General features: G+C 43.9%; 4 protein-coding genes and 1 long non-coding RNA gene across 11 annotated transcripts in view; 2 read left to right on the top strand and 3 right to left on the bottom strand.

The window, feature by feature from the left end:
* Positions 1-3,095: 3,095 nt before the first annotated feature.
* On the bottom strand, positions 3,096-37,126 carry mdfi (MyoD family inhibitor). 3 transcript variants are annotated; one of them, XM_086118661.1, is made up of 5 exons: positions 37,056-37,126; positions 28,300-28,495; positions 16,583-16,720; positions 8,007-8,372; positions 3,096-6,113 (listed from the first exon to the last, which is right to left on the bottom strand). In XM_086118661.1, exons 1-5 carry the CDS (start codon positions 37,059-37,061, stop codon positions 5,860-5,862), a joined length of 960 nt encoding a protein of 319 aa, XP_085974787.1. In that variant the 5' UTR covers positions 37,062-37,126; the 3' UTR covers positions 3,096-5,859. The 3 variants fall into 3 exon arrangements, with proteins under 3 accessions (XP_085974787.1, XP_085974788.1, XP_085974789.1); XM_086118662.1 differs by lacking the exon at positions 37,056-37,126 and adding an exon at positions 30,071-30,266; XM_086118663.1 differs by lacking the exon at positions 37,056-37,126 and adding an exon at positions 28,808-29,770.
* A 795-nt stretch (positions 37,127-37,921) lies between these two features.
* Positions 37,922-129,315, bottom strand: foxp4 (forkhead box P4). 2 transcript variants are annotated; one of them, XM_086117720.1, is made up of 18 exons: positions 128,806-129,315; positions 96,875-97,045; positions 79,258-79,347; positions 69,139-69,261; positions 65,562-65,699; positions 59,857-59,995; positions 57,733-57,934; positions 56,522-56,620; positions 55,321-55,419; positions 52,318-52,405; positions 51,047-51,130; positions 49,457-49,682; positions 49,225-49,301; positions 49,046-49,147; positions 45,334-45,455; positions 44,647-44,713; positions 43,190-43,362; positions 37,922-42,812 (listed from the first exon to the last, which is right to left on the bottom strand). In XM_086117720.1, the coding sequence occupies exons 2-18, from the start codon at positions 97,034-97,036 to the stop codon at positions 42,665-42,667; spliced, it is 2,139 nt and encodes a 712-aa protein (XP_085973846.1). In that variant the 5' UTR covers positions 97,037-97,045; positions 128,806-129,315; the 3' UTR covers positions 37,922-42,664. The 2 variants fall into 2 exon arrangements, with proteins under 2 accessions (XP_085973846.1, XP_085973848.1); XM_086117722.1 differs by having other exon boundaries at positions 59,857-59,992.
* On the top strand, positions 39,797-43,478 carry LOC147201501 (uncharacterized). The gene is made up of 3 exons (XR_015101602.1): positions 39,797-39,927; positions 42,674-42,782; positions 43,201-43,478. It is a non-coding gene; the product is annotated as an uncharacterized LOC147201501 (long non-coding RNA).
* A 103,138-nt stretch (positions 129,316-232,453) lies between the features above and the next one.
* Positions 232,454-243,793, bottom strand: part of LOC147201499 (protein FAM72A) — an 11,387-nt gene continuing 47 nt past the window's right edge. Inside the window, exons 1-5 of one of the 3 annotated variants that reach the window (XM_086118669.1) lie at positions 241,661-243,793; positions 236,999-237,200; positions 236,739-236,816; positions 235,631-235,755; positions 232,454-234,772 (exon numbers count right to left, since the gene is read on the bottom strand). The exon at positions 241,661-243,793 is cut by the window's right edge and continues 47 nt beyond it. In XM_086118669.1, coding sequence (XP_085974795.1) covers positions 234,678-234,772; positions 235,631-235,755; positions 236,739-236,816; positions 236,999-237,150 — 450 coding nt within the window. In that variant the 5' untranslated portion in view covers positions 237,151-237,200; positions 241,661-243,793 and the 3' untranslated portion in view covers positions 232,454-234,677. Of the gene's footprint in view, positions 234,773-235,630; positions 235,756-236,738; positions 236,817-236,998; positions 237,201-238,549; positions 238,677-241,660 lie in introns of those variants that run through there. The other 2 variants (XM_086118668.1, XM_086118670.1) reach the window with 2 other exon arrangements.
* Positions 238,644-243,793, top strand: part of srgap2 (SLIT-ROBO Rho GTPase activating protein 2) — a 51,344-nt gene continuing 46,194 nt past the window's right edge. For both annotated transcript variants that reach the window (XM_086118665.1, XM_086118664.1), the window contains exon 1: positions 238,644-238,794. In XM_086118665.1, the coding sequence (XP_085974791.1) occupies positions 238,728-238,794 (67 nt within the window). In that variant the 5' untranslated portion in view covers positions 238,644-238,727. The remainder of the gene's footprint in view (positions 238,795-243,793) is intronic.

Here is a 243,793-nt window from a genome sequence, read left to right as displayed (position 1 = left end):
GTTTTTAGACGAAAAAAAAATGACCATGTACAGTAAGGCGTTTTTTGCCGAAAAAAACCCACCATGTATAGTAAGGCGTTTTTTGCCGAAAAAAACGACCATGTATAGTAAGGCGTTTTTTGCCGAAAAAAATGACAATGTATAGTAAGGCGTTTTTAGAGTAAAAAAACGACCATGTATAGTAAGGCGTTTTTAGACGAAAAAAACGACCATGTATCGTAAGGCGTTTTTAGCCGAAAAAAATGACAATGTATAGCAAGTCGTTTTTTTCGTCTAAAAACGCCTTACTGTACATGGTCGTTTTTTTAGTCTAAAAACGCCTTACTATACATTGACGTGTTTTTCGGCTAAAAACGCCTTACTATACATGGACGTTTTTTTTTCGGCTAAAAACGCCTTACTGTACATGGTCGGTTTTTGGGGGGGGCTAAAAACGCCTTACTGTACATGGTTGTTTTTTTTCGACTAAAAACGTCTTCCTGTACATGGTCGGTATTTGGGGGGGCTAAAAACGCCTTACTATACATGGTCGTTTTTTTCGGCTAAAAACGCCTTACTATACATTGACGTGTTTTTCGGCTAAAAACTACTTACTATACATGGTCGTTTTTTGAGGGGGCTAAAAACGCCTTACTATACATGGTGGGTTTTTTTCGGCTCAAAACGCCTTACTAGACATGGTCGATTTTTTCGGCAAAAAACGCCTCACTATACAAGGTCGTTTTTTTTGGGCAAAAAATCTCTTAATATACATGGTCGTATTTTTCGGCAAAAAACAACTTACTGTATTTAGTTTTGTTGAAAAAAATTTAAAATAAAGCAATGAGTAGCTTATGTTTGTTAAAATAAAGCAAGGAGTAGCTTATTTTTGTTTTGTTCACTACTGCCGTTGCAGTTAATACTCACTATTTTTGTTATGATGCAGCATGTTTGATTGTTGTTGGTTGAAGTTTAATTTTGTTGCTTGTTTCTTGTTTGGAGCCTTTTTAACGTGCAATAAAATAAGTAAAAAGCCATTTCTTTGCTTGATAATTGTTTATTTGTAGTGTGCAATATTTAGTTCACAAGTCATTTTTCAAAATGTATGCTCAATTTGTCATAAATATTAAAAAGAAAAGCTTATGTTAAAAGAGCCGTTTGAGAGCCAAAAAGAGCCGGCTTTTTTCACTGAGCCGATCCAAATGAACCGGATCACCGAAAAGAGCCGAAAATATCATCACTCGAATGACGAGGACGCTGCATCGACAAATATCTATGCATCCACTCACATTGACGAAGATGATAGAGGTCCCTCTTAGCCAATGGGATGCCAGGATGATGCTTGGTAATGGCCAATAGCACAGCAGTAAGTATGCATAAGTGTGTTGCGTTCAGGAAACTCGGAGCTGCGACTCGCAGCCCATACTGCATTTTTACCTTTCGTATCTTGCAATTTCTTTCATAACAATAGGCAATATTTTCCTGTTGACCTGAACTTGAACATTTAGAATGAAGAGACGTTCGTCAGTAGATGTACCACCGTATTTTGATTCTTTCATATCTCAAGACACCATGGTATATATTGTATCAATAGTCAAACATATGGTTTCCATCCGCCTCCAATACAGTCACCACATGCGTTCCCACACAGCGTACGCATGTATGTACTCATATGCCTCAAAAGTCACTTCCAGTCATCTTCAGGAAATGTCAGCGAGGCAAAGATAGATGGAAAGGATGAATTAAGCAGGTTGCCAAATAGTTGACACTGTCGTCGAGGCCCTTAAAAAACACCGCCAACAAAGCTGTAGCGACACGCCGAGGTTACATTGTTTTCTTCACGTACAAGTGTCACATGTGACCACTATCAGGCACATTCAAAGGCCGCTGTGACCTGATATTAATAATGAATTGATTATTTCGTCTACTCTGTGTCTTTTTCGACTCCAGCGACGGAGTAAAGGGAGGGGGAGAGGTGTGTTTTGGTGTGAGCCAAGGGCGAGTGACTTGTCATGAGATGAGTATTAATTTATGATTTCCATCCCAGCGTCTGACCTCATCACCTTCATTAGAATGCAGCTTTTGTAATTTCATGGTTAATATTCAATAGCCACTTGTCCCCTGTGCCTGCTTTGGGCTTGTGAAATTTCTGCAAAGGGATGTGTATCATTTTTTATTTGTGGAGTTTGTGTGTGCGTGTGCGTGCGTGCGTGTGAGTGTACATGGAAAAGGAAATGAAGGCTGACTGCAGCATGGCTTCCTGCAAAACATTTGCAGATGTCCAAAGATGTCCTCTGCATCTCTATTACAATCGTGGGGCTTGAATTAACTTAATTTCTCATCGGAATCGTTGCCACGCACTAAACCTGTATCCACTTTTATCTACACACACACACAGATGCACTATAGGGTATGTTCTTTCCACCAGATACAATTGTTGGCTCCTGACTGGATGCAACAGACCAAAGTTAAATGAAGGAAGGATTCGGTATGAAAAAAACAAACAATGTCCCCTGAACTTCCCCACACACATTAATATCTTAGAGCGAGCACACATTCTTCCTCAACTACTTTGGCAAGCCGTTAAAAAACAACACATTAAAGGATTCGGTTCCGCATGAAGCCAGTTGTTACGCCGTTTCTCGTATTTCTGACATTTTTCTCCTGTTTCTGTCAGCTGCAGAGAAAACTAATCTGCCGGGGTTACGGGAAAACCTCCAGATGCTCAACGATGTTTTTGAAAACATATAATTGGAGAAATTCTTTCAACATTTTTTTTAAAAAGCAATGGAAAGGATGAGCTTCGAGTCAGATTGCTCTTTGAATGTGAGACCGACCGCTTTCTATTGTTATCTTACAGCGACGAATGCGACAGTCTTTATCACACTTTCGGCCTTTAATCAAGACTGACTTTATGAGAATCCTGAAAAGGAAATTTCAAATACAAGAGAACCTCGAAGCTCGATGATAATCCAATTGATGTTTGTGGTCCACCTTTTGCTTTGTTTGCATTTTGAATCAGGTTTCTAACCTCAAATAACGTAACTAAAATTAATCTCTTCCAGTGTCAATTATTTTGGTGTCGTGAAAGTTAACCAAAAAAGCAAAGACCCACATTTTCTGGACTTCACATCGTTTATTCAGTACGAAACAAAAAAAAGTTGAATGTGACTTCCAAGACAGCAATTGAAATGAACATAAAAGGTATAATGTTGTAAACAAATTGACACGATTGTGGACAACAGTCAAGTAACATTTCATCTGGACTGTGAGAGACTTTAAACTACCGGGAAAGGGGTTGAGTTCATACATAAGTCACTGTAGAAAAAACTCACATGATTAAAAATCCACAAAGTTACACAATGTTTGGAGTGAAGGCAAAAAAATAATAATTATGGAACGTCATCCGAAGACCAAAGAATAAATGCTATGGTACGATAAAATATTTTTCCAGCATTAAAAAGCCTTAACATGTTTATCCATATGACTTTTTTTTTTTTTTTTTTGGTTGTTATCAACTTCCAGACCGAGTTCTCTATATCCAGACCAACCAACCAATCTTTACCCCGCATCCGGATTTTCACATGTTGGACTTTCTAGTCGCCTGTCATGAAAAAGCGAAATTTGGCGACCCCGAGTTACGATCACCTATTTGGCATCATCTAATATGGCTAATATGTTAATGACGTTGCATCCAAGACTCGTGCTCAAAGAAAACTTTGATGACCAGGAAACACAAACTGTAATTGATAACACGGACACGTTTGTGTGCGTGCTGATTTAAAGCTCGCTTACGTTCGTTATGACATGAAATCAAACGTGTCGACGTCGTAGCTGGCCCGAGCCGAGTAGACATTACCAGTGTTAAAGAAAGCTAACAAACACGAAATGTTGTGTGCTCTCGTCATCAGTGGAAACACTGAGACCGTTTGGGTGCAGTAGCTCGACTGATATTAATTTTCCTTTGGTTTTTGCTTTGCCCATAAAATTTTAATGGTTATGCTTGTGAGATGGTTGGTCTGGCGACAAAGAAAGTGTTCCCAGTTAAAGTGCTTTTTACCAGTTTGTATCTTACCCCAAACGTGACACAACTCCACGTGTCTGTAATCTTCTAGGATCCAGTCGTCCCTTCATAAATGTCTGCAAAATATCGCTTTGTGTTCCAGGGCTTTCCAGGATTTTCAACACGTCGGAAAATTTGAAACACTTCTTTGTCATCAAATCTTCTCCAGTTGCACTTGTTCATTTCCAGAAACTTGCATTTATGCGTTGCTGCGATTAGCTTGATTTTCCTCCCCGCGGTGTATTTGTGACAAAGTCGGCCCCTCAAGTTGAATTTCGCTTCTCCATCATCACGTAAAACAAACACGTCTATGTACACACGTTTATAAATCAAGAAACTGCATTCCGAGTGAAAATAACCTTGGATATTTTTAAGAAAGAAAAAATTGCACCAAATACGGGACTGTTTGGGGGGAGATATGTATCATGTCATTTATAAAGCACATCGCGTTGGCTCGAAGAGAGTGTTTTGCGGGCGGTATGAGAGTTGGGGCCTGTTATCAAAAGTGTACCATTCATACCACAGGCGTGCGGGTCCAACTTAGCATAATGCCAGATGAGATTTGCACTGGCGGAATTCAATTAGATGTTCAGCAGTACCTGCTCTACAGCTAGCTTGGCCAAACCTGATAAGAGAAGAAATGTGATTTTCACATTAGAGGAGAAATGCAAATATCTTAACTAAAATCTACCCCCCACCTCTGCAAAAAAAAAAAAGGGATTAATAGAGATTTGGAATCTTCTTGGAAATGGAGGCCGTGAGCTAAACTGAGATGGCCGTTTGTTCACATGACGAGCATGACAAAGAGAGATGAAACGTTGTTCAAGAGAGACGCTTGCCTTCCATTGCGGTCCTTTGAAGCGCTTTGGACCGTTTGGACGAGGAGGACTTCAGCGGACGGCGCCAAAGCTCCTCAAATCAATGTAAAAGTAAACAGGATGTGAACTCGGAAACGAGGAGAGACGTTTGATTGCGGGCTCTCACTTTCACGTGTGAAGCAGAGAATGTGACCATTAAAAATGCCATCAAGCGTTGCCCGCTGATGTCCGTCACTAACGGTCCTGATTTGATGCGCTCCATCTGCAAGCTGATGAATGACTCTCTCATGATTCTTCGCTGATTACGCCTGTTAAATGAGACACTTTGCGAACAAAGGAAATGTGTCTAGAATATTGCCACAAGCCACCATTATTCTCTGTTTTTGTACATTTCTCCGCGGACAAAGACATCAATGGATCCGACATCAGCCTCTCGGGCCGCGCGTGTCACAAAGGCCACGGCGCGCAATCAAACTGGAAGACGTTAACCTTGCCAAGGACAGACGCCGACAGTTCTACAAAGAGCCGAGCTTCAATTTTTCCATTACGTTTGCCGCTCTTATCAACAGAAACGCTAAAATCCGGTTAAATGGATCCATTTTCTCATTTGCCTTTGGAGGTCATTTTTTACGCTCGGAGAACTTCCAGTCACTTACACGACACAAGGGGCTCCCGTTGGAACAATCCAGTCTGCGCACGCTAGTGGACCGGGGCCGAATCTCTGCAGCGCACGTCCAGAAGGGACGGCCGTTCTCTGGTTCGATCCGTAAAATGACTGCTCTCAGGGTCTTTTGTGAGAGACATACAGTATTCGTATTATGGCGCCAAAAAGGCAAGCCGATAGAGTGAGAGCCTCTAATTCCTGACCAAGCTATGACAACAAAAGACGGAATGTGGCACTTTGCAGCTTTGACAAGGTGCTGATCGAAGTTGCTCCTAGGCTTTGTGGCGCGAGGTTTAAAGACAGAGTGTGTCGTACCCCTCCCGGGCGTCGTGACCTCAAGAGGAGAAGCAAAGGCTGCAGCACTCCATGCAGATCTCCAGACAGTCTGCGGACTCACAGCAGGCGTCGATGATGCCGCAGTCCATGTCGCACGGCAGATCGCAGTCACCGCACTCCTCCGACGCGCAGCAGCAGCAGAAACACGAGTCGTCGCCGGCGCACGAGCCGCAGGTGGCGCAGTCCAGCACGATGTTGCACAGCGTTAGGAATTCACAAAAGAGGCAGGCCAGGATGCAGTGAACGCAGCAGTCTGGAGACAAACAAAGTTCGTGGAAAATACGAAGTTTGTGCATATGTCAAGACACGAATTGCCGACAGTATTTTCCACTATAACGCAATTCCTCATTCTCGACACCCCGCTATGTCCCTGACTTTTGAGCGGTAAATTTGATGTATATTGTATTCCTGCGAGTCCGAATTCAGTTACAATGCCTTCAGTGTTGTAGCATGTTTTGCCACAGCCTGTGGCGCAACACTGAGGTCTGTTGCAAGAGATGGAGCGTAATTAAGAACACAAAGAGGCAGAGAAGGACCCCAAATGAGAATATTTGAGTGGAAGTATTGTTTGCTCAATTTGTGTGTGTTTCTGCTCCAAGTGTGTTACAGTCGTACTTGTTAGAAGGTTTCAAATTACCATAACATTATGCTAATTTCGGTTAGGCTGCATGATAGGTTTTCTTATGCTATATTAGCATTAAGCTAACGGATTTTCGTAAGATAAAATGACACGGTTTGGTTGAACATTTAGGTGCTTAAACATACAGGGCTCTGTTTTGGTGACGGGTGTAAATCCTGCACGCTGGGCATTTGGTCATTTTTCGAGCAAACGCGAGCCGGCGTATTTAAAAGAGGGAGGTCTGCACCTCTGTGAGCGTGAACACAGTTGATTTCAAATAAAGCTACTCCTCTCCTTTCCATTAGAATATGACATATTTGCCAGTCTGGCACGGAGACATCTTTGTGTGCAATATGACGATGCAAAATCACAGCAGTCCGTGCATTGTCGCTGCTCTTGGCCAGTAAGGCAACAGAGAATGTGAGCATGCATGCCCCTTTTTTAAAAACAGAATGAGCCTGTTACAAATGCTATGGTGACTTAAATGTGTCCATGGATCTCAAATTCTACAAACTGTTAGATCTGGAGTCTTCCAACCGCACCAGACCTAAAAGGTGGTCTCAGCAGCCGTAGGTTTTGCCCAATTTTCTAAGATTGTTGATTGCAACACCGAGACGTGTCTGCTTGTTTATGGATAAAGTCACGAAGCAGCAGTGTGCTGTGCTGTGTTTATATTCCTTGTTGAGTCAATTGCCGAATGACATATTGGATGCATTACGTCTCACTGCTATGATTTATGTAGCTGATGCTGCTATCTCTCTTTCCCCACCTTCACTCCCTTCAATAAAAGGCAAACCAGATCCGGTTTTACTTCTAGCCTCCGTACTATGGCAAACAATAACATTGGGATTTTTTCCATTTGACCTATATAATGTCAACCACCTCCCAAAAGTGGGTTAAAAAAATCTTACTGGTGTCAAATTGCTAGCCTGGCGAAGAGCTGGACAGTGTAAAAAGCTCAGTACAATTTATTCACAGTTGCATTGAACCGAGGCAGACGTCATCGCCGTGCACTGAAATTCTTGTGGTCCACATCCAAGTCAAGGTTCTCTTTCAGTCTGCTCTCGGGCCACTGTGCTACAAATCAATGTATTTCTGACCACATTTTCGACGTTGGTTAAGTCAAATATGACAAATTTGCTATGGAACCATTTGGCCCTATGTGGCGCTAAGTTGGACGAGCCAAAATAATTTGTTCTTTATCATTCACGACTGTTGTCAACGTACCCAACATCCCTCTTTGACTGTGGTATTGAGTCATATAGAACTTATACAAGCACAGGGAGAGCTTGCATCGTCTTAAAAAGCCACAGTGCTAACCACTACTCCACTGCGCTGCCAAGAAAATGTAAAGTTAGTCCTTTTTACGATCATAATAAATGCCATAGTCCTGCGGTTTATCATTACGTAAATGTTGAATATGCACCGCGTCGGGTCTTGACTATTAAAAGTTGTTATAGCCAAAAGGGTGGCGTAGCTCGTGTTGCTGTAATATTATTAAGATGATTACCGCTGTGTGCATCTTACCATCCTGTGCCTCCGTGGGAATCTGGGAGCTGTTGCTCTTGGAGCTACTTTTGGAGCTTCCTTTGCTCCTTTTGCTGCTCTGGGAGGTAATCGAGGGGTTAGACTGCAACTTCTTGCTGTTCCTGGGCCCTGCCGAGGAGGAGGAGGAGGTGGATGAGCCTCCTCTTGGGAGGGAGCCCAGTTTTGGATGAGGGCCCCCATTCCTGTCGCCGGCAGACTGGAGCGAGTGTGTGTGAGGCGTGGGATGTGGACAGTGAGGGGAGTGTGTGTGTGCATGATGTTTGGTTCCGTTGCGTAGTTGGCTGCTAGGTTGCGTCCGACAAGGCTGGGTGGGGTGGATGGGTGCGGATCTGGCTGCCGGTTGACCTGTGAAAAGACAAAGGGGTTACTGTTAGGCGATACTGACTTCATGTCATATAAATACAAGATAACAACGTCTTCACTATTATTACAGAGGTGATTTCAATGTTTTGTCCTGCCTGAGGCTTATCTCAGTATGTGCTCGAATGTACAGGGAGCCTCTCTTCAAGATGAGTTTTATTAAAAGCAATCACAAAGGCAGTGAGAGCTTCACCGGCGCCTCATCTGACTTGTCCACATTTTTCGTCTTCAGCAGAAGACAAACCCCGACTCACCGGTTGAAAAACTGTTCTCGTGTTAATGATTTCATTTGAAAACAGGTGTTAGGCATCCCGGAAATATCTTGTCCTTTCGCGGCACAGACGGGAAGAGGATGAGGATCAGCAGTTTTCTGGGAAACGCTTTTGATTAAATGAGAATGATTCCAATGTTCATCCGAAGAAATGTAAGATGGGCTTTGAATATGCCTCGCTCTATGGTGCATAATTTCATTAAACGATTCATTGAACGTGGATAATTCTGGCGCATGAAGACAAAAGGAGTCAAGCTTAAGCGGAACACCCATGATGCACTATCCTTAAGACACCACTTCACTTCATCAAGGAGAGTTATTCATCAATCTCTGATAGAACCGCATGGACCCGAGATTACTTTGGCAACACTTTGTCAAACAAGAACAATACATAGCTACATTCGCCAGTGCCAAATTAAACTCCTTCGCTCCAAAAGGAAGTCCAATTTGAACTGTGTCGAGAAGCAACGTCAACTTCTCTGCGCTCAGGGCAGCTGGGCTGCACGATCGTGCTGTACAAATGTGTGTTGTGGTCAGCTGAATTCGGTGTGGACGCTGTGGGTTCCGCAGAACCATCGAGTCAGCGACAGACTCAAAAGCCAAGCCCCTGTCATGTTGTAAGACGGTGTCAGTAACTTGGATCGACGATGATGGCGCCATTAATGCCAAAAAGTACAAGTGGCCATGAATATTTCAACAATACAAAACCACACTGTGTGCGTTGGTCAAATGTGTGGTTGCAGAAAGAGAGTTTGCTGGACTGGCCTGCCCGCAGTCCCGACCTCTCCCCCAGTCAAAATTTTGTCTCAGGAAGAACAATCCACAAGCATCTTTCTTCACTTCCGTCCTTAAAGTTAAAAAAAATAATAATAATAAATAAATAAAATCTAAAAAGTGTCGTTCACAACCCTGCCAAATTTGAATGATTTAAAAAAAGTACCCATTTTCGGCTTCAAAATCATGAACAATTAAGCCACTGTCCCCGCTCTCAAAAGATGTGGGTGTGTGAACTGAACCACACCTAAAAATGTATGCTACTCCAAGCCACAACTATCAGACGCCTCTTCATCCCAACATGTTTGAGCCGCTTAAAGCCTCCATGTCTAAAATAAGTCCCGCCCACTTGTCAGAGGGGCACTCGTCACCAGCTAGCTGGCAAGCTAACAGGCCTCCGGGTTTCTTCTTGTTCGCTGGATTGCGGCGGCCTCGTCCGTGGCATCACTGTCTCACAGGAGAATCTAAATGACAGCGAGCTCTTCCTTAAATATCGGGATTCATTTTTGTTGTATAGGCATAGCGAGCTTGCTAACTGCGTAATATAACAGTGTAAAAGGCCAAGTAATAATAATTAAATAACTCACAATTGCGTTCGATTACTCGTCATGCGAATGAGGGCATCTAAGTCTTTCAAAAGTGAGGGGGAGGGACAACTGAACTCTCGACCGAAAGCGCCACTGTTAATAATAAAGAAGTTAAAGAAACAACAGTTAGCATGCAGCTGATGAGAAACATGCTTGGAAGCAAACTACATCAAGAGAATAAGTTTACAGTGATACAATTCAGAATTAGTTCGAAGCATTCAAGAGAAATAGGCCTCTCAAGCCACACTAAACCTTAGACTCTCAACCACAGTCACGAATGACGTGACTTGAAACATCAGCAACACTTGAGAGGGCTCTGTATAGCCAGGATTAACACTTTGTGTTTTTGTCCCCCCCCCCCCCCTCCCCTTTGGAATTGTGCATTTTGTGGAACCTTTAATTGCATTACAAGGACCACAACCACAATAACTGGAACACGAGATCCATCCATTTTCTAGAGCGCTTATTCTCAGGAGGCTTGCAGGTTACCTGGAGCCGACTCGAAATAACACCCTGAAGTGGTCACCAGCCAATTGTAGAGCGCAGAAAAGACAATTTGGAGTCTCCAATTAAGATAAGAAAACTCTGTTTTGCGATGTGTGAGGAAGACAGAGTACCTGGTGACAAACTGGTTAAAGGTTTGGCTATGGGCGGGAAAAAAAAACAATCCATTACTGGCTCAATATGCTTTAAAACCCTTCAATGTTCCACTGCATAGTCAAAATCCAAATGAAACATAATGTTATAAAAACAAAGTGATTAATGATTTGACTTTTCGAGTAAGACATTTATACGGGATAAGAGCGTGAACAGTGGGGATTAGCACCGATGCTTACACAACTCAAAAGATATCCATGCTAGTCCACTAGGACTGTCTGTATATGCGTAAAACGAAAACAAAATAAAAGTACATGCAAGTAAAACTGATCACTATTTTGATTTCACTTCACATGCTGTGCCAACTTCTTCCAATCAGGATTTTTATGACGTGGTCTGTTTAATCTCTGGAGTTGACGATGAAGCGGCAAAGAGGTGGGAAAACACAACTTTTGCTGCCAAGCCAAACACAACCTCAAAAGAAGAATAAAATTGAAGCCTTGGTTTAATGGCAGCATGACATAGCATCCTTTAAAGGTTAGAATATTTTCCTGACCATAAAGCATATGGTGTCTGTGGGCGCGGTGAGGCTTGATGGGACACGGTAGAGCACAGCAGACCTCCCCACCCCCGCCAAAAAAATCAAAATCATTGCTCTGCACCTCACACACACACACACACACGCATACATGCACACACGCTGAGAGTGTGGTCTTAAACTCTGGCTCAGGAACAGAAACTAGCAATAAAAGCGTTCGATAACCACCCCCAGACAGATAACCCAACAAGGACTGTTTGAACTGGCTCACGTCCGGCGTCGCACAACCAATCCGCCGTTATTTAAGATTCTTTTCATTCAGCGTTTTCTAACTTTGCCCCAGATGTTTGGCAAGCCGCACAGCCAGTGTGTGCTCGCTTCTTACGAGAAGCATCTATAGTTTCTCCTCTCAACTACTGCAAAAGTCATCGAGGACTGCTCTTTTGTCCCCTCTTTCTGCCCGCCCTCCCCCACCCAACTTCATCATCCATCCCTGCCAACAACACTTCTCTGTGTCTGTCTCATTTAAGCATTTTTCACAATAGAGCTTTTAACGCCACAAGCAAGCCAGGATGTAGCATAGTGGAGGGATGGTGCGTACGCCTCGAGGTTCGCATTGTTCACTGCTTTCTCTAGCCTCTCCTGTATTGTCTTGCAGCCCAGTGTACCCCTCATATCGCACTGCTAGCATGAATGTAAGTGTGTGCGTGTGTGTGTATTTAAGAGAGCATATAGCAGGATCTGGCATGCAAAGAGACGAACTTTGAGAACCCAGGAGTCAGGACTGTCTCCAAAAAGAGCTTGAGGTTAAACCCACTTGCGCACACAAATATATGCATGCATGCATGAACACGTGAAGGCCTCACTCTGGAAAGAAAAAAAACTCCCCTAAAAAAAACACAAGGTCCCTTTGTCTGAAATTGAGAAATGTCAAGAAGTGAGATGAAGTGAACGTGAGCGAGAGAGAGAAAGCAAAGAAGTGGGTCGGTGTTTGTAAGTTAGATATTTGGAGCAAGGAGGACTTGCGCAGAGGTGACTCATCGACAATGAATCAGCAGGGCTTAAAAATAACAGCGAAATCGGGCCAATGTGTGGTGTTGACAGGATGAGACGAGGAAACTGCAGCACGTGTCGTCCCCGATCCATATATTATTATGCATATTATTAAGCGCAAGGTGCCAGAGTGTGCAATTAAACATGAGTCACAAACACTCACAGCACACCCTTCCTCATTCACACCCACACCCTCTACCTCCTTTCTCGACATATCTCGGCTACCCTGTACTTAGACATCTCCTTCCCAGCCCAGAGACGTGTTCATCTCTGTACTTATCCTCTGTTGGCATGAGCCACTAGGATGACTATGTTTGGCTCTAACGGCTTCATCTCCACTGCTGCAGTTTGAATCTGGGAGCACTGGTTGTGATACTGTATAAAGTGTGTGTGTATAGCAGAAACCTGAACATTGTTTGAAATATCGGAATTTTTGACTGTATTTCTTGGGCTGGATCTCATTCATCGGTTGCAGCTACTGAAGTGACCCCCTGAGTGTCGTTTGTCACCGTCCGGCTAAATTTCTTTACCGATTAAATAATTGCACAGCTCGTGATGACAACATGCATAAAACAACCCCCCCCCCCCCAAAAAAAAATCCATCGTCGTCTTTGTGAAAGACATCATACTTTCAGGGGCTGTCGACACATCTGCACAAAAAAACGACCGGTCTTCTTGCAGAAGTATAGCATGAGTCAGAGAGGAATCAAGATCCATTTTTTTCTTATTTTGAGAAAAACAACGACGCAGCATTTCGAAGTCGGCCTTGTGTCATAAACACTACAGCGAACCGCTCACTAATAAATGGCCGTGGTGAGGCAGGGTCGTTAAACAAGCACATCCTGCTGAGATCCTGACGTCAAAGACAGGTTCATGACATCGCTGATGAGGAGTGCGTCGGCCTAACTCACACTCAAACGTTAGCAGCGCTCGCGGCACATTGTTTTCAGACGGCCGGTCGTAGGCCCCGCGCCAGACACATGCTTGTGCTACATTGTCATCGCAACGTCAGTGTCGAGAAACCTTCTGTTTTGGCTTCTGTTTCCTCACACTCCACGCAAACAAATGCACACTAATAAGCAGATTTCACAAAGACATGACCTCAGCACATGCCTTGAGTCATTTTATGTGTCTGAGGCCTGCTAAATGCAAGGATTTTCGAAATCGTAATTTTATTTTTTTTTTAAACTGTCGTGTTGTATGCGTGGTGTGTTCTGATTATCTCAACGCGAAACAACACACACCTGAAGATTCTGCCCCACCAACAATCTCGAATCCAAGTCATCCCAGGCAGAAATCTCGCATGGTGATCGCATGTGATCTCACAAAAACAAAGAAGAGACACTTCCAAATATGCGCTGGTGTTTCTGAAGAGGATTGGAGGAAGGGGGTATTGTTCGATGAATAGCGATATGGGCAAGAAAATACAAAGTACTCCTTGGCATCTGATCACAAATATCAGGTAGGACATATTTTGTTTTATTTCCAACTACTTCCTTGTTCGTCAGTCAGGGTGCGTGTTTGATGGGCTACATTCCATTCACGTCAGAGTCCACACTGTCACGCTTTCCTGACATCCCGTCTGTGAAGGCTGTAAATATTGAACACGTTTAATATTGAAGCCCCACTAATTATGGACCCTGATGTCAGGACAAATCCACTCTTACCACACCTCAGACATAAGGATAATCTTGTAGGACAAGCTAATATGACAGAAGAAAGTTTGGCCCTTGGCAAAATCGGACCAAAAACAATCCAATTTTCTGAACGTGTGTACCCGGCCTTGGTTTGTGTGGTCGTGTGATAGTTGAAGCAACCTCGCTAAGAAAAGAGAGTGAAGTGTGAAGCATGGTCGAAGATTCCAACTAAATGACGCTCTGCCTACCATATGGAGTCAGCGGGTTCCATAGGTTTTATAGGCATATAAAACCACAACAGGGGGAGGAAGAAAGCACATGACTTAAGCTAGCACTTTAGTGGACCTGAAAATAGGGACACACACGGCAGACAGAACAGGTAGAGAAGCAAAACCACGGACAGACGCAGCAGGCGTTCACACACTCACCAGTCACCTACTTAGACGCTTCCTGACTGAGCTGTGGGTCAGTCGCTTGCCACAACGTAGCTATTAGCCAAGGGCAGGTTTGGATGTGCGCGTCATCAGTTACTGGATTCCAGGGGACGAAAAAAAAAAAAGGTCTCCAACACGAGCTCATATGTCAACTTATTCAAAAAGCCTTCCCGTTCTTCATATGCTCTTTTTAGTCATTGTTACAAAATGGCAGGAAATGCATATTTAGACAATGTGAGGCACATTGTTTAGAGCACAATCATTCAGGGACTTAGCTTCATGGCTGTGGGTGTACAGTGCAAACTTCTAAGTGAGTAAATGACACAGTAGAAGTATTTGGTTAACATTTGCCTGACTTCAAACTGGAGCCAGAGCAAGACAAATATACATCGATGGTGGCGTAACCTTTGGCTCTGATACAGTGGACGTCGCTGAGCTGCAGACGAAAGGAGTGAGGGACAGACTCCTTGGCTGACACGTTGGACTGAAAATATAAGGGAGGGAAGTGGGTGGTGTCGGTTGATAACGATATGACTCAAAAGAAAGGATTTCCAGGTGTTTGGGACGTTCGCATCACAAAAGAGAGGTGGATTGGCGCTATGGAGCTAGCAGGAGGAACGCAGAGCAGGACAACTAATCATTTCAGGGATCCAGCCATCAGTGGCGCCCTGCTGTATCATAACAGAGTAGGTTTCTTCTGTTAAAATAATTAAAACAACAACAACAACAAAAAATCATGGGAAGAGTACCTTGAAAAATAATTGCAAATCAAATGGCAATCGCAATTTTTTTTTTTTACTGAATTTATGAATCAGAGATGCAAGTAAACTTTGATTTTGAATCTACTCTCTTTTTTTGCTCATTAGGTTTTGCTAATAATCATAATAATAATATAATATCAATAATACAATATGTATTGTAGTCATAGATTTCGTCCTATTTCTGAAAGGGTTAGGCAGATTTTTTTCCCCCTGCAACGTCATGGCAATAAATTACGACGCGTGGTCAAACTTCAAAAAAAAAAAAAAAAAAAAATGAAAATAGCTCAAAGAACTGACAGACATTTAAAATTTGCTGTTAAGCAGTTTATAGTTAACTTAACACATTTGTTTTTGGACCGTGACAGAAAGCCGTAGGCAAGCAACAATAAATTTGAGAGAATTTTTAACTGAATTAATCATCAAACCATAGAAATAATATTCCAATCCTTTGAGTGTTCCGCCATCATAACGTGCATGAGCATCATCTTCCCATATTGTAAAAAAAGAAATAAAAATGTTGTATTTTTTGTACAATTTAAAATGTGGCAGTCCTACTTCGACTTCCTGTCATTGTTGGGAAAGTGTTCACAAAGTTATGACACTGCAAAATAAGCTGAGTAGACTGTAACACAATTTGATCTAACCTCAAACCACCTCTTTTAGTCGGATCAAATTTTGGCTCGTTGGTCCAGACGGCTGTCTCAAACACTTTTCACACCGGCTATTTTAGTTCGGACCAAACAAGGTAAGCGGGAAAGCGATCTAAAAGTCCAGCAGTGGAAAATACGAGCATTCGTGTTCTGTGGTTCAATGCTCAACACAAGTTGTTGAGTGTTTGATCGTGAATGCATCTTTCTGATAGAGCAGTTTCTTTTCTGTTTGATTGTTTTAGCCCATTTGACATATGAAGGAAGGTCCCTAGCAGGGCTGAAACGGAACCTTTGTTGTCGTTTTTTTCCCTTCCCCTAGCTAAAATATGTGGTGCATTAAAAATAACAAGTAAAGCAGCACACATAGGCATTCAACGTATTTTTTTTGAAAGGCTGGAAGAAGGGGAAAAAAGCTTTGGAGGCCGCTGGAAGAGAATGTGACATCAGACAGTGTGGCTTTCAATTGATTAAATCTAATATTTCATTAGGATTCCTTCTTGATTTGACTGATAGCATAATGTCCCGTGAACTGCGAACAATTAAATGAGACTTACAAACGGAAGCAAATTTCACAGTAGCGGCCACACTTGTCCAGTGTCGTCACGGTAACGACAACGCTCATTTTCCCCAGAATGAAGAGAGGCAGAGGACAGAAGACAAGGAGGAAAATGTGTTTGATTTCAAGTGCGCCGATTTGGCCGCAGACTTGCTTGTGTTCAAAAATCAAGAACGTAACCTACTTGGCTGACAACGTGGACATTTTTGTGGGCCAATTTGTGAAAGGTCAGGACAATGTGACTCATCCGATCTGGTGATATGTAATGGAAACGCAATTTTCACCAGCCTCTCTCCATTTGTTTGTCCGTGTGCGTGAGAGTGTGCTATTTACTCACATGTGATACTCCTGCTGGGTGTCGGTAGCTCCGTGTGCGAGAGGCTGTTTTTGCATTTGCCTCCGTCGTTACCTTGTGTCCTCTCCGGGATGACATCTGACCTCAATATGAGGGGCTCAGTGTAGGTGTTGGCCACATCTGGAAAAACAATCACACAAGCACTTTAGATAACTTTTTTTTTTTTAAATCCAAGAGCACATGATTTAACTTTATTTTGAAATCGATTCCCACTATATAACTTCCTGAATGAATAGTTGCTTTTCTTGGCCATTATTTGTATGATGACCAAGCCATCCTCTCTTGTCTGTGAATACATGTCAACTCTTGTTGTTATTCACATCCACACGCACTTCATTAATTTCAAAAGCAGTTCTGCTGACTTCAACAAAGCAGAAGATTTGTCTGTGTCTGTGTTGGTGTGTTTTCTGTGCTCAACTTGCATCTGGAAGTCATTAAGAAGAGTCAACCCCCCCGGGACTGTTCTGGGGGGGTCTATGCGCACACTTTCGTAACCTGAAATCTTGCGGCTCCATAAGTATGCGCGTGAGAGGATATATGTTCAAAACATAGCAGGAGAACACATCCTATACATGTAATCTAAAAAAATAAAATAAAATAGATAAATATGCAGCATGTCTAGGTGTTTTATGTTCTCTGGCACCAAAGGCTGCTCTAATGAAACTGTTATTAGGTACACACACACAAGCCAAACCACGTCCTGCGCATGGACTCAAAACTTCCCGGCGAGGTTTATTTATTTTAGCAGCTCTTGCTCACTTCTCTATCTGTTTTCCCGTCCCCGTCTTCTCACCTCCAAATTCACATTCCCTCCGCACGCCCTTGAAATATATTTCCCCTCGTAGCTGGCATAGCCTTATAAATAAGTTGACACTTGGTGTCTCGGTTTGAGCTGCAAAAGAAAAGTACACTGTACAAAGAGGATGTCAGATGACAGGGGGTGCGGGGGCTTTCATTCACAGATAAACACACCCCTGATCCCTCAAAATTCCACTTCATTTACACGACAGGGCACAAATGACACTTCCAATTTGTTGCTTCCCAAAAGGCACAATTAAGATGTGGGTCATGGCAGCCTAAAGAGAGAAAGCGAGAGAAAACAAACAAACAAAAAAAAAACGCAACACACCGGATATCCTCAGATCAGGACTGGGCCTCCACCAAATGTGGGTAAAAATCGGATACGTATTGGATACCTGTCAATGTGACTGCAGCTTAAACGGGCGGCTCGGATATATATCTCTAGCCAAGCAGGCCTGAGCTCATCGAAAAACGCCAAGGTGAGTAATTGCAGTTGGCAGCCAGTGGAGTGATGCAAAGGTCAACCTCATTTATAAGAATGGGAGAAAGAGTAAAAAAAAAGTATGTGTGGTTTCAATCTTATTACCGTTGACTTCTGTGTGTGGAATGCCGTTATATAGATGTACAAGATGTGAAAAACTGAATTGAAAGTGATTTCACATCGTCCACAGAGTAGTAGCAGGAGTGCTGTCCCCATGAAAATGGCCGTAAGTCATTCAATAAAGTGATTAAACCACCATTTTAATCATGGGCCCACTCTGCTATTTCATTTACAAGTTTAAGTGTCTTGGTGCTTTGTTTCTTGGACTTGCTATTATGTCACTACCAAGCCAACTGAATGCCCTGCCGTCATTTGGAGAAGAGAAAGTGGGGTGGCATGCCTCAGTCGTAGAATGCTCGTCGTCTCAGGGCTCAGAGGTTGTGGGTTCACTCCCCGGCCATATCAAAAATGTTCTTGAGCAAGAAACTGGACTCCCAGTTGCTTCTGATACTGCGTCATCAGTACGTGAATGAGGAAACAGTGTCCAGGGCTTTGAGTACTGACGGTAGAAAAACGCCATCCAAATAGAAGCCCATTTCGAAAGGGGGATGCTTTTGTCAAATCCCATGAAAATGTGACCAGCCGAGCACCTTTGTGACAATGCTGTTTTGAAGTTTGAAGTTGAACAATAACATACTTGTCGCAGATCGATGTCCTGTATTTAATAATAATAATAATAATAATGCATTTTATTTAAAAGCGCCTTTCATGCCACCCAAGGACACTGTACAGACAATAAGAAAATACAATGTAAAAATTTGTAAACGAGATATTATATAAAAACAGGACATAAAATCATAAAATCATAAAAACATGGAAAGAGCTAAGAAATGGAAGAGCTATGTGGAAGAGCTATTTGTCTTTGTGAATGCTGTTGATCGCTCATTGCTTTTTTTTTTTTTTTTTTAACAGTTGTTCAAGAATGGAGAGAAAAGTTGCTGAGCAATGTAATTAAGTCCTGAAGTTGGATTGCTACCAAAATTGTGTTTTTGTTCCTCAGCTGTAGCAGCTGTTAAGCTTGTCCAAATCAGTGATCGGAGTCATTACAAGTTGGGACTCATTCACGTTGTAACCCCCCCCCCAACCCCCCCCACACTCCTTCCCCCATAACCCCAACTCGCAAGCTGCACTGATTGTGGGTGGGGATACGGCCCATGGGCTGCTACTTGCCCATGTCTGACCTACTGTAGCTCGTGTCAATATTAGCTGAAGCAGTCCAGTGTGATAAAAGTGAAAAACTACTGTAGCTTTGCTCCATTTGCAAAGTATTCTGCACTCTCCACTTATTAGGCCCACAGTTTGCGTATGAGCAATGCTGCACCTACGGTACATAATTAACGTATTGTAAAAAGGAATCTGTTGCCATTTTTGAGAACTCTCCTGCCTCGCCTCCCCGCTTTCCTGGACTCGGGGTCCTCAACCTCGCCAAACCGTGACATTACGTCTCAGAGTGTGCAAGTGCACTTAATGATTCGACCAGTGAGCATATAACACCTGCTATCTGAATATTAGGATAACATCTGCACATTATATTATGCGTGTCAATCATGTGGTCAGCTGATTCAATTCCGAGCATGTGCGGCCGACTGACTCATTTGGACTCCTGCTGCCAATGGAGGATTACGGGTTAAAAGTATGCAGGTCTTGTTTTGGAGTTCCTGAGCACTAAACCCATTCCCACCAAAGTCCTTAGTGCCATCCAAGCAGGCCCTCAACCAATTGTTTGCTGGCATCAGCATCAAACCACCAAACCGCCTGACCTCAGCGCCATTAGTGAGATCTGAGAATGATGAGCCTCTAATTCGAATCAGACCAGAGCAATCATGAAGGTCAGAAGAGACCCGGGCAATGTGCTTACATGTGTTTTGGGGGAATATGCGCGTTTGTTTATTCACATATTGTACATGTGTTTATGCGTGTTTGCAGTGTTGAATGCGTGTGTTCATTGTGCACTTGCATGTGTGTGTGTATCCCTGTAGGGCAATGCGGAAGACATTTACTCTGGCAGTAAACACAGCTATTAAAGCAAACACGCACATACACAAATACATAAACACACAGAGCTACTATATGGGCTGATGCAAATGATGTGATATCTTCTCAAGCAGGTTTCAAAGTCAAGGCCCGAGGGCCAGATTCGGCCCACCACGTCATTTTATGTGGCCTGCGAAAGTAAATCAAGCATGTCAACTTCCATGATGCTTGCTAAAGTCGGAACCAAAATTTCAAATTGTCATCTGCAATCCATAATAACGTGGCGATATTGCAAGCATTTTCTCATTTCCAAACCCTTTTTTACATTAACGTAAACAATGTTTAAACAAGTCCTTTTTCTTGACTTCTGATTTCAAAAATCGGCATCCATCAACTTGTGTGATGTGTATGTAACATGTGGAGGTTATTAAACATTTATATGGCTTCACAAAATACACAGTCATAACGGCCCTCCAAGGGAAACCGTAACTACAATGTGGCCCGCGACAAAAATGCATTTGACACCCTTGTTCTAAAGCATCAGCAGGATAGCATAGCTTCCGGCTTCTTTTACTGGGAACTCTACTGCCTTTCTGTCCCAGTCAACCTGTTGTCTACCGCTTGACCAATTTGTACGTAGAAACACAGAACTCCAATCTGTTTGGATGTGGAATATACTGTCAATGATAAGAATTCTAATAATAACAACAACAACAGACGACATTAAAAATAATCGCCCAAAATATGATGGCATGCTAATGTATATACAGGACTGCCATTAAATAGGCCCTTGAACGAAACGACTTGTATCATGTTACTTTGGATGTAGTCCGCACAATCCCCACGAATGCTCATGAATAACAGCCAATCAGGTCAAATGATGACACTTCACTGACCCTAATTAAAGGTCACGCAACAATAACAGCAGAGATCATTTCGAGATGTAGAGAGACTGTGTTTCCTCAACTGGAATTCTCCACTCCTATTCGCCGCAGTGTCACAATTAATCTCAACTCCTAGCACAACCGCGTAGCACCTGCAGAGCAGACGCAACATCTGTAACGGCGATGTTTAGGGTTGAGGGAGAACGTTCTGCCGCTTGAGAATGCCAAAAGAACAATCGGCTGCTGCGCCTTCATGACATGCAGGGAAAACACAGACAAGTACCGTCCTTTATTTGAAATCAAGTGACGGACAGAGAAGTAGTTGAATATGCAGTAAAATGTTACTACTACATGATTCAATATATTTTCACGTGAAAATTTTATGACTGTGTTACTGAGGCGGCTCTTGCCTAAATTAATCTGGGATTGGCTCCAGCTCATATATAACCCGGTAGAGAAAATGGAATAATGGATACATACATTTATTATAAATATTATTCATTTTTTAAATTTTTACACACACCCCCAAAAAATGAATAAATAAAAATAGAAAAGCTTACTCGAAGAAGCGCGTATAGATGCCTGGGTGTGATGCTTAATTATTGGCTAATACAATATTGTGATCATATGAGGACTTTTTTGGGGCGAGCACTTTTAACAGCTTGAAAAAAATACAGTACATCAAAGTAGACTTCTGTTTAGTATCACAGAGCTAGTGGGGACTGTACTGTAGTATCTGCCTGGCCAGCGGTAACAACTGGAACTGATTGAAACCACACACGAACACTGAGGGTTTTGACCAAAACGGTCACAACACGAGGAACACACAACTCTGGTTGGGACGGTTTTATCTGAATCCAACACCAAACAAAAATAAATCCATGCAGGAAGCACTCACACACTGAAAAGAAAAAGAATAGTGGAACTAATTGTTTTACTGCAGTCTGGTTTACGCACACACACACACACGCGCACACACACACCAATAAGTGGAATGTGTCCAAAAGGAGGGATTTTAGCTTCAACGAATGACGGTGATAGCAGCTCATTAATTACTAAAACTGTCTGGTCTCAAACATTGATTGGGTTACAGTGTCTCGGAGATTTGTCTTGTTTCCTGCACCTGAATAACTGTTACACTTGATTGAACTCATTACATTTTGTTCGGTGTTTTTGCTCATTTTGAAAAGTGCTGCTGAAGACATGACATCAAGATTAAAAAAGAACCCCCCCCCCAGCTCAATAGGTCCCCATTGACATAAAACAGCATAACATGAGAGACAAGTATATTATAGAATAGATGACTTAATGAACAACACAGACAGCCACAATAGACTCCAGAACGTGCAGCACCATAACCTATACTATATTCTTTCATAACATTAAGTAATTGCTGAATGTGTGAAGCAGCATCCTTAAAATGAGTAGAAGTGCTATAAACGGGCAGACATCCTTATTTTAACAAGTAAAAGTTCCACTGAGGGTTTCTGTAAATGTTGTGACATAGTTCACTGTAAAAGCCGAATTTTTTCCCTGGATCGCCTCAAAAGCCATCAACGTGGCCTTTGCTGTGATTGGCGGCACGGCTTGCATTTTTCAATGTTCACCAAGAAATATGTGAAATGGGTATTCAGAAGACAAACATCTTCCAGAAAACAAGAATAAAAATCTAATACAATTGTAATTGTCATTCACTGGTAAAATTACTGTATTTTCCGCACTATAAAGGCACTTCAGAGGATAAGGCGCACCTTCAATAAAAGGCCCATTTTAAAACTGTTTTCATACAGTATATGGGGCACACCTCATTATAAGGCACATAGAATAAAAGCTACAATAGTGGCTGTGGTTGCGTTATGCATCCACTAGATGGAGCTACGCTAAAGGGAATACAATACAATACAGCTTTACTTATAGAGCACTTTCACAACTGCAGCAGCCGTAACAAAGCGCTTTACCGAACATTTAAAATGCTACGTCCAAGACATCAGAATGTTGATCCACGTTTAAGGCGCATCGGATTATAAAGCGCAGTGTCGGCTTTTGAGAAAATTGAATGCTTTTAGGTGCGCCTTAGAGTGCGGAAAATACGGTAGACTGCAAATAGTGACGAGAGTTGTTAAAATAGTAAGCACGGCACATTGTTGAGTCGATATGGTGTGTTCCTGAAAATGATAGAACACCTGATGGCAAAGCACGGATCAATTCAGTATCACGCACACTGCCCGTCAGGTACTGTGCACGCAAATGCGCTGGAGAGTTTCACATCTAAACATGACGGAAGCAGTGGTACAAAAGAACTTCAGGCAGAACTCGAATATTTTTGAGAGAATTCACAGCTTGGGGAGCTCAAGGACACTGGCAACAATTTGAAATGAATCAGGAAACAATACGGTAAAAGATGGCTTCAGATGGTTTGAAGATGAATTCAAAACCAAATGGTTTGTCGTGAAAGTTTGCTTCTTGCCTTTCACGTGGTGTTGACACAGTCTGTCATCGGTAAATGTGTGTTGGTGTGCTTGTGAGCGAGAGCAACACTTTCTCAGACGTTTGCGAGGTGTGGGAGGAAGTCTCCCTCCTCCATTTCTGTACTTCAAATACGCTGTAAAAAATGCCCCAAATTGCACCTTGGTTATTTCAATCTCAGTGGGAAACTAAATTCGACATTGGCCTCAATGAACCTCTGTGACTCAAATGAGACAAGCAGGGCTCATAGTTGCATCCCAACACAGCACAGGAGAGACCATACTGCAGTTTCGCGATGGAACAAACATGAGATGATCAAACTAAATATCAAAATATTTAGACTGCAGCTTGTTTTTCGAAAAAAAAAAAACCCAACCCAAAAAACATAATTTAACTCTTTTAGGGACAGCGGTCACTACAGTGGACAGCTCATCATGTTATCAGGTTGCCATTATTGGTGTGTGAAAGGGTCAATATATAAAAGAAGAATTATAATCATTGAAAGATGAACTAAATCTTGACGACTCCGCCTCAGACTCATGCAGGATGGTGTGATTCAAGTCCTGCAACCCAAAAGCTGTTTCCAAATTGGTACTTGTTTACAGAGCGCTGGGTCGACCCTGAAAGCGGCCGCAGTTGAAATGCCACTCAAGTTATTTATTGTCACAATTACGTTGTCGTTCTGTGAGAGAGCATACAGTAGAGGCGAACAATGCGGTTCAACGTGTTGAATTTGTCAATAGATAACAATGAAACCTCACTAAATCAATCCCACACCCATTAGAAAGCCACTTATTAGTTTTTAGAAGATATTGAAATAATGAACTCAGCCAAGCACAAATTAAGTTAGGCCTGGTTTTCATCACTGTCTGTTGATTTGCTTTTAATGTTTACATGGTTAGTGAGAGCGGAGTGGTGCATGGGCCAAGGAGTAACCCGATACAGTTTGGCGTAGACCTGGACAAACGGAAAGATCAATTCATTTATTTTCATTGTCGGCTGTTACAGGCGGCAGGCGTTGCAGCCAACTAAGCCAGTCATCCGGCAGATGAACTTAAAATGTTTAAAAATGTAAAAACATAATGTCAATTGCATCGAGTCCTGTGGACAGTTTCAGTTGGGTTTTTTTTTTTCCAGCGAGAATCTAAAGAGACCTTTTTCAAAACACTGCTGTAAAGTATTGTACCTAAACAGCGTTATCGTTCTGAACGCAGTTGTGTTCAGACAGCTCTTGCGTTGGACCTCATTGTACAAACTGAGTGTATTCGTAAAAAGAAATCAACAATGACTACAATCAACAAATGTAACCAAAAACGGATTACATCCATCGTTTTTTCTAAATGTTTATCTCAATAGACTGGAATTGGTTTCGACACCGCCCCGGCGGTCAGTCAGGTACAAAATGCTCGCAAACTGTGAAAATTGAGTGCGTTCGGCGACAGTACGTGAACCACTTGTCTGTAAACAACAAGAGGAAGCAATAAAATTCTGTGGTACTGACTCCGAAAACAATGACGCAGTGAAAATATCACGGAAATATCATCGGCTATATATACACGCAAATCAAGTCATTAGTAAAGGAATAAAGTATAAATGATAAAGTAGCACGAGAGAAGTGGGTCAAAAACACTGAAGAGGAGGCAAAAAAAAAAAGAGAGATGCCAGTGGTAAAAATGAATGAGGGGTTAGCATATGGCGCTGAGGGTTTCCTACGTAAACAGATAGCCTCATTGCATCTTCATGTCTGCGAGAGAGCAACATTCCCAACAGCGAGGAGCGCACATCTGTCAAAACACGGCACCATTTCGTGGCCTTGGAGCTGCTGAGGGGAGCTTGACTTACTTCGAGCAGGAAAGGCTGAAAACACAATCAGGCGGGATGACTGAATCGCTATATAGACATCTCTCTGCACTCTGTTACGCATGCTGGGTCGCTACACATTCATCATCAAATTGTGTACACTTTGGTATAAATCGTGTCATTTCAGTTCGCAAATTACGCCACACCAAAATGGCTTGAAAACATAATCTCCGTTGATATATTTGTTGTCCGAGCGCTGGGTTCGTTTTATAATCACTGCCTCAATATAAAGATTGAGGGTCGATTTCGATTTGTGCAGCTAAATCTGGCACTCCTGAAAAGATGTCAATTTGACAAAGCTGCTATTCGCCATTTGTCAGAATACAGTTTCTTCAAATTATGAAATGCCTCAACCAGAAAATATTGCCTCTTGTTACCAAAGAAATTTCAAGATACGAAAGGTAAAAATACAGTATGGGCTGCAACTCGCAGTTCCGATTTTCTTGAACGCAACATACTTATAGCTGCTCTGTCATTGGCTATTACTTAGCATCTTCCTGGCATCCCATTGGCTAAGACGGACCTCTACCATTTGTGTCTATGTTCGTAGACAGATAGATAGATATGCGTCTATGCAACGTCCTCGTCATTCTCCTCTCTGTCCATGAGGTTCCGATAGTTTTACGTAGATGTGAATCACCCAGAAAAAGTGTTCACCAGTCGGGCGAACGCTCAGCTCACTATGCTGATGTTTGCCTGGGGCATTTTCGAAGGCTTGTGAAATGCCGACAAAAACAAACGTCCTTGGATCAGTTCTTTACAAAACGCCGGGCAAAAACCACTTCGGAGAGACAACATGAACTAAAGAGGGTAAAAAAACGAGGAGGACGCAGTTAAAAGTTAAATGACCATCATTTTTTACCCTTTATTCTTTTTTTTACATTATGCAAAACTCTCATTTATTGCGCAATAATCTCATTTGTAACATGTATTTGTTACATATTTTAATGCATTTTTATGCTTTAGAAAACATTTATGTCAGAATTTTGGGGGGGGGGCGCTTGGAACGGATTAGGGCATTTACATGGAAAACACGTCTCCACTTATAACATTTTCGAGTTGAAAACTTTCTTCCAGAACCAATTAATTTCGTAAGCAGAGGTACCACTGTACGAGTAATTTTGTGTACAAGAAGACTTTTTCAGCATCTGAAAAATCGGACTGAGTGTTTTCTCTTGCTCAAGGTCTGAAAGTCTTTCTCAGGCTCCTCAAAAAAACAATATACAGTATACAGTTATTATTCTATTTGCATTTGCTTGTTTGTAAAAAAAAAAAAAGGGTTACAGCGCTACTCAGACAACAATTGTTGGTCTTGTTATATTTGCGTTTTGAAAGCATCTTTGAGCATGACATCAGCACAGGGGGGTGAACAAGTCTTGCGCCACTTAGTAGGAAATCAAAGAGACGCACTGTCGTGTCATGGGCTGGTCATGCAAACTGCAAGAGAAAACAGTTTTAATGAGTGTGTGCTGGCTAGGCAAATACTGTATCTGGTGTTCTGTCAGATGTGTTTTGCACTGTAGTTGTGCATGTTGCGTTGTCCCCAAAAAGTCCTGCGTTCTCTAGATGAACGGGAGTGGGGGGGGGGGGGGGCTTGGGGGAGAAGTGGAGCACTGAAAGCAAGGCCTTGTTGCTCTCTGTGGTAGCCTGACCAATCGTCTCCTCCCCGCCCTGGCTCACCTACATACCCGCAACACACACGCAGGCGGGCAGGCAGGCAGCCCAGCTTGAATGGAAGAAGCCCAGTCGTATTTTGCGATGGGTTCCCGAGTTTGCACAGGTAAAGTCAGTCAAAGAACATGTTGAGGCACCACCCTGCTATTTTTTTTTTTTAATAACTTAAAAGGCTTTCCTGAGGTATTTTCATTCGAAACGACAATCTTCCTAATCCCACAATATGAATGTCGGATGAACCAGACAGTAGCCAGCACAACAAACGTCAATGTTGGAACAAAAACTAAAAGCTTTCATGGAAGAGTTTTGTTGCAGGGTGCCATGGCAACATAACATGTCAATCTTTGCACACGCTTCCCTCACAGTTCCTACGGTCATTCTCAGAACAGTTGGGTCAAGAAGGGATTGAGGCAGCTTTTTTAAAAAGTTGGGTCAAATGAATAAAGCAAAACAACCCAATTTGGGTCATTTTCAACCCGACACGAGTGTTGGACCTGCAGATGCGTAGCTACGTGATGCATTTCCAATGAGCTGAATTCATCTTGACTCCCCTCTCACGTCAATCAAGGAAGCACAAACCCATGAGCAAGCAACTGTTGTGGCTCTTATCGTCATCACAAGAGGAAGCAACTATTTCCCCCCCCAAAAGCAAAGCCAAGCTCAGAGCCACAAAATCATTTAATGCGGGAGCAGCGAATGCTAAAAAAAAACAAAAAACACTGTGGCACAAATCTCAATAGTGAATCAGAGATTCTACCATTCCAACCACAGATTTATTGGCCCAATAGTGACCCTGTTCTGCACAACATCAGACAAATTCCCTTCTAGCCAGCCCATTTGAACTAAGCTCAGCCTTCATCCTGTCATTTTACATGCTAATTTGCTTCTTTTTTTTTTTTTTAAATCTGTGACAATATCACAAATCACGGACAGCTTTGGGTGAACAAACAGGAAAAAAAAGAAATGAAGAAGGCTCCCAGTTATGTTACGGTATAAGGGTCGCATTTACAGGCGGTCACAGCAAATGACATTTTTTTGCTTTTCCCTCGCTAGGATTGCGGGTGACCTGAAGCCTACCCAAGCTGACCCGGGGCGAGAAGAGTCATCTGCATTAAAGAGCTGGGCACACATGTTCACATTCACACTTACTGACAATTTAGACTCTTCAATTAACCCAACTTGCTTTTTTTTTTTTTTTGTAACGTGGCAGTAAATTCAGAGAGAAAACCCCCACACAAGCCTGGGATCAACACGCAAACTCCACACGAAGCCCGAAGCTGAGATGTGAACTTGAAACCTCAGAACCGTGAGGCAGATGTGCTCACCACTAGTCCGCTGTGATCACTAACGATGTTTACATTCATGAAAAATCTGCTTACACTCAAACTGAAAGATCCTTTTTCTTCGAGGAATCCCAAAATGCTTCACACAGCTTAATCAAGCCATCGTTTCTGTAATGTTTCGCTTACAATTTCAAAAGATCGAACCTGTTATCTTACCACGACTTGTCGCTGGGCTCAAGGTGCTATTTTCAATCTCGATGTTGGCATTTATGTGTAAACTGGTCAAGGGCGCTGCTGGACACGGGTCCCCATCATCTGGCGGTTCTGGGGAGATGGCAGGAGCACTCCTCTCCTCATCCATGGGCGTAGGCCTGGCTCTTTTCCGAGGAGGTGGAGGGGCCCGAGAGCTAGCCTGAGGGAAAGGGATGGTTAAACACTATCAGTGCGGGGAAAATGATTGTGATATGAATAACACGAGCAAATGCTTATTGTGTTCAGTGATTCATAGTGGGAGATTGAACCTTTTTCACCAGCACGATTAAGACATTCTTAAAGTAGTAAAAAGACACAGCAGACAGTTTATGTTTTCTTTCAATACTGGAAAGGCGTCATCATGTTTGGTTTTGACTCACGGTGTTTTTCTAACATGAAATGCTTCAATGCTGCCGTTCTATTGGAAATTGCTTTTACATGGAAAATATTTACCTTTTATCAAGGCACTCACCGGAAACAGTAGTTGCTCTGCAGGGATGGCCCTACACTGTGGCCGGGGCGTGCTTTAGTCCCATCAGAAATGTGTGTAGCAGCAGTTAAGCCCTTCCCGGTTTATTATTTGAGAGTCTAAAATATATTTACAAAATATTTTATAAGCCTCCCTATGTATTGGAAGTGGTTATTTTGCATACGGTCTAAGGGAGCCCTGTGGTTCTTGTGCCCCTATTTGCTCATTAAGATCTTGCATATGGCACCTTGACAAGAACTTCAATAGTCGATCCACAAAACTTCCAGTCAGGTTCAAGTTGTTTCAAAACTCTTAACAAATCTGAGAAAACCAGCGACTCTGAACCGATTGTCAAGAAGCTCATTTGAATGGAGAATAAAAGGGGATTCTCTATTAAAATGAGAAAATAACTCAAACGGGTTAGAACGCTTTGGCGAAAGGAAGATTAATGGCAACGGTTGACAAACAGGTCTTGAGTTAGTCGGACATTCCACCATGTGGTGTTTTGACAATGACAGGGAGAGAATGCTGGATGTGAGCACGTGAGTCATCAAAAAAGTCATTCAGCGTGTTATTTTTTGTAATTTACTATGTCACCATCAGGAAGTGCAAATAATTATTTACCCGCAATCAATATATTCAGTGTTACAGCATGTCAAGTTTGATCAAGAGACGACAGCCGGACAGAACACCAAATGTGACCTTTCAATTCAGAGTTTCTTCAGTTGGATATGAAACACGAACCGTGATGAAAACAACAACGATGCAAACAATCTCGATCGATGCGAAAACTGGAGCTCGAGTTCAATCACGTGCCAGTGTGTTTGGCGTGCGCGTGCCACTCAGCCGGCCAGACATTTGCGCGCTCCCGCTGTTTCACTACCTTGACGACTTTCGGCATTAAAAGAGTCGAACAAACCAACGTTTATGTATTTGCAAACCCCGCAATCGGCGCACGCAATCCCAAATTCATCAATAAAGTTCAATTGGGAAGGAAGGTGAAACGGTTTCGTTTCTCCTCCCCGCCCTCCCCTCACAAAAAAGAAGTCAAGCCAGTCACGTAAAAAGGACACTTTCAAACTCAGGCAACTTTTACCACGATAGTTGCGAGTTAAACACTGTTGGCTTTGCTTTAATTGCACGCGTCTGCTTCCCTTAACGAGTCCCTGCATGCTGAGGACTCGAGTGAGAAGAACTTTCATGAGCTCGCAATCGAACGTGGTTTTACGCCACACGACAACAACAAAGACGACGAAACGAGCTCACCTTGTGTGTGTGTGGATGGGTCGCGGAATATCGAAGCTTTTGGCTAATTCATTCTCTGACCTCTCCAGGTGGGCTTCTCTCACCCTCCGAGTCCTCCTCCTCGCCCCCCTCCACTCTTATCTACACACTTTCACGGATCTTATCCACTGCGCGCCGGTTAAGTGCACCCCCCCCCCACCAAAAAAAAAAAAAACACCCCGTAATTTTTCAGTGCATTTTCCTCCAGTCGAGATCCCCGTTTTCCCCCCCGACTCTTCCTCCCCGCCTCCCGAAAAACTTTCTCCGGCTCGCCCCTCGTCCTCCAGATGTTGGGACGCTTTTGGCAAACTCGCTGGGAGAGAAAAAGAAAGGGGGTGGGAAAAAAAGTTGTGACTGCAAGCTTTTCTCGCTCTCACGCGAGTAAAAATCGGACTTCTATGGGTGTGCGTGCTACCTTCACGGTCCCAGCGTGCGGCAGCTTTTGGGGCAGGAAACTCCAGTGATTGTGCTTCCTCCAGGCTACGAACTGCTTTGGGCTGAGCTATACAATCCTGTCATCATTAACTCTTAACCCGAAGCAGTCAGCTCGTACTACGGGTGAGCTTTCATGCCTGTGAATTACGAGGCCGGTAACCACATGTTTTCACATTAATAACAGACTTTGTTTGTCGCAGATGGCAGCAATACAGGTAGCTACACACCGACACGTTGAAGCGCTAACTTTATGGGCACGATAGTCAACAGAAAGTATCAGGATGAGTCATTGCTGTGATATTTATCCCCCCCCCCCCCCCCACATCCGCCCCCCAAAATCCAAACACACAACATGTTTGCACACTTTTTCAAACCCCCAAGTCTGGCGACAAAGAAAATAGTCCTCAGTTTCTTGAGACATATTTATTTGAACTGCATGCCTCATAGTGGACGGTTAGCACAAGGTCATGGTACATATTGAGACAAACAACCAATCATACTGACATTTGCAGCAACTGCATGGACGTTTCAGAATGGTTGGGAATCAGTGATCCAGACTGTCGGAAAGATGCACCCATATTTTTCCGTTTTTAGATTTAGAAGAAAGATCTGGTGTAGAATTTTCAAAAAAACAGTTATCAAATTGACAGACGGTAGCATTAGTCGTCAACAAGTCAAGTCAACTGTTTGTTGAGAGCTGACAAAAGGAAGACAGCTCTGATATCGTGAGACATCCCACCGCAAAGTTTGAAAAAGAGGAATTGACAACTCCGACTTGAGGGACAACTTCTTGGGTTTCTTTTGCTGGTGGTTTGAACGGTACAATTTGTGTAGCACATATTTGCAATATTTAGCACACGCCTGCACAGGACATTAAAGAAACAACTGAGCCAACCCATCGCAGGATAGTCGGCACATGTCAACACCCGAAGGTTGCAGCTGATGAGAGCGTGCTCTTTGATTGATGTGCGAAGCCCTTGGGAAGGCAGCAAAACTTTGGAGGCCTTTCAGGCACGTTTCCATTTTTGTCAACAACCCGTTGCCCTCTTCAATTTGGCCTCCCAATCACTCATCTGAGCCTGCTAAAGGTCTGACAGTGAGGTGTCTGCAGCTTTTCTGAGACACACACACACACACACACACAAAAACGTGTCAGAGTTTGCATGTTTGTTTGTTCTTTGCATTGAGGACTGTTCCAGTTCCAGTTTAATTGGGCAGACTATCTTTGTGACGTACACATTCAGGTTTATTTGAAACAAAGACTCTGAAGTACGATAGCAGAAAGGCAAATGGAATACCTTTCTGCTTATAAGCAAAGGAACACGTGGAAGGCTCAATAACCCACATTCCCAACATTTAAGCCTCACCACAGCATCCCATATACTCTCCCGGTGGCCCTTTATAGGGCACGGAACCATATTTGGTCAACCAGTGATTCCCAACCACTGTGCCATGGCACATTTGTGTTCCATGAACTATGAACAGATGTGCCGAGGGAGATCATCCAATCTCACTGTATTTGTCCAAATATTATTGATGAACGACAATTAATAAAGTCTCTTAGTTCAACTATATATGCCAGCAATGTATAGTGCCAGGCAGAACAATTAAATGTTCTCTTCCCCCCCCCCATGTAAAATGTGTCAATCAAGTTTGGGAAACATTGACAAACACAAAGAAATCGATTCCTCAAATGTCTCGGTAAGGCACTAGAACGGCATTATTTCTGCTACGCAATCAAATCTGAAGATTTTTCTCGGAACTGGAAAATAAATTCAAAAACATATCTGCCATTTCAACTGCTTAATCTTCTTAGAAAAAGGGAACTCCCCAAAACATGAAGTAGAAAATCCATAAAAGTGTCACAAGACCATGAAACAAACAAGGTGCATCCGAAAAGTAGATACGTACTGTATGTCAAATACAAATTTCAATGTGGTGCCAGACAATAAATCAGAACATCTCGAAAAAGATTTTGCGGGGTTAATTTCGTTCAGTGCACGACAAGAAGTGAGTGTCGTTGAGTGTACCAACTCACGATGCCATAAGCAGTGGAGAGATCCTGGCTGAGCAGAACGTCGCCATGCTGCAGCAACTTCCCTCCTCACCCAATTTGGATCCAAGTGAGTTGATTCACAGAGACATGTTGTTAAAACATGGCAGCAGAGCTGCGAAGGATATCGTAAGAATCCAATCAGGAGTGCATTAGATTACAGGGGGATTACATTGAAGGTAAAAACGTGTCGTTTGGATTTACAATTTGTCTTTTGTGACACCTGTCCTGGAACATTTCGTGCACACCGTGTATTTAAGTGTGGAATGATTGACACATGGTGCTCGTGAAGGCATTCGTGGCTTTATGCTAATTGAAACGACCATACTGTTTGATATTCTCACTTCAACACATTAGAAACAGTGATGGTGTGCACCAGGGTGAAGATCTTGTGATGCGGGGGTGGGGGTGTGGTGGTGGTGGTGGTGGAGGGGTCATCTTTTGGTCTATTTCTGAGGTGAACAGGGCCAAGCTATCCAGCGGCCGTGCGCACTGAGCAGGCAAATATGACAGTGTCGTTCCACATTCCTCACCTCTAACACTTCATTGAAATCATTCTCCAATTATGAATCAGTCGTGGCTGCTATCACAATAGGTATTATTTTAGTGTTCACTTGGGTAACAGCACATATGTAGTCCATGAATTATACGCCATTAGGAAAGAGCGAAACAACACGAAACACGAAAACAGTGTTTTCAACACGAAAACAGTTATTTTACCAATTAAGTTAGCATAAAGATTCAATGTAACATGAAGTAGCTAGCTTATAAAAAGCTAGCATATTTACTCTGCACATATGGTTGTCCCTTATTGTATAAAATCTGCTATTAGGTCAATCTGGTGCTGGCAGATTGATTTTGGTGTTTTAAAAGTTAAGCTAGCATTTAATTGATAAGCTAAGTGGCTCCTGGCTAATCCATTGCTTGGAAGGATAATGTAGCACATTTAATACTAACAAAAGGATGTGAAACCAAGAGGCTGTGAGAGTAGGCGGAACTTAATTATAATTGCACATTCATGCACCTGAATCAATTTAAAGCAATCACAAAGAAGATAAACGTCCTCGTTGCTCAGCAGATTATAGCTAAATCAGTGGTTCTTAACCTTGTTAGAGGTACTGAACCCAACCAGTTCATATGCACATTCACCGAAAAATTCATGAGTGAAAAATAAAAATGAGATTTTTTACAAATTCGAGACATTAAAAAAAACACACACACACATTTATGAAAAACTGAGAAAAACGGGTCTCGGCGTAGATAAGTCTACCTTGTAGTCCACCTACAGGGACACTTGATACTTAAAAATTAGCATTTCTGCGTGAGTCAAACCAACTCCTACTGAGCGCTTGCTCTCAAGCACAGATGCATATTAAAGAGAAGACGGTGTGCTCCCTCCTGTGCACAAGGGCACGTTGTCCTCACAAAGGGGAGCCGGGCCACGCTCGAGTATATTTCAAGCAATTCTACTTTTCTCATAGGACGCAGACATGCTCGTTGTTTGGCTCGGGCCTCTGAGGCTTCTTCTGAGGCTTTCCACTGTGCTCAGAGCCAGACTGAGCGAGAGAGTGAGAGAAAGCAAGTTCACCTCGCCAGGAGGAGGACTGAGGAAAGCACTGCTCCACTGCCCTACTACTTCACCGGCACTTGGACCGACACGAGAGAAGGTTTGTTTGTGTGCAAACCAGTCAAACTCGAGCCGCATGCTCACACAGAATCGTTATTAAACCTTAGGCGCAAATTGTTTGAGCGGTTCGGAGATGTCGGGTGGGAGAGAGGAGGAGAAAGAGAAGAAGGAGGAGGAAGAGGTCGAAAATGTGGTTCCAATCACTCACAAAGATGCTTTTGTTCTGCAGCTGTGGTCTTCTTTCTTTCTTTCTCGCTCTCTAAAATGGTCAATGTGTATTTGCATGAATCAGTCCTCGCCATTTCTTGACCTCTCCTATGTGCGTTTGCTTTTTTGTTGTTGTTTTTTGCATCCAAAACCTTTTACGAGAACCAATAAAGTGTGCTAGTTGGTTTGGTTGAGCTCGTTTGTGGTTACGTACACAATGTTTAAGTCTCTTTTGTTTTTTGGGGTTTTTTTTTTGTGAGTTTGAACAAAATTAAACTGGTAGTGGCAAATACACAGCTCGAAGAAATCGCACTTTGTCCGTTTGATTTTGTTTTCTCAATGTGAGGTTTGTCTATCTGTCTGCCTGTCTGTCAGTCTCTCTTCCTCCCTTCACATCTTCCTGTCTCTCTTTGACAGCATTCACAGCAAAATCAACATTGTAAATCAAAATAACATACCCCGAGATAGAGACAAGCTTTGCATTGTTGCTCCTTTATTTCATTTCGCCCAATATTATAAAATAGATTGTCAGTTGAAGAAGTCGTCGATAATGGCTGAGCTTTGTGAATGTTATTCATGAAAGGCATTGTATGAACGCAGTGCATTTGAAATGATTGTGTGTCCTCAAATGACGGGCACCAGCAGGAAAGCGTGAACCTTGACTCGGAATTCAGCAAAGAAGAAAAGAAGAAACACAATTATAATTAAATCCTTTCTTTGCTGTAACCCGCTGCGTTCTCTTTTAGAGCTGGTTTTGTTCTGATTCCGTTTTGTCGTGCCCATTTCCAGAACACAAAGTATTAATATAGACCAAAAACAAAAACAACAACAAAACACATGAGTGTTACATCAAAATGGGAGTGCACGGTGACCTAGCGCATAGCCCATCTGCATCACAGTCGAGAGAACCAAGGATTGAATGTCATCCCTCCCGTGAGATGTTTGCATGTTCTCCTCACACTGCCGTGGATTTTTTTTTCCAAAAAGATGAATGCTCGTGTCACTGAAGACTAATCGGACCGATTGTGTGAATGGTTGTTTTCCTACTCGTACTACAGGCATCTTTCAAAGAATACTAAATCATTGAGACTTTCATTTAACGTCAATTCATTAGCAAGACAAAAGGTAGAAAAACGTCGATTGTCCAGCAAAACTTCCGTTGCTTGCTAGCTTGCATTTTTAGTGACTCACCTAGCAAAGCAAGGACATGCGCATCTTTCAGTAACTTGCCTCCAAAAGTGAGCGAATCTTGACTCCTAATTATAGAGCTCTTGGAACATTGAAGATGTCAACATTTCTTGAAATCAATAACCTCTCACTTCAACTTTTATGAGCAAAATCCTTCAAGACCACTTGTAATGCCCCCACAAGGGGGCGGAAAATAGCGAAAAATCTATGAGCAAGTGCAAGTGTTATTTTGACTTCAAAATGGCGCCGCGAGAGTGGCTGCCTTTCCAGCAGCTCCTATAATTTGTTGTTCTACTTCTTCCTTTCATAACTTTGCTGCTGTGAATTGGGAATTTCTCCATTGCGAGACTAATAAAGGTTTTCGTATCGTATCTCCCCTTTAAGTCTACAATAGCCTAAAGTTCCAAAAAGATGGGAGCACAGTTCCTTGGCACCAAAGTGTCACAAAATTGTGCTGATGTGATACATTTATTGCTTTGGCTTGAGCATAGGTGAGCGTTTCAACCAAAAACAGGCTAGGCTCTGGTGCACTGTATTTAACATACTGTACGTATTATATTGACTGAAAAGCCAAGTGCCCGTTGATCAGAGAGGGATACATGCGGACACTTGCAGACGTACTCCAACTGGGCAGGTTGTGTTGTTTTTAGTGAGTCAACATGCTGTTTGGAGGGCAGCCCACTGTGGCAGGCCAGACATCGGGGGGAGGGTTGACGGGAGGAGAGGACGACAGGGTGAGTACGACAGGGTGAGTACAAGCGGGCAGAGAAAAAGATGTCAGCATGGCACGATGTACAGCACACTAATCGTATTTAGTGACTCATAGGGTCTGCCTGGACCTCAGTGCTCTGCATGATGCTGGGCCCTTCACACACAGCACTGCACACGCAAGCTGATATGCGTATAAAATACCGAAATGGTTCACAAGCACTACGAGTGAAGCCTAAACTCAGCCATACCCTCACACCTAATATTTACTCAGTCCAGATGAGCATTCCGAAAGAAAGCCAAGGCGACACTGCCAAACACCAATGTGACACGCCAAGAACAACTTCTTTATGTTGCTTTGCACCCTGGCTCACCTTGCGCAAGCACATATCCTCATAGGGTTGCGTACACATGCCGCTGTACTTATGCTTGCACGCGCGGCTCCAACAGACTTCTCCCAAAAGTAAAAAGTCACCTGCACCTCGGTGTCACGAGCGAGTGGATTTTCTCCCAGTTCATTGTAAGCAAAATATTAAAGTTTCAACTTTCCCCACAAAATACAAAAAAAATCATGCCACGACTTTCCCCTCCTCTCCCCGTGGCAACGTATGCAGAGTGCAGCGCTGAGGTTCAAAGATAAGCTGCGGGGCATGTGCCGAAACTGCACCGAGAGAAAGCACAAGGAAAGAAAAGGGAGTATATAGCAAGGTGACAAGAGCTACAGTACAGTAGTTTGAAGGCATAAATACCTCCATCGATCCATCTCGCCTGTCTGTCGCTGTTACTCCATCGCAAAATGTGCAGGTAGCTCAGTGTTCTGAACTCTCTGGCTCACCCTTTTGGCGGGATGGCGTCAGTGGCTGTTTGTCTCAGTGTGCCTGTTTGTGACGTGCTGCTTGTGTTGTCCGGTTTGTTTACTCCTCCTGGTGGCTGCTCTTTGTATCACAACACACCCTCAACTACGCATTTGTTTTCGTCTCCTCTTGAGGCATGTTCTTTTTCTTTTTTTTTTTGCCTTACATGACATTGCTGGGCAGGTATAGTTTGGACGATGTGGTAAACCAAGATTTATCTTTCACGTAATCTACATTTTGGGAAGTAAATGTTTCAAAACAGCTGTGTGCAAGACACGAACAGCTTTTATGACACATCTGTGCCGATTTCCCGAATCAAAACGTTATGAAACTGAATTCAACTAAATTAAATAATTATTTTACTAAATATAACTTTGCCTGATATTTTTTGTTGATATATGCTCAGCCCGACTTGAACTATATAAAATGCAGAGACAATGGATGGATGGATAGTAAGTTCTGCTTGGCCATTTCCAGTGATATTGTTCAGTCACATGACAATGTCAATCTAACTGAGCATGATTGACATTTTGATACGGCTCTTGTTTTGGATCCCAATTGTGGCCAGCTAGCACTTTAAAACAAAACATACACAAAATAAAGTATGAGTTCGTTTTTGATCTATGATAAGATTTTCCATTAAATATATTTCAATTCCCAGTAAATAATAAATGTAACATTCGTACCACAACAGCTTCTACTAATAGTATATTTTTTAAAATCACAATTATCAATACTAAAGGAACAAGGACTCAACATGGGACAGTGTAATAAGTATTTTATTGCATTTTATAATGCCATTGTCAATAATTAGTACAGATTACATGCAACTAGACCTACTGTACAGTTTTTTTATTGTCTGCATGGACAGACACAAGAAGATTCGGGTTACAAATACACAGATATATGCGTGTGTGTGTGTGTGCGTGTGTGTGTTTTATACAGCATGAAAGAAAGGGCAGTGACTGGCATCAACATGGCTACCTGGCATGGAGGCTCCACTGTGTCTTGAAGCCACCTGCGCCCAGCCCCCCGCCTCTAAGTCTTGTGACACTCGCAAAGAACAAGAAATAGCAACAAAATAAGCAAAAGCAATAACGTGAAATTAAGTAACATCGCACTGAAGAGTCACTGCTGAAAATGTACACACATTCCTAAGGTTTAACCAGAGGAGAGCTGAAGTGGTCATTCGGACTTGTTTAATAGCGTCCATGCTCCACTTTGACAGTCCCTTCCCCCCTTTTAAAAGACGTCTGCAAGGCGTCCAATCACGCGCGACGGTTTCGCCACGGAGGCCGTCCATCGCACACATGTACAAGAGATAACAGCTATCAGTGAAGGTGATCTGTGATGTCAATGGAGGCTTTTGGAAGTAGCTCGCTTTCGGTTTGGTTAAGGTATCGGTTTGGTTACAGTTCAGGAGTTTGGACTTTGGTAGTCAGACGGAGAGCTGCATCTCGGAGCGCCAGTCCACATTTTGGTACCGTGACCACGCAAAAAAGAAAAACAAAAAAACAAAAAAGGAAGATGAGCCAACAATGCAAGCATTTGATCTGCCTTTGCGGGATTTTAAGAGAGGAACTGTGTGACTAGTCACACCACTATCCCGCCCGCGGATGATTGACAGCTCTGCAGGCCAGAGGTCAGCTAAGGAATGACAAAGGGTCTGGGGTCAGAGGGAAACAATGTTGGCACCTGAAAGGACCAACAGACAGTCCACATTTGTGTAAAGCAGGAGAGATGCTAAATATTCTTACACTCGATTTCTTTTCAAAGGTTTTGGTCCTGTCATTGAGAAAAATGAAAAAGAAATCCTTCTGAGGTATCATTACATCATGAAGTCAATTTTTAGTTTATCCATTTGTGTTCTTTTTTTTCCTTAAAAACGCATAAATGCAGTACAGAGACAAAAAAAAGTATCAAAATAGACCTAGCTAAGATAAATATACAAACAGATCTTACCTAAAACCACTGATCTAACTTTTATTCTTTCAACCTTTTTTTGTGTTGCTGCGATAATACACTTTAAAAAAAAATCATCGTCCCAGACATTTTTCTGAAGAACTGAAAATATGGAGGAAAAAAAAGAAGAAAATCATCCAAACCAAGATACCCGCAGTACTTAATATGATAAATACATATAGTTCAGCATTAGCAGTACAGTATAGGAACCCGAGCTGCAAGCTTTACAATAGCTAAACAGGTGCAGGAAAAAAAATCAGCGGAAATGAAAGGAAAGAATGCCCTGGAGAGATAAGTCAATCATTAATATACAAGAATACATCATGTTATGCCAAGAATTGTTACGCGGCGACCTGTGAACATTTTTTTTGTTATAAAAGCGCCTTGTTTACAGGTGTACCTTAAAGCACAAGATCATCTACATAGTCGAATGAATGCAGCAGTTCCTCTTGTTTGGACTGAAGGAGCCATGATAAGAGTGTGTTTGTGTGTGTTGCGTGTGTGTCCTGTCGGGGAGTGGTTACTGCTTTTTGGGGGAGTTGGAGGGGGGGGGGGGTGTCTTTGGATATTTGGTCAGAGCCTCTGTTTGCACGAACCCATGTAGCCCTGCTTCAATGCTTCGGTGCCCACCCGTGCGTGCGTGCGTGTGTGTGTGTGTGTGTGTATGCTTGTGTGCGAAATTCGTCACACCCGATAACAGTTTCCCTGCAACAGTACATCGCCCCACTCACGGGGTTCTCCGTCATGCTTCGCTCGAGTGACACGTTGGGCTGCAGAGAGCGCGTCAGGTCGCAGCTAAGGCGAGGTAGTCTTTACAGTCCATCTTGTTTGTTTTTGGGTTGGAGCACACGTACGGCGTCGGGGATTCCACATATTGTTATCTTTGAGGAAGAGTGTAGTGGGGGTGGTATTGAACAGAGTTCCAAAAGGAGGTAGTGTTATTTTTGGTCTGTGTTTTTGCTTCTTCTTCTTCTTTTTTTCGTAAGAAATAAGTTGCCGTTTGAACGCAAAGCTTCTTCAATTAAATAAGAAAATGGCGTCAAGTGCAAAAGTTAGGAATGACAAATGTGAACTTGTTTCATACACGACGTCCCTTGGTTGTTGTCCTCTTACATTGGTATCGTTTGAGTATTATTTTTTTGTTCCCTCTTTATGGAAAGATTCCTTTGCTACACATTATTTGGAATGACTTTGTCCTGCGATTGTGTTTGGAACACACGTTAGCCTGAGCATGGCAGAGTCACGCTTTCACTTCTAAGTGCTTTTTCTTTTGCCTAAGTAAGAGGAACTGTGCACTTTAATACTTAGTTGTACCAAAGGAGTATTAGGGCCACATTGAAAATAGAGAAAAAGTAAAATGCTGCGAGACGAATTCACAATGTGACGGGGGTGTTACCGTTTAGTATTTTGGACAAACAATGAAATGAATTGTCACGTGATCATCAGCATGACGTGTACTGTGGATTGATTGTGTCTGTTGCTGAAAACTCATCTTTTTCTATTGTCTAGTCTAGAAGAAATAATTTAAGAACTATTACCTAACGTGACATTCAGTTCTTAAAATTACAATTTTATGCTCATTCTATGACACGCTTTAACGAAACCAAAATGGGACCCCCCCCTACTTTTACTTTTTCTATTCTTTTTAGTGACGCTTTAATACTCCTTTGTATATTTGGCCTCATACCTAATAGGAGCAGTTTGTAACCGAAACAAAGCTTTCACTTCAAATTTGTAGTTTGCTTCTCACACTTTGGTTTACGGGAATGGTCAGCACTATAAGTCGTGTTTAACTTTCAAACAATACATGAAAAAATAAAATAAAATAAAAATAAAAGAGCTCAAACTCCTGGTTTGTTGTCTTTTGGCCAGTTCTTTAGGAATAACAAGGAGACTGAAATAATGATTTAAAAAAAACAGGATAGGGGGATGGTGAAACAAACTACGGGGTTTTTGGTTTCCTAAGTATTTCTTTGGTTACCTGTAACAAAAATAAGACGGGAGTAAAAAGCAGGGAATAGTTTTGAAAAACAACAAATTTAAATTTAGTATGGCACTGTGGAGAAAGCAATGCTTTGTTGCTCATGGGACAAAATACAATTAAAAAAAAATCTCACATGATATTCCTTTAACACATCCTCACACATTGAATCAGTTAGCGTCGACACGGTCAAGAATCACGAGCACAGAGCTTTGAATGGAGCCACGTTTTGGTATCCCACGCAAAGAAGTCCCCCCTTGTTTCTTCATGAAATTGGAACCTTTGTGGGATGAGGTATTCACTGACTGCATTAATATATATTTTTATATATCATTTTTGTTTTTTAAAGCATTACTGATATCTCTCAGCTAAATAAATGACCGAAATAAATGAATGTGACAAAACGCAAAACAAACAAACGAACCAAAAAAAAAAAAGTTAAAAAGTTTGATTGGATAATGGTAACTTTTAAGTGCTATTTCCAAATTTCTAGCGTGCTACACTTGGGAGTGAAAGGGAGAGGGGGACAATACTGCGCTTCTCTTTTCTTTTTTTTTCATACTCTTTCGGAATGGTGTGGAACACAAATCGAACACAAAATCGATACAAAAATAAACCAGCAACGGCAGAAAAGATACATCGAAACAGAAACACCGCCATGGGAATAATGCTCCTCAAAAATAAAGAATAACAACATCAAATAAAAAAAGGAAAAGATAAAGCTACCACATTTTTTCCATGTCCTTGACAGGTTCCTTTTTTTTTTTTTTTAAGTCACAATATTTCTATAGACACTTCCCGGCTAATTTCTTCTATGAGTGTTTCAAACACATCTCTCCATCCCAAACAGAGGAGAAGAGACAGCACTGGATGTTCCTTTTGCAGTCTTTTTGGGTGGCTTTTGTCTTTTTCTTCTTCTTCTTTTTTTTTTGTAATATCTCACAAGCAAAGATGCGGAGACGGGAGCTCTCTGGATGTGTTGGGGCGCAGTCCGAGGTATTCTTTGAAAGCATCGTCCTCTTTTCCCATCCTGAAACTCAAACGTTTGCTTTGGATCTGATGAAGGATTGACTCCAAAGTGCGTTTGGGTGATGGCGAGGTGTTGTACTGCACAGCCCCCTGGCGAATGCTCCGAATCTACGTATATACACATGGTCACACACGCGTGTGTATGTGTGTGTTTTTCCTTGATGTGGGCCTACACGGCTAGCCGGGCAGCCTGAGTGAGGAGGAAAAGAAGTCTTCGGGTCTTCAAAAGGAAGCTTCGACTAGTGAAGGAGTGCGCCGGTGGGGATGTGTGCACGTGTGGAGGTGTGTGTTGGCGGAAAGAGACTTGAAGTTAAAGCAGCGCTCCACAGACTTAAAGTAACGGAGGTCTTCAAAACCCTGTTTGGAGTTTCTCAATGTCGTCCTCGGTTGCTTGCTCGTAACGACAAATCAAAATAAAAACATTCTCGTTTTCTTTTTTTTTCCTTTTCCTTTCTCTCGTTTGGCTGAAGTGATGCTATTGTTTCTTCTGACTAAGCCCCGCCCCCTCCGATCCCATCTGTCGGATCCCGTCTTACTCCAGGTCGTCGGCGGGGAGGTCGTCCTCCAGGTCGCGGTCGTCGCTCGGCAACGGCAGGTTATGTGTGATCCCGGCCAGGAGGGAGACGGGCCGACAGTCCTCCTCGATCTCGGTGGGCTCCTCCTTCACGTGCACCGCGTGGCTGCGGGAGGCGTGCACACGTTACTGAATGCCATCTACACTCTTTTTATTGATCGCACCGTACCGTTTTCAGTAGAAGCAATTCAAATTCGTTTTAGCCAGGGTTCCTCGAGCTTAAAGCAAATTCAATTCCACACTTTTTACAGTAACTCCATTTGAAATTGAATCGAAGAACATCACATCTTTTCCAATTTCCCATGTTGTCCAAACTTGCTACAATACATACTTTATATGACATTGGGTCAATTCATCGGGTGGTTGGAATTGGTTGTAACGGTCATTCATTTCTCTGGTTGGGAGCATCTCCAGATGCAATTGGGGAAAATAGAATATAGACTACGCGTGTATATGTGTGTCAGTGCGTGCGTACATGTGTACCTGTACTGCAGAGGGCTGAGGGTGGGACTGCAGCTGCCGTTGCTGTTGACCTGCTCCACGGTGGAGCTGACATCATCATGGCCCACGTGCAACATGTTGAGGCTGGCTGCAGATGGCGGGGTCACCAGAGGAGGGCTGTTGAGCAGGGACAGGCTGCTCTCTGCCAGGGCCGCCTACACGCACACACAAAAAGCCGACATGTAAACCAGAAATCTCTTATGTCTAAAAGAGATATATGAGGGTTTAGCTCATAGGAAACGATTAAAATGCTCGATCACGTGTGCCAAAAGTTGTTTTTTTTTTTTTTGGGTGGCCCATGGCGTGTACTGACATGAATATTTGACACGGCACACGATGTTCGCCTGCATTGTACAACTTACTTTTTACACTGGCTGGCAAGGGAGGACAAGAGAAGATTCCATAGGTCACTTCCTTTTTTTTTTTTTTTTTTTTAGCTGTGAATGTGCTGCTGCTCCTCAGTACAATTTTTAGTCGGACACGAGGCACTGTTTGCCACCCCAAATATCCTTAAAAAAATCCTTGACTTTTGCTTAATCACCTCGCTGAGCATACGGTGTATAATAGAATGTATACAAAACCAAGAAATAATTGATTAGCATATGCTCACCTAATTGCAATGGATTGGTTTTACCGTATTGAAGGTGAAGGATGTGGACCTTGCATGCCTCTATTTTCCCTACAAAGCCCTTGGAAGTAAAATCTGTCCACCCATGTGCTTGATCATCTCGGAATGATACTTTCATGCTTTGGGAGGCTATGACTTGGCAAACCACTAGGGGGCACTTATACACAGGACATTCCACATCAAGTCTTCGTGCATGCACTTGGAGGAGGCTGTCAAAAGTCTGTGCGTTCACCCGAGAGCCTCAACAGGCATGTTGAGGGAGACTGAGTCACAACCTCAACATAAACACACGCACAAACATGTGAAGCGTCAACTTCAGGGGGAGGAAACAAGTGCCCCAACAGAGGGCAGCGTCTGTCAGCGCTCCAAAACACACTGGCATCCAGCCGCTGGTGGAGGAGACAACTTGGACACTCACATCCACCCTGCTGCCCTCTCACGAATGCAAAAACAAAAAGGACAAAAGATGTGGGGAACTCTAATCAGCTTAGAGATGTGTTTTTTTGGTGAGGATGCTGCCACAGGCCATAATTTCATGCAGTAACCTTAATTGACTACTACTTGACGCCTTGTGCAAAATTACTGTGTGTGTGTGTGGAAGAGGGGGTGGCGCCTGTGTGAAAGAGAGAGAGAGAGAGGTGGGAGGTGAGGTTCATGAGGGAGACGAGGGAGGTGGTGCGAACGTCGTTAGGGAATCTGCTAATTATAAAAGGGAATTGATATTAGTGTCCTTGATTGTGATTGGCTGGTGTGTGTGCGTGCGAGCGTGTGGCACAGTGAGAGAAAGACAGAGTAGGAGGACATCCCTTACCTGGTAGCTGGCGTTGAGGGATCCAAAGCCCAGGCCTGAAATCATGTTTTTCACCAGAGTGGGACTCCTACACACACACACACACACACGTAGATGAAAGAGACAGCGAGAGAGAGAGAGGTGGAGTGACGAATATGCCAGATTGGGCGCATACGTCCAAAGCTTCGAAACAATCTCACAAAAGCGTTGCCATAAGTATAATACACACACTGTAAACACATGCTTGCTTGTTGCTTGCTTACTTACACACACACACACACATACACACACACACACATATATAACAGCAGACTGATGTGCAGGTGCGAGTTTGTGTGTTTGTGTGTGTGCATTTAATTAACCCTGATTTTTCTGGCAATTGGAGGGAACATCTGTTTGCATTCACTAACAAGGTTTGTTCCTCCCGTGCATCTGACACAGCTCCTTGCTAATGGTGTTGACTAACAAGACACACACACCCACACTCACAACCACCCACGCACACACACTCACCTCACCTACAGTAAATGTAAGTCCATTGAGGCAATTATCATGCCAGCACTTATAAACTCATGCTCACATCAACCTCCAGCATGCCAAGGAAAACGATGAGAATGTGTGTGTGTGTGTGTGTGTGTGTGTGTGTGTGTGTGTGTGTGTGTGTGTGTGTGTGTGTGTGTGTGTGTGTGTAAGCGCACATGCACTTACCCGGTCATCTTTGGTGGTCTCCTCTTTTGGTATTCAACTTCATCCACAGTCCACACGGCCCCCTTCACGTTCTCAACACGAACAAAACATTTGTGCAGACTCAGGTTGTGGCGCACAGCATTCTGCAAAAGGAGAGAAGCGAAAACATATTTCATTGGATTTCATTTTAAATGTTTTGATCGTGATTTAAAAATCAAATTGATTTCCTGACTAGGAAATCCGACAATGACGTTACAAATGGAATGTTTTCGGGTTAAAAGTTCAAACCTTGCCCGATATGTAGTTTCCATTTTCTTCAAAGTAGCTTACTAGTTTCCTCAATTTCATGTTTTATAATGTATGAAAATGGAAAGTAACCACCACCAAAATGTAATTGTCAGTTGTCAAGTTACTGCTGAAGTATTATGCCCACGTAACAAAAAATCATTTTTACAAGTATAAAATTGTGACATAATTATGTCAGAGAAGTTTCTTTTTTTTTTTTAACATTAAGACAGTAGAGTTGTATTTTTATGGGGGAGGAGGGAAAGAAGTCGCATTACTCCAAGAAAAAACATCACAATGTTATTAACAAATCACAGCAGTACAAAAATATATATTGTATATACTTTTAAATAATCCAACCGGAATGATTCTTTAAACATTTTAATAAAAATGTCAAAATTCCATCTGAGTGAGGTGGAGAACACGAGGCAGGACGTATTTTTTAAATCCGTTTTTACACACATAATACAGTTGCGTGCATGGGCGGAGCCATGCAAGGCAGCATTATTTGACCTCATCGCTTTGTTATCCGTCATCATCAAGCGCCCCCCCCCCCCACACACACACATACACACAAACACACGCAGACTAAGACACTGAGGCAGACGCACCGCTATCTTGCCCCCCCCCCCCCAGGGACAGGCCTCCCTTTTCATCTGCCATTTGTAGTGTGTTCATGCCCAATTTCATTACCAATTTTAATTCGTCTATAATTAAATCCTGCATATTCTCCCTGACATGCTGTTCTAAGCCGAGAGGCAGGGACAGGCTAGGCATGCATCACTCCATGCCGTAATTACACACGCATTCACACACACACATTCACACAAACGCACGTAATTACACAAGCCATAATCAGCGCAGGAACCCTCTCTCCCCCGCATCCCTTCAACCCCTGAGCCGCGATGCTAAGTTTTGTAAATGAGTCTGACCCCAATCTCCGGCTGCCACCCTGACGACGCACTCTCACTCAAACACACACACACACACACACACACACACACACACGAGTGTACGCGGGGAGACACAGACCTACGCACGCTCACACACTCGACAGCCCGGTGCTACCAAGGCGTTATTTGCATTTGTCTCCGTGATGAAAGCCTGATTCTGCCAGTTACAATATTAGGAGTCATTTACAGAGGGTCACAATACTCATGTCACTCATGCATACAGCTCTGGATGGCTCAATAAAAAAAACATGTGATTGTGTACAATACAAAAAAAAAAAACAGAATCTGTGTCTTTCTGTCTACTGTATCTATCGGACACTTGTGATTAATGGGACAGTATTTGTTTTTCAGCACAGAAAAAAAAAAAGTCAAATGACAGCAACTTAAACGACACTTTGAAAACGTGGAGTCCTATCCGCAGCCCCAATTATCGAATAAAATCTTTTAAAACATTTTTTAGACCTCCAATTCATATTGCAGTTCGACTCACTTCTCACACTCACTTTGCCTTCTTTTTCCCATCTCTTGCTCTTTCTCTGGTCCTGCCTTCCTCTGATCAATGACTTCCCACTCACTTGACACCGCTGCTCCCCTCATGAAATTTAACGGCTTATTAAAGGACGTACATCTTCGCGGCCCCGTTTGACTCACTGGGCTGCTGTATAAATGCATAAGGCCAGAGAAGAGTCATATTTTAAGGCCGATCTATGTATAAAGGCTGGATTTAAAGATGATATTCTAGGCTGCGTCCATATCTTTACCCTCATGGCTCGCTCCTTCTCGCCACGGTTTTGGGACTCGTGAGAAAGAAGGTCAGGGTCTCCGAGGTTGCCCATTTACCTTCCATGTTCATACTCTCACTCTCTCTTGAGGAGCTGCCACTCAAATAAGCGCGAGATTTCTGCACAAATGGGTCAGCACCTACAATTGGTGCGAAGGGACCGGTTGTGTGTGTATGCGCGAGAGCTCCGTAATGAGGCGGTGGATGTGCAGCGTGAGGTGAGACAACGGCAGAGGCCTGAGAGGACAGCTCGGAGGGAAACGTGAGCGTCAAGTGCCTCATCAAAGGCAGAAAGAGCCAATAACTGTCCACTCGGTCATGTCTTTGAGGAGCTGAGCTAAGGCTGCACGTTGTGCACTTTCCTACCATGAATAGAATCGATATGTGCTTTACAAATGTGCTGTATGTTACACATGCGTACAGCACATTTGACAATAAAGTTGTATTCAATTCAAATTCAATACATTGGCATTGTATAGCGGATTTTGGCTCTTTCACACGACACAGTAGATGCCGCACTTCGAATTGGATTCAGTCCATGTGGTCCAACATTTTGCAATGTTTTACCCTTTTATATATTGGAGCTGATAAAACATTTCAACCACAGTCAACCTGGCTGATTTCAGCAACAAATTAATGATGAGCAGAGTCGAAAAATCTTGAGATTTAAGTTGAAATGCTTGGAAAGAGCACAAATTACTGGAGAACAAAGGCATAATTTTACGTGACTCGAGTCAGATTATGAAATATATTTCTGCTTTTATGGAGTAATGAAGTTAAAATCTTTTTTAAAAATAACATTGTGAGGGCAGCCCGGTGCTCCAGTGGTTTGCGCATCATCTCAGGGCAGAGGTACCGGGTTCGATTCCAGCTCCGGCCTCCCTGTGTGGAGCTTGCATGTTCTCCCGGGCCTGTGTGGGTTTTCTCCGGGTCCACCGGTTTCCTCCCACATTCCAAAAACATGCATGGCAGGCTGATTGAACACTCTAAATTGTCCCTAGGTGAGAGTGTGAGCGCGAATGGTTGTTCGACTCTGTGTGCCCTGCGATTGCCTGGCAACCGTTTCAGGGTGTCCCCCGCCTACTGCCCGAAGACAGCTGGGATAGGCTACAGCACCCCCCACGACCCTTGTGAGGATTGGAAAATGGATGGATACTATTGTGAGGACAAACGCACATATTATGAGAATAAAGTTGACATTTTATGGCAACATATCAAACCCAAGGCCTGGGGGCCAGATTTGGCCCATCACATCTTTTGACATGGCCCATAAAAGCAAATTACGTGCGTCGACTTCATGTTTCACCAAAATGGCAAATTGTCTTGACTTCTAAAAACGGTGAAATATTGCAATTACTTTTTGTGATCAACACCCCTTTCAAAATAAATACAATAATATTTGAACAAACAGTTTTTACTGGTCTTTGATTTCAAAAATGGTTATTCATCAATTTGCTGTGTAAAAAAAAAAAAGTGATCCTACATTATTTTTGGGTCACAGCCATAATACAATGTGGCTCGTGACAAAAAAAAAAAAGGTTTGACACAAAATTTTCACGGTAATACAATTCACATTTTAACATGTCCACCTTTTTTCTCATCACATTATTGTTTTTAATCAAAATTGTAATCATCTTTCCATTTCACTGTGCTTTTAATACTTCACTACATTCTGGTAGAAAGGGTGGAATGAGTGCATATGGTTTGTGTTTACCTTCCACGTGGCTGTGTTTCTCCTAAAGTAGGCAAACTTTCGTGTAAACCAGTTGTAGATCTCGTTCAGAGTCAACTGTCTGTCAGGGGACTCCAGAATGGCCTGTAGGCACGGACAGACCGTTGAAAAAGGAAGAGGAGAAGACGGACAGGAAGAGGAGGAGCGGTGAGGAGACTTACATGACGTATAAGAGAAGCGTAGGTAAAGGGAGGCCTGACATCAGCGTTCTTGTAGAACTCACAGTTCTGAGCCAGCTCTGAATTGGAATTAACGCCGCCAAAAAAACAAAACCAAACAAACCCATCAGAAATTGTCTCCACACTCAAAACTCCAAAGGAATAAATATTTAAATGACACGAGTCAAAAAAATTAAATAAATAAAAATCAAGTGGACGACGTCGGTCGGCCTACCTGAGGCGATGGGGGTGCAGTATTTGTCGGAGTTGCGCCTGCGTATGGGACCGACGCCGTGCGCGTGCGAGTGGGAATGTGTGTGAAGGCTGGAGGAGCTGATGACCGAGGGTCCCTGGCGCAGTGGAGTGATGGGGGTGGCGGCTGAGGTGGGGGGGTGAGGAAGACCCTCTGGGTAGACGTCGCTGTCCCGTTTTAACAGAGAGCCGCTGGAAGCCAGGTTCAACTGCGTACACAGAATGACGGAGGTTAGGTAAAATGCACGTATTCATATCTATCACGCACCAGTGCACCGAGCAAAGTTTAAGCTGTGACAGAACCCTGACCTCAACCCTGGAGAACGCCATCATGTGTGGACAAACCAACTCTCGAAATTGAACGCGTTTAAGTTGAGTAAACTGTAGGGCATTGCAGCTTCCTCTATTAGTTTTACCTACAAACACACACGCACGCACACACACGCACCACAGCCATATACATTTATACAGGAAACACTGCTGCAATTAACCCTGCTGGCAAAAACAAAACCACACATCAGAATGTTTGTAAGGAACACAAACAGAAGCACTCGGCGGTGGCTGTGTCTTCATGGAAGAGTAAAGTCCAATTAGGGCCTTGCATGCACACAAACATTTAACCACAACCCACAGTCCCCATGGGACTGAGGTTAGGACAACTAGTTTAGGACTAATTAAAACCTCTATGTGCATGTGTATGTGTGTGTGTGTGTGTGTGCGTGTGAATCAGAATTTCCTTGGCTTTACTCTTTTCCCTCTCGCCACAATTTGAGACAACTCAAGGGGGCGGGACTGTTTCACAGGTACTTCATTAAGGCTCCAACGCTGCCAAATCACCACGGCAACAGTCGAACCTTGTTAATTGAGGCCAAGCTTTGTTTCCATTCCCGACGCCCCGCCCTTGCCCCTCCCCCTCCAATCCCTGACCCAGAGGCTTGGCTCCAGCGGTGACAGAACACGCCTGTTCCTGATTTCCCATTAGATGATAATGGCGGCTGATCCCCCTGCCAACAACACGTCAGCCACACGCACACGAACACGCGCCACGCAGCTGCACCATTTACATCAACTCAAATTATGACACTCTTCCTCTAATTGACAATTAATTTCAACATCTTCATATTTTAATAGGACTCTTCGTAAATCTGAATAATGAAATATTCATTAGACAGATGACTAATAACAAGCACGCCGAGCACTATGGTCAAATGTGCGTGCACGCACACACACACTTTCACAAACATTACATCTAATTTCGAGCCCTCGTCAACCTGCTTTGGTATTTCTGTCTCAGAACAGATGAGAATTTTTACTCTTAAATTAAATAGTGCATAAAAATAATGAAGAACCCCATTTAGGTTAAAAAAAAAATTGAGATGTAGCTGAGCCAACATTAACCCTCTCTGGTCAATAGAGGGTGCAGATGGTAAGCGACACATCACATACAGCGTTTGGTATCCTCAGAAGCTTCATCGATAAAACTCTCCCATTTGATGTCGAAGTTTGCAGGTGAATGAAAGGTGGTGAAGGACAACGTCATCGCGATTATACGAGAGTGCTCGTGTGAACTCACAGGTTGGTTAAAGGGCTTTGGCTCTGAGGGGCGCATGTGCAGGTGGGTCATCATGGCTTGGAGTCGCTCGCTCTCTTTTGCCAACTGTAAGAAAACAGGATGCAGGTTATGCACTTTTATCTCCCTCGCAGTTAAATACAGAGCTGTATTGACGCAGTTTTACGACTATAAGTACACCCTGGGCAGAGAGAGAAGCATGAGAGCACCCGCAGCACTCTCTCACATTCACACGAGCCTGCAGAAACACTTGTTCCCTTTTGACATTGTTGACTGCCTTGAAATGGGTTTCATTATAGCCTGTGGGTATCCTTTCTGTGTGTGCGTATTTGTGCATGTGTGTGTGTGTGTCTGTGTGTGTGCGAGCGTGCAAGTACAGCTTCCCAATGTACTTTTCGCACAATTAAAACACACATACACCGCCATGACGTGCGAATATTAGAAATGTAAACATTGCCTCAAAGCATGCGTGTGTGCATGTGTGTTTGTGTGTGCGTGCGCACAGTGTGTGACTGTTGAGGGATGAAGTGGCATGTCGGTGAGATAAAGATGGACATTTCAATGTGATGTGACGCCGACTGCTCCTCTGTCACTTTGTATTCCCTGGTGGAGGTCTCAGCATCTCAAAGAAAGAATGTTTACCGAGAGTGGTGGGGGGGGGGGGGGTGTCACCATTTTCTTTTGGTCAAATGCAGCCACGTCGAGCGCAATAATTTATCGCCAAAAATGTTTTGTTCGCCACTTTTTGTAGCAATTTTGCGAAAAAGCAAAACATGTTTGGTGAAAAGTAGGCCGATTAAAATGTGTTAGCTGTGTCTTTGGTTTTGCTGCATGAAGTGAAATGTCATCATAATTTGCATATGTTTTGGGAATAATAAAAATAATCACGGCAAGTCGTGAGCGTAAATATCAGCCTTTGCTTGAGCATTCAGATGTGTCAAGAGAGTGGCATGACTGAACCATTTTGGGGCGGAGAAAGGACATGCGACACGGCCCTTTGCTTTCTTGCCCATGCCTCCCCCCCCCTTCTTTTCCTTCCTCGCCTTCACCGCCTCGCTTGCTCTCGCCGGTGACCAGAGCAGCTTTATAATTGGAGCGGCGATGGCAGCTTCCCCCGCCGACTGCTCCTTTTAAATTACAAGCTCCACTGCTCTCCATAAACACGGCTCCTCATCCTCCGACGAGTAAGCGTCGCGGACGGGCTTGAAAAGAGTCGGGTCGGGCCTCCGTTTGGGAAGCGGTGGCAATTAAGCGTGCGCGTGCGAGCGGCCCACCTGTATCTCCAGTTGCTGAACCACCTGCATCTGGACTCGGCACTGAGCGGTGCTGCGGTCATCTAGGGCGTGCTCGTTGTTCAAGTGCCTAAAGAAGAGCGGACGGGGGTTAAGTCTTTTCTGGAACGGAAGCAAAAGCCACTCTTCATTGGTGATGACGTTGGAGAGCTATCACGCTTTATTTCGCTGAAAGTTACGAACCGTCTCAGAAATGCACTCATGGGTTTATTTTGTCTGGTGAAGGACGCAGCAGCTGTGTTGTGTGTGCGTATACTTCACTGGTGCTAAGTGAGCCATGTTCCAAGACAACCACCTGGATATGAGCTCATGTGTTATCGGCCAAAAGCTTATCTTCAGACGCGCTTCTTGCTAAACATCACTCCGCTTCATATGAATATGCGTTGGGATGTGACTGCGTGCCGGTGCTGTTTGTTTCCTCCGCTGTGGGAGGACCTGCAGGGACCTTCTGATCTTTCCCACCGCACCCCTCCCTGTCTGCCTTCCTCCATCCCCTTTCTTTCCTCCGTCATCACCAAGGTTATTCACAGGTTGCTGCCGCCCGCCCACTGCGTGTTTGTGCCAGTGCATATCCCTAAAGTGTGCGTGCCCGTGCGCCAGGGGGACTTTTTATGATATCATGTGGTGTTAATCCGAAGGAAGCACTTTTCTCACTGTTTTGGAGCAAAGGAAAGTTGCATGTGAGATCGCACACTCGTGTGTGCGTGTGTGTGTGAGTGGGGGGTGGGGGGTGCGTGAGTCTCTGACTTAGTCTTCGGAAAGTTAGGCAATATCAGAGTGAGGCTTGAAATGAAACAAAAACAATGATGTCATGGCATGGCTAATCCAAGGCTCAACACAAGTGCACGATAATAATAACAAAAACATGATCTCACTTTTCTCCCCCCTTTTTACTCTCCTCACTCTTCCGTCCACTCTCCCCCTCCCACATCTCCCTAAATGCCAATGATTCACTCTCAATCCAACCCGAAAAAACCTCCCTTCTGTCTGTCCACGGGACATAAACAGTAGCAGGTTTTCTCCTTGGATGTGGCCCACAATGAGGCTCTGTTTACTCCTCCGACTGCTGGCAGACAAGACTTTAACCCACATCATACCCAGGCCCATCAACCACAGCCTGAATGTTATACCAGAAGACTTTGACAAGGGGGGGAGGCAAGGCGGGGTGGGCAAGAAAGGCTGAAATAGTGGAGCGTCTTCCGCCTCTGCTCTTGCCGCTACCCTCATGGGGTGATGACAAAGGCTGGCTGGAAGGGGGGAGCGTTGTTGGACTTACGGGCATTATCTGTCACCGCCTCTTTTTTCTCATCTTCAGCTCTCTCTCTTTCTCTTGCACACTTTCACTCGGCCCCCCCTCCCCTTGCCTTCCATCTGCCTGAGGCTACGTGAAACGAGACACCAAACAACAGCTTTCCTCTCCAAACTTTCCCAGCCTGCCTACGAGCTTTGATCTGCTTGTCCGATGCCATCACAATCACCGAGCGCACTTTCACGATAAGGCCGATTTCATCACCTTGGCTAATTAATATCCCTCCCGCCTTTTCAAATAACCTAATAGTTCCATAAAAAAAAAGACTGAGTTTGTTTTGGGGGCTTTGTTAAGAGATTTCGAGGCTGTTGTTTGCTGCCACAGTGCGACGGGAAGTCCACTGCGTGAAACTGTGTGAGTTTGACGGAGGGGGGAAGTAACAGTGTGTCAAGGCCAGACTCGGCATCCTCAATTGACTTCATACTGGCTATTAACAACCAACAAAGATGTGGACAGGAAGGCCTGGAATACAACACTGATGAAGAATGAAATTTTGGCTGGAGTTGGAGAGTCAAAACAGCTTGAGCTAATTGCGTTAATGTTGAGAGACAAGCATTCGCACTACTGCTACTATTCATGAAAGGTTTTGCTAAAGCGGCCAGTCACATTCACACTACCCGCACTGTGAATCTACAATAAGATTCACACAATCAGCCCTTTGGAGCCGATCATGATCAGCAAGTTTAAACTGATTCAGTACCAGCCAATTCTGGACCAAGTCTGAAAAGACGTTTAAAAACGTCTTTGGGACTGAATGAGTTAAGAAAACCGATAAAGGATTACCGATCCAGTCAGAAGATGGTATCTGTGCAAAGTCTTTCATTGCGACAACATCATTATGTGTCAGCAGCATTTAATGTAAATTCAATTCAAAAAGTAACTTTTTTGTAGGGTAGTGGGGGGGGGGGGGGATACTTTAAAATCACACAATCACACATTTTTCCATATACAAGTATTTGTTGGGTTTTACTTTGTCTGCCATGGCCTCCACTGATATTTTTTTGTGGTCAGAAAACATATTCCATCTTTAATGTGGAACATGATCACAAGTTGTAGCATTTAAAAAAATGGAATTGCCATCTTCTCCAACAGTGACACCAACACCAGCCCAACTGTGCTTATGTGGACCTGGAAAGGCATTTAAAAAAATCTCGGGAACTGCATTGCTACACACTACAGATTTTCATGGCCGTTTTTATTTTTCATGAATAGAAACGTAGTTGAGTGAGGGGTTAATGGTGTCAATGTATACACACGTATAGATGTGTTAGACGAGCACTGAACGTGATGCAACCAACGGCAACTGAAGACTTCGGGTGGTGCTAAAAGACATCAGTGGCGGGTGTGAAAGACATTCGACATTACACTGGGGTTTTACTTCATCTTCCAACAAGTGATCTCAATCAGATAAGATGTCATGTTTCTTTTAATACATGGATGAAATTGGGTCCCTGAGCCTTTTAAATGACAGGCAACGTGTTACAATTCAAGACGGAATTGGAGACTATTTTGATGTGGCTTTAGAACAAAGTTTGCGGTTCATGAGAAAAGAAGCGAACGGCTGCCAAACTGTCGGATAACAACCAAGAACACGTCAGTGCCTGTTCGCTTAAATCAACACCAATCGGCACTGTACTGCGAAATATGGGCGAAGGAGAACAATCTAAAACACTCACTTGATGAACTGTCCCATGTCCTCGCACAGTGCTTCACAGCCGGGCCACTTACACTCCCCGTGGCCGTAGAGAGGATGGGAGCCGGCATGCTCCTCGTGACTGCAAGCAGAGAGATCGTTTAGGGTTTGCGACACAATATGCGCTCCATAAAAGCAAGACTAGAGAGCAGCAAAGTGTCAATCGACCGCACAATCGCGCACATGAATAACTGTTTGCAGCGGTAGCAACAACACGGCCATCTGAGTGTGGTTAGCTCGCGCCGCTCTCCAAGCCAAGTGCAGTGAAAGGATGATAGAGCAGAGTGGGGTCAGTTACAGAAGCCAGGCGAAGAAGGGGATCACTCCAGCAACCTCAGTAGCACATTTTCAAGTCCATGACCTGTCTTCTTGTCCTTGGCGTGCATGTGGCGCACGTGTGTGAGTGTGTATTCATTTTGCTGTCGGTTCTTGTGTTTCAGGTTTTGACGGCGCAGCCCCGACTCTTTCCAAGACTGATTAGCAGCGGCCGCCCTCAGACGATGGTTATTCTGGTGAGCGAGTGCTTACTGTAACTGGGCCAGCTTGGCTTGTGCTCTTGGTAAAACAAACAGTATATACTGTATGAGTACAATGTGTGTGCGTGTCTTGGTGTGTGGCAGGTCCAGTAACAGATGTGGATCTACACTTTCTCTGGCAACTGTTGTCTCCGCATATACTGTAGGTACATGACTGTGCACGTGTGGGGGAGCGAGCCCTGGAATGAGGATCCGACCAAATCAACATCATAAGGTCGTCTAACAAAAAACATTTGTTTTGCAGATGGAAACATGTCTCACTCCTTCTCCCATTTTTCTTTTTCACCTCCTCCTGATCTCATGTGCATGCGGGGCTTGGGGCAGCGCGTGTGCGTGTGTATGTGTGTGTGTGTGTGCGCGCGTGTGTGTGTGTGTGTGTGTTGGCTGTGGTTGAGTCAACTCAGAAGCTGCTCAGACAGCAGCCGTGACAAACTGCTGGCGACCACATTTTCCTCCACATCAGCCATGCATTAGCTTAGCAGGCTAACTCACGAATGCTGCCTTGCTTCTGCAGCCACTGTTTGGAGACAATGATGGCATTTCCTTGCTCATTTCGATCACTCTTGGACCACCATCCAAAGTGACTTGCTAGGAGCCGCCCGTGTGTGTGTGTGTGTGTGGGTGTGGGTGTGTGTGTGTCCTACTCACTGGCTGGTAGGGGGTTGGCTGCCTTTGGAGTATGGGGGGGCATGGTCATCGCCACTGTCTGCCTTGGTGAAGGAGGATATCCACTCAAACAGTCTGGCTCTTGAAAATGGAGACAAGCCCATGAGCAGCTAATACAGCCATTGGAGCACATCGCCTCAATAGAATGTATACATACTGTCTGTAACGTGTGTGGTGCGCTTCTACTCCTTCATTCAACACACTGCCAGGAGAATTAGATCCAACTCAATCTTTAAACTTAACCACCCTATTTCTTCCTTCTGATCATCCTCTCCGATATATCATATTAGCATGTGGTTGACAGCATACTGGCGGTGCATACATAACTCAAGCCACACTCTCTATCAAATGACTTAACACACTGGTGCCGTGTGGTGTGTTGCGTGCGATTGTTGCCTGTGTCGCAAGGGAAGAAGGGCTAAAAAGTGAAAAGGAAGGCAGGAAATCGAAATATAGGGAGCGTGCGAATTAGAAAGACGACAGGTCACACAGTGGAAGGACACTAACCACCAGCCACGACATTCGGTACACCCACCAAATCTAATTTTGGGTGGCGTCGCTATGACTGAAACCGCAATAATCAAGATGTTGTGAAATGAATACCGTCTTGACGCTGTCAATCAAAGTGAGATGCATTACCTCCGCCGACGCAAAGCACAATCGCATACGTGCCGAGGTTATTATAGTTAATGACAACTAGCGAGTAACTCAAGCGTAAAAAACTAAAAGAAAAATGCTTCATAAAAAAAAAACTGACATTCACTGAAATGACATTGTACAATTGTATTTTTTTACAGTGCTAAATTTTCATTTGTGTTCATCTTTGTCAATTTGTATCAAACATGAGCTTTACAGGCTTCATATTAAGTATTTTTTTGTATTGCTGTACATCTACGAGAGAAGAAAGGTCAGTTGTTTGAGAATTGTCGTTTCCTAAGTTTATGCTAAGTGTGCTTTTTTTTCTTACACTAGACGTATATTCCATATATTTAAAAAAACAAAACAAAAGGACATAACATTCCCGATATTTTTTATTTTTTTGCAATCCTGCAGTGTTTATTTAAGTTCTACGAAAATGACCATTTTTTTTTTTTTTGGCAGACATTTTCAGAAACTATTGTTGCATTAAATTGCATAAGAGTGTGTGCAGTGTACCTAATGTTGTGTCTGGTTGACACGATCAGTACAGGTACCTGTCTCTCTTTGGGGTGTGGCTCTGTCCATTGGGCAGGCTGTGCAGTGGCATGTGGGCGCTGGCCGCTTTGGGGAAGGCTGAGGTAGAATTAGAGCTGTTGGTACTCAAGTCCAGGCCCTCGGCTTGTTTCAAGGCCTCGTCGCTGCCCGGCACACCCGACACCTCCTTCCACAGCTGCTGGAGGTCCGACGGACACATCGCTGCGGAACACAGACACCGTCAGTTTTCCAAAAAGTGGACGGATGAAAGATGATCACAATGAGGGAATCTAACGTAACGGTAATATATGCTTATGAGACCTAAATTGAGAAGAAACGTGGTTAATTCAATATTGATGAGAGCGAGAGAGAGAGAGAGAGAGACAGCGCCTTTTCTAATTTCTACTCATTAAAATCACAATGCAACGGCTCGAGCCCCTGAGATTTACTGCAAGAGGACAATAGGACCAGCTGAAGCTACCCAAAAGCTAATTTATACATGCATTCCAAACACTAATGGCAATTCTGTCAGTGGAGCAGCACTGCTGCGGCTGTCGCCGGCACGATTTGTCTCAACCGGGTCAGGGTAACAATTTATGGGCGCAGCTTTGTGATTTCTGCTCCAATTTCAAAGCAAGAAAGATGCCTAAAATGCCACAGTCCACTCCAATGGATTTCAGCGCACGCTGACTTTTGCCTGCACGCAGCCGTACGTGTGCACACATCCACATCCAGCGACCTTGCAGCAATACAAATATTATGTCTGCTTTTGACGGCATTCTCCAGTGGTGCCGCCAAAACAAAAGTTCTCACTGTTGAGGAATGAGGCCTCTTGTTGGTATAAAGTCCTCTGCGTGTGCACTTATTACCCACGAAACCTGATCGATCCATGGATACACCCTCACTGTAAAAATGTGGAGCGTTTCCTCCTGTTTAACTTACCGGCCTGGACCCAAACTTTAAACAACCACTTTATGAAAACAGAAAACGCTCCAGTGACCAACTGATGAGTGAAGAGCACGTTAACACATTCGCCGCTGAGCCCTAAACACATCTGTAGATAAATAGAATGAATTTGAGAGGGATCAAACGGGCAAACATTTTTCTCAAGGTTTCCGCAATGACAAAGAGAACATATTATTTTAATGACATTTATTTGCGAGTGAGACATTCTCGAAAAATCTCTGTGTCGATTGCTGAGGACCTAGCTGGCTTAACCGCAATGTCTTTCAGCGTATTTAGTGTATAATTTACACCCATGAGCCATCCCGAGCGGCTTCTCAATCTTATTACAGCTTTTCGGAGGTGATCTCTCGTCACCCCGGAACACACAACAGCCTTTTTGAGGCAGTCCACTAGCGTGTTCATTTGTGTTGTTGTGTGTGCGGGTTTAATTATGTGCATCTGTGCGCAAGTATTTCTGCGTATGAGTGTATGTGTGTGCGTGCGCGTATGGCATGGCTGGTCCGAGGAATGCTCCGGTTCACGCCTGGCTGAGCCATCACAATGGGCCGGCTTTTTCACACTGCAGGATACAGAGCGAGAGCACAAGAGAGGGCGATACCAAAGTCTAGTGTCGGAAAAATGACCCTCTTTAGTGCAAAAGTGCCTTTCATATCATAAGAATTAGAAACGATGAATTGTCAATCCTATATAAGAACAGTTTTTCTTTATTCACATTCATTTCCTGTCTCCGAGATTAAAAATGTGAGCGGGAACTTGCAGGTCAAGTCAAAGGCAAATATTTCTAATTTGTAAACAATGTACGGATGAATGAATGTCTGGAACACACGCTTGGTCAGTGTGGGCAGAGCAGTCAACTTTTATCAAGAAACCCGGCAGACAAATTGAAAGGACTGCAGTGGAGTATAAAAATAGGATTCTGATGATATGCTTGACTGCGGCTAATTTTAATGGCAAGTGCGCACACCTCCAACAGGGGAATTTGTGGCATATTTTACCTAGAATCCCAATGCGCACCTCCCACAAACCCGCCAATTGGGTTTTCTTTGAACTTTTACAGCCTGATTAACTTAACAGGCTTCACATGTGGCATTGAGCGCAGGAGGCATATGCGCGTGCAGCCGCGACCTTGCGCGCGTCTTGCGCGCATACGGTAAGATTGCGTACAGGGGCGCGTATACCTTGCTGCAGGGACTGCATGGCGGCGGTCGGCTGCAGGGGAACCAGGCCTTGTCTCTGGAGGTTTAGGATGTGCTGCTGTTGAAGCTGCTGCATCTGGATCAGCTGCTGCTGGAAGGCCAGCTGCTTGCTGCCTAGCTGCTGCACGCCAGGGGAAAGGAGGGGAGGCGAGGGGGCGGGGGGAAGAAATAGCTTGTCAGTCTGGTTTTTACTGTGATTCTGTTGTAATAGGCGACTCCAACTCCTTGCTTTTTGGACTCAATTCAAGGAAAGCAATAATAAGCCAAGACGGATTTTACCTGTCATGTCATATTTCTATGATCTGTTTGAGATATACAGTAAGATCATACTTTTTTTTTTCAATCATGCCTCTCAAATTGCGCAAAACCTCCTCAGTTGACACGATTTCTCTCTCTCTCTCTCTATATATATATATGATATATAAAATGTTCAATATAATATATCCATTTTCTAATTCACTTATCCTCACGAGGAGAACGGGTGTGCTGGAGCCTATCCCAGCCGTCTTCAGGCAGTAGACAGGGTACACCCCGAACTGGTTGCCAGCCAATCACAGAGCGCACAGAGATCATGTTCACAGTCACATCTCAGGACAATTTAGAGTGTTCAATTTACCCACCATGCATGTTTTTGGAATGTGGGAGGAAACCGGAGTACCCAGAGAAAAGCCACACAGGCACGGGGAGAACATGCAAACTCCACAAAGGAAGGCCCGAGCCAGAATCGAACCCTGCACCTCTGCACTGCGAGCCGGACGTGCTAAACCACTGTGTACTCTGAATGTGTGGTTTTGCTTCCAAAAAAGGACTAATGACAGGAAGGTACATTAAAAAGAATGTACGGAGAAGGATGCGCAGTAAATTTGAATGCGATAAGATACCGGCATTATCATATGCATTGTCATTCATTATCAAAGTTGAGGTAGGTTCTCGTTTTCATGTTTTACTTGCGTTTGTTTTGCTTTTCTGTATCTTCAATGGTGGTTCACCTACACTGGTCAAAAACAACTTTTGAAGAGAGATGGCTTTATAAATATTTTTTGATTGTGTTTCTGATAACGATTTCAAAAGTTATTCATAAGAATGGAATTATACTTGGCACAAAGCACATTGTGGAAAAATCAAGAAAGAAAAAGAAAAAAGGATGGGCTTCCGGTATAAACACTGTCCGGTGTAAACACTGTGCCAAACAAATTTTGAGTTGAGGGACTCGCTGTGTGGACCCCTGACCTCGATTGGACAAGTGGAAAATTACAACAACTTATATTTGGCGCTGTGCACACAAAACCACATTTAGAAATTTGCACTTATTTTCTCCATTTAAGTTTAGATATAAATGTCTCACCTGCAATACATTGTCAGCCATTTGTTTTCCCCGGCTTATTACTTTCGTCACACCCAATAAATCCAAGCACAAAGTTTGGACCATCGAATCACAGGAAAAGGGGATTTTTTTTGTCATCAAATGGCCGTATTCATGTGTGCATGCGTGCATGTGTGCGTGTGTGCGCGTACGTGTTACTGTGATAAATGCGCTCTTTCCTGCTCTCCCAGGTTCTACTTGAGCAGGACTGTGCTGAGCTGTTTGAAGTCCCTGCTGGCTAACCCCAGAGAGATGAGCTTTATCTCTCACAGATAACTTGTGGGGAGAAAAAAAATAAATAGGACTTGAGGACCTGCTTACTGTGTGTGTGTGCGGGAGAGACAGAGAGTGAGTTGGCAGCATGGAACCCTTTGAACAGAGACCAACTCACAGGAAGGGCAGCTAGGTCACTTCCTTTCAGACTGGAGCCTGGGGAGAGAATGCGTGGTGGCAACGATGACTGTATGTGAAGGGCTGCACTCGGTAAGTGGAAGGACAACAGGAAACGTGAAATGCTCTGCACGCCGCGGCATTCACTACGTGATCATTTACCAACGAAAAAAACAAAACGGTAATAGGCTACGCATCTCATTTTGGTGAAACAGATGTGCTCAACAATGTGCAAAACTCTTTCTCTTCACGACAGGTACTGTGAGCTCAGCTTACATTAATATAAATATATTTTTTAATATATATTCAAATTCTTTTGAATTTGTATATTGCACAGTGAAGTCTTTCATATCTCTTATGGCAAAGTAATTAGTCCCCCCGCCCCCCACCTCTGCATGCAGTATCATAGGGCATGTGTCAAACTTGGAAAGATTCCCAAAAAATCCCTCACTAAACTTCCCATGGAAAGTTTTTGGAAGGCTTCCAGAAATCCACTGAATTTTACGCTCCTTTGCAATCCTAACTGTGCATGACAGAGTTAATCATCATTAAAAATTACATACAATTAAGGCAACCCCCTGCCCCCGTTCCCCCCCAAGAAGTACCGCTGGAAGAAAGCACGAAGGTGTCAATATAGATCTTTGTTTTATAATAAATTGAACAGAGGCTTACATTTATTTCTTATATTTGATGGTGGCTTTTGTTTTTTTTTGGTATCCATAAGCAAACTTTTCTGCTCCTTTCTTCACTGTCTAGCCCTGCTGCCCATCTTTTTCGTTCACGTCTGTCCATTTCATTTGCTCCTCTGCGCCCCCACCCCTGTCCCTCATTCTCTCCTGAGATATGTCCTTCTTTAAAGCGTGTGTGCATTTGTGTGTGTGTGTGTGTGTGTGTGTGTGTGTGTGTGTCTATGTTCTGTTTACATTAGCTGTGGCTGAGTGGCCAAAGCTAGCGCTGTAACAGGCTGTCAGTGTGATTTATGAGCACATCACACACTGTCTGAGCCTGCCAGTCACACACACACACACACACACACACACGCACACGCACGAAATGGACAGTCACCGACAGACACACACATGCACACATCTCTTGCGATGCTCAGAGTCACTTCATTAAGCTGACTCCTGACCGGTCCCAAATGTGCGCACACAAAAAAAAAAAAAAAGAAAACACTGACACTTTCATCGTCTTGGAATGCACCACTTCCATGCACAGAAAGGATTGTAGAAAATGGGGGGAAAGGTCAAGAAGTCATCGGCACTTGAGCGCAAAACTCTCTGCGGTGATGATTAAAGGTTTTACCCTCCTCCTGCTCGCACTTCTCTGACTCCTACTGTCGTCTTGTTAGCCTTTAAAAAGATTTCACGTTTCCACGTATGCCGCGATCCGAAAATTACTTACAACATTACTTATGTATTGAGCTAGTTGTTACTTGCAACAACTAGCTCAATACATATAACCTGAATGGGGCTCTGCTGGAAGCCATATGCCCCCCCCCCACCCCCCTCAAGTGTATGCGTTTGTGCAGTGACCCACCACACATCAACCGTCTACGTGTAGCTGTATGACCAACGATTGCACTTGTCTAGTTGTTACAGGACAACAAAAAAACCTGAAAACTGGGGCAGAGGCGAGGAGGAGGGGGGAGAATGGAAGAGCAATTCGGACCCCTCTCAAACATGGCAGGCGACCACAACTGCTTTGCTTTGGTCACGCTCGACGTGGTGAGCTGCTGTTGGCGAGGGGGTTTTTACTGGCGAGGTGAGGTGAACTGGTTCGGGCCCTCTGGGAAAAGAGACGGAATGTAGGGAGAGCCGCCTTGTGGTTTTGACAGAACGTCTCAGGTTAATTTGTGCCTTATTGCTGCTTGTTCTTAGTTGCTTGTTAGATTAAATTGAACGGGTTCAGAGACAGCGTGATGAACATGTGGTTTGCATGCTACTTCACAGTTCTGATTTTCAGGGTTTGAATCAGAGCTCTCCTTCCTGCGTGTAATTTGCGTGTTCTCAAAATGCTTGTTTCTTCTGACATTTCTGAGTCCAAAAACACCTGCAAAGGTCAATACAGTGTTCCCTCGCTACTTCATGGTTAGGTTATTGCGGCTTCACTCTATCGCAGGGTTTTCATTTGTGACTTCATCTCTTGCTATTTTGTGGGTTTTCTTGTTATTATTCTTCATTCAAAGTCGGTATAACTTTTGTTGAGGGGACTTTTGTTTTACAAATAAATAAATAAATAAATTATGCCGTGAATGTAATAGCAAGTTGCCCCCAAAATATGATCCGAGTGTGCTATTTCACTCAGCCCATTCAGAAACTCACAATGTTGTTCAAATGTGCCATTTGGTTCGCGAGTGTCCCCCAAAAAACTGAGAACTGGAGCCCAGTGTATCAGGTAGTACAAGAAACAGCTGACGCACGAGCTGCTCATTATGGGTTATGTTCAGAAATTAATGTGAGCAGAATGTGCTCTGCCTCCCGCCGCACACAAAGACAATCAAATGTCTGCTTGATTACTTCGTTGAAGTTTTTCTTTTTAGTTTAAAATGGCTTACCTTAACTAGAATGCTATGTCGCATTGTAAACCGAGGTACAATCCTAGTGCGTCAATGCACCTTAAATTTATTAAGTGTAACAAGTGTTTAGAAGGGTGTAAACTGCGTGAGGGAAGGGGGGGGGCGGCTTAATAGAGGCATTAATCTCCCCATAATCCACATAAATTTTTGCTATCGTACAACATTTTTACATAATTTAGTGGACATGTACAATTTTAATTTAAGTGTAAAAATCCACCCCTGTAAAAATTAAACCAGGGAACAGTAAAATGTGCTCTCTACTTGTCTGGGGAAATGAAGAAATGCTTGGAAGAGATCATGTATTTTAAAAGACGTTAACCACAGCTAGAAATATTAAAACCATAACTTCAATGAACTATGATGACACAGAGGGAAGATTACGGCTTGGTTGGTGAATACTTTCCAATGTGCATTCTGTTACTCTTCTGGTATGATCATTACGGTCTTATTGCCAAGTAGCTTATTAGACCGAGCAGCTAGAACAAGCATGAATGCATCGCGTTCCCAGTTTTGAAAAAGCTACATCTTTTATGACGATCCTGATCATATTTTTCCTTTTTGCAGCCACTGGTGCTCTTCTGGTATATGATAAATGGAATAGTATGACAAAAAGAGAGAGAGAAAAAAAAGGTCTGAGGAGCATATGAGGTATGTGGCAGGAGTTCAGTCGAAGCATTTTGGCTTCAATGTATCATTTTCCTCTCAAAAATGTTTGGCACATTCTCATCAGTATTAAACCTGCAAAAATAGACAAACAGCACAGAAGGACAATCAATCCGACACAGGTTACAAACATTTGGTCCCACGGAGACGAATCCTTTTTGATTGGGCTGTGACATGATCCTTCGGAAGTGATTTGCAGCTGTGCTTAAAAGCAGCCCGTTTGTATTTTCTCGACATCTACGCAGGAAAATAAAGAGGGAGGAAAAGCAGGAGAGGCCTCCGGCGCTTGGCGGGGTTAATTGACAATTAAAAGAGAGGAAGACCCCTCCTACACAGAGATTTCACCTCGGGCCCACAGTTGAAGACATGTAAATGAGGGCTTTGGCAAGGTAGCGACTGGCTTGGCACCGCACTCCTACACTGCTTCGACATGGCAGGCTTGTGGAGAAAATGACAGTGTGCGCTCGCTAATGCTTGTCTTGAGATGAGCTGACCGCAAACCACAAAGGAAGACGGGGAAAGATGAAGAAGACGGCCAACATATGTAACCTACTGCACAGTCAATACATTGGACACTTGATGGATCTTTTTTTTCCTTCTGCAAGCTCTCTTGTCAGCCTTTTTTTTGCATTTAAGGGCACTTGTATATTTCAAAGTGTGCTTGAACTGACTGAGGGTGCACGTTATGTTCACCTCTTTTGCTGCTTGCTTTCCGGCCTGTTGCTGCTGCTGCTGCTGCTGCTGCTGCTGTTGTTGCTGCTGCTGCTGTTGTTGCTGAGTCAGAAGCTGCAGGTGCAACTGCTCCTGCTGTTTCTTGTAGTACTCCTGTAGCTGCAGGGAGGTGAGGAAGGAAACATGAGCGAATCAAAACTCGGCGTCAGGAGAATCATCGGCATGCTGATTGTTGCCAACATTAATTATTGTGGCAGCGCGCGGTCCATTGACAAACCGCATACGAGGAGCCATGGTAGCCAATCGAAGAATACGATGAAGCGACAATGAAATGGCGCGTGCTGACTTGTTGCAAGGCAATTATGTGTGTCAAAGCCATGGCAAGCAATTAAACGCTGCATCCGAGGATCAGGCTGCAACAGAAAATGCGCCTGCACACACGTCGCAAAATGATATGCGGGTGGCAGATGTCTCTCTTTTTTTTTTTACATACATCCAGAGGGTCTACAACACCGAGAAGGACCACATCCCTCGGAGGGAATTACACACAGATAGTCATTATCTACACCACTTATTCATGAGATCACCGCAGGGGGCTATAGTCGATCCCAGCTGACACCGCTGAGAGCCACAAGTAGGACTTGCGCCACACGATGACATAAGCGCTGCGCTTCAAGTTCCTATACTTCCATTCGACTGTTGTGTCGCCATCGGAGAAATAGGGAGTGTCGCTGCGGCTATTCGCTGAGCTAATGAAATTGAAAGTGCATTCTTTGGATGGGGAAACGATTTGGACAATTGCTTCATACTGTATGTGTGACTGAGGCGCAGAATGTTATAGGACACAGCACACATCCACAAGACGCACATTTCGTACTTGCAACAAGAGTGTCACAGCCAGAACGACAAAATTTAAAAAAAAGATTGCACCCACACATAATTAGAAAAATATGATGTCATAATGTCGACCACACTGTGCAATATATTAGCTTTTGTTTTCCGGTTCACCTGAAGTTTTTACACTGCGCTATATTACTGCAACCTGCAATACTTGAATAGTCAAATAGCCTCTTTGCTTATTATATTCTGTACATATTTGTCTTTTGCACTACCTGGACCGTGACTACTTTGAAGACACGGTCCTTTTATCTTCTTTTCCATTGTTCTGAAATTGTTCTCATGTACATTACCAAGCCCTCCTTCAGTACCGGTATTTAACCTTACATCACGTTAAATGACACTTCTTGAATTTAACCCTTTCAGACAGCGAATCATGTTATCGGGTTACAGGGTGCATGAAAGGGTTAATGCAAAAAAAAAAAAAAAACCTTTAAGTGGGACATTTACTTGTGCCTGCGGTCCCTGTTTCACCAACAACGCAACCGCGAGCAATGGGCCCGTGACCGAAGCACCCATAAATCCATACCTGTACATCCCTACAAAAGTCACCAGAAAGGAAAATCGATTTATTATGCAGCCCACTGCAAACATCCGGACGACCGAGTGGGACATGAACTCACACCAGCTGCACAAAAGTCAGCTCTGTGAACCACCACGGGCCCCTCAGCTGGGATCATTCTTTCGTTTAAAAAACACACACATTACAAACACCCAAAGCATTGTCTCTCCTGACTGACCACAGCCTGTCCGTGCATTTGTGTTGGTAATCAGTCATTTCGGCAGGCCGCTCCATTAAGATTACAATCTCGCAACGCAGGCAGGGAAACTCTGACCACAGTGTGTGCTGAAGTGCGCATGTGTGCCTGGGAGGTTATCCTCTTGAGATGAACCCCCCCTGGGCGTGTGCACCTCCGCAGTTTGTCTTTGTTTCATGGCGCATCAAATGTTCAAAGAGGCTTCTCAGAAGCGAATGGCTTCACGGAGCCACAGTTGCTGCGGTCTCTCATCCGGCGGACCCGCGATCGGGCCGGCTAGACACCAGTGAACATCCTAACTGAGCAGCGTAATGCTCCTTCTCCCTTTGTGCCATACGCCATTTTACATTTCCAGCTTCAATCTTATCCCGGCCCATAGCTTGAATTTGGCATAATTTACTTTGCATTTCAACAATGACGCACTTTCTTATCTTTAATTTGTTTTAATGGAAGACGCAGTACTTTTCTTTGCCTTCTTTCTTCCCCATCTACCTTTTATTGTTCCTTAGGCGGGGTTAATATCTCTTTTCTGCCTCACTAGTCCTGATCCCCCCTCCTCGTCACACATGCAAATGCGGAGGCAAGCGCGCACGCACACTCGTCTGCAGAGTGGTGAGTTGAGGGAATAATTAAGTGATAATTAAGGTCTTTTAATGATTTGATTCAGTGGCTCTATGCATTAAAGAGTATGGAAGTGAGGCACTCACCTCTTCAGCCTATTACCATGACCTTGCCGGAGTGAACAAACCAGTTCAGTATATGGGAAAGGAAAAGCGGCCGTAGCATAAGTAAAGGTTAAAGGAAATTGAAAGGTTAACTTACACACACATACACACAAATATTATGTGGTAGTGGACCGTAAACCTTACCTGCACTTTTTTTTTTACAATGCTGTATTGCCACGGGGTGAAGAAATTTAATGCTCTGCTCAGTGATATGTCAGCTGATTGTCTCATTCTGTGTGTGTCTGTGTCGGCCCGTGCAAAAGTGCTGGCTTGCAGATTGAGACTTGAAGCAAGTCTGTGCCGTGGTTAATTAACTGGGAGAATGATGTTAAACTCAGTGGTTTTATTAGTCGGACTTCTGTGTCGTAGAGGAGGCGAGGAGGTTCTTAGCCACCCTTTCGTTCACAAAGCATGTGATTTGTAGATGTCCTTTATGATAGATGTTGCGATAGCTTTGAGTTCTTATTCATTGGCGACCCTCGTGAGGATAAGCGGATTAGACAATGGAGGGACGGATGGCCGAAAATGATGCAGATGAAACACACTACTGTGAATGACTCGATTAGGTTTTGAAAAAAAAAGTTGAGGAAAATCTAACTTAAGTCACACAAAAACCTAACATCATAAATGATGTCAGCAAAATGCAGCGGTCATCATGATCATGTGCTTTTAAGTATTTGGATTTTTTATTTTTTTTTGTGATGCATTGTGCTTCTGTACAAACAACTCTGAATCTTTACTTCAGGTGTCTTTCACATGTCAGCAAGAGTGTGTGTCTGTGTCTGAATAATGGCAGCTCTTTTGTAGATGAGCAGTGTTTATTTGTTTGTTGGCTGTTAGCATGGCAACCAAATATCTGAACCCTTCCTAAAACCCTGTGAATCGTTCATGTATGTGTGTGCTTTCAGGCGGGGCCATGCTTATAACAACAAACAAGCACAGTAGTAATAACATTAAAGGGAGGAACTTAAAAAAAAATGTGTGCGTGAGTCACAATTTTGCCTTTGTTTACCTTCATGATCTCACAACATCAAATGAGATACAGACACACCTAGTCTGTGTCATCGCACAATGAAACTTCAGACACATCTAAACATGTTAGTGTCGGAGTGAGTCCAACCACACACAACACCATCTGTGTGTGTGTGTGTGTGTGTGTGTGTGTGTGTGTGTGTGTGTGTGTGTGAGATGGTGTGCTCAGGTGCGCGTGTGTTTCACCTGCTGAAGCATGAGCGCCTGCTGTTGCTGCAACAGGGCCTGGAGCTGAGGGGGTGACAGGATCTGTTGCATCTGCTGGGGAGTGATCATCTGGGGGCTCATCATAGCCATGGATACAGGGACCTGCATAAAGCAGAGGCAACACAAATACATTCAAAAATGTACTGGCAAAAGTAGGAAAACACCATGAAAGCTTGAGAGTTGTATGAGAACAGTGTCCTCCTTAATCCTTGTTTAATTTCCCTCTCGGGATGAATAAAGGCTCTGTCCATCTGTCTGCCTGCCTAGCTAGCTAGCTAGCCAGCTAGCTATGCCCAAAATGTACTTAAAGTTTTAACTAACGTAGTCCGATTACCTGTAATGAATCTTTTAATGTCAATGTTAAAAATAGCACACACACACACACACACACAGACACACACACACACACACAACCCGCCCCCCCCCCGAAACCATTTGTTTCACAACTTTAGACAAAACAATTTAGACTTTGTTGCTAGGCCCCAACTGCCCCAAAATGCTAATGAAAACAATGGCCTCTGCTAGTCAGCGAGTGAGCCAAAAACAAGATTATAAAGGACCCTGAAACACGTTTATCTATACGGAGTAATCTGACAGGTGAATCAGCACTTCGGATTAAATATAAAATAAATATTTGCAAATGAGAAAGATAAAATAATTGGTTAGCTATAGATCAACATCACACAAAGAACAATAAAGACATCACTTCATATCTATTTTGTTGGACCATTCCTCCACTGCGCTGGCATTGTTGAAAATAATTGAGACAATTTATGGGACAGCAGCAGATACACAAGCCCTGATAGGCAATCTTTATCTAAAAAATAATAAATACATCTTAAACATCTTATCTCCCTCCATAAACACATGATTATGGTTGCCTGCGATTTACTTCCCGCATATTCAAGCCTGGCTAAGGAGAGACATCCAACATCTCAGTTGTCACCGGGAGATGTTTATCTCATCAGAGCATGCGGCAGGCAAGCAAAGGCACAGCAAAGAGAGAAGTTGTTCGCCGAGATAGGCAGAGAAGCTAATCTGATTCCAAACAACACAACCCAAAGCATACTTATCACACAATTCAGACAGTGAGACATAAGGGCTGGTCACAGATGCTAAATTAATGTGTTTGAAAACAGATTTACATATTAAATTAAAAGACAACTGAATGAGGAAACAATTAAGGGAAATAAAGACCAAGCAGATAACAGATATTTAATGAGACGGGCAGTGAGGGTGCGACTGCCAGAGTGGATATAGTGTCGCTCCTAACAGGCTGAGGGATGAGTCGCGCTTCCTTCACTGCCTACACGTCAATAAACTATACTGTCTTCGCAATACAAATAATCCTGCCTGTTCAGCAGTGATGGCACTTTAATGGAGAAATACAAGCATGACTTATCACCTCACAAACTGGCCATTTATCTACATCCACTCCGCGTAGAACAATTTGTCACCATCACGGTCAAACTGCTCATCACCCACGTGAATGCTATGGGAAGTTACGAGGGGGAAGTGTGAAGAGCTGCTTTTTAGAGAATAATCCGAAAATTATGGGCTCCCACAAAGTGAGATGTGGCATTAGAGTTACAGTAAAGGAGAGATATTCTGCGTGTGTGCTTTTTTTTTTTTTTTTAACATTTAACCCTTCCAGCAGTTAATGTCTTTTAACATTTGCATGGGAGATTAGACTGTTAAAGTATTGTCTGTACAATTAGCAAAGATGGCAGCAGTTTGACCCTGGAAGAGATTATTTATACTGCCATTGTCTATTTTCTAAATTAATTTAGAAATTTTTCTTTGCACTACCTGTTCACCCTGTTTCATTTTAGAAGTCATGAAGACATGGTCAAGTTCCCTAATGCCTGCTTATTTGAAATCTGCCATGATTTTGTTGCCATTACGGATGATTGTGGAAATTGTTCATTTTGCTAATTCGTAGTCTCGGCTGAGCTTCGTCTGGGAGACGAAAGATTTGCTTCCGTTTATCACACATGTTTTCAGACCGCATGCTCAGCGTCGTGTCTGCGGAAGTACAGTACAATAATGGACAATTCGATCAGTAGCGTTGCTAGGTAACAGGGGGAATCCCGCGCTGTACCTTTTGTTTATAAACAAAGTCGCCATGGCAGTTAGTTTCCCACGATTCGTTGTAACAAAAGCCTTTTCACAATTTTTTGGGGAAGATCTGGTCGTTATGATGAAGTTTACATTATAAAGATGGTCGTTGTAAGCAAAATCGGCAAAAGGGGAAATTAATTCCGTGAAATCGGGACTTTGAAATGCTCTGCGACATGCCGCACTGAACTCAACTTGGCGTAAGCATGAATAAGGTGTGTTACAAAATATGTGATTGAGCTCAGGGACAGGCGGCATTAATGAGGGGGGCGGGGCCGTGGCGGTTGGTAAAGGAAAAGGGGCAAGAGGGGATGTGGGGAGGGGGGGGGGATGAGCAAGGTGGGAGCGATGTTGCCCACCACTTGGCATCATGCCAGCGTGCCCCCCTCCTCCGGGCCTTGTCATTCAAGGCTGCCAAATGAAAAGCTGTAATTAATTGCTCTTGTGCATCCCATTCTTCCATGTTGACAACTCCTACGTTCTATTTTATACACACCACCATTGGCGTTTGCAAGTCAGAGGCATAATAATTATTGGAGTTATAGCACCTTTCCACATGTCGGCTAATGCCCCCCATGGACTCAAGTGCCGAGATATGGAACTTATGTGTGAGGATGTACGGGAGGCTGAATGCATGCGTGTGACAAGCTGAATGCAGAGTAGTTAAGGTTTGATGCCATTAATTGCCCCTATAATCTAATATCACAAAGCGTGGTTATTATGGGGGCAGGCGATGCCACCGCCATATGACACCGCCAGGCGGTAAGCGACGACACAAAACAAAAGCCCTGCCATTAACGATTTGACGGGCCGGGACAAAAGCGCCTCACAATGCAGAATTATATTTTCATTCGGCTTTGTCTCTCCCAGTGAATGATTTCTCGCCTTTCATTGGGGTGTTGAATAGGGGGAGGCTGAAAAGCTCGGCGATTTGAAGTCAGCCATTTATTAAATGCATTTCATTTTTTTCCCCCCTTCTGTTGCCCCCTTTTTTTCTTGTTGCATGTTAATTTAAAAGAGGGAGATGTGTGTGTAGATTAGTGCCAGAAAGGTGGGGCTGGGTGGCAGAGGGAGAAAATGAGGACGTCACTGTGTGAAAAATTAAGAAATCCCTAATAAAGTGTGGCCAACGGGGACTCGGTGAAGAAAGTGTCACCTCACCATTTTTATCCTGATGTTTTATGATATTTGAGAGACAAGGTTTTTGTCCCAAATTTCAATCATGTGACTGCTCAACCAGACCATATTCATCACCAACATTGAGATACAATAATATTACATCCTAACCCAATGCATTACTCCTTTCATTAACATGCAGGAATCAGTCATCCACGTGCACAGGAGCACACTGCCGAGGGCCGACTGGTGGCTGACAGAGGTCAACCCCTGCCATGGAGTGCGGGAGCGGGAGGGGTGGGGGGGGGGGGGGGTTATGGGCGGGTGGTGAGGGGGGCAGGGAGCGATGGAAACGAGATGCGAGAGACAGCCCTGTCGTTTACAGAGAGTGGAGGAGTAATTAGAGGGGTTGTTTGAAGAGGGAGTTTAACTGATTAACAAAGGAAGAGAGGGAGCGTCTGAAAGATGGGAAATAGAAGGAGGAGAAAGGCAGGGAGTCCCCAGAGGAGAGAGGAGAAAGGGGGGATGTAACTTGCATTTCAATGAGGGATCCATCCCTCTCTCCTCTTTTCCCTTGATGACTTTCCATTCAAAGAAGAATGAGGGAAAGCTCCACCTCACATCTCGGATGAAACCTCAGAAGATGGTGAGAAGGACTATCTGATATTAAACCAGTGCCTTGGAGAGGGACCAGGCTCCATGTTTATATATCCAGACACACTGCTTAAATGACTGCATTATCTCCGAGGCAGGGCTGAACTTTGGCTACCATCTTCACCTTTCATCGTGGTCTCTTGTATCAACAAAAGGCCGACGCTCAACTCTGTCAAAATTGGTCCATACCAGTTGAATCCAACACTACATTTATTTCATGAAAGGATTCACTTTCCAGCAATCCATCCATTTGCCAAAACAAACATGGAGAGAACATGCAAACTCAAAACAGAATGCAGAGCCGAGATCCAAAACCTGTGTGGCTGGGGTGCTAAGCTAATTTATAACTCTAACGTAGCAGAAAAGGTTTAGGAAAGGCCCTTTTATGTTTCCGCAAAGCAAGGTGTAGAAAGACACGGCTCGATTAGTTTGGTGTGAACAACTTGAATGTTTCTCTTGACAAATGGATGAAAAAAAATTGGAGACACACTTTAAGGATCTCATTTTCGTGCCCAGCGCAAAAAGTGAAGTGGAACTGCGTGCATGGCTGAAGCTTTCTTACTTTTAGCATTTTTGTAGATGGGGTATCTGCGCCGTCGTGGGAGTGAACAGATTCCCGACCAATTGAGACGGCTCCTCTCGTTCCGTTTAAATTCAGCGCAGGTAAGGCGCGCGGCCTACATGACGGAAGCATGACGGATTGACTGGCTGACTGAAGTGCGCTCAATCCACCAGAATACCCAGCACTGCGGAGCACGGTCTGCCAAATTCCCAAAAACAGAACACTAGATTTGCCGCGGCATGAAAATGAAGAGCGCGTGCGCCCGTCCGCGGAAACAGAGCCCTAAATGATGAGTGGAAAGAGTGGAAGCCGTTACAACTGCAAAGAGAAGGAATAAGAACAAGATAAAGACGATGAATATCGGATACACAATCTGAGTCAAGCCCAAACTGGCACGCATGTGTCTGTGTGCATGCGGAGTTGAGAGAAAAGAAGAGCTGCCATCATCAGCATCTAAACGGGCTCTCAGTCTAAATGATGTGCACCTTGCCTCTGGGTCTACGGGGACGCACAGTAGAGAGGGATAATTGAAAAAAATGACAAGGGAGGAGGAAGAGAGAGGCTGACACCCCCCCCCCCCCCCCACTTCCCCCTCGCTTGCTCCCCTGGTAGGAGCAAAAAGCAGTGCTGTTTATCCCTGTCACTGAACATTACCACCTCTCCCCTCTCCCTGTCACACACAAACATTGATGTGCCTGTGCACACAACATGGAAACTTGAGCTTTTTTTTTTTTTTTTAGATTGGTGCATAATCTTCCTCTGCCACTGAAGGGACACTCAAAAGGGGCTCCTCCATTCCAAATCAAGTCTGTTCTGCGCCGTGTTTCTTCTTGAACTCGGACTTATTTTTACAAAAGGTATCCTTCCCCAGGTAAACAACCCGTCTCTTCCTCTTGCCAAGTAATAAGAGGAGGGCGTGGAGGGCTGGCAGGCTTTTCAAAAGTAAGTGGGCTCTACGAGAGAGGACTGAAGTAGAAAGGCGATGGAGACGAAAAAAAAAAAAGTGAAGGAGTCCCCACTGTGTAGAGTGTTTGGAGCTCTGGGTCAGACCACTACTGGAATTAAAATGGCTTCCATTGTGTGCGGTGAGTACTCCTCCTCATTAATCCACAGTGGGGTTCGGGGGGCGCACTTTCCTTGGTGATGAGGAAAGGAAAGGTGAGCGGAGTCGGGGGATGTTCTGCTCATCTCGCCTCCTTTCCCTCAGATGGACACGAACAACTCATACGGACGTCTCATGTTGGCGCTTCAGCGATACTTCTCTTGAATTGGCATATTGCTCCGAGGTTGGCGGTTACGTGTAACAAGATGACATGTGAGTTATGACTGCGTTTTCACATCGTCATCGTAAAACACTGCATGCTGCATCTGTCTGTATGAAGAGACACACACGGGTGTGAAAGGGTCTCCATCGGCGGGCCTCTGAGAGCACTGAAGAACTCGGCGGATGGCGGATGAGTGGATCACATGGGTGAGCGGATGGAGGGGGCGGCGGGTGTGCAGAAGAGCAACGCTGGACGACAGTTTGCTGGGAACTCGGACTCGGGGCTCCATTGACGTATTAGTGAGCTGGGGGGGGGGGGGGGGGGCACTGTTCACTGTGGCCATGCGCATGTAGACACACACTCACGTCAAATATTCTCCTTGACAGGGCACAGACAAAATGAAAATAAAAGAAACTTCAGAGAACAGTGACAGACCATCAAGTTCAAGTGGAAAATCTACCCGGTCCCTCCTCCCTCTACTGTCCATCTAACGCACCAGTGCCTCCGAATAAAAATGACAACACACTTCCAGAAACACACACGCAAACACACACTGGGGCCACTTCATTGGGAAGTGTGAGCAGTGGCTCTTATTGACCATATTTCATTATTGATTTCACTCATGTTTCAAATCACAAAATAAAGAGTTTCACACTCCAGCGGTCACAAGCAGAACCTTCTGTCCGTGCCGTGCCGGCCAGAAACAAGGCCGATCCCAACCTCTTCCCATACACCCTTCACAAACTGTCAGGACCCCGTGCACCCCCAGCTTTGTTCTGTCCCCGCCTGTCTGACGCAGACGCTCACGCGCACACCGACACACACACACTTGCAATTCCCCCACACATCAAATGAGAGAAACTGTCGACTAAACACTTTCAGTGAGTGGACAAAAGGAGTGCTTTGGGAAAAACACTTTAAAAGGAAATAATGGGGAAGGGAAAGAAGGGCTGCTTGAGTCCCGCTCTGAGGGGCAAAGCACTCATCTTTTCACATACTTTTGTTGGTTACTAAAAAGACTTTTAAACAATGCGTGCTTGAGTTTCTCACACATGTGCAGCGGTTGAAACCAGGAACAGCACGGATGATCTGAGACGGCAAGATGCATCAGAACAAGGTTTCACGCCGAAGTACAACTTCAGCTTTGGCGTGACATGACTCTCCCTGCAACCTGCTGTGCTGGTGCCAGGCCTCTTCAAAGCGCAACTCATTAACATTTCTCTAATGAGTCTTTTCACATTTTTCCTAATTAATCACGCTCCTCAATAATACATGAAAACAGGACACCTCACGATTCAATTACACACGTATGGGCCTCCGCCAAGCACGTGCGGTAATCTGTATGTGGGCATATGCCAAGTGGCGACGTGTTAAGTGTGCCAGGCGAACAGTTCCAAGTATATATGTGCCACCCGCCACATGAGCGTGTGCCAAGCGTGGCCATTGTGCGTGCGTGGCAGGCGCGCATCCCGCTGGCTAATGCGGCAATTGCTACTGTGTCAGCCAATTGGGCTCGCGCCCGCTCATGCCGCCGGCGATTAAGATAACCGTGACGCCGAAGTGCAACGTCAACGACATGATAAGTTTCAGAGCATCGGAATGTTTTCAGGTGTCTACGATCGTGCTTTACTCTCACGGTATGGAGGCAACATCGTCTTTTATATTTACGCAAGGTTTGCGTACCATAACATAAATTTGGCATGAAAACTTGTCATTTGAACAGAACTCAACATGGTGCTCCGACACACCAAAACGAGCCGGGTCGACGTGATTTAGGAATCGCATCACCATACATTGCACTGAATGACGATACAAATGCATCTAGTTCCATTATTGATTTAATTTATTTTATCACCTTCAAACATGAAATCACACTATTGTACTTGTATTGCACTTCCACTGGACGCCATCAATTGTTCCAGCAATTGCCTGTCGAGAGACGTAAGCTATTGTCAAGTTTCTCCCGGATGTGACACGAGACAGTGACACACGCGCACGCACCGAGTGGACCGATAATATCTCACACAAGCAGTCAAACACAAAGACCATCTCGGAACAACCAATCATAGAGTAGATACAATCTTTCGGAGTTTCTTTCACTTGCCGTCCAGACCCTCCCTTCCATTACAAATGAAGAAAAAGACGAGAAATGTGATGGTGAATGGGCGGGGGGGGGGGGGGGGGGCTGGGTTAGTATTCGAGTTGTTGTCAGCATAAACCATGACTTCAGAGAAGTCAAGACACAAGAAGAAGTCTTCCCCCTCTCTCCGTCCCTCAGAGACAAGGGAGGTGTGTGTGGAGGGGCAGGGGGGGGGGGGATCTAATTATCAGGCTCCTAAAGATCTAATTATTGTCTGACACTCATTTGCATGTGAGAGAGCACCCCGGGAGCAACCTGAGGATGGCCATTTTGTGCCTGGCGTGGACCACTCTGCCATTCTGCCACTCGCCACCTTAAAATATGGCCTGCTATCTTTCCATTTACAGGGATCTCTTCCTTACTTACGCTTACTTGTGTTGCGCAAGTCAATACCTCGTGGCATCGAGAGAAGAAAAAAAAAAAGGGTTTTAGTATTTAGCCAACAAGTACGTTTGAACATATTAGCAAATATAACTTACTAGCCAATCAAAAATGGGCATTTCAGTGGTCAATTTTTTTTTTAATTTGGACCAACAAATTGTACAGATTATTTAGACTGAGTGTGCCATTGTTTATGTTTGCTTTTCTTCAGTTCTTGTGATGTCATTACTTTAACCTCATATCAGATTGCTCAGATGTCATACAAAAGCCTCTCTAAGGATTCCCGCAGGCTTCTCGAATGAATGGCCATTTCTAGTTTTTAATCTGTTGCACACGACAGACAAGGAAACCGAGTCATGTCAACTTGTGCGGCCAAAAAAAAAAACAACTTTAAAAATATGGGTGCGGATCTCCCTGTCTTTATAATGAGGGTTTGCCTGTTTACAAGAACTAGTAGACGGCTTTTAAACCACAAATTACAACCTTGGAAGTCCAGTTTGCTCCGGCGTTTAATAAACAGTACCTTTTTTTTTTTTAATGTACCTTGTTTTTGCTCACTGAGGATACACACACACACGCACACACACATACAACCCTGCCAACACACATCCTAGAGTGCATTGGCAGGATGTGTGTGACCATTTGAGCTGACAGCTGAGACAACAGAGATGTAGCTCGGGTGCCCTGGATAGTGCGGGGAGGCTAACAGGCCAGGCACCAACAAACAAGACAAACAAGACAGAGATGGAGAGAAGGGAGGAGGGAGGGGCTTTTGGGATGTGTGTGTGTGTGTGTGTGTGTGTGTGTGTGTGTGTGTGTGTGTGTGTGTGTGTGTGTGTGTGTGTGTGTGAGTGTGTGTGAGTGTGTGCGTGTGCGTGCGTCTATGTCCGTGTGTGTTTTAGGAGAAAAAGCGAGGGAAGGAAGTGGAAGGTAACACCCCGCATCAGAATGTGCACATGAGGCAGGTCAAGTCAACGTGTGTTCCGTCCATGTTTTTCATCCAAAGCTGTCATTCCAGGTTAATGATATCACTTTTCTGTCTGAACAACAGAAAATAATCCATTTGGAATCACGTTGTATCAATGTTTTCCTTCCCGTCGCCTTCGGGGTTTAATATAGGGAAAAATGTTGACATTTTCTCCAGCCACAAACTAAACGGAGCAGCGGTGCAGATTGAAACCATGTGTCACTTCTGAAAGGGCTGCGATGGGGAAGACGCGACGACACGCTGGTTATTTTGTGTCGATTTACACGATTGGGTCGGCGTAGGTCTGGAATTCAGAGACAAAAGCACGATGACGATGAAAACAGTAGGCGCTTGTGTCTTAACACTCACATTGTTTAATTTGGGTCTCTCAATCTTGATTTTAAAGTAGATGAAGTTTAAATGACTGCTGTTCAGCTTTTGATTCAAGTGTATGCCTCATTTTTATTCTTTTTTTTTTAATTCCGGGTCTTATATTTAGTGGCTTTTTTGGCACTGTGCAAAAAGATTTTGCCTTCACTCAATATAATTGATGAAAACTTTTGCTGGAGAAGTAAATTGTAGTTTGCGTGGGTTGCTTTTAACAATAACAAATTCATCCATAAGCCAATGTTTTATGATCGTGTTGTTTTTCATTGATTATGATGATTTTTATTGATGTTATTTTCCCAGTTTTACCTGCCGTCTCTTTACTTCAGACCCGAATGTGACCTACGGCTACAAATCAAACTGTCCCAATGTGACAAAGGTGATAAAAAGGAGGAAGCTCAAGTAATAAGGAAGGAAAGATCTGTTCCTATATCACATTGTGGAGTTGACATGGACACAGACCTCTGCACATCTGCGGGTTAGTGAGTGTGTTGAAGTATGTTCTGACCTGCACGGGGCTCTGTTTGACCTCGTTGCTGCCGGGGGAGTTGAGTCCAGAGGCCTGCTGGAGGAGGAACTGTCTGGCTGCCTGAAGAGCCTGCAAGAGTTAAAGCGGACATGATGTGAACGTGAACACATGGAGACGCCGGGGTTAAACGGTACTTGACAGTGGCGCATCGAAGGATGAATGATCAAGGGGCATGTCGTTTGGAATTGAACGATAAATATGGCTACCAAGTCAAACAGAATCTAATTTGGCTTTTGGACCGTCTACGAGCGCTCGCAAGTCAACCTGCGTATGGGACTTCAGCGTTCGTCGTAGGAGCTGCATTCTGCAAGATTCAAATGATGTTTGCTTTAAAAAAAAAAAAAAAAAGTATTGTAAAAGGAGGAGCAGCCGCAACAGGGGGTTGCTAAGAGGAGACGGCAAGAAGAAAATCGAACGAGAACTAAGCAGACTGACATTCAAAGTAGACGCCATGCATTAGTTATCACCAAAGTTACGAGAGAGTGTTTTATTGTCAAGTCATTACTTCTACTTGAGTGACTCAACATCCGGCACTGAAGTTATAAACTGTTGGATTGTTTCTGTCCTATTCTACTTCCATTAACCTTTACTGATGCAATAAAATAGAACTTCGTTTGCACTTGCGTGGCAGTTTACTTAAAGGTGAACATTTTACCCGCGGCTATAAAATGGCAACGGGACCCAATATATCCTCAATATTTTCTGTGGCAATTCATGTTTCAGAATAGGATAGAAGAAAGGCTGTGTAAAAATATTGCACTCACAAAATGACCCGATGTGTTCATGTAAACTCAGCCACACACCTCAACGTGCTTTTCAACTTCTGGAGAGAAGAAAAAATGCGGCCACTCCCTTCTATGGCATACTTGACTCAAACTGTCTCTTGACGTGATTTATCTCCTCTGAAACTCATTACAAATGTCCCATTTTCAATATTTTGGTCCCGCATCGCTCTCTCTCTTGCGCCCTTCACTGCCTCCCTCCTCCTCTTCGTGCGTCTCGCTCCTTCCACCGTTCCAAATGGGTTGCCCACATCCTCTGAGGCAGAAGTGTGTCAGGGGATCGTCATGTGTGTCACTTAACGGTGTTTATATGTGTCAGAGTGATGTAAGGCGACCCTGATGCACATCGAAGAGCCACGCGCCTCCCCCCCCGCTAGTCCTCCTCGCCCACTTCTCTGCCCTCCAGTGCTGTCCAGTCAAACACGGAACACAAACAAACTCCCAGGAACTTTCCTTCACCGATCGCTCCCATTCGTCCACGTATTCACGCCGTTAAAAAAAAAAAAGCGTTGCCCTTTGTCGTGTTTCGAACTCCATACCGACGTGGCCGTCGTCAAGACAAATCCGTTCCAGAGGCAAAGGTCTTTTTGCAGGAATGTCTGAACTGTGCCGAAAACAAAACAAGAAAACACCCATTTCAAAACACGAGAGCGCACACACTGACACACACGCGCGCAAACGCAACCTCGTGATGGAGGCTTCGAGAGGGGAGACAGCAGGATGCACATTTGCTTCCTCTGACTCAAAGGGGAAAGGTTCCTTCGTAAATATTGATTTATGAGCGTCTGTGTGCGCGTGCGCGGACGGCACATATTAACGGCCGCCGCTCAGGATGTTCTTCAACTTCGATAACTTGCGCAAGCGCTCGGAGCCAGAAATGAGATCTAATGCACACGTTTGACGACGAGAGGGAGGAGAAGAGTGTTGTTGTGAAAGAGTGCGGCGCAGAGTCGCTGTATAATGTCACACATTTAATGAATTGTCAAATTAGACGCTCTGGCACATTAAGTAACGTCTAATTGCAAAAACAGAGCGGGGAGATTAGAGGGAGGCCGAAAGAGACAGAAATGCTCTGTGCAGTCGCCCTGATGAAAACCATCTGGATGGAGCGCACTTGCGACTTTTGCTGAGACCGCAATTAAAACACACATACACAGATGTGGCGGTGGACGCGTCTGTAAACATACACACACACATGAATTTTAACACTTGAACAAAAATCTGGGGAACCCCCCTCCCATTTACTGGTTTGACCTCAGCATTAAAACAAGCACAGACACACACAACCGCCCAGTTTGTTGGCATGTGGTGTGAATTAGGCCTTGAACACCACGTCTGCCCGAGAGCGAGGGTGCGCTTTTGTCTCTGGTGTGAGTGTGTGTTGGCAGGAGTTGGGAAGCCAATGTCTGGCAACAATAAAGGACAATTCCACCCAAATTACCACCCTGATTACCACTATATTAAAGAACCATTTATGGCTTTCATAAACGCTAGAACAGAGCAGAGGTGATGCCTGTCTCCTCTCCTACGCCTCTATTCATAGATGTGCCTTTTGGAAAGCCTGTGACAAATACACATGCGGCGGGGGGTGAGTTACTTTACTGTATATAGTCAAACAGTATTAGGGTGTAGTGGATTCATGCATCAGTTTGTGGAAATGCACCACAACTGAATTATACGATTGATTCATTCCGTTATAATACAATAAAAATCAAATGAAATACAGTGTGACTCAGTTGACTTGTACATCAAATCAGTTTTCCCAGTTCAAACGATTCGGCGTGCTATTGTTCTGTTTTCAAGAGAGAAAGGGGAGCAGTGTTATATAAAAACAAAAGTGAATGTCAACAAATATACTTACTTTTAGAATGTCTAATCGTGGTATGACTGCAGTACAGTAATCCCTCGTTTATCGCGGTTAATGGGGACCAAAACCACCCGCGATAAACGAAAATCCGCAAAGTAGCAACCAATTAACATATACAGGTAATTTTTTTTTTTTTAAAGTCCGCAAAAAGTCCGGGAGAAGCTGCAAAACAGTCACATAGAGCAACATATACAGTACTTGTACTCCATGTATATGGAAAAAAAAATATGAATATGTTTGATAAATCCGCGATATACCGAATCCGCGATAAACAAACCGTGAAATAGTGAGGGATCACTGTATTCCTATATCGGATGTGTGCCTACTAGGGGTGTGGCCTAGTGACTGACCAGGTGTGAGAGTTGGATTGCGAGTGAGCGTCTTTGCACGAGTTGGCTGTCTACAGCAACTACTCCTTGCGAGTGATCTCATTTCGTGCGCGTTTGAGTATTTGCCCCGTTCAATATGTGGCTCTCCTTGCCCACACGCGAGGGCATTAAAGTACCTCAATTTCTCCATTTCACTTCACTCGAGCAGTCACATATCCCAAGCTTATTCGTAACTCAACGTCTGACTCACAAGACAAAAACATAATAATAATAATCTAGTGAGGATTAAGCGGTTCGGAAAATGGATGGATGGATGGATGGATAATAATTATTATTATAATGATTAGGAAACAGTTATTCAATGTTTTGTCAAAGGTAAACTTCCACTGCACGTTCTTATCGATCGCAGTGGTTATTTCTGTAGTTATTTGACATCATTATTGAGAAGGTTAGGTATTGCACAACTCACGTTTCCACACAAAATGGGAAATGAGCATAAAATTGAGTGTGAGGGAGGGAGCGTACATCTCCCAGATTCCGCAGTTGTGGAGGTGTGAGAGTAAACAAGTCGGCTGGAGATATATCGTGAATATGGCTCCACTTTTAGTGTTGGCAAACAGTACAATGACGCACTGCTTGGTGACTTATTAAGAGGCGCTGGATGGGCTGATTGCATACACACAAATGTCGCTTACATGCAAGGTCATTTTCACCTTTAGACCATTTTAGTACAGGGCACTTTTTATATGTTTTTTGTACCCTTATACATCATGTCAATTATGGTATCACTTCAAAAAGACATTGTTTTCCCCTTCCAACACAGAGCAGGTTTGAAATACTTTAGGAATTTTCACTGCAGTTACTTTTTATTTAGGTGAGGGTTTTTTTTCAATGAAATTACTTATGTTAGTTTTCACAGCAGATTCGTTAGTCGTTATTTGGCTTATTTTTTTAATGCTCCATTTTAGTTATGTTTTTATTAGTATTAGTTAAAAAAAATATGAATTGTGTGTAAGATTTAAAAAAAAACATCACAGTAAGTATTGCATTGTAAAAACAAATATATTAAAATATATATTTTAAATATTTTGAGAACAACCATCCACTACAACAATTGCAGTACATAATATTGCTTCCAAAGTTCGCGGCACCACAACCCTAACATCTTAAATAAAGCTAGGATGGTCTCACTTTGCAAAGTTACAACCCGGTTGTACTATCAACCTAAAAAACGAGATCACTTGTACTGTAGCATCGCGTTTCCGGCTGAATGAAGTGACCAAAACAAGAAAGCCATTCCAAACACACAAGCCAGAAGCACGGCTGTCACCGAGGAGTAACCTCACCTGGTGGCGCTTTTTAATTGTCTGCCGCTAGACGACGTCGCTTCTCGGCGACACACAGTGAAAGGACCACAACTCCCAGTCGACTGTTGGACCTTTCTTGCAATCGATACATTTGAAATGAACCCCAAAGGCTCATGTATTCAATTAACTGATTGATTATGATGGGGATGGCGTCTTTTTACACATGTTTGAAAGTTGAAAATATTAAAAATCTGACATGCCCACGCAGAAAATGCAAACTCCACACAGGAAGACCAGAGCCCGGACTCAACCCCTAGACATCTTCACGGTGAGGCGGACGTGCTAACCGATCATCCACCTAATGACAACATGCCTTGGAAAGCTGATTTATTTTTGTGGATCCCATTTCAAAGTTGTTGTTTTTTTAATTGTGGTGGCTGTCTCGTCACCATCCTACCAACTGTCGTGTTAAAGTTACTGGAACGGTGTTCGCCACTGTCCTGAACACGTGCGCGGGCGACGCGCACGCACTCCTTTCAACGTAGTCAAGAAGCTCTCCTCATTGTTGGCCCTCCTCACTCATTCCTCATCTCTCATGTTCACCCTCTCTTTTTCTCTCTGTGACCTGGGTGAGCTGGAGCATTGTAACACACATGCACACACACAGCCAAGTCCTCCTAAACGACCCCCCCCACCCCGCCCCTCCCACACACACACCCCACCCCCAAACCCAACTCTCTGTTCCCCCTGTGGCATTCCTGGGGGCGCACTGCACCTTTAAAGAAAATATGAGAGAGGCCTAAGAGGGAGGCCCAACAACAGAGTCTTTGTGCTGCCGAGGAGAACACACACACACACACACACATACGCACACACACACACAAACACACACACACACACACACACACACACACACACACACATCAATGGTGTCAGACAGGTTTTATGAGAGTGAGAGAGGTAGGAGGAGGAGGAGGAGGAGGAAGGGGAAGGAGGGGTGACGAGGTCAGCGCTCAGCTTGGAGACCCGAGAGCACACAGTGCGAGTGTGTGTGTGTGCGTGTGTGTGTGTGTGTTCTTCTGACTTGTCATCGCTCCCCTCTGTAAATCATCGCCTCTGACACAGGCTTTAATAACAGTGCATTTTTTAATTCTGCAGGGTCACCCACATGGCGATGGTGAGGACCAGTCTCGTCCCGTAACAAGGTTCGGAAAAACGGCTGACAACTAAGTTTCTTTTTAACGAGGGAGCGAAGGGCGGGAGGGGGCGACAAAGAAAATCCATTTGGAGAAAAGCAGGGACATTTTCATTTAGCTGCGCACGTGTGCGCGTGTCAACTAAATGATGATGTTTGAATGGGTGACTACCAGGGTTATAATAGTTTAGCATTTTTCATTATACTTTGTTGTTATTTTGCTTTGGCTCTTTTTAAATTCTGTTAGTTTTAATTAGTTCTCAGAGGACGTTTGTTCGTTTTTATTTTTTCAGAAAATGCTTTGGTTTCGTTGAGTTTTTGTTCGTTTCAGTGTTAGTTTGATTCGGGTTATTTGTCGCAACATTAAAATAGAAGTTCACAAAGTATTTCGTGATTAAGTCAAGTAAGCTACAATTCTCAAACAGCCTTCCTTCTGGAGCTACGGAAATACAGCAATACAGAAATAAACAATTTAAAATGAAAAAAAAAGCGGCTGTGTATCATATTAATTGACGAAGACGACAATGAAGGCCATTTTCGTGACAATTATATTTCGTTAGTTTTATGAACATAAGAAGTAGTTTCAGTTCGGTCCACCCCCCCCCCCCCCGCCAATTATTTACTTTTATTTCAATTTGTGCGGCGCAGAACTTGAGATTGCACCTTGAAACCAATGACAATTCTGTGAACATTTTGGACATCGCACACAAGAAAAATGCTCGGATGAGCTCCTTTTCGCTCAATTGGACTGTGTGTGTGTGTGTGTGTGTGTGTGTGTGTCTGGTTCAGGTTGCTAAAGCAAACAGGTTTGTGTGTGTGTGTGTGTGATGAATCTGGTCTCTAATCCATCCAGTGTGTTTGGGTGAGACAGGGAGAGAGAAGCAAAGTAATCTAAACAGAGTGAAGTCTAGAATAGGGAGGGAAAAGACAGGTGGGTACCATATGTTGGAGTAATCCATCAGCACTGACTGAGGTCCATTGTTGATGGCCAAAACGAAACAAACGTGGCCCCCTCTCACCTCCCCAATACTCCAACCATCGACTCCTCACCCCTCCCTCCCTCTTTGGTAAACAGTCCCCGGGGCGAGCGCAGCGTTGCTGTCATTGGGGGAGAAGGAGGAGGGCAGGGAGGAGGCAGGTGGGATCACATTTCTTCACATTGACCAAGAAGAAGTTAGGGGGGGGACAAGGAGTGAGAGGCCCATTGTGTCCTGACTGTGCTAAACTGAGCACGTGAACGAAACACATTGCAAGTACAGTACGTCTGAAGGTGATACACTTGTATCCACATAGATCTACTCCTCCCCCGGGGGGGGGGGGGGGGGGGGGGTGCAGGCAAACAGGGATGGATGTTGTGGGTGAAGACGCAGAGAAAAGCCCGTCACACCCAGCTGCTTCTCAACAGGCCTGCATGCTTTCTGATTTTGGATTCGGTGGGAGAAATGGCTTCACAGGGGAGGGACTTATTTTCTCCTCGATCTTTTCTTTAGTTTTGTCACTTTTTTCGGTGGTTGTTATTGAAAGTTGAAAACCAAGCTGGAGCCGAGTCAAAGCATCACTTCCTCCTGGGTCACCCCCGTGATCCCTACTAGCCTCCGTCCATTGGGCATCATCGCTGGTGCACCTCCAAAACAAATCCGGTCTTATTCTGACTGACAGACTATGACTATCAATGCCCTCCTATATTTCACACTCTTTCGGCCCGATTTTCATCGACAGGCGCAAATGCGCTCCACGGCAATTTTTTCCTGCCAGCGCAAGTCTTGTATATCGTGTTTTCAGAATTGAGCAGGCCGTGCTGTGAGTTTCGGCAGACCGGGGATTTTCTATTACATGCCCCCGGTGCGTCGTACAATTTGACAGGAAGTAGACGGTACCTTAGACCACGTGAGACCAGGTCTAAATTGTGATGCGGGCGGTTAGGTTGTCACACACCGATGCATGACTGCGTTGTGATATTTTATTTATGTTAAATAAGTACCTTGATTTAAAAAAAAAAAGGTTGACCTAACACATATAACTTGCCAGCTATTCCTGCCATTTTCAAGTAGCATGCCTTTCTTGTATCATAAACCGCTCTGACAGGAAGACAAAATGTTTCAAACAACTCTTGTAGTGAAACTCACTTGACTGTGCAGGACTATCAAATTTCTTAAAACACCTATCAGAGATTTAGATCATGATATACCTTTTCTTATTTTCTAAAATCAAACAGATTTCACTCTTGTATGAAGCTTGACAACTCAGATTTAAAAAATCATTATCATGACGCTTCAGCAGAAACAACTCAACGGCGTACTGTATGGTTCATTGCCCTTCGGAGATTTTATTACAGTGCAGTTGATATATTTTGGGAGGTGGGCAACACCATTGGAAAAAAAAACCCCCAAAAACATTTGCTAAACAGCTGGCATCATCAGTTAATATAATACTTGATTCGGTATGCCGAGTGTCAAAATGAATCTGTCAACAACCAAGTCAGTGAAACTAAAGAGTTGAATTTTGTATTATTATTGTTGCGAGGGTGCAGACTCCTCAGGAAACTGGGAGTGGATCACCGTTTCCTGGATGTAAACATATAGGAGTTGGGTGCAGATGGAGTCAAATCCTGCTAAAGCCCCCCAATTTTACAGTGAGTTACAAACAGACGACGCTGTGCCAAGTCTTTGCCCTGTTCGTCTGAGTCGTCCTTTACACAGGGCTTCTCTTTCTCTGGAATTAATTATCTCCCTCGCCAGGCCTCGCAACCATTTGTTTCCACTCAGGGCGACTTCAAACCGGCTGCCCACCTCTCGAATGGGGGAATGGCACCTCACTCTCTTGCTGAGCTGCAGCTATCTGAGACACCTACAGAAACATCAGCCGAACCGCAACGCTCCGCAGCACCGGTATTTAATGTAACGTTTCCGCAATATAAAGGCTCAGTTTGAGAGCTGAGGTTTTCAAACGGCTGAAGCCAGCTTCTTTGGGCCCAGACTGACCATTAAAGAGAGGAAAGACCGTGCGCTCGAGCCAACGCAATAAAAACGCACAAACTCCAAAATGGAACATCAAAAAAAAAAAAATGCTGTAATGCTCACCGATTTTTTATTTTTATTTTTTCTTCACATCCTATTTTTCACAAAAAGCGACCTGTTTGAAAACCCAGCAAGGACGTTGTTTTCCAGATGGTTCTCTTCAGTGCGCAACTGTGTGGCGGAATGAGAAAACCTCCCCTTCCCGACACTCGTCTAACGTTTCTATTGATTCGCAGGGGTATAGACCTGGTCATAAATGCAAGATGACTGAATACCCAGGACTGCTTTATATCATTACATAATTTACCATCGCACTCGCATGTCAAATCGTAAGAAGTCATAACAACAAACGGCCTCTCTACAATGACAGAATCCAACGAGGTGAGAAAGGCCAGAAAAAGAGAGCAACTCCCTTCCTGACAATATAAAAAGGGGCTTCCACTGTACTGTGAGCCGCATTGGAGTCCAACCGGCTAATTGATGGCAAATAGGTCCACACACACACGTGCGCGCACACACACACACAGCCGACATTATATGGACATATGCAGTTTCCCTGTGGTTTCCAAAACAGCTCGTTTGGCAAGAGAGGAAGGTCTCACTCCAGACAGACTCAGCCCACGACGGAACACACACACACACTCTCTCACACACCCACACGTACATTCTATTAGTTCACCCTCATCATGTACAAGCTAGGACAGTTTAGTAGCTTGGTCATGCTCCAGGGCAGAAAAGGCCACTTTGCTCTTATTTGGTTGACCTCCGGAGTTGAAAGCGCACCTCCTCCCCAACAAGAGTAAAACCCTTTAAGAGGGGAGCCTGAGCGGGCTGGGCCACGATGAGCAGAGTTCCAGCCTGGCAACCAGGCTGCACATATGGAAGCCGTTTTACTGTTATTATTAATAACCAAAAGGAGAGAGTAAAAAAAAAAAAAAAAAAAAAAAAAAAAAATTAAACTAATAACATATGGAAGAAACTGCCAAGACCTGGCTCAGGAGACAGAGTGAAAGCATACTTACACGTAAACAGAGAATGGCTGTCATGTGCACATACACACACACACACACACACACATACATACACACACACACGCACACACACACACACACACACACACACAACAAGACAAATGTACACACAAAGGCGTATTGGTTAGTCAGAAAGAAAAAAAAATCGTTCCCCTTCAGTGGCTTGTAAAGTATTGCCTGCCTGCCTTGATAGAAATAAACTTCTTTCATGTTTTGGTTCAGAGAGTTTTTACACCTGGCTGTGGCTTGGGGGCAGGACACACCCTCACACCCAGCCCTGCACCACACACACACACACACACTAACAGCGGAAGTGGTCGAAAGATCAGTGGTTGGCTGCTGCGCAATATGAATTGATTGAAGCATAAGACCTTGAACTTTAGAATTTTGGTGGGGGGTCTGTTGGTCTGCTTATGCAATTTATCTATCTATCTATCTATCTATCTATACATGTGTGTGTGTGTGTGTGCAAACTATTTTCTAAAATTTGTAGCCTACAAAATTGCAGGTCTTTTTGCGTGAAATTTCCAGACAAAATCATCAGTAATACAACCCCGTTTTTGATATTAGTCATCACTCCCATCACTGAGAGTCCCCAAAAAAGACACGAGACGAGGGAACAGTTACATTCTTCTCCTCCCCTTTAACGCTAATCTCTGTTTGAAAATTGCCCACACGAAGAGCCGACACACACGAGCTAATTAGCGACACTAGACCTTACGGCAGCTATTGTGTGCATGTTGTGCATGTGTTTGGTGTGTGCATCTCTCCTTGTTTCCCAGGTCATTACTTTGCCGCTTTTTAATTGTTGCACTTTTATCTTAAAGCAACGACTCTCCTCTCCATGTTCACTTCTTTGTAGGATGCTGAAGTACCGCAACGAAGGACTTTATGAAAGGGAGAGGTGAGACGTCATGTGACCTGTTTGATCCACTTGCACCCGAGGAACTTCAAACAAAACAAAACAAAAGTGTATCGAGTGATTGCTACATCCGCAGCTGCTTTTATACCTGAAAACAAAAACAAGTATCTACTAATTATTGCACATATGCAGGACACCGCAACAGAACCCAGCTTTGCTCGTTGACCCCTTAAACTGTTACTATGGTGATGCCCTCTGCAGATTAACTGAACAGTCAACATTTTACCCCTACAACCCCCAGCTGAAAAAAAAGACTTTTCAGAAAGTCTGCCTCTGCTCGTGTGTGTGTGTGTGTGTGTGTGTGCGTTATTTACCTGACAGCACAGGCAGGCCCTCTGAGCTTAAGTGCTTCTAAACACTCCCATGGCAACCAAAGCCAACCTCAGCACTCCAGGTGCCCAGGCAAGTGTGTATAACTCAGTCTCCACAACAAAGACGCACACTCACACACACACACACACACACACACGCACACGCACACACACATGCGCGCACGCACGCACCCTTTTTAGCTGTGTTGCTATCTGTCTTTTCTTGTCTGAGAGCCTCTTGGCTGACTGGGTCAACCAACCGTGACTGTGTCCATGCAGGCTTATCTGGCCTGCTGAACCATTTCTTCAGTCCGTCTACGTTTTATCCATGTAGCCTTGTTGCTGGATTGTAGACTCACAACGGACAGTGAGCCAGTTCAAGTGTGTTTTATACACTCTTGGTCAAGTCAAACTCTCTGTGATAACAGATTTGATCGGCTCAGAATTGGACAGAACCACGGCTGCACCTGAGAACCATATGAAAGCAATCATATGAGGACTGTCATATTTCTGAATCTTAGCTAGATTTTAGTGTGTGGATGGGTAAGTTAAATGCTGGAGGGGGCCACAATTTTTCATTCGTGTTGCTCGGGGGCCAAAGCACTTCCATACCAGCTCTATGACAAAAAAGCAATTTTAAGTTATGTATAAAATATGTGCTTATGTGCGGCATACATGGTCTTAATCTTTTTTTGTTCCCAATTTACCTCCAGTATTTTGTGGGAAATAATTATCATATGTTTATCAGCTATTAAAAAAAAGAAAAAAAAAGAAAAGAAAATGTCTTATTTTAAAAAAATAATTGTTATTATTATTGTTATTATTTTGATTAATCAATGGGCCACTCAGAGTGCAGGCGTGGGTTGCCTGTTCCTGATCTAGTGTCTTTCGATAAGCAAAAGTCAGGAAACCAAAAACAGTGTCGCCGGTGCTTTGGAGACTCTTGGAGGAAGTTGGTGTTCTATAGTGTTCCTTGTACTTTGGCCTATTCAGCAGTGGGTGTTCTGTGATGCTTGGCAACCCAGCCTGGCCTCTGGTGACCTCTGACCTCCACTGACCTCAATCATAAAGAGGACAGCCTGGCTAAGACCAATGCGACGCTTTTAGGAGGTGACAGCACTCAGAGAGAGGCCCGCTACTGATTTAGTGGCCTGCGCATGACAGTGGGAAACAAGCTCGAGGTTACACTCCCGCAGACACACACACACACACACACACACACACACACACACACACACACACACACACACACACACACACACACACACACACACACACACAGTGAGGAAAGTGCAGACATCAGTGTGCAAGGGGACTCCACCGCTCATGCAGATGCACGAGCATAATGTGATTAAATGAAATCCCACTGCACTAAGAAATCAGAACGTGTCGTCAGGAAATATCTCTTTCTTTCTTTTTAGCGGTCACCCCATCACCTCCATCTCCCGTGAACCCCTGACCTGAGAGTGAACTGTAGAGGAGAGCTAGAGGTCACCCAGGACGTTAAGTGTCGCAGTGACCAGCATTCACCTCCCATTACTTTGCAAGTCTTCTCGGCACCCCACCTCCCCCCGGTAACCAGCCATCGTTCCGGGTCCACTTATTAACATATAACGCACATGCATTTGGCCGCAGAGCCTTGCCGTCATCAGACAGATCTGCGGTCCTTTCACACATGCGCCAGCAACACTAATCACAGTATCAGTGTTTGTGTATATCTGAGATCGGTATCAGATCCCCCCGATCTCCAGTCATCACTGCGGCTACTTAATTACACCCTTCATTAACTCGCATCACTCATATGCACGTGTGAGTGTGCATGTGTGTGTGTCCAGAATAAACTTGTCCATCTGACTACATGAGGACCAATTGGAGTTTGAGGACATGTTGACAATTTCAAAGGGATGGTCGAGAATTATGACATGGTTTTGGAGTTACGTTCATCTCGGGACAAGGATTAGTTGTTAGTACCTATCAGAGATGGTTAAGGACTTTAGAATGTATTATGAGCACAGAATACTTGACAGATTGCTAGGTGTGAGTCTGTGGATTCTTGTCTATCTTGCTTCAGCTGGACCAATTTGAGGTTAGGGCCCTGAGAGAACACATTGACGCCTTCAGAGATCGGCTAACGTGACCGAAATGCCCCACACTGAAACTTATTTTCATGAGTGGCCGATTGCCAGCTACTAGGTTTGCTGGGATTCAAATTTGAATTGCAGTGCGCAATGCCGCAACATCGCAGACAAAACAACTACAAAAAAATGTTGTCATATCACATGGATGGATGTCAGGATGGATGGATGGATTGATGCGTTTGGTTATAGGTAGATAGATAGATAATGCATTACTACATTGACAAGTTCACATGCACCTGTGGCTAAAAAGTGAAGCGTGGAGAGTCTGGCCTAGAAATGTATTGAGGGCAGCCAATGTACGAGGCTAGCTTTTCCTTTGCAGCCAAATATATATATATATATATATATATATATATATATATATATCCATCCATCCATCCATTTACCGAACCGCTTGAACCTCACTAGGGTCGCGGGGGGTGCTGGAGCCTATCCCAGCCGTCTTCGGGCAGTAGGCGGGGGACACCCTGAATCGGTTGCCAGCCAATCGCAGGGCACACAGAGACGAACAACCATCCACGCTCACATTCACACCTAGGGACAATTTAGAGCGTTCAATCAGCCTGCCATGCATGTTTTTGGAATGTGGGAGGAAACCGGAGTACCCGGAGAAAACCCACGCAGGCCTGGGGAGAACATGCAAACTCCACACAGGGAGGCCGGAGCTGGAATTGAACCCGGTACCTCTGCACTGTGAAGTCGACGTGCTAACCACTGGACTACCGGGCCGCCTTATATATATATATATATTTGTTTATTTATTTTCGGTGAATAGGAGATGTAGTTATTTAACAAAGATAGTTAAGCTGTTGCATGCATTATGGCCCCATGAAGAATGCTATATTTGTGTGGGTGTTGTGTGTGGGTGTGTTCTTGTCCATGTACCTTTACGAGGATCAATTCCAGTTTGAGGGTGCTGATATTTTGGCACACTAATTTACTGATTGCAAATGAAGAAATGTTTTTAAGGATAAGGTCAAGGTGGGTTCATCTTCGGCTCAGGATTAGGTTAAGACCCTTAACAGTGATGGTTAAGGGCTACTGGAAGTATTTTGGCATTACAGCTATGCTATATGTGAATGTGTGAGTGTGCATGTGTAGGGCTAAAAAAAATAGTACATGACAAATGGGAGTTCGCCTGGAAGGTCCTGACCAATTTGTAAAACTGCTTTTTTCCTCAACCAATGTGCCACTGATAGCCTTGGGCAAGGCAAAGCATGACTACAATGTGCCTCTCACTTTCTATTTGGCTGCAGGAGTAATTTAAGGCCAAGGCAGAAAGAGAGAGCCAAAGGGGGGAAAAGCCCAAACTGACGAGTGGCACTCCTAAAAGGAAACGGCACCTTTTTGTCGCCATTTCTCTCTCCTTCCTCTCATCTCTTCTGCTGTCATCGCCAGCTGCTACTACTACTGTGGCGGCTGGAACACCAGAAGCCATTAATTGATGGCGAGGGAAAAAGAGGAGACAGCGATGTAGTAGTTTACTACAAAAATGAGGGTGGGGGATGAGAGATGTAAGGAAAAGGAAAGCAGTGCAGACACCTGGTTCTCGTCAGAACACACATACCGTTTTGAGGTATGCAAGGATTTATCCTGCTTACATTTCTCGTTGGCGATGCATCATCGCATGTCTACACCCGTGCGCCTCAACAAAGTGCAACAACACTCCCACTTTTCCACCTCTTCTTACTACGGCCCTGTAACGCCGCTCTTTGTTCTGCCTCCCTCCCTCCTCCCTCTCCCCTACATGATGGGGCAGAACTGGTTTTACGCCCCCCCCCACCCCCTTTCCCTTTCTCTCTACTGCTGCTCTGTTCTTTCTGGGGAGGCAGACAGACCACATTCCACAGGGGGGCCCAGGCGCCCTTTTTCTGACACATCTCAGCGCTACACTCCTCCCTCATCCCTCTATTCCTTCTCTTCAGCCCCACGAGTGACCACCGCCTTCCCTCCCTCCCAGTGTGTTTCCCTTTTGCCCCTCCTTTTACCTTCAAATCCTGGCGGCCTGTTAGAGCAATCTGTCCGACCTCTCCTCGTGCCACCCAAAAGACTCACTGGACAGAGCCTGAGCGACACCTGCACGGTCCAATGGGATGTCATATATAAATAATGAAGTCAGATTGTCATTTAGAAACAGCTTTTGCTTTATTAGCGGAACTCTCGCTGTAACACTGAGACAGAGAGGCTAGATGAGGGGTTTGGCAGTAGGACATTAATGTGATTTCTTCCAGGTTCCCAAGGGAAAGATGACAGTGTGTTCCAAACAAGGCTGTTAAAGTTAACTGGGACCCGATACAATAACGAAAAGTAAAATAGAAAAATATAGATATATATTTTGGTGAACAAACAAACAAGCAAAATAAATAAATACTTTCAAAAAAGGAAAACTAACCAAAACTACGTTGATTAAATTAACTCAAAATTAACTACAATAACTATCACTGGAGGGAAAATGTTCTTTGTTTTCATCTTGATCAATGAATATCATATAGAAGCTTTCTGTGTTTGTTTTAAATGTTATTATTTTGGGATTGCTGTACACCTGTACGGAAGAAGGAAGGTCAAACAGTTGTGTGAGAATTGTAGTTTACTTCATTGCGCAGTACTTGGTGACCTTTATTCTCATCTTACACTCAACAAATGTTCCAACGAATACTAAAATTGTAATTCGGAATTTGTTTGATACAACAAATTATGGTAACCTGATTACTAATATGTAGCCGCAACACTCTTTCTAGGTGAGGTTAAAATCTGGAGGAAAGGTTATGCTTGTCTTTCACAGTCTACTGTGGGCCGAAGCAAAAAAAAAAACAAAAAACAAAAAAAAAAGAAGTTCAGTGAGTGAGAGGAAGAGAAAAAGATGGAAAGCGAGAAGGAGGTATGTTTGTGGTTGGTAACTCGCTCAAGAGAGGAAATACCAGCATACACACACACACATACACACACACACAGGTGCAAAAACATCGAGAGCAAAGACCCGTCCGAGAGAAGAAAGACTCGCTTTGTGTGTGCTACAGGTTGGGTGTTTATGTATGTGCATTAGTGCAGAACTGCATGTGTGTCTGCGTGTATGTGTGCCCTTGGCTGAAGGTTGCTGAGGAAGCAGGGTGAGGATACAGTCAGGGGAAGGCTTGGGGAGGGAGCCCGAAACTGGAAGTGAAGGGCCTCGAGTGTTCATTAAAAAAAAAAAAAAAAAAAAAAGAGGCTTCATCACGATAATTAGGAGGATTATTTTAGCAGGCAGCGGTTTCCTCATCGACAACATGAGCATGTGTCATGATGGAGCCAAAACCCAAGGCACACTTCCTCAAATTTGTCATGTGGACCAGCTGAAAGGCCCACACGAATAGAAATGTCCATCCAGTAAAGTTGCTATGTAAAACTGCTTGTGCCACACACACACACACGCACAGAAAAAACAACCTACAGCATACACACAATCAAATCTAGAGTTCTACTGTAATACTATAACAGCACAAAATCACAAACCAAGGGCAGGTAGACACACATTTCACTCAAGAATACTGTTACTTTATAATAATAGAACTCAAAAGTAACATGGTCCTCCAAATAATTACTCGAGTCAGTAAAAAACTATTTAAGTACTGCGTAACCAGTGAGTAACTTCTGATTTAGTTTTAATCCAATTCGAATCAGACACAACCCACAATCAAGAAATAATTGATGTCATCTTCATAGCATAAATGAAGGTATATTTTTAGTCTTACATTTTTGTGTACTCTCATGACACAAAACAATTGTATTTTCTCAGATGTTTTTTAATCGACTTTCATGAAAATGTTTCACTTTGGCAGCTTTCCTTCGACGTGAGGCCGCAAAGAGGTTGCGTGTGGTCATGTGACTTCCAGATTCTGTTTGATTGGTCGAATAGAGGCAAATTTCACTCGAGTCATGTGACGGCACCTAAGGCGCAAGTCTGTCTTATAAATACAGCAATTTCAAAAATGATCAAAAAGCAGCATTTCTTCTCAACAAAAAAATCCTCGAGTGAAAGTAAAAAAAAAGGTAGGTTACATTAAAGCTACTCTGAAAAGTCCAATGAAGACTATTTTTAAAAATGACTAAAGTAAATGTCATGGAGTACAAACAGGGCATTCCTACCCACCTTTGCAGCTATTGCCACGACAAGATGTGGTTCAAGTAGGAGTGTATAAATGTGTGTGTGTGTGTGTGTGTGTGTGTGTGTGTTGTATATAATGTGGGGCTTCTAGGGGGGGGATGAGTGGAGTCTGACGCACTGGAGGCAAAATAAACAACCTAACTGGAGGCGCTTCATGCCGATGTGTCATACACACAAACACTGACAAACACTTCATGCACGAGGGACAAAATAAAACAAATGAACACAAAACGCTGACACACACGACTATTGTGCGTGCCCGTGTTTGCATTGCACTGCCAGATTCTCAACGCTGGGGGGGATGGCTTCAGAATACGTCTTCAGTTGGGAAACGTTTGCATAATGAAGAATTAACAGTGCGAGCTGATTAAAGGGCAGACAAGCCAGTCTGACGAAAGTTGCCACTTAAGTGGACGTTATGTAACAGCCACGTGTGTACGTGGAGTTCTACACGACATACTGTACATATGTTGCAAAAGCGGGACGTCCTTCAACTTGGCGATCATGATTAGACAGATGCGTAGGAGAATGCGCACACACACGCGCACACACACACCTGTTGCTGTTGCAGGTGCAGTAGATCGACTGGGCTGATCTCTCCATTTGTGTCTCCATTGGAGCCGCCCTCTCTCCCTCCTCCTCCGTCTGATTGGCTGCTGACTCCGTTCTGGCTGGACGGTGTCGTTCGAATGGTCTCAGAGGCTGATTCCACCATCATCACTGGCACCTGATGGTAGACAGACAGGACGGGACGGGATGGGATGGGATGGTCGGGGAGGAGAAGGGGGGTGGGTGGCAGAGAACAACACGGGTTAAACAAAAGAAACCTGGGCAGTTTTAAACAGAAATCCTGCTCCTATCTGAGAGGGTAAACAAGTCTGGAAGCTAAAGCAAACACATGCCAAGATAGAGAAGTGAATCGTGCGTGCTCATGTGTGCGCACGTGCATTTTGTGAAAAGGGCTTTTGGTCGTGAACCACCCACGCACAAGTGGCCACAAAGCGACACCTGAAGCAGACTTTTTGTCTGCATGTAGATGTGTGCGTCTGGGAGCGTACGCGCGGATTAGGATCAGACAGGCAGCAAATCTAAACTGACAAGGCTGCTAATACCCGGCGATATAGTTAAAAAAAAAAAACCCACACACATTTCTCCAATAATCAGAGGTGGCATGTGTGCGCCGTGTGCAAGCCATGAGCAGGTTGGTCTTTGACAAGGCTTGTTTGAAGCACCTTCAGAGGGCCTCTCTAATTAGAGCGCCCTCCTTCCACAAAACTAGACAAAACGCGCCGTTCCTGGATGTGTTGTTGTTTTTGAGAAACAACGCCTTGCAAACACACAGGCACATTTGCCATCGTTAGGGAGCGCGAGCGTGGGAGTGCGGAGACGCACACACGCGAGCGCGCCCGTATAGCTCACAGAAAGCGGCTAATACAAAACAAAACAAACCTTCATGCAAGCACGCAAGCTGCGAGCTCCTAATGACAAGCTCAATCTCGCCTTTCTGCCTGATGCAGTTTGAGAAATTAACGCACGGCAGCCGAGCTTTTGGATGGAAACTTCTGACGCGTTCCTTCCTGCATCCGAGCGGGTACACAAAATGCCATCGAGACATTCTATCCGCCAGCTCTGTGGGACTGAATCTGTGTGCGTGCCCGTGTGTGCGGCTTTCAGAGCCGCACAACTTGTGCCTTCTGTGGAAATAATAAAAGACATTTCATCAGAGGTTCCAACTTTTCTTTGCCTCTGAGGGAGTGTGTGTGTGTGTGTCTGTGTGTGTGTGTGTGTGCGCACATTTTCATTGCGAAAGTGCGACAGCAGGTGAGGTTGGGATTGAGCACTAGTGGCCCCATTAATGGGATGTTGCCAGATGCTTGCTGTGGGGACAGAGGCCTAAACGTGTTATTGTGCAGGTGGAAAAGATGCAAGTTAAAAGGATCGGCCATTCGGAATTCCACAGAAAGGTTTTCTGCTTTCGCTATATTGTGGTTCTGGCGCATATTATTCACACACTGGATACAGATTTGACTTAAGTGTTGTCACATCCGAAAATAGGATTTGCTGATAAACGGCAGTGCTGGGATGTCATTATTTCAAACAAGACACCAACTCCAATTCACCGCCGGAGTAAATGGCAACTGTGGGTTTTTGATAAATCGTTAAAACTCATTTTTTGGAGCCTGGAAAGAGCTCAAGTAGACTTTTGTGGTGACATTAATGCTGCTTAACAACTACAACATCTGTTGAGGAAAAATCTCCAAATTGAAGGCTCGATTACAGACAGATTGTGCAACCGCAAGATGAAGTCACCAGTCACGGTTTTATAGAAAAGTGATGGATGCCAGTTACATGTGTTAAACCATATTGCAATTTCACATTGCTGTCACCATTCAAGTTGTCCATCCATTCTCTTCCTAGAACAATAATTAATTTGGTTGACAGACCTTCGCCATCCATCCATTTTCAACACCGCTTATCTTGAACAGAGTCGTGGGCAGCGTTGCTGGACTTTGGGTGGAAGGCGGACTTCACCCCGAACTGGTCACCAGTCAGTCACAGGGCACATATTGAGACGAACAACCGTGAACACCCACATCGTCTCCGATCCAATCCCACACTGCCAACACACATCAGGCGAGTGTACCACTACACCTTCTTCATGAAAAAAAAATATATACAGTATTTTTTCAAAAAATATATACAGACCGCTCAGAAATATCGCTCCAGTAATGTCACGTTTAAGAAATACAAGGTGCTAACGGTCCGCTAAAGAATTCTTCCTTAATAAGCAGTCACTTGAAAAGCATAAATCAAGACTACAGCACTTCCTCCCCACCGGCTCCTGGCACCCATCCGCCGGGGAGGTTATAGACTAAGAAGTAGAGCGTTATTGTGACATTCAAAGCTAGTCACTTAATCTCCAACCTCACTCCGCTGCCCAACCATCTCTCCCGCCTCCACGCGGACCCCTGCTAGGTCAAACTACTCCCCGAGGTAATATTATGAAGCCACGCAGAGTGCTGAGTGATCAACAGATCCACTGACTTTGCGGCGCGCTACAAACTCTTGGCGTCATCACACGTCTCACCGAGCATGAATCACCCGGCCGCCTATCGGGCCCACACTGTGCTGTAATGGACTGCGCGCCCATCTGCCGCTAACGCTTCCTCATTGACCTTATTAGCAATATGCAGTGGAGATAGAGCTCGTAGGTGGACAGGGACCTAATGGGGAAGTGAGCACATAACCTGTCTTTCACACACACACACACACACACACACACACACAGTCAATGTGCTCTGCCACTCCGAAGGGTGTGTATTCTGTCATATCCTGTTAATGGGTGTATATAAGCTGGTGTAATGGAGGTCGGCGAAAAGGCAGGGGCATAAATCTAGCCTGAAGTCTTTGATTAGGCCTATGATGCAGGCACACACACACACACACACACACACAGACACACATACATACACACAGACACATAGCTCGAGGTCAAAGTGTTTCTGGCAGCGACGAGGAGCGGCTGGTGAAAAGGCCTGCCTCGACGCGCTGGGCGCACTCTGCCTGCGCGCCCGTTTTCTTCGTCGCGCTACAAGATCCAACCCCCTCAAGATGAACCTCTGACCTGAGAGTGCATGCGGAACAGACATTCCCGACGAAGCCCGGGGGGGGAGACACTGCGAAAGGGATGGAAGGATGAGGCAAGGCTGATCAGAGAGATAGAGCAAAAGGGAAAAAGAGCTGTCTAATTGGGATTGAGAAGACAGAAAATAGGACTCAACATGTTCCTGATGACACCTACCTTTGTACTCGAATAGATTAGCTCACAGCCAGGTTGCTTATGTGTATATGTATGTGACGGCTATGATTGATGAGCGCGGACCGGTCCTGTTTTGACATGAAGCTTGTTCAGATGTTCCCGAAAAGATTGCCCTCATAATCAGCCACGCTCTTGACTGTTCCTTCCCGCTGCCTCAGGGGCGTGGGGGAGGCGACGGCGCGGGGGGAGTTCAAACAACTTCAATGGCCAGCGAGCGACTTCACTGGCTGGTTTTGTTAGCGGGATTGCCTCTGTCAGATTCCTCCTGGTCAGCGGTCATCATCGCCGCCGCCGCTCCTTAACCAAGTTCACTCCTGAGTATGTTGTTGTGAGAGTCGGTGGCGAGCAGGCGCGCCAGTCAGAGAGTTGTGTACGCTGTGTATTTATGCGCGCATCTGTGTTTACAGCAGCTTAGTGAGATAATAAGTCTTTATCATGTTATGCCTCATGTGGGAATATTTCCAGCGGTCCCAGAACGCCTGTTCTGTTTCCTCCGCCTTGCATCAGCTCACAGGAACGCTGCTTATTAGGCAAAAGAAGTGAGGGAATAAGTGTGGGAGGGAGAGAGGGGGTGGAAAAAATGTCTGTACCGGTATGTGCACTCCATCCAATCTACTTTCATCCGACTCTTGAATCATTTGTCTTTCCTTGCCTGTGGTTGCACCTGGTAACTAGTGGCAGGTTCAACCCTGGAAAACATGAAAGTTCTCCCGCTGAAATAGAATCCACACACAGGTCTGATCTTTCATTGTTCAGCCCGTATTTCCCGGCAAGTAAGACAAGAAATGTGCGAAATCGGAAGAATCTGCGTTGAGATTGAACGCAAAGCGTCTTTCTGCTTCCGTAAACCGGACAGGTGCTTCATTATTTCTTCCTGTTTGCTGTTAGCGCCCACTAAAGTCTTCCCTTCAACAAGACACATTCAGGATTTCTCTTAGTGAAAATCCCAACTTGGGTTTTTCCTGCGCTTGGGCAGCGACATGAACTCCATACAGACGAGGCATCATTTCGAAATATTTTACACACCCGTCGTTTCACACCAGCTCAACGACATGACGACGCTCCGGCCATTCTGCTCTAAAGCCAGTCGCCAGATCAAACCCACCAATCAAGTCCGGCCTCTTAGGCCTCCATTGATATCGCGTGTGACGAACACATAACTAGAAAGAGAGAGCAAACATTTCAACTTGTTGACTCAAAAGATTTTTGAGTACATTTGCATTTGTGTAAAGGCAGCTCTGAGCGTCACAGAAACATAAGCGGTCGTCCATAATCCTCGTTTCAGGGCATAAAACGCACCTCCGGTACACTGGCGGAAAAAAAAAGGTACTTGATTTTCAGTTGCACATGATTCAAATGTGTTCAACTAACACAAATCATTTGTTTATTATTGAGGGAAACAGGAAAATGATTTTGCTTTGCCACATTTTAATCATTTGCAACCGATGAATTTGAATTAAGAAAATCCAAAGGAACTCTTTTTTCTGAAGTAACTTGTACATATATTATATAAATATAAATTTTCAGTATATAAGCAAAACTTATTGGTATTACTGGCACCTATTTTTCTGACATCCTCCAGTCTCACTCTGCCCGCCTTCACCTTTTTTAAAAAATAAAAAAACCTTGCGCTTGCCCATGTCGATTATCATTTGTTAAAGATGATTTATCTATTTTTCGGGTGATGCAAATGACCCCCCCCCCCCACCCCCACAGACCCGTAGTTTGGTCACCACTGCTGTCGAGGACCAGAAATATGATGAATATATGGCAGAGCATTTCTGAGTAGATTATTAGCTTTAATATGAGCAGCGATGAGGTCATGGAGGAAGCAATAACACAAACACGCCGAGCGCCAGATCATCGGATTCTTCCTCTGCAGCTGGCCGTGAACGCAAATTATGCACGCCCGAGGCAGGTAAACTTCAAACGCGCGCTAAATGCTAACAGGCTAACGGCGGCGCTCCGGGCCACTCTGGCTGCCTGCCAGTGCTAACAGGTTGGTTAACAGTGAACAGCTCGGGCTGGATGTCTGCGGTTGCCCTGGCCCTGCTCCAGTGCGAACAGTTGAACGCTATTATCGCACACGTAGTCCTATCGCACGTGGGCCGATATGTGCGAGCGACTGGCTGGCTTCAAAAGAGCATCGTCAGGTAGAGGAGAAGCTAGGCCGGACTGTCGTCGGACCTCGGGTGTTCAATGAACGTCGTGAAGCCGCGAGAACCGAATCAGACCGGACGCGGCCTCTGGCTTTTTATTTGTGCATTTGAGTGAATGATTGCATGTGTGCGCACATGTCTGCGTGGTGTATTTTTGTGAAGACAAAGTCCCTGTTTACAGAGCCCATAAAGATTAGGCTCCCTCGATCAGGTGGGCTCTGGAGCCATAGGTAAACATACAGAGCATTCCGCACCCATGAGATCGCTCGGCGTGTGCGTGTATGTTTGTGTGACCGGGGCAAACATACACTCTTGGGCCCTTCCTTCAGAGAGCAGTAAGTGATTTACCAGCCTGCCGGCCACTGTCGGTTGAAAACAGTGAACACAGACACAAAAGGTACACACAAATATTTGTCGAAGGAGCGGACTTCATGCACACCTCACTTATCGGAGACCAGAAATCACGGGTTGTGCATTCCAAAAGAGGTCAAGTTCATGTGCAAGTGATCATGAGGATGAAAATGGAAAAGAAGAAGAAGAAGAAAAAAAAAAGAGAAAGTTCCCCTTCATCTCTCCCCTCTGTCCAGAGAGGTAAATGGAGGTCAGGTTCATGCTCAGAGTGGCGGAAGAAAGGTGAGGCGAGAGAGGAATGACGGGCTGAGAAAAAAAAGCTGCGTGTCTTTATTTGGATGTGAAAGCAGCTGAGCAATTAGCGGCCGTGTCCTCAGAGAGCGCTTTATTAGGATGACCTTCAACTGTGATGGAAGGGAGGCAAGGAGGGAGAGACACAGCGAAGGGGGGTGACGGTTGCTAGAGAAATTCTGATGAAATTGTGTCACTCGGGAATATATATACCTTGAAATGGTGAAACGGTCAAGTGTGTTTAGGCTACAAATGAAATGTCGAGGGAGCTGTTTTGAGTCCGAACACCGGGACGAGGCAGGGGCCAAATCGATGAATCGATCGTTAAAAGATGTGGCGATTTGTGATGGGCTGAAAACCGGTTGTTGATGAATCAGGACTTTTTTGTTTCAATGTCGAATGCGCTACTCGGCTGCCAGTAGCAGGTAGCGACTCGCTCAGGGATGGGCAACGGGCGGGCCCACTATGAGTGGCCCCTCGATTTCAAAACAGGAAAAAGCTCATTTATGAATACATTTCGAAAAAAGAAATAGTCGGTGAAAATGTTGTTTTCGATACTTTTGAACAAGAGTATAGCCTCAACGTTCTACGGTCCATCGTTTATTGAGCAAACTTTAAGCGCCAAAAAAGTATTCCTATTTGAGCTATGAATCCAAATCGACAAAGGCGCACTTGAATTAGGTGTAAAAATGTGCCTTTCCCTTGCGTGAAAGCACTAAATTGCGGAAGAGATAAAAAAAGAGGAACTTTATTTGCCAAAGAGCTTTATTCCCTGCCTTAAGGTGACACAATTTACGATCGGAATTTGCATTACAAGGACGATGAGTTGAGTAGATTTAATATTACCTGCGAACGGGGGGCGACGGCAGTCGTAAAGCGTTACAAAGGATTTAAAACAGTGCGGTGTATATAAATAAATAAATATCAAAGTGGACATCATATAATATTATACGCCGGGCTTTCAAGTCGGGGCACTTTGCATTTCGGAGTTAATTAATAGATTGGATCAGAGCAAGTTTAATCAAATATAATTGAATAAGAGCACAGTAAAAAACAGGCCAGACGTTAAAAGGAGACACGGGAAGGAAATGATAGCATGTCCACTTTTCAAATTAATTGAATTTCAGTACTTTTGAACTTGGTCCAAGCTGAGGTAATTCATTTACATGCTATCCAAAAGTACTAAAACAAGACGATATCCACCAGTGTGCACAAATAACACGCCCGGACAAGCATGGAAAGTAAAAAAATCAACACCAAACCAAAGACTCCTCAAAGTAACTGTTAGTTTTCTGCTCCTCTTGCGCTTTTTTTTTAAATCACACTTTTTTTTTATTTGCCTCACATCGCACATATTATATACCGCATTATATTAAAACATGAATAATTTCTTAGCCGTTTCTCACTGCGTTAAAAAAATGACTTCTTTATAATTTAGCACAGAGCGAGAGAAAAAAATAAAAATCTTTGTTATATAGTGACAAGCATCCTAATTAATAAACGTAGAAGGAACATTGAGAGTCGTCGTACTAATTTGGAACATACTAATATTAATAGAATAATTTATGACACAGTCTAAATAAATGAATAGAGTCATTCGTTTGAAAAAGGGCCGCCTTCCATTCAATTTAAGACCCCCAAAAAACGAAAGTCAGCCACTCAGACAAGGACATTAACAAGTGCTCTATCACCAGAACAGAAAAGGAAGCGACAAACTAAACACGCACTGTTCACTTTTAAAACACATCAATATTTCAGCTCCTTTATAAAAATTTGATGAGCAACACTTGTACTCCCTGCCTCGTTATTTTCATGTGCTGTTTAAGGACTTTTGATTGGGACATTTGTGCAGAATCCGCAAATGGCATAATACAGTATTTTATTTATTTTTTCGATGAGAGACCTCGTGTACAAAAATAGATACAGCTGTATCAGGGAAAGTAAAGAAAAAATAAAATAAAATACTGAGAGAGCGAGAGGCGCATGGGTCATTACCATCCTTATTACTCCTCATTAAAATACACCCGCTCACAAAGACATTCTCCCGTACGTGCATGTGTGTGTGTGAGCACAAGTGACCAGGCACGTGCATGCTGTCCGTGTTCCTGATGTGCACATGCGCGTCAATATCCAAAAGTGACAAAAAGGAACAATATAATTGGAGAAATGTACGCAGTAATAATAGGTATTCAGAAAATGATAATTCATATTAAACAGGGTGCACAAAGTCAGCCTCATTTGCATGTTTTAGATTATATGCATTTCAAAAGTAATTTCCGCGGGGCATATGAATGACATTAATTCCCGGGCGGGTTCTGCTATAGACCTCAAACTATCAAACACTCAAACATTTAACAGATGAAGAAAAAAAAAAAAAGAGGGAGATTGTGCCTGGACGAAGGTACATTTCAAGGTTAAAGCCACTTATTTATTTATTTATCTTCCCAAACTTTATTTCAAGTTACCCCACGACTGAATTGGAGACTTTGGGTATTTGTTCAGTCGTCCCGTACGCATGAGTGTGCTTTCCGGTACCAGTCTGAGAAAGACATTTCTCTTCCTATTCAGCAAGCGTTTCCTCAGCAATAAGCCTGAATAGCTGTGACTCACACTGAGTCATGTGGCTGTGTCAGCTCCACAGCCAGACAAGCAAAACCCAGCAAAGGCAAGACTCCAGTCGCCCACCAGAAGTGACCCGAACAGAGCGGGGCGGAGCGGGGGGGGGGGGGGGGGGGGGGGGGGGAGGAAAAGTGATGAAAAAGGATGTGGCGAGCAAAGGGAGGGGGGGAGGATTGCGGACGGGCGGGAGACAGAGGGTTCCCTCTCCTCGCCTGCCCGGGCTGAGAGGAAGACCCTAGGGCAGGAAACGGGCAGGATGAATGGATGATTCCAGTGGAAAACTCTGGATGCCACGGACAACATTCTTGTCTTATTAGCGAATCTGGTCCGAAGGCACATTATAACACTTGCTGGATTGCGTGTGTCCATCGAAAGTGATGCGCCGAGCACGTCAAGCTTAATGTGTGGTGTGCATGTGTGCCTATTGTTTGGTGGCTTGTCTTTGTCTGTAAACAGAGCTGCTACTGCCTGGTGGCTTAGCGCGTCATTATCCCATGAAGAACTGATGCTTTCTGTACAAAAAAAGAAAGAAAAAAAAGCTTGACATTGGTTTGTTTGACACCGTGCGATGCTCTCCAAACAATAACAACCACCAGAGCACGTACGCGCTCGAGTGCAGCTCACATGCATGCGAATAGAAGAAGGAAACGGAATAACAGAATCCCTGGCCGAGTGCGTTCGACGAAAAACGAGTTTTGTCCCTAGTTTGCCGTTTCCCCCGAGATCAAACGCTAGTCAATCTTATGTCATCTTATTTTCCAATAAGATCATATCTATAGTGTGTTAAGAGTGGATTTGTCCCCAAAAGGGGGTCCAAAATAAGTCGGGGCCAACAATCTTAAATATTAAACGTGGTCAATAATATACTATTGCTAATTTATAATATTTATTCTACAAATATATTGCTAACGCTATATTTTATATTGCACTTATATTGAACTGTGTACAGTTCTTTTCTGAAACATTTATTTTGTGCAATGAAACACTTTGTTTTTTTTTTCTCCCCCCCTAATTTTGCTGCTGTCGACTGCAAATTTCCCCAGTGTGGGACAAATAAAGTTTATCTTATCTTAACTTATTTATGTCCCCATGTGTGTAAGCTAAACCGTGAACAATGACGTGAACGGATTGTAGCCAATCAAAGAAGCGCCCTGAAAAAAAAAAAAGGCACAAAATGAGTTCTTGCACTTCATGTTGGTTTGCTGTTTTGCAGTTTTGTGCCGGCCTTGAATTGTTGGGGAAAAAAAACATCGTTTGTAGTTTGCTTCAAACCCTTTGTTGTTGGATGACTGAGTTTTTTTTTCCCATGCATTGAGAAATATATGAATAGCGTATTTTAGCTGTATTTCAAATGTTATATTTTTATTTTACATCTGGTTAGGAAGTGTGCGGTACTAAGTGGCACCCCAATAGCTCAGATGAAAAAGCATGGCCGCCTCCAGCATTCAACGTTGTGCTATAGGGTCACGTGGTCGCCATCCCGTCGCAGGCAGTCACAGGTTACCGTGTCTGGACTTCCCTGCAAGAATCCGCCAAGCGTGAAAAGACACTTGGCGACCAAACGACCCGGCGTCGTCTCAAAGTACGTCAGCCACTACGCTGCCGCTAGGGGCATAATCTGGGAAATTGGCGGAGCTCATATGCCGTTACGTACAAAGTACAAATATAAACCAGCATGACGGTCGTCAACGGCAATAGAACGTCTCATGACCACCATTCGTAGCCATAGGTGATTTTATGGAATGTGACTTCAGAGAGCGCAAAAAAAAAAAAAGTGAAGGTGGAGGGCACGAGAACAGATCCCCGGGTCAGTGAAGGAGGGATAATTTGAGCCTGGGAAACATGTTTGTTTCCTCACTTTTTCTCTTTCATATTGTTCCCAGCCAGTCAAAGCGGATCTGTTCATCCGAGACGCAAGAGGAAGACGTAAAGCGGATTAGAGTGCGTTAAGACACAAATCATTACCCGCGCATAACGGTGTTCACCTACAGCCCGGGGCTTGGACCCGCCTTGAGGTAGCCATGCGGCGTCTCTATTGAATAAGACACGTCCGTCTTCCCCAAATGACCAAAGGGGTGAACGGCTCGGAAGAGGTCCACTCTACTCCATCGATACGCCGCCGCTCGGCCTATTCAGCGGCAAAGAGCTTTCCTGCAGCTTCAGCTCGGCCGGCTCGATCGATGTTATGAGCAATGCGGACAAACTGCTGCTAAACAGACGGCCGTCGCCACCGAAGGCCCGCCGCTGCATCGGCTCCCCCAGGGTTAGATCGTTCCACTAATGGAGGTCTCTGCTGGGGCCCCCAATGGCCCCTAACCACCAAACAGGCCCCAAGGACTCGCTTCCCCATTCTCTTTTCAATCTCTTTCACAGTCATCCCCTGCATTGTTTCTCCATCCACACAATTGTATTGACCTCAGCCTCAATGGGCCACGACGCTTCCTCATTTGCGTTTGTCAAAAACACAGAGGGCCTTCGCTACACCACCGGGTTGGCTATTGAGCAACAGCTTTTTTTTTTCTGTCAACTAGGGTCCAAAAGTCAAATGAGTATACGGGATAAAGCGGTTTTCCATATCGCTCACGTGCACGTTCGGTTTCTTGTGAAGCTAAGCCACGGCCGCAAGGAGGAAACGTTTTTTCACAAATGTTGGTTTGAAATGAAGAGAAATTATTTGATTTGAAATGTTCATGACAATTATTCCAACCCAACCGTTACTTAAAGGAGGAGATTGCAATTTTCAAAAGGGGGGGGGGGGGGTCACCTTTATTATGACGGCAGGTTATTTGGTTATTTGACAGTATTTCATGATAAAAATAAAAATAAATCGGAAAACCAAAAAGAGAAGTTCTTAGTTCCATTTCATGTCTCTAATTTGATATACAGGAAACCACCCTGTCCGAGGAAACACAACCAATCAGAGAAAGCTAAGAGTGACTTAATGAGTTGTGAAATTGTTGTAAACTGTAAATTGTTGTCACCCAGAAAAGCAACTTTTTTTTCCTAATGAAGCTTTCCTATCATCCTAATTGCTATTGCATTGAAGTTCTATTTTGTTTCCAGGCTGTTGATGGATGATTGACACCTTTTAAGTCACACTCTTTGTCTCTGGTTGGTTGTTTTTTTTTTGGATGCGGCGGTCTAACGAAGATCAAGTTTGAGGCATAAAATGATTTTTTTTTTAACAGATTACACGTAATATGTAAGCGTTTCAAGTCATAATGACTTGGAAAAAAAGTGATTGTTTTGCCATCTGAACAGCATTTCAGAGCATTATTGATGTGATTGTTAATGAGCTCCCGTTTTCTTTTCTTTTCTTTTTTTAAATCTCATTTTAAGACAAGAGCGTGCACGGTGGCCGGAAATCTGTTTCAGGTATTTAAAGCGGTCAAACTCTAGACGGGATCCTTAACCACCACACTTCTGATGAGTCGCCCGCTCGGCCTTTGCATTTGTCTTATTTAATCACTGTAAAAGTAGCGAGGGGAGAAGAAAAAGAAAAGGCGCAATGGAAAGAACCGCCGCGTTTGTCATTTCCGATTGTTTACTTTCTTCACTGCAAATTGATTTTTACATCTCCCCTTACTGGAATCTCTCTGCACTGGGCCGCCAGAACTGTCTGGCTTTGGCCTCGGCTGCCAAGCCCGTCTTTCCAGGCTTTATGAGCGAACTCTGGGGAGGACATTTCAGCCTTTCAACTCACAAGTCATTTGCAATGATACAATACTGCTTTTGTCCTCACCACCTTTGCCGTTTCCTTTCTCTCTCTCTTCCAACCACCGCTCGCCTTCCTTTCTTCGCGTCTCTCGCTTTCATGTCCTTCCATAAACCGGGGCCTACTTGTCGGTCTGCGAGCAGACAAGGTGGACTTCACGGATCAGAGGTGCCGTCGGACACACGCACACTGAAAGACTGGAGCTGACGCTGGAGCTTCAAGTACAGGCTAGGGTTACATTGTGGTGGTTGGGCGGTGCGCTGTGGTTCGGTTCTTCCTCGGTTCTGGTAGGACTGAGGTTTGCCTTGCAGGGACCTCCAGTGAGTCAGGCGGCGGGCCTAAGCTAAACTCAAATCCCAGGCCAGGAATAGTCGTCAGTGCACAGGGCAGCACTAATGGTGTGTTTGTAAGGGTGAAGCCAAACAAACAAGGTGACGTCTGAATTGAAGAAGGGACCAGATGTTGCTCTCGCACGCGCACACGCACACAAGGGACAAAATAAACTTGTGGTGAGGGAAGTGCACCATGTATATCTGCTACAGAGTCGCAGCATCAGCTGCAGCTTGAACGCACGCCGCTCTTCTGCGTGTGTGCTCTCACCAGCTGAATTGACACAATTTCTCACCGCCTTCACATTAACGAGAAAAACGGCCCCAAAAAACCTCATCCGTAATTATTCCCCCAGGTGCAACATTTCAAAATGACCATCAGACATCAACAAATAGACGTTCTCGCGTTCACTCGCAGTCCAAGTGTGTGTAGGGTGTTCCTGACAGCTGAAAAATCCGAAGGCTGAAACAGCCTTGAGAGCATGTGAGTGAAACGGAGCCTAATTACGGTGAGAATATTATTTTGTGCACGTGCGCATCTCTGTTTGTGCGCGGACACGTGGTAAACAATCACTTACGGCGTTTAGCCCGCAATTACAGCCTTCTCGACCTCGCCTACACGAAGCGCTTGAACTCACTCCAACCTCTTGTAGTGACAAATCCAAATGGAGCTTTGCCACACAAAATGTCTGCCTGGCCGCGTTAGCGTTTTGCGTTGCCCGTACAGTACCTGCCAAAGTGCGCACATCAGACACACGAGATAATTGAGCACCCATTAGGGTCAATGTTTTGGCGAAAAATGGCTGTCTTTGTCGCGCGCCAACTCCCCTGCACTCTAAAGCGCATTTCATTCAACCATCCCGCACACAGAAACTATTTGAAAAGCAAAGATGTGTGACAAAATCAGGCAATCATTTTGTCGGCATCGAAGTCAATGGCTGGGCAAAGGGTCTCACACACACACACACACACACACACACATATACAGACGCGCACACACACATATGCACACACGCACACACACACACACACGCATGCTCCCTGCCCAGTGTTTGTGGTGGCGCAGCACATCTGGTAACATCTGGATGTATTTTAGACATGTTTACATTTCCAAAATGCCGAAAAAAGTAGACCAAAAGACCGAACTTAGAAAAATACTGCAGGTACCAAAAGAATATTGAAGAAAGCAACGCATCCCAGATGAGGGACTGTTTCCAACCTACCACAGTTGACGCATACACACTGTTGCAACTATTTGTTAGGATCTCAGGCCAACAAAAACTGACATTTGTGGTGCACTAATTGGCATATTGCAGCCTCATTTTGGGGGGGGGGGGGAGTGGGAGGTGGACGTTTGTCCCATCAAGCTTCGCTTACCTTAAAACAGACGCAAAGCATTGTTGCCGGTTGACAACCGCTCTTACGCAGTCAACGTTGCACACAACACAGCCATTCCCGCCAACACATACACTCATCTGCGCAGACACACACACACACACAAACACACACACACACACACACACACACACATGCACGAAAACAGCTGCATTTCCATTTTTCTTCCCCTAAATGACGAAAACACAAAAACAGTTGGACTTCATTCAGACTAATCAAAGCTGACACGGGGTACAGCGCTGTGAGATGATGTCAGCAATGAGGGGAAACACACTCACACACACATGCACACACACAAGCACGCACACACACACACAGTCTATAGGATGTAATTTCAGTGACTGGGTATAATTTACCAGTGTAACTTGAAACCGGACAGGAAAACGTGTGCCATTCCAACAAAATATAAAGCATACATATTGAGACATGTACGGACAAAAACGGGCAAAGACCCAAACGGCAGCCACGTTGCCAAAGTATGCTAAGGATTGCGCGCAAGGACCGCGCAGGCATCTGAGCGGCTACAAAGCGCAACCCAATTCATGCGGAATGACTTTTTGATTGGAGTGCCACACAAAGTGTCCTTGGGATCATTCTAATCCTCTCAGGTATTCCATTTTCCCATGGCCCACCGTAACCTCTACTCACGCGCACGCGCGCACACATACGCACAAGGGAGATTATTAAAGCAACCTCGTGGCACATGGCGGTTTCTGATGGATTTAACATCAGGAATGATTGTTAACTTTTAGCACTGAAAAGACTTGGAGTGACTCCTGAGGAAAAGAAAAAAAAAAAAAAGGGAAAGAAAACGGCGATCCGGCCAGACACTTGGATCACATGACAACCGAGCTGCAGCTGCAAGGACCGCTGGGAAAACGACCTCGTTGCCATCCCTCAGATCGCGCCGAGTCGAGAGCCAAGCGGTAATGACGCCATGCATCTATATCGTATGTCTGTACGAAGACACCATTTAGCCGCAGAGTGGAATCCGCGTAGGGAGAAGAAAAAAAAAAAGTATCACCGTCGAGTGGTAAAATAAAAATAAAAGTTAATCACCGTGAAATAGATTAAACCTATTAAGAGGAACGTATGCTCAAGGTGACAGAAGAAATTAATTTGGCTCAACTATTGAGACCCTTGCCTCCACCCCGCTATAGGATTTCTACCAAACTAATTATCACGCTCTACTTTCAGAAATAATAAGAAAAGTGCTTAATAGGTCCGGCTTTACCCCTGCATTCGTATGTCCATTTAACACGCCCGCTTTCATGCCCGCGCACTCCTGCCTTAATGCAATTTCACATTCGTGATTTAAAATAGGCAAAGGAATTCTATTTCAAGTGGTGTCGGGATTAGAATATACAAGCGGCAATATTAAAAGACTGTTAGGTTTGCAGCCGGCGCGCCGAGCCCTGAGTGGCTGAAAGCGAAGGTAAAGATGTTCAATAATGTTTTTGTCACACTTGAGGACAAAAGGAGAAGATTACAATGAAAGCGCGGCGATCTGATTAATCTTCCCTCGCTGTATATTAATTTTCTCCCCTCTCTGATTTATGCTGCTTGGGATTTTAATTTTTAACCGCAGCATAGATACGAGAAAGATCCACCGAGCCGGCAACTCCTTGTCTGTTGATTTTAGTCAGCCATTTGCCCCAATTAGAACAACATCCAAATGCAACTATTGTTTCATCTCAAGCATTATTTCAATTTCAATTTTTTTTTTTTTGTAATGTTTTCCACTCATTTGCATCGTAGCGCCCAGGGCGAGAAAGCAAATCCGGAGTGAAAAATGCAGGTTGGGCCAGTTTTGTTCATGATCTGAGCAATAAAAGTTAAGCATACAATAAATAAATAAGGAGGCAAGCCCTTAAGAGGGAGTTGATGTTTTATTATGTTTTTCATCACTTATTTATGCAATTCAATTAATCATGTTGGAGAGCGTTCCGTGAACAACATCCCTTATGCCCCCCCCCCCACACACACACATTTCTTGAAAAACGCTCGTCGAAATGAATGCGCATCTTGGCCGCGTGATGCTTCTCGCCTCGTCAAATCTCAAGAGCACAATGAAAAAGGAAATAATTGTTGGACATCAGCTGTTGAGCTCCTGTCAAAATCATGATGTCATCATTGATTCCGTTAGGTCATTGCACGCAACAACTCAAGTCATGAGCCTGAGACTGCTCAGACTCATGACGTTGTCTTGTACGCATAACGCAAAACATTCTGGGATCGATAAAAGTATTCTGATGGCAATTTTTGAAGTAACTTTAGTGGAGGCCAAAAAAATTGACCTCCTATATTGGCTCACACTGAAAAAAAAAAAGTTGGATGAAGTCAAAAATTCAAGGCGACAAACTTTAAAATTGGGCAGTTCAACAAAAGATTGAGTTTTGCTCATGAAAGAAATAAGATTGCCCCTTGTATTGACCTTCACTTGAATGGGAAAGTCACCAATTGGGTTTGGAGCAAACGACTTTCTTGCTTTGTTGTGCTATCGAACATTGATGGCATAAATGTCAATGAGTTCTTCCAACTCAAAGGATTTTTTTTTAGTCCTCCCTCCCAAAAAAATGGAGAACGCCATACTAAAATAGCTTCAAAAATCCCAACTGTGACACCAACGAACCTCCGGAATAAAAAAAAGTCCTAAAACACAAGAATGATCACGTATGAAATCAAATGAGCACATGGATGAGCTGGTCAGTTGTTCCACTGTTAAACAGATGAGGCATACTTTCACACTTTTTCCAAAACTTTTTTAACGGTGGCTTCTTGGCCTCTGCAGTCATGTCAGCCTAGCGTCTATTAAAACCGCATGTGGGCCCGGCCCGCCGACACACGCACGCACGCACACCCTCCCCGCCTTTCAACACTGAACTTCTAACCTTTTCCTACGCCACCACATCTGGGCCTCGGCGGTAAAATGTCCCCTAACGTTCCCGCATAGACGTCGTCCAAGCAGATAAAAATACACACACGGGCTGGCATCAGTGATCGAGGTCCGATTAGATCGCGCTTTATAGTGACCAATGCCGGCGGCTAACCCAGGCACAGATAAACTCCAAACGTGCGTGCGGCCAAAAGGTGAGACGGAAAATCTCTCTGTGGTTATTGGAGCCCAATTTCATTCGCGTTTTAATATTCGCACGGCAGAATGTTTCAATTAGAATCCACGCAAACTCACACATGACTCAAGACGGAGGCTTTTAAAATAAGCACAGATAGCCATCGGGAAGATCTGATTTTAGCCTGTCACCTGCACAAACACATGTAAAATAAGACACAGTGGCATATCGTTTAAAAAAAAAAAAAAAAAAGACCACCCCCTGTCACACACTGATGCGTATCTGGACAAGTCAACCTGAGATAAAGTCACTCGACAACCACAGCAATCGATGGAAGTAATTTATTTACCTCGCGGGGCAATATCTGCTCTGTCTTCAGACGGCAGAGAAACGGCAGATTTGGCAAGCCGGTGTGAGTGGTGTGCAAATTAATCTAGCGGCAGCCACATCCAGAGCCACGCATGTCCATAAAACAAGCAGAGGTTAAAGCAGCTCACATTCGACACGCACGCACGCACGCACGCACAGCAGGCAAAGGTCCAACACCAAAACCACTTCTCCTAGAAACATGACATGAAACGTCATCTCGCTTCCATTATTCCTGTGATGTGCCATCCCTGGATACTACTAAAAAGTGCACACGCGCACATAGACACACAAAAAAAAAAGTGAAGAGTTCTTTATTTCTCTTTATTTCCATTGAAAACCAACACGGTGGAGTGAGGCCTGTCCACGGCCCTTAACTTTACCTCAATGAAATAAAAGGCACTTAACTAAGCCTCAATGGCGTGCGGCGCACACATGCACAGGCGCACTTATCTCCCCCCCCCCCCCCCCCACCACCACCACCGCCGCCTCCCCGGATGCTCATGCATATGCATTTTCTTTGTGATTTACGCTCCCCGGCGGGGGTGCGGGCCTATCTGAGCGCAGGGCCAACATACAGGTCAGCTCATTTGTAAATCAGTTGCCTATTTATAGACGGCTTTGGAGCGTTTTGGCAACGTAATGGAGCCGCACGTTTGTCGGCGTGTTTGCAGCTATAAATTTGTGTTTATTGGACGAGGTCAGCGTTCTAAACAGGCTCTTAATTACGCCGGCGACTTCATCCTCTATACTTAATCGAGGTCTACGGGGCTTCTTAGCGCCGCAGGTTCTATACGTGCGGTTGTGTTCGAGCGCGCGCGTGTGTTCTGCTGAGCCCTCGACTACTCGTGCCAAGCGGCGGTCTGACCCAGCACTTTGAAGCAGGAAGTTGCCTCACTTTCTGACCTCTCTTATTATTCCCAGGGAGGGGGGAAAAAAATAAGCCTATAGAAGCACGCCTTCCCATCAGGAATAGAGCGTTGGATTATGGGAAAAAGGTGTGACAAAAAGTACACCCAAAGACGTGTTAGGGTTGAAATGCCCATTACTGTGTGCTTCCCCTTTTGTGAACATTCAGTGCTTGTTGCTCCACCTCCTCCCACCTCTTCCGAACAACAGATTTTGGGCTAATAGGGCAGCTGCTGGTCCCCCCACTCCCGCCCCCCACCCACCCCTCCCCTTAAACCCTGCTATTTTGCTCCCTGCAATCCTTCCACGCCAGCTCCCTTCCAAAAAATAAAGCCCAGGAGGACGCATGTTGTTTTCAGATTGTTATTGATGCGTCTGTGACTGGAAAAGTTGAAACTGTTGCTGATGAAAACGTTGATCTGTCCAGTGCCCCCCCCCCCCCCTTGAGCTACCAGAGACGTTCCCAACTTTGCCAAGATTATCCAAACATTTTGGAAGGTTACACAAGTATGTGTTTCCCTATAATGCCAGAATCAGCACACATACGGTATTGTGCAAATGTCTCGGGCCGCCATTGTTGATGATTTAGCAAAAGCATAATGAGTTTATCCTGGCCACGATAGAGAGCAACCTGCTCCAAGGTTCAACTCGTAAGACAAATGAAAACAACTCTTTCAAAGTTTGCGTTGGGGTTGTTTGTCCATTTGTTTGTTCGTTGGCAGGCTACTTCCAAGCTAACGGAGACAAAGGGGGCCAATGTGAGGGTTTGGCCGGTTCAAATGGTTCATATTGACTCACATGCTAAACAAGTAAACCCTTATCCAGATCAAGATGGATTTCATCACGATTGATGGTCAAAATGTAAAGTGTTATCACGTCATGCGCCATTCCGATACAAACTTTTGTAGGCATTAGTTTTGTATTAAGTTGAGTAAACTTAGCGTGTCCTATTAGCTCATGCTTTGCTAGTTATATTGACTGCTAATTCAAGTCAAGTCAAGTGTATTTATAGAGCACTTTCAAACAGCCATCGCTGCATACAAAGTGCTGTACATGGAGCAATTTAACATATACAATAAACAATAAAACAAATCGGTAATAAAGACGGTAGAAAGCACCAAACGGTAAAACCAAGAACCAATCTAAGTCATGCCGAGTCGAATGCCAAAGAATACAAGTGAGTTTTGAGGAGGGTTTTGAAGATGGGCAGCGAGGAGGCTTGCCGAATGTTCAGTGGGAGGTCATTCCAGAGAGAGGGACCAGCAACAGAAAAGGCTCCATCCACTCTGAGCCTCAGTTTAGTTCTTGGTACTTCTAATAATGTCTGGTCCGCAGACCTGAGGCGCCGGGCAGGTGCGTAGGGGCGGATGAGCTCAGAGAGTTAAGGTGGCGCGAGATTACTTCGAGATTTGAACCCTTCAGCTCAGGAACTGCTTTTAGCAAAAAATATATTGCAATGAAATTGACATGTACTCAGCATAAACAATGTAGAACACGGAAGGCAACACCTTATGGGAATCAAAAAAGCCCTGAGCGGGGATATTGTGTGGCGAGTTAATCAAGGCAAAAGCATTCTACGACAGCATTTTTTTTTCTCTGACCCAATGACGCTCGACCCATTTCGGGTTCTGAATGGCTGCCCTAATGTAGACATTGCTAGCTGTTGCGTAACACTCGAGCATCCTCCAGATAAACACGCGCATCAATCTATAGGGGCGTGTGTGTAAACCAGCTCATCCAGATGGGCGATGACACCCAGTCACGCATTCAGGCATTTTTTTTTCCTTTCTGCTTGTGTGTGTATGTTTACAGTGTTCATGTGTGAAACCGGAGCCAAAAGTGTGGTAGCACCCCACCACCAAACACTCGCACGTGCATGCAAACGCCTCATAAAGGTGCTTACTTACTCATAGGCTTCCCTATTACAAAAAAAAAAAAAGAAAAGAAAAGCGCCTCCACTTCATTAGGAAAGTAAACACAAGTGCTGTCTGAAGTGGCTAATTAGAGACTAATTACTCCCCGCTCGTTACTAATGCAAATTAGATTACGCTGCTTAACTTCCTCGTGTCCACAACGCCCGCTGTTAATTGAGGCCTTTTGAAATTAAATTATCCGCTAATTAGCATATCAAAACCATTAATTCCGCCGCAACAAGGAGTGGCGCAAGGAGGTGGGGTGGAAACAACAACAAATGCCAAGTTTTCCTAATGAGTTTTGCTAATTGAATATGGATGCACAATCCAAGGGGTTTGTGCCAGGAATACCTATTTGGTCGCCTGGGTGTGTGCGCACGCGCGTGTGTGTGTGTGTGTGTGTGTGTGTGTGTTTATGTGCCGCCAAATGGAAACAACATGTATCATATGAGCAGCATATAATTAAAGCAACCAAACATTTTGTCAGTGAGTGGGCGATGTAACTGAAGCAAGGATGAGATGGATGCTCATCGCACGAGAGGGAACGAGAGGGAACCCATGTGTGCGTGTGTGTGTGTGTGTGTGTGTGTGTGTTTGTGTGTGCGCGTGTGTGTGCAGGAGGAGTGTTTGTCCAAGCTATAAGGCGTCTTTGAAGTAAAGAACTTGCAGCTCTTGTAAAGTCCCCCGACCCCCTGCCAGCACTTTCTCTGCATCTAACTGGCCCCTCTTCACCTCCTTTATAATACCTTAGCAACTACACACACACTCTCTCACACACACACGGTCACATTTTATGGCCACTCGCAGATGAACAGCGCAATGTTTCATTCAAGCAGGATCGGATTTTACCCTCTTCCTCTCACTGAATAGACGATTTCAACTTTGCGGATTAGAAATGGGGAGTACGTTTGCCTGCTTGTGGATAAGCGAGGCCGCCACGCGCGCACACACCACACACACACACACACACAGCGATGCCAGCGGCTATTAGCCACGTTAATCTAAAGATCCATCAAGGCCTTGTAATGTAAAACCAGCAGAAATAAAGTCGTTGTGCACAAGCCCCTTTCCCAAGTGCCACTGCAATTAAGGTGCATGAAAGGCCCCATTCACGAGTGCCCAAGAAAGTTTCATCTTGCGCATTTCTTATCTCTTCATCCTGTAAAAATGGATGAGAATAAAAAAAAAGGATAGTCGAATTGAGAGGTGGGCACATACAAAAATAAAAATGCGAGAATTACGGTTTGATGATTCCTTTAAGGGGATACATAAATGCCGCGCAACAATATTTGCCCTAATTGCTACAATTATCATATTGAGCAGTTAGGATTTGAGGGTGTTGATGAGAAAAATTGATTAGTCGTCTGTTTCTTTTCAGAGTTTCTTCTTAATCAAAATCTAACATCCTTGAAAAATTAATTTGAAGCCATTTCTTATCAGTTAATTAAATCGGGGTGGAAGTCTTTTTTCTTCTTCTTCTTCTTCTTCTTTCTTTTCGGTGCTGCATGATTAGAACGGTTCTGTTCTCCTCTGTTCAGACACCATGACGTTAGAGGGGGGAACTTTTCACTGTCTCATCAAACATTCACCAGCACAAGAATAGGACTTCTTTGAAGGGCCCGTCGCCGGGTGTCTTATTTTTTTTCTCCCCGCTCTTCCGAACCTCCGCTGTACTGATAAAATGTGCAACACCCAATGGATCTTTCTTTCTCATTAACGGACAGAGAAAGCAAAAAGAGAAGAGGGGAGGAGGGGAAGAGAAAAGGGGGCAGCGGGGAGAGTCAGAGGAAGGAACCAGAGGCGGAGAAAACAGGGAGGCAAAAAAATAAATAAATGGGAGCCAATGCCAGCGATAAAGTCACATTTTAGCTTCATAGCCTGTGCATAGTAATCGATCGATTGATGAATTGATTAATTGGAATAGAGATCAAATGATCATTATCGTCCCCCCAAATCCAAGGGCGGGCATTTCTGGTCCTCAAGGGCCACTTTCCTGCCTGCTTTAGATGTCTCCCTCCTGCGACACGCCTCCCTCAAACCATCAAGATCCTTATAAGGCTTCTGAAGGGCTTGCTGATGAGCTGATCATTTGAAATCGGGTAAAAAGTGGCCCTCGAAGACCCGAGCTGCCCAATCCCGCCCGAATCAATCAAGGAAATGTCAAAATGTCCGTCCACCACTTCCTTGGATGCAAGAATCAAATACACGGAGTTAATATGGAGCTCAAGTCACGTTCCCTCTCGGCTGACCGGCGGCCGGTGCGAGGCGAGGCGCAGGTCCATCTATTTGTTTGGGCAAAAGTGAACACGAGAAGTGATGGAAAATAGAGTTCCTTGACATAGATTTCCACTTCATTCCATATCCCTGCTAGGTTTACTCATCAGAGGGTGACTTCACCTAAGAAAACTAGTTTTCTATTTCTGGAGGAATACTAATTATAAAATCTCTGCCCCTGGCAAAGGAAAGCCCCTCTCAGAGGGAGGGAGGGAAAGAGAGAGAAAAAGAGGGGAGGGAGGGAGGGAGGAGGGAGAGAGAAAGAGAGAGAGAGCGACGGAGAAAAAGTCCATTCAGCGCCATCAGACGAAGATAAGTTCTCTCTCTACTTGAGCGATCAGCGGAGCAGAACCGAACAGATACAGCGCGCTCGGCTCATCTGTCCATCCCGGCCTCCTCGGGGGAGGCGAGGATAGATTGGGAGGAGGAGGAGGAGAATAAGCGGGAAGAATCGGTCGGAAAGAGAGCAGTGTGGAATATTTCTGTGATTGAATCATCAATGGAATGAATATCAGAATCCAGAGAGATTTCAAGATCAACCAATCAACAACGCGCGCCCTCATCAGCCAGTCAGCCCCCATTAAAGCGCTGTTCGTATACTATAGTTCCATCTGTCCGGATTTCGGTCCCCGCCCCCCCATATTTTTTTGTCTTCACTCCAGCTGCCCTCATCTTTCTCCCCGGGAGACGAGAGAATTCTTAAAGCCACAATTACCGCACACAACTATCAATTTCCCCTTCAATTAACCCTGTGGGAGGAGGTGCGGGGAGACCTTCAAATTTTGGGGATAGAGAGCTGGGCCCACTACTCTCCTTCTCACCCCCCCCCCCCCCATCCCTCCAAACACCAGGGCGGTGTCGCGTTTAGGAGGTGAATGACATCTCGACGGGAGCATCTCGTACAGCCCAGGTGATCTGCTTCATTCGATGAGCGGAAATTTCCGCTAATGCAAACAGAAAGAGGAGGGTGTCAGTCGTGTGATGTTTCTGCCATCAGCGAGTCTGCATCCCATGACGAGCCCCCCCAACTCTGATTCCTACTTCTCTTCTGTCTTGCCCACTCTCTGGGCAATCCGATGACAAAAATCCCGCCGGACACCCGAACGCTCGTCTGCCGCTCAGCCTCCCGCCCCATCTGTCCTCGTCCTCCCACCGTCGTCTCCTCCCTGCTGTTGACGACCCCGCGGGCCTGATAAACGACGACCAAGTTACCTTTTAGACGACGAAAAACTGCAGCGGCACATGTTGCCAATTAAGACTACAGGTTGCGCGCGGCAGCGCCAACCTTCGCTAGCCGACGGGCGCCTTTCAACGCGGCTTGTCCCTCTTTTACTTAACTGACGAAAAACTTAATAGGAGGAGTAAAACGCATTTTGTATAGTCGGTGCACCATTTAATTTATTTCAGGGACAATCGGGTGTAGTGATAAAATGTTCATTCAGACGAGCGGTGTATTCAGACCACCTAACACAATTTGTGACCTTTTTATATGGCGAAAGCGTACACAAATCCACGCGATTACACGGCAGCCAAATGAGAACGGTGTATTCATCCGTGGCGGCGAAGCATGAAAATATTTCGTGAACAAATGGGACGAAAATGTGCACGAAATGCCGGCATTTTCAATGGTTGGGCTGCATTGTGTCGAATTTTGCTGAAGGGTCCGATTGATTGACCTTGCCGCACGTTCCTGTCAAATCGCTGCTACGGAATTAAATGATTGCTATTGAACAAGCGCGAGGAGAGCTAGCAAATGTTGGAAGTAAACTGTGATGACAGGCGGGATGTAATGAAGAGACTGAGAGGGAAGGCAGAGCGCTATAATTAGAGACAACGGGCCCGACGGGGAGAGTCGGGGACAGAAAAAGAGGTGAGGAGAAGAGGAAGAAGCAAAAGGAGAAAAATAAAAGAGTTGGAAGTTCAAAAACAAAACCTGGTTGAAAGAGCATTGTTGCAATGGTGCAAAAAAAAAAAAAACGCAAAAAGGATTGCTTGTTTGATGAACTCAAATTAGGAGGACAACTCATTAGCTGAAATAAATGAACTTTTTTTTTTTGCTCATTTCTTTCCAAAAAAAAAAAGAAGCTCCTTTCATTTTAGAATGGGAGTGATTCCATTGCCACAAAGCAACCCATCATAACGGAAACGGATTATTCAAACCTATAAATAAACGACAAACGCTTTCATCACTTTCCTGATAGAATCGTGTGCAATTTCGTCCACACAAAAAGAAAAAAAAAACCTCTTCATTTGCTCCGACTTTCAAATTGCCCTATTTCTTTTCTTACAGAGCCCCCCCCCCCCTGCCCTATCTAACGCATCCACTCTCAATCCCGCAAGCCTTCAAAGCCTAACAACACAAACGCACACAGACACTCGCGCGCACAAACACACGACGGCCGTCGCTCCTTAGGAACATGAGAGCTGTCTCTAATTCGCAGGCTGGCAAAGCCGCGCTGGACAGCAAATCTTGATCTGGCGGGATTAGGATACTTTTATTTCGCCGAGAGCCAAAGGGAGGAGGAAGGGCGAAGTCGGAAGCAGGTGTGTACGTTTGTTTGAATCCTTGTCCAAATGTCAGAAAAGAAGCGGTGACAACAGCAACGTAGATACTTCACAGACACAACATGAGGTACACCTGCACAATGTAATCAAATGCCATCAAGAAAATTGTTTTATATTCCATTCCTCCCGTCGAGCTCATCTGATTGGAGTTTGTATACTGTATATTATTTAATCCTGGAGAACCCACGGGGTCAAATTTGACCCCTATAAATTCTGCTACTCAAATGCTACCCTTAAATCCCAAAGGGTCAAATTTGGCCCTCAACCTAAATTAGGATTAAAGCATTAAATATTTGAAAAAAACCCATATATTTTGATGTTCAGTGAACATATAGCAGGCGTTTAATGTCAAATTCATCCTTTTCCAAAGAAGAAAACGGTTCTTGGGTTCTACCGGGGTTAATACATTTCTAGCAATGACAGTTGCAATGAAGTGGCCAGTGCTTGTGCACATTCACGCATTCATAATCAAGTGGCTCAGAAAGGAGGCTCATCGCTCCCCACTGCGGAGGAAGAGGAGACAAGGGGGTCGGGGGGGGGGGGGGGCAAGGAAGGTGGAGGAAGGGTGTTTGGGAGGAGGGGATTGCACAATTATTCAGATAACAGCTGGGAATAATCTAGTGGCAGATGTCTCTCGGCCAACAATGCCCACCGCACACAGACGCGCATGTGGAAGCACATGCGCACCAACACCGGTTTCAATGCCCGGTCAAGGAGCACAAAGTGGAGAGAAAAAAAAAAACAGCCTCTGATGGACCGGCACCAAAGATCTCAATCCTCCCTCTTTGACTGAAGACGTTAAAACTCATTTGCAGCGCTGATGAAATCATTAAAAAAAAAATAATAAGAGAAGACTATCTCCTCACAGTGATGAATTGCCCTAAAGAATACATGAGAGTTAAGAAAACTGATGACCTGTTTGCTTTTTCTTCTCCGTCACAGCCGCTTGAAAAACAGAACCTAAAACCAGAGGAATTCAGTCCGGGGAGGAGAGAGAGGTGGAGGGTCACGCGGTGATTGACAGTTAATTGAATGTGCACGGCACACACGCGCACAATAAGTGCATCCGCAGTGCAACGGCACCACCTCGACTCCTGATAGTGGCTCTACCAGCCCCCTACCGAGTAAAACCTGGCCGGTGTCTTTACCTCGAGTTGCAAAGCCTCGCACAAAGCAGGAGTTTAAAAAAAAACCACACAAAAAAAACAGAGTCTGGCATTGTTTTTTTTTCCCCTCTGAAGATAAGCAAACTATTTCGAAAGACTCAAAGTTCCCAAGCGCTGGCCCGTTCTAATCTCCCATGTGAGGTTACAAGCGGCAGAGGAGGAAGGAAAAGGGCGGTCCAGACGGGTGTCAAAAGCTCCGTCAAGCCGTCAAGCCAGGCCGCCTATTGTGATTTAGTCCAAGACCGGCGAACAGATCGCCCCGTCAGGGGATGGATCATCCTGCGCGGCGCCTCACATGCTAATAGCTTAAGTCGGCATCCCGTGTCTCCCCCCCCCCCCCCCCCGGAACTAATACCACAAATACTAATACCATAAAAGAGCCCCAGCAACGTTTTCGCCAAGCGTTCGCCAACATCCCGATACTTGACGGATTAGAAGACATAATGAGATGCATTTCAAGGGTTATTACCACACCGGTCCGCCGTGACGCGGAACCGGGGCGCAGACTAAAACCGCAAGCACGCTCACGGCAAATATTCTGATGCGTGCCGAGCAACTACAAATGCGGCAAATCAGATTCGCGGTCAAATCAAATGAGAGAAGACAAAATCATAGTGGGTTGTAAAGTGTCAATTAGGCTAACTGAACCAAACCTGAGCAAAAAGTGCGCCCGAGAGGCCCGCTAGCACGTCTCTCCAGCGAGACGATTTCTGAAACGCGCTTCGGCGAAGCCATAACGCCGCGAGACGCGCATTTCGCAGCTGTCACCTAGCCTTCACGACCATCCTTTTCAACACACGTTAAAGCGGCGGCGCGCAAAAGTTGAGTCACATTGTTGCTTCCGAGCAAAGCTTTCCACTGATCTGTCCGCGCCCCCCCCCACCCACCCCCCGCCCGATTGACGGCCGCCCTGTCAGTCTGTCGCGGCGCTTTAGAAAACACCAACGGCTCTCTGATGAAGCGCTTACAAAAAGGTCGGAGGGTTGGAGGCGAGGGGAGCCGACCACGGGGATCGGAAAGGGAGTCGGGACGAACTGAAGGAAAATCCATAACACAAATAAAGCTGTCAGCGGCAATGCGGAGTTAGCGTGAGACTCGACGACCAATGAGTGGCCATCAAGACGCTCTATTTCAAGCGCAGGTTGTAAATATGAGGCGATGTTACTTTGTCGGCGTTAGCTCATCAGATTTTCCCCCAAATGGGCTTGTAGGTCGATCAAAACGTACAAGGTGAAACTTATTCACTATTTCACGCCATCATATTCTCTCTACGTTGCTGTCCGTGATCGATGCGTGTCCACTGTAGTCCTTTTCTCCCTGCTGCGTTATTATTGTGCCTTCTCCAGAAATGTCATACGATGGCTTTTCGGGGTGTCTCACGGACTCCTTATGCTTGGGCCTACGAATGTGAGCTTTTAAAAATCCTCAAGCATTTTGCTACGTGCAATCTTGCGTCTTTGCCATCTGTTAGAGTCGCCGGTGACGGTGTTGAAGCAGTGGCTTGTCAATCAAAAGGAGTCACTCCGCTTGACCGTCTCGTGGATGGTGTATGTTTATTTTCTCGCCACTTTTTGCCGACGGCAGTTAGCAAAACGACGTTTTTACTGATCAAAGTGTTTCACTGTCGCTTTTTCGGTAGCTAATGACGAATACGGTTGGTTTAGATGAGGAGATGCATCAAGCGTGCTTCTGACCTCATGCTCCTCTCCCGACGGCGAAACTTGAAAAGCCCCCGCCGCCGCCTCCTGACTTCCCGATTCGCTCTCATTCCTCCAGACTTCACACTGACAGCACAACCCCACCACCACCAAACACACACACACACTCAAACGTGGCCCACCCCTTCAGTTCCAGCTCTATGCTCCAACCACGGCCTCAGGTGCCAAACGTACCCTGGAGAGGCTGATCTAATGCTTCCTCAGCTGTAATGACCCACGCCTCAACAACTCTTGGACGCTCCTACCAGCCTTTTCACTCATATGTTCTATCTTCTTCCTGTCCCTCACTTCCCTTTTCAGCCCCCCCAGCGACTCCCCCCCCTCCCCGTCCTACCGCCACCCGCTCATAGGAAACAGTCCCTTCCGCTTCGAACTGTTGGGTCACTCCTCCCCACATCCATCAGCTGTTAATGGGCTGGCGTTCTGTGGAACGACTAAAAAAAAGACCCTAAATGAGCCCGGCCCATATGAAATTAGGATACGTTTCATTTCAGGCACTTGAATAGAAAATCAATGAGTTAAAAACAACAACAAAAATGAATCAATCACGAAGGTTTGAAGCCATGCATGATGGCTCCTTGAAAAGACACAAGGCAGCAAACGCGCACACACACACACACACACACACACCTCGCTCACAGGTGGCCAACGTCGATGTACGATGTGTCTCAGGGCATCTTTGTGTTTCTACCCTCCTCCTCCTCCCTCTGTTCTTCGTCGCCTTGCACTCTTGCAACTTTACAGTACGACGCTTGCCTCCTGACCCGTCAGGAAAACACATCTCATCTTTGAAAAATGTGCAGGGATTTATTAAATGCGCACGCTCGCTCTCTCTCACACACACACACACACACACACGCACACACACACACACACACACGCACACAAACATTGAGCGCTGTACTTCTCCTAAATAACAAGCTCAATTTGAACCACATGTATAATCAGTACTCAGTCTAAAGCAATGTGGCGGCAGTTTCTCCATGCCGTCAATCACTTCAATACGCAACCTGAACATTCTCCCGCTTGCAGCACTTCAACAAATTTGGCAATTATATCGCATGAATAATTATTGCCGAAAAAGGGATCAGACACGATGATTGAAATACAATGTGGGTTTTTTTGAACATATGTTAACACAAATGGAAACATTTTTATCTTGCTCTCCGACCCCAATGAAAATTTTACCATTTTTAGTTTTTGTTGCAGCTAAGTGGCACCGTAGGAAAAAAAAAACTACGGCCGATCAAAGCTGACATGTTTATCATAGCGGTGTCATATGTGGGCACTCTTCAACATCACTTTACACCCAAAAAGCCCACTCAGACTTGTGGGCTGGGGTTCGCAGCATATTACGGACACAGGACATTTAAAACTTCAAATGGTGGCCATTTTCACTGGAGCAGCACAGGTGCGTTGAAAACCCCCCAATAAAAAGCACTTTTATACATACTCCTCATTGTACACATACTATCAGCAGCCCTACTGATGGAGGTGAGAGGACCCTTTGGGTGAGTTTATGGACTAAAACAATCATGCCAGCATGGCTTTTAATCTGCCTGGAGAGTTTTTTTTTTCCCCTCACAAGCATATGAGATTCATTGTAATTTTTACCCATCTCTAGACCATCTCACAGAGCCACACGCACACAATGCCCGAATGTCAGAAAGACAATCACATACACACTCGACCGGCTGTTCTGTTGGAAAATCTTGGACTGATAGGGGTCCGGCCCAGCAGCGCACGACAAACAAAACGTGACGTGGAAAAGACACAGCTGTCGGGATAGATGAGGCGAGAAGGGAAATGAGAGAAGAAGTAAAAGTGTGGAAGCAAATGGGAAATTTAAAAAAAATACATGTTGACAGTCAGGCAGCTGCATAATAGTGCATGAGGACAAGGGAAAACGAGCCTCACAAAAAATGTTTTTTTTTCTTCCTCAAAAATTGATTATACCTGCCTTCTGTTTTAATGTTTTTAGATTTCAATCAAAAGATACGAATGTCAAAGTGTAATTGAATCTCACACAAAAAAAACATCTGAATAGCTTAATAAAAGGTGTCGGACTCGATCCCCATCCAAAAATGATGAGAAAAATCCAAAATTTGACACAGTGAGGACTGCTGACATTTCTTTTAAATGCCTGAGTTTTCACGCGTTCATTTCTTTTCCGTCAGTGAATTAAAAGTCATGGAAATGCACGGAAATTTAAATATTTAGTTAACATCGTTCTTATCTCGCCAATTGAAGACTTTCAAAGGAGGCCTGAGTGCATTCGACAGCAAACGTGTGCGTTTTTCCCCTCCCTTCAATCTACATGAAATGCCAATTTGATGGTAGGCAGTCGCCACCAAGAACTGTCTGACACCACAAATGTGACAAGGTCATAAAGCGTGATTGAGAGCTTTTGCATCTTTTGTTAAAGCGCAATTAGGAAAGTGTCTCAGTGGAGGGAAAAAAAAGCCAGTGAGGAAGATGGAATGGAAACAAAACAGAAGGCGGAAAAAAAATGAGAGATGGATGACAGTAAATAAAATCAATTTTGACAAATGTCTTAAAGCCCCGTCAATCAAATGGCAGTGATGCTGGTGTCAGTTTGGCCACCACATCGACACACAATGAATTGTTGTTTTTAGGCTTCCCTCCTTTTTGTCCCCTTCATAACTCGCATGCATAGTAAATCAGTTGAAGTATTCATGTGTAACGTAGGCCTATCTTTTGGATGTCAGTATGAGATTGCAACTAAGTTGACCAACACGGTTAAAAACGTACATTGAGCTGCACCCTTTTAGGTCATCTTTTTTTTTTAACTTTGTAATATAACCAAAAGGATCAAATCACTTTCTGAAATTGCGAACTGCATTATTAATTGTTATTTTTGCATTTCTTAAAACGTGCTCCCTTTTTTTTTTAAGATGGTCCAAGATAAGAGAATGCAGAGAGATGCACGTCAACTTTACGATTCTGTGGCAACTTTCCTCCGCGTCGAGACGTTTCAATTTCATTGTTGGATCGTGCAAAAACGGAGCAAAATCATCACCAATAAGAAACTCTGCCAGGTCTCACACACGGCGGTTACAAATTTCGAAAAGTCAAAGCGGGTTTGAAAAGAAGGTATTGTTCCCTGACCTTTTGACTAGAGAGCTGTTTTCTTCTTCTCTCTTTCTTTTTGACACAATGGGTTTATTATCATCTGTGAGGGGCGCATTAAAAAAACGCGGCGATACAAAGATAAAACTAAATTAAAATCACAACTACTTCAAAAAAAAATGGAGAACTTGAAAAGCTCACGTCTTGTAAAATTACCACCACATAACTTTACGTCGGCGTTTATGGTCAAAAGACGCGTGGGGATTCATTAGGGGGAAGTTACAAATTTGCTTGTAAATAAAAGAGACTCAAAGTTACTTGAGCGCTGAGTTTTAAGAACGCCACCTTCCGCAAAGAAATACTCAGAAATAACTTTCAATGATTCAAAATTAATCATTCAAAAATCTATTTTAAAAATGTCTTCGTGGTTGAGAAACAGTTAGTGGAACCTTTTGGATTTTGTATTGTAGTACAATCGAAAAAGTCCCCTTTTAGGGTGCATTTTTAAAAGGTTTGGAGGCAAAAAGGAGAGTGAATACAACACACACACACGATAGTGCGTTAAAGTGTTCGCATTGGAGCAATCGACACACCTTTCCACGTGGTTAGAGCGGCTTAAAAGTTGACAAACGAGGAAAAAAGTGGGGGAAAAAGTCCAAGAGGACAAGACAATGCGAGAGATAGCGTGAGTGCGTACGTGTGCTTGCGTGCGTGTGTTGGTGTGCTGTGCATGAACCTGTTCTCTCGCGTTGGGAAGAAGTCAACTTTCACGCCAGGGGTTGGAGCATGTGGGCAGCCCGGCTCCGGCTCCTCTCGGCCCCCTCGCGCTGTCCACTAGCTCTCTCGGCGACAAAAAAAAAAAAAAAAAAGGCCACACGCCGGTGGGGAAGAGAGAGATACACACACAAAAGCAATAAGAAAAAAAATAAAATAACAACTTCAAAAATAAAAATTAAAAACGATGTCAACAAAATAAAAGCGAGAAGCGAAGACGACAAAAGCGTGCTCGCGAGTTAGTCCTCTTCTTCTTGTTCGCTTCTTTTGTGCACCTCTGGAGTCAAGTCTCAACAATTGTGCCGCTTCTCGTGTGCCACCGTGCTCAACTTCTGCTCGGCTCGCCTCTCCCGCTATCTCGCCCCCTCCCCCCCAAAAAAAGCTGCTTTCGTTTTATCTTTTTGCTTCTTTTTTATTTTCAGCGCCACAAACTTTGTCCGCCTGCCGCTCCGCTCTTTTTTTGCCATCCACTCTGACGCTCCCTCGCTGGAAATCAGCCTTGAATCACCAGGGCAGCGTGTGTGCGTGCGCGCGCGTGTGTGCGTGCGCGTACTGCACGGGGACAGTTTGTGCGCTACCGTAATGCCTCCAAAGCAGGTGCGCCTCTTCAAAACTCCACGACAAAAGGAAACAGCGCCTCTCTCCTTCTTCCCCCTCATGCGGGATGATTTTGATTTCTCTTTGGGGATATTTGCGTCTTCTCCATCTCAACAATCACTTGTGCTTCGCGTCTTGAGTGATTCTTACTGCGTTCTTCATGCCGAATGTAAAAAAAAAAATCTAAAACGACAGATGGTCTATTCATCGGCTCTTTTTCATTAAAGTGTTTAGTAAAGTGTTTGTTAAAGGTCAAAAGCCTCTCTGCTGAAACAATGGCGCACAAAGCACATCGAAGGTAATAAAATGAGCAACTGATTTCAGAAAGAAACGATTCAAAAAGTTGCCTGGAAGGTGGCCTGCCACTTTGGGGTAGATCAGCATGTCAATGTTACACTGTTGAGGTTGCAGGTTTGGTTTCAAGATATTCAACTGTGCAAGGACTTTTGCAGCATTTGTATTCTTCTTTGTATTTGCAATTCTAAAGGAGCAAATAGCAAATTGATTAAACGTAGCATTGGCATGACATTCTCTGTACTGCTGCGCGTGCGTGCTTGCGTGCGTGCGTGCGTGAGGGGAAGCCAGTGACCTTTTGACTTCCTTGCATCCCGACTGAGTCTTGCCATTATGTAGTCAGGGAACAACAGATGGTTTGCCTGTGCTGAAACTCAGAAAAACAACCCACCCCAAAAAAAAAAAAAAAAAAAAAAAAAGATTCAAACAGAACATTTCACTTTCATGGACTTTTTTTGTTACGTTCCTGCACTGGCATATCTAAAGTGTTTTTAGATACAAACTGGTGTATAATTGCCTCCACCAAGTGAAATCCGGAAGTTGTAACCACGCATTTGAGGAAGCTAAAAATGGAGATAACTTTAAACTGTCTCTCACTGCATTTTGATTTAGGTGTAAAGGACTGATGTCAGTCTTGAAATAAAACTGTATTCCTCAAAAAAAAAAAAAAAAGACTGCTTAAGTGGGCTCACGGCTGTTATATGCTTTCTTTGCAAATAGACAGTTATATTATGATTGGACTTTTTTTTTTTTTACTGTCTGCAGAGCTCACTATGTCCTTGATGTATTTTGGAGGCTTGACAACTCCTTTTGCAAGAGTTATTACCACCTTTTTCTCCCTCACATCTCATTCATTTGCTAATTGACAGCATAATCAGTGTTGAGATTACTGTCTCTGAAGAAATTTGGGAATTACATCATGACTCTCTCGGCAGAAGGTGGGGGGTGGGGGGGGGCTAGAGGAGGAAGAAAAAAAACATGTTATAACTCAAAAGGGAATCTTGGAATAATTTGGCGTGGGCTATTAAGAAGGATTCAGCTTCCTTTTCCCTATTGAAGCTTTTTATTACCATTGGAAAATGATGGCAGTCAACCAGAGGACCACCTCACAAGAGGCCACCACTGCAGTAAATCACCATACATTCATGAGTACGATCAATAACCCTAAAAAATATGTGTACTGTACATCTGTGTGTGGGTTCGTTTGTGTGTGAACGCGTGTCCAACTGGAACCTTTGCTCATTTGCTGTTGTCACTTCAAGTTTGAATTTGATCATGTTTATATCTGCAAAACAAACCTGCGTTATTCATGGGTCAGTGTCACAATGAAGTGCCTTTGGCATGCCCATCAGAATCATTTACTCATCAAGAAAATTTGAAAAGTATTGAAATTCTGAGTTGCCAAACGTTTGCATAATAAATCTTTTTTTTTTTTAAACCTCTTGGAATGTGATTTGGGGATGTGACACACACTGCTCTGCGAAGTACTTGAATGATACCATATTTTTTTTTACACGGTTTCATTATCCTGATGATGCCATCTAGATAGTGTCCACAAATTATCTGGAGCAGTATGGATTATGGAATGCATGCAACTGGATACGATGGCAGATGAAGCGCCAGATGTGTGTACATTTTGTTACGTTAAAAAAAAATAAATAAAACAATCTCCTTGGGAACCTCCAAAGACATACGAGACACAAATTTAAGGACACACACATGTGGGTTATTTCAACAATCGTCAGGTAAGGTAGCTCAGTCTGCAAACATCAACAGCTAGCGTAGCATTAGATCGCAACATGTTTTTGGCAGTAAAAGTTTAGTACATGCTATTCAGTTACTCGTTTGTCCTTAGGGCACACCACACATGGTGAGAAGTGGGGCCAAAACAATCCAACATTTTGAATATCCCCAATTTGGGATTGGAGTGGCCTAAACATCCTTCTGAGCCATCAACAGTCTGAATACACCGCACGTGGCTGTAATATGTCGAAAGATTATATTTGGAGCCATCCCGATAATCACAGCATCCTTACTATTGTCGGGAGTGGAGAATTGTGGCTACAATTGGGCCGATTTTTCTCGCTGTGTGAACCAGGCTTTAGCTAGCTACATTTCTCTGGTAGGTAGCGTCAGTGTAGCTAAGCTACATTTAATGTAGACTCACTTGTAGTTTAGCTGTCTAGATTTTCCAAGTCGTGCAGATCTGACCTCTCGTAAGTTTTGCTGAGGTCTGACAACGTTCTCCCTGGCAGTAGTTCCGTCTGACGTTTGACTCATATTTTTCCACAAAAATTGTGGCCAAATTCCAAATGATACAACAACGCAGGCATTTGATTTTTACAGTAAAAACCACTGTGAATGTTTGGCACCAAGTCGTAGTCCGTGAATACATTTGCGTTTCATGCCTTTTTGACTTTTGTTTTGTTCGAATTGCTTGCGGTCCTCCAGCTACTGCCCGTATTCTTTATAAAACTGTTCAGAGTTGTGAGCTCAAGCCAAGTTAGTGGTATGCAGCTGACGTTTTGATGGATATAGGCTCGCTTCACTTGTTGATCTTAACACTGCATTTCTGACAGATGGAAGGGTATTGCACAGCCTCCGATGTTTTTGAAAGCGTTATTCCGGCGTACGGTTGTGTAGCTGTTGAGGCGAGAAGCATAGTTTGGGCCATGATGCTATAAAGTGACAAAATCGGGCAAAGCCTTGACAGGAGCAGGCTGCGTAACAGGATGAAAAGAGCCTGATAAGTCTGGTTCTCATCTCTCCCATTCAAATTTCGGAACCCTTCTGCCCCGTGTTAATCAGGGTGAATAGTTATCAAAGTGGACAGGTAATTAAATTAAAACTTAAGTGGCTTCATGTGCAAGGTTGGCTGTACTACAAGTCGTCGTCCCCCCCCACCCCCCCCAGGCTTAATTAAAGAAAATATGGCGGTAGTGTTCACCCAAAGTGTCACAGAGCCGCTGATCCCTCCAGTCGACAGTCGGGCTGATTGTGGCATGTGTGCAGAAGCAACATTCCGACATGCTTCTCTTTTCTTGTTGAATCAGTTTCCCTTGTTGCGTTGTTTGCATATCAGAGCAGCAACGCTGGAGAAGGGGGGGGGGGCATGTACGGTATTAACAAACTGTGAGCTTTAGCAACCTTCTGGGAATAAACTCAAGCAGCACTAACAACACAACTCGCTGGCGTCGGTGTTTACAAACAAGCTCCGGTAAAGTCCCACAATGCCTTGAGAGGCCCAAAATAAATACAAATAAGCAAGACGCTGGAGCCTGTACAACAACCGAGCGCCCACATGAGTGCGCGATTTACAAATAACGACAACTCATGCCGCACACGCACTCTTGTGCTGCATGCATAATCACAATAAGGTTGTCCTAACAAGAATAAATGAGAACGTACCAATCAAAAGTAACCATAGTTTGCCCTCAGCGCGATGGCATTGGAAGGAGTACGACAAAACACTGAAGGAGAAAGCTCATCACAGCTTTCAATTATTCACTCAGAAGCACAGCAGAAGCACAGTCGCCGTCATCACGTGAGCATCATTGCACACACACATGCACACGCACACACACATACACACAAATTGCAAGGCCTTGAAATAATTTGGATTCCCAGTCCAAGGAAGTCATAGATGTGCTAAGATATTTGCGCACACACTTGTATGCAGGCAAGCAAGGAGAGCCAAAGAAAAGTGAGGGAGGGTCTCATTGAATTCCCTCAAGGACTCCCTTCATTTTTTGGCACTTGTGACCAGTCTGGGAAGGAGTGTTGAGTCTGCAAGTGTGTGTGTGTGTGTGTGTGTGTGTGTGTGTGTGTGTGTGTGTGTGTGTGTGTGTGTGTGTGTGTGTGAGTGTGTGTCAGTGACAGGCACACGCTCACACTAACCCAAGCACAACAGTTGAAGCTGTGCGTGACGACTTGCAGAGGCAAGAGACAGAAATTTGACACACACTTTGATTGTCACACATATAGGCCATTTCTTTTTGTCATTAAACTCTCAGAAAAAGTCAACGTTTGAATTTGTTTATGAAAAACCGGTGTTGGTTTTAACTGGGGTCATTCTCGACCCCTTCACCGTATGTGCCTGTTTTTCATGTACCATTTAGCTTACATATACCGTGGAGGTTTCTCTTTGATGTCTGGCTCGAAATTGATCTGGGGTAAATGTGATGGAAAACATTCGGACGTAGAAGAGGGGCCAGATGAGTCTATATGAATGCTTGAACCTGGAGTGGGGTTTTTTTTGGGGGGGGGGACACATTTACCGTAGAAAAATGTTGTAATAAATGTTGGAGTAATTACAGTGGTACTTTGGCTTACAAGTGACGCAACTTGAAACAAAATGTCTGTTGCAGTTAATATAATTTGTTACACAAAAAAACAAGACCTCAACTTGTTTCGCTTCCTCATCTCAACAAAAGGAAAACTGTGCCATTCACTGTCCGTAGCCTCTATCCTGCCTGCTCAGTACACACACAGCACATTTGACAATAATGTTGTACTTGACTTGACTTGATTTGACAATTGACTGACGGGAAGGGTGCTACCTTCACTTTGATACCTGATTGGCTCTTGTTCCATTCTGCGTTCAAGTCTGTTGCTCACCTGTCCTCGGCGATGACCACACACAAACATGCCTTCTGATCCGCATCATCATCATTATTCAATGGGCATTGTGCTGCTCCTTCTGGTCTGTGTGACTTGGCCACCAGGGGGCAGTATACTAAAATCCCCATTGAGACTTCAGGAAAGTTGAAGACTACCACAGCTGAATGTCGGGAAATGGCAGACAACATCCTATTTTGAGCCATTCAGCGGGCAAATTGAGAAAATCATTCACAGTCATTCCGTACAGATGGTTAAAAATGGTGGCTGCCTCACATCCAGTCATGCGCACCATGACAAAACTAGTGACCTCAGTTTTTGGATTCTTTCACACTAGATTCTTCTGAGTTTCGATGCTGCTTGTATAGTGAAATGCAGAGATCTGATGCACACGCACACAGTCCATTCCCCTGTGTGATCTTGTATCAAAGCAAACAAATGACATGCTGTCTTCTCCTGTCTTCCCCCCCCCCCAACCCCACCCCATCCCATCCCTACACTGTCACTTTTGATGCGCGCTTGTGTAAAATGACACGCCGTATCTCTCAAGTTGACATTATCACTCGCCAATGCGCTCACATCTTCCGGCCGCACGCCTTTCCCACAGGACTCCCTACAGCGCGGGTCTTTGTCTGCGAATGCTTCACGCACACACACACACACACACACACACACGCACACACACACACACTCACACACACACACACACACACACACACACACACACACACACACACACACACACACACACACACACACACACACACACACACACACACACAGCTCTGATTTTTTTACCTCTTCATTGTGTACTGTAAGTCACTGATTCAAGGCGTGAGTGAGGCCGCAAAGTTTTGGGAGAATAAGATGAGATTGGCTTGCTTGAGTAACATTTTTGGAATGTGCGTGTGTGTGTGTGTGTGTTAAAGATGAATTGTGAACAGACTGATTTTTTTTTTTTTAAATCCAACAGAAATAGATGTAACCCAGAGAGCTGTGTCACATTAGTGTGGCCATCAGCGATAAGCTGACACGTATAACAGCCCAGATACAATAACCAGCTCAAGACTCTATCAGCATGTAGCGATGAGTTGATAGATAGCAGGAAGGACTGTTTTATTTAACGTGAATAAAGCAGAAAACAGAAATCCATCTTCAAAAAATGGAATTTTGAATTGTCCATGACAATGCAACAATGTTTCCATTGAGCAAATGATAAACTTTTTTGGTTTGGGTGTTTTTGCTTTGACTTGACAGCAAAAACTTGAAACAAGTGTCTTATGGTGGCAGTGACCTCAGTTTACATCACATCAAGCAGCAGCTTGCCAGCGGAAAAAAAAAAAAAAGCAGTTTAATGCCTCTCTCCGTAAAGGTTTACGGTCAAAGTAAACAAAACAAACAGACTTACGCATTGTGTGTTACAAAAAAAAACCTAACATTACTAAAATTCAGGTAGCTTAATGCATAATTGGAAATTTTGTGACAGTGTTATAATGCTACAACGGATATTTCATCACTCACAGTGCAGCAACACATGTAGACAGAGTATAACATTACTCAAAGGCATATATTCTTTATCCTCTGTGGAAAATGACTAATGTTACTGCAGATTATTGATTCACTCCAAGTGCTTGTGAAACTCTTTTCTTTTTGTTTGTGTCTGCATGACTGTATCATAATGCTCCTCTAGTCGCTGTGCCACACCGGAAGGAGGTGCAGTCAATTAGATATGTTGCACTATTATATAACTATTTAACTCTTAACTGTCTACTTAATAATCTTATGACTATTTTTTTAATGAAGTAATACATTATAGTGCTATTATCCTAATTTTAAGAACACAATTTTTGTCAGGTTATTTCGGGAGGCTGGAACAGATTAATGGCATTTCCATTCATGTCAATGGTGAAAAATGATTTGAGATATTTTTGAGTTATGAGCATGGTCACTGAACAAATGAAACTCCTATCTCTTGCGGAACCCTGCACTTTCGCCCACTGTAGAACTTGAGGAATGAGTTCGGGGGGTGGGGGGGGGGGCACGCACACACAAATACTCCTCTTAGTATTTGACATTGAAAGTAAAACACTTTTCTTTGTGGCGATTATTTTATTTTATTTTTTTTCCACTCTTATTGCAGATGCCTGTTTTGTAACCTCATGTTAAACTGCAGCTCTCTTTTGAACGAGAAGAAAGAAAGAAACATTCATCTCCAGTAGGTTGCGCATCAGCCTTGGAGGTTTAAGATCATCAAAAGCGAAAATAGTTTTCATAAAAGTTGCAATGTGGAATTTACTATCGATGTATTGACATTTCGGGAATGCGTCTAACACATGGCCTGAAGGGCTCAATGATTTCATCTATTCATGACAAACTATTTCATCTCCTTGCCTTAAGACGAAGAAAGATGCAACTACCGGTATTTTTAATTGCAAGTTACTTTTTTCGTGTTCAAGAATTTTCATTTGATGCGCCATGCGTTGATACACGAGTACACACACGCACCCACACACACGTGGACATGTTCATTCAGCCTCTCTTCCAACATTGAGTTAAAGCATCTCATTTCATCATGATGAAAATGTTTGATACACCTTACACCTGGAATGCAATTGCAGTAGGATGCTAACACTTGGGGTATGTGAAATATTCATATCGTAAGCATTTTATGCATCATTCTCCCTTTTTGCTCCCGGTCAGTGCGTGTGTGTGCATTGGATTGTGAAAGGCGTCAGAGGTCACAGTGCTTTTTTTTTTTTTGTTCCATCAAAACGTTCTTGAAAGGCATTGTTGAGTGAATTTCAATAATCACACCGAAGGACTTTTTTTTTTTTCCTTGGGCCACATTCTGCTAAATGTAACTCGGTCCCTCTAATTCCCCTTCACAATATGTCTGGCTCTGGCTATACCCATCATGTCATTGCTTCCCTTTTCTATTTCCCCTGTGTTTGATTCTGACAAATACATGGATTATCGACCAGGGGGGATTTTTAAATATATGGCTAATGTGAGCTTTCATGCCTGTGCTTTAATCTGCTGAGTATTTAAAACCAATCTTAAGGAAGGAGACAAAAAAAATAAAAAAAGCGCAGAGGTCAGGCTTTTTCCACGGCAGAGCGAGTGCGGGAGATTGGGCGACATCACCGAAGCAGGAATAGGAAGTGAGGAAAAGACAATGATTTAGCTTCTATTTAAATTCTAACTTGGATTAGCTGGCGAATCGCAGGTATCAAACCTCGGAAGTCTGTCAAAGAAAGAAGTTCTCGCTTGCGCAGAAGATTCTCAAAGATTTCTGCATATGCCTCCTGACTCACTTATCCTGGTTACAATTGCTCCTGAAATGTGAAAACGGATCTGAAAGGAGCGAGGACACAATACAGTGAGGGATGAAAGCCCGGCACTCGCCCTGAGTGACTCCTCCTTGTTTTAAAATTCACACTTCTTCCGATCACCGTCTTGGTTTCCTTCACTTTTCCTTTCATCTGTCTTCTTGTTTCTCCTCCTCGCATCTCTTCTCCTGTACTCGCCTCTCTTTTTTGTCATGTTTCGGTCCATCTGAAAGCCAGACGGGCCCCTCTGGCGGGCGTGTGTGTGTGTGTGTGTGTGTGAGGCCAAAGAGCACGATGTGATTTGCGACATGACTCCCCGATCCAACTTTTTCCAACTGCATCAAGCTACTTCCCGACCAGACTTTTATTTTTATTGCTGCAATATGAGGTACTGAACATCTCGCTGCCATAAAGTGCAACAGATGCATAGTTGAGGAGCTTTTGCGCGCGCGCACACACACACACACACACACACACACACACACACGCACGTGTGTTTGTTACTGCGGAGCAAAGTTGGAGACAGATGTACGTAGAAGCGAAGTGAAGTTTACACGGTCTGCCGCGTTTGCGCGTTTCACCCGGGCTAGTTAAGTAGGGCACGGCTGATATCATCTGATACACTTGTTTGCTCGCCAGCCACACAATCACAGTCTGTCCGGGCTGCTGAGGAAGCATTCAAACAGCTATTTGAACATCAATGCAGCATGCAAATAAAATTCACCACCCCCCTTTTTTTTTTCTTCCCCGCCGCATCAGATAAGATAACCACCGAGGCCTCATCTGGCAGCTCTGAGATGTGTTTTGCATCCCGAGGCTACGCTGAAGCTACAAAAACATCATATATGAGCCCTCTCAGCAACTTTACTCCAAAGAGGGGAGAAGTTGGTGCGTGCACGGGCTAAACAGGAACGGAGAAGGGGGTGTGGGGGGGGGCGCTAGAGAGGGGATTAGCGAGCGGAGTACAGTAGAGGGGATGAGGTGGCTCTTTAATTTGGAAAGTTTGATGTGAATGACGCATGTAATGGCTCCCCAAGATGATGGATTCAGCTACACATGCAATATGGAAAAGTGATCTGCTCGCCTCATTCTCTCTATCTTTCTCCATCCCCAATTTCTTACCTCAATCTTCCATATCGTCCACATGAAGTGACTTTTTTTTGCCTCACCCTCACACACACACACACACACACACACACACACACACACACACACACACACACACACACACACACACGCACACGCACGCACACGCACACGCACACACACACACACACTCTGACTCGTAGTTTGAATACAAAATACAACAAAGAACAAGGGAAGGGACTAGATAAGTTTTTTACTTCTTCCTACTTCCTACTGTTTATGCGACATATTTATTATTTATTTGATGATGCTGTAGTTAGTAGTTTTCGCAAGTGAGCCCATTGAGGGAGACAAGAAAAACATGATGTTTGCGTGTACATTTTTTTTGGGGGGGGGGACAGTTTTGTATCATGGGCTGCATTGTCACAGTTTGTTCATGAGCATGCGAGGCAGCCTTTCGCGACATTTTTCGACGTGTTTCCTGACCGTCATAAATGTGATAGTAAAAGCTGAAATCAGTTATTAGCGACAGACTTTCTCGCAAGTTGTAACCCGTTCGGGATTTGTGGTTTGTGACTCCCGTTTAAGTACATGAACACATATTTTCTACTGTGAATCATTCCAGCAATTGTGTAAAAATTGCTAACCATTGTCAATATTTACGTTTAAAAGTCATTATTCAGTTAATGGGCGAGATCCAACGGAGCCCCTAAGATGAGATCGAACAAAGAAAAAAAAACTTTGCGTTCCCTCACAAAAACTTTGTCTTCTTTTGCAAATATATATATATACCTCCATCCATCCATTTTCCGAACCGCTTGATCCACACTAGGGCCGCGGGGGGTGCCGGAGCCTATCCCAGCCGTCCTCGGGCAGTAGGCGGGGGACACCCTGAATCAGTTGCCAGCCAATCGCAGGGCACACAGAGACGAACAACCATCCACGCCCACACTCACGCCTAGGGACAATTTAGAGCGTCCAATCAGCCTGCCATGCATGTTTTTGGAATGTGGGAGGAAACCGGAGCACCCGGAGAAAACCCACGCAGGCCCGGGGAGAACATGCAAACTCCACACAGGGAGGCCGGAGCTGGAATCGAACCCGGTACCTCTGCACTGTGAAGCCGACGTGCTAACCACTGGACTACCGGGCCGCCCATATATATACCTGTATATATATATATATATATATATATTTTTTTTGCAAGGGGAAAACTTTTTTTTCCCCCTGAATCCATGTTTTTGTATTTCTACCAACCGGGAAAACCTGTTTTATTTAATTTCAGAGTGAATTTAAAAGCAACAATTCCAAGTCCCCTTTCATGACTATGCATCTTCAAAGAACTGCGTTTTTGTCAAAATGGTGCCAAGCTAACATGGAAGTAAATAAACACTCATTAAAAAAAGGGAGGGGGGGGGGGAGGGGTTAGGGTTCACAGTGCCCCTGGCTGTTGGTGTCTTATGTTTGATGTTATGTTGAGCCCCGATGGAGGATTCATACACTTCTTCCGTCCTCTTTTTAGCTAACGGTTAACACAACTTTGTGATCTGATAGGATGGAAAAAAACCCAAACATTTTAATGGTGAGAGGTTGTTCGGTCAAACCAAATGTGAGTTTTCAAAAGTTTTCAAGGTTTGCATGTCTGCTCATCGCATTTAAAGATCACGAACACCGCTGGTAGCACCGAGTCCTGTGAAATCTTTTGCAGTGCTGCCGGTTACCGTTGAACCAAATGAAATCTTTCTTACCTTGGTGTCATGAGTACTGCCTGGGGAGGGGTAAAATTTGTAGGAGGATGGAGCTGGCATGTTGGAGCTGGTCAGCAGACCTGCGGAGACGTCACAAAATCATGACATAAAAGGTGTCGAGAGACAAAATTCATTCATGAAAACAACTATGCAGTGATGGGCCGACACCGAGGTCTGATGGAATAATTAGTGGGTAGACGTTTATCATGTGGTTTCTAAACTTCTTTCTCACCTGAAGATTTATGCATTTAATAAGGCTGTTACTGGTTGAAAAAAAAAAAAAAGAAGATGAAAACAAAGTGAAACACTGTAGAGGCCCACAATAAGAACATTGTGTTTCAGAATCGGGCACGCATGCCTTTTTTAATTCAGACCCTGACGTTAAGTCTCACTTATAAGAAGAACAACAATTTTTTTTTTAAATCCAAAGAAGACATGCTCTTATGAAGATATCCAGATATCTTACTAATAAGATTCTTTAGTCGAGTTGCACAAATGAAAAAAAAAAATATTCCGGTTGTATCCACTTACCGGTAATATCTGTCATGCTGGTTGAATTGACTCATTCTGATCCATTCGGTTAGATTTTTCATTTACTTATGATTGATTTGTATTAATCATTTTTATTTTCCATTTTTTGGGAGTGCATTTAAATGAATCATTTTCAACACAAGAATTGGCTCGGAGAGGAACCTGATCGACTTGTAAATGTCAACGTTTCGTTGAATTTTAAATATGAATATCTCTGTCCACTCGTGACAGAAAATGACTTTTTTATTTCTCTAGGAGCTTTTTCATCCCGTCAGTGAGACTGTGTATGCCCCCCACCCCCACCCCCACATCGGATCTCAGAAATTTCTGAAGATAATTGGCTTTATGGTCATTATCCATGACATTCAAGCAGATCTGTAAACAGCTGAATTTCTAAAGAACACGTCCACACACCTACACACAAACATTAAAAAAAAAACCCCACCTGTATCCAGATGATTATGGAGCTATAAGGTGCCCTCTGACTCCATCAACACAAAGGTGCCGCTGACGCTCCCCAGAATACTCGCAGGCCTTTTCTTCTCTTGCACTCAAACATAATTCTCTCCATTTGGCATTTTGACATCATATCTTCAGTCACCCCTTCTACTGGACCCCCCCCCCCCCCCACCCCCCGGACCTGGCAAAACACAAGGCCACGAAGACTTTATTTTATTTTTCCTCCCCGCTCCAGTGCACAGCATTCAACCCTTACCACTCGATTCTTTTTTTTTTTTTAATGTCTTTCTTTGTCCTCGTCTGCCTGTCCTCTACTCTGACTTCCAAGGTCAGACGGGACAAACAATGCCACTGGTGTCTGCTTCAACGTGACTCACTTACCGTCGCCGCTGCTGCGGTTGCCTTGGCAACACACTAACCATTAATTTTCAATTAAACCAGACAAAGAGATGACAGCCCAGGGTCCATGGAAGATGTCAAGAAGCAGTATTAATATACGACAAGTGAGCATAATTGTGTGTCCATTTTCCTCAGCTCTCATCTATGCTATCAGTGGGTTGTGAAAGCGGCAGATAATTTGAGGGTGTGGGAGACGCTGCTCTCTGTTTTCCTTTAACCAAGAACGGCGTCTGATGTATCTCTCGGAGAAACGTGGCATTCATCATTACCTTGATGAATATTTTGTCAGGGATGTTATTATTTTCATTATCACTCCATCGAAGATGCTATTTCAATGGCAATTCAAACACAGACACAGACACACAGACACACACACACAGACACACACACACACACACACACACACACACACACACACACACACACACACACACACACACACACACACACACACACACACACACACACACACACACACACACCTGTAAGCTGTGTGCCGGACATATGAGAGACTGTTATCGGCCTGTGTTTGATTTCCTCCCCCCTGGCCCCCCACAAGCAATCAACCTACTTGTACATGAGGTGGTCCTCGGTCGTTGCTATAGAAGAGTGCGAAAGTTTGTCCAATGAGTTAACACACAGTTCTGTTGCCATGCATGCGTTCACCACAGGCCCTTCCAATGCGTAGTTGAAGCAGTTTCAATCAGGCACACAAGTGTAAAATGTCTCAAAATGTTCCATGGAAGTATCTATTCTCGAGAGTCTCGGGTTGGGGATCGGTGCAGCCCCCCAAGATCATAGATCACCAACACCGGACGTCAAGTGCTCAAGGGTATCCCTCTTAATTTTGATGTTTCCCTCCTCCAACACCCCTGATTGAAATGATCAGCTCATAAGCAGGCTTCATAGAAGCCTGACAATAATTCTGATTATTTGAATCAGGCCCGTAAAACAGGCTGGATGGCGGCCCTCGAGGACCCGAGTTGGAGATCTATGCATTGACAGTCAGGTTCAGGGCAGTTGAGAATGGTCAAAAAAGTGCCAGCAACAGTAACGTCAGTCATGTGGACCACTGCGCTCGCTACCGGTGGCGTCGCAAAAAAAATTCAGCTTGTCGTAAATATACCGCCCGCTCACCTGGAACCTGAACTTGGAAGAAGGCCTGCACAACTCCAGCGAAAATTTCCATGCGAACTACTACTAAACAAAATCGCTCCTTTTATTTTGAAGTATTCCTTACTCCTCTCATAACTTCACAATAAATGAGGAAAAAAACCCAGTTTGAGCGTGGCATTACGGTGCTCAGCTTTTTTTACACGATTTATAACCAAATTCTTGAGAGATTATGTTGACCCCAAGAGGGACAATTATCGCGGTGTTTTGCGTTCAGAATGGTCAAAGAAATGCCTTGACAGATTTCTGTGTTTCCTCTCTCACAATCCTCCAATCGCTCCATCACTAACTGTCCCGTTATCCTGCCATAGCGAACCACTTTTATTGCCCCCCCCCCACTATAACCGCCTTCCCTCAGCTGCTGCTCTGCCCACCCCCCACACGCGGTCGAGTGTGCCCCTTAAATCACAGCGTCCCAAAACTGCTCCATAAAAGATGGCAGGTTCTCTCCTGTCCCCCCACCCCCTCAGGTTCCCCTTCTCCTTTCCCCACTCTTCCCTCCTTTCTGCCTCCGCACATTACCGCTTTAATTAAGGTAATTACTTTCAGAGTAGTACTAATCGGATCCCGTTCCCTCCTGGCACATATTGACGCTCACGCACCCACATGTGCACACACTCTTTCATCATCGTGTATAACTTCTGTCACCACAAAAGTAAACCGAACCCCGGGCCTGGTTAGTGTGGGCAGGCTGGCCTCAACACCTGTGCTGTGCAGTCTGTGCACATCAGTCGTTGTAGACGGCTGCTTAAGTAAGGCAAGGACTGAGAGGGGAAAAGACTGCTTTGCTGTCAGCGGGTCAATAGTTAGAGGCAAACAGGTACGCGAGTTGAACATAAGTACGAGGAAGCACAACCTAACTGGATTGCATGCCCTACAAATGAATAGTGGAACGGAAATGATGAAATCTCTGTTCTCGAATGCACTTGCTCCGACAGTGCGGCAAGTTGGAACGATAGGTTTCAAAATCTGATGTGTACCAAACAAACTGCAAAAAAATACCCCAAAAAAAACTACACAGGCCAAAACAGGGGCTCATGATACAATGCAAGTCAGCGAAAAGCCGAAGCAAATCACATATACGAGGTGTATCCGAAATGTTCCATGCCTGTCAGAAATGTCCCATGCCTGACCCAAATGTCTTTATTTCAAACAAAAATGAGTTTTCCACTTTTATGTGGGTGGGACATTTCATACTTAAGGTACAAAAAGACACTCTGGCGTTTGTTTTGTTCAGCAAGTAAAGAAGCGAAAGCTGTGGCAGGGTAAGTCGTTCGTTGCTCCACCATGACAAAGCGCTTTTTCAACAATGAACTGAGCATCTGACAGTTCCTTGCCAGAAAGAACATCCTTGTGCTGAAGAAATCTCACTTGATCGGGATCCGTGTGATTGTTTTTTTTTTTTTCCTCTTTCCCAAGCTCAAGAGAGTCATCAAGGGCTGCATGTCTGCTTATCTTTGCATGACTGCTCATCAGGGATGGCACCCTGGCGCAAGCTTGTCCATATTTGGAAGTGGTTGCCTAGCAGCCAACCAGGGAGTGGCCTGCAGGCTTTATCAGTTGGTCAGAAAAATGGATTTGGATGAACACGGTGGACATCTCAGTACATGTGCCTGCCAAAGTATGTCATTGTATGTCATCTCTCTTGTGTCTCACAGCTTAGGGTCCCACCATTTTTTTATTACTTATTGTGTTTCCTCTATGCCGTTTACTGGGCAAGTCTCCCAAATCTTTTTGCTATAATCACCATTTGAGGTCACGGTGACATCATTCCCAATTTATTTTTTTTTTAATTCATAGTGACGTTCTGTCTGGCCTTTCGCCATAGCCGCACATTCATAATTAACGTGTGTCCACTCTGCTAAGCGCAGTGTGAAAAGAACTTAAGGCTGATGTTCAAGATGCTAGATTGAACGGAAAATCAACCAGAACCAAATGTGTGATGCAAAACGCACCGCTATGTATGATTTTGTGCTTTGGTCCGAATGAGAGGACCAATGGCTTAAGGACTATTTTTAAAAAAAATTTTTGGTGCGTATGTGCGTGTGTGTGTGTGTGTGTGTGTGTGTGTAAATTAGGAACGTCTGTGACTGAAAGCAGCTGTGTCCTGGCTGTCCACCTGTAGCTGCTCCAGGCAATGCGGCCCAGTTCCTGGATTTCTGTGTGCTCTCCCAACAAAAAGGGTCTCACAAACCGCACCTGCAGTATTTATCTGTCACTACCTTAATACCGATCATGAAACCATCATTTGTTGGAGGCACTTCCAAGGTGATGGCAGGTGTAAAGGAAGCGACGCACAGTTGATCACATTGAGGTTGGGAGAGGTCACGGCATATATTGTTCATGCAAGGATTCGTAGATTCATGTGTTGTTCCTGGCAGCCCTCTAATTCTCGATTGATTACTGGGAAGACAGAAACCAAGTGTTAAATTGAATTGGCTGTGATCTGTAGATGTACAACTGGCCTGTCACGGGAGATTCTGAAGTCCTTTCTGTCACCACCACCACCACCACCCCCACCCCCCCCTCTTCCCCGGTGCTCCCAAAGGCACCTTGGATGATAATGAGAACGGGAATACAGGTATGGCTCGGACTCAGGGGGGTTTCAATTAACGCCCTGCAGATTAATAAAGAGTAATAAGGTGCCCTGTGCTTGTGTGTGTGTGTACATGTTCGAATGCGTGCTTTTGTGCATGCGGGAGTGTGTCCGTGTGCGGTGAAAAAACCCCCGTGGCTCAGAGGGATGGGCACAATGGAAAAGGGGAACGGACGATGAAAAAAACAGTGGCATACTGTGGAGAGGAAGACCCTCACAGCGCTGATTGGGTATTTGCCAAAGGATTTTTAATTGGTCATCTGCTTCAAACCACCGGGGATTAACAGCAGGAGTTCCCGGGCTCTAACTAACTAGCCACGTTAAGTGGCCAAACAGGACTTGAATCATCGCCGACGCTTAAAAAGCAAACCCGGGCCATTGTTCGAAATACAGGCCTTGCATATAAGCAGAGCATATTTGAGGTTTTGTGGATTCCCATTCAGAGTCATCGTTAGAAGCAACCGCTATTTTGGTAAGGTTATGCTACATGCATGTTAGCTGGCGATGGGAGCGAAACAGGCCGCACGATCGGTACCCACAAAAACATTTTTATCATGTAATATAAGATGAAATTTTGATTGGCGTGAAATATCTGCGGGGGTATGACGAGCCCATTTATTTGACATTTGACATTTTGGGATGGCAGCAAACTAGTTGCAGATGGTCGGCAACGGATGAAAAGGAGTCGCAGAACACCATCGGGCACGCGGCGTGACTGAATCGCTCAGTGGCAGTCAGTCACATCATTCTGCGTGCGGGCGGTTTACGAGAATAAAGGGCCTTTCGTGGCATAGAGTCGTACCACTTTGCAGCAGAGACTGTGATGGGAATATTTCCTCAAAGAATTTGGACCATGACTGCGGGAATATTCATCCTCGATTAAGATTTCTGCTTATTCTGAAAATGTTTGTTAAGGTTGAGCTGTCAAGGCCAACAAACCAATCCAACCACTTTTTCCATGCTTAAAAAAAACAAAAACAAAAACAAAAAAACGTGTTCTTAAATTTTTTTTTGAATCAAAAATCACTTGAAGGCTAAACCATCAAAAATGCGGGTCAACCATATTTGCAACTTAGTACGTTTTATTGACTCTTTAAACATATAATTACGATTGTTTCAGGCCAAACCCAAGTTGCATTTCCTCACAAAACATCAAAAAGGTTCCGCACAGCCTGCCGCCCGTCACTGAACAATGTTTATTTTACAAGGTTGATTTATTTGAAGCGCACCAGTTTCACACTGACCCCAGCCTCTCCTTAACTCGCGCTATTTCTCTCGCAGTCTTTATCGCCAACCACCTCGCCCCAAAGGAATGCACCTACAGCTATCTGACACACACACACACACACACAAAAAGTTAATGCACTTTTTGTCGCGTTTCAATCCCGGCTTTGTGTACATGGCGTTTGGAAAAATATTCGTTTCAGCCAAGAGACCGACTCTCAAACCAAGAGGCTATTGTCTTTGCCACGTACAATGCCCTACATAGTTCAACCAGGGCAGGATAAATATTTACACAAGCAAGGCCTGGATTTGAGGTGTGTTGTTGCTAGCAGATGAGAAGGTATTTGTTGTATTTACTGTATGCATCTGGGTGTGAACATTTTTTCTAGGGCGCATGCGCGTGTGTATTTGCAGCTGGCAGAGAGAAAAAAAAAAACTCCACACGGCGGTACGGGAGATTTGAGAAACAGATAAAAACTGACACGTGTGGTGTGTGTGTGCGTGAGAAGGGCTTGTCTGCATATGACTTTGGCATGTTGTAACCTTGATTTATGATTTCTTGTCTTCTTTTGCTGGGCTGTGCGTCTGGGAGCGAGTGTTTGGGGGTGAAAAGGACACTTTCAGGTACCCTGCGGCAGGTGAAAACGCAATATTATCTGCCGGGACAAGCAGCTGCACGAAAGATTGAGTGACAAATGGCTACAAACTGCATATACAGTATTTTTTTTATTTTTTAAATGTAACAAGTCTGACTAAAATGTCAATAAATGTCATCCATCCTTCCAGCATGAAATGCACATCAAGTCATCTCTGTCAGATCATCAGTGATTTTGAGTGAATAAAAGCGATGCTACATCATGACAAAAATTAAGTAGCGACACCATTGAGACAAAATTAAAGGTGGAATTTTGGCTCGAACCAGTCTAAGCCTCTTCAAGACAGTTGGAAGTGTCACATTAAAAATGGAAAAAAAAAAAAAGAGTGTCGATAAGGATCAACGTGAGATTTTGGATTGACCTTTAAATTAATCTCCCGCTGTTTCATATTGGCTTTCAATTAATCTCTGAAAGTTCAAAGAAAAATGGAACGGAAGATTTTTGACGACGGAAGCATTAAAATTAAATGCGAACCCCCTGAACTTAACCACGATTGCATAAAACTGTACGGGTGGGATTTGTCTTTGAAATAGATTTGGTCCCTGCCCGTTCAATGAACAAAATTTCAAGTTTGAAGAAACTGCGTGTGTGGGAATTTGGCAGCTGAGAGAATACGGACACAGAAAGCCAAAAAAGAAGAAGGTACTGAGCTAACATTTGACATCCTCTCCTTTGCTATCGTGTGGTTGTACTTCTTTTAAAATGAATATCATTCCACTTTGACGCAAAGCAAACAAGACTGTTTCCACCCAACAAAGTGAAAAGCGTTGTGAATCGATTAACTGTTTCTCGATTAGGAATCTGCTTTCAAGTACAGATGCTTCACTGACAAAAAATAAAAAATACAAAATATGTGGAAACACTTCACATTGGCTCTCCAGCCATCCTGATAAATCATTCGAAATGAACGGAGTTCTCTGCGGGGACACAGACAAATAATTCCCCAACGTTAGATAAGCAGCTGTTATAGTGACAAGAGACGATTCGGATTATTAAATGCTATGCGATGCGGTCAAGTAAAAAGACAGGCCCGCTGTCTGCGGAGACCGAATTTCCTAATGTCCAGATCAACCCACTCACACAAACGGCGTACGAGACCTAAAAGAGGAAAACAGAGCGGGCGCGTCCAAAAGGTAGAAGCAATTTCGAGATGAGACGCGGAGGACAAAGCATGATAGGCCGCGGCGTGGAGGAGCAAGAATCAATCAGTCTTCAAGGGTCTGTTGATTAGACATTCTACAGCCTCCTCCATCTTTGTTAGTCTTTAATTAATTCATAATACCGAAACAAATTACCTTTGCATGGATGAAAATTACACCTAAATGTGGCGTGGCAGTTTGGCATTTGGTGATTAAATTATCTCCGGAGATTGTGGGAGTTTGATAGAGCAGCGTTTTCTTAATAGAGTCGTGTAACATTATTAAGTTTGAAATAACAATCCTCTCATTTCCTACGTGCGGTCATTTGTAACAGAGAGGAAGGCAGGATCGACCGAGGAGAGCAGCGAGCGCTTGGGCCTGTCCCGTTTTTATTTTATGAGTCCTCTAAAACAGCGGTCCCCAACCTTTTTTGCCCCACGGGCCGGTTTAATGCCGGACAATATTTTCAGGGACCGGCCTTTAAGGTGTGACGGATAAATACAACAAATAATATGATATGACCTGCATGACAACTGTGGTATTTTCTGAACATAATAATAAACAAGAATTATGACACGAGGAACGTCCTATCTGTTTGCAATTCTCTCTGGTCGCTATGCTAACGTTTTAACGTGCCTTCAAAATAAGAGACACTGCAAATACAAAGCGCATGAAAAATGACGACTCACCATCACCGCATATTATGCCGAGTAGGCCTGTTGTGTGGGAGTCTCCCGTTGAGATAAATCCATATTTTAAGTAGGACTCCTGATACAGTCTATTAAATATAGCCTCCTTTTCTTGAAAGTCGTCGGCTCTTCTTCTGTCTCCTGGCCGGGCCTTTTCCCCTTCCCAAAGATGTTTGTTTTTTATTCACTTTGCTAGCTCCTGGGTTTCATTTTAGCGTAACCTATAACGTGATCGAGGAGTGCGTCAAAAGTCACATATTGTAGACGGATGTAACAGAGAATCCGGTAATTTTTCAAAACAAAACAGATTCCGAAATGAATAAAACGGAAGCAATGTAATTTATTCTTACGCATCTTAGGAAGAAAACGTCTGCAATGTTACATCTCAAAGTCTTCCTGACATTAAAAAAATTAAAAATTAAAAATCTTCTGTCTGCAGCATTCCAAGTGCAGAGCAGTTTGTCACATACCCACTCGGTACTGAAGACCCATCAAGGGCAGATAGCGGCCCATTAAAGTGTTTTTATCAATCCCACCCTCGTTGGCTTTGTTCACGAGACCACCAGCCTAAGGATGTGTCTCTCCAGACAATAACATGGGCATGATAAAAGGTAAAAAAAAAAAAAAAACTTTACAATAAAAACACTTCCTGCTTGCAATACAATAAAACAGCCTTGGAGCGGGGAAGAAAGCAAGAGACAGCTCAGCTTTGAAAAATGATAACAGGTTTAAGGAATAGAATGGCCACCAGTCTTTTCTGCTCTTTTTTTAAAATCTAGATTATAGTAAGCAGATAGCACCTTAGCTTTATCTTTGCCCAAAGCCAACTCGGTTGCGACTCCAGTTTGAGGGTGAAAGAAGAAATGCAACCGCCTCCAGTATAGTGCCGTTCTGGCTTTTGGTGTCAGCAAGTTTAACGATCATAAATAAATATGGCGAACGTTATAACACACAGATAAAAAGGTAGAACTAGAGTCAAAAGTCCAAGTGGGGAAAATGCCTGTGGCCAAAATATTAGGTACACTTACACACAATTTGACATTTCACCTTTGGAACCCGATGCTTTGTTTTGAGCAGTACTGTCAGAAAGAATTAATGTGGCACCTTTTATTATTATTATTATTATTGTTCATGTTGGTAGTTGTATCGTGACACTTTGCCTCACAAATAATAATTGAATTTGTCATGCGCTTTATATTCAAAAGAAACGTCAACATGCTGAGATTTGTTCTAAAATGTTGCCACTCGCAAAAATTGTATTCCAAAAAGGCAGAATGACTGAAAGAGCTCGAGTTTTGGATGTCATTTGATTGCGCGGGTGTACGCAGTGTGTCCGGTGGCCAGTGAGTGAAACGCAACGTATTTCCGCAACATTTCCTGGAGGCATTGGGCATGGGCAAATAAACACAACATAGCGCTCAACATAAATCGGGAGCTGTGTGGGCAGCGTGACAAATGTTCTGACAATTCAAAGCAGGCATCCGCGGCAATCACAGGCATTCACGTTTTCCCATCCCATTGCCTTGCATTGTCTCATGACCACCTTCTCCCAGCTCGCATCAAGCCCGCTGTAAACAAAGTTGAACTGATAATCTTTACAATGCCGTTGCAGTGGCAGTTTGAACTCAGGCCAGAGAAGGCGAATTGTTCTTTTCGCATTGGTAAGCATAACTGGCCCACTAAATAATGCCAACGGGATGCGGTTATCTCCAATGTATGATGCGATATTGGATGCAATTGCAAATCGAGATTGTTGAGCCGTCACGAAGGTGGACGCACTCAGTTTTGTGACTCACCCAAAGTCAAGAAACCTGATTGCAGTTTTTTTTGCCAGCATTGTCTTCTCTATCTTTTGTTTTCTGTCTGTTACGCGACTCGTCTGCAATGTACTCACAATATGGGTAACGGAATCAGTTTCATTTTGAGGACGCGCTGCACAGACGAGCAAATGAGAGCACGCAGGTTTTTTTTTTTTTTTAAACATACGCACATCATGAACGCTCTGTACATGTGTTTGTGTCTGCGTGCGCATTTGTGCACCAAGTCTTGTTTGCTCTTGCACTAAAGGCCTTGGAGAGGGGCGGGGAAAAAAAAACCTCCTCCTCCACAGGCAAACGGAGCATCCGTGTCAATTATCTTGCCCCGAACCTGCGATCTCTTCCCTTATTTCCCCCTCGCTCCTCCCCACCTCCCATCATCCTCTGCTCGTCTAATAGGCCCTCTCTCACCATGATGAGAGGACACGCTCTCCTCTGATGGCAGCCGAGCGCAGCTCGCAATGCTCCGTGTCAGTACAAGATTAGGACGGGGCGGGGGGGGGATTCCAAAGTGACGCGCGGGAACCCGTGTGCCGTTACCGACAGGTATTAGTCTATCAGCTATTGTCGCCTCCTCAAAGGGAACGTCGCAAACACTGGGCTTGACATACTAATAAACACAGACACCAATGCAGGTTAGTACAAAGTGAAAAGACGCGCAACGGGGAAGGATGAGCAGGGCCGACGAGGGAACACAGACGAAGACTTTATGCAGAAGAAGAGACGTACGGCATAAACCGACAATATTGTTATGGAAAAATGGCCCTCAAATTAAGCCGAGCGTGCGGTTCTACAAGGGAGCTCTGGAAATTGCCTTTTATCCCTTCCCAAACAATAGGCCGCCTGACAGTGTTGCGCACGATAACGCACACGTGCACACGCGTCTGACTAACGGTGCCATGCCCGATAAGTCCGCCAACCCGCTATTTACTTTATTCCGCCATCTCCCTCTGCCTCCCTCCCCGTCTTCAGCCACTTTTACTGTCCTCGTACGCTTTCATGTGGCTAATATCATGCAAAAGAACAGCTTTTTTATTTTCACCGCCACCCACCCCTTTCAGCATCCCGTCTTTAATGGGGGCTAAGCGCTGTAAGCCGGCGGAGTGTGAGGGCCTCTTATACACACACACACACACCGCTGTGGTTATCTCCGCTCTCTGTTTATCATTGTTATTATTATTAATGCGCTCTGCTGTAACGGCGGAGCCCGACATAAGAGCAAGAGGAGAGGAGGTGGCGCACAAGAGGGATGAAGGGGAGGGAAGAAACGCGGTGACAGCAGAGGGTAAAAGTGCTCCTATGATTTGGTGCTTGTTAAATAAACTGCTATTTACCACTGCGGCCGGGAGATTATTTCTAAACGCGAACACCACGTCACCATCGTCTAACGTTTGCCATCTGTCTCGACATCTTCTGCTTGATTCTATGCGAGCGTCGCGCTGGTCGGAGGATGATGAACAGCCGGCAGGGTAAAGAAATGCTACTTTGTTGTGGTCCATGAGGAGAATACATATGTCATTTTAAGGGGCTTGTAATCAACAGAAGGAAACATAAGGCTCATGAGAAACAAGTGTGATTTCATAGAAGCAACATCACGAGGAAAACTGCTTCAGTCCTCAATCAAATGGCTTCCATTGCCGGCATACGGACAGTCCAACCTCACCCTGTCACATGCTAAGGTATAGTAAATAATTTCATTTGTCACACAAATGTGATGTAGAGAGTCTGGCTGAGCGCGAATGAGCCATTCTACTCCAGTTTGTTTTATTTAGCTTTCCAATTGTAAATAACGCCACGGCTAATTCATAATCGGAATGACTTCTGTTTTCGTTCCAGTCTACTTCCTCTTCTGTTCATCGGTGTTTCTGCTGCTATGTTTGTTTCATCTCATCGTTTCCCATTGTATTTGGGTTGAGGGGTCTTGTTCAACCTTCGGACCACTGTTTCATTTTTCGGTATAATTCCATTTTGCTCATTAGAGTTGCAACGGTTAATTAAATTAAATATGAAATGTGAGACGCGTCTTTCAGGGAAGGCCAGCCATCGCCACATTATTCAGGCTCACAGCAGTAGTGTTGATAAAAAGAAAGATTTTCGTTGTTTTTAATTCATTTGTTACCAAAATATTACGTAAAATAATGCCTGCAGTCGTTTAAAATAACGCGTTTTTTATGTTTAGTTTAAAATGATTTGCTCTATACAAATCTACAAAAATATTCCATGCAAAAAAAAAAACGAATTCACAATTTAACTTTGAAGGATACTTTAACTCACTTAAGCTTTTGTATTTTTATTCTCAACAACTTTTAATTGAAACTACATAGTCACTTCAAAACACACGATGAAACCAACTTGCCCCAAATGACACTTGACGAGACTCAAGAGACTGAATGAAGAGACGTCATCTTCTCACAAGAAACCGTTCAGTGTTCGTGGCTCAGCTCAAGAGGAAGACGTCGTAGTTAAACTTCCAGAAGCTAAAAGGTCAAGTGAGACATTGTTCACTTTCACGGGACTCCGTGGAGGGCACTGAGCTCGAAGGACATATCGGAATACATGTTTGCGTTTGCGAACCGAAATTGCTAAATCTAATGAGGATATTTCGATATTTACATGGGGGGGGGGGGGGCGGGTTCATCACAGGTCCTTTTTCTGCACACTTGAAAGCAACGCGTTGCAGATGGAAAAAATACATACCGGTACTTTTTGTTGTCATGCAACATTTCAAAAGCTCCCTGAGATCATGTGACCCTTTTATGTAAAGGGATTTTTCAAGAATCTCCGAGAGGTTATTGGACCTTGATTCATTCACATCACTTCGTCACTTCGCACCCATTAAGGACACTGAAAGTGAGGCCATTGAGATATCGCTCTATTTCATGCACTGTTTCGTGACTAGGAGCAATACGGAGTCAAGGGCCTTTTTTTTCTTTCATAAGGAACACTGAAGTTGATCAATTGAAATTAAGTGTAGGTGAAAGGAAATCCCGGGGTTGAAGGGGGTCAGGGGTGCAAATATAAACAAACTGACGATACTTGCAAAACCTTGCAACTTTGCTCACACATATTCAGAAAATGAATTAGAGGTGCTGTACAGCGCTCGGAATTGGAGAATCGGCCAAAGTATGTGCACGTGCAGGTGTGTGTGTGTGTGTGTGTAAATGTATCCAGTGCTGTTTGCGGGGCTATTCATGTGGCCGGTGGCTTGTAACACACACCTTGTGGGTTACCTGACACCTCAAGCGCACACGAGTCAAGACACACACGCACACGCACGCATAGCAACACAATAGCTCATTATCCGCTGCGTGTGTCACCAGGTCTCATGAGCTCCATCGAGCTTTTATTCGGAGTATTTAGAGAATAGCCTAGAGCTGACTATTGCGTTCTACTTGAGACTTTTGTTGTTTTTTTTTTATCCCCCCTCCCCTCGACTCCCTCCTCCCGCTGAGCCCATTAAAGACCTACAGGTTTATCAGACCTTATGTAGCTTTAGCATAAGCAGCCTTTGTCTGCGACGCACGTTTTCTGCCTATCTGTACCGCTCGCTGCGCAGAAACCTCGCACAGACTATCTCCGCCGTTCGCAGGGAATGGTCCCCGCTAACCATGCCAATTAGCAAGTGCACACAATGCACGCTTCATCTCCCCTCCCACCTGTCAGAAGTGCACGCAGCGCAGCCTCAAAAACCTGAGAAAATAACTTCCTTCTTTTCTCTCCCCCTTCATGCCACCCTCCATCTTTTGCGTTAGCCCAATTTTATGTTTGTTTGGTTTTTGCTGTGAAAACTCCAGGAGAAAGTTTCATTCCCGTGTCTGTGTGGAAAAGTGTGTGTGTGTGGGGGGGGGGGGGGGGGGGGGTGCAGGTCGGGTTACCAAACAAAACAGGACCATGGGCGACACAAGGAAGAGGTGAAACACAAAATAATGTTTACAGTCGAACCCGCCATACCGTGTTTGGCGGGTTTGAAGAATTGAACCGAAAGACTGGATTGAAATGATTTTGCGATCTAAAGCGCTCCACAACTCCCCCATTGCCTATCATCTTCGCTCCATCATCACCTTGAGGCCATTCTTTCGTTCATCACGCTGATGGAAAGTGGATCTAGCCCGACTGATGCTCAATGACTGTGCGTTCAGCTCCACAGAGGCCTCGGAATCCTGTTTCAACAGTTCTGTTAGCTGCCCACACACAAAAGTGCTTGTTGAGTGCGTGCGCAGGGGGCTATTTTGTATGTACGTGCGTGTATGTGAGAGAGTGAGAGAGAGAGAGCGACTTGAGTGTTGTGTTTTTGGTTTTTACGAAAGCGGTGGAAAATGCGGCTCTCAAAAGCGGTGCTCGGATCCTGAAGGCCTTTCGGGTTTTAGCGGTGTTTGCTAACGAGGCATACGTACCGCTCCAATATCACACAAGTGCCCGTGCGTGCATACACACGTCACACAAACACACTCCCAGACATAGTATAGTCCATCTACACAGAAGATAGATTGTGTCTTCATTTTTCGCCAACGTTTCATTCCACTATGCTCAATCACAACTGATCGAGGTGGAAGGCGGTCTCATTTGACACATCGGTGATCTTCCTGGTCAACAATACATCATCCGACTGTGGTAGTCTGCTTACAGTTCCTAACAGACGTGCCAGGGCCTGCTGCAGGACTCCAGCAAAACTGTTTCTTCTTCCGCTGTGTCAACGACTAGCGAGGGGTGTGCCGTATTCAAGGGAAATGACAGAAGCAGTTTTATTTGCCAGCTTATGTACACGGCGATGTTCATACCCACAATGGCGCAAATCGCCTTTTTTTTTTTTCCAAAATCAGTTATGCTGCGCCTGCTTGCATGCATCTGTAAAAATACCAAAACAAGGTCTACCCTGACTTCCACACAGATTTAGTCCGATTTGGTCCGCACCTCGCGTAAGACTTGCGCTGGTCACAAAAAAGAGAGTCCCATGTCTCAACAAAGGCAAGACGAAAGCATCGGATCAACAAGAGGAAGCCAACGAGTCATTAATCTCAGTGTTCCTTTCTGAAGTTAGTCTAGAACTGGGTCCTCGAGAGCCAGATCCGGCCTGTTTTAGATCTCTCCCGACTTAAACAGACCCGATTCAAATGATCAGCTCATCAGCAAGCTCCGTAGACACCTGAAATGACCACGAACAATTGAATCTGGTGTGTTAGAGTAGGGAGGGATCTAAAACCGGCAGGATCTGGCTCTCGGGAACCGGAGTTCCCTACCTGTGGTCTAGAAGCATCCTTTCAATTTATTCCGCTCTTCTCACTTTGTTAAAGTAATACTGACATTATTGAAAACAATGAATTAAAATGTGTAGTATGAATTTTACAAACATTTGTAATACGTAGGAATACTCCATACGGTTGTTTGCTCATGTTTTCAAAGCTGAAGAAGGAGCTCGACTTGAATTTTTGAGTTTTCAAATCCTTTCATCTCAAGGTCAAGAACTTTGGACCCAAACAAATGGCTGCAATTCCGCAGCGCTCGTAAAGTAGTTCCCTGCAAAGATTCTTTCTTTTTCTACTTCATTAGTGCCGTGTGTGTTCCTTTGGTCTTTGTGTCCCTCGATCCACAGCGATTTCTCCTTTCGACAGACACATCGTTCTTAAAGGGGACAAAGATGGCGTGATGAATGACTGGATGCTTGTTTTCTCCTGTCCCTTTGATTAGGTCACAGACAAGACGAAAGGTCGGAGGTCTTGAAACCATAAAGATTGACGTCCAAAAAAAACCCCTCCACACACACACACAAAAAAAAAAAACCTCGCTTTACACGGTTCAGTAGGTCTCCACTTACAATTACTGATAAATTGTCAGCAACCTCCACATGAAATCCCATTTGCTCTCACACACGGTCAACTGCAGTGTAGGGGCAGCACACATGCTCACACTAAAAAAGCCTTTAGGGTGGTCTGATTTACTGTACATATACTCCTATATATGATGTCGAGTGTATGCGTTTGGGTCAGACAACCAAATTCCAGCTGAACAAAGCGCAGTCTGTGCAGTCTATCATGAAAGACTTCTGGGATGCACTAAATTGCTGCACATACACGCGTAACTTCATATTTTTCCGCGTTTTGGCATTTTTCCGCACTCGAACTCACTCACGCGCACAATATTTTCACCCTCTTTTTCAAAATTCTGTCTTCTGTGTTAGCGTGATGATGGCAAAAACGGAGCCGTTTGGCTTGTGTCCGTTAAAATGTGTACCATCGTGTCGCGCGTCTGTAACTTTATTTTAGAATACGACACGGCTGACAACGCTGAGGTCATTTCGTGCAGTGACCAAATCACACTTCTGAACACGGTGTCCACGATCTTCATACGGAAGCGAAGATGCAACCGGAGTCTGCTTATTTTGCTTTTTTTCAGGCTATTGAGTGGTCAATGTGTGTGTGCGCGTGTGGTCTTAACGTAGTGCCAGGCCTGTGGAACGCAGAGGTCAAGAGGAGGCTGACCTACCCGCCGTCTGAAACCTGGTGAGATGGGGGATGGGAAGGTTGTTTGACCCCACACACAAACACACAAACACCTACTTAAGCGCCACTAGAACCACAGTGGTTGAAGTTCACATGTATTCCTTCAGCATTAGCCTCTAAAATGAGTTTGGTGTGGAAGAACTTGACAGCTCTGACCCAAACACCTTTGACATGAATTACAACAGAGATTGTGAACTCGCATACGTCAGTGAATTTACAAATATTCTTCCCACAAACTGCAAAGGGGGTGACGGGCGTATTTTTACTTCCTGTAATTGTATGTCTAACATCCAGGTGTCCAAAAACTTTCAACAATTCATGAACACCTGACCGCCCACATTCCCTTTTTTACTTTCCTCTCCGTCGAGGCCCCTCCCTGCCTACACACTTTTGTCTTTTAGACTAAACAAATGGAACTTGACTGGGAAACATTTCTGGATCCAGATGCTGCTCCTCTCCCTCGCCCTCATCCCTCAGTGCACGCCCCGTCCTATTCTACACCCACCCTTACCCCACTCTGCCAGTGCAACTGACCTTTGACCCCACCACTGAGCTGCTCTGAGTGCAGCGGCAACCCTCTCATTGTGACAGTTAGGAGCTTTTCCCGGCAAAGAGGCCGGTCTTCAAGAGGATTTTGTGAAGTTATACTCCTCAGCCTTTTCAGATGTCTTTATGATTCCGAATTGAAAATATGGTCAATGTGATAAGAGGATTTATGAGAACCCGACAATTATATAACCATTTTTTAAAGTAATATCTCCATGTTTTTATCATGATGTTGAAAAGATACTGCATTGATTTCATCTTGCAGACAGCAAGATTAATGGTTTAATATTTTAGAATAAATTATATCAAGGTGTACATAATGTATCGAAGGCAAAAAAGGTGAGAATGGAGAAATGAACAAAGGGAGGAAAATGCAACGGGCGTCTGTACAGTACTACTATATATACCATATAGATTTTTTTTTAAAAATCAGGTTTTGTTGTTTTCAAATATCGTCATTATTTTAAACTTACTAAAGAATGCTTTTTTTTTTTAAGCCACTGTACGGTGGTATATCCATTTTCTATTCTGGTTATTCATTTTAGGGTCACGGCAGAGTTGGCGCCTAAGCCAGCTTTGAGCAAAAGGTGGACGACACCCTGGACTGGTGTCTCCTGTCGTTATCAAGTCACCATTATGCTAAGGTACACAATCAAATAACTATTGGTCTTTCCACTCTCCGTTCGAATACATAGTAGCACGTATGTGGGGCGCGCAAAACGTCGTGTGACACGCGCTCTTCGACACCCTACACCCAGAAGCGTTTGCATGTATATGGGAATGTTAGGCTGGCTAATGAGCCTTATATTAAACTGTTAAGCAATCAATCAATCAATAAAGGCCGTCTTGGTAGTGTATCAACGCCGTTGTCGTTACTTTGCTGTTTGCCTGTCATGTCGTGCTAGCACAAAGGGAGCTTGCAAATTTAAATGCTGGACCAGAGGGGTGGTTAGCTTAACTTAGCGCTAGCTAGCCGGTACAAGAGAACATGGATGGATTCAAAACTTTACCACAAGCTAAAAAAAACTCCCACGTTCTTCCGGTGGCGAGAGATCCTGGAAGTTAAAGTAACTTATTTAAAAGGGTAAAGTAAGTGATTTCAAAGGAAAACATTTCCGTAGATTGACACGGCTGCTCATTGGCCGCATACGGACATTCCGAGAAATTTTCAAAAAAGTGAACGTGAGGCTTGGAAGAGCGAATTGCACAACATATGGTGCAGACAAAGTGCTTTATAAATGCACTCCATTTATCATTACATTTTTTGGACTATTATGACAAAAGTAAAGTTAATAATCCATTGGAAGGGATTCAAAGTTCGTTGGTCAAAGGGTCAACGAATATGCAAACGCAGATCTCGTCTTTGAGTCCAGGTTCTAATACAGTACGCACTCACACATACAGTACATACATACAGTATTTGCTATAGGCACAGGATTAGCGATGACAGGGCCCACCACGATGGTGAAAAGTACCGAGTAGTGCGCCGTTCCAAACAGAAGTGGGGGCCACCGCAGAGAGACACACACAGACAAGCATTTCAAGCTCTGTGGTTATATTTCCCACGAGTCTATCCAGCTTTACAACTCCATTAATTTAGTGGGTGCAGATTTTAGCCCACTTTGAACCCCATTTGTTCAGAAATAAATCAGAAAATGAGGAAAGTAAAGTCCAAAATGTGAGTCCCGAAGCACCCTTGGTATAATTCCTTGCACTGGAGCAAGAGGAGTGAGCTAAATATTAGTACAAGTACATCCTTCACAGTTCGGGCTGGCCCACCCTGAGAAGTAGCGCTTGCCCGACTGACCCTCATCATTTAAGACCTCCTTCCTCTTCACCCATTTCTTTGTTTTCACCTTAGGTATATGTTTTTTGTGTGTTCTGCATATGTATGTGTGTGTGTGTGCGTGTGTTTAGGGGGTCTCCAGTGATCCCCCCCCCCCAGCTGAACAGCCAGCCTCATTTAAGCGCTTTTCTAAACATCACCACCTTCCGAATAAAAGACAAAATGGAAAGAAAAACAGGACAGCAGCAGAAAAAGGAGGAAATGTTATTTAAAAGGTACCAGACCGCAGCATTTTCCACTGATATTATATACTCCCTGCCCAATCCAATATATATACAGGCCACAGGCCAAGAATGTAAAAATAAAACACATAGACCCAACATCTGGAGCAAAGTGAACAAAACCTTCATTTAATCTGCCTTGAATACAGCATTCTACCATTCGAACTCTGGCCTGTCTCACACACTGACGCACACTCGCAGAAATTCCTTGACATTTATAAAGATTCTTCTCAAGGGCCGAGTTTACCAAAAAGTTTGTGCATGCAAAAACGACAAAAACATTGATTTCGCATGCTGTGCAAGCTTATCTATTCATCGGGCAATGCCATTTTCGAGCCAGTCGCAAGAAGGAGTCATGCCATGTCAACAATGAATCCTTTCAACTCCATATTTCTATCTATCTATAAGCACGATAGATTTAGTGATTTGCCTTTCCAAACACTTCCAATTCCACCACTTCAAAATTAATTTTGGGCTCGTGATGCTTTCCAAAATGTTCCATGGTAATCAAAACTGTCTTTTACAAATGGGGAAAGGGTTATTTTGCGTGCAAAGCCATCGCCATGGAGACAATAAGCTGTGGTCGTCCTCCATCAAAGATGTACATAGTTTCTTGGTAAAGGACTTTTTGTTTCTCGTTTGTGTGTACGACTCTACTTCATTATACTTTTCTCACATACTTTGACAGATCTTTGTGTGGATATATGTGTGTGTGTGTGTTTCAATTTCTCCGCTGTCCTCCCCACCTCCTCGAGAATCAGTTAATACCCGAACAGCATCATGATTGAATATTAATAATTCACATCAGCTCTCCCTGATGACTCATTACAACCTTTCAAATGGGCAAGGAGGGGAGAGGAACATACGCAAGGCCTACACATAGACGGGAACATGCAAACGTACACGTACGCATTTTTCGTTTATTATTTCCACATTTTGAAACCTGAACACAAATGTAAAGTTCACGTATACTGTATACCGTGACAGCAGACTCGAACCAATCACTTACTGATATAGCCCAGTGAAATGATCGTCAAATATAAACAACTCCATACATGCAAAAGCACGCACATACGCACACACACTGATGATCCCTGTGAGTAAATTATGATCGGAAGGCGCACAGCACATACCACAACAAATGTTTAAAAAAGTACATTTCATGGAAATTAGAAGCAGACAAAGTATAACCACACACTGTAATTTATTCGATTTTTCGAGTATCTGCATTTTAAGTTTTTAAGTCTTCTGAGAATTAGTTACTCTACTTCGGGAGGGAGAATTCTGTCCTTTACAGCCCTTACTTTGGCGAAATGGGCTTATCGCTTTTTTTCGACCTCTGCAGATGGCAAGTCAGTTTAAGAAAGACAAATATAGAGAGAGATAAACTCACCCATGGTTGAGATTATGATTGATTGAGATCTTGGGGACTTGGTGTTCAAAAGTTCTCCATTAAATCTGAAAAGAAAATGCATGCTGTTATGGTGGGTTTTTTTTTCCTTTTTCACTTGTCACCTTTAGCTAATTCAGCATTTATTTGTTTGTTAGTTTACAGAGTGAGCAAACCAATGGGAACACATTTACTGTGCCCCTAACAGAGCAGACGGCATTCGTCCCTTCGATTATCGTAAAATGAGATACAATAGAAGGGATATTAAAAACCAATAGATATTTGTAGATGTTTACAAGATGAAAAACATTTTGTAATCCGCGCTGTCGAAATGTAAGTATTAAAAAAAACATAGTGAAAGGCCTTATGCTCATACTTTGTGCGGAGACAGCCTGTTTAAGTCATTTAACTTTTTTTCCCCCCATAAAGGGGCTTTCGTAGGATTTCCTCTAATTTAGCGCAAGATTTGTTGGCGCGAGACTGCAAGCATGTCAAGCGTAATAGTCAGCTATGCATTAATATATTGCTGGAATGAAATATGAATAGCTTTTGTAAATCTTCCTTTAGTATTTTGCCCAAATGTCTGTATTGTATTATGATTGGCGATGGCGGATCAGCTTGGAAATCGCTGGTTACACTTACACTTAACATTTCTTCCTCGCATACGCAAGTGCACACACACACACACACACACATAGGACTCATTCACTGTTGTGTATTGTGACCCATTAGTGGAAAGCAAAGTTGAACACCTTGCCGACTGCGAGGTGCGTGTCAATCGATGGAGGTTAAACCCAGGGTTCAAATATAAACAGCTGGATAAGTCACAATCGATAGCTGCGCTCCCTCAGCAACTGGTCAATACTTCCACACCCTGACGCAGTCGCAGCAGAGGGAGGGACACGCAGGCTGGATGCTTTTTTTTTTTTTTGTCTTGGCGATAAGGATGTTAATGAATAAATACAATCACACACACAAACATCCTCCCCGAGCAGATAACACATTAGTGGAGGTAACTCAATAGACAGTTGCTCTAAAGAACAAAATGCTTCCTATTGATTTTTTTTTTCTTTCTGACACGCCACGATAGCTTCCAGCTCTAATGTACAAAACCATCCATCTCATTTATACTACAAACGCAGATGAAACATGCACAAGGACATAAGCGGATTTATGACGGGTTGCTCACGAGATTGCAAAGAGATATCTCACTGAAGACCTCATCGGACCACACAAAATTTCAATTTAAGATTGACAGTTGTATGAAAGGATTGTTAGTATGTCATTCATCAATAACATTTGATAAAAACTTTATGATGGCGACAGTTTGATTGTGAAAAACATTACAGGTTCCCGTCGCCATATCATGGTTCTTCATCCTTTTTTCTTTTTTCCCCAGATTTTCCAAGCATATATTCCCAGGGGAATATATGCTTGTAAATATTCTGGTGTGCCCTGTACATTTTGCTGTCCCATGTTTGAAAGTTGAAGCTGTTAAAATGTTATCATATGGTAATTTCGCTAGCCTCAATGTTAGCATTAAGCTAGTGCACTTTTATCATGCGAAGTTACGTAAAATATACTGTATATTTTAATTCTCTTTTGTTTTATGTGTGGGAATGGTAAAGATGTATTTTTTTTCTCTGGGCTCTATACATTGCGATTTTTCACTTATCCGAGGTGGGACTGGAATGTATTGCCGGCGATAAATTGGGTTTCACTATATAGCTTAAAGTGTTTGCATTCTGGAAGAAATGATTTCAAAATCGGAAAAATCGGAATTTGGTCACAATATTTTTCTGAAAACATGGAAGGCCAACATTACTGTTACAGTAGCTCGGTCAACGTGGAAAGATTTTTATTTTTTTTTGGTGAGTGCACGTGTTGATGCTGTGTGTGTTTTAGTCTCTACAGTAAGCCATAGAGGAGATGGACTCCATATGTAGTGTGTTTTCACAGCCCTCAAGGAAATCATGACCATAACAGAAAACCCACCAAGTATTCCACTAAGGTCTCATTTGTCTGCGTCTTTGTGCGTGTGCACCTAGTGAGCCAAGGTGTGTGCGTGCGCGTGTATCGGCATGCTATTTGTATAAGACCGCGTGTGCGCATATTAAAAATATACTTTGCTTCACGTTTGCATGCCAGTTTAAGGATGTGTGCGCTCGCATGTGTGCATGTGCTTCCCAATGGTGATGAGTGGGCGTTAGGTGGCGTGACACCAGTGCATAACCGCTCGGTTTAAGTGCTCTCCACCTTTGCGAGAAAGCCATTAAAAGGTTGAAAACGAGCCCGAAAACAAATACGAACACCAAGAATGGACACGCACCTAATTGACTTTTATTTTGACCGCCAGATATTGGGTTGCTGTACTCTCTCACCCTCTCCGTGCGCTCGTTATCAAACACAGACATCGTGGGATCGCATCGTCATCCTGTTCTCAGTCTTGTCCCAGTGAAAAGAATATGTGGCAACCGTTCCCCACCTAGACACAAAACTGAAGGGGAGATTGGCTGATTATTTCTAATGCAAGCTCTGCCAGAGCTTTATCACACTGATAAAGTTGGGGAGCTGAAAGCTATCAATGGTGGCAGTCCAGTTCATGCAGCTCAGCCCGAGTGAAGAAAATCATTTACAGCAGTCGTCTAGAATGCCGAATCTAGGTGCCAGTTTTTTGGGAGTCAGTAAATGGGAAGTGTATTGGGGATTATTGGATTGCGCTTGGTTTGAAAAATACCAAAGGAAAATGAGGAAGACAGGTGTAAGATATGAAGTGGTCAGAGGGCCATAAAAAGAGAACAACAGGCATCAATGATTACCTAAAGAGCCGTACACTCAAGAGACAGAGGCTCTTTATGATAGGATCAATAACCATTCATGGCTGGCTGCTCTGGAACCACAATTTTTCTTCCTCTAACACACACAGATCAATAGAGGTGATTACCGGAGTTAACCCTTCGTACTGTGAATCTCATCTTTTGACCGAGGACACTTCAAACCTGATTTACGAAAGGGTTGCACTTGCAATAACGGGTGTAAACTTGATCGGCGATGTCAACAGATGTGGAAGCTGACCTACTAATTGGGCTCATTCACCTTTGCCAAGTGGGCAGTATAGCCGCACAATTCATGTTGCACAGTCTGGTAGGAGTATATGTAAATATGATTGTTTTTGCATGGTCATTGTGATTTAGCAAACTGGAACAATGGCTGACATTTTGCGGCTTTCAATAATTGATGTTATGGCCGGTGAGAGTCAGCAGGGAGAATGTTTCCATTTATGTAAACACTTTTGAAATGCCAGAAAAAACATTTTCTATTCATCAATTATTTTAGAGTTGACTTGGAGTCAGTCACAAGAAGGAGTCATGCCATATCCTTTTATATATATATATATATATATATATATATATATATATATATACAGTATATATGACAATATTCCTTTCAACTCTGGTTCTGTCCTGTCCCAGGTACAGTTTTAGGTGTGCCACATGTGTGTCACACGTTTTAAATTCACTCTGGTGCAGGATGGGGCGCTCGCATCCAATTCACACACAATCGGGGCTGGTTGAATTAACCGAAACATGGCTTTTATGAGGTTGCTGGCCTTCACAAAAATATTCGGGACTGATTTCTTTTATGTAACCGTTTGACTCCCACTAACACTTCCAATTCCATCACTTCAAACTTCATTGCTGTTCCAAATTTTCCCCGGAGAAAACACTCTGTCCTGCAGCACAAAACCCTTTTTTGAAATACGGCGGTTGGCGCAACTTTTAATCCTATTGCCAACAGTGTGTGCAGTCTATGAGAAACTGCTCAAAACCTGTACACAATCGTAACGTATCGAAAGCGTGCTCAATGGTGGAAGTGAAAATCGACCAAATTTAAATGCAAGTCATCAAATCTCCCAAAACAAAGTGTTGAATCAAAACAATAAAGTTCGCTGTCCACACTGGAGGGTAATTAAGTAATGAGCCATTCTTCTTTGCAAGATTTCGCTGTGCTATTGTGTGTTTTGTTCTAGGATGACTCCATGTCTAAGGTCAAGCCTTCTCTCTCATTAGTTGCGACCCTCCGCAACCTCTTTTCATCACAGGTGACAGCCGGGTCAAAGAAGATTACACTAATTACGAGAAATTCTAGGTGGAAAGTCTGTGTTTAGAAGTGAAAACGTGGGAAAACAAAAGTCTCAATGTGGTGGTAAATATGAGGTTGTGACATCATGTTAAGATGAAACAGAAGTATTTGTGCTATTCATATGCCTAGTTTTTGGCAAATGCGGGAAGGACATAATTTTTTTTTCCAGAGGCTGATATTCCGCACTGGTTGAAGCAAAGCTCTTGGGGCACAAGAAAACATGTCAAGCTGCAAGGGGGTGTCCACGAGGACCCACCAAATGATTGACACCTTATAAGTCACACCCCCTGTATTTCATTGGTTGTTTTTCCTCAGGTGCTGTGGTGTCTTGAAAATCAAAAAATCTATTTGATTTGAAATTCAATTTCAACAAAGATGACAAAAGGTGTTTTTTTTTCCTTTTTAATTGCTGACTCCCTCCAGTCGATTTGGTCATTTATTTGATCGAGGGCTTTTCCCGAGATATTTCCATAACTCGCGTGAGACGTGCGGATGTACAAACAGACGGCTTATATCTCAACACCTCTGGTCCTGACTGCCGCCGGCACGGGGGGGGGGGGGGGGGGCATTAAAGGTGCTTTAAAAATTCAAAGTCGCTCTAAAGCAACGTATATTCCGAAACTGCAGGGTGCCAGAGGAGCATGGTTGGCATCAGAAAGCGAGGCAGGGTAAGCGAGTGGAGAGCGAGACTCAGAGGGGCTAAGATAACGAACCATTAAACTTGGCACCACTGTCCAAAATCCTGAGGAGGGGGCGATAGAGCATCTTTAAACACTGTCATTTGACTTTGAACAAAGTGACTTTTTAAGTGAAAGCAGCCATTTCTCCCCCCTTGCCCCCCCCCCCACACCCTTTTTTCTTCTCTCCCATCCACATTTTAATGCTCCCTGCTCTATCATGTAAATCCCCATTCAAATTAGTTGGGCATTAGAGCCCTCAGCAGTAATGTCAGAGAGACTGAATGAGATGGGGGACTTAAGCACCTAACGAACAATGAAATTCCCAAGCCTTGGGACAGGACAATTAAGAAGCAGGCTTAGCCAATGATGAAAATTTATTGCTATCTAATACATATTTCTATTTTCTGAACACTAACCAATTTGAATGTGATTAAGGGGGGTGGGGCGCTTCATTAAAGAGATGCTGGCTCCCAGAGGTCGCTCTGAGAGGAGCCTTTTGATGTTAAATTACAAATATGGAGGAGAAAGGCATCGGTATTGTCTTTCAGGGTTCCCGAGTATTGTTTTCGGTGGTTCCCCTTAAATGGGTTAGTTAACCCCTCGCTGTCCAGAAGAGATGCTAATACGAGGAGCCTCGGGGAGCGAGAGGGGGGGGGGGGGGGGCAGGAATGGAGAAGGCTTTTTAGTGGGATTATGGACAAAATAAACGCCTTTGCGTTTATTCCTTTCATCTGAATAAAAACATCCACGCATTCATTGGTTTCTCCCTTTGCCTCGTGCATCCAACTATCTATCGGCCATGCGCTCAGCGGGCGTCTTCAGCGCTGCTGGAGCCGACTGCACAGGAAGCTTTTCCGAAGGGAAGAAGAGCACAGGAGGAGTAAAACTAACAAGACAATTGACTGCAGATTCAAGCTTGATGCCGGCCGACACTTTTCATTTTTAACTCGGCAAGATATGTTTTATTCAATAACTTTGGATGAAAGTTCAGTGACGGAGAGGATTTGATTTTTGATCGGGCTCATCGTATGAAGTGTAAATGACATATTGGGTCACTTCTGTCGCCTTTTTGCTATCATTGTCGACAATGCCCCGAATATGCGACCGTCACAGAAGTATGCTCTCGAACGTCGGCGGATGGTGCAGCTCCAACAGTATAGTTTGCAGAAATCCGTGTCACAAAGCGAATGGTTGCTAACCAACAATAACGTGGATCGTGACATTTTAGGTCATGTTTCTTGTGGTACTCGGGTACCGAGTGGATTTTCATCACTTAATTAATTGGCAAATTACAAATTGACTCCTTGGCACACAGCTACCCACCGACACGCCCTGTGGTGAAAAGAAAAGCCCGATCAAGGTTTACCTGACTTTAAGCACATCGTGGTGACCTAAAGTGAACTGCAGTTTCGTCATCAGTGAATGTTTGTTTTTCCTCATGATGAATTAAAAAATAAAAATAAAAGGAGTGAGTCATTTTCTGACCGGTAGCAGCCTGTGCTAACAATTTTCGGGCAAACACGCAGTTCAGTTCTCGGTAGCCCAAAGCGTTTTCTCGCTGTGGATCCTTCCCAGAAGGATTACATTTGAGAAAAGCAACATGTAATTTGTTATTTGACCATCCTGCTTTAACAGAGGTTCTGTAATTTAGGTCCTGGATGAGAGCGGCAAACTATGCATGTATCTTTTTTCCCCTGAAACATGCGCCGAGGCCAGATTAATTTGTGTTAATAGATGCGTTCTCAGGCCTAGTTTGGAGGGGATAAAGGACATTTTCATTAACTTTCTTTATATTTAATGTTCAATTAGTTGCGGGTGGAACCGGACCATAATCAGATGGAAATATGGGCAAGAATTAATGCCCTGACAGGAAAAAGGAAAGACCGAGGGATTGGCTTAGACCCAGAGTAAGATGTGTGCCTCTATGTGTGTGTGTGCGTGTGTGTGTGTGTGTGCATTCATGAGACTGTAAAACTATATGCTCAGTATGCTAAATATGAGTGCACAAAGGTATTAAGTCTCATAAATATATTTATAGAGATTAGTTAAGATATTTACATGAAGACACCAGCGTGTATGCTGTTGTGTCAGGAGTGATGCCTGCGGAACGGAAGTGGGAGGGATGGGAAGGTTTACCAAAGCGTAAGGAGAAAATACATGACATGGAAAATAGAAAAATCAAATGCTTTATGGCGTGGGCGAGGAGGGCTTTTATCATCCTGATAGGCAGTGTTTAGTGTTGTGTGCAGGCGTGTGTGTGTGTGTTTCCCTGTGGCGTGTTGTGTTGCATGTCACGCTGAATGATAGGATTACTCATTTTCCCCTTAGCGGAACACAAATCACTCTTTTATCCGCCATCATTGAATCTTTCCAGGGTTAAGTGTTCATGCTCGCAGCTTCTCAACGCGCTCCGCATATGTGTGTGTGTGTGTGTGTGTGTGTGTGTGTGTGTGTGTGTGTGTGTGTGAGATTGTCTGCTTCGCACAATGTGTTTGTGATGTGTGGCAGAATATTCCATCACGCATATGGAGGCAAAGTGACAGCAAAAAAAAAAACAAAAACTGAAAACTAAATGATTGCTAGAAGACTGTGACGCGTTGTCTCGACTTGTCACAAAAACACGCACGCGAAACATGAAGCGGCTTGATTTGAGTGACATGTTGAATCAAACACAGTGTACTTTGACTGGTAAACCCCCAGGAAAGGAGGAGAGAATTGTGCGCGTGTGTGTGTGTGAGGGATACGGGGTGAGATATGAGGTCACTGTCTGGGGATTCCTGGCCTGTGGTCCAGCAAGAACACCAGAAGGCTTCATGGAAACAATTTGGGTCATTTTATGAAACCCCCCTGGTGTCTGCGTGGGTCAAATTTCAACAACAGAACTTGAATAAACCTCATAAATGCTTAATCCTCGCTGCCCTTGTGCTGGAGGCTGAGACGAGGAAAGGGCATCGTGAGCCGCTAAATCGATTGTTAAAAGATCTGCCGATTGGAATGGGATCGACGGCAACCCGTGCGGAGGTGCTGATGATTCAGCCTGAACTAGGATTTGCGGTTAAAAAAGAACAACGTGACATCAACTAGGGCTGGGCGATACATTGTTATGGTATCGTCATGGAGATATGAGCATTCGAGATATAAATATCGAAAAGGGAGGGGCACAAACGCAGCCGCTGCTGGACAACATACACACGTGACATATCCATTTCGTGTCAGTGAGAGTTGTCGGGCCACAGAATACAGTTTAGAGCAGGGGTGTCGAACCCATTTTCATTGCGGGCCACATTTTAGTTACCATTTCCCTTGGAGGGCCAATATGACTGGAATCATACCAAAGAAGTAAAGAATAACAGTTTATTCAACTATTATTTAAGTGACTGTAATGGGGTGTTTGCCAACAAGAAAATGCTTACAATATCTCTCTTATTATATATGAGAATTTGACACTTGAGCGCATATTTTAGCAAGCATCATGGAAGTTGCCATGTCTTATTTGCTTTTGCGGACCACATAAAATGGTTTGGCGGGCCAGATCTGGCCCCCGGCCCTTGACTTTGACACCTGTGGTTCAGAGGGTACGCATACTGTATATTGTGTTTTACAGCAACATTTAACCCTAGTTATCATTTTTTTCTTCTAAATCACATCATAAAAAGCTGAGGTATTTCCTTTTGACCTTGGAACACAACAGTCTTCATTTGACTTTATTTTGTCGCAAGTTGCAAGCGTGAGAAGGTGTTTGAAAATAAAATGAGGCTCAAACAAAAAGAACACATTCTCCTGGGCCAAGGAGGAAACCCTATTTCAGTACTCTGTTCCTAAAAATGATCATGTGGGAGTTCACTTTCATGCTTTGTCGCGTGTAAACAGGAATATTATGGGAAGAGGCTGTGATCAACTCGCAAATGCAGACACGCCGTGAATAACATCGCTAGTTGCTATTGCGGCCCAAGTAAACAAAGCCACTATGATTCCCCTCTCACGTCTGTGCCATGATCAGCTCACTAAAAATAATCTCTGGTCATAGTCTGTGAAATTTCTTGACGTACTCGATGCGCATAGATTTCAAAATCCGAGGCCCTGTTTTGCTTGTATTTGGCTTCTATTTTTTTTTTTTTTTTTTTGGTGCACTCTATCCAAACGAATTACTCTCCTAGTTTCAAACAATTTCATGCTCCAATTCTAAAGCCTACTTGGTTAAAAGATAACAGGGAAACATGGAGGCAATTCTGATCATTTGGCTAAGATCCCCTCTGACTTCATTAGCTGCCTGCCTTAATTAAAAACAAACAGGATAAAATTGACCACAAATGGAATTTTGGGTGAAACCCTGTCAGCAATCCAATAATGTGTGAAAAAAAAAAATCATTTCAATTACAGTCTAAGCCGTCTAAAGCGGGGGTCCGATCTGGCCTTCTGCACTGAACTTGGGGTGGGCTTCGCCGGCTGTATCTTGGCGAGGGCTCCCAGGGACTTGAACACAGACGATTACTGAAGTAATTTGGCTGAAAGCCCACTTGAATTGGCCCCGGACCCCTTGATACTATCAGCTTCACAATTAACCAACAAAAACAGATAACCTCCCAATCTCGGCAAGGCGTCGCAGCTATAATAGCTCGCCAGCGCTGCCCAACACACACACACACACTGACGCGCGCACGCACACACCCGCTTACATAAACAGATCCAGTAGCGATGCACACGCAAACCTAAATACACTGCAGGGATTTCTCTCCAATTAACATGCATGCAAAGCAATTTAGAACCCAACAAGATGTTTTTGTCTGACTGCTCCAGGGTAATTTAGCACTTCTGTTTCCACACAAGCCCGCCACGGTGAGGAGGAGTAGGAGGAGGAAGCAGCAAAGAGGGGTGAGCAAAGTGGAATGGATTTCTTGATTAAAACTGCCCCTCTCACCCCTCCTCTCGCCGCGCATACAACGGCATGAGACCGCGGACGCGCGCAACGCGGCAAACATGCAGCGAATCCATATGCCCTAATACAGAGGCGGCATCATTGTTAATTTCCTTTGTTAGCCGCCTGCTCCCCTGGCCGATTTAATTTGCGGTTGGCGTTTTAGAGAGCGCTTGGAAAACGGAATTGAATTAACGGACGTTCGTCCACTCGCACATTCTCGCGTCGCGCCGCTCGCTGTTACGTGCGTACCGTTCAATAATTGGACTTGGATTACTGTTGATGTGAATGCACGATCACACTGATGCCTGCCCGGCTAGCTGCAAGCGTGCAACAGATGTCCACAGATGGTTAAAAGGTGTCTGATGTGCTTTCGCGTTGATGCTGAAATTATCTCCGCGCCGCACGCAGTCAAAGAGTCGAACAAGGAAGGTGTGTGAGAACAAGCGGCACTTTTGTCGCGGCTTTTATCTTTGATTTGGCATCTTTGCGACTCAATCCCCCCGTGTCTGGCTTGTGCATCTCTCGCCCACGTAGTCAGGCACCAGACTGTTTGCGAGTTGCCTTTTTCGCTGCCAGGCAATTATTTGTCGACAAAAGAGGAGTAAACTGACGGATGCGCTCAAAACAGGAACTGTTAAAAGCCCGGAATAAAAGCCAAATAACACAAAAGAACACAAATACAGCTGAGCGGGGGCCCACCTTCGCAACTTCCTCCTCCCAACCCTTTCACGTAATTAAACCTATAGTCACTTTCAATTAGGCAGCCTTTCTCCCCATGCACGCCTTTATGTAAAAATTAATTAGTCAATTATCCAATTAACATGTGAGCGGGCCTTTGTGTTAACGAGGCTTTTACAAGCCGGAGCAACCTTGAAGTAATGGCCGACAGGCAACAGACGCCATGGGACCAGTTTACACCACACCGAGTCGTCGCAACCAGGCTGCAGGCGCAAGCGCGCACACACATGCACACAAACGTCACATTTAGGGATGTTGGAGGGTCATATGCAAAATCCACAATATTTCCAAAAGTATTTGCTCACCTGCCTCGACTCACATTAAGTGCCATCCCAATCCGAAGATGTCGGCTTCCAATGTGGGGTCGGTCCAACTTTTGCAACTCTCCTGGGAAGGCTGTCGGCAAGGTTGGGGAGCGAGGAAATTTCACCGCTGGATTTGTTGCACAGGTGGCATCGTATGGCGGGAATCAACTCAACTCCTGAGAGCCACCCATTCTTCCACAAATGTTTGTCAAAACAGTCCACGTGCCTCGGTGCTTGATTTTCTACACCTGTGGGCAGGCCAAGTGATTAGGACACCTTATTCTAATCATTTGGCAAAATACTTTTGGTCATATTGTGTATGCATGCTTGACCGATTGGTTCGTGATTGATGCATTCGCCTTTTTCATGACTTTAGTTCTCAATAAGCACCCAGAAATGATCCCAAGAACACACATAAACACAAGTCATAAAATTAGGTACGCCTGCGCAATGATGAGGTCCAAAACCGGAGCGACGCCTACAAATTCTGCCTTTGCAAAATATCTTAATAAATTAAAAAAATGAATAAAAATCACACACACATTTAAATTGGCGGTGTCTGTTTGTTTCAACAAATTGATTATTTTTGGTGGTTTGACTTTTCCTCAGAAGAGTGTTCTAAAATATCGTTTCATCCTGACAGAGCCACAAAACAGGAAAGCTCTCGGTTGACACAATCCAAAATAAGTGCATTGTGAAATTATGCGGATTATAGTATTATTTAGCCATGGTTATCTGATTTTACCGATTTTATCTATTTTTAACCTTGCACATGCAAGGTTAAAAAAAAAGATGTTGGGTTGTTACATTTCTCAAGAAGAAAAACGGAATAAATTGGAGTTATAATCGTTTAAAAAAATATTACTGTACACCTGAACTATCAACAATTCAACTTGTAAATAATGTCAAGTAAGTCTCCTGGGCACCAAAGTATTCATGGATAAGTGTCTGGCTTCTGTAGGAAATCGAGTTCATCAAGTATCCCGCCGATCATGTCCCAATAAATCAAATGTCTCATTTCAGTAACTCCTCATGACCATTCACAACTTCAAAGTCATCTATCGGAGTCCCCCTCCTCCACCCCCCCAATTTCCCCAACAACCTTACTTGGTACAATGAGACATGTCCACAGTTTTAGGGGGTACACATACACCCCCCCCCCACCCCTCCCGCACCTGTTTGCTGATTTTAAGACCAGGTGGTTGACTCGACATCTTTCACGAGTGAAATTACCAACGGGGTGACTGGCCTGCTGCGTCGGCCCAAAATCATCCCACTGATGAAGACTTCTCGAAGCGGGCTTTCCTCTTCAAGGCCATCACAAATCAAAGCAGTTTATCTTTACTGTACGCTGTACACGTACGATAACACCCCCCCCCCCTCCTCCGCAAGCCACTTCTTTCTTGAACTTTCTGACACGCCGGGACAGAACCATGCGCAGAGTCCAGTTGTGTCAGCCCATGTCTGGTCTGTGTCTGTGTATAAATACAGCCCCCAGAGACAGCAGTAATGGCTCCCGCTTCAAATAAACAAAGCGCAGAGAAGCCTACCATCCCCTGGCCTCTTTTATGACCTAAATCACAAATGGACGACACCCCACTTCCTCAAAGTTGGACGTTCTCAAGGAGACGGGTGCTCCACGAAGCAGACCTGTGGGCGAGAAAGTGTGTGCGTGCGTATGTGTGAAGAAGCGAGAAGAAGGAGAGGCAGCGGCGGGGTTGATATAGACCACATGTTGCTGGCAACCCAGACACAACAACTCCTCTGCATGAGGAGGGGTGTTGAATTAAAAAAAAAAAAAAAAGAGGAGAAGTTTCTGCTGCTGAGTTATTGATGCTATGGGTCTGGTGATTAGGAACGGGTTGTAGCAGTGGCATCCATTTTTTTAAAAACAGATTATGGAAATATTTTAGCTCAAGATGTCAATTGCTAATTTAGCATCTGGAGCACAAACTTAGTCAAATGCATCATGCGTTGGCCCAAAATCAACAGAAACTGTACAAAGGCAAATGGGGAAGAAAAAAAAACGTTTTTGGGCATTTATGACGAACAGAAAAATAAAAATAAAAATCAAGGCACTATGTGCCTGATTAAAAAATAAATAACCTGCAGCATTTCACTGTGACATTCCACCATCTGCTATTAACTGGACTGCATTCTGGGTAAATTTGGGGAACCCCACTTGAAGGAATCAAAAACAAAGTTGGTGAGCCACTGACGGTTTTTACAGCGCTGAAGTCTGAGGTCAAAGGAAGAAAAAAAAAAGAGAGAGGTCATGAAAGGTTTATGCAAAAGAGTACAGTGATCAGCAAAACAGTCCCCGAAAAAGAACCTGTCATTTTAGGCTCAACACACACACACACACACACACACACACACACACACACATTTTAATGCCGATAGTGGAGATCCCTCTTTCAGTCGAGTGTAGCGGCCTCCTCGAGAACGTTTATTTTTGCGTTCCATCAATCTAAACAATCCCTTAAAAGGGATCGCAGATGTTTATAGGGCTTCACAGAACAAATGCTGCCTTTCTGACCTGCAGATGCACACACACACACACACACTCCCCCCAGCGGAAGAAATGGTGGCAGCTTCTTGTAAGTCATTTCAATCACATGTATGCATTTTTTGTCGAAACCTGCAGACACCTTTCACCTTGACCAAAGCGCCGAAACCGGAAGTTAGCTTTGCAGTGGAAATGAACTAAATGGAACGAGGGTTCCTGCGTGTGCTTGTTTTGTTTATTGTTCCTTCTTATTTTAGAAAAAAAAAAGTCTTGTTAAAAAGGCTACCCACTCCGCCTGAGCACTAAAGCCTCTCAGACAAGCAGTGTTTTAGTGTAAACACACTGCTTTTCCCCTTACATGGCCATGTGCTGCCAGACTGTGCGTGTGCGTGTGTGTGTGTGTGTGTGTGTGTCTGTTGAGGATGGTTGATTATGGTCATTATTAAGCGGCTCCAAGTGTGTGTGGAGGGAGCTCACGTTCTCGAAAAATGTTGTTTAAACAATGCCAGGTGTTTTGTCATTGACACTGCACCATTTCACGGAGCAAGCCTCTTACTCGCACACACACACACAGACACCGTTGTGCATTGGTTTCGTCGCGCCAAAAAGTCAATTAGATACAAGAAGTCAAAGAAGTTGAAAGCTGTGGAGATGATGCCGCCTTTGTTCGTCTCACTCTGCGCCAGTGGTCATATAATTTGCAAATTGTAGACTTGGGGGGAAGGGGGGGGGGGGGGTGGAGGGGGAGAAAAAAAAAACTTGATCCGACACTTTCCTGTCACTTCATTACTTCTATCTGTGGCCATATATGGCAAATAAATTAAGTTGGAGTGTTTTTATAGCCTTAAGAAAGTGCAGTCCCCTATCAGAGGATAATGTGCCTTTATGATAGTGACTATTATGAATTTCGGAAGTCAGTCAGGGACAGATGGGGGGTGTGGGGGTGTGAGGGGCGTCGGTGGGTCCCCTAAGTCTCGGTAATGAAGCTCAATCCATCTCCCCTCCTTCACGCACACATATGCACACGCTCAAATTGGCTCTAAGGGTAGCCAGCACCGAGATTATGACCGCCTGACCATGAAAAATTAACAGGTTTATCTCCCCCCCCCCCCCTCTCTCTCTCTTTACGGTCGTCGCACCCCCCAACCCACGACTCCAACTGCCCATTCCACTCGTCTCCAACTCCGGCCCTGTGATACTTTTCCAATTTTCCTTCAGTGTCTTCCAGAAGCCCAGGGGAGGACCGGGGGAGAATGGAGCTGTGATTAAGCTGATACATTCCAGATAATAAAATCAAAATGGCTATCGTTCTCGCCTCTCTGCCACTCCGCCCCACCTCGCGCGCACCCCTTTTCCCTCTCTGCTCTGGGCAGTTTTGGACACTGATAGACGAAGCAGACGAGAAGGACTCGTCCAGATACGTGACGGGTTCCTTCGGCTCCTTTTGGTTTGCTATCTTGCGTTGCCGTTCCACTCGGCGGCGTCACGCAATGCTAGCGACAAGCGGGGAGACTCTCAAGTTGCGCTATCAGCAGGAGCTTCTTTCTGTTTGCAACATTTGCTGCTTTTAGTTCCTGTCCTGCAACTCGGAAAGAAATCTTTCTGTGGCTTTTTGTTTGGTCTAATCTAATAGTTTGGGGTGGACATAAAAATTTCTCTAACGAGCACCAGAGGTTGTTATTTGAAGCTTTTTTTTTTTTACCTGACCCCATGGATAGACTTGCGGCACATCTGGGCAAGGTTTATCGTTAAAATACGACTCTGATGAGGAACGACAACATTGGACGGGGTTTTCCGTCGCCCGGATACGGGTCACTGGGGGCCCCCCACTCTGGAGTCAGGCCCGGTGGCCGGGCCGACACCCACTTCCCCAAAAGACAATGTTTCTTCATCAGCGGCATAATTAACCCTCCTGATGAAGAACACAATTGAATTGGAATGAATAATGCTCCAAGATGTGACTACTTTAATACCGAACTGGCTGAAATTTTCTTTTGTTGACTGCAAATCAGTGACGGCTTCAAGAGGTGACAAACTGTCGTAGGTGACAGTTCTGAAGTTTTTTTTTTTTTTTGATTGAAATCTTTGGCAAAAAAAAGAAGCGGCCTTGACACTGTCCACACACACACAAACACAAAAGACTCAGGTAAAAAACAGAGCAAGGAGAAATGGACAGACGAGTGCTCTTCTGCCAACGGAACACTTTGTTCCTCCAGAACGTAAACACGCTGATTTAGTTCAACAGCGCCCTTCAAACGGGGCTGCCGCTCTTCCTCTCCACCTCCACCTCCTCCGCCTCCTCCTCCTCTCCTCCGCAACATTGCTTTCTCCGCAGCTCTACGCCCTGCTGCTCCCCGCTGCCCGCTCACATTTTGGAAACCTGTGATGTCTGTGTTAAAACTCACAAACAGCGGTGGCCCTGATCTTCTTGCTTTCATGCTCCCTCTCCAACCCGCGTCAGCGCCGTTCCCATACAAAAAAGGAGCTCGCCCTCCGAAGCACTGGAATGCCAGAAACCGGCCGTGGCACAGGATGGAGAGGTGGTGAGAAGAGCTTTGCGCCACAATGACAAGCTTTGGTCACCACCCCCCCCCGACATCCCTTCCCCTCATTACACACTCCGTGTCCCACTCTTCTTTTTTTTTCATTTCTCTTAGGATACAAGTTTGATGGCTTGCACTGATTCCAGCATCAGCCGGATTGACAGTTGACATTCTCCCTTCTTTAAAACCATGTCCTACTCCTTTATTTCCCTCGCTTTGCTCAGATTGCCGGGCTATTGTCAGAGGCATAGCGCTGGTAGGTGGGGGGGGGGGATGCAGGGAGTGAGATAGCAGCTTTCACAGTCTTCTGATTGTCTGATTTCAGGGGCTGTGGTGAGTGTAAAAGAGGTTGAGCAAAAGTGAACACAGGCCGAGTGCGGTGTGGGGGAATAAAAGAGACAAAAACTATGTTTGGGAGTAGACAGATAATAAAGCAGTTGACACTTGCTATGCGCTCAGTCCAGACATCTTGCCTCCGAAAACGGACGTTGAATGTTGGCGTGCTTTGGAATGCGTCCTTTTTCCCCCTACTGCTCGCTTCTGTGTACATTATTGACGTCGTCATTGACATCTCCCCCACCCCGAGGAAAAGGCTTCCACGGCGCTTGTAATTGAGTTTGTCCATGTGGAAAAACAATACAAGGCAGAAAAATACTTAATGCCCGGTATTTTGTATACATGTCAGTTCGCATGAGTGTAAGTTTAAATTGGGGCCGTTAGTGCATTGTGTGTAAAAGAAAGAAAGAAAAAAGAATGTACAGGACCTGCCTAGGGGATGAGGGAAACGCACGTTTCATTATAGTTTGACATTGGGTAAAAGTAACTTCATTGGACAAGCAAGCTTTGCGCAAACATGATCAAATCTTGTCAGATATTAGATGTACAGTACATAATATTGTGTCAAAAAATATATGAATATATACAGTATAGTTTACTGTACATTGTTTAAGGATTTTTGTATGAGTCAATGTGCTTCTCCGGTGATTTAATTTGGGATTAATATGTAAATAATTGCATTTATTATAACATACTTTTACATCTCAGATTTCATTGTTATCATGACGGATTTCCTCTTTCCACCCTTATGATGGCCTAACGAAAATGGCAAACGCATTTTTGGGAGTGAATTCTTGATATGTTTAATGAGCTGATATTGTCAGGTAGACGGAAAGCTCGGGGCAGAAATGGGATTCCACAAGTGTAAACAGAGAGAAGAGTTTGAGGAAAAATGTCATTTACAAAGTGCAGGATTGACCAAGTACAACTTGAGACACTGGTAATAAAGAACCTCGGAAAAGGTAAAACAAACCAAAAACGCTTGCAACGGGTAAGGAACAAGGTCAAGATATATTGCCTGTCACTCAAAGGACAAAGAAATCCAATAGGCGAGAAATACCAACCGAGAAATAACAACAGGAACTACCCACATAAAAACACTAAGACCAAAAGGTGTCGAGAAGCAACGGGGCAAAAAGTCATGAACACCGAGAGTAATCAGGCACTTTGAGACAAGAATCGTGAGCCGAGCTGAATAATTCGACAGCCGGTTGTCCACGTGGCAGATCTTATAAAGGCAGCAGGATAACAAGATGATTAGCGACAGGTGCGGCTCTGGAGGAAACACCCTCCACTCTCACCAGATATCGCACATGACTTTAGATGTACAATTACATGTTTTTCATGTTCTAAAGAAGTTACTCAAGTCTTGAGTAGTCAACGACACTAATATTTAGTACCGATACCGCTAGCACTTTGATACATAACCCCCACCCCCCCCACCCCCCAAATGACAGATAATTCTAAAAGAAAGACCTACTGTATGTATGCCAAAATAGCCTACTTACACAATCTGCATCTTAATGGGCATCTGTCAGACAGGTATGCCTTTAGTTACCCATCATAAAACGGCCACTAGAGGGTGTATCGCGATGACCGTAATGAGGCCTGGTATCGGCCCAATAAGGATACCTGGTATCGGACCTCCCACAACACAAGCCAAAAACAATTGCATTCATTTTTATTTTTATATCTTTTGTCCCACATAATAATCAAGCTCATCAGACAGGAAGTGTGGGTTAGCGACACGTCTACTTCAATCATAAACCTTTTCTTTAGGTTCATACCACCAGTGGAAAGTTGTTTGTCGAAGCTTTCGCAACAGATTTTGATGTGTCTTTTATAAAAAGGTGGCAAAGTGGATGTGATGTAAATTATTATTATTATTTTTTTTTTTTTCAGTTCTGACAAAGATGAAGAGGTGTGTCATCTCCCGGGCCTGCCCGTGCCACTCGTCCGCCCGTGTGATGTGGAGAAGCCAATCCCATAATAAAGAATGCGGCCATACATATTCATGATAGAAATCTAGTAATTAGTAAACCCCCCATGTACGCAGACAATCACGCACACATTTGTGTGCATAGACACACACTCAGACACTCTCACGCACACGTGTGCCTCATGCATATGGATGTCTTTGGCAAACAAAGGCAGTGGCAGCGTGGGGCATTCGCTATTAACACACGTCCACGTGTGATGGCACAGATAGCTGCCCTTCCACTCTTACCCGCACGCTCACAAACTCACAAACAAAGATACGAGCATACACACTGGAATACACACTCGCACAAAGTGTCTGAGTGGTGGCAAGATCGAGAGGGGAGGGGTTTCCCTGGCTCATCAATGGAGAAACCTATCATTTCCTCCGGGGTTGGAAAAGTGCATTAAACAGAGCGAGATCACTACATCCTACACACAAACACACATTGACAGCCCTGCATCACTATTGCATCACATTTAATAAAAGATCTTGAGGCATATTTAAGAAACGCAACCCTGGCGGGATGCTGCCTCTTCAACTCCCTTGTGTCCGCAAACACTCATCCACAATTGTGCGCTCCTTCTTCGACGTGTTTCACTCTCAGCGCAAAAACAAAACAAAACACAAGAACGCCTCAGAGAGTTTCAACAATCAACCCAAAATAGTTGCGTCACGCGAAAGGCGCTTGTTGCTTTGAAGCGAAAGGTTTGGTGGGTTTAACTTTTGTGGAATGCGGCTTTTACGGCATCCGACATCCTGAGCCCACATCTCCCCGGAGAAGTTGCATTTCGGTTTTGCTGAATTAGATTACGCACAGAGAGACAAGGAAGGCAGGTGAGGAATGAGCGATCAGCGACAAGGAAACCGACTCACACCAGAGTTTCAGTGAACTTTTGCAACTCTTCTCACAAAAGACTGACTGACTCCATGATCCGGATTGACCTGATAGAACTGAGAGGAAGGAGACGGCGTAAATGAACCACAAAAGAGCTCTGATGTCACGATGGTGATCTGTCAGTCACCTTGCATGTTTTTATTATTTCCACCCCCCCATGACAATTTGGGAACGTGCCCTGCAACCCGATTTACTTAACGGCACATTAAGAGCGCAATTTGTATCCCTAAATCCGATGCTCCTAATGATGTCACTCATGTACATATTGAGATTATAATGACAGCCCCGCTATTTTGTTTGCAAGATGCCTGAATGAAGAAAAAAGAAAAAGAATGAACTGCACCTGCGGGGATCCCCTCCTGCATATAATGAGGGTGTTTAATGAGAGCACACTTCTTTAACACCTCCCTGTGCGCATGCTCGTTTGTGTGTGTGTGTGTGTGTGTGTGTGTGTATTGTGAATGTGCATGCATGCGTGTGACTGAGTTATCACTGAATGGAGACGGTCTTTGTTACGGGTTACAGAATAACACATTTTGAATGGCCATACCGCGTGACACATTTCTGTCGTTCAAGGTGCGCTGAATGAATGATAGTCGAATCCAAAAGTTTACAAACCTTCAGGCTTGAATTGGACCAAAATGTTCATCCATTGGCGCATTGAATGTTATTTCATCCAGCATGCGTGTTGGGTTTTACTATTGAGCACATTCAGAAAAAGGTCACCGGTAGCCTTTTTTTTTTCTGGAGGGTAGCGGTGACTTGCGATTTTAATTTGGATTTTATCTGCCCGGTATTATGATTGTGGGTCCATTTAAGCCATTCGGTTTGTGCTGTTGTGAACCCAAGGTGATGTTTTATATCAATGTTTACATGACAATAGTTAATTATTATGCATCCTCAATCGCCATTAAAATGAAAAGGGTGCAGTTTTCTGTCTCGGATTGGGTGCTTTTCTGCCGTGTTTTGTTGAAAATTAAATTAGAGGTACAGTACAAGGGGCCTGAGAGTGATTATTCTTTTTTTCAGATCATTTCACGAATGTCAACAACTGTCAGTTTGATTCTATCTAACACATATGAGGAAGTGATGCGAATGACTGCAAATATCCCGAGATTCCAGACAAAACAGACTGTGTTTGACTGTGGCGATTCCATTGTAATATTGACGACTACAAATTTAAGATTCCAAATGTTTATAGAAGATATAGCCTTAGCGAAGCTAAAAGATCTTGTTTTCTTAGAGTTTTGAAGGCCCAACCTGCAGGCTTAATTACACACACATACATACGTACGCCCATACATATATATAAATAACATACACACGAACAAGAAATGCAAGAAAAGGAGAAGCTGTCAGTCAACAAATGAATAAAGAAATACATAGAAAAGGCTGCATCAGCAATGGGATGTTCATGGCGAAAGGAAAGGCCGGCAGATGAAATAGGGGCTAAACCACGAGATGAGAAAAGACAAATGGGGAGGGGGGAGGTTGTGCTACAGCAGTTCAATTCATTAACACCCCACCCCCCTTTGCAATGGGAGATTAATTAATTTGTTTGCGTGATTGCCACAGCTCACATTCAAAATGACACGGTCACACACACGCACACGCACACACACACGCACACACCTAGGCATTATGACGGGTCTGAGCACAGAAACCCGAACAAAGGTCCCCTCGCTCCTTCACATTTGGTTATTTTAATAGGAGTCTGGTGGTCGCTATCTCAGTTTCCACTTCTTTGTCATTTGTTTGGTTTTCCTGTGTAGGAAATATTCCTTATTTCAATACCAAAAGAAGTCTTCATATTATGGACAAGCTAACCAGTCAACCACCTGCTTGCAATATTAAAAAAGAAAAAAGAAAGAGAGAGAGAGAGAGATACAGAAAAAAATATTGAATAGAACATCTCCCAATAGGTAAATCTGCGGATGCTGAGCCCGTACAAATGAAAACGCAGGCATGAAGTTGGCTCATTTCGGGCCTTTCCTGTTAGCGTGGTGGCTTGATACATTGTGCAAATGGTGTTAATAATAAATAATAAAGACAACAACATACGAGACTGTTTTTGGACAGTTACGGATCATACCAATGTCACTCTTTGCAGTAGTCTCAAAGGGGAATAGGGAAACTTGATCGTCAGCACTCAAGTTAAACAGCATGACAAACACGCTTACATCGCTGAGCCAAAAACTGGATGGGTCAGCTACACTCAAACAAGTTTCAGTTATTAACCTTTCATGACGACATTGCAGGCTCAACTTTAACATGCCAGGCCCTCTGAGGGAATATCATTGTGAAAGATACTGATCCAGCCTCCCCAACCCCCCCCCCCCCCACACCTCCATTGCTCCTGATGCTGCCCAATCAGTAGGTCAAGGAGAAAAACCTTTGAGTACCAAAGGTTGAAAAACGCTATGGAAGTGACATTTTACATACCATGACCACTCGGTTTGGAGCTTTGTCATCCTTTCTTTCACTTGTATTTGGAGCTCAAGAGTCCTTGGAGTTTCGACGGTCATGGGAAACAATGTTACATTTGAACAATATTTCTGACTATTTCTCTCTCTCTCTCTCTCGCTCTCACACACACACACACACACACACACACACGGACACGCACGCACACACACACGCACGCGTGCATACACACCTTCAGAAATAGTTATTAAGATTCCAAACTGTGTTTCTTCCTCTGCTGGTTTGGAACTGCAGCGTCACACTGGGAAGCTAAGGCTCTTAGGCTGCCTTCACTCCACTTCCCTCTTGAGTTGGGACACTTGTTATCCATGACGAGCAGGGTGCGAAAGGAGGAAAGTGTCTAAAACCCACGCAAGGACTACTGACTACTTTTACGGCCCCCAAGTGGCCATCTGATAAGCGCTTCAATGATTTTATTTTTTTCTCTCATGAGAAAACATCCATAAAACTTGAGCTTGCTTAAAACGCGAGAGTCCCCACGTTAAGATATAGTTGTCATGTAGATCATAAAAACAATAAAGCAACTTTAGCCACTGATAGTCAAGTCTTTTGCACAGCCCACAACCCTGAAACGCAGAGTGGCCAATCAGATGGACGCCCAAGAGTTTCCTGGCGGTGGCAATGTTAGTGCAGTACACTGAAAAAAAATTGGATAGTTACTTGGAAAAAAAAGTCAAAACTAGTCACGTTTTTTTCACTCAGATATTCCAAGTAAGGAGAGTTTTTGAGTAAAATTTAACTTGCATAATATTATTCATTCATTTTCCGATCCCCTTATCCTCACAAGGGTCGCGTTGCTGGAGCCTATCCCAGCTGTCTTTGGGCAGTAGGCAGGGGACACCCTGAATTGGTTGCCAGCCAATCACAGGGCGCACAGAGACGAACAACCATCCGCGCTCACACTCACACCTCGGGACAATTTTTAGTGTTCCATTAACCTGCGATGCAAGTTTTTGGAAAGTACCAGAGTACCCGAAGAAAACCCACGCAGGCACGGGGAGAACATGCAAACTCCACGCAGGGAGGCCGGAGCTGGAATTGAACCCGGTACCTCTGCACTGTGAGGTCGATGTGCTAACCACTGGATCACCGGGCGACGTTTGCATAATATTAGTTTATCTAAAGAAAAAAAAAAGGAAAACAAACCCAAACTCTTTTCAAAAGATAATTATGGCTCAAGGACCAAGATCCGTCACGTTACTCCAGAGAGCCACTAGATTGGAATTTGGTCCGAAATAAGAATTGGGACCAAAAGCGGCCAGATTATCACTATGTGTATACCCCTTGTTTTAACTGGTCAGACGTGAAAACAAAAAGTACTGGCACATAGCCACAAACATTCAAAATCACATACCTTGTGAGTGGCTGAGGGAACTGGGGGGTGCGGGGCAATAATTGGAAGTTGACTCGCTTCAGAGAGCATGACACCAAGCCAAGACAGGAACCAAGAGCTTTTTCGCACTGTTTGTTTGCAGCAGTCGGTCATGACTTGGGATAGGTCAGAGGACCGTGTGGCCCTGGCCCGGCAGCAGAGGTGTGGCGGGGTGTGGGGAATTATAGATGTACCAGGAGAGGGTTAAATCCTGGCTGCCATGGCTAATGCTTCAATCTTTTCGACCCCCCCCCCCACCCACCAGCCCCACCCCCCTCTCTACAACAACACAGGATCAACAAAGACAGGATCAACAAAACTCTGACCAAAATCCTCTGGCGCACTGACACAGAAAATTCCCAGTCTTCCTCAGGGTGCACAGGGGACGGCAAACACACACACACACACACGCACACACACACACACACACACACACACACACACACACACACACACACACACACACACACACACACACACACACACACATATCGCCAACTGCTTAGGGAACAACAAACAAAGGAGGTAAATACAGCTGCAGACGGCTGGGCAGATAAGAGCCAATCCCTTTCCCCAACTTGCTCCGTGGCTCACTGGCTACCGACTGCCCTCTCTGCAGCTGGCTGCCTCGGCCATGCCTCTTACACAGCACAAACACCTGCTGCTTCATGCTTGGACTCCTTCAAACGCAGCATCCCCCTTTGCCAAAACAGTTCCGGAGCTCCCGTTCACCCAAAACGTTCCTCCGGTCGTGGCATTTGCTTTTATGCGCAGCATTTCTGGGCCCATATTTTGACAGTTCAACGGCCCCCCGCCGTGTTGTCATGCCAAGTTTCTTGACTTGCCGCATCTACAGATACAGTGTGCTTAGGCACAGATTACTGACATAAAGACTGTTCAAACAGACAAACACACATCTCAGCACATCGGGGATGAAAATGCCAGACAAGCCTGGTTTCTCGTGGCGCAGACAGAGCCGGACGTTACTGTGTTTGTGCACATGTCTGGATGGAAAGATGGAGTGATAGACTCCCTGCAGATAGAAAGAGAGAGGCTGAGTGATCGGGAGAGGAGGAAGAGGAGGAGGAGCAGGAGCAGGAGGAGGAGGCCCTGCTCCATTCAGACAAACTGCATGCGAAGGGCGTTTGATGTAATCCAGGAAGTTAGTTCAGTAACTCCATCTCCCCGTCCCGCCGACTTAGTGAAGGATCGCGTAAGGAGGGATGAAGGAGGCCCTTGTCTGGAGAGCCAGGGGTTTTCCACATCTGTCCTCCGCATTGTAGCCGGCCTCTCTAAACAGCCCAGGAGTCTGTTATGGCTGTGGGACACACACACACACACACACACACACACACACACACACACACACACACACACACACACACACACACACACACACACACACACACACACACACACACACACACACACAGCAGCTCCGTCTGAGTGAGCCTTGTGGAACGCTTTAACACTGATTGCAGTTAAGCGTTAAATCATCCATACTAAATTTACCAGAGAGAGAGAAAAAAAAACATCAGGATGCAATTCGTCCCCGAGAGATGTCTGCAGCGGCATGTGTGTGTGTGTGCGTGTATGTGTGAGTGTGTTTATGAAACAGCAGTCAAGCAACGCGTCCCTGCCTTCTGCCTTCTGAAGGGATCCTTGTCTTTTCGTTTCTGCGGAATGCTGTGACGCGCACCCGCCTATTCTTCCTTTGAGGCATTTGACATGTTGCCTCCGCACCCCAACCGATCCCACACCGTGCCATGATCGACGTACCCTCACCTCCAAAACTCTGGAGGGAGAAGAAATGGCACCCCTTTCATACTTTCAGTGGGTAGGTGCCAAGTAAACAGGGACACGTACGTTCACCAACAAATAACTTGGGCGCTACAGTTACGCCGATACAGGCGGTCAGGCCCGAGGCTCAAAAAGCAAAGGAGGGATCAGGTCTACTCACATGTGCCCTCTGTGGGTAAAAGTAGATCAGCTTTCTAATCAGTTTCAAACAATAAATAGTCATCAATAAAAAGACCCACACTTGCAATCTTGAGGCAACATAATACTGCAAGGCTGAGGAAGAGGTGCCGTTGGACAACACTCGACAGACAATTGAGGAGTCAAAGAGAGGTCGCAGATTTGCTCTCAATTTTCAATGAATAATTTGTTCAAATAACGGACCAAGTTGAACGTAGATGCAAAGTGTTTCCGTGCCACCGTTTGAACTGTGGAACAAATGATTTCAAAAAACAGTTCATCGCGATTGCAAATTCTGTTTTGAAAGTCGGCCGAATCCAAAATCGGTCGGCGTCACACAGCACCACTCGTTCTTGTCTTAATCCTTTTTTTTTTTTTTGCAGCAGCAGCAGCAGCAAAGCAGCGCTCACTATTGTTTCTTTCATTCTCTCCATTACAGCCATTTTATGCTCATCTCAGCAGGCTGACATGTCACTGTAGTGGGCGGTTGACAGTCAAACACATTTCAATGTAATTGCCACCTCATAACGTCATAATTACCATAGACGATGCAGCTCTCACTCCTGAGTGGCTTGGCAATAATGGAAACGCTTTAATGATAGGTGTGTTTCATGGCATGCACACGCACACACACACACACACACACACACACACACACACACACACACACACACGCACACACGCACACACACACACACCCTACTCTGGCTCTGGTCCAGGTTGCTTTTCATTTTATTTTGCCATTTCTCTTCATGTGTATCTCTCATTTAATTCAATTAAAACTTTTAAACAATCTAATTGGAAACAACTGCCGAGAAAAATTAAGTTACATAAACAAAACTATCCTGACGTCTGATATTAGGCATCTGGGCCTTATTAGGCGGCAGTAATAACAGTATCAGCACACGGCGAGGACGGGGAGCAAACCATTTTCTGCTGTATTAGCTTTGACTGGCCGTGCAAGTCCAAGGTAACCTGTGTGTCTATATATGTGTGTGTGTGTGTGTGTGTGTGTGTGTGTCTATAGGGTCCATGCACCCTACAACAGGGCACTGTTTATTTATTCTCTATTAGGGCAGGAGCAGACATTAAACCCAAACATGCCTAGCACAGCAGCCCCCCCCCTTCCCATGTGGAGATTTTCTTCTTTTTTTTTTCTTCAGACCTCCCTCTGGCCCACCCGATTAAGAACATATGGAAACGGAAAGCAGAGTGGAGGTGAACGCACGTGATCCACAGGTTTGTGTAAAAAGGTCAGCAACTTTCATTGAGAGTCTGAAAGGAGAGTGGAGTAAAGATGTTTGAATACATTATCTGCCGGAATAATACATTCAAGGAAGAAAGTGTTTGAATTTGGAGATACAATTCAGAATTAGAAGAATACTTTTCCGGAAATATTTGTTGCAGTCATGAATGACAACGTGTGAATTCAGTGAACGGCTTTAGTTTGGTGAGCATCTGATACAGGGGTGGGCAAGGTCACTTTCAGGGACAGCGGTTACTACAGTGGACACCTTATCATGTTGTCAGGTTACAGGGTGCATGAAAGGGTTAAATGCTCCGAACCAGATGGACAAAGTATGACAAAAAGGCCATTTTAAATACGGGCATAACACCCCAACAAAGGGTTTGAAGCAAACAAGTGCAAATGGGTTTCCTTGCATTAAAAAAATAAATCAACAAAAATACAATTCAAGGACTGCACAAAACTACTGAACAGCAAACCAACATTAAGGACAAGAGCTCACTTTTTTTTTTTACAAAAATCAACTCACTCAAAATGTTTATGATTGGAGTACTTGTTTGTTTGTTACACTGTATCATTCCAACCCCCCTCTCTCTCTCTCTCTATATATATATAGATATATACAGTATATATACACACATACACACACACACACACACACACACACACACACACAGTGTAAGCACAACTAAGACATGTCTGTCATCTAGTGGTGACTGGTGATTCTACGACTTAAAAATACACTCGATCTTTGCATATTCTCAGTTTGGCACCAAGATAATAAATAAATAGATAAATAAATGAATATATAAATCATCAAGGGGTCACTCAAGTGTGTGGTCGCCACATGCGGGCCCGCAGGTCGTGTTCCAGAGCGAATCGGTTTCGAACTTGGAGGTTTCATTGCAAAAGGTGCTAGTGACCTCCCGGAAACATTGACCGAGGGGGTCTTCAGTGGTTTACACAGCCCAGACCTGCAGTCCAGTGCGGAGCAGCACTTTTGTACGCCGTCGCTGCTGTCAAGGTCAACCCTCTTTCTTAAACCTTCTCCCCTCAAACTTTCTTTGGCTCTGATCTCTTCCTGACCCTGGATCAGCCTCTTGCTGCCTGTCTTTCTTTGCCTCTACCACTCCTCTGCGTCTCTCCTTCTCTCCCCTGCTGCGGTTTCAACCCGTGTCATCACATCAGAGTCGACAGCTCTAATCACTGTGCAGGCTGTAAAACATGGCAGGGACTGACAGCGGGGGCTCAGCGTGCACACACACACACACACACACACACACACACACACACACACACACACACACACACACACACACCTTTCCCTTTCCTTAACACGCACATCCAGTTGCAGTTGCAGACACACTTTGGTGGGCACACACAATCGTGCACGTTTACACTCATGCGGGCATGTGCGCAAACATATTCAAGGAGACTTCATCTTTCATCACACCCTCTGCATCTCGGGTGTATTAACACACAGCTTTCCCGCCTGTGTTCTTGTACAACCCCAAACATGGTGTTCCTGGAGGTGGAGGAACAAAGGAAGAGCTGCCAATCAATGCCTGATCCGCCTAATCCTCAGGTAAGACGGGGGGCTTTACCATGAAAGACTGTCGCGGGCTAGACAGGGGAAAACACACGAGCGAGTGACCCCAGCACTTTTTTGGGGGGGAGGAATAGTTGTAGTTATAATTAATTGAATGCGTTCTCTGTGACTAGATTACTTTCAATGACTAAATCTTAGGTCTAGAACAGGCTGCATTTAAGGTGGATGATAATGCACATAAATTGCAACAACGGCATCAGTGGATTTTTTTTGTGGGGGGTGGGGGGTTATTTTGAATGTGTTGAAATGCTTGTTTTCTTTGCTGGGTTGGTTTCATAATTTTTAATCCATACAAGTCAGAGGAGAAAAAAAAAACTTCAATCGCACGGGGAATCTCAACCCAAAGGACACTTTCAGAGATATTAATTTATTGAACAGACTAAAAATAAATGTTTTTGAATATAAATCTGAATTGAGACAGTTGACAGAATTACTCCCAAATAAATCACCTGAAGCTTGAAATAATTTAAAATATTTTTGCTGGGGGATGAAAAATATCTCACAACTACAATTTTAAATTCCAAATATGAACTTGCTGCAAAAGGTTTTGAGTCCAAGTGTAAATAACAATGCACTGGACGGATTCATTCATTCATTCATTAGGGTCGCGGGCCAGTGGACTGATCAAAAATATAAATAGAAAACCTTTGTTATTGCTCCCATTTTTCTTGAGCTGAACTAAAAGATTTAGGACTTTTTATATACAGACAAAACGCCTCATTTCTTTTCCCAAATTGAGTAAAATTGCACATTTTTGAATGAATGTGCTGTTTTATTGCGGAAAACCTCAGTCACAATTGTGCAATCGTCATGCTGTACTATTGCAGAGCAGAAGTGCTCACTAACAGATTTAGGAATAAGAATTTGAGAGACCATTTTGTCAGGGTTGAATACTTGGAAATTTGTTGTGGTTTCCCTAACTCGCTTGAAAGCGCTGTGGCAACCAATTTCATGCATCTCCGCGGGGCCGGATGTAGTTGCCTACCGGGCCAAATGCAGCCCACAGGCCAGGAGTTTGTGTAACACCTAAGGTAGGGAGACAAGGTTTGAGAGCAGGCAAAGTAAAATACTTGGGTATTTATGCGTTTTGTCACTCAAGGCAAGGCAAGAAAATCGGCAAATTCTATCGGTATTCAAAATAATTTGATTCAGCTCCAAGGAGGAGAAAGGACCAGTACCTCTCAAGGTTAGTCTGATTGTAGCTTAAGTGAGCTGGTGTCCTTGTGTTGTCCAATCCGTGCATTCTTTTTTTTTGTATTATACTTGGATTTTGTAGTGCTTCTGTGAGTGTTGATGCATTGCTGTTTGCGTGTGTGTGCGTGTCCGTCAATGGGGTAAAAAAAAAAAATGTTTTGACAGCCACTGTGCGCCTGATACAAAAGAAATCTGATTTCAGTGTGGGTAATTTATTAGGGACCTTTCGGCATTCATCATTGCAACAAGATCACATCCTCAATAGAGGATGTACTGTATGCTTGAAAAGTTTAAAAGGTTTTATTCACCCAAACTCAGATAACAAACATAAAAAAATGGTTCAAGGGAACAAGCAATATTGTCAAACGAAATGTCTAAGTGCAAATGGTCACAGTGCAACCAGAACTTTCTCCATACACAAATATCATTGAAAAATATTTCTATATTTTCATCTCGGACTGTTTGTCCTTGAGCATTATCGCAGAGTAACATCAATACATTCCTTGAAAAACATCGCCACAAGGAAAGGAAATTGAGATCTTTCAAACACCTGAGCTCAAGACAGAATTTCACCAGTAAAAACACCTCAAACTTCACATTCAAGGAGAACAATGTGGAGCGTCTATGTCGCGCTGCCGATGAAGGAGCAAGGCTATATTTTTCAAAAAAGTTTGAAATGCCCTACATTGACAGCACAGGGATGTTTATTTCGCAAAGATTGGCCATTTAAAAAAAAAAAAAAAAAAAAAAAAAAAAGAAGATTCTCTCACTGAGTACAAACCATAATAATTTATCCTGTAAGATAAAGCACATAGCGGACAATGTAAGTGATGCGCGTATCTTTTCCAATGAGGCCCTATAGTGTATGAGGGTGTGTGTGTGTGTGTGTGTGTGCGTATGTACGTGCATGAATGCGTCAGGAAACAGGAGGGCTTCAGAAGATTTATTCCTGCTTGATCAGGTTGCAAGTGAGTTACTGCCATCACCTTACCCCACCTCTCTTCTGCCCAGGGGCCAGCATGGTATGTCAGCGTCTATGTGACACACACACACACACACACACACACACACACACACACACACACACACACACACACACACACCGGCATGCTTGTATGCACACACAGCAAAGCAGTATATCAGCATCTCTGTGACAGCGCTCTGTGTGTGACTGGCCCATCATCTGGCCATTAGACAGTAATGGCCGCCAGAGCCGAGAAGGGTTTCCTTGTGGGCTCAATACAATACAACAGCATTTATTCGATGTAATGACTGAACATGTGGCGCACACACGGAGGAGAATGAGAAGAATGCAGTGCAAATTGGCAAAGGCATAAAGGAGAGGCAGGTTTGGTGGAAGAATCATGTCAACAGTTCAACGACGTGTACCATCTTCGTCGATCCAACTAAGGGGTGTCCCAACATTTTCCTCTGAGGGCCGCATATTGAAAAATGGAAGGATGGTGTGGAGGCCCTTTGATAGTCCATCCATCCGTCCATTTTCCGATCCGCTTTATCCTCACAAAGGGGGTGGGGGGGGGGGGGCTGCTGGAACCTATTCCAGCTGTCTTAGGGTAGAATTTGTTGAAGTCCTGCACGCTTCACTGAGGTCTCGTTTAACATTGAGAATGATGGCGGTTCGAATTTAAAGCGCCAAAGCTTTTTTTTTTTTTTCCCCAAAGACTCGGCGCTCAACGTCGCAGTGCACCACCACACTGTATCCTGCCTGCCTAAAGTTTGGATTTGTGAGTGTGCGATGCACAGGTGTTGTGTGGAATGTCAATGAAGTTCTATTCAAGGGTGTCAGTAAGCCGTGACAGCGTGCCTCTGAGCCACCACAATGAAACCAAAGCGGCTAAGTGGAATCCAGCCATAACTCATTCATTGTCACCGCTTACACCTGTGCTCTCTGGATATATTGTGTCCGTCAAACTTTTTTTTTTTTTTTTCCCCCACAGCATCTTCAGGGATTGCCTGCTTTTGAGAGCAGCCTCCTTTAGATAGTTGTTTGCTTTATACGCCGTACATAATATACTTCAAACCACAATTAATGATCCCACCAGGGATTTGAGATCGCATGTGAGCACCCCCCCCCCCAAAAAAATAAAATGTGTGATTTTTTGACATTTAACTTCAAATCATCAGATTTTCAGTCTGATGTGAATACTTTATTTCTTTAGTCTTCCGTGAAATCAAACAAATGTTTCATTTTTTTTCCCACAGGGAGCTTTTAGGAGAAGTGGTTTACAAGGTGCAAAGGGACAAAGAAGAGTTTGAGGAAGAATTTCGGGCAACAACTGGACACCGTGCCCATGTTTATAATTATCATGATTATGATTGTTATTATTAATTCATTTTGATTTGAAAACCTTTTTTTAAACTCGGTTGTAGTCTTTGGCGGTTGCACCTTGAGAATGGTGTTTTTTCATGATTTTCCAGCAATTGCCTCTATGGAAGGGGAAAAAAAATCCATTGTGAAGAATTGAGACTGAGAGCTGAAGTTCAAAAGTGCATTAAAATGAAATTGATACGAAACAAAGCTGTGAAATCATGAAACATTGCAGCTCTGATATCAGATAATAGATTCCTTGTTCAGGTTCTGCTGGTGAGCCTCTCCTGCCCCCCACACCCCCCCACCACCACCACGATTTCTCTTGCAGGGACACTGGGACTTACATTATGTCAGTGTCACGCAAAATACGCGTGAATGGGATGTAATTCCCCCCAGTTTAAGTCCCTTATTTCCATTTTGTCATGTTTGAGCGCCTGTCATGCTTTTGAACAAACATTGACATCATTAAAATGCAAATGCAGTTTGGATGGCGGAGGAGACCGAGGGAGATCTTGGGGCTGATACGCGCGGAGGAAGAAGCACACAAAACTGAGACACACACAACCGCCAGTCGATATGGCAAACATTCACAAAGGTTGGCGGGAGCGATTGAGTACAGTATGTACGGCGTGGGTGCATTTTTTTTTTTTTTTTTGTTCGATGATTGTGTAAATCTGGTGTCGTGAATACCTTGTGGCTCCTGCCCTTTATTAAGAAAGGGGAAGGGGGGTAGTGGGGTAGCGGCCTACACTTTGGGGCCCCTGCAGAAGCCCTGGGAGTGGGTAAGTGGGTTAACCCAGAGGCCCAGTCAAAGCCTGTGGAATGGATAAGTGGGTCACCCGCCCTCAACTGAACACTCAAAGGATCCACTCCGACTCCTCTCCCTTTTTATTATTAGAGCTGGTCTAATGTGTGAGGGGACACCAGGAAGGAGCATGGCACTCATCTCGGCAGGACTGAGCGAAGAAGTACAGTACACTGTGGCAACTAAAGGAGAAAGCAAATCGTGCGTGTCAACTTCCCTGATCCTTGTTGAAATCCGTAGCGAAAGGTCCAGTCCTCATGTGGGATAAATAACGTTGAAATTTTGCAATGGTTTTTGTGACCCTGTTTACACTCACTTGGAAATAACAACAAATAGTTGACTTGAGTGATTTGAAAACTAATAATCCATCAATTTGTGTGAGATGATCCAACATTTTTTTTCAATTTCACTGTCGACCTAACTCCAAAGTAGCCCTCAACAAAAATAAGTCATAAAATAAAAATGAGTTCCAGTTCTTGAAGACTCTATTTACTGTTCTCGGAAAGCTTTATCTATTACCAACGGTGAAGTACATTTGCCAACTCAATGTGCCAATGTGAGAGTGAAAGGTTACACTGGTGGCTGTAGGAATTTTCGCCGGGCGAGTGCCGAAAATAAATATAACAAATAAGATTGATAAGATAAGGTGATCAGCTGTACTTTTTTTTCCAATTAGTCGTTCATGTTTGATGTTACGAGAAGCACACGGTTCAGTTAGGAAATCGGGAGGAACGAGTGCAAAGCCTCACGTCTTGGAAAAAAAACCTTTGTCGAGCAAGAACACAAACAGTGTTACCACACCATCATGAATCAACCCCCCAAAAATAATCACTATAATTTCACACACATTCTCACCATAGTCACAATCATTGTTTTTAACCAAGTAATATCATCTAGTTTCCTGTTATGTGTTAGCAACGGTACAAATAACAATAAAAGACGTTTCATCCCGACTGGTATGCGATGTGTTCAAATGGCTTTCACACCAACAAACAGAGTGGGTCCTTTTATTCCACCGCAAAACACCGCAACGCAGATAAACAGTCCCTGAGGTAAGAGCCAAAATAAAGATCTTATTACTTAAGACCCTCTCTCTCTCTCTCACACACACACACACACACACACACACACACTCGCTTTCTCTCTCTCTTCCACCCTCCACACACACACGCAGTGGCTTGTCAGCTGCCAGACCCTGACGTCTCCTTTCATGTCGGCCAGGCCTCCGAGAGGAGCTGAGAGATGCTGAGGGGCGCGCCGAGCCTCCCAGGGCTTTGAGCGGCGTTTGATTCCTGCTAGATAATAGCTGGTTCACTGTCAGCTTCCAGGATGATCAGTTAAATCCTTAATCACCGCCTGTCCACTTGCATGACAGTTATTTTTGGGCTCCTTTTCTGGACCGTCTCTTCCCTCTCCTCACCCCGCCCGATGAGAAAAGTAATCCCGCAAGAGAAGCAACAGGGTGGAAAAAAAAAAAAAAAAACATGTTGTGAAAGGGATCTGCAGATGCAGTGATGGAGTGAAAAGCAGCCGGCTCTGGATGCAGCTTTATTTCTAAGAACTGTGTGGTACAGTGCGCGGAGGATGGAAAATACGGAGAACTTTGTCACTGTCGATGACTCTCCAAGTGAAGAAGAACATTACTTTTAAGTGTCATCATGACAAGAGGAAGGAAGTTGACCGTTCTGGTTGTCTTTGACTCTCCTTTTACTGCCCGTTTCAGACGAAGAAAGAAGAAAACGGTAAAGTCGTCACCTGTCAGCCTGTCCTGTAGTCCCGTCGCGGGCAGAGTGGCGTGGGGAGATGAGCGTTGCGTACCTGCCTTGATCAAGGCTGCTCCAAAGCAAGGTGCTGCCACTGCTGACAGCCTCTCAACCCCGTCCGCCGCCTCCTTCAAGATGAGGAAAATGTCAGTTAGACAAAGACAGAATTTTCGTGCTTGTGTCTTATTGTTCAGTTCTGAAAGTAAAGTTCAGGTTCAGAGGGCGTTAAAGGAAGTTTTGGACACTTGGGCACTGACAATTGGAGAGTCGTGAATTATCTTTTAAGTCTCCAAAAGTTCAAAGGCTCAACTTGAAGTGGGTTGGAGGGGGGGGAGGGGGGGGGGGTGATGTGGAATAAAATGGGGACTGTCATGAAGGGTATCCCATTAAAGCCAGCACAGCTGTCAGATTTATTAGTGGCATTAAGTTCCTGCTCTCAGGTGGGAAAAAAAGGTTTCCCAAAGATAAACTGTGTGAATGTGTTCAACAGAAATGACGCAAATATCTAATTACACTTGGAAAGTATTACAGGCCTCTTCAGTTTATGCCGCTCTCTTCTAGAAGTCTCCCAAAAGTCAATTCGTCCACAACAAGAAACGCCTTGCCAAGACGGCATAAGCCCTATTGCACTTGATTCTCTCAATGTCGTTTTTTTTTTTTGTTGTAGTCTTTCTTTTACAGCTTCTTTGATTGTCCAAAAAAAATTTTCAATCACACTTTTCTTCCTAAAGGTCACAGGTAACTGGAGCCTATGGGATACTCACTGAACTGGTTGACAACTAATCACAGGGCATATACTTTATCGCATAGACAAACAACTCTTAACACTCACATTGACACAGATTTAAATTCTATGTATGAATAATTTTTTATCCTGTTGGTGTTTCGCCTGACTTGAATTTCAGCTGTTGTAATGGATAACGGATGAACAACTTTCCATCATCCGCAAGTGGAGATCTTGCAGTTCCTTTTAAATGTAGTCATACCTCGGTTTACGACCATAATCCGTTCCAGAAGGCTGTTCGAAAACCGAAACCACGCTCTTTAAAAAATAAAAAATAAAAAATTATTGAATACGTCTGTTCACAATGGAACGCAACACGAGGAAGCGTCACTTCCTCATGTAAGGAAGGTGAGAGGAGTCAAGTGGCTCATTCAAGTGCGCTCAGTTTATTCGAGAACCGAATTCTGGTCATCATCCGAGGCATAAAAAAATCGAAATTTCTGGCTGAAAACCGATTTGGTCGAGAACAGAGACGTTCGAAAACTGAGGTTTGACTGTCCTTTGTGCGTTGCCATATCCTGCATCTACATGCCGTGCAGAGAAAGCGCAGCTCTCTGGGCTGAATTTGAAAGGAAAGATGGGAGCCCCTTCGATTGGTTGGGAATTGGCCCTCACAACAGCCCAAACAACCTCATCTACATGGGATAGTCAAGCAAAAAGGCAAAAGAAAGAAAATTCCATCCCCGTGCACAGATGGACTGCGTTTTTGTGCTCGACTTGCGCTGGGCGTTCTCATCTTCATAGCTACCACACAGTAAATGGGCATTTATTAATTTGATTTGACGTTACACCTGCACTAAAGCATTACTCAGTGCTGTTTCTTTGTGTGCATTGTTACATTTTACTAGAAATAAGTCTGCTTAAAAAAAAAAGTGTTGACTTTCCATGGGATTTCCTATTAAATTCTTTTTAGACCACATGGACTTATATGGCTTAGTTGTTCTGCAGCCCGCTTGCTTCAGCGCATCCCTCTCTTCTATCACGTTTCTCACAAGCACCACCATGCGCACAGAAAGATGCTATTGTGGCTTTGCTGTAAAAGACGGCCCATACTCAATCGCCTCATTTCCACATCTTGACCTTTGACTGCCTGATTCTCGCTGGCGGCGCTCGGCTGCGAGCGCACAGCGATTCTTTCAGCCAATCGAATCAGAGTGCAGCTGAAGGTCAGGGGGGGTCACCGCCTCACCATGTATGGAATTCCATCGAGCCGCAAAGGTCAGGGATCACACTCAATCACAGCCCACGGAGCGAAGAAAACATGACTCCGAAAACCCACAACACGATGATGACACGCACAACAAACAGTAATACACGGTGACACATTCTGGTGGTAAACTGATATAGTGATCTGATGGATGTTCCACATAGTTTTATCTGGCATCAATCATATGGTCAGGAGGATGTGGGACTTTGCACGACTGGACCACTTGGTGGCTGTGGTAGCGGTGGTGGTGGTAAGAAAAGTACAGTAGAACCTCTGTAGTTGTGCACAGTGTGGGTCAACGTCATGTTTATTTCTGTATTTATCTGTAAATCCGATGCAAAGAGAGGCGTACGGTCACCAAAAGAGTCAGCTGCGGCGTGGCGGCGCGGGCACCCGCAGCGGCTCCTCTTGTTGTCTGTTGTCTGTTTAAGAGGGAGGAAATTTCATCTGTGCTGTATGTACATCACATTTGACAATAAAGTTGTACTTGATAGTTGATATTGAATAAAAACAACGTCCTTGGTCTGCCTGAACGCTCAACACGGTCTGCCAAATTCCCCCCTCACAGTGCACTAGACTTGAAAACAAAGATGTGGCAGTTATCACGCCTGACCACCACAAAAGGGCCCTGAGTATTTAGAACCCCACAATTAGCCGTGTTTTACTTTAAAAACGTGTCTGACTGTTAATCATGTTGAAATGTTCCCTCTCCTGTACAGTTAATAATGGTTTGAAGAACGGTTTGACCCTGGAACAGAATGTCTATGTTTACAGTATTTCCAAAAAGAAGAAATTCTCAACAATAAGGAGATGGATTAGGATCTGGAATTTTGTGGAAAGTGTTAAAAGGAATCCATTTGTTGAGGGAACGATGCTGTTACTCGATTTATTTAATATGGTGGCATTATAATGGTAAATTCATGTATGCTTTTTACATACAGTATACCTGTAATAAAATCTTACTTTGCCTTCAAATAAAGATTCAAATCTCATCTTCACATGCCTTATTATTACTTAATGACCTTCAAAGAAAATGAGCCACGTTTTGAACTCCAAAGAATTGTACCACATTAAAATGCATGAGTGGCTTTTATAAATATTTTTCATCGTTCTTTTTGTCCTGCCATGACCCTCAGGTCAACAACATTGCCAGACTGATATTCAGTTGCAAACGAAGCATGGATATTATTGTGTGTGTGTGTGTGTGTGTGTGTGTGCGTGTGTGTGTGTGTGTGTGTGTCAGTCATGGAAGTCTCAGAGGTGCCATCTGCAAATCTATGGAAAGATCGTCAAGAGACTCCCAATCAGTGCGGGTGAGTGTGTGTGTGTGTGTGTGTGTGTGTGATCTCTATGGGAGCATGCAGGCCACGTCTGCTGCTTAACACTCACTTTCATCACGCGCACACACTCAGAAGTGACAGTCCCCGTCTACAAAAGAGATTTCGAACATCACCAAGAGACCTGCCATCTCTTTGCCTCCCTCTCTCTCTCTCTCTCACTCACATGCAAACACACAAACATGGAGAAATACCCGCACAAAGCTTGCAACAAAGGGACTGATGATGTCACCCAGAGACGTGTCTTAGTCCCCCGTAATTCCCCATTATTCCTCCTAATGAACAAGACCGGAGCTCTTAAACGGCTCTCCTTTCCCAACCCTCCTCTTCTCTCCCATAACCCTCCGGCATCCTCACTTCCCGCCATCCATGCTAAATCTCTCCAGCATCACGCTCCCTATTGACACGTATCCCCAGAACACACCAGCAAACACAAGGCCCACAAAAGGCTGAGCGCCTCAGCTAACAACCGATACACAAAAACACAACAACAAAGCGCTTGTTGTCAGGTTGTTAAGTCCTCGCCGCTGTATCCGAGGGTTGGGGAGACGGCGAGCAGACAGTGAGAGGGAGAAGGGGATGAGATGGGCTTTGGAGAATAAAAGCCGGCTAATCCTCGCATTTGGATATGGGGAAACGCCGGCCCGCAGGAGAACTCATCAAAGCGGGAGCTAAATTAGCCTACATCCAGCTAGGCAGAGGAGGAGAGAAGAGGCAGAGAGAGGGGAGCACGGAGAGCTAGTCTCCTATGGGCCCAGATTAACAACACACACTCATTATTCTCCGGCATTTGCGCGCAAACACACATGCGCACACTGCCATGCCCACAGATTAGAAACATACACTTATTATTCTGTCTCAGTGGGACACTAAACCTCAAAATCCAGCATGCTTGCTGTGAGCACTTGCAGAGACTCGCTAACTGAGTAGCGTGGGCCATCACTGCCTTGGTGTGCACTGTTAGCTACTCTGGGAGCTAGCGCCTCAATGGGAGTATCTCGGTGGGCGCATGTGTGTGTGTGTGTGTGTGTGTGTGTCTGAAGCTTATTTTAGTAAACAAACCCTCCCTCCCCCGAAAAACTAAAATAGAAAAAACATTACCATTAATGAAATAAAATAAAAACGAAAATGCCTTCAAAAAAGGAAAATAACTTTTATAAAACTGACTAAAGCTAGCTATAATTACAGTGAAATGTCCTTCGTTTTTTTGTTTTTGGTCATGTATGTAATGTAATAAACAAGCCTTTGGGGTTCATTTCTAATGTATTGATTTCGACATTGCTGCTAGCCGTTATCCGAAAGAAGAGAAGGTCAAACAATATTTAGGAGTTGTAGTCCTCCTCATGTGCGGAACAGAGAAGTGACGCTATGAAGAGGACAGATAAACAAAGTACCATATTTTCCGCACTAAAAGGCGCACCTAAAAGCCTTCCATTTTCTTAAAAGCAAGAGAGTTCAACGTTAACGAGTCAATGTTATAACTTGCTGTTGGTTAAGTGAACTGTGTCGCTGCTTTATTAAAAAAGTTTTATTGACATCTGATCGTTTTGTTGGCATTTCCTTGAGCGTAGCTCCATCTAGTGGATGCATTGTAGATTGCGTCTTATAATGCGGTGTGTCCAATGTATGAAAAAAATTTTTTACAAAATAGGCCATTCATTGAAGGTGTGCCTCATAATCCAGTGCGCCTTTTAGTGTGGAAAATACGGTACGCAAAATAATCTACAGTGCCATTTTGCCCGTGTGGCACACGCAATCTTGGGTTGTCTGGTTAGCAGATGAGCAATCAAGTTCACGCCTATTTTTCCAGGTCGTAACAGTGGTATTTAATAGACAGCTGACAGTTGAGCGAGATGTGGTTTCAGCGCATTCAGCGGGAAACGGGAAATATCGTTTCAATATCCGAGCATTAAACGTGCGATTGAGCAATGTCCCAAAATGGATTGTGTTAACCTCTGAGGTTTTACTGAACCTTTAAATCATAAGACAGACAAAAACAACCATAGTGGTCTGTGCTGAAAGCTGTGTTAGCAAGCGGGTCGTTCGCTCTCCCACTCACACACGCACACATGCACACACAGTAGCAATTATGGCAATCAGCAAGCCGACCCAATTAGTGTTTCCTGCTTGTTAAGCCCTAGGGGTTGGCTGCTCGACCACCTCATTTTGCATAACTTAATCTGCAATGACAGGGTGTGACACCCAGACTTCTGACCCTAACTAGCTGCCTGTGTGTTTTGTGTGTGCATCTGCGCGTGCGTGTGCACGTACGAGACCATTTCTGTATTATAAGGACTTTGGTAGGTCCTCAAAATGTCAAAGGGATGTTAAAGTTACAATTAGATCGAGGTGGGCTCTGGTTCTTAGTGACGTTATTCAGAAACGCTTCGCGTTTAGCGTGCGATATGCGCTCGTGTGCGCGCGTGAGTGCGAGCAAGGGCGCGAGACAGAGACCTCCTATTTGTCCCGACCTGTGTGTGGTTACAATTTACAATCACCAAATTGCTCCCAGGCTGAGGAAGACCTGTGAGTTCAGAGATCCAGGAGAGAAGCGCTCGATCTGGGCCCGATTCTGCGGCTACCTCCCCTGTCTCTCATGGGGGCTTTCTCCTCCCTCTCCTGCCTGTGCTACTTACAGGCTGATGGACAAGTCTGTTAATATGCAGCACGTGAGGTGAGGCAAAACAAGGTCTTTCCAGCCGCATTTGCTGCTCGCGCGCGCAACCCAACACTTCCAATCCCGCTTGTATCTTGGAAAACGGACTGGAAGCTTGAAAGTAAGCTTACCTCGACAAGGCAAGTGCTATGATTGTTCAAATTAGTTTCATGGTTAAACACTTGTGCCGTTATGGAGTGAAAGTGAGGCCCTCCCCTTTTTGGTGAGTGGTTGCCCCGTGACACATGTTGCCAGGCATTAAAGCTGACAGAAACCATGGTTACTGAAAACAAAAGAACTATTGTGGAAGTGTGTTTGATCTTAGTGCGTGTGTGTACGTGTGCGTGTGTGTACGTGTGCGTGTGTGTGCGTGCGTGCGCGTGTGTGTTTGAACTCGGTGTGAACTGCATGGAGTCTGCGGAAGCGGGAATAAAAGCACAGCAGCGTGCAAGTGTGGCCATCACCCTGATTGCAAAGAAAAGAAGAAAAACAACAACTTGTATCTTCTTTGGCTCTCAAATTCCTCTGTAGTTTTAAAGTCGCCATTTTGTACTCATACCTTTCTTGACAGTTTTTTTTTTCCCCCCTGTTGTTGCTTTTTTGTCTCCTGGCCAGTTCCAAAGCGAGGAAAGCATAGTGGGAAATGTTTTCTTCGAGTATCTCTCTGGTACCAATTCCATTAAAGGCAGGCTGATAAACAGGCTGGGATAATTAAAGGGGAGTGATAAATAGTGCTGCCTTAATTAAAGGGGAGTGATGAGGACACGTGTCGAAATGTTTTGTTAGCGGGCCAACGGACAGATGAAGGAGGAGAGTAATTGCTTTGGATTAATTATTTGGATATGGGCAGCGAGAGGGTACACACATCTCTTGAGGGCTCTTTCAGGATGGTGGAATGGAGGGGAAGGAGGGGCGACGGGAGGAAGCGTCACGGCTTGGTATCAAGGAGGAAAAAGAATACTCGCTCGTATCGCTCTTTCACTTGCAACAGCTTTCCGCCGTTCAATGAAAATTCTTCTGGCTGGTCAGAAAAAGAAAAAAAAAAAGGCAATTCAGATTCTCTCGCAAATACTTTCACACCTGGAGGCTGCCCGGTCTCACCGCAGGCTTCAGCTGGTGTCCACTGAGGAGCTGTCAGAGGCCAATTACCTGAATCATGGCCACCTCTACTTCAGTTATTCTTTCACTTATCCTTTCCCTCTTCCAGAAACCCTGTAGCCTATTCATCTTCTTTATAGGCCATGTGAAAGCTTCAGATGAAAACGTCGAAGATTTAGAATCATGACGACACAAATGAAAACTGAATGATGAGTTGTAGCGTACCAGATGTAGGTAAGTAAGTTGGAAGGTTAATGACCTTAAATGAAGAAAAAAAATCTTTAGCGGAACATAAAAAAGTAGAAAATAAGAACAAAAAGACGTTTAAAGTGTAGAAAACCTTCAAGTTGGGCTTCTAAGTCCACCTTTTGATATTTTTACCGTCATGAGATTCTTTGTGTTCTCCTCCTACACGTGTTATTAAAACGTGTTGTAGCTGAACAGCAATGTTTCTGAAAAATGTTTTAAATGAACCACGAGTGGACACTTTGAAATAATATCTGAAGGTCATTTTTTTTTGTATTGATTGACACATGCACTTCAAAATCAAAAATTAAATTATGAAATACACTGATTCTTAATGAAATATCAATGCAATGCTTTGCAAAAGCATGCTGTTTGACCTCTCTGCCCATCGTTATATGATAAAAGGAACACAAATGACACGTTGGTATCAGAAGCTGTAATTACATTTATATATGCAGTTTTTCTGTGTTGAGATAAAGGATTTGTAAATCTGCTTCAACATTCAAATCATGAAAACCTATAATACAACTGACATGGCTGTGAAAACAGAGTCATATAAAGTATTTCTGGTGCTGTTTATTTTTTGTTTGTTTGTTTCTGGAAAAAAACAGAAATATGAACATCCATTTCTCATCATTTCTCAATCACACAAAAATGTCCTGACTTTCAAAACTTTAAACCCTTCATGTAATATACTGGCAATGTTTTAAGTAGCATTTAAGTCCAGTTTATTGTCTTAAATGTTACTTTTTTTTATGTTTGATCAAATTCAGAAAAAGAGAATGACAACATGCATGGTTTACAAATCATTTCATTTGTCACGATGAGCTGGTCAAACATGAAATAAACTTCATGTCAGTTATGCCTTTAATTGAGAAGACAGTAAAGTCATAAACCAGATGAAGAGTGGAAATTAGAATCTATGGGCCTACCATTATAAAAGAAACTAAAACAACATAAAAAAAACAACAACAAACAATTGTGAATTTGTGAGCATAGACGTGCTTTGTACATAGACACCACCTGGAATTAGTTGTATGGCGTTTTAGCAAAGCTCACTCGATTAAAAAACAAAAAGTCAAAGATCTACACTGATATTATTTTGAGAATATTTGTTGTGCAAAAGTCCTCAAAAGTCAAAATTAAAACGCAAGATTATTGTGAAGACAAATAACATGACTGTTTCACGATTACATGTCAATCTTAGGTTAGCTTATCGACTAGTATGGCTTCTTCGTCTTTCCTCATCATCAGTTCGTGAGAAGGATACTTGTCAGGAATGTAGCTTATTCACTGACTGGCACGGTGGCAACGATTACTCACTTAAGGAGGGACTCCGCAACATGTTTAGCCGGACTAGTAGTCAGCCGAAGCTCGTTGCCAGCAAGCTGATGCGGCTTTAGTAGCATCGAGCTTGCCTCGGCCTCCGACTACTCAATGACGCGAACAGTACGCGTGCGCCCAGCTCTGAGAAGCTTTTTGGGATGTCTTTGCGATTAATTGTCACTTTTGCAGTTCAATGTATTTTGATGAGGCACAAAATGCCTCGAACCTGCTTATTTCGAGCCTTGATATCAACACTGAATGGAAAACTGGTCATCCTGCTCTAATCAGAGGTCATACAAATGGTATGAAAAAAATGATTTTGGTTAATACAGACTTTGTATTTTATTGAATAATGTGTTTTTGTGTTTGCTGTATCATTTTTCAAAGCCAATAATAATAATAATAATAATAATCCCGTGAGAATGTGACTGCTCCTATGATGTACTCATAAATGTTACCTCGGTGCAGCAATGAAAGATTTACAGCCCATATACACCACACTCTCTCTCACACACACACACACACACACACAAAACACATGCCTCACCTCTCCACCTCGGTGCATGTATGTGTGTGTGTGTATGTGTGAGAGCAGGTAGGACCATCTGTGGCATAGATCACAGACAGATGTGCACAGCTGCACCACCGGGCCAGATCACCTTACATAAATACTTTACCATGTGAGGGATTCATTTGGCCGCATTAATTGACGGTAAACTTGCTCCGTAACGACGGCCCCACACTAATGCAGGCACACACACACACACACACACACACACACACACACACACACACACACACACACACACACACACACACACACACACACACAAAAACCTAGCCCTGCATCACAGGTGGCTTCCTTCACTCACAGGAGCAATGAGTGGGTAACCGGTGGTAACTGGACGCTGATCAAAAGGAAGATTGACATAAATAAAGAGCCTGCAGGAATGCATTGTGCAAACAAAATATGAGCTGGGCCCCCAAACATTCCCCAGAGGGGAGGGCTGAGGAGGGGTCGGCGAGGGGGTGCGAGAGACGGGAGGTGGAGTCCAATACTTCACTTTGTCTTTATTCCCTCCTGTACTCCTGTCTTTCATTTACCGCCTCAGTGTACAGAGACAGATTAAAAACAAGAACAGGACCACAGCAAAGTCAGAGGGGAAAAAAGAGGCAACGGTGGTGATAGATGCTTCCTTTTAGGGGAGCCATCATATTCAAACAAGATATTAAAACAGATGTTTTGAGGGCACAACGGAGTAGATTTCACCCCTCCAGTGACTGTCTAATGTTCTGCCACCTTTTGTTGTCACTTCCAAACTGGACCAAACCTCTATGGCGGGCTTGATATTTAATCCTCGCTCAATGAACCTTTGATATGGTAGCCGTCACCCAAAGGCCTCTGAGGATTGTGTACACACACACACACACACACACACACACACACACACACACACACACACACACACACACACACGTGCACACTCAGAAAACTGCCCTGGGGAGCTTTCATGTGTCTTTCGGGTGTCTGTTTGTCTCCATGTAAGGCTTTAAATCTAGAGAGGAAAACAAAATGGCATAGTCCATGTAGCCACACACACACACGCACGCACACACACACACACACACACACACACACACACACACACACACACACACACACACACACACACACACACACACACACACACACACACACACACACACATGCCCGTAACACTACCATAAGAGGAGTTCACTGTTGGCACTGCATGATCAACCAGCACTGGGACATTTTTAGTTTTTCTTTCCAAAACAGAAGCAAAGAGCACATCATTAATGCTAATGTTTGGTTTTTCCTGGCGTTCCTTTGTTGTACTTCTTACGATTTTTTTGTTGAATAAAGTTTTTATCAACCCTTAGCGAGTTCACGTTTCCAAAGTCCTATTCTGTCCAGTACTTTCCGGAAACCCTGACAACACAAAAGCAACAACTCATCCAGAGTCAAAAGCCAAAGAATAAAAATGTTTTTTAAGACTTTGTTAAGATGAGTGTTTCTGAGAAAGATAATAATTTAAAAAAAAGTCAACCTTATTTGGTTTTATAATTGTTTGAGTTTTATAATCTGACTGTCCCAAACCATTGGGGAGCAGTTGTTGAGGGGAAGCAAGATGAGACAAATTGCAACTTCAAGTCTGCAGGGACACCACAAACATCTGAAGACAAACGCTCAGTAGGGACTCACAAAAACCTGTCAAGCAACTGTTCACCCTGAATTCTCTTGACTTGTGTTTGGATGTTTTGAAGCATGTGTGCCCTGGAGCAAGGTATAGCACCCAGTAGAAGGTGAGAAACCCCTCTAGTGGCTCTGGCGGTCTTCAGGGGCAGAGGAGGAGGTAAACCACTCCAGGGGTCCCCCGGTTCTAAAACAAATTAATATATTGCGTAGTGTCTCTGGGTTGACTGGACACACGGGACGGGCGAAAAATGAATAAACAAAGATAGAAGTGGAACGCTGAGGGGAGTCTGGGGTTCTCACCTTATCGTCTGCACACGGAAGAAAAAAAAAAGCTTTGATGAAGGGAGACGAGGCAAAAGGCAGGAAAAAGTTTGGATGAGAGGAAAGAAAAACAAGGAAAGGTAAATCTAATTACGGGGGCCCAGATATGGCAGCGACGTCAGTTAACACCGAGACAATAAACACAACTCCCAGGCAAGCATGCTGTGCCTGTTCACGTGTGTCCGTCGGTGTGTGTGTGTGTGCGCTCATGTGAGCGATAGGCACAGGAGGAGGGCAAGAGGGAAAGACGAGCCCGTGTTTGTTTGGACGTGACCGTTTCTCAGGCCCCCGAACGCTGGCATTCCAGAGCCGCGCAAACCCCTCACAAGCGCTGACATTTCATCATGGCTGAGGTCAGATCTCAGCACACGCCCTGTGGCAAGCCCACAGTACATCACTTCAAAACATGATACCCATGCCCGCCAATAAAATGCGCCGTCTCATGAAGGCATTCAACACATCGACAGAACCTTATATCTGTGACGGCATTACCCGGAAAGGTCTGAAGTTCTTAGTCAGACTTTGTCCATTCGTACACAGGTACGTGTGAATTAGATGTGCCGCCTATGGAGTTAGTTTGTTGAATCTGTTGTGACATTTTGTACGTCCATCCGCTCATTTTTTTTCTGATCTGCTTATCCTCAAAAGGGCGTGTTGGAGCCTATCCCAGCTGTCATCGAGCAGTAAGCAGTACACCCTCTTCCGGTTGCCAGCCAATCGCAGGGGACACGTAGACCAACAACCATCCGCGCTCACAATCACACCTAGGGACAATTTAGAGTGTTCCATTAATGTGCCATGCAGCCCATGAGGCAGATGCGCTAAGCAGCTGACCACCGGACCGCTCATATTTTGTATATAATCCTGATATAACTTTAACTATAAAACCCTAAAAAATCCTTTACATTTGACAAAGCTTTCAAATCCTGAAAAGACAAGCCAATGTAACTCGTGGCCCCATCACTGAAGCTATTGCAACCAATCAGAAAGCTGAGAAAAGTCCTATCTGGAAAAAGGGGCACAATCAAAACATATTTTACTTCAATTTTTTTCCCCAACTTTTCTCTTCATTGTTTAAATGTCAACGGCCATTCTCGTCGTTTTCTGTGAGCTACTTTACTGTTTTCTCTGCTTTGCTTTTGAATGTCGGTAACTGTTGAGTTTGCAAATGCTTGGAAGTGTCTTTGCTTCTATGAAGCACATTGAGTTGCCTTGTATATGAAATGTACTATATAAATAAAGCTGCCTTGCCTTTCTTGCCTTTACTGGAACGTGCTAGCCGTCATTTGGTTGTGAATGATTTGGAAACGTAACCAACCAACTGACGAACCTAGCAAAAATATGGAATGAATGAAAATGAAAATAGAAGGCCGAGGCAAACCGATTTTGGCAAAATTATGACTGGTCGTGTTTTCTGAAAACACAACCAATGTCATGATTGTCATGTGTTTCAGTGACCCGAAATTCAGTTGGCTTTACGGTCAAGAAGCCAAAACAAAAAGAAACAGGCCCGAACATTGTCCTTATTTATTAATAAACCGTGCTTTAAAACGTGACATCTCACACATATCTCAAATCTTTCTCCCTTCCATCATGCTTGTTCCAACTTTGGCCTCACAGCAGGTCTCATTCAATCGCACCTGCCTGCTTTGTCTGCCTCTGCATGCATGCGTGCGTGTGTCAGTGTAACCTAAACAGGTTTTTTTTTTTTTTTTACAGCGACGACCCTCAAACAAACCGCTGCCCCACGCAGCCACTATCTGCCGATGAAAATGGGTAAGAATTGCTCTTTGCTGAAACCGAATATGCTTCACCGACAACCATCCGGTCGCTACACGTACAAACTCCATCCATTCCAGGAGGGGCGGGTGGGCAACAAGCTGTCGTATTAGTGCGCTTTCAGCATGGTTGAAGAATGGCCATAAAAGGTAAAACCCGACACGCTCGCAACTGCTTACTGTAAACAAGCGGCGAGGAAATGGAAAGGGTGAGAGATGCCATCTGAAGAGGTGAAGAAAATGGGGGGGTGGGGGGGGGTGTGAAGACATGACTGTGTAGACATTGAGTGTTCATATGTGTTTATTTGAACGTCGTGGTGGTTTTGACACACAAAGGCAATATTAGAAGTTTAAAACAAACTGATATTCCTCATCGTTGGGCGGCAGATGTGGTTAGTGATTCAGAACACGGTTTGGTACTGACGAGAAGATCGATTTACTTAAAGGCACAGGGATAAAGCTGGCACACCTAACTGTCATTTGGTGCCCGTCCACATTGCGTCCAAACTCCGCCTTCAAGAAAGCACTTTCAAGAAGCTACACGTGAGGGCTTTGATCTCAAAACTGACTACGGTTGATCCTACAGGATTGGAACTCGGCTTTCCTGTGTGGAGTTTGCATGTTCTCCCCATGCCTGCGTGGGTTTTCTTCGGGTGCTCCCGTTTCCTCCCACATCCCCAAAACATACGTGGCAGGTCAATGGAACACTCTAAATTGTCCCGAGGTGTGAGTGGAAAGTGGAAAGAGAAGAAAGTAAATTCATCTGTGCTTCATGTTGCACATAGACCGTATTTGACAATAAAACTGACTTGACTTGAGTGTGAGTGTGGAGGGTTGTTTCGATGAACAACCTGTGTGCTACGCGATTGGCTGGCAACCAGTTCAGGATGTCCCCCGCCTACTGCCCGAAGACAGCTGGGTTTAGGCTCCAGCACGTGACCCCTGTGAGGACAAGCGCATCAGAAAATGCATGGATGGATGGATGGATGGGTGGATGGACTCTACAAATGTGACGACTCAGCTACTATTAAACAGGAATGGGAGCTTATTGCAATATAACATTAGCTTAGCCACCCCAGTGGTGCGTCTGCTTTGGCTGCTCGGGGTGAATTCACCATGCATTGTGGGGGTTTTGTGTCTTGAATGACGAGGCAAACTTATATTCACATTAAGAATGTAATAGAAAAAAAGCACAAAGTGAGAAGCCTTCCTCTCCCTTCCCGATACAAGGTGTGTGGCAATGACGTCGGAGGACTAACTCCATCACGCTGTTTGCCAATATATCTCCAATGTGTGAAAGCTTTTTTTGTGTGTTTTTATTCTGATTATATTCACGGACATGAATTGGCAATGGAGCCGTAAAAGCGCGCACACAAACACACGCCACCCGACAATGTAACAATGCAAAGTGGAAAAACATCAGTCAGACTGTTAAGTGTGAAAGTAGACATCCTCCAGTGAATAGCGTACGCCACAGCAAATGAACGAGATGCATCAGGATGGAGGAGTGTGAATGGAGGTTAGGAAGGCAAAACAAAGTCAGGCTGATGTGTTTCATCCAATTTTGAAAATTGACTTTTAAATGCAAAATTACATTTCTATGCTCACGGACAAAGAAGATGGGGGGTTTACCTGTTTTTTGCTTCATGAGAATAACAAAATAATGTACTGGAGATGTAAAAGCAAATAGACGGGTGCAGATAGGAGCCCTTCCGGAAGGCTGAAAGACATTTCTGAGGCACACGCAAAGTGCGACAGACTTCATTAACAAGCTTAAGGGTATTATTTGCTACTTGGTCTTTCCGGTGCTCCGATTGGGAGCTGAAAGAATTTGGGAATGTGAAGAGGAGCACAATACAATGCAGATGTAGAGTGGACAACATCAGTTAAAAATAGGAGAATAATGGAAGAGCAGCTTTGCATCTCTTGCAAGGTTACTCTCGCTTAACATTGAGGAAACAAAGAGGAAGATGTATGAGATGAAATTCTTCATTGAAGATTGGATTTTGTTGTCACGTTGACGTTGAATTGACATCGGATGCCCACTGGGAAGTTCACTTAAAAGTTCGAAACAATTCATTCATTCCTTCATCATTATTTGAATACGACATGACACCTGACAGATATGCTGACGAACATGCAGTGCGATATTACGTTGTGCGTCTGGGAAGGGAGTCTCTTCAAGGGAGTCGATTACCTATTATTATTGCATTGGCCATATTGTACCGGGACAGAGATGCTTGCAACACATTCCTAAATCTTCATAACTATCATCACATGTTTCTACTTTGCCATCAAATTCTGCCATGGTATCATTAAAGAAAAAAACAAAAGGCAAAGAAAAAGACGAGCACAATTGTGGAGTACATCCTTTATAAATGCTAAACGTTAAATATAATGATAAATCAGAACTAAGTTGATAAATAGAGAAAGGTATGGCAATATCCATTATGAATACAAGAGAAAATTGACACAAGAGTGCCAGGGTGTGTATGTATAAAATCCCGATACAAACCAAAAGTTGTAAAAATATCACGGTTAAGGGGAAAGCATGAGCCTTAATGGAGACTTCTTTCTTCTTACTGTCTTTCTTTTCTGATTGATATAAAAATGATCGATTAGATATAAACGCATAACACGGGGTAGGGCTAGATACGTTTTTTACTTCTTCCTCCTCCCTTGAACATAATAACCGTGTTGAATGATGACTGATTTCTCTTTCCTTTTTACTATTTTACTTACCTTGCTTTCTGTCAAATTATTACTGTATATGTTTTATGTTCAATAAACAAACGAAACGTTACATACTCTCTGAGCCAAAGACTCATAAGATGTTTCGGTGCATTTTTCAGACTTTCAAATTTGGAGGTTCCACTGTATAGTAGCCACACACCAAAAGAACATTGACAATGAGCCATGAGCAAGCCACTTAGCATGCTTCTGTGATCGTGTGTGTGTGTGTGTGTGTGTGTGTGTGCGTGTGTGAGTGTGTGTAGGGGGGGAGAAATTTTCCATTCATGGGGCCAACACAGAGGTAATGAGGTCACAGGGCCAGATTTTGTCTGTTTTTGTATCTTCGGGGCTCCATTTAAATCAAGTGCTGCTTTACTATACTATTGAGTGAACTGCACAAAATCACCGTTTGTTTATTTTTTCATCAACAGTGAATAATTTACAAGTTACACAATACTGCAAGTCTGGAAGGACTATAAAAAAAAATACCAGTATCTGTCAGTGTATGTTCAAACGTATTTGCAAATATGCATGTAGAAAGTCGACAGCCCCGCGGAATTATGGGAAAACATTTTTTTGTAGTATTTAGCCTACAAGTAGGTTTGAACTTATTTTCAAATGCGTTACAATGTATTTACAAAATGGATTCACTATATTATATGTTGACTCCACATTGGCAGGTCCACGCTTCCGTATTGCAACTGTGGAAAAATATCTCAGATTTGGAATTCTTTCACAAATGGCAATCAGACCTAACACTACATATAGCTGTTCCCTGCATCTGGCATGTGGCTGAAAAGAGATCTGCAATACATCTGGACTGTCACAGGCTTTTTAAGATCAGGATTGATTTTGACACAATATGCCAGAGAGTGTTTACGACATATGCAGGATTCTTATTTTCATTCCACTGAGAAAGCATCCATGGAAGAGTTTCACAGTTTACTGTCAGCTGGAGACATCGAAGGTTCGCTGATTTGGAAACTTTTGGACTGTCGGCGGCACATTCTTGGAACGCTAATGCACATCAGTTGTCTCGTGTGTAAATTGTGGCTTGTCGTCAGTCAGTCCTTCTGTGTTTCTTTCATGACACATACATGTGCCGTATCCTGCACCTCTTGAGAGCATGTTCGGTATATACAGGAGATACGGTCTAACATTTTGAAGGTCTCTCTAATTCATAAACAAAACCAAAAAATAAATAAAAATCATCCTCTGTCATCATCATTATCCTGACTAAGCTTGCGGTCTCATATTTCCCAGATGACTGCAATCCGTGGACGCAAATACTGATGCTGTGAATGCATTGCAGCATGGCATCATTAGTCATTCGTTCCTTTGGAATTCGTCAACACAATGGGATTTTTCAAAAATGTTGCCTATTTGGATTCGTTTTCCAAAATCAATGTCAACGCTCATCATTATTTCATGTGAACATCACTCAAAGAAAATAATGCGGCATACAAGGTCAAAGGTTGCGAAAACAATGGAGTTCAACATAAAATCTCGCAAAAAAAGAAAAAAAAAAGTTACCCCCAAATTTGCCCAAAAATTAAACTAACGTAAAATTCTGTCAATAACACACACCTGTCTATCATACGCCCCCCAAAATCAAAAAATATTTTCTTTTTTAATGAATCCGCGTATAATACAGTGGGATGATTTTGGATCGTTTAAAAAGGGGGGGGGGGTGCTATTTGGTGAGTTAAGAATTCTTTTTGTTCCATTTTATGAAAGCTAAAGAATTTCAACACATTGGCTCACAACACTACCCGAATAATTAAAGTGAAAGTTTGGCTGACCGACTAAAACAAATTCAATTACTTATTGTGGAAAGTTGTTATATAATATGAACAAATTGGAACTTGACCCAACATTTGGATTCATTTGAATCCAGATGGCAATAAAAAGATGCATAGACACACACACACACGCGCACACACACACGCACACACAGGTGGATCTATCTTATAAACAGAATTCCCGTAAATAAATTTCCTGGAATTGAACTTGAAAGATATTTCATCTCTTTCTTTACGGCCAAAGATGTTTTGGAACACATGCTCTTCAATATATGGCTCGCTGAATGATGCTTCGTGTTTAAATCGAAATACAGGTGCACCCTCAACGGCACGCACACACACACACACACACACACACAGTCCCACAGCTGCAGCACAATCAGCATGTTTGGACAAAGTGTCAAGAAAAGCTGTCTCGTTTGGACAAAAAGCACCGGGTGAAAATTAGGAATTCCATGACTAAATGTCGTCATCCTCATCATCGTTCTTGACTCCACATACACACACACACACACACACACAGCGTTGTCCTCTGTGCTCGTCGCTGACGACGACTGATAGAGCCGGCGGAGACGGGGACAGACGAGTCAAACAAAGAGAAGAAATATGAAGACAGGAGGAAATGGAGAGCCAAAATAAGCGAGGAGGAAGCAGAGCGACGGAGAACAGGACAAAAACTGACACATATTAGAACAACCAGGACACACAGAGAGATTTTCCCTTCCTGAGAGCTCATATACAGAGATTAGTGGGGGCGGGAGAGAAAAATGAAGAGCGTGTTGCCTTTCTTTAAAAAAAAAAAAAAAAAATTAAACTGCAAAGAAAGGCGAAACTTTTTAAACCTCAAAACCTTTCTTATCACTGAGTCTACTTCCATAAATTTACATGACATTATTAAGTTACACAGTGTGACTGAAGTGCAATCGTTCGGCTTAAATTTCTGAGCCTCCATCAAGGGCTCAAAAGTAGCTGGACAGGTGATTCCTTTGGAGTTAATTGTCTTCTAGAGTTCGATCAAGTACAGTCTGGAGGTGAAATCAGATTTATTGTTCTTCGACTAGAGCTACCAAAATGAAGTCAAAGTGTGGCCGGCAAGATTTTTGGTGCCTTGTTGATGAGAAAGAAAGCAATGGTGACAATTGACAATGTCATCACATTTTAGGGACAAATTGTCAACATCTGGGGTCGTCTTGAGCCCCGTCTTCCTGGTTCCATTCATCCATCCATTTTCCGAACCGCTTAATCCTCACTAGGGTCGCGGGGGATGCTGGAGCCCATCCCAGCCGTCTTCAGGCAGTAGGCGGGGGACACCCTGAACCAGTTGCCAGCCAATCACAGGGCACACAGAGACGAACAACCATCCGCGCTAACACTCACACCTACGGACAACTTAAAGTGTTCAATCAGCCTGGCGTGCATGTTTTTGGAAAGTGTGAGGAAACCAGAGTACCCGGAAAAAACCCACAAAGGCCCGGGGAGAACATGCAAACTCCACACAGGAAGGCCGGAGCCGGGATCGCACCCACGACCTCCGCACTGTGAGGTCAACGCGCTAACCACTGGACCACCGGGCCGCCAGTCTTCCTGGTTAACATGTAAAATTCCATCACATGGTGTTTGCGTGTCCATTAGAAACTGTGCAACCTGCCACTCCCTGACAATGCCTGCACATCAAGATAAATGCGGAGTTGATTCATTGGAGTGTTTTATGCCGAGTCAGTGGGCCAATTTTGGGGGGTCACACCCACATGGAATACAACACGTGCAAATTTGTTGCGGTATAGAAAAGCTCTCACAAATGTGATTAATTGTTTTAAGAATATGAAGGAATTTCAGGAGGGCCTTTGTGCCACTTGCTTGGGCCCTAAAAATGTGCGATTTTACACGTGGCAAATGTTTAAGCTTTGGTGGAGGTGGTGCAGCGCGCCCTCGGCCGCCGTCCTCTATTTTCCTATTCAGCTGCGAAAGCGTGTAATTTATTGAGTGCTGATTTTATTGTTCGATGCTACAACCATTTGAACAAGCAGCATTTTAAATTGCCGTGAAAACAAGGCCACTCTCAGCTTACCCTCCGCTAACAAATAAAGGTGTAATTGATGTGGAGTCAGCCCCCGCCCCCGGCCCGACGTTTTGTTTGATGCTTCACTGGAAAGATTGTGACATTGGAATCTGACTGAATTTTTTTTGTGGACCTCCTGTGAGATTGGAAGTAAATTTAAAACGAATGAAAAATGTTTTTCTCTTTCACTGCGCACATGCACACAATGCCCAGTGGCCTTAGCAAGTGTGTGTGTGTTTGATTTAGTTTGGGGAGCGAGTGTTAAGGTGAGGGAACTCATATTTCTCTTGAGAGAGATTGATGTGATCTGTTCACAAGTGTCATTGTTTGCGGATGATTTGAGAGAACAGCCCGCTGTCTGCGCACGCGTGTGTGTGTCAACAGCGGAGCACGAGCATCAAGGAAAGAAATTGCTCTATTATTTTAGCGACTGCAACAAATCAGTGGCTTCACCTTTATCCCTCTCACTTGCTGGAGCGCACACGGACAAACGGAGCCGGCGCGCGCAAGGGAGCGGCTGCTCGTTCGTGCACTGCATAAGCCCGCCCGGAGTGACTAGACCCTTTCACGTCCACAGATAAAGGAATGAAGGGCAATAAAGTGTGTATACTTTAGTCACGAATACACTTGAGCTGTCCTTTCATGCTATTCAGGCAAACCATCACTGAGGGGAAACATGGTCACACGCTACTGAATAAGAATAGGAGAAAATGTTAGTATTGCCGGAATGTTTACTTAGTGTGATGCCACCATCCAAATGGACATTTGCGATCTTGTCATAAATGGCCGCCGCTGTTAAATATTTCCTTGAGTGTCAATGTGAATGTGAAATAGTACAATGGCCCTGCCGAAGTGAAGCATATCTTAAAGGTCCCGTAGCGTGCTAATTTAAGATTGGCGATCAAATTTCTTTTGACATCGGAATTATTTTGGAGGCTATTTTTCTAACCCAATAGTTAGACGCACACTACTACGAAAAAAGTACAGTATGTGTTCAATGTTCTTATGGCACGTGGTGTACAGACAATGCCCAACACCTCCTTTCTCATGAGCACTTTGAAACAGTAATTCATCCCTTTGTCACATCCCGGCTGGATTACTGTCATGCATTTTACTTTGGAGTCAGCCAATCCTCCATTAAGCGTCTCCAGTTGGTCCAGAATGCTGCTGCTCGCCTCTTGACTGGTACTCATAAGAGGGAGCACATAACTCCTACTCTGATATCCCTTCACTGGATCCCTATAATTTTGAAGTTCTTTTTAAGATCCTATTATTTGTTTTCAAATCTTGAAATGGCCTGGCTCCACCTTGCCTCTCTGAGCTCCTCCGCCCCTACACACCTGCCCGGCACCTTAGGTCTGCCGACCAGACATTATTCGAGGTACCAAAAACTACATTCGGCATTTTTATTCTTTGGCTATTGACTCAGCATGACTCAGAATTGATCTTATTTGCTCCATGTACAGCACTTTGTATACAGCGATGGTTGCTTTAAAGTGCTCTATAAATTCAGTTGAGTTGAGTGGAGAGCACAGCAACCCACATAGAATATCTCCATCCGAAACCAGAACTCTGTATTGACCGCACGCGAGGATCTGCGTTTGTACCTATTTCACAAGTTTATTACTTGTGATTGTCAACTTTTTTTGGAGCAGATCGGGGAAGAAAAATCTCTCTGAAATCACACCACAACTCAGGATAATCGCTCTGGATAATCTTTCAGAGAACTCCAACAACAAGGCCTGTGCTGACTATGATTTACTTTTACTCGATATTACTTTTCTCGGTGAATTCAACGACCGTTTTTGGATTTCTTCTCTCTCGAACGCAACGGCATCCGCAATTTTGTCAACTTGCGCTCTATGACTCTTTGACATCCCTGTCTAATGATGGATTTCTTTCGAAACGAGTAAGCTTCTTACTGAAAGTTTGAAGAAACGTCACATGAGGTTTGGAACCCAGCAGCTCTGAAAGAAACCAATGGAAACTAAAAGCAAATGCGCCTGCAATCAATACTATCTACACTGTGCGATAGATACCATTAATATGTCAGGCTTCAAACTGCACTGCAGAGAGACCTACACTGAGTCGGGCGGACTCCGCCTGCACACACGCGTTCTCGCCATTAGACGAGTGATGAACTGGTTTATGTACCGTAGATGAGCCTCGCAGGTAGGAGCTTAGCGGACCGCTTTGCGGCCGGGAAGCAGAAAACATATGGCGTCACATCTGTTCCTCAGCAAATCAAGTAGGCCGCGGCCCATTCAAATGAGACAGATGTTCGCTTCTTGGCACGACGCTGCGCACTGTTTAGATGTTTCGAGCGAAGCGAAAATGATGGGTGACTCCGGTGCGGGTTGACTGTTTTGTGTCAAATGATGGATCTTCGCATTTGGATATGTTGCGCCGATAATAGCAAGGACGGACATGGATCTGATTAATCACAATGCTTGTATCATCAGAAATGAGATGACGAATGACATGTGAGGTCAGCGCACCTCGCCAGGCCTCAGGTCAGGAAGCTTGTGTTGTATGTTGTTGGAAAATTTCAGCTGCAAAGTGCTGTTTCTTGTGTTTTAAAGCGGTGAGCTTCTTTTTAGACTCCAGTGACAAAAGTGACACTAGTCAGGTGCATGTAACGGGACTTCCCGGGTCTATTTCTTTTTGTTGTTAAAAGTTGTGGTTAATTTGCTTGTATGGCAGTTGAGAGTGTAAAAAGTCTGAAATCACACGCACCATTTTACAGCTTGACTCTGGATCCACTTTCTATTGACCTGTACATGATATTTTAAAGGGGAAAATATCAATTTTAACTAGCAATTCCACAACATATTGTGTTTGACCTTTGAGCAAACAGAAAACTTCAATTTTCTTTTTTTTTTCGTGAGTTGTCAATGTTGACATACAGTACATTTCATCACAACATGAGAATATTTTCAGCAGTTTTAAGTGCCTTCATACTTGGCAGTAAGACCAAATCCTCCCATAAAGTGTTTTGGGGGGGTTTTTGTCATCGTGTTTTGTTGCTTTGCATACACTATGCCGCATACACATGCATTTAACCTGAAATTCTTTTTCAATCTCATTGATGGGAAATGAACAAAAAAAATAAAATGACATTGGGGAGCACGGAAATAATTGACTTTACATGTGCATCTTTTTTTTTTTTTAAGATGTTGGATTTTGTTTATTTCTGCTCCTTTTCATACCTACTAACAAAGGGAAAGCAGTTATCTTGGTTTCTGATTATATCACAGCTCATTGTGTGTGATCACAGCGTGTGGTCTCTGTGGCACATCCCCCCCACCCCCTCAACTGGATGAGACAGAACCATATAAAAGCTTCATTAACTCACAACAATTAATACATTCATTTCACAAATCAGTAATCAAGGCTGGTGATAAGACGCCGGCTAGCACAATGAGGCGCACATCACCTTGGCTGAATTGACTTCAGAATGCATTCACACAGGAAAAGTGCACTGGTTTGTATTTCACGCCAGCCTTCTTCTCCTGCCTGGGATAATTTGAATTAACTAACCGTCTAACGAGCTTATCTCTCTCATGTCATTTAACACCATAACAAATAAAGAGCACAGAAACCATTTAGATATAATACAAACCTTGGAAATCAAGCCAAGCTCATGATAGGGAAGTGAGCATTTTCTTGTTTCTCCCCAAAAGTGGTGGCACAACAACTTCATGTTAAAGCAGTGCTCTTTGTGTTTTTTTTGGGAGGTGGTGGTGGTGGGGGGGGGGGGGGGGGATTTACAAAGTACTGACCAATACCTGAAGTGTCAGTGTTAGAGTTTTCTTATCTACCGAGAGACCTACAACACAGCCAGCTTTTTTAACCGGCTGGATTGATCGTTAGTGAAATGGGCGCCCGTAGATACTTTATGTTCTTTGACTGTACAATAGGTGGCAGCGTTGCTGTAAAAATACTGTTTAGATGGAAAAAAATTGTGCTGTTCATAGCCTGTTAAGAAAATACAGTGTTTGACTTCTTGTCATCCCTCCTCCGTCCCAAAAATGGGGGCGGCGGGAGTGCGCATTCATTTAAGCTGCATATTTATTTTATTTATTGATTTATTATAATCGCAAACATCGGCCATTCAGCCAATGTTTGAAAGGCGGGCGGGCATGCTGGAGCCTATCCTAGCTGTCTGTGGGCAGTTGGTGGGGCACACCCTGAACTGGTTGCCAGCCAATCGCAGGGCACACAGAGACGAACAACCATCCACGCTCACACTCACACCTAAGGACAATTTAGAGTGTTCCATTAACCTGCGATGCAAGTTTTTGGAAAGTACCAGAGTACCCGAAGAAAACCCACGCAGGCACGGGAAGAACATGCAAACTCCACACAGGAAAGCCGGAGCCGGAATCGAACCCTGCAACTTGCACTGTGAGGCGGACCTGCTAAACACTGAACACTGTGCCGCTCCGGGCCCTAATCATGATCATGATTTTTCACAATGCAGCCCAAAAACTTGCAAACCACATTACTTCTTCATACCTGTTATAGGAATGCTGTAAGATGTCAAACTATAGCTACTGAGTTGCATTCCTGATCAGAAAAAAGAAAAAATGATGAATGTTGTGCTTGGTTCAGTTCTGTAAATTCACTAAGTTGGCGCTGTTGACTTCATGATGACTGTATGTGAAAAAAAAAAACAAACAAGCTCTCCGCAATCCAATCCGGTCCTCTTTTGAGAATTTTCACCACTACTTTCGAGACCGCAGTTTTTCTACTTTAGTCATGGAAAATAGAGCTTTTAAAAATGCAAGTCAAGTTTTAAATTAATGTTGAGGGTAAAGAAATATTCAACCTTCGGCAACTCAATGTAAAATATATGTGAGAACAGCCGCGGTATGTCAAAACTCTTTACCCATTCTGCGCTAGGAAGGTCAAACATTCGAGCGAGGTGGCAAAGTGCAAACCCTGCTTAAAGTTGAAGGAGAACGTTATCCATTTGATTGCGCCAGCAACTTCATTTCAGTCGTGGCAAGAGAGCATTTCTTGTCAGAATTTTTCAAAGAACAATGTCATTTTTAGTCATGTCTTCATAAAGTGTGTTTACAATTCTTCATTAGGGTTGATGGGGCGCACTTGGTGGAGAAATGTTGGTACTTTGTTCTTTTTTCTTTTTTTTTTTTTTCCAGAAGCGTCACGATAATGAGAAGCGTCAGGTTCCATCAAGCAGAAGAGGCCCGGTCCACATTACAGATGCATACATCACTGCTCTCATTTCAATGTAATAACACCTGTCACGCCTGATGAGGGCCGCCCATGATGGCTTAGTCCCAGACCCACGTGTGCCCTCTCACATCACACACCTGCATGCACACAATTATCAAATCAACAAAACACATGTATCGTGCGACATGAGAAACTCCGAAGAGAAATGATCTCCAATCTGCATCGGTACACACACACACTACATGTGAGTTTTTGCTTCGCTTCCGAGGTACAATATATTACCTGTTGAAGTAATCATGATGCTATCCTCAGACAATAAAATTGCCCCAAAGTTGAGCGTGGAATGTGTGTGCGGATGGTCGTTTGTCCCTCCAATTTCGTGGCATCGTGTACCCCGCCCCCAAAGTAAGCTGGGAGAAGGACGAACACTGTAGAATATGTACGTATGGAAAACGACTCACTTCTATAAACTGTCAGCTAACCTTTTAAAATCCTAACCAACAAGTGTCAAAACATATTTACAATTGTACGATGAAACCGAATAAAACTAAAGTAAAGTAAAACCTACTCACGCTTTTAGGTAGACTGGCAGACAGATTGGAGCTCTTTATATTACCGTGCTTTATAAAACTCATTTGTGCAAATCAGAGATGATTCATTCTCTTGCTCATACTTAACTGAGTATCCTTTCACTATGTTGTAATGAGTAATATTTCTGTTCGACTGTATGATTGTCATCACTTATGGTCACGACTGGCACCATTCTTTGCTGACTAAAAGAAAAAAAAAACACCCAAACCAGTAAGAAATAGCCAAACACAATTGTGCTGCTCATCCTTCATATCACAGGTGTCAAACTCAAGGCCCGGGGGCTAGATCTGGCCCGCCACATCGTTTTATGTGGCCCGCGAAAGCAAATCATGTGTGTCAACTTCCATCATCCTTGCTCAAATCTGTAACGAAATGTCAAATTGTCATGTGTAATAAATAACGTTGAGATTTGGTAATATTTTTTTTACCCTGTTAACACTCACTCAAACAATAATTGATCGTGGATTTGACTGATTTCAAAACTGGTAAGCCATCAATTTGTTGTGTACAAGTAACAATATAGAAACATTTACTTAGTTTTACTGTCTGCCCACCGAGGGAAGACGTAACCCCAAAGAGGCTTGCGACAAAAATGAGTTTGACACCCCTGCTTTAGACGCTCACTGGGCTGGAGTCTCACAAGGTGCTTTTGGTGAAACTCCAAATTGTGCCACTTTTGGGGAGTTTGAAACCGAGAGTGTTCCCAAAGGTTCCACTGAATTACAAGCAACCTTTTTTTTTTGGACTTCAGACTTTTTAACAGTTGTGCCATGCACTAGCATCTGAATTTTTACTGCACCCATTTTTAATCAGCAGCCTTTACAATGGTCATAATGCTCATAAATGTGGGAAAACATAATGAGAATGTGTGAGGAAATAACTGCTGGAGAAGTAAGTTCAAGACATTTCAAATGTCATTTCTTTTCTTGTTGTTGTCATTGTGTAGAGGTATTGATTACCTTTAACAGTGTCAGTAAACAGAACTGTGGAAGGAAAAAAGGTCCCACATGGTTTGAAATCACCCAACAAATCAAATATTTCCAAGAATTAACTTCATTATGAAGAGATCGAATCGCTGTGGAGGTCAACAAGCGTAGAAAGAAACAAAGTGAGCAGGTCCGCTAATGGACTTCATACTGGGCCCCGCGAATTCACAACAGTCAGGCACTGCTAGGTGCTGTCACCAGCTTTTAACATTTAACCAGCAACCGCGTGTTAAAAAAAAAAGTCTTCCTCGCACACCAGAAACCGAGAAAATATGTTGCAGTGCGCACCGCGGCGATAGACAGTCTTAATAGGCATACGAGCCCACTTACACACACGCAGAGCAGGAGCAGTAGAACAAGGCATTACCATAAATTCATTAGAGTGGTCGGGCAGCATTTATAAACATGTAGAGATGTTGTTTACAATGTGTGACTGGATGGATTTACACAAGTACACAGACTAGTGAGGAGAATGCTCCAATATATACACACTGACGGAGGAGGAGGGACCCACAGTTAGAGCGCATCGCTGCGCAAAAAGTCCCTGAGTGGCATGTTTTACACAGCGAAATAAACATTCAATAAAATAAACAGCACTCCAGCGTGTCGGGGGCCGCCATGCGCACACACAAACGCTGTTGTGTGTGCGCACGGGCCGCTCGCAGGTGTCGACGCTCCGACGCTTTCTCATGATGCTCCAATAATGGCATTTAGATGAGGGTTTTCTGACATCACCCACGGCTGTGTATTCTTGGTTGGGTCTGGGCCCCAGAAAATAAACAAGCATGGTTAGGGTCAGGGGAAAAGAAAAAAAAAAAAAAAAAAGGAACGCTGAGGCCTGGTTGCCACGGTTGCAATAATAACAGGAGTGAAAAACAAAATCAGGCTGCTGTTCTGGACCGTTAAAACACGCAACAGAAAAAGCAGGTTGAGTTGGTTGAAGACAGGACACAAGCAGTGGCCATACGAGTTGATCTCATTGTGGTCAGTAACTTTTTGAGGTGGAAAACATAAACAGGCTCCACATTTAACTAACGGCAGACGTGAACACGCTCCTGTGAAAATAACAGCTTATTCTTGCTTGAAATAAAAATGACACCACAGTAAATCACACCTGGTTTTTGGGGGGGGGGGGGGGGGGGGGGGGAGTATGACCTATAACCTCATTTGTCCGTTTTTTTCTAGCCAGTCGAGCTGGAGCCTATTTCCCAGCTGACTTTCGATGTGTCGTGCACTCTGGCCTGGTCACCAGCCAATCACAGGGCACATATAGACAAACAACCTTCACACCACAAAATTTACAGATGTTTCTTCTGACAATTGAACCACCAAGACAGTCCCCAAAAGTGTCACTGAGCTCGACCTTAGCACAAGTCATCGGCTATCTTTCAACGGGCTAATGGTGTGGCTAACACGTTGCAGAGCTATTAAATTAGTCATCATTTCCTCCATGGCGGCAAACAAGCTACTCTTCTGACAAGAATTGTTCTAACTCAGGGATAGCCAGGAAAAGGAAAGAGAAGCTATGCTAATTGCTAAACTAACCTAAAATTGACATACATCGTTTAACGCCGGAATTAAATTCTTAGGCGATCAAGTATACTTTTCACAGAGGTCTTGCTGGAATTACATGACGGCAGAGAGTATCCAATTTTGAATAGAAAAACAGCAGGCAAGCAAGCGTCTGGAGAAAAAGTTCGACAAAATCATGTTTAACAGAACTGTGAATGAATTATAATCCAGTGTGTCAACCAAGATTGGCCGGTAAGAATAAAAGTTTATTAATATTGTATATTTCTAATAGCACTAATGTTAATTGCTAGTTTTCACAAAGCAGTCTGGGATTTTGTTTTTTACTTTTGTAGTCAACACAATAAATGTTCCCTTTGGTTTTGAGACAGCACAACCTCTTTTGAAATACTCATTTTAAACTGAAAAAGTTTGAAATTGCCGCGCTGAAACTGTTTTGAGAATACACACAGTGTTGTTTTAACAAATAAATTCAAAATATTGTCTTTTTTTTTTTTTAATAAAACTTTTGCTTCGGGTCCCTGGGATTAACCTGCGAAAAAAGATGCTTCTGAAATTTGCTCCTCAAATGAAGTCATTGATTCATAACACTGCCCCGCAAAGACAAAAAAGTTATTTCGAGCCTTGGCAGTACAAGCTTCCCTTCGAGAAGGAGATGGGATTTAAATACAACCATTGGATTTGAATTACTGGTGGCCTTGACATTAAGCATATGAGGCTAAAGAGAGGACGTGCACAAAAGGTGACATGGCTGTTGATACAAAAGAAAGGCAAAGAGATTCGGAGACGAGAGGATGAATTTATTGCTCCTTGGAGAAGTGTATCTCGACGTGCTGGGAGGAGGAGGAAGAGAGGTGAGGGCAATCAGACAGGTTGGACGGGGAGAGCACACACAGGCGCCTCCTGTTTAATGTCTCGCTGACATTTCTGCTCTCCATCGCCGTCCCGCTCCCGATGGAGACGAATGATCCGAGGGGAAAAGGCGGAGCAGAGAGCGTGCGTTTGTTGGATTCGCACCTCTCTGCCTTGTGCTTCCCTCAAGGTCACAAGTCCCAGACAAGGTCACGGGTCAAGGTTCAAAGCAAGGCCGGCCAATCGGGAGGTGAGCATATCAAGGTGGGATCGGCCCTCGGAAACTCTCTGTGACATTCTCTAATGTGTATGCGCAATTTGTTGTATTTAGTCTTCACACATCCTGTCATCTCGCATGCGTTCTGCTATGTTAAAGAGGCTTTTGAACACTCAGGAATGCTCTTAAGGGCAGTTTGGAGGCTACCTTGTAGCTCGCTGCTTCAGTCCTTGAGTAAAATTCCTTCTGGATTCCGTCACTCTATTAACCCATGCAACCAGGTTCAGTTTGCGTGTGTGTGTGTGTGTGTGCAAAGAGGCTCACGTTCACTGTATCTGCTGCTGATTTCATTGCGCTAAACGAAACCATCTGCATGTTCATGTGGAATCTCTCTCTCTCACACACACACACACACACAGGCACAGGCACAGGCACAGTGACAGCTCCTCCCGCACCATCAATTGACCTCTAAATGCCGGTGTCCATATCAGCAGGTGAAGGATGTTAGCTACCAGCTTCCTCATTGACCCTCAAATTCATCCTGCATATGATCTCAGGCAGCTACTTGGGCCTGTGGAGTGCTGATATTAAATGGATGTTCTCAAGCCATCAAGATATATTTTGTCTGTAAGCAATTTCATTAAAACAACAAACGGCGGTTTTGACAAAGCAACATAGATGGAAGGGCATGGGGCCAAAGAACAAGTGGTGCATGTGTATTTAAAAAAATTATTTTTTTTTTAAACGAAAAACCATCAAGAGGCAAGGATTTCTGTTTGCTGGCATGCTAGTATTTGTCAACAGGCAACACGGTGGCCAAAGGTTAACATAAGTGGCTTCATAGAAAGTAAGAAGGTTGAGGGTTTGAATCTGTGTCAACTCTCGCCATTCTATAGAGTTTGCTCATTTTCCGCAATATATTTTGAACAAAACTTAGTGACTTGGAGTTGAGGGTATAGTAACAAAATGAGTCTATGGTAAGGGATTAAAATTTAAAGCAGTGGCCAATTGATATTAGAACTAATAACAGGACTGAATACTCCCTCCTCTGGTTGATTGGCGTAGACGCTTTCTGGGGGGGATCAACGTTATTGATGTGACCCCAGAGAACTTTGTAAACATGTCGAAACCACCAAAACTGTCCAGAGCAGAAGAAAAAAAAAGTTGTTCCTTTTGGTTTGTGCCATTAGGTGGCGCAATAGCAGGTCACTCACATGGTTCGCTGGATAGAACCGGTACGGTCATGAAATGAAGTAAATGGTCCATTTTGTGTTTGAAATTGTGTGACATGTTAGCTTATAAATTAAAGGTAATGTCTGTTCCATGTTCAGGGTTAGTTGTCAACTTAATGTAAATACGTCCAACTTCCAAACTTGAGATTCATTCATGCACGGAAGATTTCGTCTGGATTTTACTCAATGATCAAGCAACATTTTTCTTTTGTCTTTCTTTTTTTAGCATTTACTAGTTCACATTCATTCATATGTTCATATTTCAGCAGTCACTGACAATGAGATGCATTGTGTGCATTGGCATTTGCATTTGAATTCGATTTGGGATTTGAAGAAAAATGACAAAAACAACATGAGAAAATATGTTATTTTAAATACCTTTGTAAATAACATACACAATAAATAGATTTTGGATTTCTGGAACATCGAGCTCCAAATATAATCACAGCTCAGCGTGCGAACATCACATGACCAGAGTAAAAGAAAACAGGTGAGCTGTGATTGCTCAACACCTGAGCCCAGAGCAAGCGGCAACAAGTGGCAAAATGGCCGCCCCCTGAGATGGAGAAAAACGGGTCGATTTTGCTGCTTACGTCCTATTCCATAAACACAAAATTCATCAGAATGCCATGTTGAGACTAGTTTGACCATTGGTGTTTTCACAGGTCTGGACTAGTCGCCAGCCAATCGCAAGGCACATCTCGACAAACAATCTCAGGTAGAGGGCACGTATGTACTGTATCTATGAAGGTGTACAATTTGGTGATGATCCAAATGTTTGGCCTTGTTGGAGGTCTGCATTCCACAGAGTGTCATCCGAGCCGGTTCTGTTTCCCCATCTCATCAAGTCACCATTTGTCCAGAAGCTGCCGTGAGCGACGGAGACAACAGGCAGCACAGGGCCCGAGAACACTTCACTGGCCCGACCGGTACCAAGACAAATAGAGGGGTGATTGCTTCCCTGTGGCCCATCTGGCTTCTCTTAAGGCGAGCGGAGGGGAGAAACAGGGGTGGGCGTTGAATGTGTGCGCACATTTTAAAGGCTGCCACTTTACATGGGGTAGTTCAAACACGCGGCTGACTCGCCGACCAATTACAGCCAATCGCCGCTGTCGGCCCGGCTGCTTTCGCCCGTCAATAAAAAACATTTTGTTTAGGCCCGCTCAGGCCTCGCTTGGACGGCCGCCCGGCGGCGCAGTGGAATAAAGATCAGCGTGATTCAACAGAGGAAACCAAGGGGTGAGTTTCGTTACTGGGGAGGGTGAGGGGGAGGAGGCAGGGGGGAGGGCCGGAGGGGGGCACAGTCTGACCCTGTGAGCAAGACTGGGTGTGGAGACACAGGTAAGGATGTTTTCCATAGCGTGGGCGTATTGCTTTCCTATAGCACGGCAGTTATTTTAAGTGTTTGGACGAGGTCCCGGGTGAAACCTTGAGGCCGCCACCTCGGAGCTAAAAACCAAGCACTCAGGACCGCAGATTTATTTCAGCTCCAGTGGATCAGACAGGAAGTCCACTGCTTCACACTGAGGGGCAAGCTTGGGTCAAATCAGGGCCCTGCTCCATGACTGCTCGCTAGCCGCGTCTCCCTCTGCTGGGCCACTAGTGAACCACACCACATACGTAAGAAGTCAAATGTATCCAAAAACAGCACGAGATGTTTTATAATTCCTATTTCACTCCCCAAACAAACATGCCTCTCACTTCCTGTGTCTCTGCTCACCGTCTTCTCTTTCTTTCAAGCCTTAATAGTAAACAGAAATGCTGCGGGTAAGGGAGCAGTCCAAACAGCGGGGAAATAATAACTTAGTTGTCGCCACAGATACACACTTTTATTACCGCCAAAGTACAATGGTGCGTCTGGCTTCTGTTAAGCGTAGCCTCGCATCACGGTTATGTTTGCAATAAATCACCAGAAAATGAATGTACGTCAGTTTAGATCAACATACCCAAAGGGATGCGCTTTTAAATGTGGACGGGCCTTGCGTTGCATCATGGAAATGAATGGACTCAGCAACACGCTGCTCAAAGAGTTAAGATTTCAGTGTGAGTCAGTTGTTGTTGTGAATGTGCAAGAGTGTGGATGGGCTGAGGAATGCCCCTCCCATTTAGAGAGCAGGGGGCCCGGGTCGGGGGCTTCACTGAGGGGCCGCTTTCGTGTGTGTGTGTGTGTGTGTGTGTGTGTGTGTGTGTGTGTGAGAGAGAGATAGAAAAAGAGAGTGCGAGAGAGGGAGCAAGAGCTTAGCAAGGGGCCCACAATGTTTTGTTCTGTTCCACATCAATAGGACATCAAGCCGGGTTTGGGCCTGACAGCACCCGGATTAGAGATTTTCTACCACACTCGCTCGACCCCTCCCCCTGCACGCATGCACGCGCGCGCACACACACACACACACACACACAGACACGCGCGCGCGCATGCACACACACACACACACACAGACTTGCAACCTTGCAAACACACATGCAAAGAATGGCCTGAAACGCATAACCTTAATTTGAGTGCTAAATTGTAATTTGCAGGTGGCTACAAGCGGAGCACAGCTCTTCTAAATAATATCGGGTGTGCATGCGCCTGCGTGTGCGTTACTTAATAAAGACATTTATGATTAGAATCTTACATCTGAGCTTTTTCTTTTCCCAACACTTGCTTAATCATTCTCATTTACATGTCTAATAATTAAGCTATAGCACACTGCATCAATGCTGGATGGAGAAAATGGTCGCTGCACGACAATGACATTTTTTTTTAAATAAAAAGGAAGACAAGATGTATGGCTGCAAAAATATAGTGACTGGCCAGTCTAATGATATAATTCAAATACCGGTAAGTCAATTACCATGAAGCAATTTTGGTGATTAGACACTTAAAATTGTAAATGTAATGTAGGCTTTGCTAGAAATTGGGGGGCACTACTCCCTTCTATCGAGGACTAGAATTTATATTTTTCCCTTCTCATGTTGTGAAACAACTAAATCAGTGCTTCTTAACCTGGGTTCGATCGAACCCTAGGGGTTGGGTGAGTCGATCTCAGGGTTTCGACGGAGTCTCGGCCATGGAGGGTAAGACACACCCGACTCAACATGTCAATTAGTTATGACACACCCGCTTGGCCATCACTGGCTGCAGATGCTCACGTTACATTGCTTGTCCAATCAGTGCTGCGGGAAATTTAGTTCGCTCAGAAGTCAAAGTGTGACTGTTGTGATAGTACGTTGTACAATTTTAAAAAAAAAAGAATACTTATCTCTTGAAATGTTATTTCCGTTTTTCTGTTTCTTTTTAAATATCTTGAATTTGTAAAAAATATATACTGCATATTTATTTTTCAATAATGAAGGGTTCGGTTTACAGTATGTGCAGATTAACTGGTTGGGTTCGGTACCACTAAGAAGGTTAAGAACCATTGAACTAAATATTTTCCTTGTATGATGCCGTGCAAAAAAAAAAAAAAACAACCCACATTGTTAAATCAATACCATAGTTTTTTAAAAAGTGACAATGTATTGACGATGCTTTGGAAGATGGAGAAATGAGAGAAAAATATGTTTAGGCCAGACTACCCGAAAATTGATTTGTTTATAGTCATTATATCAATGTACATCATTTTAAATTATTTGTTAAAACTGAAAAAAAATACGTTTGAGGGGAAAATATTTATATTGACATTCATTTAAACGGTCTGCTGGTTTAACGTGAAAGCAGTATTTTGCAAAGCGGGTGTCGGCGCTTGTTGATACACACAGCAGTGTTTGCATTTGGAGTAACTTATTGGGGCTTTAAAATGGAGGACGGCGTGCATGCAACAGTTTATACCTCGACTGGACCTTCAGCTGACAACAAGTACCTTTGATGCCGACTACTGTTGGCCTGTGAAGTTCCCACTGAACCAATCCCCTCCTCCCTCATCCGTCGGTCTGGGCTTTGGGGAACACATCCATGTCGGCTCCCTCTGGCTCCCCCATGACTTAATTAGAGCTCTCTGATTCTCCACATTAGTTTACTGTATAGGAACAACTTTTATCCCTTGCTGTAATCAGCTTGCCCACAAGAACAGAACACAATAAAAAAAAAATTAAAAAACGAAGAAAAAAAAGAGGCTTGCTTGAAGTTTTCTTTTGTGTGATCTTGAACACTTGAGCAACAAAAGCCCAGTGCAGCTGGTCTCACAGCGGAGTGCTGCATATGGACGAGTAGGGACGGAACCGGCACCCTGCAACACCTGCACGTTTCGGTTTGCACGACACCCTACTTACTCGCATTTCATCCAAAGTATTCATATTGCGCATGAAAATCATTTGGATACATTATTTAAAACGTGTCTCCCTGATGAAGTGCGTCCCTAAAGGGAATAAATCCAGTCGTTTATTCCATTTGCCCTCCTCACCCATTGTAAAAAGATTTTTGTGATGAATTCTTGAGGTGTCATTAATATGCATAATCAGGCAATGGCAGACATTAGCCCTTTTAGGTCTATTATCGGGAGATGGCCATGACAGACTGCCAAGTTTTATGAACCTCCTTGTGTTTCTTCTATGAAATATTCTCTTCTTTATGATGGTCAAGGTGACCTCCAATTTGATGTCCATCTATACTATCTGCCTATGAAGAAGTAGTTCAGAATTACACGTTTAATGTGAATAATGACAAAAAAAACGTAGTACAAAAGTATCATGATACTTACATGGCCTTTAACAAACAAGAAGTTTGTGTAATATACTGATTAAAAAAACACAAACACATACTTTTGGAACGTACCAAACACAAGCAATCAATATATCACACTCATTTAAATGTTGTGACGTGGCAGTTGTTGTATGTACGGTTTTTAAAACAGCGATTTTATTATTTTTACACGTAGGTTTATAATCTGGAAGTCCTTCTACTCCTGCAAGGCCTCTGCTTGTTTATATTCATGGTACCACTCCGCCATCTAGCGTCAGAGTTTTCACCATTTATTTTTTTGTTGAAACAGTTTGGACGTTTCCATATCTCAGCCAGTCCTAGTTGTTAGTGCCTTTCACGCCCTCGCAAAAAGACACTCAACGTAAATAAAATGGTTATTATGTAAATCAGACATGTCCAGCTCCGAGCCTGGAGGGCCACTGTCCTGCCTGTTTTCCAGCTCTCTGGGCTGCAACACACCTGATTCAGATGATCAGCTCATCAGCCAGCTCTGAAGCAGCATTAGAACGATCCTGATGATTTGAATCAGGTGTGTTGCTCCTGGGAGAGCTGGAAAACAGGCAGGACAGGGACCCTCCAGGACCGACTTTGGACACCCCTGATGTAAATCTTTTATCAAAGATTATGGCCTTCCTGCATTTCAACAAGATGCCTCTAAAGCAGAGGTGCCCAACGTTTTTTGACCAAAGATCTACTTTTCGATCAACCAACCTGCCGCAATCGACTCGTTACCGCACGAGCGCGTATACGCACGCACTTACACACGCATTCCCTGATGAACAACAGACATAACGGGCCCTAAGATGAACAAAATAGAAAAGGGAGATACAAAAGTTTGTGAAAAGCAAATGACTGCCTACCTTAGTAGAGGCCTGACGCGGAGGCATCGGACGCACTTTTGCAGCGATTAAACGATCGTAGCTCACGTGTGCCGTCTTAAAATGCTTCTCCCGGCACTCCGGATTCCCATTCTTTGCCAGTGTCCTCAGTGAAGTGTACATGCAACAAACTCCATTCTTTGCCAGTGTACTCAGTGAAGTGTACATGCAACAAACTCCATTCTTTGCCAGTGTCCTCAGTGAAGTGTACATGAAACAAACTCTGGATGAGAACAATGATAACAGTAAAATATATAGCGCCATAGCTCTAATTGCAAACTACAATTCCAGACTGCTGACCGCTAACAACTTCCGGTGATGCAGGTGACGTATGACCGTGTGTTAAAGGCAACCTTTTTTTCTCTTTTAAATACTTTTTGCTTTTTTCGTTTGTTTGTTTTTGTTGCAGTCGTAATTTTGTCTCAGATGTCCTTTTAAATAATGACACGATAAACGGTCATTGGTTGGATTTAAAGTCTCTCTGAATATAATAATGGATCAGTAAAATATTTTTATTTTCGTCATATAATTTGTGTCTCCAATTTTGCATTCCATCCGGTTTCAAAAAACAGTTCTGATTAATGCACAATCTGAATGTTACGTCACTCTTAAAGGAGGCAAGATTTTTTCATCTTAACCTGTACATCCTACTAATAAATCAGAACCTCGTTTGGCCAAATTATGACGAAACTAAACTACTTTTATGAAAAAAGAACATTGCAGACTAGTTTTCTATATATAGTACAATTGTCTGTCGTAGTTTTTGTTTTTTGTAAAGTGAGGAAAATGCCACTCCGTTATGTTCCATCCTGTTTGTAGGTCGGAAGTTTTATTGCATAAAATCAATTCCCCTGCACAGGTTGTTACGCTCGACCAATACAAGTTCCAAGTTCCTATGCCTCTTGTGTATGTAATTTATGTTTCATCCACAAGAGGGGGGCAGAACATTGAGCAAACCATCAGAGTCCTCGACACACCGGTGTCAAACTGAAAGACCTCGCGACACATTCGCACTGCCAACTTTCCCCTTACTTTTTTTTTTTTAAATAAGGGCACCACATTTTTTCTTTCACTTTACTACAGTTGTTTTAGTCTACTATTTTATACCACGCAGATGTAGTTTAAAAAAAGGGAGTGATATCTTTCCATAATTTTAAATTCATATAAAATACACATTACATTCCAATAGTATTTTTGTTAAATAAAAACGTTTATTATTAATTCAACAAGGATACAAAACAACAATCAATTTTCCAAATTACCAACGCAGTTTCAGTGCATTTCCAAAATATACATTTTCAGCAGGGCAAGTAATTAAAGTTAATTCACTTCATAAACATTTAAATATTTTTTTACCATCATGTGACCATTGTCCAAGCCAGAGGAAGCTATAAGTGATACCTTCTTGTGGTAAAATTATACACCCCACCCCCAGGGTAAGAAACCCCTGGAAAAAAAATATTCACAAATGAAATATAAAATACATTAAATGCACATAACAAACCAATTAATTTGTAAACAAAGACTGTAAACAAAAAGGAAGCATCTGGTTTTAAGTATTTGGCCTGCGGACAAATAATTCGAGTGGGTGACTACATTGATAATATTTGTTATGCGGACTGTCAGTCATAAGGATGAGCTTGCCTTGCCCCATTGCACACGCACAAACAAAGATGCAAACTGCATAGCAATAATCTTGTTTTTCTGCAAACAGAGGACACAAAGGATGCCAACATTCGCATTTTAGCATTGTCTCAAAGAGGACGTCATAAATGGGAGTCCAATGTCAAAAAATGTCTGACACTGGTCAAACTACAGCATACTATGCTGAGCATAGATCCACTGAGCCCAAAGGGTTCACTCAGGTATACCCATTATGAAATCAGATTATGCCCAGTAGAATACAGAAACATCAAAACAAAACACTGCAATGGTTGTATGATTCAGAAATGGAGGGCTTGTCAATACTTGAGTCTAGCTGAAGATTGGCTAGCTGCTACATCACCTGTCAATGGTAGAGCGTTTTAATATTTCAACACATTCACATTTCTTTGGTGATAAATTCTTTCTACACGCGTGTTGTTAAAATAAGATACATGAGGCACGCCGACTTTATCTTTTTTTTCATAGAATGTTTTACTGGTTTAATATATTAATATTACAATATCAACTTTTTTCACATTACAAATGTTCACGTTACATAAAACAAATCCTGTAAAGTCAAAGTTCCTAAAATGGTGGCAGTTTGACAATGGAATAGATTGTTTTCCTCAATATTTCCTACGAGAACCCTTGTTCTGAAATTCAGCTTCCTGGCATTTGACCATTAAGACTCCACAGTATCACGACGGAAAGCCGCAGTTCAATATTTTCCGTTTTCTTTTAGAAATTGTCCACGCTCGAAGTGCTACATTACAAAAACAAAACAAAGAGCAAATCTCAGGCCTTTTACAAATGTGCTAAATAAATAGTTCAGTCAATGTCACAGCATCACACATCCAGTAATATTTGGGGCATATATGCTTCAACATATCAATGCATCACACACTCTACATGATCACTTTGTGTAGCCCGTGTATCATTTGCCCTTTATTGACTGTGCAACCCCCCCCCCCCCCCATTCAAAGACACACACTGGTTCAGTCGCAGTGCCACACTTGACTGTTGATTTTCATTATACTTGATTTGACGTAATCATGACAGAAAGTCATGCTTAATGTAAGCATGGTATAAAATTTGATGAGCAGTTGAAATTGTTTATAAGAGTGTACCTTTCGCTCGACAGGAGAGGCTGGTGGTGATGATTGCAATTTACATAGCATGAGCATGTGCTTAAAGGGGAGAACAGCTGAGTAACAACATATATTTTCTGAGTGGAGGTGATATGAAAGGCAAGGCCAAGGTTTTAAGAGTAAACGAATATTGAATTAGTCCTTGACTTTTTGCGGCGGACTCTATTTTGCATTTCACGTCGTGTTGCTCATTAATGCCACCCGCAGGATGCAAGTGGAACTGTACTCATTACAGGCAATTAGCAGTTGGAAGTTCAATGACATTTTTTCAAAAAAGGTGGAGTGCGAGTTTTACATTGACTCAAGCACATCCACTGTGCTGTTTTCCAGGGAGTCAACCTTTGGAGTGTGCCACCCCTCTGGCCCAACTAATCCCCGCGTGTGTGTCAGAGCAGGTGTTCCACCAGCTGTCCAGGGGCAAAGCACCTGCCGTGACATGCTGACTGGGCGTGGCTTCAAGAGTACCTTGGCCTCATTTGAGCCAAAACAAAGCAGCACCTTTTAGTCCGATGTGATTCAGAGTTAAATGACACTCTAAGGTCCCCCATATCTCCCACTCATCCAGTTCCACCTCAACGCTGTCAGCTGCTGCAAGCGTCTCCAGGTCTCCCGTGTCCATTTTTACCTGATACACTCCTCCTCTGACGGGTTTTCTGGTTCCTCGTTTTCACTGTCATCTAGTTCGGGCAGATCTCCCCACAGGAGCAGATTAAGACCTGCGCACAGGGAGGAGTTGGCACCTTTTACAAACCAGTTTCCGAGGTCGGGCAACTTCTGATCCACAGCTATAGCAAAAGTATTTTGTGCTAAAATAGAACTACAGATACTTGTGTAAAATATACTCTAGTAAAAGTACTGACTCAACTGCTAAAGTAAAACAGTACAAGTCGGCTATACTCTAAAATGCACAAAAACAGTATAGATCATGCTGAGGAATTTATTCTTTACTGTGACTTCATTGCATCCAACCACTGACACAAAAAAAAATATCGAGTTGACATACTGTATCTGTAGGGGGAAAAAAATGCAAAGAATTTTTGACTGTGTGGTTGTGTTCCACATACACCCTCAAAGGTTTGGAGGATGAAGCCAGAGTATGTCACAGTGCAGATTGCAAAAACGCCTCAAGGGACAGACTTGGAACCAAAACTGTTATCATCGGGCTTGGGGAAGGCATTTTATCACAAATATGTTGAAAAGGTTGGCTTGACTTGTCACTATCAAAAGCCCATGACAGTTTACCAGTGATGGCACTGGAAAAGGCTCAGTCTTTTGCCACCCGGAAGTATGTGTGGTGTCATGGTGGAAAAGGCAATTATGGGAGGGGGAGGGGAGATGCAAATATGCAAAACATACTGTATTTCCTCCAATCAGAGAGAAACTCCTTTTTTTCCAAAACAAAAGAAAGTAGTCAATAGCCAATAATCTTTTCACTCGAGTTTTTTTTTTTTTTTTTACAAAACATTGTCTGACATATTAGTAAACCACCTGCACACCGAAAAAAAAAGTATACGTCCTTTAGCACAATGAGGATATCACAACGCTTCCATTGAGGTTGCACTTTTGAAACAGACCTGTTGCATCCAATCTGTTGAGAGTGGAAACGGTGTCACTGTTGAACATCCAGAAGTGTCCGTTATTACAGGAGAGCAGGCAGGGCTTACAGGGGGCCACAACATGATAGCCTACTACGTTACCACTGTGGCGGAAAACAAAGCAGAGACATGAGTCGGCACTTTACAATGAACACAACTGAAAAGTGCTAACTCCGCTATCGGCTGTGGAACAACAGATGTTTGTTTTTGACCTGGACTTGACAACAACAGAGGAATGGCACAGAAACGGAAACACCACATGCTTTGTCATTTAACATCACAACGTTGGACTTATAATGTCATAGTTCAAAAACAACTGTCATTGATACAGTTTCACAATCCTAATCAGATCAAATTCAATAAATGGCTCTTTCAATTTGGGCTCTTTGATTATGGAATCAAGAGGATTCAATGGATAATGTCTTTTTGGGTTACAAAACAAGAACATGTTTAAAATGAATAAAACAAAATATTTGTAACACTAATTATTTAAGTTCCTTTTGAACCGTACAACACTTGAAAATGTGTTAAGATTAAAATATAAATAGGGTGAATATGTATAAATTCATAAATTCAAGTATGGTTTCCGTGTACACACCAAAGGCATTGGTGTTTACTTGCCATACTTCTAAATTGCCATAGAGATGTTGTTTTGAATATAAATACATTGAATTAAACAATTTGAATAGATCTCAAGAGCAAACTTTTAAATCAAGTATGCCCACTATTGTATTTGACATTGTAAAATGAATACTTGTAATTACTTGTGTAGAACTGCTGCGTTGCGCTATTATTTTGATTACCGTATAAATTCTTGAGAGGGACAAAACATTACAAACACCTCTCCGTGTGATGCAATGTGATTATACGGCAGTGCAAACTACATGTCAGACCAGAAATTTCCCTCATGAAGTGGGTATTAAATGTTTTTATTTTGAAATAAAACTGATCAAATTTAGTACCTGCTTTCTCTGTTGTATACTACAGTACTACGCTATCATTTAAATAAATGCTGTGTGATGCGACTCGTGTGAGGATAATGCGGTTCGGAAAATGAATGAATGAATGCACAAATGGCTTTACCTACCACTTGAGACATGCAATATCTCTCAATTTGCACTTGCAGCTTTCAGTCGAGTAGCAGCTGGCCACAAAGTCAACAGTTCTGTGCGTTTCAGGTAAACAAAACATGGTTGAGAGGTCGGGCACGCAGAAAACATTTCAGACAACACTTTATCAATCACACTCATTCTTACAGTGGAAATCAATGTCATGGAAGCCACGTCTTAGCAACAACAGCATCTGTCAATAAAAGCTAGCAGGAGTGCTAACTTCACTGGCACTTACCGATTTGGAGGTATATCAGTCGAAAACAGCTGAACCTCGGTGTCTGCAAGAAGCACGGCTTTCATGCCTCTCGTACAAAGCACGCTGTCACAAAAGATGCAATTCACCTGGGCGACACACTTGTTTTTGAAATTGGCGTTGGACGTCGACATGGTCGTCCTGCTTTGGTGTTGCGAGCTCTGGCGTTGGCGTTTCACGCCGCCTTGATAGTGCAATTACAGCAGAAAGAAGAATTCACAGTGACGTTATCCAATTTCTTTGCGTTTACGGATGACGGGAGTGCCTTTAACATTCAATTTCGAGGCGACGGTGAGCCTCTCTCGTCTAGCAACCGCAGCTAATGTTAGCGTTCCTGATACACTACAAAACTCGCGGGGGAATCGGTATCTTCACGTTTCACGAAGAGGCTGGTCGGATAAATTTCGAAAATACACAGAAAAACGGCGAGTAAAACGATTGTTTAAACGAACAGTTCCGCGTCCATAAGCTAACCGAATAGCCGTCAATTTTGTTTACAACTTCCTGGTATTTTAAACCACTTCCTGAAACAATCTTTGAAAAGAAACCAGGGTTGGATCTGATTGGACGTACGCCACAGTGACACACACGATTGGTCAGGAATTTCACCAAACCCAAGTTTAATTGGATATACGTTCCACCTGGTCTGAGGTCGTTTTCAATTGCCTCCGAGGCTGGTTGGTTTAATTTCACGTCATTTGGACTGTCAGAGCCAATCGCAGTTGTAATAAACCGTTGCTCGTGTCCTGTAAAATTAGGCGGGGCTGGCTTCGTGTCAGAGTGAAAAGTTTTTCCCTGACCGGAAATGTAAAATAGTGACTGCGTATTTGTTGACGCTTTATGCATTACAGTTGTCAGTTAAACCGTTATCAAAGTTCATACTAAGTAATAGCAAAATAAGATATACGTGTATATTAGTTGTCGCGAAACCTTAGTGACTACTTCCGGTTGTGGCAAGCTGTCAGAAACTGTCTCGATTTTAGTTTGAATGTAATAAATTGAAAAAATTATGTAGATGCACATATAATGCTATGTCGTGGGTGACTGACAGTCGTGAAAAAAGTGAACTAAATCCACTTTGCATTGTTTCTTGGGACTATTATCATTCAGCAGCACGTGGCCGTTTAAATGATCACTTAACCAACCATTACAAATTAAAAGATTATGAAAGTTAAGAATTCATTTGCGTTTTAAGTGCCCCAAAGAGGCATCCTTATGTCCTGCGCAGTGGGGTCGAGGAACAGCCAACCCCTCCACCGGTTCCTCCTCTATCGCATTTCTTCATGGGGGGGTGAACAGATCACTTCAGGAGGGATCGAAGAAGCAAGCGGACGCTTCTGGAGCGCATACTGACTAGTTATCACCCATCCAAAGGGGGGATAAATCCCCCTTTTGACTTGAAACGCTTTTCACCGCTACCGGTGGTTCAGAGAAGGCGCGTGTGAAAATCGTGCAGCAGCAGAATCAGCGTCAAACTCACAATGCGCCCTGAGTGAACGCACGCAGGGAGACAATACGGACCGGCGGACTCACCAAGCGAGGAGCCACATTTTCTCATCTGGAACCCCGCTTTTTTTTCACCCAATTCCTCTTTACCGAGACGCAACGTGGATATTTCCCCGGTCTCGACATCAAACTAATTTTTATTGTCCAATTGAGAGCAAATTGACTTCGCAGCGTGGACAAGTGGTTTGTTCTTCAAACTCCAGCCATGACGTCTCCGGCCAAATTCCGAAAGGACAAGGAGATAGTGGCCGAATATGAAACTCAAGTTAAAGGTAAAACTTTTTTCAGGCTTTTTTTCTGAATTCCCAAGCGATGATGCAACGGTCTTTATTGTCGTGTTGGCCGCATGTTTCGCTGCCACCAATATCCTGTTTGTTGGTTAATTCATTGCCAAGTTCTCCCCATATTATCTCTTTTTTTTTTAAAGTGGAATCGTTGTAGCTACTAGGATGCAGCGTGTGCTCATGTGGTAGCTCGCATACGAACGAACGCTGAGCGCAAATCGCCAACAAAGACAGAAAGGAGGGGAAAAACGCCCATGTTGTTGACCACCAGCAGCTTGTTTGAGGTGTGAAAGCTTAGGCGTTATTTGTCGTGTCCGCTATGCACGACAAGCCGAAGGCTTACTGTTTCGACAGAGAACAGGGCGTTTTCTCTCACTGACTGTCTCCCTCCCGCATGTCTGTGCTGCAGGCTGCTGAGCATGTGTGGCATTGCAACTAAACGGCGATTGTTCTTGAACGTCCACAGGGTTGTTGTTTTTTTTCATACGATGCACTGGAGTGAGTTAAGGCCCGATTGGTTGTGTTTGTGGATGCTTCTGTCGTCAGACAGTCAGACCACACTGGTGGCGACAGAGCTCACTGGCCACTTGATTAGGTACACGTGCACCACCATCTGTTGACGTCCAATACGCAAACGGTATAAAAAAAAAAGTCTGCCTTTTCCAAGATCCTCTTCACTAACGCTGTCATGATGCAAAAATGCATTTGTCTGCCATTGTTGTAGTAATACATAATTTACCTAATTTAATAGAAAGTTTTTACTGGCAGCCAGTTACTGTGGTGCCCTTTAGCCTTGATGATGGATTTAAATAGTTGTACATTCGTGATGTCATAGTGTGTAGATTCACTCTCCATCACGGCCACTTAATTATGATGGGATTTTTCTGTTTTTCATTTTGGTTTTGTTAATAATTTGCAGCTATAGTGGTGAGCATATTTGCATCACAGTTCGGTCTGGGGTGCCAGTCTCTTCTTAGGACCTCTTGTGTTGACTTTGCATGTTCTCCCTGTTGTGTGGGGTTTGTCCAGATATGTCGAAAACATGCATTTTAGGGTTATTGAAAATTAAACTATCCATAGTTGGGTGTGTGTGTGTGTGTGAATGCTTGTTTGTCAAAAAGTGACCTGCAAAGGTTAGTAATAGACACAAACCATAATGATGAAAAGCAGAAATAGAAATAGATAGTTAGTGTGTTGATCTATTTGTCTTTAGGCTTGCAGGCAGGGCCAGATCAAATATTGTTAAGATAAGATAAGAAAACCTTTATTAGTCTTGCAATGGAGAAATTCCCAATTCACAGCAGCAAAGTTATGAAAGGAAGATATAGAAGAACAAAATATAGGAGGAGAAAGGTTACGGTCCACCTCTGGCCCATGGGCTATAGGTTTCACAAACATGAAGATGGCACACAAACTACCAGCACAATAATTAAGCCATTCTTGGAGTGAGAGGTCAGAAGATTTCACAGTCGGGAATGGTGAAACTAGATTTATTTCTGTTGCAAGGTTTAAGGAAATGTTAGTACTGCAGTTGTTGAGCAATGTAAATATTGTGACAACCGATTAGTGCAACCCATCAATTAACTCAACAATTCAGGATGACACTGACCTGACTTGACATTAGCAAACAGGAAACACAATTGACAGAATCCTCTCTCTCATAATCTGCAGTATTTTTCAAACGAGCAAAGACTCATCCATATTGCCATGTGTAGTGGTCGCAACAAATACATGTGCCTCCGTTTTTGTCTTGAGTGGCTGCAAGTCATGGTGCTGCAAGCTGAAAAGCAACTGAACTGGTTTCTGCTATTTTGGGTCCGATATATTCCGGTTTTTGAGGCCTATCAATAAGCAAGTCTTTCGTCTTGAATAAAGATTATTGGGATATAACAATAACATCAAAGTGAACACTTATCCAACTGTGGAGCATGTGATGATGTAAAAGCAGCCAGCATGACTGACCATCTACTGTTTTTGTTGTTTGATCATGTGATGCCAGCACCTCATTGTGATTGGTTCTCATTTATTGCACATTTAACATCATAATCAGTCACAAGGCTGTATGCAGTCTTTCAAACGCATCTTTTCAGGAACTGTACCACAGTGGTTGGAGATGTGACCTGCCTTTTGGTGACTGTAAAAGTCCTGACAATGGAAATTCAAGTCAACTATACTTTGTTAGTGGAAGGCAAGCAGAGGCATGAATGCTTTGGCTGATGTTGTGTGTCTTCAGAAGGTGCGACGTTCCCGGCCTGTTCCCAAAGACACACAGTCTGTCATTAGCTTGTAAACTGCAAATAGAGGCAATCAAACGATATGTGATAACATGCGTCTGTCGCACTTCCCAAATCTGGAATCGGTCAAATTATGTCTGCTTATCAGGCAGCAGGAGTAATCTTTTTTTTTTTAAACACTCCAGCGTGGAAGGTAAATAAATGTAAATCCCACATCATGGCTTAACTTGATAAGACTCTGCACAGTCTGCAGCATGATGGTGCAACTATATGTAATGCGCACACACACACACAGGGAATACCTCACTTAATCAGAAAAGCCCCAATTTTGGCCAGCTGTAAAGGGTGAGCAGCCCCTCCATTATTCTTCGATTTTTACAATCTGTAGAAGTAATGTCCAGGTGTTCAAATACTTGTGTCCTGAAAAACAATGATGTGTACAGACACACACACGCACACTCACGCGGAGTAACAGAAAATTGAAAGATTACTAGGTAAGAAGCGCGAGCCTTTAGGAGACTTGAGCGTGGTAGGAATGTTCTGACACAGATGCAAATGGTTATACATGGAGTGAAGGAATGAGCTTATCATCTCACGTTAGGAGCGCACGGAGCTCTTACTTGGAATTGGATCCAGAGGTCGACTCTGCTTTTCAGAGAAGCTCTGGAGCGCTCAGGGTTTTGGCACAGTCACAGTCTCTATGGGACTGCCTTCATTCAGCCAACAGCCTTTATTCGGTGCTCCTGGTTTCCCCATCAGCCAGCTCGCCGTAGTATTTAAGAGAAAAAGAACAGGAAGCGTTTAAGAGCGCACGTGAAAGCCCTTCAGAATATTTGACCCACTTTAAACGGTTCAAGGTTACTTTGGCCCCGCATCTGTCGCTGTTCCCCACAGCCGCGAATACGCGTCTGCCTCCGTGAACTAAATTCCCACAACCGCCATTAATAAAACTGTATTGATCTTGGTGTTTTGCGGTCTGTCGGAGACACTCGTAGCAATCGGTATATCCGCCCGGTTTGATGGTGTGCTTGAATAACTCTTATTGATCTCTTGGCTCTCAGCAGCACGCAGCTGCCACCCCCCCCCCCCCCCCCCAAAAGGCGTTTGGGAGCGGCATCTGTTATAATTTCACAGCAGCAGATATGATGATCTTTCAACCTGAAAGGGGACGTGTGTGCGTGCGTGCTTTAGGGCATCAACTGAAATGTCTCTGCCTGCCTACACGCACGTCGTTAGTCAGCCGCATGTTTTCCCGGCGAGCAGTGAAACATATGATTTCGGATAAATGGCTGCTTTCACTGGCTCACAATAGGAAAGGTGTTGACACAGCAGTGGGTTTGTCTGCAAACAGGCTTGTGTGTATGCGCGCATGTAGGAAGGACGATGCCCGGACTTGTTATTTCTGTTGTGTTTGTTTGATGTATTGTTGGTGGAGAGAGAGAGAAATAGCTTTGGAAAGCACTTCATTATCCGCAATAATGCCGAAGTGATAGAAACAGCGGTTACGGCATGATCGTTATTGCAACGCTGACCCCTCTCCCAATGAATATGGGCAGCTGTTTAATGAATAGCACTTTTTCAGAATTATGTCTTCGTGTGTTAAAATATTTAGCAGCTGGCTGTCATTTTAGAAAACAGCCCGGTTGGTTCAATGAAACAACGTCACACGTCTATAAACAAAAGCCGCCCGTCTCATCTGCCAGCGCGTGGGTAATCATGCTGAGGTTTGAGTGACACTGTCGGAGAGGTAGCCATGTCACGCGGTTGATTATCGTGCTTGTTGTTTGGAGTGGTATATTAATTTCATCCTTGTCTTAACATTTTTTTCATGCAGAAAAACAAAAATAAGCGAATATATGACATGACTCTCTATATGATGTACAACAACCACAATAATGAACATCAAAATTGAACGTTGTCTTTTTAAAGGCACGATTATTTTTGGAGGGTGGGGGCGAGTGGTTAAATTGACTCACATGAGGAGATAACAAGATCTTATCAACGTGCAAATGGGAGAAACATATTTTCACCCTCGTCGCAGTTTTCCCATCTTGTCAGTTTTCAGTGAGGTAAAACGCAGTTTGTTCATGAAATCTGCATCTGTGCGTGCCGTGAGGTATGCAAGGTTGTAGATGCTTGTCGGGAGTGAGAAAAGGTGCGTGTGCGTGCGTGTTTCAGGCTGAATGAAGGATTTGCTGACGCAGCTTAAAAGAAATCGGTGGGGAAGGATGTCGGTGTGAAACTGAGGGTATGGAGTCGGGCTTGAATACACACTGATTGTGCTGGGAAGCTTCCTGTCAGTACAGTCCACACACACACACACACCTACACTTGAGCTCTGTGCATTTGTTCGGCAGCATAAAACCAGCAGTGCCGAGCATGTTTATTTGTTTGAATTTATAACTCCACATCATCTGTTCCTTCAATAAATAACAACAGGAACCAGCCACCCCGCCTTTGTTTCGGGCACAGTGTGCTGAGTCAGCAATGAACTTGGCAAGGCTTTAAAAAAAAAAAAATAATATTGATTCTCTGCATCACTCTACCAATCTTCTACTTCCTCATTCTTCCCTCATCAGGACGCTCGGATCGCTTCACCGCATGGCGTCTTTTTAGGCGTACCATCCTTTCATGTGCGTCGTCGTTTTGAAACACAGCCGCCCATAATCAAATCTAACTGCTGGCACTCTGTCCCCCTACTTGCTGTCAAAAGATGAGCGATAAAATGAGGAATGTCAGCCATCAGGGTGACA

This window comes from Hippocampus guttulatus, chromosome 8, assembly GCF_054856545.1.
Source record: "Hippocampus guttulatus isolate MCC_2025c chromosome 8, RoL_Hgut_1.0, whole genome shotgun sequence".
NCBI classification, from domain to species: domain Eukaryota; kingdom Metazoa; phylum Chordata; class Actinopteri; order Syngnathiformes; family Syngnathidae; genus Hippocampus; species Hippocampus guttulatus.
Note: the sequence above shows the minus strand (reverse complement) of the source record. Positions and strands in the feature narration are given on the sequence as shown.

Bases quoted from the DNA above. Each gene is read 5' to 3' on its own strand.
- foxp4 (XM_086117720.1), bottom strand. From the start codon at position 97,036: ATGATGGTGGAATCAGCCTCTGAGACCATTCGAACGACACCGTCCAGC. The intron at 65,700-69,138 runs GTGAAACACACG...ACCTCCCTGCAG, and splicing joins AGGCGCTCATGCTTCAGCAG to CTACAGGAGTACTACAAGAA. The intron at 52,406-55,320 runs GTGAGTGTTTTA...GCTCTTCTTTAG, and splicing joins GACATGGGACAGTTCATCAA to GCACTTGAACAACGAGCACG.
- mdfi (XM_086118661.1), bottom strand. The intron at 16,721-28,299 runs GTAAGATAACAG...TTGTTTTTCCAG, and splicing joins GAGCCCAGCGACAAGTCGTG to ATGTGGCCAACACCTACACT. The intron at 8,373-16,582 runs GTGAGTAAATAG...GTCTTTTCACAG, and splicing joins ACCCAGCAGGAGTATCACAT to GTCAACCGGCAGCCAGATCC.